Genomic DNA, 257,370 nt, shown 5'->3' with positions numbered 1-257,370 from the left:
GGAGGCGGGGCGGGGCGGGGCCTGCCTCCACTTCTCCCCGGCACCCCCCGGCGGGCAGGTGCCCCCCCCCCCGCCTCCGCCCCGCCCCCGCCACCAGATCCGCTTTCGAAGAAGCCGGAACAAAGTCCCAAAGTTGCTGCTCCACCAGGAGCCGCCCCGCCGCGGGCCGCACCGGGGACCAGCCGGCCGGTGCTGGAGTCCGCGTGGCCCCGCAGCCGCGCCCCCCTGCGCCCACCCGCTCCCAGGTGAGCACACGACACCTGAGGCCCACGCGGGCCACCACGGGTCTCCGAGCAGCCCGGAGCCGCGCGGGAAGCCGGGCAACCTCACCGCCCGACGCCGGCACACGCGCGCGCGCGCGCGCGCCGCCCCGACTCCAGCTCCTGGCGCGGTGTGCGGCGACCTCCAGGATCCTAACCCGCGCGCTCTGCAGGGATGCGCGCCCGCACCGCAGACCCATCCGGGGCCAGCAGGGCGGTCTTCGGGGTTCTCGGGGGAGGGGGGGCGGAGGAGGGTCTCTCTGCCCTTTCTTCCCCGTTCCCCTCACTTGCCCATACCTGGGGACTCACCAGTGCCTATGGGGGATGGGGGGAGCGGTGCGACGCGATCAAGGGGACAAGGGACGCGGGTGGCCTCCTCTTACCTCCCGGCCACCCTCCAAATCCGGGGACTCCAGGAGTCAGGCCTGCAGGGAGAGCCGGGGAGTCAGTGAGGGCAGCCTCGAGGTGGGGGCAGTCCCTTCCGCTCCCACGCCTCTCCGGGGCATAAAATTGGCGCAGTGAGAGTGTGTGCGCCAATTTTACGTGCGGATGAAGCTGTGTGGATGAAGCTCCCTGTTTGTGTGTGGCCCAGATCCCCTCCTCCCGCCCCCCCCCCCGCCCCTGCCCACCCCCGGGTCTGGCACCCTGTGCTTGGCATCCATGCCAGGGCTCTGCCAGGCGCTGGGAGTTGATGCCAGTACCTGGCTGCCAGGCTCTGGGCTGAGGGGAGTAGGTGCAGCTCCCGCGGGATGGGTCCCTGCTTCCTGTGCGCCTTGAGGCCTGGCCCGGTGCCTCCTGCAAGCCCTATCTAGGTCCTGGGAGATCAAGGGGACTGCGTGTCTTGTTGCCCCTTCTCTAGCTGGGGTACCCAGATCTGGACCCGGGCTTCATGGAAATAGTCCCTCCTTTTCTCTGTCCCTCCCTTTCCCCCAGTGGGCTGTGGGTGGCCCCCTGGTGGGACCCCGGGTTGGTGGCTGGGAGGCTGAGTAAAGGCAGAGGCCCTGGGTGAAAGAATCGATTCCTTCCTGTCCAGAGACTCCGGGCCCCACCCTGTCCAACCCTTCAGTAGGTGGCCCTCACTGGCAGGGGGTGTGTGTGTCTGACCTTGGGTGCCCGTGCCCGTATCCCGTGAAGCGAACGTGATAACCACTGGGCTGGAGAGAAGGGACCAAGCTTGTTCCATGACCCCAGGCATGCACGTGAGCTTATTTTCGTGTGCTTCTAGTGATTCTCTTCCCCCCAGTGAGGGTCATCCTTTGGAAACTGGACACGCATTCATTCTCCAAAACCTTCAGATTACTGTTGGTTTGCAGCTCTGGCTGGGGCCCCAGGGGCCCCTGGTGTGGCTCCTGATCTCGTCCCCCCTCACCAGCTCTTCTCACCCTCCTGAGTATCCTGCTTTGGTCTCTCCTGCTTCAGGCTCTTTAGGCCTTCCCCTTGCTGCTGGGGAGAGGAAGGAAGGTCCAGGCCAGGCCACACAGCTTGAGAGCTCTTGCCAGAGCAGAAGTCTGTACTGGGAGGTGAAAACCAGATAGCAAGGCGAGAGCTGGAGAAGCAAGCGTGGCTCACCCTCCTTGCTCTGCTTCGTACTGAGTGGCAGAGTGGGGACCTCAGGAATCGCCTTTGGTTGTGGAATACAAAATGATAAGCTTGTGGGGGGGGTTGGGAATCTTTTGAGCTTTAAGCTTCTGGTACACTGTGCCACCTTGCACAGACCCATGAGTCTCAAGGAGCCATATATGTGCATATGAAGCACTAGCCTCCGGTTGTTCATCAATTTGCTCGAGTGGGTCCAGTAACGTCTCCATTATGAGACTTGTTGTTACTGTGTTTGGCATGTCAGTTACATCACAGGTAGCTTGCCAGGCTTTGCCGTGCGGGCGAGATACGCTCAGTAGCCTGCCAGGCTCTCTGAGAGGGGCAGAGGAATCGAACTCGGGTTGGCCGTGTGGGCCACGTGCAAGGCAAACGCCCTACCACTGTGGAGCGATATATGTATTTTATGTATTATATATTATACATAAAATACATATATGTGTATTTTATGTAAACTGCTCCCCTGCTCCCCCCCCAACCCCTTCATCTTACTTCCTGGGCTGAGAGCTGACTGTCCTTTCCAGGCTCTGGGCTCCAGCCCTGGCCCCATACGTCTGTCTTACTTATCAGGTGATGTTCTGGAAGTAGAAAGAAGGTGGTTGGAGCAGTTGTGGCTGGGAGGGGCTGGCCCAGCCCTGTCTGAGGCCTGGTGCCAGGTCGTGTCTGCCCGGGGCAGAGAACCAGCCTCTACCAGAACTGGGAGTCTGGACTGGCGGGGCCTCCAAGGAAGAGAAAAGAAGGGGGGCAGAGGGCAGGATCCCCAGCAGATAAGACAGGGCCTGGCAGGGGCAGAGGAATGAAGGGCAACCAGAAGGAGCAGGGCCCCTGAGCCATGCACTCCCTAATCCCTCAGTCTCCCCAAGTCCAGTGTGAGGAACGGTTCCTGCTGGATTAGGAGTTTGGCAGTCAGACCCTTAGCCTGCCCCAGGTTCTGGAGGGCCACGGGGTGCAGCCGCGCTCCGAGGCCAGCGGCTCACTGGCGCCATCTGCTGGACTCTGTGGGTAGCCGCCGCTCTGAAGGGGACCAAGGCATAGTGGGTGACGGCAGAATCTGGAACTCCCTTTGGGGGGCCCTAAGGGCAGTCACCGGGAATTCACACTTTGTCCTCTGGCCATACCAGAGTTCTTGCGCCAAGAATTCCACTGGTGCCTTTTCCTCCTTCATGGTCCAGCTTAGACACAGCAGCAGCTGCGCCTCCACCCTGCAGGCTGGGTATAGAGGGACCCCTCTGGCTGCCAGAGGCTGCCGGACCCCACTGTTCCCCCTCCTCAAAGGCCACAACCTGGAATTGGTTCTACAGTGGGCCAGGTGCTGTTGCCTTGCCATTACCACTGTCCTCTTCTGGGCAGCAGGCACCCCTGTCTCTCCCCATGCTGCCCCCCTAAACTCCTTCACCTCAACACAGACCTCCTTTCAACTCCCCACCACCTCCCCCGTCTCCATCCTCCCTTTGGCTCAGTCTCAGCCATCCCTATGACCTTGCTGAAGGTCACCAGTAACAGGACACCCCCCAAGTCCCCCATCTGTGCTCTCGGTGGATTTGACTTTCTCAAAGCCCTGGCTCTGCTGACAGCCCTCCCTGTACCCCGCCTTTCTCCTCGGGTTGCTGCTTCTCCCTTGCCCCCTTGGACAGCTGTTCTTCCTAGTGGGGGGCTCTGACCCGCACCCCGCACCCCACCATGAGCTCATTCTCCCTCCTCACATACTGGAGACTCCACTGCTCCTCTCCAGCCAAGGTCTTGCCCTTGACTCCAGGCCCACATGTCCAGCTGCCCCTGGATGCCTTCCATGGACACACGAGACCCTTCCACTCGGCGTGTCCAAAGCTGGTCTCCGGTTCCCCAGCCTCCTGCCTGCCTCTTCCTCGGCGCTCCCTCCACCAAGGACGTCCGGTCCTCATGCCCGGGGTTCTGGGGCAGCGGTCTCCCATCCTCCCTCGAAAGTAGTTTTCATTCAAGGAAATGGAGGTTTTCAGGGACTGGGAAAATCTTCTAGGTCTTAAACCCAGGTACACTTGAATTTGAACGTTGGATCAGCCCTCAAACTGAAGCTCGGGTGGACTTGAGTTCAAAGTCTGGGCTCTGGGGGACCATGCTGCATGGGGGACCATGTTTACATGGTTGATACAGGTGGCCTCTGAGAGCCAAGGAGAGCAGGGAATGGTCAGAGGCCAATGGGACTTCTGTGGCTTTGAGGCCAGTGGAGAAACTGAAGCTGGGAATTCGCTGCCTTCAGACAAAGGGGAGAAGCAGAAGTCAGTGAGGGCCCCAGGGATAGGCAGGGCTGAGCCGTGGCAGCTGGCAGCACCCACATCCTGCAGCTTTGACACTCAGGTGGCACAAAGCCCCGGTGATAGCCCGGGGCATGACCTGGAACCCTCTGTAGGCTGTGGAAACCAGAGTGGGTGGGCACAGGGTAAGGCTCAGGGTGTCAGGAGCATCACGTGCTCTGTGCGCTGGGACCAGCACCCTCCCCTGAACTTCTTTTGCCTCCAGTCAGATATTTGGGGATCAGGACCCTTGAATTTGGGGAACACTGGCGAAGGAACTGCCAGGGGTTTTCTAGACCAGCCTCGGGGGACAATACTCAGCCTCAGCCTGAGAGCACTGAGAGTGTCAGGTGAGAGTGCACAGGGCCTCTGAGTGACTCTGGTCCCCTTAAAGGTAAAGGTAAAGGCCCTCCCGTTGATCGTCGATTTGCTCGAGCGGGCCCAGTAACGTCTCCATTGGAGACTTTGTTGTTACTGTGTCTGGCATATCGAATACTCTCGGTAGCTTGCCGGGCTCTCCGAGAGGGGCGGAGGAATTGAACTCAGGTGGGCCATGTTGGCCACTTGTAAGGCGAACGCCCTACCCTACCCGCTGTGCTATCGCTCCAGCCCCTGGTCCCCTTAGCTCCATTGTATTCACTGGTACTTCATTCTCTTTTCTAGCCTCACTGCCCCCAGGAAGCTGAGGTAGTTGTAGTCTGATCAGCCTGTCGTATGCCCCGGGGCACGGGCTCCAGACCCCTGAGTAGCCTTGGACTCAGGATGTGCCGCCCCTCCCCCCGCCCCAGGAAGCTGGGGCTAAGGAGTGGGCAACACCAAGGGGACAAATGACCAACCTTATCCTGATCTGCGCCTGGATGAGAAACAAGTCTCTCTGGGGCAAGGCAAGTTGTTAAAACTAATTCCAAAACTTGCTTCCTCGCAGCTGCCATCACCCCTGATTCAGGCCTTTTCTTGGCAGAACAACTGCAAAAGATACAAAAATGAGTTGCTGTTGGCCGGCTGGTTTAATTTATTTGCATATACATAATTCGGCCCCACCCCTGGTGGCTAATACTGCCCTGGGGAGGCTGTGGCAGTTCTCTGATTGCTGGTGGGGAGGCCTGTGTGTGTGTGTGTGTGTGTGTGTGTGTGTGTGTGTGTGTGTGTTGTTTTTTAAATAAACTGAAACCAGATGGAGGGGGGTTTGGTTCACAGCCTTGCCTACAATTTTCTCCAGCGAATTCCTTGAAAAGCCAACCACCTATGAGGGGCGCTTGGTTGTCCTGGAGGTCTCCAGGCTGGTATGCAAATAGCTTGCAGGGCTGGGGGTGCAGACAGTGCAAACAAAAAGAGGGGGGAGAAGGAGCCTCTTAGCCCCAGGGCTTTTTGGAATGAAGGGTCATCTCCGGTGGAGCCCCAATTTTAGGTCTGTGCTTACAATTTGTGTCCTCACCCCACCTTCCTGGAGTTAGGGATGAGGGGAAGTCCCCCTGGATCAAGCCCTGGGGGGTGGGGAAATCTGGATTCCAAATCCCTTTGTAGCACTAACCATCAAGCAGCAGGAGACCCCACCTCCCGCATCTGGGGGGGGGGTGCTCCCAGCCTCTCCATCTTCCATCCCAAGAAGACCAGTTGCACCGGAGAGCAATGGGAATATTTTTACCCGCTGGCCAGTGCACGGCTTTGTGGAGCCCCCTGAGCACCTCATCAAAGCGACTCCGTTCTGAGGGATGAAGCCAGTGTGCCCACCGGGCCCAGCATCGGGTGGACAGCCCCGACAGCGCCGCTTTCTAACTGCGACCTTCTTTCCCAGCTCAGAACCCTGCTCTTGCGGCTTCCGAGCTGTGAGGGTCATTGTGTCAGCTTACATAAGCCTCAGAGAGAGCTGAACATTCAGGAAATTCCGCTGGGAGCAGCCTGGAGAGGTGTAAGCGCATAATTTGCTTTCAAGTATTCGAGGAAAAAATTCAGGTGTCTCAGCCTGGCCCATTTCTGAAATAAAGTTTGCACAGCGGGCGGTTGCGTGCAAGTCCAGCTGCCCGCAGAAACGAGCGAGCCTCGAGAGCCGTTTCCTGCAGAGGGGTCTGGCCTCCCCGGAGCACGTGCAGGGCTGACTGGTCAGCAACGGGGGGCGGGGGTGGCTGGGGAGATCCTCCCAGCCCCCTACCCACTCATCAGCATCTTAGGTAACACATGTGGTAAGAGGCTTCAGTTTTTCCAAAGGACATAAACTAAAAATGCAACGACTGGCAGAGAAACTTTAAAACCTTTGCTTCCTAGGGCTCTGCGGGCGCGTTTTCCATACACCATGATTTTTATGATGGGGGGCCTCCAAGGGATGGCCCAGTGGCCTGCAGCGTGGTTGCATAAAGGGCTGTTTCCAAACACCTTGTCCTCCCCAACACCCCCCTCCCCCCCCCCCACTGCAGGCTCAGAATAAGTTTTATCTGGGTCTGCGCAAGCTCTGGAAAGGTGACAACATGTTCCGGGCTGTACTGGTTATAGTCAACATTGGGAGCCCCGCCAGAGCCTTTTCCCCCAGGAAGCCCAGAGAATATTCTAAATACCCAATGGCACTTGTTTTCTTAAAGCACAAAGCGACCATAAAAACCACTTAACAAAGAAAATTAATGGGAGGAAAATGTCTTGAATGTAACAAATTAAAAAAAACAAAAACCACTTTACAAGGAACATGGGGGAAAAATTACTATTTGGAGCAATGGTGATATTGGGAAGTTCTTTTTTGTGTGTTTGTTGGTTTTGGGTTTGAGACCACACCTGGTGGCTCTGCACTTAGGGATCACTCCTGGTCGGACTTGGAGGACCATATTCGGTGCCAGGATCGAACCCAGGTCAACTGTATGCAAATTAAGTTTTTGTGCTATCTATCAATTCCGGGAAAGTTCGTTTTACACTAACCATCATCCAGTAAATATTTGTTTTACCCACAGTTCTAAAGGGTTCTGGGGCAGGGATGTGGTTCAGGAGTAGAGGTGAGGTTCTGAATTTAATCCTTACAACAAAACAAAAAACACTCCGCTACCTCACTAATACTTCCATAAGTAACACTAACTGGGGGGTTGTTGGTTTCTTCATTTAAGGAACACCCATGGAGCGCTTACTGTGGCCCTAGGCTTTGCTAGGTCTGCCGGAATGAGCCAGAGAAACATCATTCCTCCCCTTGGTGGCTCCTGGCTAGGAGCTCAGATAGCCTCTAATCTGCTCATTGTACAATCAAAGAGTTAGAAAGTGGAGTCCGGGGCTGGACAGGTAGAACAGTGGGTGGGACCCTTGCCTTGCACCTGGCCGATAGAGTTCCATCCCCGGAACCACCTACCACTCCTATGCCCCTGCCAGGAGAGATTCTTGAACACAGAGCCAGGAGTAAGTCCTGAGCACTGCCAGGTGTGGGCCCCCCAAACCAAATAAATAAAATAAATAAAAAACAAACTATAGCGTTTCCCCTGGTGAAATGAGGGGAGGGCTGGGGGGAGGCTGTGGCAGGAAGGTTTCAAGTCTAACTTTAGGACACAGCTTCACCCAGAAGCAGGGAGAAACTGTAGGGTTGGAAATAGGGAGTCAAAGAATCAGAAAGGTTGCTTGGCGGTTTTTTGGCTTTTTTTTTTTTTTTTTTTAGTGAAGCAAAAATAGTTTTATTGAAAGAAATTTAGAGAGATGTGAGGGTACAGAAAGGGAGAGGGAGAGATTCGTGTGCTTGAGAGAAAGAACATGGTGTTCTCCAGAGTGGAAAAAGCAGAGGAGAGAAATATGTGTTTAAGAGACAACATGGGCTTGGGGCGGGGTAGGGGGGAACTCTTGGCTGCTTTTTTTAAAAAAAGACATCTCTAAGGTACGAGGGGAGCAGGGAAAAGATGTGGGGGGCTCACAGGGGAAGTGGAAGCCTCGGGGCTCTCCAGGACAAGCCCGGGCCAAGTGCTTGGGTCTGTGGGAAGGGTATGGTGACCCAGAGGGATCGGCCTCGAGAGACAGCTGCAACGGACTGCCCAGGCCAAGCTGGTAATTAAACCTTCATCCCATCCTGTTAGGAGATGAAATAGGCGGCATCGTTCCCGGTACAGACAAGCAAGGCTGAGATTGCAGCTGGTCCTTGGATGACTTGGGTTTGAACTCAGGCTTCCTCATGAACGGATCGAATCAATAAATGCCAGAGGACTATAAATGAGTTCCTCATTTTCTCTTCCCTCCCTCCCTCCCTCCCTCCCTCCTTCCCTCCCTTCTTTCCTCCCTCCCTTCTTTCCTTCCTCTCTCCTTTTCTTCCTTCCTCTTTTTTGCAGTCTCATGCATGTGCTTGACTGTTAAGTCATATCCCTGGCTTTTTTCTTTGTTTTTCTTCATTTTGAAGGGGTAGCTCACAGTGATGCTCACTGGCTACTCTTGACTGGTTGCAGTGCTTGGGAGACCGTTCTGCACCAGGGATCAAACCCAGACTGCCCACACACAAACAAAGCATGCTCTTAGTCCATGGTGCCATCTCCTCATGATTTTCTCAGTAACATTTGTATGAATATTGGGCCAGAGTGATAGTACAATGGATAGGATGTTTGCCTTGCATGCAGCTAACCCAGATTTGATCCCCAGCATCCCATATGGTTCCCCTGAGCACCACCAGGAGTAATTCCTGAGTGCAGAGCCAGGAGTTACCTGAGTACTGCTGAGTGTGGTCCAAAAACTAAGACAGAAAAAATAAGAGAGAGAGAGAGAGAATATAGAATAGGTGCTGGAGATAGCTCAAGGGACTAGCGCTAATGCCTAGCATGCACGAGGCTCTGAGTTGAATATCTGGCACCGCATTGTCCCCCAACCTCCAAGTAGCCCTGATGGCTCCTAAGCATTTCTGAGTCCAAACACTGAATCATCTGGATCATATAATCACCAAAAGTGTCTCCTGACTCTCTTAAGTTTTACGTGGGAGATTATCCACTAAAAACCCAGAATGTAGGATATAAACATACAAAATATATTAATTATGTCATTTGTAAGGCTTCTTGCCAATAGCATCTATTAATAAAGTTGGTGGCTCAAAAATTCTTAGAGTTTTGGTGAGGAAAGAGTGATAGCGATCAAGTGAAATGAGTCAGAGAGGGATAGACATAGAAAGATAGCAAAAAAAAAAAAAAGAAAGAAAGATTGCATTCATCTGGGGAACATAAAGTAACAAAATAGGAGACTAACACCCAAGAATAGCCGAGATTAGTACCAGGAGGTTTACTCCATGGCTTGGAGGCCAGCCACACGTGCTAGGGGAAAAGGCAGCTCAGATAGAGAAGGGAGCACCAAATAAAGGGGGTTGGGAGGATCCTCCCAGGATGGGAGATACATGCTGAAAGTAGACTATAGACTGAACATGATTGCCACTCAATGCCTCTTTTGAAAACCACAACACCCAATAGGAAAGAGAGAACAAAAGGGAATGCCCTGCCACAGAGGCAGTGGGGGATGGGGGGAATGGGGAGTGGGAGGGTTACTGGGATCAGTGGTGGTAGAGAATGGGCACTGGTGGAGGGATGGGCACTCGATCATTGTATAACTGAAACCCAAGCACAAAAATTTGTAAGTCTACAACTGTACCTCATGGTGTTTCACTAATAAAAATTTTAAAAAAAAGAAAGAAAAAAGAGTGATAGCGATCGCTCAAGTGGCAGAGCTCAGCCCAACTCGTGTGACTGGGACCTCTCTGGCTTCTAGCACCTCAGGTCCCGCCAGGGCCACACTGTCAGCTCAAGCCCCAAACCATCAGCCCGAACCATCAGGCTAAGCATCGCTGGGAGTCACTTCCAGGACCCTCAGTCCTTGAGGGTGGCCCCCATAAGACAGTTATACTCAGGGGCCAGGAGATGGAGCTTGGGGTGCATGCCTAGCAAGTGCCCAAACTGGGCTTGATTTCTGGCACCCCATGTGCACGTGGTCCCCCAAGCATCCCCATGTGCACTGCTGGAGGCCTCCTGAGAACTGCCTGGGGGGGGGGCAGGTATCCCCAGCACTGCGGGGCCCAAGCAGCAGCAGCACATCCTCAGGCCCTGATGTCGACCTTATCACTCAGTTGGCCTAGAATCACCACTGGGGCCCGTGGACCTCTTGACATTGCTGGGAGACCCTTCACAAGAAATGTTATATTCAGAGTTTTGACTCTTTGGAGGATTCAGTGGCTCTATCCCCCACATAGTTCAAGGGTTCAATTACATATACACACATCAGTAGTGACCAACTGAACACTACATGCACTATAAGGATCATATGCCTGCTTTCGGGTCTCATGAACAGCTATCACTATCACTGTCATCCCATTGTTCATCCATTCGCTCGAGAGGGCGCTAGTAACATTGCCATTCATCCCAGCCCTGAGATTTTAGCAGCCTCTCCTTACTTGTCCTTCCCAATGGTGCCGTATTGGAGGCTCTTTCAGGGTCAGGGGAATGAGGCCCATTATTGTTACTGCTTTTGGCATATCGAATATGCCACGGGGCTCTTGCCAGGCTCTGCCATGATGAATAGCTATAGCTACCAGATTGCTCAGAGGAGAAAACAGATTCTGAAAGGGGAAGAAGGAATTTTCCCAGTTGGTTGTGGCCAGGCTGGAATTGAGCCGGGCAGCCAATAAGCCGCATAGTGCAAGGCACAGGAAGCTGGGGTGAACAGACTCTGATGAAGCCCAAATGACTAGACCCAGCCCAGGGAGAGGGGAGCTGCTTTCACTGGGAGTCTTCTGGCCGTTTGTGGAGTAGAAGCCAACAGGGAATCTTTTCGAGCCCTGAAACCCTGCAACTGGACTTTTTAATCCCATGACCTGGCTCTTTTGCCCGAGCAGACCTGCCCTGCGGGTCCAGGCGGCAATTCTGAGCAGGAACAAGTTCTGCCCGAGGACTGATCTCAGTCCTAGCAAAGTGTGTTACACATTTTCATAGAAATTGGTCCGGTGGGCTGGGAGGAGCTGGGGGAGTTCACATCAAGTGTTCAAGTGAACCCTGTTGAAACTCAGGGTTGGAATGAGGGATGGGTACCAGAAGCTGCACGGACCCCGGGGGCAGAGGGCAGGTGCAGACAAGGGGTGGCTCAGCAGGCCTCTGGGAGGCATGGTGACCTAGGAGTTTGTTAAATAGAAACCCGATGCGGTAGTGTTTTTACATGGACAAGATTCACAGACCTAGCGCTAGGCCGGGTGATGCCATGCTGCTCAGGCCCATTGGTGTTGGGGGCCACCAGGGCCACCCCAATGTTCTCACAGGCCTCCAAGGCTATACTTGGTGGTGCTGGGGAGGAGATTTATGGAAGACATGTGCTCCAACCTGTTGAGTCCTCAACATTTTGTTTCGTTTAGGGACCACATCTGACTATACTCGGGGTTTCTCCCAGTTGTGTTTGGGGGGTCACTCCCAGCGGTGCTCAGGGGACTGTATTGTGCTCAGGATCAAACCTGGGGCCTCACATATGCATGGCAGTATTCTACCATTAAGCCTCACCCGTGACCCTGAATGATAGCACTGTAATTGCTTATGTATCTGTGGCTCTTTCTGTTTGTCTGTTTTTGTTTTTGGGTCACACCTGGCAATGCTCAGAGTGACCTGGCTCTGCACTCAGGAATTACCCCTGGGTGTTCAAGGAACCACATGGGATGCTGCGGATAGAACCTGGGATAACTGCTTGCAAAGGAAATGCTGAACCTCCCGAACTATTGCTCCAGCCCCCAAGCAACCTATTATTATCTTACAGCTGTGGAAGTCAAAAGTCAAAAGTTAAACCAGGGCCTTTCTGGTTTAAAGGCAAGCGACTTCTCTAACTTCTTTTTGTCACTTCACTTCTCCATAGAGTTGAGGAGTGATATCAGTGCTGGAAAGAAGGATTTTAATCATAGATTAAGTCACTTGTGTGAGGACCCACAACTGGCATTTAAGTTGTGGCTGGAGTTGTTATGCTGCTTTTTCTGTTTGTTTTGGGGCCACACCCAGTGGTGCTTGGGGGCTACTCCTAGCTCTGTGTTTAGGGGTTGTTCCTGGCAGCAGTGGGGGGTGGGGCGGGGAAGGACTCAGTGGTGCTGGCCACTGAACTTGGGCTCCTGTATGCAAAGCGTGGGCTGAGCCCCGTGAGCTGAGTCTCCAGCTCTGTTTTGCCGGTTCTTTTGGGGGGATGAGGCGTAGAGGGTTGGGGCACATCAGACAATGCTCAGGGCTTACTCCTGGCTCTGCGTTCAAGTTCACTCCTGGTGAGGTTTAGGGGAATCATATAGGGGATAGATACCCTAGAATTCAGGAATAGAACCCGGGTCGACTACAAGGCAAGCATCCTACCCACTTCACTGCACTGTCACTCTGGCCCTGTTCTATTGCAGGTTTTCTGTGAGCTCTTTCTGAGCAGGTAGTCAGCCAGTTTAGCGCCATGGGCATATGACTAGGGCAGATAACAGCTAGCAGAAGGCAAAGGCTGTTCGCGTCTTTTGAGAAATCTCGAGCTCACGGAACAGTTCATTTTGAGTGCCTCCAAGAAGGAGTCTTCAGGGAAGTGAAGGAGGTTACCCAGGCAAGGAAAAGGAGGAACGTGCAGAACAGAAACAGACGTTTAGGGCCAGAGAGATAGTACGAGACAGGTTCAACTCCTGCAAACCCATATGGTCCCCCGAGCCTCCACCAGGAGTGACCCCTGAACACAGAGTTAGGAGTAAGCCCTGGGCACAGTCAAGTGTGGCCCTTTCCCCCGGGTCCCTCCAAAAGAAAAAAACCCAGTAGGTGCTTGTCCTATTTCTAGGGCAGCAGACTCCAAACCCAAAAGTCCTTGTGGCTGAAATTATTGTTAAGGATTGACTGGGACATGACATGGGCAATGTTAGGGTGGTCCAATGGTGGTGGCCTTAAGGCCCAGAGAAGACCCACAGCCCAGATAGGACTTCTCAGTCTATAGGAGGTCCCTAAGACCTCAAGTCTCATCATCCTTTAGACTCCATTTAAAAATGAAGGATGGGAATGTTTGCTCCGGAAATGTAGCTCAGTGGAAACGTGCACGAAATCTAAGAGCATCATTTGCCTGCCGGAGTTTGCGCCACACTTTATATTGACGGCTGCCTCTATTTTTTTGGTGTTTTTACTGATCTAGATCTGATCTCTCCTTAGCCTGTGTGTTCCTAACGGGCAGGGATCGCACGCTTGTCCCCACTGTTCGTCCAGGGCCCAGCCCATCCTTATCAGAGCGCACGGGTCGACCTGGGGTGGGGGTGGGGGCCGCAAAAACGTCGGACTCATCCGAGTAGAAACCGAGGGGCCCGTGGAGGATTTCGCGGGGACGAGCTGTGATACTTGGGTGGGAAAACACATGGGTTTTCGAGGAGAAGGGCCCGGGGAGTGGTCCCCGCCGTCCCGGCCGAACTCCGCCCGGAGCCGGGGCGCCGCGCGAAGTGACGCGACGTGGTTTGTCCGCGGTGGGGCGCCGTAGCCCGCGCCGTTGCCAGGGGAACGGGCCCAGCGCCGGACGAGGCCCTGCCCGCCTCGGCCCGGCCGCACCGTCAGCCCGTCCGAGCCGAGCCCGAGGACTCGCCGGTCCAACCTCCGCCGCGCGGCCCGGGATGGGGCCCCGTTCCGGGGCGCGCCGCCGCCCGGTGCCCGGGGCCGCCTCCGCGGCGAGGGTCTAGAAGCGCGGCGCCCCGGGGAGGGTGGACGGCCGGGCGCGGGGACTGAACCGCTCGGTGACCTTGGCGGGGCCGATCTGGCTCGGCCGCCGCGACGCGCAGGTGAGGAACGACCCCCCTCCCGCCCCCCACCCCCCGATCGCCGCCGCCGCCGCCGCCGTCCCCGACCTGAGGCGCCGGGTCGCGGCTGCCCCCATCCGGCCGTGCCGGGGCCTGGACGCCGCCCGGGAGCGGGCAGCGCGCGGGGCCGCATTCATCAGGTTGACGGCTGCACGGAGACGCCTCCCGGGTGCCCGGGCACGGGGGACACCCCCACCCCTCCTCCCCGGCAACTCGGCCGCGCTCGGGCACCCACGTTTCTGAGGGCGCGGAGGCAGCGGGCGCCGAGGCCAGGAGGGAAAGTGATTTCAGGGCCGGCCCAGGGCCGCGGTGATGAAACGGAGAGGAGTGGTGAGGGATGGTGACTTGGAAGCTGGAAAAGGAGCCAGCCCGGCGGCGGCGGCGGCGGCGGCGGCGCGGGGGAGGCTTCGGGAAAAGGCAAACGCCACAGCAAAGATCTGGGCAAGGTCAAGTCCAGCCAGGGCCACGGGAACGGAGGGCAGCCTTGCAGGAGACGGTGGTGGGCTTGAGCCTTAGGGGAAGGGAACAGTTGCGCTGGGTTTCCAGCTTTGAAAGGCGTCTCTCTCTCTCGGGTTGTTGCCCGCTTGGTAGGTTTGAGGGCCATCCTGGTTCTGCCCACCTTGCCAGTGCCATCCAGAAGCACTTGGACTCTCTGAACCTCAGAGCCCTCCTCTGTGCAGGGGCGAGGTCCCTTTGCATGGTTTTTTTTTTGGAGGAGGGGAGGCGTGCATACTTGGTGGTGCTTAGGGCTTAACTTCTGGCTCTCCTGGCGGGGCTCCCTGGGTCATATGATATGGGGTGCTGGGGATTGAACCCTGGTCACCTGCGTGCAAGGCAAATGCTGTCCCCCTGCGTTATTGTTCCAGACCCCATCTTTGCATGTTCTTGTCAAGTAACAGAAGCACCCGCCCCTCCCCATTGCTCCCTCCTCCCAGGTCTGTGCAGAGAGCTGGCAAGGAAAGGACCTGTTTCAGGGAGTTGGGAAGTTGTGTGTGGATTCTGTTCTGGGCCTTAAAGCGGTGCCTAGCACTGGGAAAGAGCACTGGGAAAGTGCCCGCTGAGCTCCTGACAGTCATTCTCATCACTGAGATATTCTGGGGTGGGGGTGGAGGGTGCCATGATGTGGGCCTGGAGTGGACGAAGTGGCTTTACGACCTGGGTGGGGCCCTGCCTGCTCTGTGGGCCGGTGGGAGACAGGTTTGTAAATAGATAATCATCACGAGATGCAGCGGGGTGCTTAATTAGCCAAGGTTTTGTTGTTGTTTTGTTGTTGTTGTTTTTTCTTCTTCCCCACTTGTTTTTCTTACTTTGTTGTGTCACAACTTTGTTCTTAATGACTGCTTCTTGGTGGGTGTTCTTGGGCCAGGCTAGGCTCCTGTGATCATGTGAGTTGACGTCCTGGTGAAAGCAGCTGCCCGACACCCCTCGTGGGCCTTGGTTCCACCCCCGTCGCCCCCTCTTTCCTGTTTCCTTGCTTCATCTGAATTCCCATTTGCTGCAGTGGCTTCAGGAGGAGAAGGGCCCAGAATATGTTGGCGGACCACGTCACCCCCAGGAACGCTTGAGGTTTCCAGCTTGACTTGCCCTGGCATCAGACTCGTGTGTGTTGTTTGTGAGAGGAAAAGGAGGGCGGGGAGCCTCAGCCACATCTGAGATCGCTGATTGAAGAGGAGCTGGGATTTCTCCCAACTCACTTTCTGAGAGCTGTGAAGCGCATCTCAGAGGCGTCCGATCGTCATTTCCCAGAATTTTAAAGCCAGAGATATCTCTGCACCTGCAGGGAATTGCAGTGAAAAAGTTTGCGTTCCCGGTTCTTTCAGAAATGGTTTGAGTGTGTGTGTGTGTGTGTGTGTGTGTGTGTGTGTGTGAGAGTGTGTGTGTGTGAGCGCGCGTGCGCGCATGTGCATGCTGTAAAGCAGAGTGTTCCATGCAACCAGTGTTTCAAATGGGCAAACTCATTTAAATGGAGATCCTAGGGGAAAAAAAAAACCTACAAAGGATAGAAATGACACCTGAAATTCCTCTGGGAGAAGAAAGTGGGGGTTAAGGGCACACTCTCCAGGTGCCTTTCCTCCGGGTTACAGTCTAGGAGATGAGCTAGCAATGTCTGACACGGGACCGGGTCCTTCCCAGCAGTCTGCCTGTGTTCAGGCCTGGTTATCTGAGTTCAACTTGGACAAGACCCGCAGCAGTTCCGGGTCTGTCCTGCCCAGTAGCTGAACAGCACAGACTTGCTGTCCAGAGTGAGAAAGCACTGGGCTGAAACAAGCATTCTGGGTGCAGGTGGATATACGCGGTAACCAGTTTATTCCTGCCCAGGGTGACTCTGGGCTCTGCATCTCGTGAGCACATTGGCACCGGGTCATTCGGGCACGAGGCTACAGCTGGCACTTTGTTTACCCATACACATAGTTTCCCCAAGAGCAGTACGTGCAAAAAAAGTTTCCAGCAAATCCCACAGGTATCAAGGAGTCTGCAGAAAAATCCAGTCAGATCCCCTCTCTGGGGCTGCCCTGGTCACCCTCTTGCCTTTCCTTCCCGAAAGGCTCCATCCGTGCACGTGGGCACTTAAACGTCTCTGCCCCTTTGCTTTTTCCCTGGCACCATACTCAGCCACATCCCTCCTCTTGCTTCTCCCTGAACTGTGGCTCAAAGGTCACTCCATCCCTCGTTGTTTGTGATGTGGTAGAGCATTCATTCCATCGTGTGGATTGTGCTATAATTTGTTTACATTGTTTGGTGTCCTTTATTATTACAAACAAGACAGCAGTGAACTTTGTGTACTTTGTGAATATATGTCTAGGATAAATATCTCGATATGGAATGTCTGGGCCCAAGGGTGTATGTGTACTAGAGCTTGGTAGCTATTGCCAACTGCCTCCCAGCTAATAGTTCTGAAAGACAATAAAGGAGAGACAAGAGGAGGTGGCTTTGTGTAATTGGGCCCAGCGCTTCTCCCTGGGAGTCAGTTCAGAACCACAACCAAGCTTTGTCTCTTGGCAGAGCCCTCTGCCTTTGCCCTCGCTCACCGTTCTCACCGGTGGTTTTAGGTCCCAGTCCTCCAAGCCTGTTTTAGCTGTCACCTCCCTGACAGCCCTGTTACTCCACCCTTCCAGTTCCTTGGTCTCCCCTCCTAGTCCTCTTTGGAAACTGAACTCTCTCCTTCTCGAAACCCTCAGCCATCCTGCCCGGGTTCAGGGAAGCCTCAGCCCAGGGGCAGACCACACCACTCGGCTGGTCAGGTTCTTCTGACAGCATTTGGTAGCCTTCTGAAATTTTTGTTTTGCTGGAAGTGGAGTTCCCTTGAGGGAGGGATGCAAGTACAGGTGGGAAGGACAACTTCAAATGTTAAAATTGCCCATATTGAGGGCTGGAGTGGTAGTACAGTGGTAGGGCATTTGCCTTGCACATGGCTGACCCAGCTTCGATCCCCAGCTTGCCATGTGGTCCTTCAAGCACCGCCAGGAGTAATTCCTGAATGCAGAGCCAGGACTAACCTCTGTGCATTGCCAGGTGTGACCCCAAAAGCAAAAAACAAAAAGAAAAAAGATTGCCCTTATTTATTTTTATTATTATTTTTGGGGAGTGCCTTTAAACCTTGACTGTTTTTTTCCTCTCCTTGTTGCCTCATAATCCCACCCGGAAAAACATACCTACAAAAAGTGTGAAGGAGCCCAAAGAGGTAATACAGCGAGTAAGCCACTTGCTTTGCAAGTCATACCCCAGGTTCAATTCCCGTTACCAAACATGGTTCCCCCAGGCCTCCCAGGAGTGACCCCTGAACACAGAGCCAGGAGTAAGCCCTAAGCACTACCTGATGTGGCCCAAAAACAAAGAAAGAGCATTGATCCTGGAGTAAGAGAACTTAGGGTTCAAATCCCAACTCCACCACTGATCGATTATATTTGTATAGTAAATATACGGGTTGGAGCGATAGCACAGCGGGTAGGGCGTTTGCCTTGCACGCAGTCAACCAGGTTTGATTCCTTTGTCCCTCTCGGAGAGCCCAGCAAGCTACCGAGAGTATCCCACCCACACAGCAGAGCCTGGCAAGCTCCCTGTGGCGTATTCAATATGCCAAAAACAGTAACAACAAGTCTCACAATAGAGATGTTACTGGTGCCCGCTTGAGCAAATCGATGAACAATGGGAAGACAGTGCTACAGTTCTATTATTTTTGGTTCAGGGAGCCATACCTGACTGTTTGGGACTCACTCCTGATGGGGCTTATGGAGTGCTGGGAATAGAACCTGTGCTGGCTTCATGCAGAGCTAGTGCCTTCCTTAACTCTTGTTCTGTGTCTCCAGCCCTGATTACCTATAGATTAAGCATATAAAGCAAGGTAGCCTAACTTTATCTTGAAGATGCTCTTCCTGTATTTTACTTTTTTGTTTTGTTTTTTGGGCCACATCCAGTGGTGCAGTGGCGCTCAAACCTTACTCCTGGCTTTGTGCTCAGGGATCACTCCTGGTGGGGCTCTGGGGACCATATGGGATGCCAGGGGTATTGAATCTGGGTCATTCACAAACAAGTGCCCTGCTTGCTATATTGTCTCTCCTCTGTCTTGTTTATTTACTTTGGGGCTTGGGGGCCACACCTAGGAGTTGTCAAGGGCTACTCCTGGCTCTGTGGATTTGGGCCACACCCAGTGGTTCTGGGGGAGGGGGCATGTGGTGCCAGGAATTTGAGGTGTTGGCCCATGCAAGGCAAGCACTTTAACCCCTTGTTCTCTCTCCAGCTGCTTTACTATTCATTTACTTTTGTTCTGCGCTTTTTGTTTGTCTGTTTTTGAGCCACACCAGGCTATGATGAGGGCTTACTCCTGGCTCAGTGCTCAGGGATTATGGAGTGCTGGGGATTAAACCCAAGTCACTTGCATATAAGACAAGCTCCTTATCCACTGTACCATCTCTCCAGCCCCTTGGGTTTATTTATCTATTTTGGCCACACCTGGCTGGACTTGGGGGCTGCTCTGGGCTCAGGAATTGGGAGTCACTCCTGGCAGTCCTCAGGGGACCCTGTGCTGCCAGGGATTGAACCCAGGGCCTCACACAGGCAGGTGCCGTGCAGCTGAGCCACTCGAGCCGTCACAGTTAACTGAATAGTCAGGCTGCCTTTGCCTGTCCCCAGCCGCTTTTCTCCTGTCTCCCCCTCTTTGTGCCAGCCTCGCTCTGTGCTTTGTTCTGGGAAAGCAGAGAAGACGTGAAGAAGGTTCCATCCAGGTCAAAGATGCAGTCGTGGGCAGAGGGGGCTTGTGGCTGCACTTTCACCTCAGAAGTGTCAGAGGGCGACGCTTCTGGTGACTCTAAGGGCTGTCCTCTAGGGGACATTTCTGTAGGAAGCCTGTCCCCACAGTATGACTGGTCTATCCAGAGCCTGCAGGCCTCATTTTTCAGATGAGGACACAGGCCATTCAGTGAGTAAGGGACCTGTTTTCCTCCCAAACGGGGCCTTTTATTCTTCCCTTTAGAAGAACTGAAGACAAAACAAAGCATAAAAGATTCTAATTGAGGTCCTGGGAGAAGACAAAAGTCCCTCCATTTGTTTCATATTAAAAACATTTATTTTGGGGGGCGACAGTCAGCAGTGTCCAGGGGCTATTCCTGGCCCTGTGTTCCGAAGTGACCCCTGGTAGTGATCGGGGACTATAGGCGATGCCGTGGATCAACCAAGGCTGCCACAAGGCACGCGCCTTAACCCCGGTACTCTCTTTGCCCCATTTAGTGGATTGACTTCCCTGTCCCCTTCCCTTTATTGTTGTTGCATGTTTGGGGGTTGCACTTACCATGCTCCCTGCGAGGTCACACCTTTGGTTGCCATGTGCTGGAGATTACACCCCAAAGTGTGGTACACCCCCAGGATGATACTTGGCACTTGAGACAATGTCAGTAATCCTTCCTGCAGCCTTGTACTTACCATGGGGGTGGCCCCCACTGAGCCATTCTTGGCATTTCCTGTGCTTTGAGATGGGGCTTCTCAGGGCATCTTCAGTTATATCCAGGCTGGGCTTGTTGGAGACGCTGAGCCTTGGGTGACATGAAGGGCCAAGAGCAAATCCTCAGAAATTAGTTAATAGCCCAGGGGCAGGGGTAGCTGGGAGGTGTGGGTGCATGGTGGCAGAATGGGGGTGGGGGAAAGGATTGAAGGTAGGGCCAGGGTGGGGGACTGGTGGTAACAGGTGGGTCAGGAGTCCATTCCCCTCACTATACCTACGTTTCCTTTGTTTCAGATGTTTTTAAGCCAGCAAACATTTATTGAGCACCTACTACATACAAGGTATGTTCTGGGTCCTGGGGGGCTGTGGCTGTGGGGAAAAGATGTGAATAAATCCCAGTGCATGCACTCCTTTAGGAAAGCTGGCATCGTGGAGTGGACAGCTCTGGGGTGGCACATTTGCCAAGAACTGCACAAGCAAACTGCCCAGGGTTGGGGGGGGAGCGAGTGTGGAGGCTCCTGATTTCACTTAGGGTGTTTGGGGTGAGCTGGGGTGAGCATCCCACTGAGGGGGTGGCGGCAGTTGACTCTGAGGGTCTTGTTGGGCTAAGTGTAGAACGTGTTCCAGGAAGAATTGGGGGTGTGGGAGCTCCTCCTCCCTTTGGCCCTCGGTGTGGGGTCCTGACTGCCCTCTGGCTGCCAGCCCTGCGCCCCGCTCCTGGCCTTCCCACAGGAACTCTGGGTGGGCCTGCCTCCCCGAGTGTGGCGCCTTTCCCCCCACCTCGGGCCCAGAAGGTAATGGGGTGGCCACTTCCTCCCTAATGACAGGCCTGCCCTGCCTGAGACTTGGGCCACCAAGCCTGCTCTCTGACCACAGGATGCAGGTAGGGTGGAGGCGTGCTGCCCTCTGGTGGTCCGGGCCCGGCCTCCCCAGAGCCGGCCAGCGCCAGAGTCCCCAGTTCCAACCCACCTTTCAGCTCCCGCGCACCAGGCTAGCCCCAAGCTCCTCTGTTGCTGGAGCAACCGCAGAGGAATCCTCCTGTGCCGGGTGTAAGCTGCGGGCCTCCCTGCTGAGGCCTAAGGAGATGGATGAGCCCCCAGTCCTTAAGGGATTCTGCCTACCAAGGGGCAGAGGTCAGACCCCCCTCCATCACCCTCCCCCCAGTCTGAACACTCCCACTTCCTGTTTCCCTCAGCCAGGCCAGGGTCGCCTCCTGACACTTGCATTTGGGCCCCAGGACAGAAGTGACTAATCCTAACAGAATCAGCATGTGTTCTCATCTTGCTGGCCCCTGCCTGATATTGTTACCAGATGAGACATGTCTTCTTGGGTTTCACTTTGATGGCTGTGGAGACACAGCCCCTGACCAATAGACAGCCGTGCTGTGTCCTGAGTAAATCCCAGACCCTCCAAGCTTGCTGACCAGGGTGAAGGCCTGGGTCCCACACTCCTTCACCACCTTCCCCCAACCCCCTCTCGGTCAGCGGGGGGCCAGGGGTTCCCCCCTGCAGAGTAGTGAGGCAAAGGCTCCTTGTCCCAGCCTGCTCCCCTGCCCCTGGGCTGGAAACTGGCGGCAGACATGGGGCTCTGGGCTCCAGCCCGGCCCTCCCCGGGCTCGCACTTATTCTGCCCTTTGTCCCCCTGGAGATGAACATCTGCAACAAGCCCTCCAACAAGACCGCCCCTGAGAAGACGGTGTGGACAGCAGCGGCGTCAAAGTCCAGCAGACCCTCCTCGGAGCTGCTGGGCCAGCAGCGGTCCCGCCGGAACGGGTGGAGCTGGCCCCCACACCCGCTGCAGATCCTGGCCTGGCTGCTCTACTTCTTCTTCGCTCTGATCGGCTTTGGGGTCCTCATGCCCCTCTTGCCTCATGCCTGGTTGCCCTTCGGCTACACTGTATCCTTGGGAAAGAATGGGCCCGTTGGTATGTGGAAGAGGGGGGCCTTTCTCTGCCCAGAGGACCCGCTGCCTCCCTGCCCGGCCTTCCTTGTCCAGCTTCCTGATGGGGCCACTGACAGTCCCATACGTCTAGGATGCCCAGTCCCGAGGGCCTGCAGGAGCCCTGGCAGCCAGGAGAGCTGTGAAGTGCCCACTGAGCTAATCGTGTCCAGAGCTAGACAAGGGATCAATTAGAGAGTAATTATTCCATTTGTGAAAGAATTTTTCACTTTTCAGAAGGAGTCATGGTAGAATTCTTGTACATAGTCATTTTCCTGGTACATTTCAAATGTGGTTTTACTTATGGGCAGATTTACATGCTGTGACTGGGCCTGGTCTGTAAGTTAGAGCCTTGGAGAGGGAGCTCACGTTGACAGGATGCGCCGGAGGCTCCTGGCCACCGGACAGACACAGACTCACAGGAGCCTGTGGCTCCACTGCCCCCCGGGGCAGAGGACCTGGCTGCAAGGCTGGGTGGTGCAGCTGGTGGCTCTGTGCCTATGACAGGGTTAGTGCAGCCTGGCACGGGTGCTGGTGGGGTCCCGGGGGAGGAGGGCCAGGGGGCACTCAGGGCAGTAGGCAGAGGGGGCTCAATCACAGCTGGCACTTTCTGGGCTACAGCAGGTCTAGCAGCTTCTTCCAGACCCTGCTCTTCTACCCTTTCTCTTTCCCCATCTCTCCCTGTTCTCCTCCATCTGACAGGAAGGATGTGTGTGTGTGTGTGTGTGTGTGTGTGTGTGTGTGTGTGTGTATGTGTGTGTGTGCAGGAGCCCTAAGTGTGAGCACTGTTCTGGAAACTTGGGGCCCTTGGCTGCCGAGTGCCAGGGCAGAACCTGAGAGGGTGTCACCTGAAAGCAGTCACTGGAACTCCCGCTTAGTGAGATTTAGTGTCAGGTTTCACGGGCCTTGGAAGGCCCTCAGCATCTGGGCGTTTCTACTATCCAGGGACCTGGGAAAGCTGCCGAATAACCATGGACTTTGGAGCAAGCAGAACCAGAGCAAAGAACAGTGGACAAGAGTCACTGCTACTACGTGCCTCGAGCCCACCTCTCTAGTGAAGAAACTGGGGCTCAGACTCAGGCGACACAGCAGGGGGCTCAGACATCCCCTGGGCAGTGTGTGGGTGAAGGGTTTGTTCTCTGCACATTCGCGGCTTTGGGCTCCCTGAGTCTCCAGTGTGGCGGCTCCCTTTCTCAGCTGTGTTCTTCCTTCCAGCCAAGGCCCTCTCAGGGCCCTGTGGGCTGAGCTGGGTAATATCAAATACCACCAGGGCTTGGAACTGGCCTGGGCCAGAGAGTGGGCTCGGCTCTGGGCTCTCAGCTTGGAGACGGCCAGTGTTCCTTGGGGTGGCAGCCACAGACTGGGGGCAGAGGAGGACTGGAGGCCAGTGGTCCCACCTGCCCAGGTGCCCATTTGCTGTTCAGCTCTGCAGTGCAGCTCCGCCCCCTCTTCATGCCGACCTGGCTGGTGGCACCTCTTAAATGGCTTTGCCCTCTTCCAGTCTCCTGTCATCGGCCTCTCTTACCTAGATGCCATTCCAGACAGGTTGCACCACGCTCTCCAGCCTGTCGGAATCTCTGCAGCTCGAGTGCCCGCTCAGAACTACTGATGGACACAGTCCCGCCCAGCGGAACCCCCTCGAATGGCTCTGAGCTAATGGCTTCCTCCTGCTCAGGAATGAGGCTGCAGGTCCTTATATGGCCTGGAGGCTCCCCAGCCGCCAATATTATTTCCTCTATTGTTCTCTGTTGCCACAACACAGCTCTGGCCTGGAAGCCCCTGCCTTCCTCCACCCCAACGCCCAGCTCAGTCCGAAGTCAGAACCAGCGGCCCCGAGCTCGGCTGGCCTAGACTTGATTGTTTTAGCGGAGAACTAAGTTACTGACAAAGAGGATGAATCTGAAGTGTCTATCTGCAGACACATTGAAAGAACAATTCAGTTCCTTGTCGACATTTTAAAAACAAGAGGCGTCACATAAAAACCCAGATTTGTGGGCTGAAGAGGGACTTCAGGGCTAAGGTGCTTGCCTTATAGGTGGCTGACCTGGGTTCAATCCCTGCCTGGCATAGGATTCCTTGGGCACCACCAGGAATAATCCCTGAGCACAGAGCCAGAAGTGAGTACTGCTAAATGTTCCCATCTCCCAAACAGGAACAAACACAAACAGTGAGCTTCAGAATACATAAACTTGAGTGGGAGGGTCCTTGAAGGACTTTCCTATAGCTTTCAGCTTTCAAAGCTCCCTGTGGGACCCAGTGAGGGTCTGCAGGGGGACCCAGGCAGGAAGGAGGAGCAGTGTCAGGAGACCAGGGGATAGCCTGGGCAAGATATACCTCACCTGTAGCCTGGACCCTGGGGCTGAAGATGATGTGGTGGGCCATGGGACCCCCACCCCGTTTATAGCACAGCTCAGCTCTTGGGACCTTAGGGCAATTTGGGCAGGGGGTGGCAGGTGTAGGGGGGAACAGCGAAAGAGGGAGGAAGGTGACTGGATAGCCGATGGCAAGAGCATCAGTGACGGAGGGTTGCTGTCAGCCCGCCTGATGAGAGATGGACGGATGCATGCCCGGGTGGACTTGGTGAATTTGCATAGATTCAGAAGTGGCAGCAAGTTGTCGGTGTAGACATCTCCCGCAGGTGGCCCGGGCCCTGCGCAGCTAGGTCCGGAAGTGCTTCCTTTTGGTTCATGCATTAGCCAGGCTGCCTCCAGCTGGGCTCTGAATGTACCAGGCTACCCTAGACACTCAGTGGCAAGACTGCAAATGCCCAGGCTCCAGGAGGGGGAGGCAGCAGGTGTCTGAACTCGTTTCTGCAAGCCACTCTCCACTCAGCCCGGCTCCCTTTTGTGGAACTGACTTCAGACACACTTCACTATCAGAGCAGATCGTCCAGGGCCCAGTCTACGGCTCTCTGGGGCTTAGGGAGGTGCTGAAGGGCTGTGACATGGAGGCTGTTGGGGGGCTGGGGGCTGGAGGGGTCAGCCTGCGTCTTCGGGTGGCTGGCCTGTAGAGGAAGAGCCACTCTGGCCACAGGAGGCGCTGGTGGGGCTCCATCTGACTGAGCAAGGAGTGAGTCTTTAACCTGCCGGGCCAGTTTATGGGCGCCATCTTTCTCTGCCACCTCGTGGTGCATCTGACTGCTGTCACTATAGATCCAGCAGATGCCAATGTGCGGGACAAGAGCTACTCAGGACCCCTGCCCATCTTCAACCGCAGCCAACATGCACACGTCATCGAGAACCTGCACTGCAACTTGTGCGACGTGAACGTGTGAGTGGACTGTGTCGCGGATGATGCGGGCGATGCGTGTGCCCCAGCAGTAAGGGGCACGTCCAGAGCTGGCCAGTCGCCCGAGGCCTGAGACCCTCGTGTGTGCCATCCAGCATCCCGAGGGAGAGGCAGGAAGTTGGGCAAGGGAGGTGAGGAGACAAGTGATCGGAAATGGATGAGGCGCCTTATGTCCAGGCACTGACTTGGGGGGCCTTGGGCTCTACCGCATCCTCTGACCACTGATTCCTAGATGGGGTGAGCCAGGAGAGTTGGCCTCTGAGTCCTTCCCAAGTGCTGACCCCCCAGAGCTGCCTCCTACAGGGCAGGCGCGCCTTTCAGGCTCAGACTGAGTTTGGCCTGAGCCTCAGGGCAGCAGCGGACACGCTTGGCGCCCAGCAGCTGGTTCACCTCTTTTGTCCGCCGGCACTGGTGGGTGAGAGAACAGACGACTCAGAGTCCTCATGCTTTGAGCTGGCCCAGACTGTCTGCTGGGGCCCTGCCCCACTTCTGCCTCCCGGTCTCCAGGACTGTGGCCAAGGGCAGCTCCTGACTCCTGCTGGGAAGGCGAGGCAGCCTGTTGAAGAGGTCTGGCCACCGGATGGTAGAAGCCAGTGGCCAGAGGATGCTGAGGACCTGGGACTCAGACCACCCAGTCCGCATGCTGTTTGCCTGTAACTGCCCTTGCACCCCCACCCCCCCACCGCAGGGCTCTCTGTTCTGAGCTGGTCAGGCCCCATCAGGCATGCTCCCCTGGGGCTTCCCTGGGAACCCCCACTCCTTGACCCCGGAGGTTAGGAGATTCAATTACCTTCCTCCCGTGGCCTCCTCTAACCCTTCCCCATACCATCACGCGCCTTGTCCTTTGTCTCCCTTTGGAGTAGCCCAGACAGACAGGTTTTCAGGGAGAACGCCATAAACGAGCAGGGGAACAGGCGTCCCAAAATAACGTCGGGAAGATTCAAGTTGGACCCCTCTTCTCGGAGTTCTGCTCCCCGGCCTGAGCATGCGTCGGCCCTCCTGGGTCGGTGCAGGGGTCCTGGCTTGGAAAAGAAGCCTAGCTGGCACGGTCCACCACCGTCACCCCCGCAGGCAGCCGAGTGTGTCAGCCATGCCCGTGCTCGTAGCGCGGCCTCCTTTGGGTGCCCAGCTCCGCAGTGCCGCCAGAGGGCGCGTGCGTTCCCGCTGTTCGGGCGCGGTGTAGGCAGGGGCTCAGGGGTCCTTCCGCTAGCTAGGAGCAGTGAGCCGTGGAGGGGGCAGGGGAGCCTGAGCTCCAGACCACGCTGTGACCCCTCCCCTCCGCAGGAGCGAGCGCTCCAAGCACTGCAGTGCTTGTAATAAATGTGTGTGCGGCTTTGACCATCACTGCAAGTGGCTAAATAACTGCGTGGGCGAGAGGAACTACAGGTGAGAGCGAGGGCGACGGCATGGGGGGCGGGTGAGGGGCGATGGGAGGATGGGGCTCCTGGGGATACAGGTGCCCAAGCCTGTGATCCTGTAGATGAGGCTGGGCCGGTGTGCCCAGAGACCCTGTGCACTGGTCTGAGGGAATGTGCTGGAAGGCCACTTGCTGCCTGGGCGCCACTGAGGGCAGGTGTGGGGTCTCTGCTGGCCCTGGAGGAGCTGGCAGTGGAGGCTCCCTTCACCTTGGGAGTGTGGCTCCCGTCCCAACCCTTTTGAGCTCTGGGCCCTTACACCCAGCCGGGCGCGGGGTGCTGACAGTTGCCCACGGCTGGGCCCAGGCTCTTTCTGCACAGCGTGGTGACCGCCTTACTGGGTGTCGTGCTCCTTGTGGTGGTGGCCAGTTATGTCTTTGTGGAGTTCTTTGTCAATCCCATGCAACTGCGCACTGACAGCCACTTTCAAGGTCAGTCTGCACCCCCTGACCTCCCCCCCTGCCCCCCTCCGCCTGGCCCTGCCCTCGTCCCTGCTTACAGCCCGTCTGTGCCGGCAGACCTGAAGAATGACACCGAGGAATGGTTCATGTTTCTGCCTGCTGCCCCCTTGAAGACCAAGGCTCCCACCATCCCAGTCCTGGCCGCCCTCCTCATCCTCCTGGGCCTGCTTTCCAGTGCCCTGCTCGGCCACCTGCTCTGCTTCCACATTTACCTCAGTGAGTCCGTTGGTCTGGAGTGCCCCGAGGCCAGGCCCTGCCCGTGGCTCTTCCATGCCCGGGTCTCACCCCAGGCTCAGTGCTTGCAGCAGCGCCCAGGGCCCTGCCTCCCCCTCTTGGGTCCAGGTGCCTCTGCCCTGATCCTTTCCTCACTCCTGCCCCCCCAGTGTGGCACAAGCTCACCACCTACGAGTACATCGTGCAGCACCGCCCACCGCAGGAGGCAAAGCCCCCCGCTGCGCGGGAGTTCAAGTTGTGTCCCCCAGAAAGACGGCCCATTCAGGTAGAGAATCCGCCCAGGGCCCCGAGGGGGTGGGAGTCGGGGACCTGTGTGTGGGTGGACCCCTGGGGTGTAGGGAGACGCCGGTGAGGTAACAGGGCGAAGGGCCACCGGCCCCCGTGTCCCGTCTTAAGCCACTGCCCACGTGCTCTGGTGTGGGGCAGCCTGAGGGAGCACATGTGCCTCCATGCTCGTCCCCAGCGAATGGAAGCGGGTAGGACCGGAGCAGAGACTGAGTCATGGTGGAGTGTGGGCTTCTCCACCCTGACCTGCCAAGCCTTAACCCTCCAGCCAGCGGGGAGGCAGGTAGCATTGCCACACCCAGGGTCATGGAGGCCGGGAAGGCAGCAGGGAAGCCAGGCCTGGGAAGAGTTAAGGACCTGGAAGCAGGAATCCACCCAGCTGCTGGCCCGCCTACCCCCATTCCCACGCCCTGTTACTTCCTGAGGTCAGCAGCTGGGGGTGGGGGGGGGCCCAGTCCCCAAAGTCTCCAGGGACTGGGAAGGCAGGGGGCCCAGGCAGGCCTTGCTGGGAAGGCTGGGCCCTGCATCCCTGGTCCTCATGGCAACTGGACACAAACACAGTCCAGTGGGTGGATGGAGGGAGGGCTGGGGACCCCGCCTCTCCTGTCCTCACTGCCAGGGGTGGGCCAGGCTGAGGGGAGTGCTGCTGTGATTGGAGACCCCCTGCCGCCGCCCTGAGGACCTGCCCTGGGTCCTGGTGGCACCATCCCCACCCACTCCCAGACGAGACTGAGCGGGCAGTCTCCAGCTGCAGCCAGTGAATGCAGAAGCAGGGCTGACCCTGGACGCCTGGACCCTGGGCTCTGGCTTCCGCCTTATGGTCACTGCTGACCTCGGCATTGGGCCAGAGGTGCCAGCAGTGAGGGCATTTGATATCATCTGCAAAAGACACGAAGGAGGCCTGGGAGAGAAAGGGCAGCAGATCAGGCACTTGCCTTGCAGATAGCCAAGGCCAGTGACCACCCGGGGTCCATCTCCAGCACCCCATGTGCTCCCCAGATTAGCCAGGAGTGAGTCCTGAGCACAGAGCCAGGAGTAAGCCCTGAGCACCAGTGACCCGAGGGGGAAGTGAGGTGGCAGAGGGAGGAGCTAAGGGAGAGCTGGGTGAGGGGCGAGAGAAAAGAGTGGGGCACCCGGGTGGTACCCCCAGACTTTCCGCACTGACTGGTTGCTCAGGATTCTCAGATCATCCTCAGAGGCTTGGGACCCCCTCCAGGAGCCCATCAGGGGCTTTGCCCGCTGCTCTGCCAGGCCTGCAGGAGTGCTGAGTCCACAGGGGAGGGAGATGCCCTGGAGTTAGCAGGAGGATGGCCCATGGCTGACCTCTGACCCCATTCCTTTTTCTCGGGACCCCTGCTGGATTGGCGCCCTCACCACTACCCCCTCCGCTCAGAGGGCCGCCCGGGCAGAGGTGGGCATGGCGCTTGCCCCGACTTCAGTGTCTGGTCACACTGCGGCCAGAGGCTGGGCTCAGTCCCCCAGATCTGCCAGGGCCCCGTAGGCAGCCACCCCACCCCCACCCTGAGCAGGAATGCGGGAGGGGCCCCAATTTGGAGCCGTTGCCCCCAAACATAGGCTTGTTTTAGAGACGGCGGCGTTGCTGTTACAGTGTCATCTCTGCATTAGTCAGGACGCCTGGGTCTCCATGGAAACGGCTGCCGAGCCGGCGACAGCTGTCCGGGTGCCTCCCCCCGCCGGCAGGGGCGGGGACTGGCCTGGCGGGCTCCGCCCCCCACCCTGCCGGGCTGGCGCGGTCGGTGCTTTTGTTTCGGCACCTACGGCCCCCGGGGGCGGGGCCGGGCGCATCCTGCTTGCCGAGGTGCGGGCCTCCGCCCTTTGCACGACCTCCTGCAGCTGGGGTTTGGGTCTGCAACTCCCTTGCCGCGGGGAGGGTCAGTCACGAAGCCTAGTTCTGCCCTCCACCGGGGTCGGGTTGGGGTGATGGTGGACCCCCTCCTCGCCCATCTTTCTCCCCCAGTGCACGCAGAAGCCGACATTCTGCGGATTGTCTGAGGGTGAAGGGGGTGCAGCGTGCGCGGAGCCGCGGGTGCGTTCCGGCTGTGAGCAGCCAGAGGCTGGAGTCCCGGGCGGGCGGAGGGGGGCGGGGAGTCTGGCTCCTGCTCTGAGCAGGTGTGTGTCCCCGGGACTGGGTGGAGGGGGTTGGGGGGCTGCCGGGGTTCCCTGCACCGAATTGAGAGAGGCTTTGCCCCGCAGAGACTGAGCTGGAAGAAAATCCTGAGAAGGGGTTCAGGAACGGCCAGGACTGGGTGGGCTCCCAGCGAACCCTCCTGCCCCCCTGACCACCACCTTCCCCAGGAGACGGACTTCTCCATGCGGACCTCTGGTCAGGTGGACCCTGAGTCCCCTGACCATGCCAGACTGGTCACACTGAATGCCAAGTGAGTGTCACTTGGCTCACTCCTGCCAGGGCCAGCCATCTTCCTCCATCCCCCTCCGCTGCATGGCAGGTTCACCTGGGGTGGGTAGAAAGGGGGCAGGTCTAACCCCTTGTGGTTCATTGCTTGGGGCTATCTCTGGGAGTTGGGGGTGGAGGTGGGCTCGAAGGAACAGCACCCCACCTTCCCGGCCTGCTTCCTCGGCAGCGGCAGCTCCTCCGGCTTTCTTGCCACCACTGGCCAAGTGGGGCCTGTGCCACCCTCCTCCCAAGACACGCTGGCTCCACCTCCCAGGATCAGACCCCAGGTACGGGGCACTGCCCTGAACCCCCTGCCCGCTGGCAGGGGAGGGAAACGAAGCCGTGTCCTGGCGCGCACTCTTGCTTCTTTGGGCCATTTGAGTGTGGGCCGGGGACGTCCATACTCCCCCTTGTCTCCGCAGGAAAAGAGGAAGAGACGCGTGTGCAAGGTGCCAAATTCTGTGGCCCCCAGGCAGACGGGTGAGCCCCCTTCCTGTCTCCTGCCTGGCCTTCGGGGGGCAGCTCCTCACGGGAAGGGCGGCCCGAGGCAGGCGTCCTCACCGTCCCCTCTGCCCCTCAGGGTTTCTGGCCCCCCGCGGCCCCTCCAGCTTCTCATCTGATTCCGAGGACACCAGCTCGGAGCTCCCCGCCGATCCTGCCGGCGCCTACCATTCGGCGTCGGCCGAGTCCATGGACGAGATCCCAGTGGCGCAGACGCGCCTGGGCAGCGCCGCTCTGGCGGCCCCGGGGGCCAAGGACCGGGAGCCCGGGCTGGCGCTGCAGGCACGTGCGCCCGCCGTGTTCGTGAGCCTGAGCAGCGGCGAGCCGGGGGCGCCGGGCGGCGGCGAGGCCCGTCTGCCGTAGCGGTGCCCAGAGGCGGAGGGCCGAAGAGGAGCGGCCGGCCCGGTTCTCTATGCAACACCCGACCCTCGCCGCGACGAGTGCACTTTAGGGGCGCCTAAGGCCGGCGGGTTCGGCCCCCCTCCCCCACGATTCAGCAATACCTGCCCCGCCGACTATAATGCTCGAATAAACTTTTTTATGCTTTTGCGGACATCGTGCATTTCTAACGGCGGGGCTCACGGGCCCTCGTGGACGGTCTGCAGCGGGCAGGGGCCGCTGTACTGTGAGCTGGGGTGTTGCCGGCAGGTACGCGGGGACGCCTCGCTCACTCACTCCCGGTTAGGAAACATCTGCCTGGAGGTTATTTTCCTGAAGATGGGGTTTGCTCTTGGAGACTGGGCTGGTAGCAGGCTTTGGGCTCCGGCGGGGATAGCGGGAGCAGAGATCCGGGTGCCCGAACCGGGCATGGGTGGGGGGCACCAGAGGCGGCCGCGGACCCCGGAGGTCCAGGAGAATTTTCGCGGACCGTAGGACTGCGTCAGTGTGCCGGGACGGTCCCCGTCATTCGCTCGCCGTGCTTCCCCTCTCCCAGCGCTCGAGGCTGGACATTCACTACCCCAGAGAAAAGGGGAGTCAGGGGCTGCCCCCTCCCCTGAACCCATCAGACAGCCTCGGCTTGCGACTTTGGGAATCTACCACGGCTTTGGGGTTCTTACGGCTTCTGGATTCTATCACGGAGCTAGGAACCTGCTCCGAACTTCGGGCGAGCCCAGTCGGGGCCGTCTCCCGAGTAGGGGACCAGCAGAGCTGGGGAGGGCCGGACCCCCAGCCCCGAGCAGCGCGCAGGGCGCCGGCAGCGGCCCCGCCCCCGCGGAGCCCGGGCGCCGGGAGGGCGGTGTCCGGGGGCGGAGCCAGCATGACCTTGGTCACTCTCTCGCCGAGACAGCCCGGGGGTGGGACTCCGTCTCTATGGAGACCGAGAAACAGGGGATAATACGAGGGAGCCGCCCGGGCTGCAGTCCCGCCCCGGAGCCGGCAGGGAGCAGAGCTGCGGAGCCGCCGGGTCTCCCGCGTCCGTGGGTCCATTCTCGCGTCCTTCTGTCCATCGGCGCTCTGCAGGAGTAGCCACCAGGTGGAAGCCGGTAGGAGACCCGGGCGCCGATCCTACCTGTTATCCTGCACGATAAGTAAGGGGGTGAGATGGGAAAGGCCTGGAGGGGGTCTCTATCCCTTTGGATTCCTGCGCAGCCGCCAGGCGAGCGAGCGGCCCTCCCTGGACCCCAGCCCCCACCCCCCCACATGCCCCGCTGATTGATGACTCCAGCTGTCCTAGCGGGTGCAGGCGGGTGGCCCCAGTTCACGGGCGTGGCCGCCGCACCAACAGCCTGCAGACCCCTGGGCCTGAGATCATCGGAGCCTCCATCTTCCCACAGACTAGAAGTGAGCACTGGAGGCTGGATCCTGCCAGTCCCTCCCGCCCTCGAGACAAGCACCCTGAGGCTACAAGCCCACCCCTAGACTGTACCTGGGTGAACCAAGCTTACGGTCTTTGGGTTCTTGGAGTCTGGCTGCATACACCAGCAGAGTGAGGGTGTGGCGTGGCTGGAGAGTGACCCTAAGAGTCAGTGGCACGGGAGCAGCCACTTAGGAGGGAGCTAGTAGGGTCTCTGAAAATGCTTTCAGCATGAAGGCCTGGGGTAGCGAGCGGAAGGGGGGCTGGATCAGGGATCCCTGGAAGCTCTAAGGCATAGATGGTTCTGGAGAGCTCAGAGGGTGTGGTCAGGAAGACTGCAGTGGAGGTGGGGGGGAGCGGGGGTGCTGAGCACAGAGAGGGGCGTCGCAGCATAGTACCTGGGGGTCTGTATGTGCAAGTATGTGGTCGCGGACATAGGGGGGGTGCTCCATGGGGGTGTGGGCCTGAGAGTGGGGCATGAAGGCTGTGGGTGTGTGGACACCGCAGGGCGAGGGTGTGGTTCAAAGCAGTGGGGGTGGCATGGGTGCTGAGCGAATATGAATCGGGCCTTGGGGTGGGAGTTGGAGGGTGGCCTTGGTCCTGGGCTGCTGCCACAGTGCAGGCCTGGGGTGTGGTCAGGGAGGCTTGGGGGGAGGGGGAGTGTTTTCTGCATGGGGAGTGTTGCTGAGGACTTGGTGGTCAGGGGCCTAGGAGGAGACCTATTAGAGGCGGTTCCTGCGGGGGGGGGGGTGGGGGAGAGTGCGGATGCAGAGACTGGTCCAGGCCCGCAGGTCGACAGCTGTGGGGGGGGGGGGGAAGGCCAGCCTCCGCAGTGCTGGGCTGTAGGTGTGGTCAGGGTGGGCTGGGACCAGGCTGTAGGTGTGGCCAGGGGGAACAGGTCCTGGGTGGGGTGGTCAGGGCTGAGCACATCGGTCCGTGGCAGGGTGGTGCTCAGGGTGTGGCCAGCGCCCCCCCACCCACCCACTAGGAGAGGGAAGGCGCAGAGCCCGGGGAGGCCAGCTTCAGTGCAGGCTGTAGGTGTGAGAAGTCCTGGGCCAAGACCACAGCCCACTCGCTGACATGCCTCTGCAGGCCCGTAGCCACAACCTCCACTATGACAAGCCCCCCCAATCACTTGCTTCTTCGAAACCCTACAGATGGGGAGGCTACAGCCTCAATGGGTGGCAAGGGGCCAGGAAGCCACGGTTGCGCCCCAGGCACTGGGAGTACTGGCGTGCCCCACCCGTGGGCCCCTGCTCCCCAGCCCAGCCCAGCCCAGCCGCCCTGGGAGCTTCTCCCCGCGCCGCCCTGACACCATCCTGCCCTTAGCAACACTCTCCAAGCAGCACCACCCTCCCTTAGCAACTGTCTCTAGGCTTCACAAACTGTGGCCAGGCCAGCCCCAAGTTCCCGCTCCCCTCATGTTTTTGTTTAACAGCAAATAGTAACAAGGCCCTGGCCAGACCAGCTGCACCCCTGCCTAGGGCATGCACCCCTGCCTGTGCCCTGGCACCTTCTCAACCTGGGCTGGGTTTTGCTGGGGCCTCATGGACGGATAGACACACAGCCCTCGCAAGAGTACCTGCCCGGCCAGCGCCGTGGCCCGGCCCTCCCTCTGTGTGGCATGGAACTCTGCCACCCTCACTTCCACCCCAGCAGGCTTTGTGCCAGGGCCAGACAAAGCCATGGCCCCAGCTGCTGCCCTCCCAGCCTCTGGACAGTGCTACTCTGTTCCCAGCCTCGTGTGGGCATCATGATTTCAGCTTCTCCACTTCACTCGGGCTGGGCTGGCCCTGAGCAACAGGACCTTGCCTCCTGGGGCTCTTCCGTAGGATTCTGTGGCCAGCCCCTCTCCCTGGGCAGCTGTGCCCCAGGACCCTCAGAGGCACAGGCACCCATTTCTGGGGCTTGGGGAGGGAAGGGGCTCCCCGAATAAAAGTGGGTTCCCACAGGGGAACATGGCAACGAGCACAGATGTGGCTGGGCTGGAGGAGAGCTTCCGCAAGTTTGCCATCCATGGTGACCCCAAGGCCAGCGGGCAAGAGATGAACGGCAAGAACTGGGCCAAACTGTGCAAGGACTGCAAGGTGGCCGACGGCAAGGCTGTGACCGGGACCGATGTCGACATCGTCTTCTCCAAAGTCAAGTGAGCCCCAGGCCCCTGCTTCTGACGCTCCCAGGTCGGGGGTGGTGGGAGACCCGGGCCAGTGGGGACGGGGGGGTCACCACGGAGGGGGAGCACTCACGGAGCTCCCGTATCTGGCAGGGCAAAGTCGGCTCGGGTCATCAACTATGAAGAGTTCAAGAAAGCTCTCGAAGAGCTGGCTGCCAAGCGATTCAAGGGGAAGAACAAGGAGGAGGCCTTCGATGCCATCTGCCAGCTGGTGGCGGGCAAAGAGCCAGCCAACGTGGGCGTCACCGTAAGTGTGCTGCTGGTTTTGGGGTGGCCTCTGAGGGGAGCCGCATGGGGTGCCTCTTGGCGGGGGTGGGAAGGGCTGGCTCCCTACCCAGGGAAACTGTCTCTAAACAGAAAGCCAAAACCGGGGGTGCTGTGGAGCGGCTGACCGACACCAGCAAGTACACGGGCTCCCACAAGGAGCGCTTCGACGAGAGCGGCAAGGGCAAGGGCATTGCCGGGCGACAGGACATCCTGGACGACAGTGGCTACGTGAGTGCCTACAAGAACGCAGGCACCTACGATGCCAAGATGAAGAAGTGAGGCCTGGCCAGGGCCCCCAGCACGGCTGCCCCGCCAGAGGCTCGGGCCTAGGCCTGAGGGGCACGCGGAGCAAGAGAGCCCGGTCCCCTCCCTGCTGGACCTGCCACCCAGCGCTTCCTGCCCAGCCCACCAGGCCTCTGACCCAGACTGCTCTGCGGCCCCTTCCCCACCCACTTCCTCCCCCAACTTCTTTCCATCTGGGGAGATTCTGTGCCGACAGCCTCACCGCCCCGACTGACCGCTGGGCATGGCTAACTCCTGCCTGCTTGCCTCATATTTAAGCTGCTGCTCTGGCCAAGTGCCTGATCCTGACCCAGACCTCAATAAAGACCCCTTTTGTACCGGTCAGGCCGGGTTGGGTGTGTGGTTCTGGGGATGATGACACTCCTAGCCTGCTGCCCCGTCCCTCTCACTTCCTGCCTGTCGCACCCTTCAGATCGTCTCACCAGCAGCCTGCCCAGCAAGTGACACTCACGTGAGGACACTTCCCTTAGCACGGGCACGGCCGCCCGTGGGTGCAGCTGAGGATGCTGAGAGCTTTTCCCTCAGCGCCTCCCGCCTTCACAGCAGGACCGGCCCTGGGGCAGGGGCTCAGCACCACACCTTGGCCGCGCTCAGCCTGCTCATGACTCTCACTCCAGGGGCTACCGATGCGCCATTTGGGTCTCCGGCCCAGAGTATCAGAAAATGCAGGGCCGGGAGGAGTGTTCAGCTCCACATTCTCGAGCTGAGGCGACTGAGTGTGGATGGGCCTCTGCAGAATGGGGGCCAGGCCGGCTGACACAGCAAGTCCCCATGCTTGCTTCACCCGGGAGGGAGGCTGAGGGAGCCTGTGGCAGCTCAGCAGGGTCACCAGCTGGTGCCAGTTTCGGATCAAGCTTCCCGCGGAGGCTCTGAGTGTTAGGGCAGAGCTGGAGCCCAACACTCTAGACAAGACTTTTTTTTTTCTTAAAGGTAAAGGTAAAGGCCCTCCCGTTGATCATCGATTTGCTCGAGTGGGCCCAGTAACGTCTCCACTGGAGACTTTGTTGTTACTGTGTTTGGCATATCGCCGTGCGGGTGAGATACTCTCGGTAGCTTGCCGGGCTCTCTGAGAGGGGCGGAGGAATCGAACTCGGGTCGGCCATGTTGGCTGCGTGCAAGGCAAATGCCCTACCGCTGTGCTATCGCTCTGGTAGGGCGTTTGCCTTGCACGTGGCCGACCCGAGTGACCTGGGTTCGATTCCTCCGCCCCTCTCGGAGAGCCCAGCAAGCTACCGAGAGTATCTCGCCCGCATGGCAAAGCCTGGCAAGCTACCCGTGACGAATTCAATATGCCAAACACAGTAACAAGAAGTCTCTCAGTGGAGATGTTACTGGGCCCGCTCAAGCAAATCGATGAAGAACAGGACAGTGCTAGAGGACAGCACTAGAGTGCTACTGTGATAAATGGGCTGGAAGAGACTGAGGGTCCTCTGGAGGGGGCAGGAAAGGCTTCCTGGGCTCCCACTCACAAACATGCCCTTTTCTCGGCCAGGAGAAAGGCAGAGCAGGACAGCTGCTTCTTTCCTGTCCCCGACTGTCCCCTCAAGTCCAACTTCCCTTGGCAGTGATGTATATTGTGCACTTGGGGATGCTGTCAGGGACACACCGGGAAGGTGATGAGGGATTCCAAGGGGAGAGATCAACACCTGGACAGAGCCAAGCTGGGCTAACAGCCCGCAGCCATGGGCAGCTCCCGACTGGCCACCCGGGGAGGGTTTTGGGGTGCTCCCCACCTGCACTGAGGCGCCCCTCTCCGTGGGGAACCTGCGCTTGCTGAGAAGCCTCCGTCCACCTGACTCTATTAACTCACGGACGCAGGCGATGCAGTTTGTGGCAATTAAACCAGGCTCACGGTGGCACATGCCAGTGTCAGGTGTTTGAAAATAGCCTGGTTGTGGAGGAACGGCAGGTGAGCATCCCACCAGCAGTGGCTGGCCCATGCCTGTGGCTCAAGGAACCCAGAGAGAGGGAACCTCTTCTTGTTTGGGCCACACCTGGCTCTGCGGTCAGGGATCATTTCTGGCAGGCTTGGGGGACCATTATGTGGTGACGGGGATCAAACCTGGGTCAACCATGTGCAAAGACAAGCGCCTAGCTGCTGTTCCAGTCCCTTTTTATTGAAAAGTGATTATGGAGCCGCAGTTGCTGAGACGCGTCTGCGAGCCTGGCAGATGGCAGCGAGGACCGAACAAGACTCTTCAAACATCTGGCTCCATCCCCTTGGCCTTCTGGGGATAACGCTTCAGGGATCCTGCATAGCAAGGCCAGGCCGGCAGGGAGAGAGATTTGTGGGACTGAGTCACTAGCGACCTCTATTCAGATAGCCGGGGCCCAGGCCACACGGTCAGGGGTGCACAAAAGTTTTTTTTTTATCATAGACTCTCCTTGGCAGTGCTCAAGGATTATTCCTTGCTGTATGCTCAGCAGTCATTCCTGGTGGGGATCAGGGACCATGGGAGGTATTGGAGATCGAAGCTGGGCTGGCCACATGCAAGGCAAGCACCCCACCCCTGTACTAACTTTCTGGGCCTTGGCCATTCTTTTGACACTTGCCAGTCCCTCCGTCTGCTCTGCTTGCTGGAACAAGGGCCACACAAGGGAAAGTCAGAAACAGTTTGTTCCCCAGAGTGGCCAGGGACCCCGCAGAGGCTCCAGCCTAGGACAGGGCCAGCTGCTTTCAGTGACAATACAGAATGGGGTAGAAGGTGCCTCTGCCTGGCTCTTTGCTCCTCTGTGGTACTTTGACAAGGTTGGGGGCTGGCATGCTTCTAGGGGAAGAGGAAGGGCTGAGGTAGCCGAGAGAAGCCTGAGAGGGGCTGCCGGGAAGGTGGCTTGGGCGCTGGGCTGCCCAGGAGCCAATTCCGGGCTGCTGGCTCCTGACTAAGCTTAGGTTTGGAGGCGACCCTAGAAGCATGGGGTGGGGCTCTTCTTGGCAACATTTCCACAAAGCTCACCTAGCTCCCTCCAGCCTACCCAGCACCAAGACACTTAGGGTGCCCCTTTGGGGAACCCACAGGAAATCCAGAGGAGCATGGATCTTCCTTGGCATTCAGAGCTGTGCTCGTGGTTGTGATCTTTGTGACTTTCCTGCCCTGCCTGGCACCCGTCAGCGAGCAGGTGTCTCGGCCTCTCTGGACAGGACCAGGAGAAGAGGTGAAACGCAGCCTCTCGTGCAGCCTCTGCCTCCTCCCCGGCCCCATCAGCAACGGCTCTGGGCTACAGCCAAGCACAAACGTACTCAGAACCTCTTCCACGATCTTTCCCCCTGGTGCTTAAGATGCCCAGCTGTACAGGACTGTCCTGGAATATTGGGGACTCCGGTGTGAAGTGAGTGCGGAGCCCAGAGCTGTCCTTCAGAAGCCCCATCTCTGCTCTGGACAGCACTGGCCTTCTCTCTCATCTCTATAAATCCTCCTGGCCCCACCATGTTCCACTCACAGCCAATTCATCTTTTGTGTGGAAAGTTTCTAAGACACGAAGCTCCCCTCTCCTCAACCTTGGCCCACATCCTAGTAATTCTGCAAGGTCCCCCCCCACCCCCACAAGCCTTCATGGGCCCTTCCCCAGTTTCCCTAAGTAGGAACGGCTCTCTCCTGGCTTTTGTTTAGACCTGCGTGGTACCAATGCCAAACTCCAAATTTCATCACATGAGATTCTGCTTTCTCCTCCAACTAAATACTGAGTGCACCAGACCATGGTGAGAGGAAACTCAAAACTTGTTTGATAAACCTACACATCAGGGCCCTCTGTCGTTTCTTCTAACACAAAACACATCTCGTTCACCTCCAATCCCTACTGTTTCAAGTGACTTGGGGGGAAAAGATGGTGTTTCTTTTTTTCTTTTTGACATTTTCATCCAAATATTTCTATGGGATATGATGCCTAAGACAAAGTGCCAACTATTTCTGTAGGCAGGAGGAAAGAATGACTCAATGGGAGGAGACAGCGAAATAAAAAGGACCAATGCAGTGGAGTCAGAATATTTTTTTTCCCTTAACCTTGTAGTAAGCACCACCAGCGGGGTGGGACTGGTGCTGAGGTCTCCAAGACTGTGAGGCTGCGGCGTGGGGGTCCTGGACTAGCTCCATAAACCGGGCTCCGGGACAGAGTTCGAGACACTCTGTATGAGATACTGACCCGTGTCGTGTGCCACTGGCGAGGAGGACGACAGCATGCTTTTCCCAAAGGGTGACGATCTCCCCAGATGATGGTTCTTCTCCGGAGGCAGCAGAGCTTTCCCAGAATAACTTTTTTGCTCTTTATTCAGCTGCTGCAGCAGATACTCATTAGTTACCACCAGGGATCTGAGCATAGGGCAGGGAGGGGCAAAAGGCCGTAGAGGAAGCATGAAAACAAAGTCGATGCCAGTCAGCCTGAAATGTTTGTTAAAGACAAATGTAAAATGAAGTAACATCCTTAAATAGAACTGTCCGATTTATGAGCGGATGATTTTAGAAGCAGGCTGGCAGTTCCTTTCCTCATTACAGCTCTGTTTGGTTATGTTCCAGAGCGATGGCAGCAATAGCATAGTTCACATTTTACACAGTGATTGCGCGAGTCTTTCCAATGCACTTTCATGATGAGGAAAGTCAACCCACCTGGAGACTGGCACCTGACCAGGACTCCAACCAGGACTCCAATTTCTCTTTTTGTTTGCTTCTTTTGGGTTTTTTTTGGTCACACCCAGCAGTACTTAGAGCTTACTTCTGGCTCTGCGCTCAGAGATTACTCTTGACCACGATCAGGGGACAATGTGAGATGCCGGGGATGGAACTCAGGTTAGCTGCGTGCAAGGCATAAGCACCTTACCCACTGTATTATGTGGTTGGCCCCCAGGACTCTAATTTCTAGCCCTATATCGGAAAAACTTCTTCGAACCTAAATCTCTGCAAGTAGGTAATGGTGCCAGTCATGGCTGACTACCTTGACTTTGCAGTACTGTGTCATGTTGAAAGCTGTCAGACTGCACTCACCCAAACGGTGACACACAATGCTATTCTTTGCTGTGCGGCTTGGAGCCCCAAGTCTATTGGTACAGGACTAAGCACCCGGATGGATCGCGAGGCAGCCGGAAATGTTCATACGGCAGCGCACTGAGATCACACAAGGGTGATCAGTACAAGGTTAGTGCTGGAAATCAAACTCTCAGCATCATGTTCTACCACTGGGCTGCCCCTGGGTCTTTGAGCTAACTTGTATGATATCAAGTTAAACCAACATGACGCCTCCTTTTATGTGCTTTAGGGGAAATCAGTGCACACCCACAAGGCTGGCTAGTGGGAGGAAAGGGAAGAAGAGATAGGAAAGGAAACTGAATTTCCCTGAACTTACATTTTATAGATTTGACCTTGGGACTAAGTAAATGTTCTACCTAATTATAAAACAAAATTAAACTGGGGCCTGGGAGATAGCTCCAAGGGGCTGAGTGCATGCTTTGCTTGCAAGAGGCCCAGATTTGCTCTCTGGCACTGACAGGATTAACCCCTGAGTACTGAGCATTGGCACCCCAAAGCAAAAATAAAACAAGATTTAAAGTAATATTCACTACAAATCAGAAGCAAAGTGAAACCAAGAGAAGTTATCAGTTTGCTCTCCCTTGGACACGTATCTCTCCTGCTTATCTCTGTTTCTCTTTGTTTGCTTTCTCCACTCTGGAGACCATATGTCCATATGGTGCCGAGGGTCGAATCTGGGTTGGCAGCATATAAGGCAAATGCCCTACCCACTGTACTGTCACTCAGTTTATTTTTTTTTCCACAGCCACCGATGCTCAGGGGTTGCTCCTGGCTCTGTGCTCAGGAATCACTCCTGGTAGTGCTTGGGGGACCATGTGGGATGCCAGGGATCGAACCTGAATTGGGTGCATGCAAGGCAAATGCCCTACCTGCTGTATTATCTCTCTGGGTCCCCTAATGGAGCTTTTAAGTCATCCAGCATAGAGTTAGTTCCAATTCTTTGGATATGTAGCTATAGAAAGTTCAGCCTAGGAAGGGGATTCTTATATTTAAACTTTATTGAAAATCCTAGTCAACATATATATATATATTTTACAAATCTGGAAGACCAGAGCTTCTCTGTTTCAGGCAGCCTCTTTTGATGTTTTGTCTAGCCTGAGTCCTGACAGTACTGTCTCTTGAGAGGCGATGGAGTGCCTCTGCAGAATCACACGCATACCGCGTTCTTTTGCTCCTACTCTTTCTGTGTGCTCCTGACCTCTCGTGATTAAGAGCAGGGTGGCATTTTCTAGGAGAGCCAGATGATTATAAGGGAACCCAGTGACCAAGGAATGGCAGGTGACCCTAACAAGGGTCCTGTTAGAGCTGACGAGGAGCTACCTATTGCTGAGTCATTGTAGTGCCAGCCAAGCCATTCAGACCTAGTGTGTCCTGGAAAGCAGTGCTTTGATCCCTGAGCTAACTGGTCTGGCAAGAGGCTTGCACACAGAACACAGCCGGTCTGGGAGGTACACACGTCTGTCCTGGTCAGGTCAAACAGAAATGAGAGAAGGAAGAGCACATCTGTTTCTAAAAGCTACTGCATTAGATCCTCTCCTACCTCTGGCTTTCATGGAGAAGGGTCACTGTCTCCTCCAGCTTTCTCAGCTGGGTGACTTCCTGGTTCAGGGCAACCACCTGCATGTTCAGCTGTTGGTTTTTGCGAAGAAGATCGTCTGCAAAGAGGATGGTACCCAGAGGTGAGCTGGATTCTAAGCTGCAAGTCTTTTTAAAATTTTTTTAAAAATGTATATTTTATTTTTATTTCTTTTTAAAATTTTTTCTAAACTGCAAGTGTTGGGACAGAGCTTAAGTAGAATCAGGTAGATCTCCTGAAGAGGCTGGGCACCCCGCTTCTGCGGCCGCACTCCATTCACTGTTCTCCCCTTCCTGGGAGATAGCAGGTAGAGTGGCAAGAATCACTGTCACTATCACTGTCCTCCCGTTGTTCATCGATTTTTGATCGAGCGGGCCCAGTAACATTGTGAGACTTGTTACTGTGTTTGGCATATTGAATATATCACGGGTAGCTTGCCAGGCTTTGCCCTGTGGGCGAGATACTCTCGGTAGCTTGCCGAGCTCTCCAAGAGGGGCGGAGGAATTGAACTCGGGTCGGCCATGTTGGCTGCGTGCAAGGCAAATGCCCTACCCGCTGTGCTATTGCTCCAGCCTAGAGTGGCAAGAATAGGGAGTGTTAAAACTTTTTTTTTCTCTTTTTTTGGCTTTTGGGTCACTCCTGTCTCTATGCTCAGGCCACTCTTGCTTGCGGAATGCTATGTGGCACTGAAAATCAAATTGGGGCCAGGTGCTTACACCTTTTGTATTTTTGGGGGGGCCACACCTGGCTCTAAACTCTGGGATCACTCCTGGCAGTGCTCAGGGCACCATGTGGAATGCCAAGGATTGAACCTGGGTTGGCTGCATGCAAGGTCCTAAAGACCTTACCCACTATACTCTCCAACCCCACAAGGCAAGCATCTTTTTTTTTTTTTTTAACAAGGCAAGCATCTTAACCCCTGTACTATACACGGTAATGACAGAACATAACTAATGGACAGACCTGAACAGAAATGTTAACTTAATATTGCATGTTAGATTATTTCCCATTAAATTATATCCAGAGTTTCACCTGCACTAGAAACTGTGCCTCGTAGAACTGCTGTAAGTGCTGAATGACATACCCGCCCTCACTTAGCACAAGGAGTCAACAGTTAGGTCGCTCTGGATTCTCTCTTTTAGTTTATGAAAATACCCCTCCACTTCCTACAGAGAATGTGAAAGCATCTGAAATGGTGTCAGCACACATAATAATAACCCAGAGAGTGCTTGCAATGACTGAATTTGTGGTAAAATTTGTGGTTAAGCCATTCCTATCTAGCTCCCCAGATATGTTAGTACTACCGCTAGAACAGGGCAGATTACGTGCACAGGAACTGTTGGTGTAAGAAAGGCAGTATTCTAGAGCAGTATTTTTATTTTTCAAGGGATTTGGGTGGTGTTCAGAGCTAATTCCTGGATCTACTTGGGTATCACTCCTGGCAATGCTCAGCGTTGAATTGGGGTTGGGAATGTGCCTTAACCCCTATCCTTTTTCCTCCTGCCCTAGAACAGTACACCCCCTAAACTCCAACATGCTTACACATCAGTTGCAGATCCTATTAAAGTCAGAGTCTGATTTCATAGATCTGAGGTGAGACCCAATAGTCTACTTGTCCAACAAACTGCCAAGTGATACAAATATGGTCAATCTATGCCTCACACTAATTTTTTTCCTTTCTTTCTTTTTTTTTGTTTCTGAGTCACACTTGGCAGTACTCAGGACTTACTCCTGCCTCAGTGCTCAGTACTCTCTGGAGGCTGTGGGACCCAATAGTCTACTTGTCCGACAAACTGTCAAGTGATACAAATATGGTCAATCTATGCCTCACACTAATTTCTTTCTTTCTTTTTTTTTTTTGTTTCTGGGTCACACTTGGCAGTACTCAGGACTTACTCCTGCCTCAGTACTCAGTACTCTCTGGCAGGCTGTGGGAGGCACTATATGGGGCACCAGGGCTTAAACCTGTGTCAGCCATGTGCAAGGCATCTCATTTATCTCATCGGCCCTGTACCTCACACTTTGAGTAACCAGAGTCTAGAGATGGGACTGCAATAGTTTCTTTATCACAAGTAAGCCAAACACTGTTGGGCCTCATGGAAGTGAACAAACACCTACTTGTTTTCAGAGGAGATAAGTGGTGGTATCATGATAATGTAAGCCTTGGAAGAATCAGAGAGGAATGAAATTCAACTCTGGAAACTCAGTGCTGACTTCATATCAAGTTTCCCATATAAATCCAAATGCCCATTAGGCTTGCTTAGTTGTGGTGAGCTAAAGTTAACTAAAGTCAAGGGTGGACTTTATCTAAAATACTGGCCCAAACCATGTTATCAACAAAATAGTACAAATCGAGGCTTCAGTGGGCTATTATCTTACACTATCACAATGGTGGTTTTGAAAAAAACTCTGAGGGCTGGAAAGGTTGAAAAGGATATTCAAATACGCTCACCACTGATTTGAGTAAATAAGCCACTTGTCTTGGGAGGGGTTTGATAATGTGCAACGCAAGTCTCAAAGGTGTTCACCTCTTGCCTAGTAATTTTATCTAAGAATGTAACCAAAAACAATTGTCTAAAATGTACACACAGATTTGTGTGCATGGAAATTCTTAGCCATCTCATTTATTTTAGTATAACTATTAGGAGTTTCAGCCTACCAGAGGGAGTAAAAACCATTTCAGGAGAATTTTCACGCTAGTGAGGATGGAGGGTAAAGTCCTTCCTTCTGTATGAGGTCTTTGGAAGTTGTAAATTCCTTATATTATTAGTCATACTATAAATAACAGCGATTTTATAGTAGCTAACATAAAAACTGTTTGGTGGACCACAGAGATAAACATGGTATGTGCATGTAGTATTAGAGTACTATCTTTATTATTAAAGAAGTGACATTAGGAATCAGATTGGTGAGTCCCCAGGGTGAAAATGCAGCGAAACTGCATGAGGATCTGAGGGTACTTTCTGGAGTTATGAAAATATTCTGTATTTTGAAAACACAATTTTCTGCATAGGAAAATTTTGACTCTCAAAATGTATGCATTCTGTTACATGTAAATTTTTGTAAATCAGACATAAATCTTAAATTCTGAGTTAAAATATCAAAAGCACTAATAGCAGTTTTTAGCTGGATAATGAGTTATAGTTTCTTTTTTTTGTCTTGTTTTACTTTTTTTGGCCACACCCAGTGGTGCTCAGGGATCACTCATGGTGGGGCTCAGGGAACTATATGCAGTGCTGGGAATTGAACCCAGGTCAGTGCATGCAAGACAATTGCCTATTTGCTATACTATCTCCTCAATTCATATTTTTCTGAATTTTTTGTTTTTGTGCCACACTCAGCTGTGTTCAAGGAGCACTTCTGGTAGGCTCAGGAAACCATAATGCGGTGCCAGTGATTAACCCCTGGTTGGATGTATGCAAGTCAAGTGCCTTACCCTTGTACTGTCTCTTCAAATCTCTGATTTCCCCCCAAACTCTTTGTAAAGAACATGTTTCTGTTATAAAAACAAGGTTCAAAAATAATGACAATAACAGTGCTACCTGTATACTTGCTCTGTACCAACTAAAAACTTCATCGGGTAATCCAAGTCACCTGGCATTACAAGTTATCTTCTGTGGGGGGTAGGGGCCCACACCTGGCAGTGCTACTCTGGCTTTGTACGCAGGGGGCCAGAGTCTAGGGCCCGATAAGGGGTGCCAGTGATTGAACCCAGGTTAGTTGCATGTCAGACAAGTGCCCTATCCACTGTACTCTCTCTCCAGCTCCAGCATCACGACTTTCTAAAACTAGCTGATTATTTATGTGTGGGAATTCTCATGAACCCTAGGTGATATAGCCTGTAGAATGAGGTTAGCTGCAGACACAACGCTGAGGCACACCACACAGCACTTTCCTCAACTTACCATAAGCGTGGAACTGGTGCCCACCCACATGTGAGGGAGGAGTGCCTTCCTCCAACTGCTGGACTTTTTCCGACAAAATGAAGTTTTCTTCCAGCACTCTGACAAGTTTTTGCTTCAGGCTTTCCTTCAGATAGGAAAACAAAATACAGATCACAAATCTGAAATTCTGAGTGCTTTTAGAAGACTGCAAAAAAAATTTTTCCCTCCATTTAGTGAAAAGCTGAATGGAAGCAAGCTTATCTGTGACCTTCTCATTATAATTTTATTTCGCTGGCAAACATAGATCAAGTACAGCAAACAGAATCATCGCATGGTGTCACAATCTTTCATATTATTTATTCAATACTGTTGTAGCTAGCACAAGTGGTCGTTTGGCCAAGTGGCCTACATTCTGAGTCATCCATCTTAAGTTTCTAGAAACTGACCTTGGTGTCTAAAAATCAACGCTTAGAAAATGGGAGGGGCTTGAGAGCTTTCGAAAGATTGGAGTGTATGCATCACATGTAAGAGGCCTGGGTTTGATCCCTGCCACTGCATGAATGCCAAGAGCACTGCTAGGAGTGAATCTTGAGCACCTTTGAGTGTGGTCTTCCCCCCAACCCCCCAAACAAAAAAAATCAAAGAGGGGAGAACCTAAGGATATGATTCCCTTCTTTGCTAGAATTGAAGGTCTGAAGCCCAAGGCATTCCCTAGTCCATTCCTTGGGAGGAAAGACAATCCCAGAAACAACTTCATTCTGTGGACTCAAATCATAATATTCAACAACAGGATCCTAAACATTTTCATCACTCTTTGGTCTTTCCCATGTGGCCCCTCCATTTAAAGTTTTGCTTTAAATTTTTTTAATTTTTTTAATTTTTTTTTTTTTTTGCTTTTTGGGTTTTTGGGTCACACCTGGCAATGCACAGGGGTTATTCCTGGATCTGCACTCAGGAATTACTCCTGGCAGCGCTCAGGGGACCATATGGGATGCTGGGAATCAAACTCAGGTCTGCCACGTGCAAGGCAAACGCCCTACCCGCTGTGAAATTGCTCCAGTCCCTGAATTTTTTTTTGAAGGGGAAGGATTTGAGGTTCATTACTGCAGACCCTCTGATGTGTCCCCGCCCTGGCAAATTGTATGTTCCTGATTTGCCTAGTCCGACTTGTCCATACATTGGCTCAGGTCTATCTGGGTCTTTGTGATGGTGATGACCTTTACAACATCATGCTAGTCTAGTTCCTGCTGCGCTGTTCTTTTCTGGCTAAAGAAGAGAAAGAGAGGAAGGTGAGAGAGGCCTACCATGTCGTTAGGAACCAGCTGCCCGGCCTCCTTCAGGTCTAGCTCCCTCCTGCGGAAGGCTTTGGACGTTTCTTCAGGGTGTGAGCGACACCACTGCTGAGAAGGAGCAGGGACGACCAAAGTCAGAAGCAGATCTCGGGCAGGACCTGCCAAAAATTCAGGTTGGGCGCACCGGGCCAATCTTTAAAGCTAAAGCACAGAGTTCCTAGTCAATATCTACCAGCTCTGTAGGACAGACAGACTAATGTAATATGGATTGTTTTAGCTTTGGGGCCACACCCAGAGGTGCTCAGGGGTTATTCCTGGCTCTCTGTTCAGGAGGGACCTCTGGTAGTGCTCTGGGGACCATATGTGGAGCGGGGGATTCAAACCAGGCTTCAAACCACGGTTGGTGGGAAATGTGGCAAGAACCTTTACTCCTTGTATGATTTATCTCTCTGGGCCCTAATCTCTTTCTCTCTTTTTTACAAAAATGTAGTGATTATCGAAGGTATTTTATGATGGGTTAGGAATTATATCCCACATCCTTTATGGAGAAACAATAGTAGACCCCAGGATGCAGGTTCTTCACTATTTTCTAATCACTGATGAATGGCTCCCAGGAATAATCTCCTTTAAAATGAGTGCAAAGGGTCAACATGGAAAAAAAAATAATTGGGCTAGAATTTCTTCTTTATGTCCTGTCAGAATAAAATAAAAATAAGAGTAAGGAGAAATAACTTTTTAAATTTTCTAGTTTCAGTGTAAATATTTACCACCATCCAGAGCTCCTTGAATTCTTTTCCCATTAAATAAACTTATCACAACTAACATTTGTAAAAAAAATCCCTTTCCCCCAGGTTCTTGAAAAAAACCAACTCTTCAAAGAGTGAAAGTCGGCGCTGGAGAGATAGCACAGCGGGTAGGGCGTTTGCCTTGCACGCGGCCGACCCAGGTTCGATTCCCAGCATCCCATAGGGTCCCCTGAGCACTGCCAGGAGTAACTCCTGAGTGCAGAACCAGGAGTAACCCCTGTGCATCGCCAGGTGTGACCCTCCCCAAAAAAGTGAAAGTCATTTACTCATTTGAGTTTTCTAGATCATAACGTTTCGACAGGCATCTCAAAACTCTGATGCGCAAAACTCAATTTCTGTTGTGTTTATTACTGGAACTTTACCAAGAATCATCTTCTGCTGCCCATGAACATGACCAGGCTGTGTTTCACATAATTTCACATATTTTTTATCACTCTGCGCAGTCCCCAGACTACAAAAACAATCACAGGAGGAATGAAGGAATTGGTGCGTGAGGGAAGAGTGCTGATAAAAAACAAAAGCAAAAACCGGGAAGAAGGATGATTTGCCAACTCCTGTGTTACTGAGAAATTTAGGCGAGTGCTCATGAGAACAATTTTTGTGACGTAAGGGGGCTGAGAGGCGACCTTGTTTGTAGAACACAGAGCAGAAGCACCACACGAGCCCTTCTGCAGAAACTGAGAATGCACTCACTCATTTACCGAGAAACTTCTTGTTGAGGAGGAGGGAGCTGGAGCTGCTCCAGTGCTTCTCCACAAGCTCCACAAGCTGCCTGAGGACTGTGGTCACATGGGAGGTTCTGGCAGAGACCAGAGAACTGTGGTTTCCTGGCAAACCATGCAAACTGCCCAGGTCACTAGAGAGAGGCTCAAGAAAGAAAACAAAAAACCAACATTTGTCATTCTTGTGCAATAAGGGAAGTAAGAGTCCAGACACTTCAAGTGTTAACATGGGGGAAAAAAAGGGAAAAGATGGTTATCATCTTTCAGTCCTCTTGAAAATTGGTCCAAAGTAGATACAGTGATATATTCAACGATAATTTCAAATACAACAGTCTGTAGCTTCTATTGTAATTTTCAGTATATTTTCAAAATTAGTGATTTGACACATCTACAATGCAATCAACATTCTAGAATATGGAAAGATTAAATGCCAAAATTAAAAACATGTCATATGTCATTAAGTGGGGATTTTAATTTATAAAGATTATAACTCAGTAAATTCATATTAAACATCATGAACATAAATATCCTGAATTTGGGGGGGAGGGGGAATCTGGGGGGCCCAGGGGTCACTTCTGGCAATGTTCATCTGGTTTTGTGGGCCAATGAAAATTTTTGGTATTTGAGCTCTTGACGTAGGTGATACTAAGCAGGTGGTACTAAGATAAACTCCTCTGTGCTTGGGGGGCAATGTGCTACCTGGGACTAGACTCAGGGTCTCCCACATGCAAGGTATTCTGCTCAGTCCTTTGAGCTATTTCCCCAGCCTCCATAAATGTATCTTATTCATTCACACGTAAGTGAATCAATTATATTTTTTCATTCACACATAAATTAAGACATATATCTGAATGAACAAAGAAGCAATTGTGAATTTTACGGTACACATCTACCAATCTTTTCTGTAGGGTCTCCCAGAACCCAGAAAAGCTGTTATATATTAAAAAAAGCAAAATCGGGCCAGGGATGTGGCTTAACAGTAGAGTGCAAGCCTCACATGTGTGAGGTCCTGGGTTCAATCCCTGGCACTGCAAACAACAAAACCAGCAAAAAATCAGCCAAATTATTTCTCAATCTTTGGCTCTTTTGATATAAAAATGACAGAAGATTAATTAGTTAATATTGTCAGCGCTGAAAACTGTGAAGCAGTACACCAAAAATGCAATATTTAGGATTGAGTCATACATGGGCCTTATGATTAATAGGGAAAAACATTGTTAATGGGATAAACATTTAATAACAGATTTATAATGAGCACTAATTATGTGTGTGGAGCATTCTGTATAAGAAATATGAGCATAGGAAGAGATCAAATGAAGTCCTGGGACCAGAAAGATAGTACCGGGGATAAGCATTTGCCTTGCATGTGACCAACCCTAATTTGGTACTGCAGAGAAATTTCTGAGCATTTTTTCCAGGACTGACCCCTGAGCACTGTCATAAGCCCTAAGCACCAGAGGTGTGGCCCCAACCTTTCCAGGCCCTCCCCCCAAAATCCTTTAATTAATTAACCACTGGGGTCAGGGAGATGGTTTAAAGGGCAGGAACACCTGTATGCAGGACCCAGGTTCAACCTCTGGCACTGCATTCTTGGCACCACACACACACACACACATACACACACACACAGAGCTGACAACGTAATTGGGGAGGAAAGTCAGAAAGTCCAGATACACAACAAGACTGTTCGTTTCTTGCATGTGACTGTTCTAACCAGAGGAAATGGTTAAGAAAATAATATTTTAGGGGCTGGTGCAATAGCACAGCTGGTAGGGCGTTTGCCTTGCATGCAGCTGACCCAGGTTCGATTCCCGCATTCCATATGGTCCCCCGAGCACCGCCAGGAGAGATTCCTGAGTGCATGAACCAGGAGTAACTCCTGTGCATCACCGGGTGTGACCCCAAAAAAGCAGAAAAAATATTTTATAGTCCCTGTGTTTCGTGTATTGTAACTGTGTGTATCATGTAGCAATTCTGAAACTTATATAAGCATTTCAGCATTTTATTTCATTTACATATGTAGTAAGAGTTGGTAGGGGCTGGAGAGATAGTACAGCATCAAGGGGGCTTGCCTTACATGTGGCCAACCTCGGTTCAGTCCCCAGCACCGAAAATAGTACTCCAATCCCATGCCAGCAGTGGTCCTGTGGGCAGAGCCAGCAATAAGCCCTGAACACTCCCAGGCGTGGTTCAGAGACAAAATTAAAACCAAAACCAAAAAATAATTAGTGATCAAATTTATGAACTTTGGGATCATTTTGTTACCTTTATGAAAATTTTTGATTTTCAGCAAACTTTACCTAATGACTTTTTTGTAATATTTAAATTTTCATAATCTGTCTGTAGCACTATAGCACTGTCCTCCAGATGTTCACTGATTTACTCGAGTGGGCCCAGTAATGTCTCCATTGTGAGACTTGTTACTATGTTTGGATATTGAATACGTCACGGGTAGCTTGCCACGCTTTGCTGTGCGGGCGAGATACTCTCAGTAGCTTGCTGGCTCTCCGAGAAGGGTGGAAGAATCGAACCCGGGCCAGCTGCATGCAAGGCAAACGCCCTACCCGCTGTGCTGTCGCTCCAGCCCTATAATCTGTCTAAGACTCTAAAATCTTCTATCTTTCTGTATTTGTTTGCCATACCCAGCTGAGCTCAGGGCTTACTGGCTCTGTACTCAGGGATCACACCTGGTAAGCTTGGGGGACCATACAGAATGCCAAAGATTAAGCTCAGGTTGGTCATGTGCAAGGTGAGCATCCTACTTACTATACTACCACTCTAATCCTTTGTAACTTTTCTTTAAAGGAAAAGTTTGTCTGGTTGGCCACAACTGGCAGTGGTTAGGGATTACTCCTGGTTTTGTGCTCAGGGATCACTCCTGGAAGATCTTGGGGAACATATGTGGTACTGGGCATTGAACCCACATTGTCTCTGTGTAAGGCAAGCTCTCTACTAGCTGTACTATCTCTCTAGCTACTTTTTTTTCTTAAATAAATTTTGAACTTAGCAATACTTTTTTGAGGCTGGAGGGGTAACACCCAGCAGTGCTCAGGGGTTCCTGGCTCTGTACTCATGAGTAACCTTTGGCAGTGTGCAGGTGCCAAGGATTGAACCAGGGTCAGCTGCATGCAAGGTAAGCACATTACTGCCTGTATTATCCAGTCCCATTAGCAATTTTTTTACTTTGACCATTCTAAAAACTGAGCAGCATTTTTATAAATGTTCATATTTGAGCAGCTCTTCTGCAGGTCTTTTTTGGGGGGAGGTGCACACCCAGCAATACTCAGGGGTTATTCATGGCTCTGCGCTCAGAAATTACTGCTAGTACTCAGGGCACTGGGGTGCTGGGAATCGAACCCAGGTCGACCTGCATGAAAGGCAAGTGCACTTCTCGCTGTACTATCTCTCTTGCCCCACATTTGCAGTTTTTTACATGGAAAAAATATTAGTGACTGAAATATGGATCAGTGGTAGAGCACTTGCCTTTATGTGTCTGAATCCCTGGATTTGATTCCTAGTTTCATAAAGGAAAATAATAAAATACATCTATTTACCTATGCTGGGGATAAAGCTCAGTGACAGAGCACTTGCCTTGAATGTATGAGACCCTGGATTCAGTCCCTGGCACCACAAACAAAAGAAAAAGAAAAATAGTAGCTGACAGGAAAAGAGAGATAGGAATTTTTTAAACGGTACGGAAAAGTACACTATTTTAATTGCAATTTTAACATAACACATATAAGAAGTGGGAGAAATTTCTAGAACATGCTTTATTCTAGCGCCAGAGAGATAGTACAGGGGTTAAGGTGCTTGTATTATGTCCTGCTGATCCCTGTTCAAATCCTTGGTACCAAGTTGGATTCCCTAAGCACCACCAGGGGTCGCTCTTGAGCCTGGAATAGCCCCTGAGCATCGCTGGGTGTGACCCAATACCTCCCCTTAGAATATATATATATTCAAGCATACTAAGCTCTGCTGTCCCATCACCCTTAGATTCTGAACACACAGGCTTCTTTATCCGGAGTGACAGGCATCAGCAAGGGGTTGGGCATGTGACTCAAGTGGTAGAGCTTCTGGCTCTGAGTTGGATCCCCAGCACCACCTGCACCCTGAGCTTCACTGGTGCAGCACCTACTACTAATAAAAAATATGTTGCAATGTCAGAAAATGAGACAAAAGGGACCCAGAAAGCTCAGGAAGAACTACAAAAAAATGATAACCACCTCCAAAATTTTTGAAAACTAAACAGAAAATATGTAAAGAGTCAAAATAACATCATCTCTGGCCAAGTTGCCAGAAGGCACACAAATTCCTCTGATTTTGGAAAATAATTACCACCCCAAAGTAACCAATCCCCCACATAACCCTACAAACCCATGCTAATATGCACAGCAATTTCTAATAACTAAAAAATAAATGACTAGAAATAGTTGCTTTTTACCAAATCTGCTTCGTCCAGACCAGTCAATGATTAAGTGACAATTGATCCCTATGACAAAGGACGATGGGCTCAAGAGGAGAGAGGGCTCTGAAGCAGCGTTTCAGATGGAATTAGGACCTAGTGGGAGAATGATGATTCTGACAGAGAAGAACAGATGGTGTTCTCTATGGAAGGATGTATTCAAAGGCAGGAGGCAAAACTTAATAAGAATTGAGTGCATTTCTCTCTTTACAATAGCCAGAAACTGGAAGAAACCTGAATGCCCAAGAACAGATGACTGGTTAAAGAAACTTTGGTACATCTACACAATGGAGTACTATGTAGCTGTTAGAAAAGATGAAGTTATGAAATTTACATACAAGTGGTACAATATGGAAAGTATCATGCTAAGTGAAATGAGTCAGAAAGAGAGGGATAGACATAGAAAGATTGCATTCATCTGGGGAATATAAAGTAACAAAATATGAGATTAATACCCAAGAATAGCTGAGATCAGCACCAGGAGCATTACTCCATAACTTAGAAGCCAGCCGGGTATCCTAGAGGAAAGGGCAGTTCAGATAGAGAAGGGAGCACCAAATAAAGGGTGTTTGGAGGATCCTCCCAGGAGGGGAGATGCATGTCGAAAGTAGACTATGGACTGAACATGTTTGCCACTCAATGCCTCTTTTGCAGACCACAACACCCACAAGGAGAGAGAGAACACAGGGGATTGCCCTGCCACAGAGGCAGGGGGGGGATGGGGGGATGGGGGTGGGGGGATATTATCCATGGTGGTGGAAAATGGGCACTGGTGGAGGGATGGGTATCTGATCATTGTATAATTGAAACCCAAGCACAAAAAATTGTAAATCTACAACTGTACCTCATGGTGTTTCATTAATTTAAAAAAATATTTTGGTAAAAAAAAAAGAATTGAGTGCATTTCTATTATGCTTTATTGGCGCGATAGCACAGCGGGTAGGGCATTTGCCTTGCACACAGACAACATGGCCGACCCGAGTTCGATTCCTCCGCCCCTCTTGCAGAGCCCGACAAGCTACAGAGAGTATCTTCCCCACACGGCAAAGCCTGGCAAGCTACCCGTGATGTATTCGATATGCCAAACACAGTAACAACAAGTCTCACGATGGAGACGTTACTGGGCCCGCTCGAGCAAATCAATGAACAACGGGAGGAACGTGACCATATTCTATATGTGAAAATGGCCTTCCATTTCTATGAACTGCTCTCAGCTAAAATCCTTTGGATAATTTAATTCCTTTTATGAGGGACCACTAATTTTGAAAAACTGTAATAAGTTTTGTTTCCTGATAGAAGAATGGTCTCAAGTTAGCCATGTGCAACCCAAGCAAATGCGTAAACATGCTACGATTATAAACATCGCTGTTACTGAGATCACATTTTGGTCAGCCCTCAGCCTCTGGAAACTTCCGCATTCTTTCCTGTTGGTAAACTCTAACTTCTACTGCTTATTATCTAAGTACTTCTGTGCTGTGTTTATGCTCTAGAAGTAGATGTGGGACACCTTTTGCCCTGTGATAAAAAATGAAGAAAAGCAGGGTCATAGGACAGTACAGGGGGTAGGGTATTTGCCTTGCATGAGATCAACCCGGGTTCAATCCCCTCATAGTCCCCTGAAAGATCCCTAAGTGTAGAGCCAGGAGTAAGCCTTGAGCACCAGCAGGTGTAACCCAAACACACACACACACACACACACACACACACACACTCACTCACTCACATACTCACATGCAGGGGAAAGCAGCAGGAGGAAAGACAACTTTCCCAAAGGCAGAAGAACCATAAGTTTTGGCCTGGTAATATTATCTACTGACCTGACTTCTGAAAATCCCTTTGAACTTTTATTTTTAGGTTTTTGGGCCACATCCAGTGCTGCTCAGAGGTTATTCCTGACTTTGCACTCAAGAGCTATGCCTGGCGGTGTTTGGGGATCGAATCTGGGTTGGCTGCATGCAAGGCAAGCACCTTCCCCGCTGTACTGTTGCTCTGGCCCTCCCTCTGAGCTTTTCTAGACCACTTAGTCAGAACCACTGCTTACCCCCATTGAACCTGTGTGTGTGTGTATGTGTGTGTGTGTGTGTGTGTGTATACCTATGTATGTGTACAGACTCCCAAGCATTGCTCAAAGGGTCTGGGGGAAACTCCTGGCAATGTCAGCAGTGGCACAGGCTCAGTGGTGCTGGGCACTCCAGGGCTCCCCTGGCCAGTGCTAGGCAGGTCGGGCATGGAGTGGTGGGCTTGCACATGGGCTTCGGCCCTGGAGTCATCTCCCAGCTCCTTGGTGGGTTTTGCATACAAGCACAAACAAGCTGGCACTTGCCTCACTGCCAGCTGCATCTCTGAAGCCTTGCTTTGGATTCAGGGTGGCCAGGATGTCCTTCCTTTTGAATCCTCTCTTCGACGGACTTAATGGGTGCTTGGTTAAATTCTCTCTGTTTTCCGAAGACCCCGAAGGCAAGAGCAGGGACCGCAGAGAGTCTCCCAGGATGGAGCTGTGTGAGAAGGAACCTGACGCTGGTGTAAGATCACTAAGGTTGGAGGACAACTGTTGCTCGACATTGGCTAGCACAGCAGGGTCACTGTTGAAATGAGTTGTGGCATACAGATCTGTGGAGGAAACAGACTGGGAGATGAGCTTGCCCCTCAGCTCCCTCAAGTCTCATCAGATTGTTACCTCCGAGACATGCCAATTGTCACTCCAAACCTAGGACGTGTCTGATCAAACTCTTGCTCTCTACTGGAAAATCCGTGACATGCCCTTTCCATCCTGAGAAGTGGTATCTCCATTCTAGTTATTGAAACTAAAAAGACCAGGACATGCTCTCTCTCTCTCTCTCTCTCTCTCTCTCTCTCTCTCTCTCTCTCTCTCTCTGTCTCTGGACAATATATATTATTTTTTGCTTTTTGGCCCACACCCAGGGATGCTCAGGGGTTACTCCTGGCTCTGCACTCAGGAATTACTCCTGGCAGTGCTTGGATGACCATATGGGATGCTGGGAATTGAACCTGGGTTGGCTACCTGAAGGCAAATGCTCTACCCACTGAAGCACTGCTCTGGCCCCCCAGACATTGTCCTTGATCCACATTTTTTCCCAACACATCCTTAAATCCCTCAGTAAATCTGGAAGTGTTTATTATCTTCAGGACATAATCAAAATCTGACTCTTTCTCACCACTTCTATGGCGTTCTCCCTCTAGGGTAAACTAAATTCATCTCTTTTCTAGAGTATAACTTTCTTGTTTAAATTTTCCGGTTCTTGTTCCCTATTATTTATTCTCCATCAGTAGTCAGAGTAATCCTTAAATCAGATCATGTCCACCCTCCACTGTAAACTCTGCTACAGGTGGTGTGGGCAGCACTGAAATTTGGCTTCCTGGCACTAATCTCACACTTGCCATTTTCCTTCTGCAGCTGCCCTGACTTCATCAGTTTTCCTTGAACATGCCAAGCGTGTTCCAGCCTCAGAACATTGCACTTAGTTTTCTCAATGTCTAGAAATTTTTTCTGCTCAGTTATCCACATGGCTAATATTTCATTCAAGACTCTATCTCAGTGGTATTTCATCAGAGAAGCTTTCTCTGACTTGTTTAAAATATTACGTTCTAACTTATTTAAAATATTACTGTTCTCTGTAGCCTTGCCTGACCCATATTTATACGTTAAGTTGTAGATAATCTGATTTACCCCATTAAGAATGTAAGTGCCAGGGCAGAGCGATAGTACTTGCTATCTATCCGGTCAAGCTGGAGTCAATCCCCAGTACTCCATATAGTACCCTGAGCCTACCAGGAGTGATCCCTGAGTGCAGAGCCAGGTGTAAATCCTGAACATTGCTAGGTGTGGCCCCAAACCAAAAGCAAAAAGTTAAGAGGCATGAAGTAGAAACATACATTTTAATTCTGGTATATTATGCATGGAGCTTTAGTTTTGTTCTATTTAACTGTAGTGTTCTAGCAGCATCCAAAATAGACAAGAATTCTCTTCAATCAAGTAATAACTGAATAGTGGTTTCTATCACTTAACCTAAAACCAGATTTTTATTTTTTATTGTTTTTGACCATACCTGGCAATGCTCAGGCATACTCCTGGCTCTATGCTCAGAAATCACTTTTGGCAGTGCTTAGAGGGTCATATAAAGTGACAGGGATAAAAAGCATGTTGGATATGTGCCAGGAAAGTGCCCTTTCTAGCCTCCAAACCATCTTTTTCTAAAACTCAGAATAGGGCCCAGAGAAATAGTAAAGTGGATAGGGTGTTTGCCTTGTACACAGCCAACTTTGGTCCAATCCTCAGCATCCTATATGGTCCCCCAAGCATGCCAGGACTGATTCCTGAGTGCAGAGTCAGGAGAAACCCCTGAACACAGCTGGGTGTGGCCCAAAATAAAAAACAAACTAACAAACAAATAAAAACCCAACTAAGAATAGAAATGACTATGGCCAGAGAAGAGTTGATTTCTAGAAACATGTCTCAGGATTATTTTTTTAAAATAAATCACTGTGAGATACAGTTACAGACTTAAAAATTTTGTGATTATGTTTCAGTCATACAATGATAGAGTACCCATCCCTCCACCAGTGCCCATTCTCCACCACGAATGTTCCCAGTATCCTTCTTGCCACCCCCACTCCTTCCCACCCCTTGCCTCTGTGGCAGGAACATTCCCTCTTACTCTATTTCTCTCCCTTTGGGTGTTATGGTTTGCAATACAGGTACTAAGTGGCCATTATTTTTGGTCCATAGTCTACTTTCAGCATGCCTCTCCCATCCTGAACAAGCCCTCCAACCATCATTTACTTAGTGGTTCCTTCTCTATCCCATCTGCTCTTTCCTCCAGCACGTGAGACCTGCTTCCAAGCCATGCAGCAATCCTCCTGGCCCTTATCTCTATTACCTAAGATGATCTTTTACTAAGATAACATGGAATGCTGTGGCTCACATTTCTTTAAGTTTTCTCTAATATGTCTAGCATGTCAGACTCCTACACTGCAGGCTCCTGGAAATTTAATGGGTTGCCAGTGATCCTGAAGTACAATTGGAGAAATGTTCATTCCCAAACTTCCAGTTCAAGCTCTTGCTTCATGTCCACGAGAACAGATGAGTGACACACTCTTACCTGAACTGAGCTTCAAAAGCCTGTCGGTGCTGGAATCTGGGTTTGACATCGAGGTCAGAAAGTCTCCACAGGAATGGGATGTGGTGGCCTTCATTTCACTGGAGGGCTTTACACTGTATTCTCGGTAATTCTTGCCTCTTGGAGGCCTCTGATTAAGACTTCCATGCAGGGATAGAGTTTGAGAATAATGACTATCCAAATTTTCAAGATCAGCCTCCAAAGGTAACTGATAGGGATGAATCTGGCTAGAGTCGCCTACATCTAGGCGTTTACCCAGTGAGGCATCATGCGTGAGTTGATAAGCATCAGGTTTTGGTACCAAGTCCCTTTCCGGAGAAGAACCTGAAGACTTGTCCAAAAAAGATACGCGGTACCCTTCTCTAGTCATTTTTTCTGGGGACCGCATGGTGGACTGATGAGGTGAGTAGCGTCTGAATTCTAACCACCACCAAGGGGAGGAAAAAAAGAACAGTGAGAATTCCTCTTGCTCATTTATGGTACCTCTGTTCACTGAAGACATATTCTAGCTGCCAGGAAAAAAAGTTCTCAAGAAGAAAAAAGTTCTCAGAAATAAATGATGTTTTTATCATTTTGATAAATGGTAGCATAAAGTAATAAAAGAATTACATGAAACAACAAAAAAAATTTTGAACATTTTGTAAACAATAAGGAATCTGTAACATTCTGGAGCTATATTTTATATTAATATAATGCCCTAGGAATGTACTCCTAAAATGGTAGCATCAGAGTATTTCTAGATATTATTCTCATACTAAAAACATTAGTGTACTCCAGAGGACAATAGCTACGACTTACTTAATGTATCCCGTCTATAGATAAGCACACTCCCCAATTATTCAATCAATAAGTTTTAGGTTCACTCATTGGTAATCACAATCAAGTAAGTATCAATGAAATGAAATGCCAGAGAATGTCTTTGAAAATCTCTGTCCTTGGTTCTAAACAAGCCCCCCCCCTTTTTTTTTTTTGCTTTTTGGGTCATACCTGACAATGTTCAGGGGTTAATCTTGGCTCTGCACTCAAGAATTGCTGCTGGTGATGCTCAGGGGACCACATGGGATAATGGAATTGAAACTGGGTCAGTCGTGTGCAAGGCAAATGCCCTATCCTCTGTATCATCGCTTCAGCCCCACTAAGCAAGCGTTAGAGTATTTCTTGCAGGGTAGTGGCAAATAGAGCAGCAGACAAAAAGAGAAGTGTGGATCCCAAGAGATAGAACAGTGTACAGTGCCTTGTACACAGGCAACCTGGATTTGATCCCTGGCATCCCATGTATTCCCCCAGGGCCCCACTAGGAGTGATCCCTGAGAGCAGAGCCAGTAGTAAGTCCTGAATACTTCTGAGTGTACTCCCTCAAAACAAAAAATGAGCAATGTCTATAAATTGGGAAGCTTCATATACTGGAAGGGCGCTCATAGGAAACAAAAATATACTAGGTTGAGTTAGTCATGTTACCTTAAAAAAAAAAGGACGGAGCTTGCTGAAATCAAAATGGAACAAAAATACTTCAGGGTCTTGAATTTGCCAAGAAAAGTGTTAAGGTCTTGCATAATTAAAAATTGCGAAATGTGAAAGAATACAAGCTATATAGGCTGGGGGCAAATACCAAAAAGTATAGAAGTAATGTATAACTTACTAGTAGAGGGAAAAAAATCCAAAAGAAGGCAAGAAAGAAAGAGAAACAGAAAAGTCACTACAAAATCAAGCGCAAAGGAAGTCACACTAGCCACTCTTCAACCAGAAAGGTCTGAGCAGCAGTGAACATGCTACAACAGCCGCCCATTCCCCCACCGGAAAGCAGGGAAACTTAGCTGACTACATAGTGCTCCAGGGCTGAGACAGTTCCATCTTCTCCCAAATCCTGCCAGTTCTAGAATTCTCTGATTTGTGGGGAGAAAGATGCTCAGAGGACAAACACTTACCATCTTCCTGGGGATTCTCAGGTGGCATCTCCCTTCTTGCCAATTCTTGGATCTAAATAAAGTTGGGAAATTTAGAAAAAGGACATTTATATGTGAGTTTAAGAGCAGGGGTTCAGAATACTTTTCTATGAAAAAGCTAAGCTACCTTGGCAAACCAAGGAAATAGACCTTGAGGAAAGGTATAGATTTAAGCCTTTTTTTTGTGGGGGATGGGAGGTCTTTTGGGTCAAACCCAGTGGTGCTCATGGATCACTCCTTGGCAGGGCTTAGGGGATCATAATCAGTGCCAGGGAGAGAACCCAGGTTGGCTGCATGCGAAACAAGTACACAATCTTCTGTACTATCTCTCCAGCCCTTGCCTCTTTTAAAACAGGCATAAGTACTAGAAAGAGCACTCAGTGGGCTAAAGTACATGCAGAAGCCCCAGCTCAATCCCCAGAACCACATGTGATCCCCAGAGACACAGAGACAGAATCTTGATGTAGTAGTAGCAGAGTAGAAGAATCTTTTCTTTTCTTTAAAAAAATTTTTTTTTATTTGGCCACGCCCAGACACCCAGCGGAGCTCAGGACAGGCCTCAGGAGACCCTGAATAGTTTTCCAATATTATGCTTTCTGTTGAAAAAACAGCCACACTTGGGGCAAGAGAAAAAGTACAGCCAGTAGGGCATTTGCCTTGCATATGGCTCATCCAGGTTTGATCCCCGGCATTCCATATGGTCCCCTGAGCACTGTCAGGAGTGACTGCTGGGTGTGACCCAAAAATAAAAGCAAAAAAAAAAAACAACAAAGAAAACACCCATACTTATTTTACCTCTGGTTGAGTACTAACCACAGTAGTTATGGAGAGTTTTAATAGATTGGAAATTAATCTGTATGAGGAGTCTTAATAGGTTGGAAATTAATCAGAATAAAACAGTAACTAATTTTTTATTTGTTCTTGGGCCACACTTGAGCAAGGCCAGTGGCTTAACCCTTATCCTAACTCTCCAGAACTAGAAAAAAAATCTTAAAAGGAGTATCTTTTCGTTATTTATTCAGAAAAAAAAATTCCACTGATTTTTAACTAAAAGGATATAAAGCTAAGTATTTGGTTTCCCTTTTCTCTCAGTTCAATAAATTATTTCCACAGTTTAAGTGCTATTTAACTATAGATATTTTTGTCTCCATTTTTTTGGGGGGTCAGATCTGGCGATGCTCAGGGGTGACTCCTGGCTCTGCACTCAGGAATTACCCCTGGCAGTGCTCAGGGGACCAAATGGGATGCTGGGAATCAAACCCGGGTTGGCCGCGTGCAAGGCAAACGCCCTACCCACTGTGCTATCACTCCAGTCCCTCCATTTCTTTTAAATATTAAAAAAAAATACTAATTGGAAGTTTCTAATTCACCCAAGTATAATCTCCAAAAATAAAAATCATCTAAATACTCAGAGCTGAGAGTTAGTACAAGTCAGGGTGTTAGTACAAGCCTTGCATGTGACCAACCAGGGTTCGATCCCTCACATCCCATCTGGTCCTCATCCCTTTAAGGAGGGATCCCGGAGTGCAGAGCCAGAGTAAGTCCTGAGAACTTCTGAGTGTGACTCAATACCAAAATCAAAAACACTATGTAAATGCTAATCTAGGTGTTTTTTTTGTTAGATGAAGGTGTTGATATATCCTCTAACTGGAAAAATTAAAATAAAAATGTACCAACTTTTTATGACAGTATTAACTTTCCAAATTGTGATTAATTAATATTTGCTTTCCTTTCTCCTTCTGGCTATTTTCTGCAATTTTATTGCTAATAATTTACCAAAGAAAATGAAAACAAGTTAAATATAAAGCAGTCAATTCTGTTTCCTGCCAGCCACATGCAGGGCACTGTACTAGTTCCAACCCTCTCCCACCAATTTTTTTCACTAAAATCTTCTTTGGGGGTTGGAGCCTATCTGATGGTGCTCAGGGCTTACTCCTGAACATCTCAGGTGACCATATGAGGTACCAGAGATCAAACTCTGGGCCAGCTGTACTATCTCCAGTCCCCTTCACTAAAATCATTGTATCACTGTCATCCCGTTGTTCGGCAATTTACTCAAGTGGGCGCCAGTAATGTCTTTAATTGTCCCAGTCCTGAGATTTTAGCAGCCCTCCTTACTCGTCTTTCCCAATGATTAGAAGCTCTTTCAGGGTCTGGGGAATGAGACCCGTTATAGTTTCTGGTTTTGGCATATTGAACACGACACGGGTAGCTTGCCAGGCTCTGCCCATGCAGGCGGGATACTCTCAGTAGCTTTCCGGGCATTCCGAGAGGCACACACACACACACACACACACACACACACACACACACACACATATATTTCTCTCTATGACCTGTTGTCTACTGTCTGAACTCCATCAAATGTTGTGGATTATGGACAATGGGCAGGAAGTGTCCCAACTTCCACGCACGGCAGAGAAGTGGTCTGGAAAGTAGCCTGGAGCATGGTGGTGGTTGGGCAGTGGAGGTCGGCTGCCGGGGTTGGGCACCTCAGGGCAGGGAGGGCTCCCGCCTGCCCCCCTTGGGGCTCCCCAAGTGGAAACAGCCTGGCTCAGAGTTCGGTGGCATGGTTATGGGGGCCTCCTTTTATACTCCCGTCTGGGAGGAGCAGCCATGATATTATTATTATATGTTTTTTTTATTTTTAGGCCACACCGGCAATGCTCAGGACTTACTCCTGGCTCTGCTCTCAGGGATCACAGTGCTCGGGGCACCATATAGGATGCCAAGGATCTAATCCAGGACAGCCATGTGCAAGGCAAATGCTTTACCTGTATTATCGCTCTGCCCCCATCTTATTTTTAATTTTTACATCATCTTGCATAACTCTACCTCTTTGTTCACAGAGCTGTGCTATAATTCATATGTTCTAATGAGGTGTAAAAAGACCAACTAAGATGTAAAATTAAGTAATTAATAGGTGAGGTAAAAAATGTAACAAGCAAGTATAATAGGAGATGGAAACATGGAGTGGAGAGGAGAAATTTAAAAATAAGTCCAGTTCTGTAAAATTTGCATCCTGTTTGAGGGCCAAAATATTTGGCAGAGGCTGTACTAAAGTTATGTGTGTAAACATAACACATTTGATAATAGGGTATTGGGGAGAGAGAAAGGAGAGATTGAAATTAAGGGAGAAGGTCCTATGTGTCTTATCCTGACCTTTCCTCTTAAAGAGTCTAAATGGTTTCTACAAACAAGTCCTCTTAGATACTCATAATTTAGACTTATTTAGTGTTAATCTGGCTGGAGCGATAGCACAGCAGTAGGGTGTTTGCCTTGCGTGCAGCTGGCCCGACCGAGCTGGGTTCGATCCTCCGCCCCTCTCAAAGAGCCCGGCAAGCTACCGAGAGTATCTCGCCCACATGGCAAAGCCTGGCAATGCTCCCCGTGGCGTATTCGATATGCCAAACACAATAACAAGCCTCACGATGAAGATGTTACTGGGCCCGCTCAAGCAAATCGATGAACAATGGGAGGACAGTGCTATTCAGTGTTAACCATGAACTACTCAAACAATCGGCAAGAAAGTGAACATATTACCTGTGTCCCCGATGAGAAAGTGTCTAATTTCTGCTCTGGTATATTGTTGCCCTGGGTTGCAGAAATACTCGTTAGGGAATCCTTTATTTCCCGGTTGGGAAAGGGAATAAAAAGTCCTTTGTTTGAGTCTGTGTTAAAAGAAAGGCATACAATAAACCACTGACCTGACTTCAAAGGCAACATGTCTAATGGAAAGATACTGGAAGTCACAAGATTGAGAACTGGTTCTAGTGCCACCACTTGGAAACCATGTGAACTGGACAAATTGCTTAATCTCTATGTTTCTCACTTCGTTTGTAAACAGTGATGATAAAAACCTAAACTATCTTTCTCTTGGGGTGAGGTGAGGTTAAAATAAGATAATGTATAGAAGATGGCTTCATAAATTATGAAGCAGACATTAAGAGGAAGTCTAATATTTTTATATTTCCTAAGTAAATAAATAATGAACTTTGACACCAATTCAACAATCTCCAGATACCAAGGAAGATGGGAATAGACTCCTGACATCATAGATCCCCAAGGGCTTTAATCAACAGTCTGCAGTAATCCATCATGTCAAACTAGCCTCTTTCTGCCTTGATTTCCTTATTTGTAAATGAGAAAGACTAATCAGGACCTACTTCAAAGAGAAAAATGCCAAATTCTTAGGTCTTTCAATATATAGTATAGATTAGAGAAACAACTTTAAAAATGAAGAAAAACAAAAATTGTATCCTAGAATTCTGCTCAACCTATAAACTATGACAATTTTTTAAAAAACAGGGGGCTAGAACTCAATGCCTCTTTTGCAAACCACAACACCCAAAAGGAGAGAGGGAACAAAAGGGTATGCCCTGCCACAGAGGCAGGATGGGATGGGGAGGATGGGGGGTGGGAGGGATACTGGGATCCGTGGTGGTAGGAAATGGGCACTGGTGGAGGGATGGGTATTTGATCATTGTATAATTGAATCCCAAGCACAAAAATTTGTAAGTCTACAACTGTACCTCATGGTGTCTCACTAGTAAAAAAAAAAAAAACAAGAAAAAAAAAACCCAGGGGGCTAGAGAGATAGTAAAGGGATTAAGGCATTTGCTTTGTATGCAGTGGACCCAGTTTTGATCCACTGTACCACATAAGGTCCCCTTGACACTACAGGGAGTGCGCCCAAAACAAAACAAAAAACCAGTTGAAATTATTTTAGATTATAACACTTACCAAAAGTTTTTGCATATACTTGATGATTATTAACTTTAGAATTCTGGGATTTAGGGTCCTTTGGGAGAACTTGGTTCAAAATTTTTTTTTAATCTTCATTAGTCAAGTTCTTCTCACAGAACTGTGTAAAAATTAATCCAGTTTCCAAACTTTGTGCCTTATCAGAAAATGTGCTCTTCTCTTCTGCCTATTCTGTTTCTATTTTTATAGAAGCTTTCCCTTGCCAGCACCTGAGACCCAGGGGTAAACCCTGAGTATTGAGTGTTGCCCTAAAACAAAACAAGAATCTGTGTATCTGAAAAGAGCCTAAGTGAGGAAATCCTGATGGGGCAGCGTCTTGATACCTGGGAACTATCAGTGTTTCTCCCGAAGATAATGGAACCTAAACCCCAAACTCCTGCTTACCATTTTTTCCCTCTTTTTTTTGGTTCCACTTGGCAGTGCTCAGGGCTTACTCCCGGCTCTATGCTCAGGAATCATTCCCTGTGGTTTGGGGCGGGGGGGGGGCACATGAGATGCCAAGGATTGGACATGGGTCAACTACATGCAAAGAAAGCACCCTACCCACTGTACTATTGCTCTGGCCCCGCATTCTCATTTTCTACTGAGAACTAGCTTTAAGTTCGAAGTTTCTTCTTCATTTTGTTTGTCTGGGGGCCATTCCCAGTGGTGGCCAGGGCTGATTCCTGGCTCTGTGATCAGGGCACCATATGGGGTGCTGGGGTAAACACCCTACCCAATGTGCTATCTCTCTAGCCCTTTCACTTTGTTTTTATTGTGTTACTGCTGTGATAGAAACAGGACAATACAAACTTGGAAAAGTTTATACCACTGAATAAAGCATTTCTGTCAAAGATAATGGTGGATGACTGTCTGGTGTAGGACGTTTTAGTCCCAGGAGGAGCTCAGATATTGAAAGCATTTTAAGTTCCAAATGGACAAAGGGTGGATTTTCACAAGGATAGTTTAATTCACACTGTGCTCTGAGTTGCACTGTTTATAGCAGCTTTCCCTTGCCAGCACCTACAGATGCCAGGGATCAAACCCAGGTTCTGCTGCATGCGCAGCAAATGCACTACCCTCAGTACTAACTCTCAGACCCCAAACTCTTGTTTGTTTTGATGTTGGAATCTAAGTTTCTTTCTTTAAAAAAATTTGTTATCATTTTGGTAACATGATTAAATAAGTATTATAATGTTCATGGTTTTGATGTACAAAGTTACTGCATCTAATCACCACCAAAGTGCTCAAGACCCTCCACATTATGCCATATTTTGTTTATCCATTTACCAGTTAAAGAAACGTTTGGTTATTATGGGTAAGGCTGCTTTCATCACGGTACAGTTTTTGTATGAATGAAGGTTTTCATTGACCCTTGGGTATATTCCTGAGTCCAATTGCTGGGTTAAATGATAACTATGCTTATTCTTTAGGAACTGCCAAGCTCTTTTCCAAAGAAAACATTACTATTTTATTTCTCCACCAGCATGACACCAAAACTATAACAACCACTTGTGGGGAAATTTCTTCTAATCTTCATAATTTGTTAAGACTTTCCTATTGCAGGCATTCAGAGGGGTGTAAGTTAGGATCTTATGTGGTTTTGACTGGCATATCTCTGAAGGTTAGTGACGCTGAGCACCTTCTGTGGGCTTGTGGCCAGTTCAGGTGTTCTTTGAAGAAATGTTTATTTAATTCCTTTGCTATCTAATAGGGTTGTTTATCTTTTGTTGAGTCTAATTGCATTTTCTATAGATTGGATACTCGACCCCTGTGAGAAATTTGCTTTACAAATATTTTCTTCCATTTTACAGGCTAATATTTTTAATTCTAGTATTCTATGCAGTGCCTGTTAATGAAGGTTAATGATCTATTTTCCCTTCATTTATGCTTTTGGTGTCATATCCAAAACATGGGCTTACTCCTGGAAAGAAGAACCACTGTGCCACCTAATGACTAAGCATGCCATATATCACAACCAGGAAAGAGCAAATTTTCACTATGTGATAATTTTTCTTGCTTACACTTAATGTTTTTTTCTTCAGTTATAAAATATATCTAGCAAATAAATCTGAAGGCAAATATAAATACTGACATTGTCGTCTAGCCCAGTGTTTTACACTCAATAACCTCAGTGATAATAACCATAAGTTAATGTTTTTCCATCACTTGATCATTTGATCACTTGACTTCCTGTTAATCATCGATTTGCTCGAGCGGGCGCCAGTAACGTCTCCATTTGTCCCTGTCGCATGCTAGTGTAGCCCAATGGCACTGTTCGTTCTAGGAACACGAAGAGCCTCAAAACAATCGTTCAGGGTCTTGACGAAGAAGTCTGACCATCTGGTAGGTGGGCGGCCCCGCGGTCTTTTGACGTCCTGTGGAATCCAGTCGGTAACAGCTCTAGTCCAGTGGTTGTCTCCAAATCTCATTACATGTCCAGCCCATCTGATTTTCGACGCCTTGGCAAAGAAGACAGCATCCCCGATTCTTGACTGTCAATGGAGGTCGGAACTCCGGATTCTTTCTCTCATTTCAGTGAAACGTGATACTCCAAGTATAGCTCTTTCGATTCTCTTTGGGAGACCCGAATAGCGTTCTCATCCTGTTTTCGTAGGGCCCAGGTCTCTTAGGCGTATGTTAATGCAGGAAGAACAGTGGAATTGAAGAGATGTGCTTGGAGCCAGAGGTTCTTTGTCCTCTTAGCTATTTCTTCGACGCTCTTGAAGGTGTTCCAAGCCGCTCTCTTCCTCCTGTGCAACTCAGGTGCCAGGTCATTTGGCATGTTGACTTCTCGACCTAGGTGCACATAACTGTTGCATTTGGAGATGTTTGTCCCGTTGAGAGTGAATGGAACGTCAGGAACAAGACCGTTTCTCATAAACATTGTCTTCATGAAATTCAGCTGTAGTCCGACCTTTCCACACTCATGGTCGAAGTCGGCCAGCATTTATGCCGCTTGGCTAATGTTTGGTGTTATTAGAACGATGTCATCAGAAAAGCGGAGGTGGTGTAGTTGCCGACCGTCTATCTTCATTCCCATTCCTTCCCATTCCAGTCGTCACATGATGTTCTCGAGGCTGGCACTGAAGAGTTTTGGTGAAATGGTATCATCCTGCTGAACCTCTCTCTTGAGGTCAATGATCACTTCCCTGTAGAATGGTGAGATCCTGGTAGTGAATCCGTGATAGAGCTCACAGAGGATCCTGATGTATTGAGTTTGAATGCCCTGATTGGGCCAAGAACAAGATCAGCTGAAGAACTCCACATCGGGACCCATGGCCTAGAATGGAACGAACAGGGTGAGAGACTGTCTGAGTTCATCATGTCGACCAAGACCATCCATGGTAACTCACAGTTCCAGAAGGCCGAATCTAAACGTTGGACGTGGGAGTCTCCCAGTGGACGATTCCACAACGAAACTGACCACATCATATTCAATCGATGGTTTTGCCTGACTGATGTCGCTGTTGTCCCAAAATTCCAAACGGGATCGGACCACTATCTCCTTCGTGCAAAATTCTACTTCACAGAGCAGGGAGAAAGGGCTGCAAAGTTTAAGAAGAGAACTCCCAGAATGACCACCAACTGGGAGCTCTTTGGCACTATTGCTGCAACATGGGAAGATGCCATTGTTGACAACATTGATGAGGAATAAGATCGACTGGTTCAGCACCTGCATGATTGTGCGAAGAATACCAAGAGAGAGATAGCCACAAAAAAATGCCTGTCTTCAAAAACTCTTGAGCTTATTCGCCAATGTGGTTTGGCACATGCCTCAGGCAACTGCAAGAGAATGTCCGAGCTGGCAAAGCAGTGCAGAGATGCGATAAAGGAAGACTTCAAAGAGAGAAGAGCAGAAGTGCTGATAGATGTGGCAGAAGCTGGGAAAAGCACTCATAACGCCCGCCTGTCCTTTGCCAGCTTCAAGACCAAGATCACTGCCCTCTGACATCCTGGTGGTTCGTTCTAGCACATCTTCCAGAAGGGCAATGGAGAAGATTATCCATGACTTCTACTCAGATCTCTTTGATAGCCATGTCCACCTGCCCACATACCAAATTCCGCAGGATGGATATGTCGCTCCCAATGTTCTCCCTTTCGAAATCCAACACACCATTTTGTTGGTAAAGAAATGAACAGCACCTGGCGCAGACAAGGTCAGACCTGAACACCTGAAGAACCTGCCATCAGTACTCATCAATACGCTGGCTCGGCTCTTCACATGCTACCTGTCTGAATGCAAGGTTCCGTCCCAGTGGAATACCAGCAGGACTGTACAAGAAGGGAGACATCCATGACATTGGCAACTATCGCCCTATCTGCCTATTGTCTGTCATCTACAAGCTGTTCACTCGAGTCATCCTGAATAGGATTGGCAGAACACTAGATGAAGGACAACCATGCAAGCAAGCCGGTTTTCAAAAAGGATTCAGCATGACTGACCATATCCACACGATAACCAAGCTCATTGAGGTTTCCAAGATGCCGCTCTGTCTAACGTTCATTTAAAGAAGGCCAGTTTTTCCATCAAAAACTTTTTATTGTTTTTGGGAAATACCCAGTAGTAATCATGGGATACTCCTAATTCTATGCTTGGGAATAAGTCCTGGCAGTGTTCTGGGGGCCATGAGGTACCAGGATCAAACCCAGGTCTCTCACATGTATGTCATGTGCTCAGTCCACTGAGATCTCTCTGATCCCTAAAACCTTCCTTTCCCCCCCACATTTGGTGGCGTTCAGTGCTTACACCTGGCTTTGTGCTCAGGAATCACTCCTGGCAGTGCTCAGGGGACCATATGGGGTGAATTCAGCTCACCCACATGCAAGGCAAGTGCATTATCTACTGCACTCTCTCTCCAGCCTCCTAAAACTTTTTTGTTACTTGTAATGACAGGGAAATGGCTTTGTAATGCAGGTGCATGGCTGGAGAGATTGTACAGCAGGTAAGGTACTTGCCTTGCATGAGGCAAACCAGGGTTTGATCTCTGGCATCCCATATGGTCCCCCGAGAACCACCAGGAATAATTCCTGAGTACAGAACCAGGAGCATCACTGAGCATCGCTGGGTGTGGCCCCTAAAATAAAATAAACAAAATATAATTCAGATGAAAAAAACTTTCAGATGAGACTCTCCTTTACATGTTTGGCAAAAAAACAAAAACAAAAACAAAAAAACAACCAAAAACCAAAAAACCCTATCCCACAGTTGAAAAAGAGATGTATTATCTTTTTAATGAAGAACTTCTACACGAGGAAGAAATAAACATCTATTTCATTGTATGGGGGAAGTTTCTGCTTTATTCAAGCCTGATTTTCCCTCTATTAAGCCAAGAGAAGACAAGAATTGGCAGGCTGAAATGAGAGGTATTTCAATAAATTATAAAATAAAGTGGTGTCACATCTCTGTCAGACAGAAATGAATAGCAAAGGTGGTAGTGGTGAATTTCTCTTTGCTATTTTAAAATATGATTTATCAGCTCAGTACATGTCAGGTGTAATTCTAATGAAAGGCAAAAAGAATTGCCTAAAAGAATAAGCGGGTTTCTTTCAGCCCACAGCATCTCTGTGTGTATGCTATGTGCATACACCTACAGGAGAAATGTAAATGATCTTTTTAGTAAAGCATTCATTGTTCTCCAAGAATCTTATCTTCCACTCATACAACCTCCTACTAAAAACCACACTATAACTCAATCTTTGTCACCACCTGTCATGCTGTTTATCACCTATTCACAGCTGTTCGGAACAATGCCACCAGCCAAAAGCCCTTCTCCTCCTTACAGGCCATCTCAGTGTTCTCCAGCATGTAAGCGCTGACAACTTTGTTTCTGTCGCTGCCACAAAACCTTTTCTGGCTTTCTGCGAAAACACACTGAGTTTCTTTAGCATGTGTTCATCCACATCAGTGTTTCAAGGACTCAATAGTCTCATGAATTTGGAGAATGGGAATCCATTATGAAAAATCACAATTTCAAAAGTTAAAGTGCCAAAAAAAACTATTTTGAAAAACATTATATTGGGAGAGTTTGTCATACTATACATAAATATTAACTTGGAATGAATCAACAACCTAAATGTAAGATCTAAAAATATAAAACTCTCAGAAGGTAGGTTTTCATAACATTATATTTGGCAATGATATACTGGATGTGACACTGAAGCCATGAGCAACAAAAGAAAAAAAAAAGACAAATCAGGGCCAGGCAATGGTGCCACATGCCTTGTGTGCTGAAGGCCTGAGTTTAATCTCAGGCATCATATGGTTTCCCAGGCACTTCCATGACAACCCCTGAGCACTGCAGTGGGAGCAGCCTCTGAGTACTGCTGGGTATGATTCAAAAAAGAAAAAAGGCTTTATAAAAATCATTTTTGTGCATGAACATCTAGAAATATAATCTCTAGGGAACTGGAGAGAGTATAATTGGTAGGGTGCTTGCTTTGCATGCAGCCAACCTAGGTACAATCCCTGGTACCCCATATGGTCCCTTGAATCCCGCCAAGAGTGATTCCTGAGCACAGAGCCAGGAGTAAGTTCTAATGCTATAAGTGTGGCAAAACAAAACAAAAAATAGGGGCTGGAGCAATGGCACAGCAAGAAAGGCATTTGCCTTGCACACGGCCGGCCCAGGTTCAATTCCCAGCATTCCATATGGTCCCCTGAGCACCGCCAGGGGTAATTCTTGAGTGCATGAGCCAGGAGTAACCCCTGAGCATCGCTGGGTGTGACCCACAAAAAAGCAAAAAAAAAAAAAACCCAACCAACTAGGATCTACAATATATACTTTGAATAAAACAATATCCAAAGTAAAAGGCAATCCAAAGGGGACTAGAGATTTGATACCAAGGTAGAACAAGTGCTTAAAACCTATAAGGTCTTGAGTCCCTCCCCCTCCCCACACACACAGGAAAAATATTTTGAAAATAATGTATTTGATAAGGAATTGGTAGTTTGAAGAGAGAGAACTTCTAAAACTCAAAAATAAATAAAACAACCTGATTCCTAAATGGGCAAAGGACTTTAATTGATATTTCTTTGGTTTGTTTTTGGGTCACATCTTAGTTCTTGGGGTTTGCTTCCAGGATCACCAAAAAAGGCTATAAGTCCTAGCCCTTCAAGCCATCTTCTGGGTCTGAGCAGACATTTCTTAAAAAGGAGATATACAGGGCCTGGAGAGCAAATAATGATGCCCCAGCATCACTGGGTGGGCCACTGATGTTCCCAGAGCACTTCTGGACCTGAGAAGCTCTGAATCCTAGGGCTCTAGCATTGAACCAACTGTTAGGCCCAGTTGGCCAAGAATTGCTGGGAGTGTCTCCAGGATCCCCCAAGCCACCAGGCACTGCTCGTGAGTCCCTCCCCTTAAAGAAGGCTAATAACATAAAAAAATGACTAATAATATGATAAAATGTTCAAGATTACTGATAATTATGGAAATTAAAACCAAAACTATGATATATCATCTCATAATCATAAGTATGGTTATTGTAAAAAAATGACAGAAAATAACAAAATATTGACAAAAATGTGGATAATATATACTGATGGTAGGAATATAAAATGATGCAGTTGCTATGGACAATGGGAATTGCAGGTTCTAAAAATTCTGGAGGAAGGGTGGCATACCCAGTGACACTCAGGTGCCACTCCTGTCTTTGTGCTCAGGGATCATTCCTAACTGGTTATCAGAGGACCATATGTAGTGCTAAGGATATGGTCCATATGCAGCTGTGTGCAAGGCAAATGTCTAAACCTCTGCAGTCTCTCCCTAGCCCAGATCCTGAAAAATGCAAAAATAGCAATCACATTACTCAGCAACTTCACTTCTGGGCACATACCCAAGAGAAGTGAAAGCAGGGTCTCAAGGAGATTTGTATGCCTGTGTGAAATAAGCCAGTCAGAAAAGGAAACAAGGGCTGAGAGTGTAGCTCAGCAGAAAAGCACCTGCCTTGCATGTAGGAGACCTGGGCTCAAACCCCAATCTCAAAAAAGAAAGAAAAGAAAGGAAAAATACATGATTCTATCTGTAAGATGTGGGGGCTGGAGCGATAGCACAGCAGGTAGGGCGTTTGTCTTGCACGCGGCCCACACTGCCGACCTGAGTTTGATTCCTCCACCCCTCTCGGAGAGCCCGGCAAGCTACTGAGAGGTATTTCGCCCGCATGGAAAAGCCTGGCACACTACCCATGATGTATTTGATATGACAAACACAGTAACAACAGTCTCATGATGGAGATGTTACTGGGCCCGCTTGAGCAAATCGATGGACAATGGGAGGACAGTGCATTTATAAGATGCATTTAAGAGTAGTGAAAAGCAGGAAGACAAAAAAAAAAGGGGGAATGCTGGGCAGACAGCTCAGGACTGGAGAGCATGTCTTGCATATGTGAGACTCTGAGCTCTAACCCCAGCACTCGAATGCCTCCTCCAGTACTTCCAGGAATGGCCCCTGAGTCTCTGATCTGTGCTGGGGAGAGGTCTCCAAAATAAAATGATGGTTGCCATAGAATTAGGGGAGGGGGGGGGGAATGAGAAATCATGTAATGGTTGCAGTTTCAGTTTGACAGATGGATGGTAATAATGGTTGCCCAACATTATAAACGTATTTAATACCAATAAACAGTACACTTGAAAATATTTAAGATGTGGGCCAGAAATATTACTAAATGGATAGAATGTAAGCTTTGCATGCAGGAGGTTTGGGTTCAGTTCCCAGCACAGAATAGTACCCAAGACTGCCAGGAGCAATTCCCAAATACAGGAGTAATCCTTGAGCATCTCTGGCTGTAGCCCCTAAACAAAACTAAAAATGTTTAAGATGGTAGGTTTAATGATACATATATTATACAAAAATTTTGGGGGTCACACCCGGCGATACACAGGGGTTACTCCTGGCTCATGCACTCAGGAATTACTCCTAGCGATGCCCGAGGGACCATATGGGATGCTGGGAATCGAACCCGGGTCAGCCACGTGCAAGGCAAACGCCCTACCCACTGTGCTATTGCTCCAGCCCCTATTTTATAATTTTTTTAAAAAAGAGAAAATATCCACAAACTATGGAAGCAGTGAAAAGTCAGTTACCACAGACTAGAGGGGAAGAAGCAGATGTCTAGGAAAGCACAGTTAGGACAGTGAAACTATTCTGCATGATTTAAAAATGCTGGCTTCATGTCATTATAACATTTGTCAAACCATAATATATAATGCAGAGAGGATAATAAACCCTAATGTTAACAATGGACTTCAGGTGCTAATAAAATGTCAACATTAAGTTCCGTCTACTGTAACAAAAGTATTACTCTGGTACCAGATGTCAGTAGTGGGGTATGAGTGAGAGTAGGAGGTTTATAGGAACTCTGTACTTCCTTCTCAATTTTTCTGTGAATCAAACTGCACCAAGCAATAATGCCTATTTTTATGAATTAAATAATTTGATATTTTGTGGGGTTATGCATCACATCCAACAGTACTAGGGGGTAGTCTGGTTCCTCAGGGGTTACTCCCGGTGCAATGCTCAGGCGGGGCACATGGTTGCAGGACCCCATGCATTCTCACTGAATCCTCACAACAGCCTCAAAGGTGGTTGCAATTATGCCTTACTGTGAAGATTCAGTGAGAATGCATACAGCCTGACTCAGAGTTTATGCTCAGTGTGTGACAGATTGAGAGTGTCCGTCCATTAAGAGTCTATCAGGGAAGGAAGATTTATTAATTGTGGATCATATACAGAGTCGGAGCAGTCAGCCGGATGTTCAGAGGTGCTGCAGCATCAGAACCCACTAAGGTTCTGCAATGAGTAACAAGAAAGTGGTGGAGCACTGTGAGACTATTGTTTGGGGCTGGAGAAAAAGGATTCACTTGGGTTTTGACAGGTTTAGCATGAGGGTCTGGGAAACTCCAAGTTTATATTTCTGGTTGGTCCACAGAAATAGGGCACAGGTGCAGACAAAAACTGGTACAGGTTGTCAAAGCTAGACCAGTATATTTAAGCGCCATCTACAGGGAGGAAATTAAGTAGTATAAATAGATTCCATCCATCAGGGCCACGATTAGAAAAAGACTCTGAAGACATATCCTGGGTGTGTTCACTTTAGGGCTATGGAAGAGAGCAGAATAGGGGGGAGATGCCATGCCCATTCTAAATTACTAGTGGGAAAATTGTTTTGCATTTAAATGATTTTTATCCTATTTTTAAAAACTGTTTTGAACTGAGATAGTGGGATTATCATCCAGAGTTTTCCTGCTAGCCTGTGGTACAGCATTAACATGGCATAACCACTTTAGCCCTATTAGATTATCAACAGCTCTTACAGGCAACACTCCTCAGGGATCTAGCACAAATACAATTTTCTGTGGAAAGCAAAGCTCCTTAACGTTTCAAAGTAACAAAATATAATATATATATTTTTTAAAGGTAACAGCTGGAGCTTCCAAAACCCTTTTGAAAGAGTCAAGTAGAGAGGGTTTTTTTTTTGTTTTGTTTTTTTTTTTTTGCTTTTTCGGTCACACCCAGTGATTCACAGGGTTACTCCTGGCTCTGCACTCAGGAATTACTCCTAGCAGTGCTCAGAGGATCATATGGGATGCTGGGATTCGAACCTGGGTCAGCTGTGTGTAAGGCAAACGCCCTACCCACTGTACTATCACCCCAGCTCCAAGTAGAGAAGTTTTAATCTCAGCAGAGATTATGTATGTCAAAACATTTTTAATTCATGGGGGGTAAATATTTATGTGTGGCAATGATCTGATATAAAAGTGATACTGATATTTATTTTATGAAAAAATGAGGCTGTCAAATTATATCTCTATGGAAATGAATAAATAGATACATGAATCTAGATTAAAAAAACTGGAAGGCTATATTCCAAAGTACTTAAGTACCCCCTGGTTACTCAGGGGTACTTTGGATCCCTCCTTTTCACTCTCTCTCTCTCTCTCTCTCTCTCCTCTCTCTCATTTTGTTTGGGACCACACCCAGCAATGCTTAGGATAGAGGACCATGTGGTATCAGGGATAAATTCAGGGCTCCTGCCCTTTGATCTATATCCCAGGCCCAACTGGAATTCTCTTTAGGGGATAAACCTACAAGTGATTAAAAGATTGTTCTTCATACTTTTCAGTATTTTCCAAAATTATTACAGTAAAATTCCATCGAGTTACAAATACAAAAAACATTTAAAGTGAAATAAAGCAATTCATGTTCCCATGACTTAAGTGCATTGAAACTTCCAAGAAAGGAAATAAAAAACATACCTCAATATGGCTTGTTTTACCATAAAGTACTGTGAAAATGACCTTTTAAAATTTTTTCAAATGAATAGATAAAGCATAAATAAACTATAGTATGTTATAAACTGAAAATTCTTAATGTCCAACCTACACAATCTATTCAAGTTATTGCTCGAGGACTTTGGGGGATTACTTTTAGGAATCTGTATATCATTCAATAGAATTTTCAAAGGGAGAGAAGTCTTGAGACAGGAGAAAGCTTTTCCAAGTAAAAAATCATCTGCTTTAGCTAGTATGAGAGTTCCAGTTTTATACATAGGATATATGTTTAGGGTGCAGGACCATGTGATGTCAGGGATCAAGCCCACAGCTCCTGACTGCACTGAAAGCACGCATTCCAGCCCTTTGGGCTGTCTCCCAGCCCCAATTTCTCTGGGTGAAAACTTTCTCCTAAACACATTAATGTGGCATAAGCACTTGACTCATATTGGATTGCCAACAGTGCTTCCAGGTAATGCTTCCCAAGAATACAGACAGCACAAACACAGGACTTCTTTGCAACTGCAAAAGTTCTGGTGGAATAGTCCAGAAGGCCCAGGGTATGAGTTACATCGATGCAGATGAGTCATGAATGTCTGGCTAAAGAATCAATCCACTTAGCAATGCGCAGGGGCCCATGGGGACAGGCAATGTAATTTTCAGAATGGACTAATGATGTAAAGTGATGTAAATGAAATTGAGCTCTGAGTAAAGGTTATGCTTTTGATGGTTTCTGGCTTAGGTTCGTTCAATAAATTGGCCCTTTCTGGCAGTGAGAGGAAAGGAAAAATACAGCCACTGAATCTTGAACTTGCTTCAGATCAATGTTATTGCTCAGCTACTTTGTCTTCATTCTATCCAATATTAACTATTGCAGCTGAAAAAAACGAATGTTTTAATAATTTCGTAATCCCAAAGAAAAATCTTACCTGTTTCAATTCTATTCTCCACATCAGCATTAACTTTTGTTGTAGAGGTCTCCTCAGTCATGCAGTTTTTCATTTTATTCTCCCTAGAGCTGTCATATAGAATTATTTATTTAGAAAACACTAATTCATGATCATCAGATTATTATCACATGCTCGATACATCATCTGCACAGGTACTTCAGTCAAAGCCACTTTAAAAAATTTTTAATATTTTTACTGGGAATAATGAGAGAAGGGCACAATAGTTCTGCCTTTATGAAAGAGGACCCAGAGCAATAGGACAGCCAAGTAAGGGGCTTGCTTTGCAATGCAGCTGACCTGGTACAGTTCCTTGGCATCCCATACGGTTGCCTCAGCCCTCCCGGACTGGCACAGAGTCAGGAGTAGGCTCTGAGCATCACCGGATGTGACCCCAAAACAATAACAACAACAAATCATCCACAAAAAAGGGGCCGGCGCAAGAGTACAGAGGGTAGGGAGCTTGCCTTCCATACATAGCCAACCAGAGTTCAATCCCTGGCATCCCATGTGGTCCCCTGGGCACTGCCAGGAGTGATTCCTGAGTGCAGAACTAGAGGTAACCCCTGAGCACTGCTGAATGGGGCCCAAAATGAAACAAAAAAAAAAAAGAAAAAACTTCAGAACTTAGACACTATTTGGACCTCTTCCCTAGGCTTGATCCTAAGCACTTTGACGACCATTTGGTGTGAAATGCAACCCGGGTAGAGCTTTTTTAAATATAAATATGTATGGCTAAATGAAGAGCTGAAATATTTTATTTTTAATGAAAAACTCATAGGACACATAAAGGAAAGTTCTGTGGCCAAGAATTACAGTGGAGACAAATATAGCCATTAGCTAGAAAAACAAACAAGAAAGGCACATGATTGCCCTTGACTGATGTTCCACTTAATTGATATTCCTATCTTTGGAAACAAAGTAAGAACTGACAGCCTAGGCCAGGAGCCAGGTACTTTTCACCCATCATTCAAACATAAAAGCCTCCTTATTCTCTAATATCTCCATTTACTGGTTGGGAGAACTAGGAATCAAGCTTAAAAATGGTAAACAATCTTCAACAAGATTGCAGACCTTCTAAGAAATTAATAGTAACATTGGGTGTTTGAGTAACATTTTACCTCTGACAAATGAATAAATAATGAAACTGATTGTTTTCTTTACTAGAAATTTTATTCAGGCATACACTAATTCATGTCTGTATTTCTATTGTAAACATATTATCCCAAAAATAGAAATTAAGAGGCCCGGGGAGATAGTACAGTGGGTAAGGCACTTGCCTTGTCTGAGGCCAACCTGGGTTTGATCCCCAGAACCCCACATAGTTCCCAGACATCATCAGAAGTGATCCTGAATGCACAGCCAGGAGTAACCCCTGAGCATCACTGAGTATGACCAAAAAAAAATTGATTTACAAAAAATATGTGAAAATCATTTTTTGTTTGTTTTTGGGCCATACACAGCTGTGTTCAGGGCTTACTCCTTGCTCTGTGCTCAAGAATCACTCCTGGTGGGGCTTGGGGGACCAGATGGGATGCCAGGGATCTAACCAGGGTTGGCTACATGCATAGAAGCACCTTACCCACTGTACTACCTCTCTGACCCCCTAACCTTTTTTCTTTTCTTGTTTTTGGGTCATATCTGGCACTGTGCAGGGGCTGCTCCCAGCACATGCAGGGGACCATGCAGTTTTGGGGACCAAATCAAGGTTTCTAACATATAAGGCATACACTCCTAGCTCTTTAAGTGCAACACAATCATATACGAGTAACTTCTCAGGGTAGTTTCTTTCCGCAGCAGGGTAAATCTTATTTAATGTAAATTTGCTCGAGCAGGCCCAGTAACGTCTCCATTGGAGACTTTGTTGTTACTGTGTTTGGCATATCGAATACGTCATGGGGAGCTTGCCAGACTCTGCCGTGCGGGCAAGATACTCTCGGCAGCAACCTCAATAAACCTGATTTTAAAATAGGAATTTATCTCCAGCCCAAGGATATGGTTCAGTGCAAAGAGTGCTTGCTTGGCAGAGAGCTCACTTGCTGAATGTAATCTTGCATTATTGTTGTAATCCCAGGTGCCACGATTTATGCAATTCCCTATATACCATCAAGAACAACATGACCCTCAGAAACCAATGACTCCAAAGGCTGGAGAGAGAGTGCTCAGGGATTAAGGTTCATGTCTTGCATGTGACAAACCCAGGTTCAATCCTTGATATTGCATATGGATCCCAGACCAGCACTTGGAGTGGTCCCTGAGCATAGAACCAGGAATAATCCCTAAGTACAGTTGAGTGTGACCCCTGTCCATCGCTACCCAAAAAAGACCACCAACAAAGGGAAGAGGAATATAGGGTAATAAGAAAAATAGGTAACTATGGGTGCTGTCCTGAAGTTACATCATAGCAGTTATATATATATATATATATATATATATATATATATGAGCAAAACCACTGGAAAAGAGAAAGATTCCTGTCCAACACTCATTGGCTTAACTTACTCATTATTCAGCAAATCATTTCTTAGAAACTTTTATGTGCCAGGCACTCTTCTTGGCATGAGTAATAGATACTGCAGTGTACGAACAAAAAAAACTCATCCTGGAGAAGAATAATGTCATGGGAATATGTTCATAATATCTCATATCAAATTTTAAAATGGAATGTACAAGGAGCAGGAGGGAGTACAGGGGTGAAGACATTTGCCTTGCGTGTTTGATCTCCAAGCACTGCCAGCAGTGACTGAGAACAGAGCCAGAATTCTCTGATCTTCATCAGGTGTGGCCCAAGTCCCCATCCCTCAATTAGGATTTAAAATGGTTTACATAAAGAGTAAATTACTACAAAGTAGTATACACTTATTATTGTTGTCTATACATAATCTCATATGTAAACATATACACCACCATATAAGTATATTTGCCATTAGACAACTAGCATCTATTTCTGGGTGGCAGGATTATATTTTATGTCTTACATTTTTCTATACTTTCCAAATTATCAATAATTAGTTTATATTACTTTCATCATCAGAAAAAATACTAATAAATATGTCTACATGTATCTATTCAGATATCTGGAAGGAAGTACACCAAACTTGACTGGTAGAAGAGTCTGGGTTGATTCTGCTTTTCTTGTCACCAGGTTTTCTATATTGCTTTAATGGCAATAGATTTCTATTATATTAGATTTCTAATATAATGCTGGGGATGGAGCTATTGTACAGCAAGTAGGGTGTTTGCCTTGCACGCAGCTGACCCAGGTTCAATTCTGGGCATCCGGTATGGTTCCCCAAGCACTGCCAGGAGTAATTCCTGAGTGCAGAGCCAGGATTAACCCCCAAGGATAGCCGGGTGTGACCCAAAAAGCCAAAAAAAGTTCCAAAACATAATGCTACCATTCTTTTTATGAGGGAGGTGGCCCACACCCAGTGGCGTTCAGTAGTTATAACTGGTTCTCAGGAGTGACTCCTGGCAGTGCTCAGGATTCTGGGAATTTGAACCAGGGTCAGCCAAAGTGGTTGCATGGAAAACAAATCCCTTACATCCTGTATTGTCTCCAACCTCTGCCTTTAAAAAAAAAACTGAAACTTATTTAGAAAGATGTGAGAGGAAAGAGAGAAGTACATATTTGAGAGAGAACTCTTGGCTTCCCCAGAGTGGAAATAAGAAAGCAAAGAAACATCAAAATAATCAAGTGAGAACATGTTCAAGGGAGAACATGGGCTTGAAGAGCAAGCCATTTTGTCTTTTTTTTTTTAAAGCATGGTTTTGGGGGTAGTAAATATTGGTACTTTATTTGATAGGATGTTAATACTAACACGCGGAAAAAGTACTATTTAGGTACCTTAATGATCCAAAATCTGTTTACTTTTGTTTTTTGACAAAGAAACCTTCCCTTTTCCTCCTTTTTTATTAACCATATGTATCTCTAACAACCTTGTCCATGGTAATATAATTCTCTTAATTCAATAGGAAAAGACCATATACTTATTTCTAAATCTACTAAGAAAGAAGTAACAAAAATTTATGGAGTGAAGTCATCTTGTAATATGAGCACTGTTACAGCTTCATTTTTATTTATTTACTTTTTAAATAAAATCAATTAGCTTTACAGAAAGAATTTTACTTAGATGTGAAAGCAGAGAAAGTGAAGACTTAAGTGTTTAAGAAAGAACATGGGCTTCTCCAGAGTGTAAAAAAACCTGGGAGAGCCCGGCAAGCTACCGAGAGTATTCGATATGCCAGACACAGTAACAACAAAGTCTCCAATGGAGACGTTACTGGGCCCGCTCGAGCAAATCGACGATCAACGGGAGGGCCTTTACCTTTACCTTTACAGCTTTAAAGAATTTACAGTTATATTCAAAGTAAACCAAATAGTTCAAGAAAGTAGAAACATTACATTGAGAGCTAGGTTTCTCATCCCAGACTAATTTCAGTATGTTGAACAGATACTTTTATTTCTAGTCGGAGGATTCTTACAAAACTTGAGATTTCTGCGGGAAAAGGAAGAAAGCTAAACAGGAATTCATTACTCTCTCTGTTCACAACCAAACTATACAATTTAGTGGGTAAACAATCTTCTTACCTTTTTTCCACCTCTAAAAGAAAATTCTCACTGTTGCCCAACTGACTAAAATGTAGCTTGGCTGCTTTCCTCTCACTTTCCCGTACTGTTCGGTCATCTGTAGGCAAAAACCGGGATCTGAACATGTTTCTCTTTAAATAATAGCAGGTCAGAAAACCATATTCATGGAACAAAAACTAAAGACCAGCCTCATTCGTCTTCTTTCAATAGAGAGAGGTCACAAAATAATTCATTATGTTGTCACTAGAGCAAGCAGTAACTCGGGAGACTCCAGGGATCCCATAGTAACAACGCCCAGGCAGGTGCAACCGCCTCTGTGGGAAAGTACCGCTTGGGTTGCAGACAATTCAAACTTAACAATAAAAACGTCTGAAAGACTTTACTTAGGTTCCCTACAATAAGTTTAACCAAAGGCCTGAGACTAGAATTTTATATTAAACTTAAATATGCAACAATAACATTATAAAGATATACAGGTCAGCTCATTTAAAGGAATGCTGATTATTCCTGGTCAGCCAAGCCCAAAAAGCTCAATCAGTTTTCTCTGACAAATACAGTCACAAAATTGGGGCACCTGGAAAAATAACTCTGAACCTGGAAACTTTTTGTTGGGGAGGAAGTAGTGGCGAAACCATCAACTGAAGAAAACTAAAGCTGGAAGTAACTGATAAAATCGTAGATGGTCATTTAGTAAACAATCAAAAGGGCTTGTCATACATCCTGCCAACACAAAAGAGTTACATAAATATTGACTAATAAACAAATATATCCTGCCAGTGCACACTCTGGGCTGACTTCCAAAAGGTTATGAGGTAGTTAGTTGAAAGAAAAATTCTGGGACAAGGAACAAGGGAGGACTGTCTTACCCAGTTTCTCCAGAGTTTGTAGCGTGTATACAGCAAAGAGCCTATAATCTGTATCTTTCCTGACAACAGGGTTGAGTCTCAAGTCTAGTTCTTTGAGGAAAGGTAAAGGCTGGAGGCGGGACACCTCCACTAGTGATGGAATGTTGTTATAATATAAATTCAGGTCTTGGAGTGAACATAAATACTGGATCCCCTGCAAGGAAAAGATCATATGATGCAATTGCACATTGGTCAGGACTAGAGATCTCACAGATAAAGGTGGTAATATTTTTATTATTTTCTGTCCTTAAATATGTTATGTGGGGGCTAGAGTGATAGAACAGTGGGGAGGGCATTTGCTTTGCAAGAGGCTGACCAGGGTTTGATCCCTGACATCCCATATAATGTCCGGAGCACCTTCAGGAGTAATTCCTGAGTGCAGAGCCAGGAAGAACCCCCGAACAATGCTGAAATAAAAATAAATAAGTAAAAATTGAAACAACAACAACAACAAAATGTACGTAACTCACCCATGAGAAAGGCCGAGTTGAAACTTCATTGAATTGCCCATAAAAAAGAACATTCCAATCACTAGGCACTGCGTGGTTTTATATATGAAATACTTCACAGACAACACATTTTCTTAACAAAATCTGATATTCAGATATCTGCTGTCAAGTTTCTTCTTCCAAAGTCCCCCAATCACTCTCCCACTCCAATCCTACCCAGTAGTAACCAGGCCCGGCCATCTCTGTACCTCTCTCACCCTGGCTACAACAACTCTCCAGAACCCCAGAAGCACTTCAGCCTTTTTTCCATCATGAAAACATGGCTATCGTAAAGGGGATAATAATACACATAATAATACAGGAGGGGCCCAAAAGTCTGAGCAGGCAGTAGACCCAAGCTAGATTCTTTACACTACATGGTCTCCTGAGCACTGCCAGGAGTAATTCCTGAATCAAGGGCCAGGAGTAATCACTGAGTATTGCCAGGTGTGGCCCAAAAACAACAGCAACAAAAAATTTAGAAGAATAATCTGGAGTTGGTACAGCGAGTAGGGCGCTTGCCTTGCACGGGGTTGATTCTGCTTTGATCCCCAAGACCCTGGGGACTGACCCCCTGAACAATGCCAGGAGTAATTCCTGAGTGCAGAGCCAGGAATAACCCCTGAGTATCACCGAGTGTGGTCCAAAAATAAGAATTAAAAAAAATTTTTTTAAGCTCCAACTCTTTTTTTTTTTTTCAGAAAAAAGAAAATAAGTAATATTTCTGTTTCATTTTGTTCTGTTTTTAGCTCTGTGCTCAGGAATCCCTCCAATGGTATTGAGGGAAATTGAACCTTGGCATCTTGTATGCAAAACATAAGCACAGTTCTTTGAGCTATCTCTCCAGTTCCTCAAGTAATATTTTAAACTCTCTCAGTGTAAAAGCCAAGGAAAATATTTCTATCTTCTCACTTTTCCCAGTTGGCATCAATTCACGTGTTCTCTAAAGTTACACTACAAATTATCATAAAACATTGGGAAGATTAAGCAAAATTATTCAGAGTTCCTAGAGATGAGTATATGCAAATAACTCATAGAAGCCAAAGAAAAAGTGCAGGAACCTTAAATATATTAAGTTCATATATGCCATGCTTTGTACAAGGAGTCTTATATATGTTGCATTTAATTACATATGCTGGGCTGGAGCAATAGCACAGCAGGTAGGGTGTTTGCTTTGCAAGCGGCCAACATGGCTGACCCAAGTTCGATTCCCCGGCCCCTCTCGGAGAGCCCAGCAAGCTACCGAGAGTATCTCACCCATAGGGCAAAGCCTGGCAAGCTACCCGTGGGGTATTCGATATGCCAAATACAGTAACAATTGTCACAATGGAGACGTTACTGGGCCCACTCAAGCAAATCGATGAACGACGGGAGGACAGTGACAATTACATATGCTAATATGATCAATCACAACAGTTTATCATCCAATTTACAGAAATGAAAAAAGGAGAAATGTAGAAACAAATTACAACTAATATCAAATCTTTAAACTAATAAAGAATGAATAAAAATTCACATGAAAAAGGAAGGCCTAAGCAACTTTTTACTAATACCTGATTAAACTGATGAACCAAATACAATTGGCAGCTACCATATGGTTTAAAGAGCTCATTCAAATTGAAGTTTCTGTTTTTAGAATTCTAACTGGAAATTTGATCTTCCTTGGGTTTCCTCTTTTTGGACTTTCAGTTTTATTTATTTATTGCAGTGCCAGGAGTCAAACCTAGGGTATGACACATGCAAGGCAAGTGCTCTTCCACTGAGTCACATTCCCTGGCCAGGCCTTTAGTTTTGAGATCAGATCTGGCTTGTGTTATTGAACGAGTTGCCCCAAACGAGAGCAAAACTGGAGGAATAACCTAGGCGCTCATTACCTAATTCTGGGTGGCATGTGGGAATCTTTTACCATCAGTGTTGTGATAAGGACCTTATTGAGACAACTCAAGAGTTCGACATAATGGGAATGCGTGGAAGAAAGCACCTTTTGGGGTCAGTCACAAAGAAAATAAAATTCCTAGCTCCATATGTGGACATCTGTGTTCGTAAAGTTAAATGATTTTCTTTTCATGGCCATCATTTCTTCCCATTCTGAGAAAAAATAAAGTAACATAGTAACTATCTATGACAATGTTTCTCCATGTGTGTTCCTCATAGCAGGGACACACCAGAAAACTCTGAATGTGTCCTAAACTCACCCCAGACTTAATAGTAACACAAAACCTTTCTCCAAGTAGAAACCAAGAACCTGTACTTTTTACAAGTGTTCCTCATAATTATTTTACACACATTAAAGAGTGTACTATTATCCTAGATAGTGATCATTTAATAGCTTCCCCTGAGTAAAGAAATTTCCCCAATATTTTATGATATATAATTCAAGCATAAATCAAAGTTGAAAGAATTTTACAATGAGTAGTAATATTTAGTTTGGAAACACTTAAAAGAAAGTTCCTATATTCTCCATGAGCATAATATCTACCTCTTATTTTTCCCATCAAATAATTTATTGGTCTAAACTGACTAATCATTGAATATAGAACTTACCTTCAGGCTTGTGATCAAATTTCTTGATAAGTCTAAGGATCGGAGGTTTTTAAAATTTTTGAAAGCATCACCAATGGAATGAATTTTTCCAGCATAAGATCCCTGCAATGAAAGAGACTCCACCAGTTCTGAAAAGAGATAATTAGTAAATATATTATGACTTCTACTTGGATGAATAGCAGAGTCAGTGAAAATAGGCCTTACTTCTTCCCAGCCCCCTTATATGAAAAGATGATAGCCAGAGAAATAACAGTATAGCAGGTAAAGTACTGGCATTGCCCATGGCTGACCCAAGTTTAATCCCTGACACTGTATATGGTACCTCAAGTCTATCAGGCGTGATCCCAAGCACAGAGTCAGGAGTAATCCCTGAGTAATGCCAGAGATGACCCTAAAACAAACAAAAATGATGAGATCTTCCTTTTAAAAATAGTAATGTGATCTAAGACAGTGATATGAAATCTTATAGAAACATTGGGTTTCTCTAATTATTTTGAAGAATGTAAACAGAACTTCTAAATGTTCTCAAATCAATATTAATTCTTCAAAAATGTTAATGTTTTTGTGTGAGTGTCATAGAGTGTAGTAGTCACACAAACCTACATGGTACAGCCTACTACACATTGAGGCTGTATGATTTGGTACCAGCCATACATTAGATTCATTATTAACAAAAACATTAAGCAAAGCATGAAAGTAAATTTTGTCAGTATAAAATATATAACACAAAAGTGTCATTTGAAGAAAGGTTATAGATAATAGAAAAGAAAAATCTGTCAAAAGACCCATCAGTAAAATAACAGAACTAGATGGCCTAGATAACATTTCACTGACACAATAGACAATATACTGATCTTTGCCTTGTATAAGTCACTTAACTTCTCTGTGAATCAGTTTCTCATATGTAAAATGGGGAAAATAATAACTAAGAATAAAATAAACTTATGCATATAAAAGTTGATTTTTGCTTTTATTCTGGACCACACCCAACAGTGCTCAGAGCTTTTCTTGGTAGCACTCAGGGGACCATATGGGCTGCCAGGGATTGAACCCGGGTCAGCTGTGTGCAAGGCACACTATCTCTCTACCCCCAGTACATTTTTGTGTGTAGAGGAAAAACAGGGCCCAGGAATGTGGCTCAGTGTTTGAACAACTGCCTTCCAAGAATGAGGTTTCAAGCTGGATCCAGACATCACCTACATTGCTGAGTTCAATCCCTGGCACCGTTACCTATGATCCCCATTGCTGCAACCAAATGTAATGGTGGCATCACTACAAGTTGCAACCACTGAAAACTGCAATAAGTGTGACCCCCAAACATCTCACAACCATGATAAAACATTTAGAATAGTGTAAGACACCTGGATGCTATAGGCAATCTGATTATTGTTATGTATTTGTTGAAAGAATTGTTGCTCATAAGGAAAATCTCCAAGGCACTAAATAAGGGGAAAATGCAATTACATTCATATAACTGCATTTTAAAGAATTATGAGTGTGTGGAGCCAGAGAGACAGGAGGTAAGGTGCTTGCCTTACATGTGCTCAACTCTGGTTGAAATCCTTGTAGGATGGATATATGGCCTCTTAAGCACCCCTGGGGTCATCCCTAAGCCAGGAATAGCCACTGAGCACTACTGGGTGTGACCTCAAAATAAATAGAAGATATAAGTGTGAGTGTAAAGACACCTGAATACATATGCATACAATGTATATGTGTGTATGTATATAGAGTATGAGTATGTGTATATGGACTATATCATACTTATATATGCACACACATTTATACATACATATATAGCCAATTGGGCTTTCAACAGAGAAATGAGACTATCAAAATAATTGCCAACAGAAACTATCAAGTATGGTGGTCCTAACTGGGACTATCAACCCAAACTGAAAGGAGGTGGTGCGTGATCTACCTTGCAAGTGAGTGCTAGGGGGCGATACGCAAATTAAGTTTTATGGTTCCAGAATAAACTGGAATAAGTTCTTATGGTGCCACAGCAGTCCTAAAAACTCTAAAAAAGATTCCTTACGAGACAAGCCCCAACTTCCGGGGGAGAAATTAGTGTAAGTAGAGTCCACAAAGAATGTAATAGGGGCAGCAGATTAAAGGAAAAGTAAAGGTCCAGCTACAAAAGAAGGAAAGGCAGATGTTAGGAAGCATTAGCCAGAAGGTTTAGTACTTGGAACACAACAGAAGAGGGAGCTCCAAAACCTTGAAACTGGAAAAGCTATTCAGGCACACTCTTCTTGTCTAAAAGTACAGAAAAACTAAATCCACTTGATAAAGGCACACAGAAAAGTACTGCTTATATTTTACATGAAGATTTTTTGTTGTTTCTTTGGCCACTCGTGGTGATGCTCAGGGGTTACTGCTGGTTCTACACTCAGTAATTCCCCTTGACAATGCTTGAAGAACCTTATGGAATGAGAGGGATCGAACCTAGGTCAGCTGTGAGCAAAGTAAACGCCTTACCTGCTGTACTATTGCTTCAGCCCTTATATGGGGATTATTTTTAAAAGAGTAGAATAAGATCCCTACAGAAGGAAATCATGGGGCTGGAGAGATAATACAGTAGGTAGATAGCAGCTCATAAACCTTGGTCCCTAGACCCCTGGAGGTCTCTTAGATATAAACTGGAGTCCACAAAATCTAGGAACATTTAGCACAGCGGTAGGGCGTTTGCCTTGCACGCAGCCAACATGGCCGCCCGAGTTCGATTCCTCCGCCCCTCTCGGAGAGCCCGGCAAGCTACCGAGAGTATCTCGCCTGCACGGCAGAGCCTGGCAAGCTCCCCATAATGTACTCGATATGCCAAATACAGTAACAACAAAATCTCCAATGGAGACGTTACTGGGCCCACTCAAGCAAATCGATGATCAACGGGAGGGCCTTTACTTTTTAAAGTTATATTATTATTTGATTTGGCAGTGGCTCAGGGGTTACTTGCAGCTCTTTGCTTGGGGGTTGCTCCCAGAAGTGCTCTGAGGTATCATGTGTTTCAGGGCTGGTGGCTGTTAAGCTCAGGACTCTCACATGCAAAACATGAACTTAACCCTTTAAGTCATTTCTCTGGCTCTGAAAAAATCTTTTCTGTATTGTGTTACTAAATGAAAAAATATGCATCAAGTACTTCTGCTGCAAATTGAAGTTTGGCAACCTTGAGGAAAGACACTTGGAAGATTTTTTTCAGAAGCAAGATGAACTGGCTGCTTTTTAATGAAACACTTCATTTTTGTTTTGGAGCTGCAGTTAACTGTGCTCAGGTTTTACTTCTGACTCTACACACCTGGCAGAGCTCAGGGGATCACATTCAGGGCCAGCGATCAAACCTGTGTCTGCCACTTGCAGGCAACACCTTACCTGCTGAACTATCTCTCTGCCTGGCACACCAATTTTTAATATTATTCTGAATTGCTGTAGCAAAAGACTGGAAACTAGGTGGCTTACAAACATTTATTTTTCATTCTACTGGGGACCGGAAGCCAAGAGTAGGAGCCAGCATGGCTGAGTTCTGGTGAGAGCTAGTTTCCAGACCATAAGCTACCTCTTTTTTTTTGGGGGGGGGTGTTCATTTTGTTTTGTTTAATATTATACCTGGCTTGCTCAGGCTTTCTCCTGACTCTGTGATCGAGACTCATTCCTGGCAGGCTCTGGGGTCCATGTAGTGTCCAGGGACTGGAATCGAGTCAGCCATGTGTGAGGCAAGTGCCCTACCCACTGTGTTATTACTCTGGGCCCCTAAACTACCTATTTCATGATGTGTCTTCATGTGTTGGAAGGGAGCCATTCCTCAGGGCTTTCTTTCTGACCTCTTTTATAAGACAATTTATCTATAAATTTATCTATTTTGAGGTTTTGGGCCACACCTGCTTAGGTCTTACTCCTGACTCAGGGGACCATATGTGATGATGGGTATCAAACCGGGTTTGGCTGCATGCAAGGCAAGTGCCTTATCCACTGTATTATCTCTCCAACTAAAGATCATTTATCTCTTTTATGATCGAATCACCCTAAGGACCTTCAGAGATCTTAATACCATCACACAGTGCATTAAAATTTCAATATATGGGGCTGGAGCAATAGCAAGCGGGTAGGGCGTTTGCCTTGCATGCGGCCGACCCGGGTTCGATTCCCAGCATCCCATATGGTCTCCTGAGCACCACCAGGAGTAATTCCTGAATGCATGAGCCAGGAGTAACCCCTGTACATTGCTGGGTGTGACCCAAAAACCAAAATAAATAAATAATAAAATTTGAGAAAAAATATTGGAAAATTTAAAAAATTTCAATATATAAGGGCAAGAGAGATTGTACAATGGCTAGGCACTTGCCTTGAATACAGCTGACTTGGGGTTTTTTTTTTTTTGGAGGGGGTCACACCCAGAGATGCTCAGGGGTTACTCTTGGCTCTGCACTCAGGAATTACTCCTGGCAGTGCTGGGGGACCTTAAGGGATGCTGGGGATTGAACCCGGGTTGGCCGCATGCAAGGCAAATGCCCTCCTCGCTATACTATTACTCCACCCTCTGGCCTGGGTTTAATCCCTGGCACCGCATATGGTTACCCAAGCCCTCCCAGAAGAGATCCCTGAACAGAGTCAGGAGTAAACTCTGAGCACTTCTGGGTGTGAAAACACCTACCACCCCCAACAAATACAAATTTAGTAAGAAACATTTCAATTATAGCATGGGAGAGTGGAATTTCAAAACTATAGTTACTTTGAAAGATAATTTGGCAATTTCTTACAAAACTAAACAAAAAAATTTTGAACACAACTTCTTATAAGACCTAGCAATTATATTCCTTGGCATTCGTTCAGTGAGTTGAAATTTGGGGGGACCACACCTGGTGATGTTACCCATGTAGTTACCTATGATGGCTCTATGCTCAAGAATTACTCCTGGTGGTGCTGGGGGGACCATATGGGATGTGGGGAATCAAACCCGGGTTGGCCACATGCAAGGCAAGAGTACTATCCACTATCCACTCATTCTGGCCCGGAGTTGAAATCTCTTTGTGAAGGTTTATAACAGCTTTATTCATAAATGACTAAACAGGTCTGGGAGACAGTATGGTGGTTAGGCACATGCCTAGCATGTACCCAACCCAGCTTCTAACCCCAGCACTACACCATCCCTGAGCACTGCCAGCACTGAACTATCTGGGCAGCATCGCATCCTTGGGCATGAAACCTGTGGCTGGGTTGGCTGAGAATTGCCGGGGGGTGGGGGCAGAGGCCTCCTGAGCACTGCTTGGGAGCACAATCCCCCACTGCAATCATATTAAGTAAAAGAAACTAGATATGGAAAAAACATATTGTTAAGATGCTATTTACCTGAAAAACCGAAAGAATCAAATCCACAGAAAGAAAGTTAGATTAGTGGTTCCCAGGGAGTTGGAGAGCTGGAAATGAGGAGTGACTAGTAGATGAGAATGAAATTTCTTTTGGGAGTGATGAAGTTGTTTTGGAACTAAGTGTTACAAGCATGTTACAGTGTTACATGGTTACAATGAGTACTAAACCGCACTGAATTATATAAATTTTATATTATATGAGTTATATCTCAAAAACAAAACAAAAGTGTTTTTTACTTTAAGGGTAGTATATTGGCAGTTCTATAAGGTGCAAAGATCTAGTACCCAAAAGTCTATTACCAAAGGGAAAAAAATCTAAGGTCAATTAGGATTTCATCAGTACCTTGGTAGGATTTCTTATGTTTTCCATTACAATCTACTTTGAAAAGCAGACATTTTAACATTTAAAAGGAACTAGAATATTATTCAATTATTCAATATTATTTATATTAATAGCATTAATAGCATTCAATATTATCCAATAAATTACCATAGGGAAAGATATTCTTTTATGAGCTATAGAAAGTGAAGGTTTTAAGAGATCACATATTTGGCTTCAATGTTTATAAAAAGAGTAAAAACAAAAGGAACAGAGAACTCAAATATTGTGCAGTAGAGGGGCCAGAGCGATAACAGAATGGGAAGGGCATTTGCCTTGCACGTGGCCGACCCCGGTTTGATCCCTGGCATTCCATATGGTCCCCTGAGCACTGCCAGGAGTGATTTCTGAGTACAGAGCCAGGAGTGTAACCCCTGAGTGTATCTCCGGGTGTGGCTTCAAAACAAAACAATCAAATATTGTGCAGCACAGATGTCTACGAACAACAGACTAATCTTACAATTAATATAGGCTAAAGAATCCCAATGGGACAAAAACAGGTTTTATTCATGAAAACAATAAATCAAGTAATGCATAGTTAGAAAAATTAGCTCATTTGAAAATAGAACCCTAAATCTTTGCTATAGTTCATTTATAATAATGATAAAAATGAGTTTCAAAATTACAAAAATTTCAAAAAACAAAAAAGGCCTCAGGAGTCAACTTTAAAAATTTCCCACTAGTTAAATTTGGGAAAAGTTCAGAATTATGAAAATAACTGCAATGAACTGGAACACACTGAAAGTGTTTAAATCTATGAGTTTATAATGCCAGGAAAATACTCTTCATTGGTTACATTTGGAGGAGGCCAAGAAAACAACTCATTTTTTCCCCCAAACCTGATGAGGTCATAAAACCCGAAGCATTTATCCTGCCATTTCTATGCAGAGTGATAGTACAGCAGATAGGCATTTGCCTTGTACATGACCGACCTGGGTTCAATCCCCGGCACTCCATATGGTCCCCTGAGCCTGCCAGGAGTGAGCCTGAGCACAGAAGCAGAAATAGGCACTGAGCACTGCCAGGTGTGCCCCTCCAAAACAAACAAACAAAATCTATGTGAACTTTACCTCAGTTTAACCAAATAGTAAACATGAGAAAAGTTTTCTTTATAACAGTTTGGGTGGAGGTAAAGCCTTGCACATAGCCATTCAGAGTTTGAATCCCTGGTACCACATATGGTCCCTGAGCACCTACTGGGATCACTTGTAAACTTAGAGCCAAGAATAGCCTCTGAACACCACTGGGTATGATCACATCTCCAAAATAATGATGGAAGGAAGGAAGGAAGGAAGGAAGGAAGGAAGGAAGGAAGGAAGAGAGGGAGGGAGAGAGGATAGTACAAGCAATTTTAAAGAAGGAGCAAGAAGTAAAGAAAGAGAGGGACGCACTGACCACCAGTCATCAAAACTTATCCTTAAGTGATAGTAATGATGAGAGTATGATGGGTATCAAACCTGTTTGTCTGTTTCTGATGTTGTTTCAGAAACAAACAAACAGAATATAACAGAACAGAGACCCTAGAGATAGATCCATGAATATAAAGAACTTAGTATATCACAGAAATGCCACTATAAATGATTTCTGGGGAAACTAGCACTTAGCATAAAAATACAATCATATTATGTATATATACATGGAATAATATCTAAAGATAAGCCCACTGTACCTGTGAGGTGCGTGCATCAGCAGCCTGATGGCGCCTTCAGACATCCAGATACCCCAAAATTGCTGCTGTGCCTTTGGCCAGACCCAAAAAAATTGGGGCAAAGTTTACCAAGAAAGTAAACGGCCAAAAGTTAGTTATGTGGGAGACACACCCACAAACCACCTCCGGACCAGCTATATAATTGGAGGCATGGCCTCTCTGGTTCCTGATCGAACTGCTTAACAGCTACGATCCCAAAGACTCAGAAACAAATCTTGAAACCCAGCGGCTTTTGGCAGAAATGCGTCCGGTCCCTGCAGTAGGCTATCGGCGCTGGGCCACCCCAGGTGGGAATAGGTTTTGTGCCTTGGCCTGTTCCCCCTGGAGGCCCAGTAGCCGTCATCCTCCAAAGGCCACTGGACAGTCAGGTTTGGGCCCACAGTGACAAGACACATGGGGCCTCACAGGATGGGGGTGGAGCTGGCCTTTCCTCCCCGTTCCAATGAGACTCCGAGTCGCTGCCCACGAACTTCCTCTCTGGCTCCTGATAAAGCTACTTAATGGCCATGATCCCAGAGACTCAGAAACAAATCTTGAAAGTCAGAGGCTTTTGGCAGAAATGCATCTGCACAGCAAAGTAGGTTACTGTTGCCGGGCCATCCCAGCGGGGAGAGGGTGCTGTCCCACCTGCTCCCCCTAGGCAGCTCGGTGGCCACCATCTTCCAGAGGCCATTGGACAGTTAAGTTCGGGCCCGCAGTGATGAGACACGCGGGTCCTCATGGGATGGGGGTGGAGTTGGCCCTTTCCCCCATCCCAACAAGACCCCAAGTTGCTGCCGACGAATGGCCTCTCTGGCTCCTGATTAATCTGCTTAATGGCCATGATCCCAGAGACTCAGGAACAAATCTTGGAACCCAGCAGGTTTTGGCAAGAAATCCCTCCAGATTTAATTGCTAAATTTTGGAATTTCAAAATTGCGCGGCCACTACTGCAGCCACATGACATCATATGTTATTCATAATCAGCAATAGAAAACAAATTGTCTACTGTTGCCTTTTTGGCAGATCTGAGTGTTGGGGTAAAATCCCAAATAATAATGGTGGGTGTGGTGTCAAAATGTTGAATGTAATCAAAGTATAGAGAGAGTAATTTGGAAATCATCTGCCCCATAGGTAGGGGGAGGGTGTGGGATGGGAGTATACTGGGGATTTTGGTGGTGAATAATGGACACTGGTGAAGTTATGGGTGTTTCATTGTATGACCAAGACTTAAACCCAAAAGTTTTGTAACTGCTCTCACGGTGATTCAATAAATAAAATTATAAAAAATGGGGGGAAAAGTAAGGTGGAGTTCATGCACAGTTAAATCAGGCTAATCAGTGGCTGAATAAATAGCAGTACTCCTACATAAAAAATAATAATAAAGATAAATCCAGATAGCTTTATGTGAAAGCAAAGATGCAGAATTTTTAGGGAAGAAAAACTACAAGAAGGTTACCACTATGACAATAATAATTGTCAATTATTATTGTCATAGTGGTAACTCTTGACAAGATCTGAGTGTTGAAAGGTGGTCAAGTTGTATACATGATAACCTTTTAGTACCTGTATTACAAACCAAAATGCCTAAAAGGAGACAGAGAAAGAGAGAGCAAGAGAGAGAAAGAGAGAGAGAAAGAAAAAGAGAAAGAGAGAGAGGAAGAGAGAGAGTGAGCAGAAAAGTGTCTGTGGAATGCAGGATGCAGGAGCCAGGGAAAAACTTGGGACAGTGGGCAGGAAATGTACCCAGCTGAAGGGTTTGGTGTTGGAACATTGTATGATTGAAACCTAATCATGAACAACTTTCTAATTGTGAATCTCACTGTAATTCAATATTAAAAAAAAGGAAGGAAAAACATCACTCTTGGGGAAAAATTTGTCAGACACACACAAAAAAACACAAATCATAACAAAAAAAACCCACCATAGTATAAAATTTGGGGGTTTTCTTTGTTGTTGGGGGAGAGGGTGTTGAGCCACACCTAGCAGTGCTCAGGGCTTACTCCTAGCTCAGAGTTCAGGGATCATTCTTGGCCCTGGGAACCATATGGACCATTTATGGTGCTGGAGATAGAGCCCTGGGCGGCCGGGTGCAAGGTAACCGCCCTAACCATTGTACTTTCTCCAACCCCATTTCCTTTATATTGAAGGGAGACACTTTAGAATTAGTCTTGGGTTAATAAGTTCAGTCGCAACATGCAGGACTATGGGAATTTGGGGTTAATTCCCATTGTGAGGGTTAAATCCAATGGTACTAACATACCAGACCAGGGTGAGAGCATCCTCATGCACCTACTTTCCAGGCCAATAAAGGGGACTGGGGGACAAAGGGTCATCAGCTAAGGAGACAGCCAGCCTGGGAGTGTGCAAATTGAAATAAGAGTTTGAGCAGGGAGATAGTCCAATGGGTAAGACACTCGCCTTGCCCACAGTCAACCCCGGTTCCATCTTTGGCAGCACCTATGGTCCCCGGAGCCCCTTTGGGAGTAATTCCTGTGCGCAGAGCCAGGAGTAAGAGCCTGAGCACGGGCTGAGTGTGGCACCCCTCAAAATAAAAAAAAAGAAGGGAGGAAGGAGGGACGCAAGTAATGAGGAAGGCAGGGAGGAAGGAAGGAAGGGAGAAAAGGAGGGTGGGTGCAGATACCATTGTCATGTTTCCACCTTTAGAACTAGACATGTGGAGGCAGTGTCACCCTGCTGGCTTGCCCTGGAGCCTGGTCCAGTTCGAGGCACCCAGGGAGCTCTGATCTTTTCTCACCAGCCTCCTAACACCCACAGTCTCTCTTAAATGAAGTCACAGGTCACAGAGAACTTCATGGTCAAGATGCACATCCCAATTACTCCGACCTGTGATGGGTCAAAGCAGGGGGCCACGACCCCACGAAGAAGGGCTGGGCAAAGGGTAATCCCTTCTCATCTCAGACCACTTGGAGTAGCCCGCTCGGGCAGGACGTCAGAGAAGACCCGAGGTGGTCCCTGGGCACCTCCTACACAGCACCCCCACACCCCTACGAACGCCCTTCTCAGCCCAAGTTTAGTCCCCAGCCGCGGAGTCCCATTTCTCGTTTCATCTCCACCCCACATTCCCGCATCTCTGCCACAGACACTTCAGCACGTCCACTTCAGGGCCACCCTTCGGCCCCTGCCTCCGCGACCGCCCTTCCACGCCTCCTCCTAGGGCTCCTCAGCGGCCCCCTGAGTTTTCGCCCTTCAGCCCCAGACCCTGCAAGCCGGGCCCTACCAGGCTGCTCCAGGCTCAGCGCCCCCAGGCGGCGGAGACCCTCTTCGTCCAGGTCCCACTGCTCAGCCATCCGAGCCAGCCAGCCCACCCGCCGCGCAGCTCACCTGCCGCGGCCCGCGACCCCGCCCAGCGCGCGCCAGGCCCCGCCCCCGGATAAGGCCCCTCCCAAGCCCCGTCCCGACACGCCTCCAGGCCCCGCCCCAGAACGCCCCCGGATCAGGCCCCGCCCCATCCCGCCCCGACACGCCTCCAGGCCCCGCCCCGGGATGCCCCTACCCTCCCTCTGCCCCGCCCCTGCACGCTCCCGGTCCCGCCCCTGAACGCCCCCGGAGCAGGCCCCGCCCGACCTAGGTCCCGCCCCGGCCCTGCCCCCCCGGCCCCGCCCCGGCCCCGCCCCCGCCCGCGTCGCGTGCTGCCTCTCTCCCGGGGACCGTTACAACCCGGTCGCGCGCCTGGCTGCCCTCAGTCGGAGCCCGACCATGGTACGGAGCCCCCCACTGACGGGGAGTAAAAAACATAAAGACAGCAAAGAGGGGCCGTTGTGGGCAGGGATTCGAGCTCTAGGGTGACGGGACCTGACTCTGGAACAAGAGATGGAGGGCTATGACTCCGGCTTTGAAAAATTGGGGACGCTAGACCTGAGGAGATGGAAGAATACCTATTCTGAGGGATGAAGGGTTCTAGGTCAAAAGATTTCGGGGACTCCAGGTCGGAATGATTGGGGTGTGCATCTTGACCCTGAAGTTCTCTGAAGCGAGGCGATGGGCGGGTTGTTGAACTGGGGGATTCAGATCGGAAGAACTGGGCGAGGATGGAATGGGAGCGGGATGAAATGGGGTTAGAGATCTCTCGAGCAAGATGCAAAACTCCGGATCTGAAACGTTGGAGAACTTGGTTAGAGAAGTTGAGGTTATTTCTGCAGAGAAGGAATGATAGGGTCCGAGCTCTAGAAATTAATTTGAAAGGAACTCCTTTGGGGGAGAGGTAACTGTGGCAAAGAGAGATACGTTTGTGGCCTGGGTGGGGTTGACAATACTAGGGCTACCCCACTTCCAGTTTATCAATACTTATACAGCAATAAACACCCCCACACTCAATACTTGCCTGTGACAAAGGGCCCTCCTTGGACTGGGATGTTTCTGCTCTAGCCGGCCCCCTCAGCAGTATCTAGAAGGAAAACTCTAGAAAGAACAGTTGCCTCTCTCCCAAAGACCTTCTCAAGCCACCTTGTGCATGGAACTTGTATAAAGGGACAGACTCTTGGGCCAAGACTGTCTTCTCAGTGCCAATCCTTGTTTTATTTCGTCAGCTGTTAAAATAGAAGGTGCAGGGTTTTAATGGAGATGTGGGGTTCCCTAGCAGTTCAGTTCTCTCACTAACCCTGTGGTCTCCCATGTGCAAGGCATATGTGGTATCATGGCAGCCACAACACCCTGGGCTCTTAAGAATTAAGTGGAGAACTGGTTCGAGGCTGGAAGCTTGGCACAGTGGTGGTGGGCGGGGAGGGGGGCATTAGGATAGAGAAAGGATCACTATGATAATGATAGAAGTGATCACTCCGGACAAGAACTAAGTGCAAAAAGTAGGTAAAGGGATATGTATGATAACCTTTCAGTACCTATATTGCAAACCTTAGTGCCCAACAGTAAAGAGAGAGAGAGAAAGAGAGAGAGAGTGCCTCTATGACAGGTATTTTTATGGCAGGCAGGTGTTGGTGAAAGAAAAAACTGGGGACATTGATGGTGGGAAATGTATACTGGTGAAGGGATGGATGTTGGAACATTGTATTACTAAAACCCAATCAGGAACAACTTTGTAACTGTGTATCTCATGGTGATTCAATTTTAAAAATTAAGGGAAAAAATTCCTGAAGAGGCTGGGAGAGAGAGTACAGCTGGTAAGGCCCTTGCCTTGCACACAGCCTACCCGGATTCGGTTCTTGGCATTTCACATGGTCCCCTGAGCACTGCCAGGAGTGATTCCTGAGTGCAGAGCTAGGAGTAATCCCTGAGTATTGCCAGGTGTGGCCCCAAAGAAAATTATTATTATTATTATTAGTAGTAGTAATATAGCATTGTGCCAGAATGATAGTACAGCAGATAGGGTGTTTTCCTCACATGCAGCTAACCCAGATTTATTCTCCAGGATCCCGTATGGTCCCTTGAATCCAACAGGAGTGGTCCCTGAGTGCAGAGTCAGGAATAAGTCCTGATCCTAGCTGGGTGTGGCACTGAAACAAAACAAGAACTTAAGAGGGGTTGGAAAGATAGTGCAGTGGGTATGGCACTTGCCTTGCATGCAACCAATCTGATTTCAATCTGCTGTACCACATATGATCCCCTGAGCCCCATCAGGTGTGATTCCTGAGTACAGATCAAGGAGTAAGCACAGAGCCAGGTGTGACCCAAGGATAAAGAAAATCCACCTCTTGGAACTTAAGCAATAAATCATTTGTCTTGCATGTAGTCAATCCTCTGTCAAATCCCTAGCACCCTAAGCACGGAGCCAGGAATAGACTTGAAACACTGTTTAATATGTTCCCAAACCCCACTTTCCTCTAAAAAAATTCATCTTCTGGCCAAAGAGATTGGGCCAATGCTGGTTCAATCCATGGCACCATTCCTGGCCCCATAAGCACAACCAGGGGTCACTCCTGAGCACAGAGCCAGAGCCAGGAATAGCCCCTGAGCTCTACTGGGTGTGTCCCAAATGCCAAAAGCTTTAAAAAAAAGCACCATCTTTTTGTTTCTTCTTGTTTGTAGTCCACTCCCAGTGGTTGTTGGGGGCTACTCTCAGCTCTGTGCTCAGCGGTTGCTCCTGCACTGCTCAAGGATCATGCAATTCTAAGGATTGGACTCAATCTCTCAATCTGCCTGCATGCAAATCATGCGCTTTTTTTCTTTTAAATATAAGTTTGTACTCTTCAACTTTGCTGAATTCAGTTAGTCATTTCTTAGTGATTTCCTTTGGGATTTCTGTATGCAAGGTCATGGCACCTGCAAATAGTTCTATTTCCTCTTCCCCAGAGTGAACGCTTTTTATTTCCCTTTCTTGTACTTCTCTCTTCACTCTCCCCTTAGGAGGAACCTGGCATGCCTCAGGAATCACCAGAAGATCTGTTTCATTTCAATGTTGGGGGCTGGCATTTCTCGGTTCCCAGAAGCAAACTTGCTCAGTTCCCAGACTCTCTGCTGTGGAAAGAAGCTTCATCCTTGACTTCTTCAGAAAACCAGCGATTATTCATCGATAGAGATGGTTCTACATTTAGACACGTGCACTATTACCTCTACACCTCCAAACTCTCCTTCTCCAGTTGTGCAGAACTGAATCTGCTCTATGAGCAAGCACTGGGTTTGCAGTTGATGCCCTTGCTGCAGGTAAGATCTTCATCTTACACTAAAATATGTCCTTTTATATGTCAGTTATGGAGATGATCTAATAGGCAAGTGTGATAAGTGAGTTCAAGTAATAAGCTATATATTTTAATTATATGTTCTGAAAGCAGGGTTTTATCCTGACAACCTAAGTATCCTGGAAGCCCTCAAGAACCAGGAATATAAGTCATGCCCCCTGAAAGGGAAGGGTGCCCTTGACACTATGAAATATTATTTTAAGCTTCTTTTTTGTTAAATTTTAAAAGAAGCAGCTGGAAAGAGCTGTGGTGCTATTTTCCCAGTGTAGGAGTTGCAGGAAGAGGCCCCCAGGACTCCTGAGCTTGGGGGAGCTCAAATAAACAACAACTTAAAGGAGGGGTAGAGAGACAGCTCGAAGCGCATGCTGGTGGTCTGAGTTTCTATACCTGATTCCACAAGGTCATCTGAGCACTGCCAGGAGCAACCAGTGAGCAAGGAAATGGAAGTAGCGCACCCCAACTCCCCACCACTACACTTTTAGGTGTATTCCCAAAACAAAACAAGAAAAACAAAATAAATATTTTAAGGAAGAAAACTTTAGAAACTGTAGGATTTTCTACTATATGTTGTCTGAGATATTTTAAAATCTAAAAGATTGATCAAGAATGTTATTTCTCCATTGGTGAGATGAGACTAAAATCCAGCTCAGAGGGGCTGGAGCAATAGCACAGAGGGTAGGGCGTTTGCCTTGCACGCGGCCGACCCAGGTTCAATTCCTAGTATCCCATATGGTCCCCTGAGCACCGCCAGGAGTAATTCCTGAGTGCATGAACCAGGAGTAACTCCTGTGCATCGCCGGGTGTGACCCAAAAAGAAAAGAAAAAGAAAAAAACAGCTTAGAAAACAGGATTATTCTTCACATGGATGATTCTGTGCTGAAAGTATGGGAGTAGCCTGAATAGGGATGAAAATGGGGTGGAAAAAATGTTATTACCATTGTATCTGTTAGGTATACATTTGCTTATGGCATAACAAAAAGTCCTCTAAACTATAAGACATCCTTTGACTATACTTTTCTATTCTCCAGGGTTTCTTGTTTTCTAGTTGATTTTTAATACCCTTATTTGATATGCCAGACACAGTAACAACAAAGTCTCCAATGAAGATGTTACTGGGCCCGCTCGAGCAAATCGACGATCAATGGGAGGGCCTTTACCTTTATTTTTAAATCATTAAAGTGTTAACGATGGGCCAGAGAGATACTACCATGGGTAGGGTGTTTGCCTTGTACCCTGCTCACCCAGGTTTGATTCTCAGCACCCTATATGATCCCCCAAGTACACTAGAAGTGATTTCTAAGTGAAGAGCTTAGGAGTAATCCCTGAGCATTACTCGGTATGCCCCCCAAAAAAGCACAAAACGCCCCACAAAAATGTATCACAAAGAACAGTGCCTTCTTTTTTTTCTCCAACTGCAGAAATATATATTTGTGTGGGGGTGGAGTGATAGTACAGCAAATAGGGTGCTTGCCTTGCACGTAGCTGACCTGTGTTCTATCTTCAGCATCCCATATGGTCCTCCAAGTCTGCCAGAGGTAATTCCTGAGCGCAGAGCTAGGAGTAACTCCCAAATATCAATGGATATAGCCCAGAACACACCCCCCAAAAAATATTCTGACGATTTTATGGGGATCTCCTGAGTCAGTGCTCCAGAGGTCTGCAGGGAGCCCTCCCACTGATTCTCAGCCAAGCTGCTCAGTGGTTCAATGTGAGGGTCCAAAGACTTGGTGCTCCTCAGGCCATGTAGTGCTGGGGATTGTCTGGGCCACCCCACTGGCCAGTGCTCAGGGGCTTCCAGGGCTGCAATTGACAATGTTCAGGGTAGCATCTGTGGTGCCAGGATCAAATAAACTGGGGTTGGCTATAAACGAGGCACGTGCCTCAACCCCTGTATTTTCTTTCCAGTCACAGCATTGATTTTTGTTAATCTAGTGTAGAACAAGATTTTTAAAAACACAAGCCAATCTTATGACCAGTTTATCAAACTCTCTAACTCTTTTACTATCCTTATTTTTCAGATTAATATTTTGGGAGAGGGAGCCCATACCCAGCCGTAATCAGGGGCTACTTCTGTCTGTGGTCTGGGGTAGGGGTGAGGGTCACTCCCTTTGGTGTTTTGGAGACTGTGCAATACTGGGGATGGAACCAAGACAAAGCATGCACTCAATCCATTAAGCTGTTTCTCTGGCCCCTTCTCAAATTGAAACAAAATAGAGCTGGCAAACAACTTCTAAACAGAAGCTAACAACTAAGAGGCCAGTGACTTGGTCCTATTCCAAGGTTTCTAGTAGTGAGAGCGAAAGTATTTGAAGAATTGTGTGGTTCTGCCCTCTTAAAACAGACTGTGAGACAAGTGCTTCTGGTTTGGAAGTTAATTTTTCAAAAGAAATAAACATTTGGGCCGGTCCCACTGGCGTGTTTATTCATTTAGAAGTGTAAATACAGCTGGGGAATCAACAGCAGCCTCAAACAAATGAGCAGGCTCACACATTTTTCGTTACTTTCCGCACCACTAAGGCCTGTCCAGATACTCAAAATCTTGTCTAAAGATACAACCATTTTGCTTAGAGAAAATATAGCCTGCCAATTCACTTTCTCTTCAGCCTATGGCCTTGGCTTTCAAAGGTTACACTCCACACTTAGTACTGTGTTGAATCTAAGTATAATATTTACTGTGTCTTGAGCAATATCACAGGTCAAGCACTAAAGATGTGGGGAAGAGCCAGACAGCCATGTAGTCTCTGGCAGAGAGGTAAGTGCTATAAAGGTCAGGGTCGTGCTTCCTGGATGATCATGAAGGAGGAAGGCATGTTTGTAATCTAGGAATTCTTGGAATTTCAGAATGTGTTTAGTGTATGTCGGGTGTGTGTGTGTGTGTGTGTGTGTGTGTGTGTGTGTGTGTGGTGGCGGCGGTGGTTCGTATTTATTCTATCTAGTCACTGCCCTCATATTGGAATTCAGTTGGAAAAAAATAACACATTTACATCAAAACTGCCTTTTAAAAAATCCACGCACTGGGTTTTATTTTGCTGCAATGAGCAGTCTTTCTGAGCTAGGGTGGTTGGGGTAGCCTTGTAGGGGACCCCTACCCCATCCTGTGCCACAAGTGGGCAGCCTTGCACCCCTTCCCCAGGGATCCATCCTTTGAGTCTAATCTTATTAGCCATCAAAAAGGAGGGCTACTGGGGACATGGCTGGTGGGAAATGCACATTGGTAAAGAAAAGGGTGTTAGAACAATTGTATGATCGACACCCAATCGTGAACAACTTTGTAACCATGTATCTCACAGTGGTTTATTTTTAAAAAGTGTTTTTAAAAGAAATAGAATGGAATATACAAATCAAACCTACAATGAGATTCCACTTCACACCCACTAAGTTGCCAGTCATCAATGAAGACCTGCAATTACAGGTTATTGTCAAAAATGTAGAGAAATTCTAACCCTCTTATTACACTGTTGGTGGGAACACAAATTTTACAGCCTCTTTGGAAAACAGTCTTGCTGTTCCTCGAAAAGTTAAGACATAGTGTTAGCATATGGTTTGGCAGCTCCACTCCTGGTTGCATACCTAACAGAAATTAAAACCTATGGCCAGGGGCTGAAGAGATAATTCAGCAGGCAGAATGCTTTTCTTGCATGGGGCCAACCTAAATTCAATCCTCAGCACCCCAAATTGTTCCCTATGCCCCACCAGGAGTGATTCCTGAGTGCAGAGTAAGCCCTAAGCAGTGCCACATGTGGCTCTCCAAAACAAAAAATAAAATAAAACTTATGTCCATACCAAAACTTCTAGATGAATTATTCAGCATTATTCATAATAGTCAAAAAATAGAAACTTTTAGTGTGTTCATCCACTGTAAATAGGCCAAAAAAAGTATAGCCATGTATTATAATATTGTCAATGGAAATAAAGTATTGATATATGTAATAAAGAGGATGAACTTTGAAACATTTTGCTTAGTAAAAGACACATAGGGGCCGAGATATAGTACAGTGGGTAGGGTGGTTGCCTTGCATGTGGCTGACCACGGTTCAATCCACAGCATCCCATATGGTCCCTGAACACCACCAGGAGTGATTCTTGAATGCAATACCTGGTGTGGCCCAAAAACAAGAAAAACAGAAAATCTCCCTCTCCCACACTCCCCAATAAAGGACTACATATATTGTATGATATCACTTCTATAAAAATATGCAAAATAGGGGCTGGAGCAATAGCACAGCGGGTAGGGCGTTTGCCTTGCACGTAGCCAACCCAGGTTCAATCCCCAGCATCCCATATGGTGCCTCAAGCACCGCCAGGAGTAATTCCTGAATGCAGAGCCAGGAGCAATCCCTGTGCATCTCTGCATGTGACCCAAAAAGAAAAAAAAATGTGCAAAATAATAGAAACAGAAAGTAGATTAATGGTTACCTCGGACTGAGGTCCCGGGTGGGAAAGAAAGAGTTAGCAGGAACAGGCAATGACTGAACAGGTTGGAGACAGGGATTCTTTTAGGATGCTGAAGTGTACATGGTGATGATGGTTAAAAAGTTCTAAGAACATATTAAAAACCATCAAGCTGAGGACCAGGGAGGTAGCTCAAAGGGCTAGTGCTTATGCTTTCCACATGGGAGACCTAGGTTTGGTCCCTGGCATCTCATTGTCTCCAGAGCAGTGTACCAAGAGTAGCCTCCAAGCAACTCCAGGTATGACCTCAAAATCCCCCCCCAAAAAACTTCCCCTGAAAAAAATCAAATGGATGGTATATTGTACATATCTCAAGAAAACTACCCTACAAAAATTAGACCAGGAGTTGCCATGTTTCACTACATAATTATCACAGATTTTATTACTTTTATTTTTGTAAATAAGTAGGATCTGATCATTATATGAAGACTTTTTAAAAATTGTACCATAATTCAGAACAGGGTGTGATGATTATTTGGTGAAATATAAGTAAACCACAGCTCATGGACCAACTCTAGCTCACTTTTTCGTACCACCTAAGAGTTAAGAATGGTTTTAACTATTTTTTTAAATCATGTTTCCTTTTATTTGTATCAGAACTTATACAAAATGAGTTCTGGTTTGCAAAGAAATTTTGGTTTACACCTGTCTCAAAGTTTTTCAAACAAAGCCCCACATAGGTGCCAAGGTTTTAACATTTTAATTTGAATTGTCGTGGGTTTTTTTTCGTTATTGTTGTTGTTACCAGGAATGGGACCCAGGGCCTCATACATGCAATGCTCTACTGCTCAGCTATATCCCCGACCCTTTTACATCCTTGTTTTGGTTTTGGGGGGCCATATCCAGTCATTTTCAGGAGCTACTCCTGACTCTGTGCTTGGTGGTCATTCGTGGTGATTTTCTTGGGGGACCATGCAGTACTGAGGATTAAACATATAGCCTCCTACATGCAACATATGCACTTCTCCTGTTAAGCCATCTCTTTGCTACCCATTTATAACTTTTCAATGATTGAAAAGTGCACTGTAGCACTATCTTCCCATTGTTCATCAATTTGCTCGAGCGGGCACCAGTAACGTCTCCATTATGAGACTTGTTGTTCCTGTTTTTGGCATATTGAATACGCCACAGGGAGCTTTTCAGGCTCTGCTGTGTGGACAGGATACTCTCCATAGCTTGCTGGGCTCTCCAAGAGGGACGGAGAAATCGAATCTGGGTCGGTCGCATGCAAGGCAAACACCCTATCCACTGTGCTATCGCTCCAGCCCGATTGAAAAATACTAAGAGAAAATTATTGTGTGTTACATAAAAATATGCACAAGTATACATCTGTTCATTCATAGTTTTATTGGAACATGACTGTGATTGCTTATTATCGATGGTTACTCTGAAGCTATACTCAAGCTGAATGTACAAAAGGACATATTCGCAATGCCTAAAATATTTACTTCTGACCTTTTCTATAAAATAATGTGCTGCCCCCTTGGCAGTTCTAGTAGGGCAACAGAAAAAGCAGGAAGAATAACTCTGAGAATCTTGCATCATCCAGATAAAATTCAAATTCTGAATTTTAATTTTTTTGGCCACAGACTATTTCTGGCTCTATGCTCAGGAGTGACCCTTGGCTATGCTCAGGTGACCATATATGTGACTCTTTGATAAAATGCATGCCTCACATGTGGTACTCTGCAACCAAGTGTCTGTGAACACAACAACCAAATCTGTGACCACCTCAACTTCAAGGACAACAACAAAGGGAAGGGAGAACAAGGAGGAAAAATGAACATCCTACTAGGGCTGGTAAGGAGGTCATCAGATATGCAGATCCACAATTTCTTAGAGCAGGTGAGTCTAGGACATAAATTTGGGTGTCATCAAAGCTAGATATAAATCCATGAGCCTTGAAGCTTTAGAATGTCTTGTTCATAGGAGAAATATAAATTAGTCATTATGAGGCCCTGAGAATAGCTCAATGGGCACATACATGCTTTGTGTGGTGGAGGTTGGGATTTGATTCCCACCATCACACAGTCCCACAAGCACCTCCATGAGCAGCCTACCAGCACAGACCAGGGAGTACCCCCAAGCATTGCCAGGTGTGGTCCAAAATGAAACAAAACAAAAGGCAAAGGTGTCATTATGGATCTTTAAGAACAGAAAGAATCTAGAATTGTTTGTGTAATTTGGAAGACTCCTTTGCCTAAAGGTACGGTCTCACACACCATCAGCATGGTTGGGAGTCAGTGTTCTCAAGGCATAGTGAGAAATTCCCCTCCAGGATTACTTACAGGCAGACTACTGCTTTCCTTCTCTTTGAGGGCTTACCATGTCAACAAGTCCATGTCACCTTCTTTTCACCACCTTCTAGAGATTCCTAAGTTTAGACCCTTATATCGCTCCACCTGGAAGTATGCTACTGCCACCAAGAATTCCAAATCTGCCCGTGTTCCTTGTGCTCAAGGGAGTTGTATGTTGTATGTTGTATGTTGATCACACAAATGATGCCTCGTAAGAAAACAACAGTGACAGTCTCACATTTTCAATTACTCATGGTGTGAAGGCAGATAATCATCGTGATCTTAGAAAGGGGCATTATAGAAAGAGCAGATATTCATCCCAACAATGGGGCATAATGGGGCATGTCTCTTAGTATGAATAAGTGGACAACTCAAGTGGAAAGGTCTTCACATGGCCTCAGAATCCCTCCCTCACAAACTGGTTCAGCTGCTTGTTCTAGCTCATTTTCTAACACATGAATGAATGCACACACACACACAACCAACCTCCTAAATACTCCAAATGTTTTCTCTCCATACCTTTTCACTTGCTGATCTGTCTTTCTAAAACAATTCCCCTTAAAGATTTCGCTGGGCTGGCATATGGCTCAAAGGGTTGGAGCACATTTTCATGTGGGAGCCCCAGGTTCAACCCTCAGTTCCCCACTCCCCAAAATACAGACTTAACTTAAATTGTATGCCTCTGACATTTCCAGGCAGTTTTTTAAATTTTCACTTTTTAAAAAATTTAATCACCGAGGGGCTGGAGCGATAGCACAGCATGTAGGGCATTTGCCTTGCACGCGGCCAACCCGGGTTCTATTCCCAGCATCCCATATGGTCCCCTGAGCACTGCCAGGAGTAATTCCTGAGCACAGAGCCAGGAGTAACCCCTGTGTGACACCCCTCCCAAAAAAAAGCAAAAAAAAATTGAATCACCGAAAACTGTTATAAAGTTGTTCTTGATTGGATTTCAGCCATACAATTCCAACACCCGTCCCTTCACCAGTGTACATTTCCCACCACCAAGGTTATCCCCACCCCCAGTTTCCCTCCTGTCCCACCACCACCACCACCACCACCACCACCTCCAGGCAGCCTTTTTATGCTTCTGCTTTTGTAACATTTTGTAACATTCCTCTCATAACAGTGCAGATTCTGTTGGAATCCTGTATTTATTTGCTTAGAAAATGAACTGTTAGCCTGGATCCTTTTCTGGTTTGTATTCCTAGCATTTCTCAGCCATTGACGGGCGAGAGAACACTGAGCGATGTGCCTGAGATGACCTGCTGAAGCTACTTCCCTGAGTGAGGGTCTGGAACAGTGGAGAGGCAGGTTTTAAATGTCAGTGCTGTCTTACTTGACTTCTTTTGCTTAAAGCAGCACATCCTTTGGTTCTATCAGACTTGCTTTCCTGCTTCAAAGTGGTCCTGGTCCTTCTTCTGTCTCTAGGCAGTTAGACATTGGCAAGCTCTTTTCCCAGCACATTCTTTCCAATAGCCCATATCATAGCATAAGGCATCTCTGAGAACTGCTGCTGCTTTGGGAAAAACTTCTGTCAAGTTTCAAAACTCTGCTAGCAGAAAACAGTTGTCAGCCGTTTGGCAATCAAATATACACAGACACAAACACGCTCGCCCCCGTGTCATCAGTCTTACGTTGCCTCTGATTGACATTTTTTCAGAATCATCTAGTCTAAGAGCCACATTATCTTTGTGCTACCAAATAGCCATTTCAATTCAGGTCTGTATTTTCCTGAAGAAATACTTCCTTAAGGGATTGTAATATATCTGGGTTGTAATAAATGAAGAGAGAAGTCCTTGGAGGACAATTCATGTGAATTGCAGTGAAATTGAGGTCAGCCCAGAGAAGGCCAGCCACAACTCTGTGGCAACTTCAGTCACAAAGCCAAAACACCATTAGAAGCCTAGATGCTTGGGAATGTTTTCATTCATTCGTTCATTCATTTATTCCTTCCACAAAACATGTTGGGGTTTCATAGAGATTGTTGTGGGTACTGCAAATATAGCAGCAATCTTGGAGATTACTCTTTTGGGGGAGAATGGCAGACTAAATCAGTAGATGGGTTTGGGGAAGAATAAGGCAGTAAGGAGGAAGGGCAATGTTTTATTGGGATTTTTTTCTTTTGCGACCACACCCAGCGATGAACAGGGGTTACTCCTGGCTCTGTGCTCAGGAATTACTCCTGGCGGTGCTGAGGGGACCATATGGGATACTGGGAATCGAACCCGGGTTGGCCGCATGCAAGGCAAATGCCCTACCCGCCGTGCTATTGCTCCAGCCCCAGAGGGGCAACATTTTTATGAATTCATATGGTACCTAAATGACTTACCAGGAATAGAATGCTTTGTTTTTCTGGAATTCTAAAGCATTTTAGACTGTATTTCTCTATATTTCTCTCCTTGAAGAGTCAGAGAAAGCTTAGAAAGCAATCCATTAAGATTCCTGAGTTGCTGCATACAGGATGACTTGACTGGCATGAGCTGCACTCTTTATGGATTTATTTATTTGTTTTCTCTTATTTTTTAAAGACCTGTTAACCCTACATAGGAGAAGTCATGCTGCCCCCATTTTTATTAGTGAAAATAGCAGGAAAATTGATTTTTATCCCTATTCCTGTCTTTTATTCTTTCTTTGTAGAGTAAGGTAGTTTTTATTGAATAAAACTTACTTAGAAATATTTGAGAGGAGAGAAAGAGAGGAAGAACATGTTTAAGAGAGAACACGGATTTATTCAGAGTGGAAAAAGCAGCAATTCTACAAAGTAGATTGCTCCCTTCCAGTTAGCACATCTCAAGCTAATGAATCTGTCATGGCCACCGCACCCCAAAGGACAAACATGGGTACCACACAGGACCTCCAAATAGGACACTGAAGGCCGCCCTCAAACTGGCTATTTTCCCAGGAAGGGACTTCTCCCCATCCAACATGCTCTTTTTCCAGTGGCCAATTTAAAGTTCTTCAGGGCCCCATTGTGTTCTCTTGCTGGTAAAGAATCTCAAGATTTGAATGTGTCTATGGAATGAGCTGCAAATTCAAGTTCCTGTGCTGTGGGCAGCTTCATCTGGGCGTGGAATGGAATTTGTTCTCCTCGGGATTCTGCCTTCTTTTAGGGAATAAGGCAGAATCATCTTCTTTCCCTCTGCTTCTTCCAATGTCTTTCTGCCCATCACTAGTCAGACCCATTCTGAGCTCTTTCTTCCGTCATACTGTGTCATGCTGTCTCCCTCTCCCAAAGATCATCTTCCCTCTGGACTCAGAACCCTGGTTGGAATTCATCTTCACTGCCCTCTGACCTCTCTGGGCCCCAGCCATTCTAACCCCTTGCTGATATTCTGCATCTTTCACCTTTCTTCCCCTTATTCCCAGGGGCTGCCATCATTTTGCAGTAATAATGTTTACTGAGAATGGCTGATATAAATATATTTATGTATACAATTTCTACAGTGGGAAAGATCTCTTTTGTCCTCATGAGACTGGGGTAAACCAAGCCAACACAGTCCAGTGTGGCTTCAGGGGCTGTGGACCCTCAGTCTGTGCACAGAGGTCAAGGGTGTCATATACTGTGGGCATAAGTTTCTAGTGTCTGGAAAGGACTGACCTTTCTCTGTCCTTCTCCAGAAAGATAACTATTGTGCTGGCTCCTTTTAGGCTTCTTTTGAACATATGAGGTGTCCCACATGCTTTTCTACTTCGAGAGTTTGCCTGTTCCGACCTTCTCTCTCAACAGTAGAATTTGCACAACAGTTGAATCCACAGGACTCTAGATTAGAAGTGAAGGAAGCATCAACCCAGACCCTCCTTCAGGAGCTGGGTGAAACAGAAAAGTGGACTGGAGTCTGAACCCGCAGCTGGATTGAAACGTTTGTGAGATCTGAGGAAACAGGCAAGGAGGATGAGTTGCTCTGGATGGGGGATCCTCCAGGCTCTTCTAGCAGAGAAGGGAGTAAAGAAGTCCTTTGGGTAGAGGAAACAGCACACATAAAATAGAGAGAAGGCACAAATGGCATCACTAGGGTTTAGTGGAGATTTGGAGTTTTGTAAGAACAGAAAGAACGGTAGGAGATGCGGTAGCTCGGGATCTTACCCCTGAGAAGGGGGAAATAATTATCTAAGGCCAGAAATATAGTAAAGAGTAAGGGACTTGCCTTGAATGTGGCTGACCTGTCTTCTATCCCCAGCACCAGATAAGGTCCTCAAGAACTGCCATGAGTGATCCCTAAGCTTAAAGACAGGAGCAATCTCTGCTCATACCTCCAGACATGGCCTAAAATCAAGCCAAAAGAGCCCTCAGCATCTTTCTCCTGCCCAGGGAATAAATCCAACTCACAGTCCAACTGACTTACAGTTCTCCACTTTATTTTTTTGTTTCTGGGATAATACCTGGCAGTTCTCGGGAGCTACTCTCAGTCAGAAGCTCAAGGCTTGCTCTAAGGGACTATGTAGCACTGTCCACTGTAGCACTGTCCTCCCGTTGTTCATGGATTTGCTCAGGCCAGTAATGTCTCCATTGTTAGACTTGTTCTTACTGTTTTTGGCATATCGAATACGCCAGGGGGAGCTTGCCAGGCTCTGCCGTGAGGGTGGAATACTCTCGGTAGCTTGCCAGGCTCTCTGAGAAGGATGGAGAAATCGAACCTGGGTTGGCCACCTGCAAGAAAAACGCCCTAAATCCACATGGAGATAAATCCCTACTTACTCTGCACACACCCTTGGAGCTGTCTTTCGGGGATGTTGGGGGTGGGGGGGAGGGCTGAGAACCACTGGTGATGCTCAGTATCTCCTACGTCGGCTGTTTTAGGGGGTCACTCAAAGAGACCATGTAGTACCAGGAATCAAACTCAGGACTCTCATGTGCAGAGCATGTGCTCCAGCCCTTTAAGCCATCTCTCTGGCCCCCTTTACTCTGACTCCTCTTGATTCATCTCCTTCAGCCCTTCCAGCCCCATATACCTTAAACAGCCACCTTTAAAACAGTGAATACATATAAATCTTTATCTACTGTCTCCTACTCTGTGTGTCTCTCCTATGCACAATCAGCTTATATTGTTCATTTTTCAGCACAAATACCAAGGGGCCACTCCCAATAATGCTCAAGGTTCCAGTAGTGTTGAAGCCACTTCTGGTTCCCCCACAATAACTCAATAAACTGCCCTATTCACTAATATGGATCTATTCCAGCCACTCAGTTATCTGCCAAGAATTTCACTTCCTTTTGGTGGGGGCATCTTCCAAGCAGTGCTTAAAGGGGCTAGGGATCAGTCTCAGTGATACTCAACCACTTGTGCAGACCTGATGGCGGGAGTGTCAGGGGCCAGAGGTGACTAACCCTAGTGGGGCTTAAGGGGCCATAAGGTACCAGAGATCGGATTTGGGGCCTAGCCTGCACACTTGCATTCTAGGCCCCTGAGCTATCTTCCCAGTCCTCTGGCACTTCATTTTCATTCCTCTTTGCTTATGCCAAATACTTCCTCAGAGAAACCATCCGGCATTGATTTCTCACATCAGGAGAGTTGACAGCTTGACAGACACTGTGTGCAATGCCAGCAAAGAGTGAAGGAGTATCCGGATTCCTGTCCAGAACCTCAGGCTTCCTCGCTTGATCCATGTAAAGTGTTGGATTTCCTGTCTCTTCTCAGCTTTCTCCCAAGCGGAGCTGCTTGAGTGCAGCTACCAGCTCTCTAGGCTGCAGCTCTATTCAGATTAATGTAAGATGCTTTTGGCGTGCAAGCTATGTTCTTTCCCATTTCACGATGCCTCAGAAAGAACTTTCTATAAACTCACCCTTGCCAATCCCACAAGGTTCTCACAAACCACATAGGAAATGTTCCCGCTCTGCCAAAACTAACCTTTGTGCAGTTTACAGTGATAGCCACCAGAGGGCTCTTTTCAAAGTTCAGGATTCCCTTGGGGCCTGTGTGGGCTTAACATTTGGAAGCCTGGGTTCCATCCACAGAACCACAGGGTCTCAAGTACAAAGCCAGGAGTAACATCTGGGCATCACCTGATGTGGCCTCAAAACAAAACAAAGAGCAACAAAAACCAAGTTCAGTATTCCCGTGAGCATTTTCACAAAAGCATCGTTGTATAGCTAGGAATTAGAAACAGAATCTTTTATAATTTCATACTAAGTCTGAGGTGTTCTTCCCATTATGAAATTCTTTAAAAAACAACAACAAAACCCTTAATCAATATGGTGTCTGTGTATTTAAAAAAATACAAAACTTTCAGTGGTGCTCAGGGGACCATGCAGGACTAGGAATCAAACTCATACCTCTTGTATGCAAAGCATAAACTCCAGGTCTTTGAGACATCTCTTAAGCCCTATATGGTGTCTTTAGACACTGTTGGATTGGAGAGATAATACAGAAAGGACTTGCACACAACTGAACACAGTTCAAATAAACAGCACCACATACAACCATCAAGCACTTGCCAGGAGTGATCCCTGAACACAATATCAGGAGTAAACCCTTAGCACAGCCAGTGTGGCCTCAAAACAAAATAATAATAAGTAAGGAGCTGGATCAGGCAGTGGGCAGAGTGCTTGCCTTGAATGTAGCCGACGCAGGTTCAATTCCTGAGCTGCTCCAGGAGTGATCCCTGAGTGCAGAGCCAGGAGTAAGCCTTGAGCACCACCAGATATGGACCAAAAACCAAATGAAGTAAATAAATAAAGGACTACTGTCCCAGCTATCTCAAAAATGTATTTTGGGGAAAAACAGGACAGAAAAATCAAACTTGATGTCATGGTAATGTTATGGTAATCTACCTGCTGTGTGGGACTTTTTTTAAATAGGGGAGAGGCAGTCCCTACAACAGTTACCCAGCATTGTGGGTCTCTGCTGGTCCCACCAGGGCCAAACCCAGCAGTATTCAGGGGCCATGTGGTACTGGGATCAAACTCAAGGTCTCACATATGCTGGTCATCTACCACTTAGGCTACATCCCCAAACCCTGCGTGGGACTTGTGAGAGCAAATGGGTTCCTGGGTGAAGGAAGACACCCATCTTACCTTGCTCTGAGCTACGACTTGCCTAGCTGGGGTGCTTCAATACAGCCTCAGTCCACCCTAGTAATCTCCTTTAAGCAAAGAAACTGGACTTGGGAGACTGTTTGGACAAGTGATAAACCCTGTGATCTCAACTGCCTCATCTGAAAGATGTGAAAACAAACATTCATTTATGTGACAAAGCTGTGTCAGGGGAAATCAACAAATGTGTATGAAAGTGCCCTGAAGATGGTACTATTCCCGTGCTCCCATTATTTAGACTACTCTGAGATTAGGAGGAGCTCAAACAGAAGTTCCACAGGTGCTAGAAACATAGTACATCTGGTAGGGCACTTGCCTTGCATGCAACCAGCCTGTGTTTGATCTTCAGCATATTATACATTCCCTCGAATACCACCAGGAGTGATTCCTGAATGTAGAGCCAGCAGAACTCCTGAGCACTGTATGTGGCTCAAAAACAAAAAATAATAATATTAGAACATTTTTAAAAGAGAGAGGAGAGAGCCCCATGAAGCTAAGGAAAGGAATTACAAGCCCCAGGTTTGGAGGTTTATAACATTAACTACAAATTACTCTTTATAATAGTAAGTAAGTAAGTAAAGGCCCTCCCGTTGATCGTCGATTTGCTCGAGCGGGCCCAGTAACGTCTCCATTGGAGACTTTGTTGTTACTGTGTCTGGCATATCGAATACTCTCGGTAGCTTGCCGGGCTCTCCGAGAGGGGCGGAGGAATCGAACTCGGGTCGGCCATGTTGGCCGCGTGTAAGGCGAACACCCTACCCGCTGTGCTATCGCTCCAGCCCTTTTATAATATGTAAGATAACCCCAAAACATTGTTTGAAAACCCCAGGGAGAAATAATTATTGAGATTTTAACAACGTTGTGTCATTTTATAGTCCTAAACATTACTTTTTTTGTGGTCCCAACTCCATTTATTTCAAAACACTTTAGTAAAGCAAATCACAATACTGTCTTTCCTGGCATTTTTCCTGAGGATGGGTAGGTAAGCTAAATATTTTCAAGTCAGGGCAGAGTAATAGCTCAGTGCACACAACAGAACTGGGTTCTATCCCAATACCACATATGGTCCCCTGAGCCCACCAGAAGTGATCCCTGAGTACACAGCCTGGAGTAAGCCCTGAGCACAACCAGGTATGGCCCCCAAACAAACAAAGCCATTTTCAAGGAAGTCACTTTCTCTGTCTAACAGACTCTGGACAATCTAAAAGAAGGGAAGCACCACCTGCGTGTGAGGCCTGCAGATATACCTGTGGCCGAGAGGGCATCTCTGAACTACTGGCGGACGTGGAAGTGCATCAGCAAACCTTCTGAATTCCCCATCAAGAGTCCGGCCTTCACCGGTATGACCCCAACTGCTCCTTCCTGAAGCCCCACCAGTTTACCTGATTCTCACCCTCACAGAAGTGCCTCTCTGCCAAGAACATCCTGATTTCTCATGAATTTGGCATGTTTGCTCAACTGCTGTCAACCTTTTTGGTACTGTAGCCTTCCCGGTAGCTGTTCTCTCAGGGTCCACCTTCACTTTCCTGCAGATATTCTGCCTGTGGGCAGGTTAGAGAGCATCCTCCTGTCCCTCATTGATATTGGGGATGCCACTTACCCCTCCAGTCCCCTTTGCCACTCACATCCCCAGTGATCACTGAGGGCAATGCCTGACAGCAGAGGTTGAGACACCAAGTGCATCAGAGGATCTAGTTTGTGGGTTGCAGTGGCAGATTTGATTCATTAGAACCCAAAGGATAAATCGTAGGATTTAATGATTTTGAGTACAGAAGTGAAAATACCATAACATGTCCCACTAGCTTTCACTGCAGAAAAAATAAGACTTGCATGTCCTGTTCCCCATCATATTCCTGCCAAACCTTGGGGTTATCCCTGAAGAGAGACAGGGATGAGGCACTTGACAAGGACTCTTTCTGGGGGAACTCTCCAGTTTTCCCCTGGGTGGTTGGGTGAGTGGGAGCTCTGCTGGTCCCTGAGATCCAGGGTGGCCTCTCTCTGCGTGTTGTCCAGGTCTGCATGACAAGGCTCCTTTGGGGCTCATGGACACGCCACTGTTAGACACGGAAGAAGAAGTGCACTACTGTTTCCTGCCCCTAGACCTAGTGGCCAAGTATCCAAGCCTGGTGACGGAAGACAACTTGCTGTGGCTGGCAGAGACAGTGGCCCTGATTGAATGCGAGTGTAGCGAGTTCCGCTTCATTGGTGATTGCTCAAGGCCAGGGCTGGGGGAGGGGGGATACTCTGGGGGTGTCTTTGTTCTTCAACTAATTCATGTTATTTCCTTCAGTTTTTATTTTTGGTTTTGGGGCTCTGGTGGAGATTGGGGGATCCTATATGGTACTGGGGATCAAACCTGGATTGGCTGCATATAAGGCAAGCCCTTTGCCAACCGTACTATCTCTCCGACCCCTCCCTTTGCTTTTCAAGTGAATTTTCTCCGCTCACAGAAGATTTTCCTGCCGGATAATTTCTCCAACATAGACGTGTTGGAAGCGGAAGTGGAAATCCTGGAAATCCCTGAGCTCACAGAAGCTGTCAGGGTGTACAGGATGAACATGGGTATGTGCACAGCGTTACCTTTCTCCCCCAGTGGGGAGTCAGGCTTGAATTCAAAAAGCCTAGAATAACCATTTCCCCTCCCAGACTCACTCTGGGCCATGGAAGTGAGTGAAAGAAGTGTTATTTTGGCTGAGTTGGAATTTTTTTTTCTTTTTGGGTCATACTCAGTGATGCTACGGGGTTACTCTTGGCTCTGCACTCAGGAATTACTCCTGGCGGTGCTCAGGGGACATATGGGATGTCAGGGATTGAACCTGGGTTGGCCGCATGCAAGGCAAATGCCCTACCTGCTGTACTATTGCTTCACCTCAACTGAGTTAGAATTTTAAAAGAGAATCTCAGCCTGGAAATTCCCTGTGCCTTCAGTCTGTGGAGCCTCCCAGTGATCTGTGGATAGCACAATCCCACCTGGAAAAGCAGATCAGAATATCCTGGGGGACAGTGGTGGGCAGAGAGCAGGCTTAAGGGGGTATTGAGAAGGTCTGTCTTGCTTGTAGAAGTGGGGAGCAATTATGAATACACACAATCCACTGCTGTTCCCCACCTTCCTCTTCTAGGCCCAGCAGATCCTGGAAGGAAATGCTAGGGCAAGTTCCCTACAAGTGCTTCTATTAGCCTAGCTTTCCCTCCATCACCTTGACCCCATGTGCGGGGCCCAGGCTGCGGTACCTGTTTGTGCTCCTGATAAGTCCTGACTATAGGATGTTCTGGTCTTTATTCCAAGGAAAAGTCTGTCCCTCTCTAGCCCACACCCACTAGGGCAGTGAGGGTTCAAACCCTTCCCCAAGGTCCTCCGAGTGGTACCTTTTCCTTCAGAGCAATGGAAGGGACAAAAAAGCCGATTCAGCACGTGTTTAAGCTGGGAGGAAGGAGGAAAGAGGAAGGAAGGGAAGGAGGGTGGGAGGGAGGGAGGGAGGAAGGAAGGAAGGAAGGAAGGAAGGAAGGAAGGAAGGAAGGAAGGAAGAAAGCAGCCCTCTCCCACAAAGCCCAGTGTTACCTTCTCTAAAGCACCCCAGTGAAGAGAGGCCACTCCAGAGCCCGGGAGATGGACAGGCCACCTCCAATCCCAACTCTGCCTCTCTTCAGCTTTGCCCTTTTCACTAGCTCTCAGAACAGTTTCTGCAATGTGAGGCGAGGCTAGCATTTCCCCTTTGGCTCTGAGGACTGGAGATGACCCAGAAAATCTCCCAGAAGCTTGCCTAGCAGCCAGTGTCGCCACAGAGACAGAAACTGTGGACTACTGTGTACATGGTGTCCAGGGCAAGAGAACAAGATCATCCCAGAGGCTAGTAACCCAAACACCCAGACTGAAAAGTGCATGTGCGTGCGTGCGTGCGTGCGTGCGTGCGTGCGTGCGTGCGTGTGTGTGTGTGTGTGTGTGTTCCCAAGACCAGAGGCGCTGATGTGAGAGCCTTGTACAGTCCTCTGCTCCTGTGCCCTGGTACCTGATCTTTGTCTGGGGGAGTGAGAGCAGAGCCTGGAGCTCAGGGAGACAGATTCATGCAACAGCATTTGCGGGTCACGGCACTGATAATTCTGAATATGTCTCATTGACACGCACCCACCTCCCAGCAAATGCCTTTTTGGGGTTTTGTTGCTTGGTTTCGGTGCAGGGATGGAACCCAGGGCTTCACACATGCAAGGCAAGCCGAGCTCCATCCCCGCTCCGACCCTCAGCAGAATTTGATTTGACTGCTAAAATACAGAGCACCAAAAATATCCTGGTGGTTTTGAGATCCAGCGTTTGAGCTGTGCAAGGAAAGAACCTCCCACAAAAACTTTAGTACTGAACAAGGCAGTAGGAGGAACAATGACCCCCCCTTCCCTCTCAGCTCTGGCTGGGAGGAGGTTGGGGCCAGACCTTTCTCTCTTGCACAGGTAGCTGTTCCCGAACCTCATGTTCATCCCCAAGTCCTGGGAAGGGGAGCCGAGCTGCAGGCCTGGAGTCCGTGAAGCCGCTGTACATGATGGCTCTGGGGCTGCTTGTCAAGTACCCCGACTCGGCGCTGGGGCAGCTCCGCATAGAGAGTACGCTGGATGGAAGCCGGCTGTATATCACAGGCAATGGAGTCCTCTTCCAGCATGTCAAGTACGGGCCTCTGTGGGAAAGGAGGATCCTTCAGACCACCCCACCATTTAGTCACTCCCCCACCACTGGCCTAGGGCCTTAGTAGGAGGGCGGGTGCCGGTGCAGCTGTCTCTCCAAGGCTCCTTGTCTTCAGGCACTTTCCTATTTGCAAACACTGTGTGCTGTGACAATTTTAGCCCTGCACAGCCTCAGGAGAGCATGTCATGGTGACACCCTGGGTGTTAGCATCCCCACCATGCAAAGCCCCACCCCCATTCTCTTTTCTAAACCCTTGGGACCCTTACTGGGTACACAAAGTGGTCAGAGGTAGGGGAGTTTCCCACAAAGGAAGGCCAGTGACGTTCCCCAGAGGCTGTGTGAACAGGTGTTCACCTTGAAAGACAAGCACAGAACATCCCTATAATATAGAGCTATGCCTTCCCAGTCTGTTTTATGGAAGGGAAAATTGAGTTTCTGAGGAAAAGCGCTCTCTTTGGACCATAAAACACATGGGACCAGAATTAAAGGTAGAAGTCATTGTGCCCCAAGGAGAGATTCCTGTCAACTCCAGTATACCTACCCCAGTACTATACCGTCATGTGGGAACCCCAGAAATAACCCATTCTTAGTCCCCATATTTTTCCTGGTCACACAGAGCATCAGCTATGGCTAAGACCACCCCTCATGGGTTTTCTGCAGTAATTGGGGCACATGCCTGGGGGAAAAGGGGTGGAGTGGCCAGGCCCCCAACTGGCTTCTGACTGGGGGTTCCCAGTTGGGTGATTTCAAGAACTTCGCTGAAATGGATCGAGTTCAGCTTCCAAAGGGGGAGCCTGTGTGTTCAAGTTTACCCTTCCATAGGCTCTCCCCAGGTTGCAAATGAATAAAGGAAGGAACAGGAACAAGCAGAAGGTTGAGCCTGTGTTGTGGGTTCCAGACACAGAGGTAACAGCCCTTGGGACATGGTGTCACCACAGTTACCTGTGGTGGGTCTTTGTTCTGGACAGGAACTGGCTGGGGACTTGCCGACTTCCCCTGACAGAGACCATTTCCGAAGTGTATGAGCTCTGTGCCTTCCTGGACAAAAGAGATATTACCTACGAGCCCATGAAAGTGGCCCTGAAGACTCACCTGGAGCCCCGGACGCTGCCACCCATGGACGTGCTCAGTAAATCCCATGGTGGAGGACGAGTTTGAGGGTGTGGGAGGAAGGTGAAGACTGGCCAGGACTCAGGGCCAGATGGAGGGGGGACGCAATCAGGCACGTTTTGCTCCTCCTCATCCCAAGCCCACGAGCGACCTGGAGAGTAGAGACTTAAGCGATACCAACTGGTTCGGTGTGGGCTTCCCTGCTCCCCACAACATGCCTGCTCTGATTCTGAGTCAGCCTTCCTGGGGAACAGGCAGACCAGGGCAGTCACTTATCACAGTAGTTAGAGTTGGGTCAAGCTGGGCTTTGAATCTGAGTCCGAAGCCTCTGTTGTTTCCATAGTTGCCTATAATTTCTGATTCATTGTCCTTAGGGTCATGTCTAAGCATTACTGTATCTCAGCAATCTTCAGCATGTACTGAACACCTACCAGAATAGGACAGGCATAGGCCCTGCATGCACACAAGTGAGCCCGATCCTCACGGAGTTCACAACCTTCTCTTTCTTCCCTCTTGGTTATATAACCTAGTGGCATGCCCTTCGCTCATCCGAAATTTTGTTAGAAATTGGTTCTCAGATACAGTGACCCCAGTGGAGACGGCAATTTGGTAAGAGTTAGCCCTATGCCACCTGCTAGGCCCTTAGCATATATACGAAAGGGACTCTGAGCCCCAGTGTAAGTGACCACATGGAAAGTCACATGTTCAGAACACACTCGCTAGAGGCCAGAGGGAAACAGGGACATCTCCCCAGCTGCTGAGAAAGGTGGGTTGGGGGAGAGGAGCCTTGAGGGGCTGAAAATCCAGAGGGCTTACCTCGCCCCCTGCCCCAGGATACCAGCTCACTCAAAGCTGTCACTGTATACAGCCCCAGATGCAAGGCCCCAGGGAGGCCTAATGGTAGAGGTTCATACTGTTTCCACAGGAAACCCCAGGGCAGTGCAGTTTGGTCCTAATGCACTCCTTCCCCTCCTTCTGGCAATAATCTGTTCCTTTCTGTCGGTTTCTTTAGATGATGAATGGACTGCAGAAATCACTGTGTATTCCCCCCAGCAGATCGTCAAAGTTTATGTTGGGAGCCACTGGTATGCCACCACCCTGCAGACGCTGCTGAAGGTGCGGGTGCCCCAGCCGCCCCCTGCCCTCCGACCTCTGCTCAGAATGAGAACCTTATCCCTTGGCTATGGCCCAAGGGGTCTTATCCCAGGAGTAGCCTGCTGGGATGAGCCTCAGAAGTATGTTTTTTTTTTTGGGGGGGGGGGGCGGAGAATCACACTCTGCAATGCACAAGGGTTATTACTGACTCTGCACTCAGGAATTATTCCTGGCGGTGTTCAGGGGACCATCTGGGATGCTGGAAATCGAACCCGGGTAGGCCGCATGCAAGGCAAAAGTCCTACCCGCTGAGCTATTGCTCTGTCCCCTGAGCCTCAGGGGTTTGAGGGGCCTAGTTGAAGAGACCCTGTAGCAGGGCTCCAAATGAGAATGGTCCTAGGGTTCAGCAAAGCACGCAGCGGAGCAGAGTGAGGCGTTCTGTGTGCGTTATTCCCAGCAGCACTCCCTGTTGCTGCAGGGGACAACCCCAAAGCTTTAGTTCTACAGCGAGAGAACAGGGGCCCTGAACCAGCACCACAAGCCTGGTGTCCACTCCTTACAGTATCCAGAACTGCTGTCCAACCCTCAGCGGGTGTACTGGATCACCTACGGACAGACCCTCCTCATCCATGGCGACGGCCAAATGTTCCGGCACGTGCTCAACTTTCTGCGACTCGGGAAGCTGTTTCTGCCATCAGAATTTAAGTAAGTGCATGCAGGAGAGCAGCATGACCAGGTTCCCGCAGAGAGCTGCGTTGGTGCCTATGCCAAGGAGGGTCTCTCATTGTTCACCTGGGTGACCCTCCACTGTCCACCCTCAGCGCTGCCCGGCTCAAGAGCTCCTTGTCTGTTGCAGGGAATGGCCGCTGTTCTGCCAGGAGGTGGAGGAATACCACATTCCATCCCTCTCCGAAGCTCTCCTCCAGTGTGAGGCCTACAAGTAAGGATGTGCGGCTGTAGGCCCTGGGTTTGAGAATTTGGATCTTTACGAATCTCTTGGGAATTGTGCCCTGAGCACCATCTCTCAGGAGATCCTGTTCCTAGGGGTGGGAGGAATTTGGCCCAGGATTGCCCATCGACCTAAGCCAATAAGCCCCTTCTCCTTCCCTCCAGTTTTAACTTCCTAGAAAGGCACCTTGGGAGACCAGAGACAGCATAGCACAGGAAGTAAAGCATTTGCCTTGCTTGTGTGGCCACCTAGGAAAACAGCATAGTGTCCCCTGAGCACAGCTTGGACCCCAGAGCCAGCAACCCTGACACCTTCAGATGTGCCCCCACCCCAACATACACACAAAATGCAGCTTGCACTGAGGTTCCCATTGCCCCCCTTTTTGGCATTTGCAGGGCCTGGACTCAAGAGAAAGACTCAGAAGGTGAAGAAGCTTTTCCCATTCGGAGGCTGCACGTGGTGACAGAAGGGCCAGGGTCGCTGGTGGAGTTCAGCCGAGACACTAAAGAAGTATGCCCTCCCCGCCCGGGTTTTTCCTTGAGTTTGGTGGCCTTAAAGAGATCACATCGGGTTCGAAGAGAACCTCCACTGCTGAGGAGCATGTGAACACAAAGCGAGAGCAGGGCTGCCCAGTGCCAGTGTCCTGAGCCAGGAAACATGTCTGGATCTGGCACTGTGTCACTTTAGAGCAACGCAGGAGAACTGCACTGAACCCGTGGGGGGAGGGATTGTTCCAAGTGAGCGAGTGAACTCTTCCCCCTCCCCCTTTTGGTAGATCCTTGGGGGCCTCCCTGCGGAATTGCTTCATACCCTGAGCTGCTGTGCTCTCCTTCCTCAGACCACAGCCTGCATGCCTGTGGACTTCCCAGAGTGCAGTGACAGAACTCCATGGAGCAAGGCCAAGGGGACCCTGGGCCGGCCCAGCCAGATGGAGGAGGCTGAGCAGTACTCCCGGCCCATCCCCATGTCCCTGTGCCGCGGGACCAAGAGGGCTGGCAATCCCAGCACATACTCCCACTGCCCAGGCCTCTGTGCCAACCCCCGGCACTGGGGACCTCACCCTGAGAGTCCCCCCAAGAAGAAATGCATCAGTGTCAACCTCACCCAGAAATCTGAAACCAAGGACCCTCCGGTCACCCCCATGCAAAAACTCATCTCCCTCGTGAGGGAATGGGACATGGTCAACTGCAAACAGTGGGAATTCCAGCCACTGTCAGCGCCCCGGAACAGCCCTGCGGAGGAGGCCTCCCTGCAGCTCCCCCCAGGAGGGGAGGCCATTTCCCAGCCCAGCATCTCAACTTCCTGGAAAGGCCATTCCACGGCCTCAGAGAAGGAGGCTGGGGGACAGGCAGGAGCTGGCGCCAAAGACAAGGGGCCCGAGCCAACCTTTAAGCCATACTTTCCCACAAAAAGAGCTGTGGCGCTGAAGGACTGGGTCAAACAGCGGCCCAAGGAGAGAGGTGAGTCCTGTGCCATCCCTGCCCCCAGTTGCCTTTCTCACAGGGAAGGCTGGCCTGGGCCAGGGCTGCTGTGAGTCAGGGTGAGAGAGGGGGACCAGAACCCTCCACTCCCAGCCCCAGCAGCCGTGGCTGGCAACCCAGCATGACGAGGGCCCAAGAATGGCCACACCAAGCGTTAGGAAAAAGAGCTCCTGTGATACCACAGGCGCACAATGGACACCAGGAACTGGCGGAAGTAGCCGTCTAACACAGGTCGGTCTCACTGGGGCTGGGCTGTGCAGGAATGATGGACAGAGCAGGGAAGGGAATGCTGAGAAAGATATAAGTGACGAGGACAGTCTTGTAGGCCAAGTTCAGGACCCAGCACTTCTAACCCCAGGAGGAATTGGGAGCCACGGAAGTGTTTGAAACCAGGAAGCAGTAACCAGCTGGGCGGGCAGGAGCACAGGAAGTACAGCAGGGGAAGGGGATGCTGGAGGAGCCCCGGGGACCTTCTGGATGAAACGGAGGCAGCAGAGGAAGGAAGCAGGGAAGAGAAGAGTCTAGAAGGGCCATTACTAAGGCGGCTGGACAAGAGGGGAGGACTCTGAGAGGAAACACTGAGGGAACTGACAGAGAGGCCAGGAGAGGTGCTGTGGGGGCCATGCTTGACAGAATGGGGGGGGGGGGGTGCAAAGGGTCCTGGAGAACTGTCAAAGGGTGGGATCCCCTGGCACCAGAGTCACCTTCCCTTCCAATGACATGGGCCTCTTGTAAGCATCTGCCATGAGCCCCGAGTTGGTGTGCCAGGGGGTAGGTGTCCCCTTCAGGGTGGACATTCATCAAAGTCGTGTTCCAAACTCCTCAATCCAGACGTGTCTGGTATTTCCAGCCCCTAACAGGTTCTCAGCCCTATTTGATCCCAGTCTCAGTTCACCCCAGGGACTGGGTGAACTGGCAAAGGGGTCATGTTGGCAACAAATCAGGGCAGCAAAGGGAGCACGAACAGGCGCTGGGACAATTTCAGAAGCTGGAGGTGGCAGCTGCCAGCAGGCTAGGGGGACAGGATGAGTGTCAGTGTCAGCAGAGGCCCCCTGCCTGCTTGGGTTCAGGTGACTGGGTGAGGCCCTCTGCTCTGTCCCCACAGAAAACCCTGTCCCGGAGCATCCTCTGCCTGAGGCCAGTGAGGCAGACAGTGCAGGCGTCATCCTCAAAGTGACCCACCCACCTGTGGTGGGCAGCGACGGCTCCTGCATGTTCTTCGAAGACAGCATCATCTACACGACGCAGATGGACAGCCTCAGGCACATGCTGCCCTCGGCCAGCCCCCCGCCCCAAGGTGACTGGCACCCAAGCAAGGGCCCTTTGGGAAGACATCCCCCCCACCCCCGGGAGGTGGCCCCTACTGCAGGCTGGATCGCTGCACAAGACACAGCCATACCACTCTCCCCACAGAGGTGACTTTCCTGAGTTTCTCCCTGTCTTGGGAAGAAATGTTCTACGCACAGAAATGTCACTGCTTCCTGACTGACGTCATTCTGGATTCTATCAGGCAAAAGGACCCCAAGGCCATCACGGCCAAAGTGGTGTCCCTGGCCAAGCGGCTGTGGGTAGGTGGGCGAGCCCTGCGGCCCCTTAGGGAGGTAAGGGGAATCGGTCCTGGGCAGAAGGGGGGCAAAAAGGGCTGGGCTAGGATGATAGAGGGGGAAACATCTAGACTGAATCATGGGGCAGGGGTGATGCTGGAGCCACAGGCCCAACTTTCGCAGCTCCGCAGGCCTTGGGTGGCCCCCAGACCTGCCTGACCATGCACTCTCTGGGCAGACCCTGAACATCAGCCCCAAGCAGTTTGTGGTGGATTTGCTGGCCATCGCGGGCTTCAAGGATGACCGGCACACCCAGGAGCGCCTGTATAGCTGGGTGGAGGTGAGGACGGCTGACCCAAAGGGCAGAGCAACCCTGGGACACTTCACTGTCCTGCAGACCACTGGCCAGTCAGGTCACAAGGCAGCGAACCCTTGGGCCCTCTCTCCGGGGAGGGAGAAACAGAGGTGAAGTGGATTAGGCTGGTCCAAAAGCAGTGGTTTTGGTGTTTTGTTTTGGGGTCAAATCCAGTGGTGCTCAGGGTTTACTCCTGACTCTGTGCTCAGGAATTACTCCTGGCAATCTTGGGAGAACCTTATGCAGTGCCGGGGATTGAACCCTGGGTCAGTCACATGCAACACAAGTGCCCTGCCTGCTCTATATCTTTCCTGCCCCAGGCCTGGATTTTTAAATTTTCTTCAAGGATACCAAATTTTTGTCTTTATCACTAACAGTTTTTCAGGGAAACACATCAGGTAATCTCATGCTTTTGGGGGTGCTGAAATTTTGGGGGAGCCACTGTGAAGGGTAAGACTGATTCACCAGCTGATTCCAACTTGACCCACTTAGCCAGACATTTTTTTCCCTCTTTAAATCACTTTTTCCCAAAGAAAATGTTCATTCATGGCTAAGAAATGGCCCAGAGATTTGGGGTTTTGACTCCTTAAAGTACTTCCAGGTTCAAAGTATTTTAACTCAACATGCGGGGGAGATCTCTGCGATCTCTCACTAGTCTGGTATTTCTGTTATCAAGGGTGCTGTGCTCCGTACTTTTCCCCGTAAGCTCATTAGGACGAAGTCACCCAGGCCTCTGGCTCACCCGCCGAGTGGAAAAGTGGGTGGCATCTGTGGAGGGAGGGCAGGACACTGGTGGGTGGAGATATTGGGTTCTGACCCTCCGGTCCCTCTGCACAGTTCCCTGGTAGCCACAACTCTAGTGACACCTCTGGGCAGAAGCCGCCACCAGAGGCCTCTGGCCACGCAGAGGTCGGTTGGGCAGCAGACCAACAAGTCGGGCCTTTCCTTCCAGCTCACGCTGCCTTTCGCCAGGAAATATGGCCGCTGTGTGGACCTGCTCATCCAGAGGGGCCTGTCCAGATCTGTCTCCTACTCGATCCTGAGCAAGTACTTACAAGACGGCTAGGTGCCCGGAGATGCCATCCCCCCAACCTCGCACCCCCCATCCGCCAAGACCCGTTAACCAAGGATGTCCCCAGAATGAAGATGCCCATCCAAGCGTGTACAACAGTCTATTTTTTATTACAAACAATAAAGAGTAAACCACAAGCAAGTACCTGAATTCCCCATCTGAGGTGCCAAAACTAACGAAAGTGAGTGACCACACTTCAAACAACGTTAACTGAAAGCTATACAAATGGCACTGAGGCCACATAACCACGGTGACCCCAAAAGAAGGAGCTGGGCCTAGGGAGCCAGGACAGGCAAGAGCAAAGTCCATGAGGGGGGCTGCCTTTAAGTTTGGGGAGCTTGGTTGAGATCAGCTGCTGGGAAGCAGTTGCTTCTGCGAGGTGGCACAGCCCCGTCACTGCCAGAGCTTCCTGGGGCCTCACCAACCTAGAGTCTGGAAATATCCCCCAGCTTTGGCCTAATCCTAACCCACATGGGAGTGGGAGCTGGAGAGAGGACCGAGGGAAGAGAATACAGAGCCAGGAGCCCCGAATCATGCCGATTCTGCAGTCAGAGTTCCCAGCGAGGTACCTGCCCTCTGTCCACTGGGCAGATACAAGAAAAGGAGGCAGCAGAGTTGGTCATACATGGGGCTGTGGCGACAGCGTGTCCCAAGTGGCACTGCCTTCCAGCCACACTCAGACCTGTGGGACCAGGCTGGCATGAGAGTCTCTCCTGACTCGGGTACAGGGTGGGTCTCCGGGGAGTGGCTGGCCCAGCCCACCCCAAGTCCCCCTCAGCCTCGACCCAGGGCAGAGCAACTCACATAGGTCGCGTCCTCCAGACCCCGGCCCAGGGCCTGTCCCGATACACAGCTGCTGTCCGAGCCACTGGAACCGCTGGCGGATGGGCACTGGGACAAGACCTCAGAGTCCTCAGTTGCTGGGGAGGGCGACACACAGATTAGCAGTTCTCTCGGGGACCCCAACACCCACCCTGGACACCCACCCGTGAAGCCCAGACCTACTCAAAGAGGGCTGGCTGCCCAGCTCTGCCGTGGCAACAGCCTCTGGGAAGCTGGGGGCACACAGGGACCAGCGCAGGCCCAGGAGCGCCGGGTCTCGGTGCAGGTGCAGGTTGAGGGGCCCCAGGACCGAGCGAGAGGCAGGGTCTCTGGGAAGGGGGCTGCAGGCCCCCAGGTAGGGGCTGTCCGAGTCCAACGGGGCCACGGCAATGGAGGCCCGTGAGCGAATGTCTGCAGGGGAAAAGTGGAGGTAGGGAGAAGCCAGGGTCCCCTGGGGCTGGTGCCTCCCACGTAGATTTTCTCAGGGTCCTACCCCCTCCCACCCCACCTGCTACCTCGACTCTTCAGGACGTAATCGATGGTGCGGTTGTTGATGGCTTCCTCACTGGGAGTGATGTCCCAGAAGGCCTTGCTCCCCACACCCATGGACAGCATCTCGGCCATGCGCACCTCTGGGTGGGGAGTGGACAGAGCTGTGCCTCTTGGAGCACTTTCCCGATAACACCACCCCCAGCACACTACCCGGCCTGGCTTCGCAGCAACCCCACGGCCAGGGGGGTCACAGCCCGTCTTCTGCCACAGTACCCAAGGATAGGAAAATTTCCTCCTGCAGGGGAGGCGCCTGCCGCCCAGAGGGGAACACTGCATCTACAGTCAGGGCGCGGCACCACCGCACTCCACGACCCCCACGGCTGGCGGTGTTGTGAGACCCCTCACGCGAGCCTCCATCCCTCTGGGCCTGACCCCTCCATGGGGCAGGGTCATGAGATGGAGGGAGAGGCAGGCGGTGCCCACCTTTGTTGTGGACCGCCTGCTTCCAGAGCAGACGGGAAATGTCAGCCGTCCATGCCTGCTTGGTGGCCAGGCTGGCCGCCTGCAGCACGAAGGTGTCCCTGGCCTTGCGGCGACGGAACCAGATCTCAAAGCGCAGGTTGCTCTCCCCAGAGCACTCGGTGAGGCCGAGGTCTGCCATCTGTGTGACCAGGAGAGGGGCATGGTGAGGCGCTGGGGAGGAGGGGCCGCGGGGGCCACGGGGTCTGGGCAGACCTACCTTGAAGGAGCGTTTGTAGGCAAACGTGTCGGTGCCTGATGGACCCCGGCGAGGCTTGCTAAAGAGCAGCAGGTCCTCGAAGAGGAAAACACGGCGCAGAGACTTGTGGCGCCCGCAGCGCACCGTGAACTCGTCCTGCCGCACCAACTGGCCCTGCTCCTTGAGGTTCACCTGCCGAGTGAGCATGGAGCAGGGCTGGGAGAGGCACCGTGGGTGCCTGGAGCCTTCGGCTCCCTCCCCTCTGCAGAAGACCCCCTACCCACCGTCGCCCAGTGCAGGGCACTCACGTCACACCCCTGGAGGGCATCCATGGCCAGCAGATCATTGCCATGGCGCAGCTGGAAGCGCACCAGGCTCTGGGCAGCCTGCAGGGCGCTCAGCTCCTGCCCGGGCCCCCCGCAGGCCCTCGCCAGCTCCTGCAGCAGCAGCGCGTACTTGCTCATGCGCTGGATGGGCTTCAGCAGGTAGGAGGCCAAGTCCAGGTGGTCCCCCAGCGCCTGTTGCTTGTCCTGCCAGAGGGCCAGGAGACCCTCAGGGGACTGCCCGGGGCTGCCCCTCAGCCCAGTCTCAGCCTCCCCCTACCTTGAAGAAGGCGTGCCCGTAGCTGGTCATCAGGGCGTCAGACCGAGGCTTGTTCTTGCTGTAGAGCGCGTACATCCCAAATTGCACCCTCTGCTGACGGGCAGCGGCTCAGAGCTGGAGAGGCAGGGTCCAGGCCCCTCCCCCAGATCCAATCTGCCCTGCTCCGAATGCGCGTGGACAAGGATGGGTGCCATGCAGAGGGGGGCTTGCCTACGCTCTCTGGGAAAAGCCCAGCCTCCCCCTAAGGACACACTCCTGAAGCTCAGCCGCCAGACCTGAACCCCAAGCTCTGTACACCCCAACTTTCCACCCTGACTCCGGCTCAACAAGACATTCCTAAGAGCCCCCACAGAAGGAGCTGTCCCCGCAGCCTCTCCATCACCTCCCAGCCGGCCACTCTCCTCCCAGAGAACTTCTGGAATGACCTTCCTGAATTTCGGGTGGTCTTGGCTACACTCTGAGCACACAGAAGGGTTGAGACCTGGCTGGTTTCTGTCTGTGCCCAACATGGGGCCTGGGCATATATACCCACGGAGGCCCCCCTGGCCTGGGTGGGGGTGAGGGGCCCCTTACGTGGCGCAGGAAAGCGTACGCGACCCGGGCCGGGTGCCGGGCACAGGCCTCCAGCTCCCGCAGGAAGAAGTGGCGATGAAAGTCCCGAAGCTTCTCCAGGTTGCCAAAGAGATGGGCACGCTGGCCGCGGAGGCCCTGGGGCACATCAGGACGGTCCAGCTCAGGGAAGTAGTTGTCCATGGTGTAGTCGAGGGCGCGGACATACTCCCGTTCAGTAGCCACCATCTCGAGCAGCACCAGCTGGAGCCTATCAGGAAGGTGGATTCAGACCCTCAGGCCTCTGCCCTGTTCTCGCCCTCTGGCCCCCCTCCCCTCTCCTCACTGCTCACACCTGTTGGCGCTCCTGGGCTCAGCACCTCCTGGTGGGAAGGGCATAGCAGGACTATGCCCGAACTGGGCACCGCCCGCCGTGGCCACTGGGGGGCAGTGGTGCGCGGCCTTGCCGGGACTCTGGCCTAGGTTGCGGTCCAGGCTGTAGGCCTTCCTCAGCGGCGGAGGGGCAGCAGGGGCCACGGGGCCCTGGTGGGCAAAGAGGCTGGCGGTACTCTCCGAGCGCGGCAGCTTCAGGGCCGCCTCCAGCTTCTGGTCCAGCGCTAGCCAGGTATCCTGGCACCGCGCCCAGGCCCCACGGCACTCCTGGCGGATCGCCTCGGAGCCCAGCGCCGTGGCCAGTGCCCACATCTTTCGGAAGTGGGCAGGAGGCAAGTCAGGGTGCTTGGTCCAGTGCAGCTGCAGCCGCTGGAGCACCAACCCAGGGCGCTCATGCTCCAACTCCGCCAAAACCCGCTGCCCCTCCTCAGCCCAGGTCGAGGCCTGCAACACAACGCAACATCCCAGGTGGTTCCACAGAGACCCCGGGCTCTGCTCCACTCATCCCCACCCGCGGGGGGCTGGCTGTGGTGCTCAGTCCTGGGGCTGGCCTCTGGGGTCGGACTAAGCAGAGGGAAGAGGTGGGACAGCAGAAGCAGCTTGGGCTGTGGCAGCGCCGGGTGGTCACCCTCCTCCCGCACAGACACCTGGGACCCGGCGCCCCCAGACCTGCTCACCTGCTCAAAGAAGCTCAACAGCTTCTCGGCGTTTTCCAGTCGCTGCCGCTGCTGGGCCAGGGCCGCAGAGAACTCCGTGAGCTGCGCTCGCAGGGCCAGAAAGCGGGTGCCCAGGGGCCCCAGCTCCGCGGCCTCCCAGCCCACCAGTGGCTGCAGCATCTTCTCCCCTTGCTTGACCTGCTCCTGGGGACAGAGCTCGGGCTCAGCAGCCGGGCCTTCCTCTGACACCCACACACCGGCCACCCGTGTGACTGCGGACAGCTCCCATACCACCTCTCTTCCCTGTTCCCCTTCCCTCTGGGCACCCCTTCGCAGCCAGCTCCCCTCCTCCTCCTCCACAGCACTGCTCAGTCCATGGCTCCCCCCGCCCCTCCCCTTCCCTGCATTTCACCCTCTTCCCTCAGAACCTTTTCCCCTTCCCTAAGGGTTCCTCTTATTCCCCATCCCTCACAGCGCTGTTTTGTTTTTGTTTTTGCTTTTTGGGTCACACCTGGCGATGTACAGGGGTTACTCCTGGCTCTGCACTCAGGAGTTACTCCTGAAGGTGCTCAGGGGACCATATGGGATGCTGGGAATCGAACCTGGGTTGGCCGCGTGCAAGGCAAATGCCCTAACCGCTGTACTATCTCTCCAGCCCCTCACAGTGCTGTTAAACACCATCCCTTTGCCCTGCCACAGAGGCAGGGTGGGATGGGAGGGATGGGGGTGGGAGGGATAAAAACCATGGTGGTGGAAAATGGGCACTGGTGGAGGGATGGGTATTTGATCATTGTATAATAGAAACCCAAGCACAAAAAATTGTAAATCTACAACTGTACCTCATGGTGTTTCACTAATAATTAAAAAAAAAAAAAACACCATCCCTGTCTCTCCTCAGGCACCCTTAGGTGATCACGTTTCATTATAGTTTACTTTACTTTGGCTTTTTGGGGTCACACCCAGCGATGCTCAGGGGTTACTCCTGGCTCTGCACTCAGACATTACTCCTAGAGGTGCTCATGAGACCAATGAGACCATATGGGATGTCGGGGATTGAACCTGTGTCTGCGGCATATAAGGCAAATACCCTACTTGCTCTACTACCCCTTTGGCCCCAACGTGGCCACATATCAAATGTTACCCGCACCCACATCCACGTCCAGTCTGACTCCAGAGATCCCAAGGCATCGCTTCCTTCTGTCCCACATGGGCCCCTCCAAAGCACACCCAAGGGCTGACAGACAGAGCACCTTCCTGAAGGCCCTGGACACCTGATTCTTCTCTCAAGGAACAACCGCCCTTGACCTTTCACCCCTCCCACTCAGGCCCTCTTTTTTTAAAATGTTTTTTTGCTTTTTTGGGTCACACCCAGCGATGTTCAGGGGTTACTTCTGGTTCATGCACTCAGGAATTACTCCTGGAGGTGCTTGGGGGACCATATGGGATGCCAGGGATCGAACCCAGGTCAGCCATGTGCAAGGCAAATGCCCTACCCGCTGTTCTATCACTCCGGTCCCCCACTCAGGCTCTCTTACAGACCCACAGACAATATCCCCTCATGACAATCTGCCTCCCTCAGCCACTGGAGCCCCGCCATCACTCTCCCAGGGGTCACCACACCCATCCCCCAAGCTATCACTGGGAAGTTCCTCGGTGGTCCTGGGTAGCTCTCCGGTTCATCCATGTGATGCCTGAGCCTGGCTCTGGCCTCATCTCCCCCGGCCTCATCCCACTCCCTCCAGCTCCCTTTCAGTCAGTTCTCAGCCTCCGTGTCCTTGGGGCTCCTCAGGCAAGCCTTGCTTCTTCCTGCCTCAGAATCTCTGTACATACTACTTACACCCTCAGAATGGACCTCACTGACACCACCTTCTCCCGGGACCTCACATCAGCTCTTGGCTCAAAAGTCACTCTCCAGGGGCTAGAGCGATAGCACAGCAGGTAGGCAGGTAGGGCATTTGCCTTGCACACGGCCAGCCCAGGTTCGATTCCCAGCACCCCATATGGTCCCCTAAGCACCACCAGGAGTGATTCCTGAGTGAAGATCCCGGAGTAACCCCTGTGCATTGCTGGGTGTGACCCAAAAAGAAAAAAAAAAAGTCACTCTCCAGAAAGCCGCTCACAGCCCTGTGGTTAGTTGGGCTGATCCAGAACAAGCCTGGACCACTTCTCTCACAGCCCTTGCTTCCCTTGGCAAAGACACGTGACTTCAACCACTGAGTACAACTGACCTCTCTGCAGGACTACAAACTCAGAGCAAAGAAGGCCTCAGGATATGGCTCAGCATCAGAGTTCTTGGGGCCGGAGCAACAGTACAGCAGGGAGGGCATCTGCCTTGCACACAGCCAACCCGGGTTCAATCCCCGGCATCCCATGTGGTCCCCCGAGCACCCCCAGGAATAATCCCTGAGTGCAAAGGCAAGAGTAAGCCCTAAGCATCGCCAGGTATGGCCCCAAAACAAAACAAAAAGCAATGTTAGAGCTCCTGCCTTAAATGCGGAGGACCCGAGTTCGATCCCCAGCACCCCAATCAAGTGATAAAATAAAGTGACGAGTAGATCTGTTTTCCCCCACCCTGGTGGAAGGAACAAGTGATGGCCCTCACCTGGGCGACCTGATCCAGCTCCTGGAAGGCCGCACGGGCCTGGAGCAGCATCTGCAGTGAAGGTTCCTTGGGCCCGTCCAGCGCCGGCCAGCCCACCTGCCGCAGCCACACTTCCATCTGGAGGGGCACAAAGGGCAAGGAGGGCGGCGGTGGGTTGGGGTCGCACCCGAGATCAGGGGCAGGACTCCAGGGTGGAGAGGCCCCACCTGGTGCAGACTGTCCTCTTGGGCTGCCAGCGTCTGCACCGTCTCCAAGGCCTGCATACGCCCGTTACTCTGCAGCGTCAGCCGGTGCAGCAGCGTGTCCACTCGGCTGTACAGCTGGTCGGCCTCATCCACTGCTGGCCTAGGGCAGGGCATAAGCTCTTAAAGCCCTGCTAGGGGGCTTGCTCCACTTCATGCTGTCCCACCCTGGGATGACAATACCCCGAGTGGATCCCAGTCCAGAAACGTGATCCCTGGCATGACCGATGAGGGGCCAGGACCAGCCCTGCGAGCTGGGCTTTGACCTACCTGTAGTCTGGGCTCAGGGTCACCTCTGGGACGCCCTGCTTCAGCCATGCCAGCTCCAAGCCCCCCTGGCACTGCAGCCAGGCCAGACACGGTGCCTCCAGCACATGCCGCATCAGGACCTGGGCCTGCTGAAGCAGCCCGTCTGCTTCCTGCAGTGAAGACCCACGGGCAGTGGGGGCGGCTCGGGAAGAAGAGGGGGAAGATGAGGGAGCATCTGGGGAGGAGGCTGGAGGGGTTAGGGTGCTCACCCCAGATTCCACGGGCAGTGGCACAGCCTCCATGCTCTCAATGGCGCCGTGGAGCAGGGCACAGACTGCCCGGCAGCTCTGCAGCAGGGCTTCCAGACGCTGGACGCGGGGGCAAGCCATGAGCGGGGCAGCGTGAGGGCAGGCCAGGGAAGGCCCAGCTCCTCAGCCCTGGTGCCTGCCCAGCATGGCCCCACCCGCCTGGGACGCGAGTCAGCCCCTATAGCTCACTGACCACCCGGAAGTCCAGCCAGGCACGGTGGCAGTAAGGCCGGCCTCCTCCCAAGGACACAGGCAAGTCTGAGGCAGGGATGTGGGTCAGAAGACTCTGCGGAGTGCCGAGCAGCTCCAGCTGTGGGGAAAGAGGGTGCTGTGGCTGCTGGGAGGGGAAGCACCCAACCCCCGCCCCTGGCCACCACGCCCAGTACCTGCAGCCCGGCAGGCACCTTCTCCGGTGGCTTTCCCATGAGTAGCACCCGCTGCACGGCCCCTGTGGCTGCTTCCTGCAAGGAACCGGAGCTCAGCCCCACCCCCACACAGAAGGTACTGGGTGTGGGGGTGTCACTCGACAGGTTGGGGGGCATGCTCCGCATTGGGAGATCAGGTTTGAGTCTCAGCACCTCATCATCCCCCGACTACCACCCGGAGGGACCCCTGAGCACAGAGCAGAAGTGGCCCCTTCCAGAAAACAATCGTGTGGTTTTGGGGGGCTGGAGCGATTGCACAGCAGGTAGGGCGTTTGCCTTACATGCGGCCAACCTTGACAACCCAAGTTCGATTCCTCTGCCCCTCTCGGAGAGCCCGGCAAGCTACCGAGAGTATCTGGCCCGCATGGCAAAGCCTGGCAAGCTACCCGTGACGTACTCGATATGCCACACACAGTAACGTCTCACAATGGAGACGTTACTGGGCCCGCTGAAGAAAATCGATGAACAACGGGAGGACAGTGACAGTGGTTTTGGGGGTGCAGGGGAGGCTATGATCGTGAACTCACTTGCAGCTGGCTGAGCCCCTGGAGGAGCACGGCACTGGGAGCACAGAGGCGGGCGTCCACCAGTACCGTCAGTCCCAGAGCCTGCACCTGGGGCCTAAAGGGACACTATGTATTAGCGGCCGGCTCCAAGCCCCTGCCATCCCCCTGTTCAGGCTCTGCTCCCCCCACCCCATCCAACTCTCCCTCCACCCCACCAACCGGGGGATACTTCTCAGGTAGAGCAAGAGGCGGAGGAGCTCATGAGTGCTACACTGGGGGTGAAGCCAGGCTGGGCTCTGGGCGCAGAGAAGCAGCACAGCCCGGCCTTCAGCATCCCGCGTGCCTGTGGGGTGGAGACCGTGAGCACCCCCCAATCAAGACACCCCCGGCACCCCCAGGCCGCCCTGCTACCTGGCAAGGCAGCCATGCCACTGGCTAGCAGCTCCCAGCAGAGATCCTGGGCCAGGAGGTTGTCAGTGGGCTTGGGGAGACCCGATGGGCTGGGCTCTGGGAAGGGAAACGCCTTTGCATCAGGCCAGCTACCCAGGGACCCCAATCTGTACCTGGGCCTGAGCAGGCTCGGAGCATGCCCCAAGTCTTGGCGCCCCATTCCCTTCCAAGGCTCCTCATGGCCCAGCCTCCCTTACCTGCCTCTGGCTGCTCCGATGTCCCAGATGAAGGTTCAGGGCCACTGGCCACGCCCAGAGGAACCAGGACAGCTGGGTCAGATGCGAGGCAGGACATGGGGCACAGGCAGCTCTCCACCCCAGAGGAGGCTGGGGCCTCTGACTGACCTGGGGGACCCCCCAATGAGTCCCTCGGCCCATCCCCTGACCCATCTGCGGCCACCTGTCCTGGGGGTGCCTGAAGTGCCCCCTCCAGGGGACTGCCCAGGAGCCCATCCCCACAGGCTGCCTCTGCTGGTGGTCTCCAAGGACTGGGGTTCTCAACCTGGCCCTGGGGACCAGGTTCCTCCTCCTGCCAATCACTCTGCACCCTGCACGCTGCAAAACGCCAGTCCAGGCCCGCACCCCCGTCCCCATCCGCCAGGGGCCCTTCCATCATGCCCTCTTTCTAGGTGGGGCCTGCTCAGGGCAAGTGCGAATCAGGGTGAACAGCTCAGCCCGGAACTGGCCGGAGGTGGTCGGCCTGTGGTTCAGGGCGGAAGACGTCGTGGTAGGCCAGAGGCCGAAGGCTCGGCCCGACGTGGTCCTCCGGCACAGGGTGTGTGGTGGCGCCTGCGGAGAGCGGAGAAGCGCGGGGGGTCTCGCCCTTGACCCCCTTGGCCCCCCCCCCCCCCCCCGCGGAACCCACACCCGCTGCCCCCTGCTCGCGCCCGAGCCCGCCAAGCCAGGCCTCGCCTCGCCGGGGGTCTCGCCCGCCTGCCCGCCGCACTCACTCCCGCGCCCCGGGACCCGCCGTGGGATACGGAGGAAACGCAGGCGCCCACGCTGCCGCCGGAACCCCCGAACCCGGCGCACGCCGACCTCGACGGCCGGTACCGCGCGCCGCCGACGCCGCCGGCCTCGGGCGCCCCCTCCTGGCCGCGGGGAGCGAATGCGGGGAGAGGCGCCGCGCCGCCCCCTGCGGGCCGGAGGACGCCGCCGCAGCGCACCCCGCAGCCAGACGGCGCCCAGAAAACGCGGAGATGCCCCCTGCCGGCCGCGCCCGGAACCCGCACGCGGTCCGCTCCTGGCGCTTCTCTGCCTGCCCTCCGGGGTGGTGCCAAGAACGGCCCCGCCTTGGGGACACCCTCTGTGAGCCAGGGTGAGTGAGGGTCGATTTGGGGAAATGGAAGGGAGTGGCTCTGCTCCCCCCACCCCATCCAACTCTCGGGGGGGGGTTCACTTTTTTTTTTCTTGCTTTTTGGGTTACTCCTGGTTCTGCACTCAGGAGTTACTCCTGGCAGTGCTCAGGGGACCATATGGGATGCTGGGAATCGAACCCGGGTCGGCCGCATGCAAGGCAAACGCCCTACCTGCTGTGCTATCGCTCCAGCCCCAAGGGCGGGGTTCACTCTTGATCAGCGCAGGAGAGTCTGACCCCAGCCACCCGCAGCAAGGCCAAGAGGGCTCATCCTTCCAGCTCCAGATAAGAGACTTTCTTAGACCAGGGATTCTGGGAGGCAGAGTGTATGTCTTTGTGAGAGAGGGAAGCCCTCGTCTTCCTTGGAGACCCCAGGGGATGCGGTCCTGGATAGACACTCCCCACTCCCTTGGGCACCCTGGCACTTCTGTCACTTATGCACCCCAGCCCTCACCCCACCCTACCCAGGTCAATTCCTGTCAGGGCAGCTGGGACTTCCTGGCACCTCCCAGAGCCAGAGAGCCCTCTCACCCCAGCCCAGCCCAGCCTAATGCCCCCCCAAGCGTACCCCTATACCTGGGGGGAACTCCAGCAGTCACTTCTCTTGGAGCCTCAACTGTGAACAACGAAAGTACTTTCTTTCTCCTGGAATCGGGAAATCCCATGTGTCCCCTTTCAGGCCAGCTCTGGGCAGTGTGCGTGTCCTGCCTGCATTTCACCCTGTCAGGGGTCACACTAGTGACCTGTGATCATTAGCTGTGAGCGCCGGCCAGACACAGCCCCAAATGGGTGGGAAGATGTGGGGAACGTTGGCGCTGTGTGTGTGTGTGTGTGTGTGTGTGTGTGTGTGTGTGCGCACCTAGGCAGGGGGTGGGGGCAGGGAGGGGGTTAGGTGGCACAGTGGGAGTACAGGCTACTCTGCTGCTGGAACAGGCACCTCCTTTGTGAGGGACCCTGGGCATCAGGAGCAACAAGCACCAGAATAGCAGCACCCCCAGCCCCAGCTGCCACATCAGCACCCAGACTCCCCAGCTGGCTCCCCCAGGAGCCTTCTCACACACTGTCCCGCGGCACTGTCCCAGCCCCACCCCTCACCCCCAGTCACTTCCTCCTGCTCTCTCCTCTCCTACCAGCCAAGTCCCCCCAGAGCCCACAGTGCCGAGGGCCCCGCTGGCAGGCATACGTACCCCTCCAGAGTCAGAAGCAAGTCGGAGGCTTCGCCTGAAGCGCCAGAGCTCACCCCAGCCCACCCCCAGCCCCTCTGGGCACGCTCGCGGGCAGCAGACGATTCCGGAGCAGCGCCCTGGTTTGTTCCTTCCACACAGAAATGTGCCGGGTAAGCTTCATGGAAACCAACCGTGTGCTACCCACCGCTGAACCCCATCCACACTTATTCAACCTGACTGAACTGAGTCACACTGCCCGCCCCCTGCGGTACCCCAGAACCAGAGAGTGGCACTCAGAAATGGACTTGGGGCTCAGTCTGCTGCTTTTTACCCAGGAAAGGCTGAGAGGCACAGCGGGGCTGCTGTCAGTGTGGGGTGCGGGATGCAAAGAAACAAACAGGGTTGACACTGGGACATCGCTCAGGGGTAGACGATGTGACTGGCATGTGCAAGACCCTGGGTTCAATTCCCCAATGCCACCAAGGGGTGTGTGGGGGGGGGACTGGGGACAATTGTGGGGGGGTGTGCCCTGGGGCCTGGATTCAGCCTGAATGGCTGAGCTCAGCAGGAGACTCTGGGCTGAGCTGGCAGGACCGAGCAGTGACTCATGGGCCCCGCTCTGTGGCTCCACTGCAGAATCTGCTCAACAACGTCCCCCTGCCCGGCCCGCCCTCGGCTCACCAGCCCGAATAACATAAGTCAGTTGCATTATAATAAAATAGGGGTTCAGTGCGCCCTGGAGCTCACGGGCCATAGACTCAGTCCTCCCTCCATGGGGCTTGCTCCATACAGGGTGGCGACAAGCACCCAAACCTTCCCACATCTCACCTCTGACCCCCGTGACCCCAGGCTCCCCAGAGTGTGGCTTCAGAATATCCAGGGGCCGCCTGGCTTCCTGCACAGCTCTCCTGCAGGCTGTAAGACCCACTGAGCAGCCCCCACTGTCCAGGCCCGTCCTCCCATGAGGCCTGGCTGCAGCTAAGATAGCCCGGACAGCCCCCCCGGGAAGCCCAACCCCTGAGGTCTGAGGATGATGCTCCCTGTTCCCCTCCCTCAGCTGGCGCAGGGGCCCTGTGGCAGGGCCTCCGTTTCTAGCCGTCTTTCTAGGGACCCAACCTCCGCCCTCTTCCCTGATACCACTGCACCAGAGCCCCAGAAGCACCTTATGGCCACTCCCCTCTCAGGGTCCCCCAGGACCCCTTTCCCCGCCCCCACACCTGACCAAAAACAAACAAACGCATTTGGGGAACCCGAGACTTGCCTGTCAGTCGACCCAGGTTTGATCCCCAGCCCCACATAGGGTCCCTTGAGCCCTGCCAGGAATGATCTCTGAGCATGGAGCCAGGAGTAAGCCCGAGAGCAGATGGGTGTGGCCCAAAATAACAAACAAACAAACCCACACCTGGCCGAGGCTTGGCACCCAAGCTGCCGTGCTTCTGGCTGGTCTCTCCCTACCACTCGTTGGTCCTGGCTTTCTGCCGTGTATATTCCAGTCAGTCTTGCTATTTTCTACTGGATATACATTCACCCACCTTTGCCCATGCCATCTGAGCCCATCCGCATGCGCACACACACACACATGCATGTACATACACACACAATACTCTCTCTCCCTCTCTCATTCTCTCCAGGCCATAGCACTTCCTGGCTACCAGACCAAGGACACACCATCCTCATCAGGGCTGACTCTGTGCCAGAATTCTCTCTTTTGGGGCCAAGGTTTGTTTGTTTTTTTATATACCCAGTGATGCTCAGGGGCTAGTCCTGGCTCAGTTGTCTCATTAAATCCTGACGGCAGCCAGATCAAATAGGAAGGAAGGTTGTTAGCCCATTTTAGAGATGACAAACTGAGGCTCAGAGAGAGTAGGTAACAAACACCATAAGGTGGCAGTGGCCATGAGACCTCAGAGCACAGTCACTGTATGAGAATCTCGTCCTTATTGCTGCCAGCTGCAAACAGAGCGGGGGAGCCGAGGCTGCTCTCCCGGCTCCCATTCCCCCAGGCAGAACACGAAGCAGGGAATGTTCTTTAAGTTTGTCACTGACGGTGTCAAAAGTAGGTTAGCACGACCTCAGGCTGCGCATGCCAGGATGAGGAGCCATCCAGTGGTAGCGGGTTTCTCTGGGGGATGACGAAAACCTTCTAAACTTAGATGGTTGTGGTGAGAGTTGCACATCTGCGAGTATATTGAAAACAGCTGAACTCTTCCTTTTAACGGGTGAATTTTACGGTATGTGCATCATGGCTCACGATTTTCCTCCCAGCCTCCCCAGCTGTGCTGGATAGCCCAGGGCTCACTCCTACAGACACTCCAGCAAGCTGTGCGTGCCTGATGGCTCCGTGCTCAGGCTCAGAGGTGCAGGGTTCACCAGGGCCACCCCGGAGGTGGTCAGGGACTCAGGCAGTGTAAGGGACCCAATTCCAGGCCTTGTGCCTGCCTTGCAGGAACTCCAGCTCTTGGAGCGATCTCCCTGGCCCCAAGAAAGATGTTTTTTTCATGTTTTTGTTTTTTGAGCCACACCCAGCAACGCTCAGGCATTAACTCCTGGCTCTACACTCAGGGCTCAGGAATTACTCCTGGAGGTACACAGGGGGACCATGTGGGATGCCAGGGATCGAACCCAGATCTGCCACAGTCAAGGCAAGCACCCTACCCATGGTACTATCACTCTGGCCCCAGATGTTTTTAATTTTGAAACTTGAATTTTCACTTTAGGTGTCGGGAGTCGAATGTCAGACCACCCAGATCTGAGCTCTCTGTCTCAGGCCAGACATCCCCGGTGAACAGCACCCCTGGGATGCGCCCACTTCTGTCCCCCTGCCCAAGCCCGCCCCCCCGCCAGTTCTGAGTTATGGTGTTTTCGGTCCCAAGGTGAGGTGGCTAATCTTGGCGTTTCTTAGCTCCTGACCTTTCTTTCTCTGCTAACCTTCCCCAGTTTGTGTACCCCGGGTTCTGTGACCCTGTGCCCACACAGTAATCCCCAGACTTAGGCCCACTAAGAGCTCAGAACAGGGAAGCTTGAAGGGAGGTGTGAGGAGGGGCCAGAGGGCCTAACCATCTTCCCACACATCCCCCCTCCGTTCTTTAGCCTAGAAAGCCTGGGTCCAGCTGAGGGAAACGGTCATTTCCTTCCCTGCACAAACCTTGCACCCTTCCCCTCCCTGCAGAACCTGAAGACACATGAACGCAGTCAGCCCTGTCCAGCCGAGAGAAGTTTACTGCGTCTTAGATTCAAGGTACAAAACAGAGAGGGTAGGTTTCTTCAGCCAGGCCCGGCATCCAGTTCCCACTTCCATTCTAGCCTGGGGAGTCTCCAGGCAACAATGGAGGAGCCCAAGAGACCGCTGTCTCACCCTTCTCTCCAAATCTACATCCGGCTTGGACACTGAGCAGTGCCCTGCAGTGACCCTGGTTGAGCTCCAGGACATCGGGCCTAGGAGAGGAGGAATCACCCCCAAAACTGGCAACCCAGGGAAGGAGAACAAGCAAGGCGTGGAGACTCCCCCTCCCTAATACATGACGGGAGAACATGGCCCGCCGGCCGCCTCTGGCCCTCTGGGGACCAGCACTTATGCGGCCGGCCTCAGTACCCAGAAGGTCCTTGAGCTGGAGGTGGGCCAGGAAAGCCCAGAGGAAGGAGACCCCTTGCTTTGGGGTCAGGAACAGCTGCCTAGAGTGACCCCAGGAGCACTCCCTGGGGAAGGGGCCTTGTTCCCCGTCTCCATGCAGCCCGCAGCAGCTCTGAGCACTGCTTAGAGGAGCGTTCAGGCCTCACAGAAGGTTGGGAGGACCCGCCCAGGAGACCCTTCCAGTGCCATCGGTCTGGGCAAGCTGCCCACTGCCCAGGGAACACTCCCCCGGCCCCGGGCTACAGCCGGCCGCCTCTGTTAAAGCGGATGCACCAGTGGGAGTTGGCAGTGCCCGGGCTGAGGTGGCTGTGGTCCTCGTGTCCCATGAGGGGCTGCAGCTCGGGCTGCTGGGGGAGGTCAGCGCTGCTCTCACTGCGGGAGCGGCCCGCCTTGGCCAGGCTCGGGGGAAAGGCGAAACTCGGCGGTGGCTGGGAAGGCGGCTGGGAAGGCGGGTCGGGCAAGGCCTGCGGCTCTTCAGCCGCCAGGGGCCGGGGAGGCAGGCGGGCCAGAGTCGGGGCCTGGGTACAGGGTGGGGACGCCAGGCTCTCCAGGGACGAGATACTCTGGTTCCAGCCCATCTGCATGTCCACAGGTACAATCTTGGTAGTCTCTGAGGACACGTAGACTGCCAAGTCCCCCTGCCCACTCTTCCACGGCAGCTCCTTCTCGGCGCAGGTCGGAGAGGGTGGGATGACCCGCGGGCTTGGGCACACCTCAAGGCTTCCTGGAGACAAAGAGGACACACGACTCTCATCACTATCACCGCGGCACCCTTTCAACTGCAAACACATTTTCATAAATCCGTTTATTCTTGGGGCCCAAGAGATAGTTCAGTGGGTAGGACACTTGCCTGGCATGCAGCCTACCCGGGTTCAGTCCCCAGCACTCCATACGGTCCCCCAAGCCCTACCAGCAGTGTCCCTGAGCACAGAGCCAGGAGTAACCCCTGAGCACCCAAAACAAAATAAAGAAGTCAATTCATTCCACTTTTGCCAGATCACACCCATTTGTACCAAGATTTAGTCTGTTGGGTTTGGATTTGGGGGCCACACCCAGCAGTGCTCCGGGGGCTACTTCCAGCTCTGTGCTCAGGAGTCACTCCCAGTGGTGCTCAGGGATGCCAGCAATCAAACCTTGGGTTCCCACATGCGAAGCTGAGCTCAGCCCTCTGAGCATCTCCCAGCCTCTGCACCATGAATTGATGGTGAAGGGCAGCCCAGGGATGCTGCTCTCTCATGACCTGAGAACCTCACACAGCATGGGCCACGGAGCTGCTTAAAGAGTTACCCAGCAGGACCAGAGTTAGAGTACAGCAAGGAGGCACTTGCCTTGCAAGGGGCCAGTCTGGGTTGAATCCCCAGCATCCCATATAGTCCCACAGGCCTGCCAGGAGTGACCCCCTTAGCACAGACCCAGGAATATGCCCTGAGCACTGCCAGGTGTGGCCCAAACACCAAAAAAAATGTTTTAATTAAAATAAAGTTAAGAAAAGTGTCCAGAGAGATAGTACAGTGTTTAAGTCATTTTTCTTGCATGTGGTCAACCCTGGTTTGGTCCCCAGCACTGCGTATGATGTCCTGAGCACTGCCAGGGGCCACTTCTGAGCATAGAGCCTACGAATAGTTCCTGATCACTGCCAGGTGCAGCCCAAAAGCCCAGAAAGGAAGGAAGAGAGGCAGAAAAGGAAGAAAAAGAAAGGATGGGTCGGTGTGGTCATATACACGCTTGCCTTGCATGTAGCTGACCCCAGTTAGATCCCCGGCACCCCATATGGTTCCCAAAACACCACCAGGAGTAATTCCTGAGTGCAGAGTCAGGATAACCCCAGCACTGCTCACCCTCCAAAAAGAAAAAGAGAAAAAAAAAGGAAGAGTAGTAAGGAAGAAGGATGCTCATCCTGCTGAATCAATCCTTGGCTGTGGAAAGAGCTGGGCATAAGAGAAGAGGGAGGGCGGCCGTGCTTGGTGGCAGCGGGAGGACCCTCACCTGAGGTCTTGCCCTCCTGCAGAACCTCGCTGGTGGCCCGTGCCACAAAGATGATCCCTTCGTCATCCTCCTTCTCTGTCTCCGAACTGTCGCTGTCTTCCTCTTCCTCAGACTCCACGGTGAGGATGACAGCACCTGGACGGGTCAAGGACAAAATGGGGCAGCCAGCCTGATCTCCTGGTGCCTCCCAAGCCCCAGCCAACCCTGGTCCCCACCCCTGATGGAGACACCCACTTTCTCCTCCAGCTGCTTCAGCACCAGCAGGGGGCGGGGAGAGACTGCAGAGCTCAAGGAGGGACCCCCAGAAACTCCAGCTCAAGGAGGCACCCCCAGAAACTCCAGCTCCCTCTCCTCTGCACCACAGCCAGGAGGAGCAAGACCAGGGAACTCTCAGAACCCTCAGGTTCCAAATTTGGCAGACAGGACGCTGAGCCCCTAGGAGCAGTCATGCAAGGCCCAGGAAGGTCCCGTTCTCCACGATGGAGTGTGGGTGCCCTCAGGCCCCGCCTGTGGCACCCTGATGGTGACTGTTTCCAGCACAGCTTTTTCTGTTCGTTTTTGTTTGGAGGCCACACCCAGCTTACTCCTAGCTGTGCTCAGTGCTCAGGCTTACTCCTAGCTCTGCACTCAGGGATCATCCTGGCGGGCTCAAGGGACCCTATGGGGTGTCTGGGATTGAACCTGCATTCAAGGCAAGCACCCCACCCGCTATACTATATAGCTCTAGGCCCCCCAACGCTGCTGTGAACTTGGAACCCACGTGCATATGCCCACCTGAGGGGAGGAACCGACTCGCAGTACTCCCTCTCCGTTCCCCTGCACCCCTCCCTACCATACCCCCTTCTTGCCTGTGTCCTGCAGGCCCAAGTCTCGGGGTGTTTTCCCATTTGTAGCCTCAGTGCCCATCACACCATCCTTCTGAGGAGAAGAAAAAAGAAATATCCCTGAGCCTCCGGCCAGACTCCAAACCCCAATAGGATAGAGCAGTGGGAAAGGCTATCTGTGTGAGAAAAGGGTCCCCATCCCTTTGCACCCCAGGAAGGGCTGAATCTGGGACTCAAAGAGTTGCACGACCTCAGCTCCCCGTCAAGAAATCATCTTTCTCTTTTTTTTTTTTTTTTTTTTTTTTTTGCTTTTTGAGTCACACCTGGCAATGCACAGGGGTTACTCCTGGCTCTGCACTCAGGAATTACTCCTGGCGCCGTGCTTGGGGGACCACATGGGCTGCTGGGAATCGAACTCGGGTTGGCCTCTTGCAAGGCAAATGCCCTACCTGCTATCTCTCCAGCCCCAAGGAATCATCTTTCTCCTACTTGTTTCCCCTCTGTTATAAGGTGACCATGTAGTGAGGGAGGTACATGGTCCCCCGTAGGCCCCAGGAAGATGCCAAAGGTAACCCAAACTGCTATAGCCACCAAGGTCTCAAGAATAAACCACGGGGTCCGCGTGGGGCTGGACTCTAACACTCAAACTCCTGCCTAGCCCCCGGGGAGCTGGAAGCCTCTTGCCTTCTTGCGGCCGGCCTTGCGCACGCGCGGCTTGTTCTTGGTGAAGCAGACATTGTGCTTGGTGGACTTGAAGGACTCCAGCCGCCGCTTCATGTTCTGCTGGAAGACCTCCTTGTCCTGCCGCTCCTGCGCATCCTCTGAGATGAAGTGGCGGCTGCAGCTGGCTTTGTACTGCCAATGACAACGCCCTGCCGTGAGCCGGAGGCCTCAGCTCCCCCCAGGAACCCGAACTCACCCGGAATAAACATCAAAGCAAGGCAATCCAGCCGGACGCCTCAGATTCTTCCTTCACACCAGGCAGCTTTTCTTTCTCCCAGAACCTCTTCACCCCAATCTGGCTCTCCCAGTCCCCAGCTGTACCCCCTTTCCCAATTCTGGGATATCAAATGACACGTATCCTATCTCTCAGGGCCACAATGACACCATGGCGGCCTTTTCCCTTTTGGGTTTGGGGCCACAGCTGACAGTGCTCAAGGGCTATTGCTGGCTCTGTGCTCAGGAGTGACCCCTGGTGGTGTTCAGGGGAATATATACAGTCAGGATTAGAATCTGGGGTGGCTGCTGCAAGGCAAATGCTTCAACCTCTGTAACTGTCTCTGGCCTCAGCACCTAGATTCTTCATCCTGTTCCACGTTGAGGCAAAGGCAGGAATGTGGGTGCTTGAAAAGATTCCCAGGAATACTGACATAGCCCCATCAGGAAACATCTGTAGAAATGGTTTCCAGATCTTCATCTCCAGACCACCCTGCTCTGTAACTCTATATGTCCCTTTCAAATTTTATCCTGGTCACCTTTGTCTCTTGCACTACTGACATTTTTGTAAAGGACATGAGGAATTAGGGGTTGGGTTACTGAAAATATGTACTCTATCCCTTAGGACTATCTTCCCAGTCCCCATGGGTCAATCTTACACAATCACTGACAACCAGTTACTTTGCACTTACTGCTGTAATGCACCGAGAAATACGCTGCATGCCTATGGAACATTTCTGAACCTAAACAGATCTTTAGCTTCAACGAGAAATACCAGAGATGAAGGAATATGTTAAACACCACCACTGGAACACCATCAACAAAATCTATAGGGCTGGAAGATAGTACAGAAGTTTTGGACCTTGCCTTGCATCTGGCCTGCATGATCCCCTGAGCATTGTCAGGCACCACCCGTGAGCACAGAGCCAGGAATGTCCCATGGGAACTGTGAGGTGTGACCCAAAAATAAAATCTGCAAAGAGTGATATTCTCCAGGACAATAAGTCATTCTCTTCAATAAATAAGGGGGGAGGGTGTGGTGACAAAGGGAACTGTCATACATTTTTAAGAGTAAGGAGACATATTTAGTGCATGCAAAGTGTGGATTTTACTCTGATCATAATATAAAAACATCTGGCAAAAAGGAATAATTGAATAATTGATCAGATATTGATGTCAGAAGGAATTATTGATATTTGTCGTGATAGTGATATTATGATTATAATTTTTAAAGTTCTTACTACTTTGAGCCAGAAATAGTTTGGGGATTAAGGCACATGCCTATATGGCTTTGATCCCAGGCATCACGTGGTCCCCCAAACACCTCCCAGTGCTGCTACACCTGAGCAGCAAAGTGCCCTTGGTCTATTGACTGAGACTCTCTAGGAGGAGCCTCCGAGTCTACTGAGCACCATTTAGGAGGTTAAAAAAAGGAGGTGGTTAGAGAGGTAATACAGTGGGTAAGGAGATTGCCTTGCATGCATCTAACTGGGGTTTATCCCAGGTATCGTCTATGCTCCGACACTATTGGGAGTGATCCCTACGCACAGAGCCCAAAATAAGCCCTATGTTTAAAAAAAAAATAACAAAAAGAAAAGTCTTACTATTTTTTGTGTGTTATTTTGTTTTGGGGTCACACCCTGTGATGCTCAGGAGTTAGTTACTCCTGGTTCTGCACCCAAGAATCACTCCTGGTGGTGCTCAGGGTACCATATAGGATGCTGGGGATCAGAACCCAGCAGGCTAATACAAGGTAAATGTAAACCCACTGTATACTATTTCTCCAGCCCTAGTTCTTACTATTTTGGCAATGGGTGTAGAGTAATAACATATTTTGAAGATGTATGATACTGTAATCTTAAAATATGTAGTCTTATGAGGCGGAGAGAATACAGTGGGTAGGGTATTTGCCTTGCACATGGCTGTCCCGGGCTCGAACCCTGGCATCCCATATGGAACCCTGCCAGGAGTAATTCCTGACTAGAAAACCAGAAGTAACACCTGAGCTAGGGATATGGCTCAATGACAAAGCATATGTCTTGCATGCACTGATCTCGGTTCAACGTCCTGCACTGCAAAAAATATGATGATGATGATAATAATAATAATAATAAATTCACAGTCTTATAAACAAAAAATCTTTTACAGTAATATTACCTCAATAAATTTTTTAAGGTATTGCCACCTGGCCATACATTTTCAAATATTTATATATGATGTCTAATATTTGGTTTACAATAATAAAATATGGATGGTGTTTGTAGGGAAGTAAAAAGAATGTTCCAAGTTTAACCTTGCCCCAATAATCATGCTCGATCTCGGTGGTAGATAACTGTGTTATTTTCTCCTCTCTAGTTTTAGACTGAAATTACCATCAGAAAAACAGTAAAAGGGGTAAAACAAATGCCCAGTGATGACATAGATTTAAGAGCTATCAATTGAGGAAGATAAGGGTTGCCTGAATTTTAAGGACAAAATTTTTTTTCTTTTTGGGTCACACTCAGCGATGCACAGGGGTTACTCCTGGCTCTGCACTCAGGATTTACTCCTGGCGGTGCTCAGGGGACCATATGGGACGCTGGGAATTGAACCTTGGTCGGCTGTGTGCAAGGCAAACGCCCTACCCACTGTGCTATCATTCCAGCCCCCTAAGGACAAATTTTTTTTCTTTTTGGGTCACACCCAGCAATGCACAGGGGTTCCTCCTGGCTCTGCGCTCAGGAATTACCCCTGGCGGTGCTCAGGGAACTATATGGGATGCTGGGAATCGAACCCGGGTTGGCCACGTGCAAGGCAAACGTCCTACCCGCTGTGCTATTGCTCCAGCCCCTAAGGACAAAATTTTTAAGGACAGGGTGGCAAGCCAACACGAGAGCACTGCTGTGGGAGAGAATGGCAAATGGGCCTCTACGTCACCACCTCCTCCCACCCCCCACCCCTCTGATGGCTCCTTCACTCTAGGCCTGTTTCCTGTGACTGGAGAAGACCAGGGACGGGAGATGCTGGCCTGAGGGGAGGAAGGCCTGTGTGCAATGAGCAGCTGCCAGTCCTTTGAAACCTTACTCTGCAGAGCCGCAGTCAAATGAGGGCCCGTGGGAGCAAGTCAAAGGAAGCCAATTCTGTCTTAACAGTAGAAACGGTATCATTAAAAGCTGCCTGGAATGGTGAGAGCTGGCCTGCCCTTTGCAGAAAGGCCCAAGACAATGGCTTGCTGCCCCCTTGTGGGGTTGTAACAGATTCAGCTCCCAAACACATGTCTGTCTTCCCCTAGCCACGCTGATCCACAGGCTTCCTCAGCACCCCTCCTCTGTCTGTCACCCCCTGGGGATCCCCTTCCCTCCCACCACCCAGCTCTCACAGCCACTCAACCCTCCCTCCAATCCCGTCTGCGCTCTGCTAACAGGTCCTTCAGCATTTTTTTTTCTCAAAAAAGCAGCTCCAGGTTATTATCACCCTACTATGAAGCCCACACTTCCAATTGGGCATTTCACAGGCCTGGGCCCACAACTGCCCCAGATACCCCCATGCCCAGAATTCCGCCTCCCGTCCCCTCCCCCCCCCCCCCCCCCCCCCAGCCACACTCACCCTGCGGCGTGGTTTGTAGAGGCCTCCACAGAGCAGGTGGTGCATGACAGCATCCTCGCGGTCCCGGCCACTGCGGACTGTGTCGATCACTTGCAGATCCAGACACGCTCCACTGCCACTCTCCCTCCTGCAGGAGGCAGAGAGCAAGAGCACTGGGAAGGGAGGACCCTGGGCCCTGGCACAGGGAGGGGCTCACAAATCTTCCCCAGAAGAGATTTAGAGGACCCAGTGGAGAGCAGCCCAAAAGGGAAAGGGGACTCAAGGACTTACAGCAGGTTGGTGACAGAGGTCTCGGCCACAGAATTGCGGCTGGGCATTGAGGGCAGAGTGAGGCCCGTGGAGGACAAGACATGGCCTCCCTGCAGAGGCCAACACAGAGGTAAGAGTTCAGACGCAGTCAGGCAGAGGAAGGCAGACATTCAGAGAATATGTATTTTTTTTTAATTCTAAGAATAACAATCGTGGGGGCCAGAGAGTTAGTACAGTTGGTAGAGCACCTTGCCTTGCATACAACCAACTGGTTCGATCCCTGATACCCCATCTGGTTTCCTGAGCCTGCCAGAAGTGATCCCTGAGCACAAGGAGTGAGCTCCAAGTACTGCCAGGTGTGGCCCAAGAAACAAAACAAAACAAAAAAGAATAACAATAGTGGCGCCAAAGCAATAGTACAGCAGGTAGTGCATTTGCCTCACACATGGCTGACCTGGGTTCAATCCCCAGCATCCCATGTGGTTCCCAAGAACTGCCAGGAGTTATTTCTGAGTGCAGAGCCAGTAGTAACCCCTAGACATTGCTGGACATGACCCAAACCACCGCCTGCCCCCCCCCCCCAAAAAAAATAAGAATAACAATCGTTAACATTATCTCATTCTTTTTCTTCTTTTTTTTTTTGGTAGTACTAGGGATCAAACCTTGCACATGCAAGATATGTGTTGCACCACTGAGCCACATCCCTGGCCCTTATTTTGTCCTTTAGTTGTTCCAGACACTAAGTGAGGCACTTTATAATCCCCAGAGATTCTTATTCCCACTTTCTTACAAGTGAGGATACTGAGGCTCTGAAAGGCAAAGTGTCTTACCCAAGGTCACCAGCCTATGATAAGAAATAAATCACTTTCGGGGGCCAGAGTGATAGAACAATGGGTAGGGTACTTGTTTTGCTTGTGGCCAACACCAGTTCAATCCCAAACCGCCCATATATGGTCCCCCATGCCCCACCAGGCGTGATCCCTGAGCACAGAGCCAGGAGTAAGCTCTGAACACCACCACGTATGGCCCCAAGACCCAAATAAATAAATCACCTCCATGACAGAGTCCGGCTGCTTCCACCCTATCCTGCTTGCCAGACTCTGAATGGCCGTGTTCAGCCACCTGGCGCCAGCATCAGCTACTTCACAGGACCCAGGAGTCTGCTGGGAATTCCCACCTCCCTGCGTGCATAGAGCCTATCTGCCCCACTCAGCTGGCCTTGCCTCCTGTCCACCCACCACAACAGGCAACCACATACCTACCTGGTCCACAAAGCTAATGGCATCCCGAATGTTGAGCCTGTAGTACACATCCCAGATCTGGTCCCGGATGCGGTAGGCTGACCGCCGCATCAGCAGCTGACTCAGGTACTTCTTGTCAAACTGCTCCCACCTACAGAGGAGGAGGCCAGGCCCAACCTGAGTGCCATCCCCTGGTGCCCAGCTAGCAAGCCCCACCTTGGACAGGACTGGGGCGCCATCAGCAGTGGCCTAAGCTCCAGGTAGGGGAACTTGGCCAGGGAGAATCTCAGGGCCTACCCCTCTGGAATACATAAGGTTGCAAGAAAGCCTGACACTGTCTGAGCTTTTCACAAACAACCGTAAAGTTACAACCCTGACAAGAACTACAAAGGGGAATTAGAGAGGATGATGGGGTTGTCCTGTCAGGGAGGCTGGGGGGGCCCCTAAGAAGCTGATGCCTCTGGGGAGATGGTCTGCAGGATGAAGAGGGTGAGGAGGTGAGGGGGGGCGAAGGGGTATGCTGACAGCACCAACAGCATGTGCAAGTGGGTCTTGAAGTTCGACCTTGGGGACCCTGAGATAGGCAGGCGGAGTCGAGCACACAGAAGCCACAGACCAAGCAGGACTGGGCAGGCCTTCCTGGGGAGCCTGGGCTGATCCTGAGGCCTGGGAGGCCACCGTGGGGCTTCCGACAGGGGGCCCCCTTGTCCCTTCTTTGTCCCTTCTCGGAAGGGGGGCACCTCCCCCAGCCTGCCCTGGCTGGTGGGGCGGCTGCTGCTGAAGGAGCTTCGGGGCAGCTCCCTCACCTGTCCCTCCAGTAGTGGTAGCCATGGTGCCCCACAACGTCCTCCACTGCAGCCAGAATGTGGTCAAAGGTCTAGAAGGGGGGCGGGGAGGGGGACTGGATCAGGACTCTGCTCAGAATAGAAGGGCGAGTGGGACAGCCACGGGACGGGGCGCCGGTACCCACGTGCTCGTGCAGCTCCTGGTTCAGGGTGGGTTTATGGTGCTCACTCCTCTTCACCTTCAGCCACTTGACCAGAGGTTTGATGGTCAAGCCCTATGGACAGGCAGTGGGTAAGCCCCGTCCCCTGCTTCCGGCCTCTGGCTGCCTTTCTTTACCCATCACTGGGCTTAGGCTCGGCTCCCATCTCCCATCACACGCCATGTCAGGACCCACTCCCCGCTCATCCTACAGGCGCTCGCAGCCTCCCCCAGACCGGCCAACCCCTCTCCCGTCAGCCTCGTGAGCTCTCCCACCTGCACGATGACCGTGAAGAAGACCACCACGATGGTGGTGGCCACAAAGTAGTCCTTGGCAGGAACCTTGGTCCTGTCCAGGAGGATGACGAGTGCGAAGGCCACAGCCCCCCGCAGGCCCCCATAAGACATCACCACCTGGTCAATCTTGTCCAGAGGGACCAGCCGGAACTGGTTCAGCGCCCACGTCTGCAGGACTACGCCTACAGCAGGAGGGAGGCCAGTGGGAGCAGGGCGTTGGGAGTGGAGGACATGGGGAGCAGATGGTACCAAGGATCTGGGCTCAGGTTGGACAGGGGCTGGGCGCGGTGAGCAGCCAGGGGGGAGGCGGCAGGGGTGGGGGAGGGTTGCTGAGGACATGACCAGGAGGTGGATTCAGATGAGGGATGAGCTACGGGGGGCAGGGCAGAAAGGAGAGCAAGAGAGCAGAGGGTGCCGACAATACCGAGGGCTCGGAAGAACAGGATGAAGAAGAGGGTGCCCAGCACCAGCCCAGAGTCCCAGGCCCACTTGGAAGAGTCCACAGCTGAGATGCCAAGGAGCATGAAGATGACGGTCTCAGCGCAGCTGGCCAGCGTCTTCATGGTGTATTTGACAGCTGTGCGGGACTTATGGGAGATGTTGGCCTCCACGTACTTCTTACAGCCCAGACCACACATAGTCACCCTGGGAGAGGTCAGGAGATGTGAGGGGTGGGTTGTAGGAGGCCCAGCCTCTGGGGGCTGGGTCTGCCAGAAAAAGGCCCTGCCCTTCACAGACAGTTGGTCCTGGGCCAGAGTGATAGTACAGCAGGTAGGCCCTTGCCTTGCACGTGGCCGACCTGGGTTCAATCCCCAGCATCACATAGAGTCCCCTGAGCCCCGCCATGAGTGACCCCTGAACACAAAGCCAGGCGTAAGGCCTGAGCACTATCAGGTGTGGCCCCAAAACAAAACAGACCATCAGCTTCTCAGAGTCGAAGCCTGGGGAGACACGGAGTCCTAGACAGTTCATAGGACCTAGAGAAAGGCCCTACTCCATCTCCCACTCAGGAGAGGGACAAGCCAGCAAAGACATCTCTGACTGGCTGCCTCTCAGACGCTTTTGGAAGGCCACAACTGCTGAGTTGCAACACTCAGCCTTGGGGTCCATTTCCCACTTAGCCCACATGCTGTGGACACCTCAGGAAGACTGGGGGCCGGGTCAGCCAGGACAAGAGGACAGCAGATCCTGGAAGAATGTCTGAGGGGACTCTCTCCCACAGGCCTCAGGGTCTGATGGCCATCCTGGTGAGGGACAACTGTCTCTAGCCCCTCCCCCCCACCACTGGCAGCTCACAAGGCCATCCCAGGACTCACGCAAGAATGGCAGAGAGCGAGGCCATCTCAGCCGTGAGGTAGGCTGCGTAGGCGAGGAGGAAGACCAGCAGCGGCTCGATGATGCGGACCCGCTTGGTGAAGCGTGTGGTCAGGGCCAGGAGGAAGGCAAAGACTAAGCCCACGGCTGCCCCGCCCAGACTGACCACAAACAAGGAGGCTGGGGGAGGAGTGGGGGGGTCAGCGTGAGCCCTGGCCCGGACCCCACCCGGGCTGACGAGACTGCTGCCTGGCGGGAAGTGGAGTGGGCCAGGCTGGGAGCTGGGGCAAGCCCCCCTGCTCAGCTTCTCAGGGCCCCCCCTGGCTCCAGGGAGGAGGGAAGAGAGCCAGGCAACCCGGAACACCTCCTTGTCAGGAGGTGTGGTGACAGGGTGCAGAGCGGGGAGACTCGGTAATCCCGGGACAGCAGGTGACCCGCGCCAGCCGAGGGGGGAAATACTGACCGACTCCTTTTAGGTAGTCCGTGGCCTGCACGTTGGCAGAGCCCATTTCCACAAAGGAGTTGCAGACCTTGTACAGCACCTGAGGGAGAAGAGGGGAGTCGGCAGGGGGGGGCGGGCTTGGCGATGCCGGGGAGGGGCAGGAGCCCTGGGCAGAGCGCGCAGCCTGGGCTGAGGGACTGGAGCGTCTCACCACGGTGACCGCATCGTTGAGCAGGGACTCGCCAAAGACGATGATGAAGAGTGTCTCGTTGACGTGCACCTCCTCAAAGACAGCCAGCACAGCCACAGGGTCCACGGCAGAGATGAGACTCCCGAAGAGCAGGAAGTCCAGAAAGCCCGCCTGCACCCTAGGGCCTTATGAGGAGCAGATGGGGACAGTCCCCCGTGAGGGGCAGAATGTCCTGGGACCCAGACTCTGCCCCGCTCTTTCGACCAGGACACCTGAGAGGACATGGGAGGGTGAAGAGAGAGTGCCAGCCTGCAGGTGAGGAGTCAGGCCCAAGGTCTGGCGTGACCACTTACCATCTCTGGGCTGCGGGCTCTGTCACTGACACAGTGATTTCCCTCAGTCAGGCCTCCTGATCTGCCTACCTCACAAGATGGCAGCAAAAATCAGCCCAAGAGGGAGAGATAATACAGCGGGCAAGGTGTGTGCCCTGCATGCAGCTGACCTGGGTCCAATCTCTGGCGTCCCTGAGCATCACCAGGAGTGATCCCTGAGCGCAGAGCCAGAGTAAGCCCCGAGTACTGCCAGGGGGTGGCTCCAAAACAAAACAATGCAAAAAATAATCAACCTAGGAGTGGGTTAAGAAAGCTCTGTGGCACCAGAAAGCTGAGCCGGCCTGGAGTTCAGACTGCAGCCAACCACCAGCAGCTGCCTGGCTTTATTAGAGAGCAGAACAAAGACGCGCTTTCTCGGGCACCTGTGGTTCTCAGCCTAAGAGATGTGACATTCACAGTTCTCAGTGGCAGGAGAATGGGGGGTGTGCTCCATCTCCAAGGGCTGAAGAGGGTAGGAAGAGCACCACAGGATTTGAACACACACTGCGAGCCTCCATCTCCTCACGCAGATATGGGGAATGTAACAGGATCTACCTCAGAAAGATCTTTCTGTGTACCCGGGCCCAATAAAGATTGGCCAACATCAAGCTTATTGTGATGAAGATGAGCTAATGTCCTCCCTTCCTTTTCTGTTCCAGAGAGTTCCACCCCAGCAGGAAAAAAAAAAGCACCTGGTATCCCCAGGCAGAGATGGCATACCTCACCAGGCATCTGGGAAGAAATCTGAATGATCACGAAGCAGGGTTGAATGAATTTAGGCAGAAGCAGGGTAAAGCGGAGGAAACAGGACTGGGCAGTGGGAAGGCGAAGAGATCAGTAGAATGGACCTCTCCTGCCCACCACCTTGGTTCCAACAGGAACTGAGTGTCAGGTGTCTTGTCCCTCCCCCACTGCATGGGACACATGCTATCCCTGCAGGGCTGTCCTAAAGAATTGGGCACTGAATGCACAGCACTGGCACTTTGCATTCTATGAATGTATAATACGGATAGGGAAGGGGTGGGTTGGAGCGATAGCACAGCGGGTAGGGCGTTTGCCTTGCGCGCAGCCGGCCCAGCAGAGCCAGATTCGATCCTTCCGGCCCTCTCAGAGAGCCTTGCAAGCTACCTAGAGTATCTCGCCCGCACGGCAAAGCCTGGCAAGCTACCCGTGACGTACTCGATATGCCAAACACAGTAACAACAAGTCTCACGATGGAGACGTTACTGGGCCCGCTCGAGCAAATCGATGAACAACGGGAGGACAGTGCTACAGTGCACTGTGTTTGGGGGCTACAGCCAGTAGTGCTCAGGAACTACTTCTGGCTCTTTGCTCAAGGGTCACTCCCGGTGGTGGTATGGAAACCATATATGGTACAAGAGTTCGAACCCAGGGTCGGCCAGATGCAAAGCAAGTGCCTCACTCCGGTAGTGTCTCTCCGGACCAAAAATACATATTTGTTCATGTGATTCAGCGGTGGAACACAGGCTTCACATGTGTGAGGCCATGGTTGGAGCCCCAGCACCATAAAAGAAAGAAAGTTCGGGGTGTAATTCAGCAGTAGAGCTCTTGCCTTGTATGTGTGAGATCCAAGATTGGATACCTGACACCACAAAAACAATGATAATAAATAGAATGAACTCTGAGGTCAGCAACCCTCCCTGACTAAGACTGGGGCACAACCAGGATGGTGACCCTCCCAACATGAGCTGGGCTCAGGGAAGCAGGGCTGGCAAGTGTCAGTGTGGGCACAGAGAGCAGGAAGCAGCAGAGTGTCCAGGCAGGTTTTCCGGCCTCCGCAGCCCACACACAGCCGGAAGCCAGCCCTGCTCTGCTGTCAGGCTACAGAAACCCAGACTAGCCTGGCAGAGACCTGAATGAAGGCCGCGGGCCCATCTGGAGCGCTGCCTGGCACTCTGGGGTGGGGCCTAGGACAGCACTCAGAGTGTGACTCTGTCACCATGGCATCTCCAGAGCTGGATGGGCAGGAAACTGGGGTATGTGTCTGACACGGCCTCCCTTTGCCAGCCCTGGCCTTAAGATCACTCACCCACAAATCCGGCCTGCTGCAGGCCCCAGAGGGCAACGCCTGTTGTGAAGGCATTCCAGAGTGTGCCCACCACGGCATAGGTCAGGATGGCACCCAAGTTGTCAAAGAACAGTCGACTAGGCATGAAATAGCCTGAGTCCAACACAATGGGAGGCAGCAGGAAGAGGAAGAAGGTGCCTGGTTCCAACTGGTACTCAGCTTTCTTGGCCACAGCCAAGACGATGCCTCCCAGCACCAGGCCCAGCAAAATCAGCAGGCAGCTCTCAGGGACCAGAGACGTCACCTTCCGGGACAAGTGGAACACTATAGTGCAGAAGAGGGCAGGAAACGTTAGTTGAGGGGGCAGTCACAGGCAGGGGATGAGGGGTGCACACATGCACATACACGTTGGCCTAGAACCTCTCAGTCTTAGCAGGTGTTCACCCTGGGACCAAGAAAAAAGAAAAAATGCAGGACTCCTAGAATGGCCAGCCTCGGAGTGTTTTCCAAAGCAGGTGATACCATTGCCTGGGGGTGCTGGAACAAGGAGTGGGGGTTGAAGGAGAAGCATCCAGAGCAATTTGGGGAGTGCTTTCTGATTGTTTGCTTAAAGATAGATTTCTAGGGGTTTTGAGTGATTATTTTTTCCAAATAAAGGACAGTAGGCCAGGAAGTTGGAGAATCTGCTCTTGGGCCAATCAAATCCCCCACTGTACCTGGGTGGTCTGTTTCTCAGTATTTGTCTCAACTCAGCCTTAGCTTGCTTTTTCTACTTCCGGGAATGCCCCTCCCATCTATGTTTGCCCTCAAAAGAAGTCATCTTTCTTTTTTTGTGGGGGTGGGGCACACCCAGCTGGGCTCAGGGCACCAAATGTGATGTCTCAGATGGCAGCGGGTAGACCGAATGCCATCCGAGACACCAAAACAAGCACCTTATCTGTTGTACTATCCCTCTGGCTCCAATTTCACCTTTCTGATCTCCCTTATCTATAGACAGTATCTGAATCTCGGGGCAAATAGTACTTGGTACATTTATGCATAGCATAATTATAACTCAGGGTCTCATGGTTCAAATTCTAATTCCTCTAGATCCTGTGACTTCAGAGCAAATAATTTCACTCTGTCTTTCACTTTTCTCAGTCACAAAATGGGAATTAAAACTCATAATGCAAATAATCGCTGAGCACCGCTGGGGGTGGCCCAAAAGCAAAAAGCAAAAAAAAAAAAACCACAAAAATAAAACCATAAAGAACTCATAGAATTATTATGAGTTTAAATAAAACAACCTACTCAGAAGCACTTAGCATGCTCTACAGTCGGCACTTACTGAACTTTACCTATTACTAGGCCACAGTGCAGTCTGCCTCTGAGGAGGCTTGTCGACAGTGCTCCAGCCCAGGGTGCTTTCTATGCTGTAGCTCAGTAAGGACTCAGCCCTTCAAAAAGTCTAAGGGCAGGTCAAAGAGTACAGTGGATAAGGTGCTTGCCTTGCATGCTGTCAACCTGGGTTTAATCCCTGGCACCTCATATGGTCCCCTGAAAACTGCCAATACTGATCCCTATGCACAGAGCCAGGGTAAGACCTGAGCACCACTAGGTGTGGTCCCCAAGTCCCAAAAGTCGAAATAAATGAGAAGCATGGGGCTTAGCTGTCAGAACGTCTCCAGCTCTTCACACCCCCTCACTTTCTGTGTGATCTCAAGCAAACTATTTAAGTTACCTGAACTTCAGCTTCTCCTGTAGCATGGGTAATATATTCACTATAAAGGTAAGACGAAGGAACGAGTGGGAATGTGCCTAGCAAGATGTCAGGATGCCTATTTGCAGCAAAGGTGAGTTAAATCTGTTGGAGCAGGCAGGAAAGAGCTTCAAGCGTTACTGTCACTCTTGCCTTTGCCCCCTAAACGAAACTCACTGGCTTACCCTTATGCCCTGAGACCAAGAGCAAACACCTCTCCCCAATACAGTCTCCAGAGTGGTGGACAGTGGGGGAGGCTTCCACTGGGGACACAAAGTCTTTCTGAAGCTGTGCCCAAAGGGCCTGGGGCAGGGACTGGAGCGATAGCACCAGCGGGTAGGGCATTTGCCTTGCACACAGCCAACCCGGGTTTGATTCCCAACATCCCAAATGGTCCCCCAAGCACCTCCAGGAGTAATTCCTGAGTGCAAAGCCAGGAGTAACCCCTGTGCATCGCCAGGTGTGACCCCCCCAAAAAAAAGGGGGGTCTGGGGCAGTGCCTGGCATATCATGAGATCTAACTGGTGAATCCAGGGAGGGAGTCTTCCAGCATTAAAGCTGGGGGAAGAGTATCCCAGGTAGTATTTTCTGCCTCTTTCCCCTCACTGTGGTTCGAATGTCCCCCATCGCTTCCCTTTGTGTCTCAGGGGTGTATACTTGGTTGCAGCGCTCACACATACTTAGCTATAGTATACTGGAGGTCCCACTTGTAGTGGTACCACAAATCACAACAGCAGTGCTGACAGTCGCTCACAGCTGTGTGGGGTCACACCCGGCAGCCTCGCCAATAAATGTGGGCAGGGACTGGACTGCCAAGGCTCTTCCCCAGGTCCCCTCCCTGCTGGAATTTTTTTTTTTTTTTTTTTTTTTTTAGCTGAAGAAGCAGCTCTCTTCTCCTGCCCCCATAGGAGGTGTTATCCAAGCTAGGAAAAGCAGTGTGATTTATGGGGGAAACTTGTCATCGCCACAGACCCTAAATAAAAAGGGACTCCCCCACCACTCGGGATTCACAGTGAGTCCGATTTTTGACTCCCAAACCTGAGGGTGTTCCCACCTGGCACTCAGTGCTGCTGCCAGCCCCTCAGCTGTCAGGGATGTCCTCACGCTCATCCTTACCTTGGGGGCACCCCTCCTCCCTTTCAGGGACCTTCCCCTAGCACTGCAATCCATAACCTCTTACAAAAGCCAGGACTCTGGCACCAGGAGGCTTCCCGCAGGCATTTCAAGTCCCATTTTCTGTTATTAATGAGCTGTCACTGTGGCGTGGAGTTCTGCTCCCTGCCCAGCCACCCCAGTCCCTCAGCACAAGGAGCATTGGGGAGAGAAGGGGTGGGGGCTAACTCTAGGCTGTGTGGTTCCCACAAGAAGACGGTGAGACGGAGTACAGGCTGTGCCAGCATAGACGGGGAGTGAGTAGCAACGCTCTGCTATAATTAGTCACCCCCACAGCAGAGCCTGCACAACAGGGAGAAGGAGGAGGGTCTCGGTGGAGGAGGGACCACTGACTGCTTGGGAGAGCACAGAAACCGAGCTCCGCAACGAAAGGACCAGAGCACTGAAGGCTAACGGTGGTCCGGCTCTGAAAGCATCTTGTTGCAGGCAGCACTAGAAAGACCCCAGTTACTGGAAGTTTCTGGCACCCTGAAGTGGGAGGCAGGCGGCGCTTTAAGCCCACGGCTGGACACAAGAAGGGGGAGTCTTTAGCGAGCGAGAGGCTAGAGAAGTGGACAGCTTGGCAGGGGGTCGCGCCGGGAGACTGTTAGTGTCTGGCGGACCCCCTTCAGCGGCCCCTCACGACGCAGGCACAGGCTTTTAGGAGGCTGGGATTGGTGGAGAGCAGACTGAAGGGTTTAATCGCAAAGGGGGGCGGGGGGGGGACTGAAGGGGAGACAGAAAGGGCAAAGGAGTCTAGGGAAGAATCTAGAGAGAGCTCGAGCAGCCCGTGGAGAAAGGCAAATCCTCAGCGCCCCGGGAGAAGGGAAGGAGGGAGACCCCCCCCCCCCCCCCAGAGGCGGCGCAGGTACTAGGTAGAGGTGGGATTGTGGGATGGGAAACAAAGTCCGGGCACCCGCGCCAGAAGCCAGTCGGGATCTGGGAATTGAGGGTCGGGGGATCGGGCGAGAGCGGGGGTAGGGCGCTCCGCTGCCCGGGCTGCCGGCCTAGAGCCCCACACGCACGCACTCACCGATTTTGGCCAGGCTGGCCACCAGGATCCACAGCGCCACCAGGTAGGGTGCCTCCACCTCGTGCCACTGCCAGCGGAAGAGCGCCAAGCCTGGGGGAGGCTCACCGGGAGACCCCGGCTCCGGAGGGGGCTGATCGGTCGCGCCTGCCCCGGCCAGGGGCACCCCGAGCAGCGGCAGTGCGGCGCGCAGCATCCTGCCGCCCGCCGAGCCCCCCTCCCGGCACCGCACGGCCGCCGGCCCCGCGTCGCCGGCGCCGCCGCCTACCGGCCGCCCCCGCGTCACAGGCACGTGGGGCGCGCTCCCCCCAATCCCGGCTCCGATACCCCTCAGCCAGGTCGAGACTCCGAGACCCTGCCCCGGCGTCCTAGCATGCACCCCTGCTCCTCCTTCTGAACCAGCCTCAGCTCTGGAAATTCCCCGGTCCAAGGAGCCCTCCCCCACGCCCCGCCCCCTCCCCCCAGTCCTGCAACCTACTCCTGCGAGGCTGTTCCCCCAAAACCTTCTCTAAACCTCCCCCCGACCCGAATTCTGAGCCGGCGAATGGCCACAGCCCCCTCGGGCCACCGCCGCGTCCCCCACCGTGGAGGCAGCCGCGGACTTCACGCGATGGGGAGTCTGGGGTGGGGGCGGTAGGCGCGCAGCTCCCGCACCTCGGGGGCGGCGGCCAAGCCTAGGTACCCAGCCGCGGGCCCGGGTGCTGCTCGGTGCAGACTGCAGGGGGCAGTGTGCCGCGGCCTCCCACGCCGCCCGCGCCAGCCTCGGACCCCCGTTGGGCCCCCGCCGAGACCAGAACTGCGCACGCGTACTGGGAGCTCTCGGAAAGCCGTGATGGGCAGAGCTGCCCCCAACGTGCCCGAAAGCTCGCTGAGAGTCCAGCTCGATCTAGGCTGAAGAGGACGTTGTTCCTCTTCTCCCAAACCGAAGAGCACCTGACGTTCCTCTCCCTCAAACTACAGGGAACTCCTCACCTTTTGCATGAGACAAAAGGGAATTTATCTTCTTTCCCCTAACTACGGAAAAGCCATCCTCTCAAAACCTCTTCAGTCTACGAGGGCAGCCACTCGACTTTACCCCCAAATCTAATCGGGGGCGGGGAGACGCCTTAAAGGACTGGAGTCGACGCTTTGTATGCCGGAGCCCTGCGTGTTTCCCCAGCACTACATGGCCCCCTGAGCACCTCCGGATGTGGCTCCCCAGTATTTTTTTTTTAATAATTAAAAAAAATAGAACTGAGGAGAAAAATAGGACTGGAGCACCTACTTTGCATGCGGAGGCATAGGTTTGATCTCCGCACCACCTGGTCCCCTGAGCACTGAGAAGATTGGCCCCTGAGTTCTTCTGGATGTGGCTTAAAATAAACCCCAAAAAATCACAATAAAGGGCATTTGTTTTGTCTCTCCTCAAACTGAGGATCTCTTCCTCGTTCATTCAAGCTGAGAGGCGCCCATCACATTTCTTCTTAACTGAGGAGAACAAATACTATCTCCACCCCATCATGTTGAGATCCTTTTTCTTTTTCCTCCATAATTAAGAACACCCGTGTCTCTTGTCCCAATTTAAGGGAAATATCTGATAATCCCATCTCTTCCTTTTAGACCAAGTGAAATCTATTTTCACTTCTTGATCCAAATCTAAAGGAAACCATCTCCTGCTGTCCCCGTCTCCTGCTTTTTCCTCAAATAAAAGAACGCCATCCAAATTATGCCTCGTACCAACGGAATCAGAGTCATCCCATCCCTAAATTGAGCGAGCCCTGGCAGGCCACCATCTAGAGAGTTCCGTGCCACCTGCCCTAACAATCTCGCGCAGCCTCACCGCCCGCAAACCAAAATAAAGCCTCCCCACCCTCCGAGCACTCGTGGAGGCGGGGCTCGAGCTCAGATTTTCCCGCCCGCCCAGCCAGTGAACTAACGGGATCACGATCGCGCTCTCTGAGTGGCTGGCAGCGAAGCCCCGCCCCCGGTAGTACTTGCCCCCACCTCGAGCTTTCAGACTCTTGGCTCCACCCCCTTCCTCGGCCCCACCTCCCTCTGGCTCCGCCCCTCCTCCCTGGCGTCTGTCCGGCCCGGCCCAGAGAAGTTTGTTAAGTAGACATCGCGGCGACCCTCCCGGAGACGCGCGGCGCGGGCCAGCGGCTGCACAACCATGGCGGGAGGGGAAGACCGCGGGGACGGGGATCCAGTATCCGTGGTGACCGTGCGGGTGCAGTACCTGGAGGATACCGACCCCTTCGCATGTGCCAACTTCCCTGAGCCACGACGGGCCCCCACCTGCAGCCTGGACGGGGCGCTGCCTCTGAGCGCTCAGATTCCGGCGCTGCACCGCCTGCTGGGGGCTCCGCTCAAGGTGAGAGGGGCTGGGGAAAGACTGGAGCAATGATTGAGGGTTCACGGTCGGCGCCATGAAAGCCTCTGGGAGGTGCCCTAGAGGAGGGGCTGGAGCGAGTGCGCCCCTCCGGGGAGGTCTTGAGCCGAGGGCCCCCGGCCACGCTGCCTGGTGTGCTAGGGACACTACAGAGAGAGAAGAAACTTGTAGCCGCCTGGCAAAGTAAAACCCACCTCGGGAGGAGCTGGGGGTGGTCTACTCGCTGCTTGTCTGTCTGGGTAACTGACCGTAGACGGCGGGGTTGTAGCGGCCCTGGGGGAGGAGCCGGGGTGGGGCTAGCTTCCACCTGCTCAGGTAAGTGGGGCGGACCCACAGGGAGGGCTGGACCCGGGGCGGGCCCCTGGACTTGGCCGAGCCCTGGTCCTGCGACTGCCTCGCTTGCTGCGGGTGAAGTGCGCTGCAGATGGGACCGGGGCCTGGGAGTACGAGCCAGTAAGAGACTGCATGGGGCGAGGGGGAGTCCCCAGAAAGCCGCCCGGCCGTGGACAAACAGAGCACGGGCGGCTGCCCTGGTAGGAAAGCCCTCTGAGTCACTTACACCCGTCGCTTACACCCGCCGCTGCTGGGAGGAGGGGGCGGGCCGGCCTAAATTGGAACCGGCGGCCTGCGCTGGGGTGCCCGCGCCCGGCGGTCTGCTAGTGCCGAGGGCCCGGAGAGGCCCTTTTCCAGATGGCCCGCCCTGGCTCCCTCCCGCTCGCTGGCCGTGCTCAGCCCCCCGCAGGCAGCCCTTTCCGGCGCGCTGGGTTTCCGGGCCAGAACTCTGGGAGGCCCATTAGCCTACCCGCCCCCACCCCTGCCCCTGCCCGGTGCCCCGCCCGCCAGTCCTCAGCTAGGGGTGAAGGAGAGAGTTGATGGGGGGGGTGCCCTTCCGCCGCTCCCAGCTTTATTGGGTGCCGAGTTGCGCAAACTTGCCCCCCCAGGGCCCGGGGTCTCCCCTGGAATGTGCCCCGGGCGCCGGGCCCCCAGCCTGCATTCCTCGCGCCGCCAGCTTGCCCCGCCTCCCAGCGCGGGCGGGAGCGGTGAGAATATTCGCCTGAGAGAGGCGCGTGTCCAGGCACACCCACCCCCGAAGGTTGCTGCACTGTGCCCATCGTAGACTTTGATACCACCAACCCCGGTCGGAGGGAAAAGTGAAGAGGACGTGGAAGTGCACCCGAGATCCGAGCTCACACCCGTTGGGCATGTGTCTTGTCGGGGGGAGACAGGGGTGCTGAGCTTCCAGGGTCCTCCTTCCTCTCCTGAGTGGAAATAAGACTGGATCCCTCGACTGTTTTCCTCCCATGCCCTCACTAGAGGCCAGGACCAAGGCTTGACACCGCTCTTCCCTTTTAGGAGTGGGAAGGTTTGGGAAGTCAGCTCCTGGAAAGAGAAAGAGGTTCCGAAGCCCCCAGGCCCCTGGAATGGAGTGACAGTACGGGGAGTAAAGCTTGTGCCTTGTATGAGGACCACCAGAGTTCAATCCTGGGCACCCTTATGGTCCCCTGAGGCTGGCCAGGATGATCCCTGAGTGCAGAGCCAGCAGTAAGCCCTGAGCACAGCCGAGTGTGGCCCCCAAAAACAAACAAACAAATCCCTCATTTAGGGACCCTTCTCCGTCCTATTAGGGGCTTGCCCGCATTAGTCCCTGTGTCCGGCTGAGGACAGTTCTGGGCTCTGAGGGAGAATGTCTTAGGTATTCCCTCTCTCCCCTGCTCAGCCTTTCCTGGTCTCCCCACTTGCAGTGTCCAAGTGCACCTAGTCTACCTGAGATCTGGCCTGGTCCCACAGGCAGGATAGGGAGGTGGGCACTGGTTGCTAAGGTGCCTGGTGGCAGGCCTCCCTGATGCTGGCAGTTGTGCTAGGAATGGTCAGATGCTCGGTGTTGTGCTCATCCCAAATAGAAACTGTGACCACAGCCCCAAAATAGAAGGCTGGAGGAAGAAGGGCTGAAAATAGGGTAGGGGCAGGGACATGGAAGAGCTGAGCAAGGGGGGCCAGGCCCCTCCTTGCAGAAAATGTCAACAGCTGATTCCTCCCCCAGTCCTATGAGGGTGCCCAGGAGCACCGCCATGGCTCAGGCTGGCATCGCTAGCTCTCCCGAGGGGCGACCTGGCCCAGAAACCCAGACTTCTCTTTTCCTGGGCAGAAACCAGAGAGGGGCCGCTTGTCATTTCTTCATCCTAGGTACAATTGTCCTGCACCGGAACAGGACACAGCCTGTTGCTACCCTCTTGCTCTGAGTGCTGACCCTCCTTCCCCATCACCCCCAACCCCTACAGACCCTACCCTCCCTGGGGAGGCATAGGGGCCACCCACTTTCTGTGGAACTCCTGCCCCTGGGGCTAGGCCTCACCTCTGAAATTCCCCCTGGGGGCTTCCTTTTGAAAGGATCCCGGGCCTGAGAAGGCCTTGCTCATTTCCTCCGTCTAGGAGGAAGCTCTCTGGCCACAGGCTCTGACTCATCTCCTGGTGTGTGAGGGAGGGGGAAGGTCCTGGCAGTGCTGTGAGCCCTGTGTGGTGTCCCCAGGGGAACTCAAGAGAACCTGTCTTCCCTCTTAGTAAGAGCTTCCACCAGCCAGGGACCTGTCGGGGCCAGATCCTGACCCTTAGTCTCCTTACTCAGCCCAGCTGCATCCCGCTCTCTGGTTCCTCTGTCCTTCTGAGCAGCACCTAAGGAGCCCTTCTCTGACTTGCAAAGGCCCTATCCTTTCGGGGATGACTTTGACTTCGGCCTGGGCTCTGGGGAGAGTGCTGCCCCCTTCCCTTGGCAGTAGGAATAGCATAGACCTTGGTCCATTGCCACCCACTCTGTTTTCCCAGCTGGAGATGCGAATGTCTCATCCTAGGATGTTTGCTGACCTTGCCATGGTGACCTCTAAAGGGCATGCTGGCGTGGAACTTGAGCCCTTGGGCCCCCTAACAGGGTGTTCTCTCTGAGAGATTTTGAGAAGATGGGAGATGTGGGCACGAGCCATGGCCTCCTCCCATCTCTCCTGGAATGTTGAATCTGCAGGACATTCTAGGCGAGGGATCCTGGTGAGCGAGCCTAAGATCTAGGTTCTGGCAAAAGAAGGGACAGTTACCGCAGCATGTGGGATATATGCTTGTGTGTACATTCGAGGCCCCTTGCTGGAACTGGGAGGACCAGTTTGGGATATTTGCAGAGTCCAGGAGGCTAAAGAGCTGTCTCAAGCCTTTGGCAACCCTGCAGGTCCAGCCCCTCCTCCGCCTCCCTTGGAGCAATTCCAAAGTTTGTGGACCCAAGATCTAAGCCAGTTAGCCCCAACTCCATCCCTGGTTGTATGGCCTGTGATGAAGTCACGGAATTTCTTGTAGAAGGATTATTAGGAGAATTACGGGGCCAGCGCGATAGTACGGCAGGTAGGGCATTTGCCTTGCAAGAGGCTGACCTGGCTTTACTCAGCATCCCATATGGTCCCCTGAGTCCTGCCAGGAGTGATCCTGACTGCAGAGCCAGAAGCATCTTCAGGTGTGGCCCCAAAACCAAAAAATAAATAAGAAGGGTTATTAGGAGAATCATATGAAGTAGGCAGCCCAGGGTAGGAGAGGGGGGCACAGAGGAAGCACCAAATAAGCGTCTCCTTCCTCGAGTCCTATCCTTATCATCACACCCAGAAAGTCACAGTATAGTTGGAGACCCAGGATAACAAGACAGGAGGGTCTTCAGCACCCAGGGCCCTACGTTTCTAGGCAAGAAGGAAACAGCAGTTTTTCGGGAGTCCTTCATTGGATCTTCCTTCCCCACCTTTCCCATGCCAGGCTTTGACCCTGTCTCTCTCACCTGATTATGATGTTGTAAGATATATTGGGGGTAGGGAGCAGTTAAGCAGCTCAGGGGTAGAGCGTATGATTCGCATGTATGAGGCCCCGAGGCTGGTTCCCAGTACCATGAAGCATGGCTAGGAGACACTGTTGTCCCCTAAGTTTGCTCCTACATAGAAAACCAAATGGAGGCCAGGAACACAGCTCAGCAATAATGTGCGAGGCCCGAGGTTCAATCCTTGGCACCCACAAACCAAACAACACATGTAACCAATTGGTTACAGCTGCCAGAAAAGCCTGAACCCTCCTCAGAGAATCAAGAGGAAAGAAGTGGGTTAGAGGCTAAAGTGAGGGAATCCTTCTGGAGAGATGCCCCCCACCCCCCCGAAACAGACAGCAGAGAAGTGGGGCAGATGAGAGCCAGGAGGGGGTGGAGAAGATGGATGTATACTGTATGCAGACCCAAGCGGCCAGCACAGACTGAGTTGGGGGAGGCCTGGCCCAGTCCCAGGGTGTGAGGAACAAGGTCCAGAGGTTTGGCTTTCAAAAGAGTGACCCCAGGAAGGGGGCAGGAGTGTTAGGGACAAGTACCACCCAGCAGGCAGGAAGTCTCCCCTCTTTGCTGCTTGCCTGACCCTAGCTGGCTCCCGCCGTTATCTCCTTGCAGGAAAGACAGCTGCGGGGTTAGGGGACACTGTCCTGGAGGCTCCAGCCGACTGTATCCTCTTCACCTCCTCCCTAGAAATGAAGTTCAGGCAGGACTGGCCAGAGAGGCCACTGCCCCTCCCACACAGGGATTGGGGTTCCACCTGCTCGGAGAAGCAGCTTGAGACGAGGGGACTGAGCTATTGGGCCCACGCCCCAGAAGGATGCAGCTCTATTGGATGGACAGACCCTCCTCACCCCACTGTGCATGGGAGCATGTGTGCAGGCGGGGAAGAGAGCCAGCCCGGGCTGTGTGGGTGTGTGGGTGTGCTCCCTGGGCCTGTGCAGGCTGGTGAGCACACACTGGAGTACCCCACCATCTACCTGGGTGTATAGGCAGTTCCGGGAATATCTGATCACCGTCTGGTGTTTACTTTCACGGAACCCCACCCCTCCGCTCCATAAGCTCCCTGGCCAGAGGCCCTCCTCCATTCATGGTCCCGATCCCTCTGTTCCCCCATGGCCTGGGCGGAAGGGAAGGGAGACGCAGGGTCTCTCGTACCCTGTTGCAGATTCCTCAGGTACCTAAAGCCAGCCCGGTCCCTCTGTTTGCCTGGAGGAGCTATTCTATATGCATGAGACTAGGAAGCTTCTTTGTGAGGGGAGGGTTGCGGCTCTAGGAGAAATAGGTCTGTCCAGTCCCAGAATCCTCCAGGCTTTGGTAGAGGGTGATGCAGCTGCCCTGGATGGGGGAGGGGCGAGATTGCTGAGTCACTCTTTGGGAAGAAGGCTCCAAGGAATTTGGGGCTGCCCTCAACTCTCAGAGGAGCTGGAGCGGGTCCTGGACAGAGCACCCCAGCCCTGGGGCCTTGCCTGTTCCCTCAAGCCTGTTCCCAGTAGGCACTGGAGATGACTCTGCTCCCAGGGAGGCGAGAGGCCAGGCCTGCCCAAGGGAAGGGCAGGCTGCCAGGCAGGAAGTGGGACAGAGAACAGGATAGAGTGTTTGTCCTACGACCCATGGCCTGGGCGGGGGTGGGGGTGGGGGTGGGGGTGGGGTGTCACCCAAGGGCCTTCCAGACTAAACTGCCAGCAGGAAAGAACTGGGTCAGGCATTCAGCATGAGTAGGGATGCTAAACGCAGGGAGAGTTGGGGGCATGAGTGGGACTCGCTTTTTCCCCAGGGTGGGGGGAGGGGAGCTAGGGCAGCCTGACATACACTGGGGTGGGTGCTCCCTCGGCCATGGCACCTCAGGGAGTCGGATGCTCCGGGGACTTGGCCGAGCCTGAATGCTGGGCCACGTGTATTGGAGGGCAGCGTCCAAGAGACTCGGTGATGCCCTCAGACTCTCCCAAGTCGCCTCTTAGACCTCAGGGCAGGCACTTCTCAAGGGACCAGTGTCACACCCCGTGGGTCACACCCAGGTGGTTAAGGGATGCCAGGGTTAGACAGGAGCAAGCAGACACAGGAATGGTGCATGTGTCCCCATGTTACAGATGCAGATATCCAGGCCCTACAGACTGAGTCACAATCCTAAAATCACCTGCAGTTGTGCTGCTTGGGCGCCAGACCTGGGGGCAATTTCAGTGCCAAGGACGAGACCCAAGCAAGGACTGACGAGCCTCTAAATCCTCACTGACTTCCTCTCAGACACACAAACCCACACACACCACACTGTACGCACCGCACCTTAGCTTGCACCTCCCCGCATTCTTCACACTTTCTCCTGGGGCTCCTGGCCACAGCTTATCACCCCGCAGGGCTGTGAACTTCCTGGAAGGCAGAAACTTCCTCCCAGTCACCCCATTCCCTTTCCTTATTGATGCGCAATAGCAGAGTGAACATCAGTCAGCAGTTACTGTGTACCAGCTGCTCTGAAGGCTCTTCAGTGCACACACAGGGCAAGAGAATCATGAGGGCACCTGGTTTGTGGCAGAGGACACGTGTCCGGTGGAAGAGAGGGCCTCAGAGGGGGCCACTGCAGCAGGCTGCCTAGAGGAGGTCAGGGACGCATTCCAAAGGCGACTATCTAATCTGACAATGAAAGAATGGGTAGGTCAGGAGACAACAAAGCAGGAACAAGCCTGGTCCCGAGACTCGTTCCCACTTGCACATGAAGAGCACGTGAGAAATAATAGCTGAAGAAATGCCCGATGCAGTTGACCTGCAGGTCGCTGCCCGCACCTGGGGTGGGGACCTGCCTGGGAAGAAGGTGGACTGTTTCTGTCCCTCTCCCCTCATGCCCGCCTCTTCCACTCAGCTCTAACAGCCGTTTCCTTTGCCCCCAGCTGGAGGACTGTGCCCTGCAGGTGTCTCCCTCCGGATTTTACCTGGACCCCGAGCTGTCCCTGGAAGAGCAGCGGGAGATGCTCGAGGGCTTCTATGATGAGATCAGGTCAGAGTCTGTGGGGCCAGGAGGGCCAGCTGGTCCCCACGCTTGCCCTGGCCAGGGCCTGTCTCAAGTGTCAGCACCCAAGACATCTGATCGCTAATCCGAGCATGGGCCCCCTCCTGCTGCCCCAGGGAACAGTGCCAGGGGAATCCCAAGACGGGCCGGTGTTCCTGGGATGGGAGTGGGGTCTCTTTCACATACCTGAGATGCCTGTGTCTGCACACATACCCCCGCCCCCATCTGGCCCTCTCCTGGGCCCTTGGAGGAGCAGCTGGGGAGGAAGGAGCTGGGTGCCTCGGTGTTGGAGGGGGGGCAGGGGGACTGCAGACAGGCTGGGAGCTGCTGACAAAGCTGCTTGATTCTAGCAAAGGGCGGAAGCCTACGCTGATCCTGCGCACCCAGCTCTCCGTGAGGGTCAGTGCCATCTTGGGTGAGTATGTGAGGGAACTGGGACCCAGCAACCCCCGCCACACACACACACACACACACACACACACACACACACACACACACACAGCCCAGAGCCCAGCCAGCTCCGGTTCATTCAGGCCTGGGCTACGCCCAGAGGTCAGGGCACAGTGGACAGAATATATGTAACCTCTCCTCATTCCTATCCTGACCTTTCTTCCCAGAGCCAAAGCTAATAGCACAATAGACTGGAGGGGGCTGCTGGCATCAGGGAGCAGAGAAGGTGGGAGGGTCAAGGTTCTCAAAGATTCTATGAAGGGCAGGGGGGTGTCGAAGAAGGCTTCGGTGTCCCCTGGCCCATGCCCTCCTCCCTTGCAGAAAAGTTATATGGCTCCAGTGGCCCCGAGCTCCGCCGCTCCCTCTTCTCACTGAAGCAGATCTTCCAGGTGACGCCCAGAAGAGGGCTGGGGCTGGGAATGGGCACCCAGCCTGGGACCCCCCCGCCTTAACTCCCCGGTGGTGCCCACAGGAGGACAAAGACCTGGTACCTGAATTCGTCCACTCCGAAGGGCTGAGTTGCCTGATCCGCGTGGGTGCTGCTGCTGACCACAATTACCAGACCTACATCCTCCGAGGTCAGCCCACCCCCAGGCTCTCTGCCTTCTGCCACTCTTGTTTTGGTTTGGGGGCCACATCCGGCAATGCATGGGGGTTACTCCTGTCTCTGCATTCAGGAGTCCCTCCTGGCAGTGCTCAGGGGACAATATGAGATGCTGGGGACCAAGCACACCGGGTTCACCGCATGTATGGCAACCGTCCTACCTGCTGTACTATGACTCCAGCCCCCAGCCACCTTTTTTTTTTGGCTTTTTGGGTCTCACCTGGCGATGCACAGGGGTTACTCCTGGCTCTGCACTCAGGAATTACCCCTGGCGGTGCTCAGGGGACCATATGGGATGCTGGGAATCGAACCCGGCTCGGCTGTGTGCAAGGCAAACGCCCTACCGCTGTACTATCACTCCAGCCCCAGCCACCCTTTCTTCACCTCTCGTCCTTGTATCTTCAGCACTGGGCCAGCTGATGCTTTTTGTGGATGGGATGCTAGGAGTGGTGGCCCACAGTGAGACTGTGCAGTGGCTGTACACACTGTGTGCCAGTCTGGTAAGTGACCCCCGCACCCCCACCCACCCTCCACCCTTTTCCCCATTGTGTCTCTGCAGGGTGGGCTAGAATGGGTGTCTCTGACACCCCACCGGGCCCGCAGGGGCATTTCTCTCCCTGGGAGGGAGCCTGAATCTTCCTGCCTACACGGTCCTTTCTGAGTCCAGTCCCCACAGCCTGTCCTTTCCCCCTGCCCCCGCACCCTCCCCCAGGGGCTGGCACAGATCTGGCCCACGCCCCAGTCATGCGGTCACCCCTCCCTCAGTCCCGCCTGGTGGTGAAGACAGCCTTGAAGCTGCTGCTGGTGTTCGTGGAATACTCCGAGAACAATGCACCGCTGTTCATCCGTGCAGTCAACTCTGTAGCCAGCGCCAATGGTCAGATCCTGCCCCTCCCTCCCCACGGCCCCAAGCCCTCTGCTTCCTGTCCCCTGTGTGACTACGCCCCTTTCTGTGTGACAGGCACTCTTCCATGGGCCAACCTAGTGTCCATCCTGCAGGAGAAGAATGGTGCTGATCCCGAATTGCTGGTGTACACAGTGACGCTCATCAACAAGGTATGGGGAGGAGGAGGGAGAGGGCACCCAAGGCCAATCCCCCTGCCCATCGGGCTCCTGCTTTCTGGTCCCTACCACCCTGAGTCTTGCCCTTCTCCCCTCCCCCCCCCCCCCCAGACACTGGCAGCACTTCCAGATCAGGACTCCTTCTACGATGTGACAGATGCCCTGGAGCAGCAGGGCATGGAGGCCCTGGTCCACCGCCACCTGAGCACAGCTGGCACTGACGTGGACCTGCGCACACAGCTCGTACTATATGAGGTGAGCTGGCAGGCAGGGCCCCAAGCCAGTTATATATATATAACCTAGTGATATAGATCACTAAGAGATTCACTTGCTATCAAACAAGAATGATATCACTTATATGGAGAGTAAGTGGATGAGGAAATGTTATGTTTTAAAGGGGGATGCCTAGATCACCCTTGGCCCCAGAGTCTAGGGAAAAGGAAAAACTTAGAGTGAAGGGGAAGGAAAGAAGAGATAGAAGAGAAGCAATGGGGGCAGGGGTCAAGGGGATTCGGGTCCATCAGTGGTGTTAAAGAGTGATAGAGCTAAATATCTAAACCACAGAGTCAACAACACTGAAAACACAAGACCCAAACTTTAATAACCTAACGTGAAAGTTGCCTGTCAAGATGGCAGGCTGAGGCTGGCCAGGGGTGGGAGGCAGGTAGGAGGGAGAACCTGGGAACACTGGTGGAGGGGAGTTGATACTGGTGGCAGGATTGGTGATGGAATACTGTATGTCAAAACCAACCATGGGGACTGGAGTGATAGCACAGTGGGTGGGTGTTTGCCTTGCACACGGCTGACCTGGGTTCGATTCCCAGCATCCCATATGGTCCCTGAGCTACTGCCAGGAGTGATTCCTGAGTACAGACAGAGCCAGGAGTAACCCCTGTGCATCACAGGGTGTGACCCAAAAAGCCAAAAAAAAAAAAAAACCCTAACTATGAATAACTTTTTAACTCATGGTGCTTTAATAAAATAAGTAAGTAAGTAAAGGCCCTCCCGTTGATCATCGATTTGCTCAAGCGGGCCCAGTAACGTCTCCATTGGAGACTTTGTTGTTACTGTGTTTGGCATACTGAATATGTCCCGGGGAGCTTGCCAGGCTCTGCCGTGCGGGCGAGATACTCTCGGTAGCTTGCCGGGCTCTCTGAGAGGGGCGGAGGAATCGAACTCGGGTCGGCCATGTTGGCTGCATGCAAGGCAAACGCCCTACCACTGTGCTATCGCTCCAGCCCTGTTAAATTTGGAAAAAAAAATTCAGATATACGGGGCCAGCCGGTAGGGTGCTTGCCTTGCATGCAGCCAATCCAGGTTTTATCCCCAGTTTCCCATATGGTTCTTGAACCAGCTCAGACTAAGTCCTGAGCATTGCTGGTGTAGCCCAAAAATGAAAACAAAAACTAACAACAACAACAAAATTCAGGTATGAGTACAGTTTTAGGTATGCAAACTATTAAATATTTGTACATACTGTGAAATGATAACCGCAATAAAAATAGTTAATCTCCATTAGATTAAATATTTTTATTTTTTTAAATTTTTTTTTGCTTTTTGGGGTCACACCCGGCGATGCTCAGGGGTTACTCCTGGCTCATGCACTCAGGAATTACTCCTGGCGGTGCTCGGGGGACCATATATAGGATACTGGGAATAGAACCCTGGAGGGCCATGTTGGCTGCGTGCAAGGCAAACGCCCCACCCGCTGTGCTATCGCTCCAGCCCCTAGATTAACTATTTTTAAGAGAGAAGGGGAGGACGGGTGCAGTTCCCCAGAGCCCCACACCACCTACGTGAGCCTCTCCCAGGGGCTCACCTCTGCACCCACCTCAACCAGAGCACCCTGCGGTTGGAGGATGGAGACACAGAGGAAGCAGCAGCCTGCACTGCCAGTGGTGGGCGCCGGGAGCGTAGAAAGCCTTCGTCAGAGGAGGGCAAAAGGAGTCGCCGATCTTTGGAAGGTGGGGGCGGACCTGTGCGAACCCCGGAGCCTAGGTAAGAAAGCCCCCCGTCCCCCAGCCCCATGGAAAGGGTGTAGGTTCTGGCTGGCTCAGTCACCTGACAGGCCCCGCCTCCAGCCCAACAGGCCCCGCCTCCAGCCCGACAGGCCCCGCCTCCAGCCCACCGACTCCCACCTCGCTGATAGGCCCTGCCTCCAGGCCCTCAGGCCCCGCCTCACCGACAGGCCCCACCTCCAGCCCTGCAGTTCCCACATCGCCCATAGGCCCTGCCTCCAGGCCCGCAGGCCCCGCCTCACCAACAGGCCCCGCCTCCAGACCCCTGAGCCCTCCGTCCAATCCCCATGCTTCGATGAGCTTCTTTCCTATCATCTCAGCAGACAGTTCCTGCGAGAAGAGTGTCTATAAGTAAGTAGTGAGATGGCGGTGGCCCCAGGGGTCTTCTCTCCCAACTCTCCCTCTGCTCTGCAGCCCTCCACGGGCCTTGCTCCTCCTCTGTCCAAACTCTTCTGCCCAGACCCGTGCTTCTCTTTCTTTCCTTCCAGACTTCACCAAACTGTTCCTGTTTGGTAAGTGACTGCTGGGGGCTGGGTTCCGCCCCAAAGGGACCCCCCCCCCCCCCACAGCTTCTCTTTGTCTCTCTGGCCTGCCACCTCGTTACTGCCTGTCACCTGTCCTACCCACTCCCGTTGTGCCTTTTCTTGCACTGTTTCTTCTCTTGTTCTGCCCCGTCTCTTACTATACCCTACACTGCTAACCCCGCTCTACTTCAGTATCCACATTTCCTGCTTTCCTCATCCCCTTGTCTTCCCATTTGGGGAAGGGAGGAAGCCACAACATCACTGCCCATCTGTGTGACTGAGTAGCTGGGATTCGGGGTAGAGCAGGAACCACGATTACCATCTCTTCCTTTCCCCCTCACACCCACCCCCCAACCCCTGAGAGCTCATCTGTCCCCCAGCCCCGTACTGGGCAGGCCAGGAGTAAATGCAGAGACCAGCCTGCCAGCCCTGCCACGTGCTAGGGCTTCAGCATTGCTTCCTAGGCAGGGGTTCCACATGCATAATGCAGCCCATTTCTCCCAGACTTAGGCCTCCTTGGCTAGCCAAGACCAAGCACTGCGAAGTGGCTCCCTAAGGTCCTAGTGCTCCCCATGCGTCAGTGATGACAGTTACACAGGACAATCTCCTGTGTTCTCATTCTAGGGTTGGGGAACCGGAGGCCTGGAACAGGTTGCTGGAGAAGCAACCAGAAGCTGAGGGAGGGGTGGGGGCTGAGAGATGCCAAAGCAGAGACACTGGCTCAGCATATAAACTGAGGGCAAATGTCAGACCTTTTCTGGGGCATAGGCCATAGCTTTCAGAAGCTGCCAGCCATGCCAGGGAGGGACAATCTGGTGTGCCCATTCAAACAGCTGGCCCCATCCCTGTTCCAAGGGTCTTTGTCTAAGACAAAAGTTCCCAAACTCATGAGGCCAGAGAGATAGTACAATGGGAAGGGGATTTGCCTTGCACAAATCCTGGCATCCCGTATGGTCTCCTAAGTAGTTCCTGAATGCAGAGCCAGGAGTGACCCCTGAGCATTGCTGGGTGTGGCCCCAAAACAAAAACAATTATCTGGCTTATTGCCCCTTTTCAAAAGAAGGAAATTACTCCACCCCCACGGCTACTCCCAAGTCTGCCCTGCTGGATCATTCCAGTGACAGAAGGAGGTGGCATTACCCACTTTGGGAGACACTGGCCTAGGGTCAGGACAGTGACCCTGAGAGGCAGCAAGGGTGCAAAGGAGATGTGACGTAGGTGAGGCGATCCAGAAATGCTGGCATGGTGGTAGTTAGTCCAGCTGTGAACTGCCTGGGAGCTGGCCTTGGGGTCTGCTCAGTGCATGCACTGTTCCTGTGTGGTCTGTGTGTGCCTGAAATTAGGGGCAGGGCCCGGACACCCCACAAGGCATGTCACACACGGGGTGGTAGCGGGAGGGGGCCATTAGCTGTCCTCACTAACAGCACTTCCCTCCAGAGCCCGGTTCCTGGAGAATGTGGCAGCAGCGGAAACAGAGAAGCAGGCTGCACTGGCGCAGGGCCGGGCGGAGGCCCTGGCCGGGGTCATGTCCGATGAGACTGACGGGCACCCAGGTGCGTCAGTGGATAGGCGGAATTTACCCTTGCTGCCCTGCTGCCCCCCTCCCAAGGCATGATGCCAGTCAGTTGCTCCCACTCTTCTAGATACTCGGGAACTCTGGAGCTCCCCAGAGGCAGCCCCTGGACCCAGAACACCCCAGAGCCCTACCCACCGAGTGCTGCTCTGGTCCCAGCGAAGCCTTGACACGGAGTCCAGAGAGCTACAGACCCCACCACGCCCCAAGGTTGAGCCCATCCAGGAGCTTCCGGCCCGAGTCCCCAAGCTCTGCATTGGAGACCTGGACTTCTCAGATCTGGGGGACGACGAGGACCAGGACATGCTAAATATGGAGCCTGTGGAGACTGGGAAAGGGGTCCCACCACCACCACCCCCACTGCCCTCATTCTCTGGAGGCCCGCCACCTCCCCCACCACCACCTCCCCCACCCATCAAAGGTCCCTTCTCACCACCCCCTCCACCCCCCATCGCCCCTCTTCCCCCCTCTGCACTTGACGGCCCAGCCTTCCCCACCAAGAGGAAGACTGTGAAACTCTTCTGGCGGGAGTTAAAGTTGACTGGGGGCCCTGGGGGCCCTCGGAGTCGCTTTGGGCCCTGCCCCACCCTATGGGCCTCCCTGGAGCCTGTCTCGGTGGACACAGCCCGACTGGAGCATCTGTTTGAGTCCCGGGCCAAGGATGTGCTACCTTCCAAGGTAGGGAACCCCACCTTCATCCGCCAGGTAAACCCAGTGCAGGAGGGCCCAGAGCTGTGCAGGCCAATCACTAATCCCCCACACTGGGAAACCGAGACAGAGAACTACAAGGGATTTCTCTGAGATCTCAGCAAGAGACCCACCGAGCCCCCAACTGGTCAGCGCATCCCAAGGCCTGACACGCCCGAGAATCCTGACTGTGGAGTAACCCTGCAGGGCCTTATGGGCATGTGCTTGGGTTACTGTTCCAGCTTCCCCCTGCCCCAGCCTTACACTGCTGCCCTCCTCCTCCCTTCCAAAGAAAGCTGGGGAGGGCCGCCGGACAATGACCACGGTGCTGGACCCGAAGCGCAGCAACGCCATCAACATTGGCCTGACCACACTGCCGCCAGTGCACGTCATCAAGGCTGCCCTGCTCAACTTTGATGAGTTTGCGGTCAGCAAGGACGGCATTGAGGTGGGGGACACCAGACAGGGCACCGGGTGGGAGGTGGGCCTCTCCTTTGGACAGGGAGCTTGTGGGGTTTTCCTGCCAAGCACAGTCTGCATCCTGGGGCTCCCCTGGGAAGAAGTCGAGACCAATGCCAGATGCCCGCACTGACCAAGGGGCCACGGGGGCGTGGCGGCTACACTTCTAGAAGCTCCTGACCATGATGCCCACGGAGGAAGAACGGCAGAAGATTGAGGAGGCTCAGCTGGCCAGCCCGGATATACCGCTGGGCCCCGCTGAGAGTTTCCTGATGACCCTCGCCTCCATCGGGGGCCTGGATGCCCGCCTCCAACTCTGGGCCTTCAAGCTGGACTATGACGGCATGGAGCGGGTACCTGGTTTGTGGGTGAGGATGGGCAGTGGGCATAGGCGAGCCTGATGGGCACCAGAAGTCTGAGTCCCCGGTCTCCCGCATCAGGAAATCGCTGAGCCACTCTTCGACCTGAAAGTGGGCATGGAGCAGCTGGTACAGAATGCCACCTTCCGCTGTATCCTGGCCACGCTGCTAGCCGTGGGCAATTTCCTTAATGGCTCCCAGGTGAGTGAGCACCTACGGGCTATGGGCACCAGGGCTCCGAGCCAATCAGGCAAGGCTCAGACCAGGTCATTTCAGAGCAGCGGCTTTGAGCTGAGCTACCTGGAGAAGGTGTCGGAGGTGAAGGACACGGTGCGCCGCCAGTCACTGCTGCACCACCTCTGCAGCCTGGTGCTCCAGAGCCGGCCTGATTCCTCCGACTTCTACTCAGAAATCCCCGCCCTGACCCGCTGTGCCAAGGTTAGCACCAATCATAGCCCTGCCAGAGCCTGGCCCGGCCTGAGGGAATGAGGCTGACCCGGGCTGCACTGCCAGGGCGTGCTCAGGCTGCAGGTGTGGGCCCAGGCTGTCCTCTCCAGAAATTCTCCTTCATTGGCCTGGCGACACCTCCTCTGTCTCTGCATCTCAGTGGAGCAACCACTCTACCGAGGCCTCTCAACCTCCCACTGCATTGCATGCTCACCTCCATCCGATTCTTGCATTCCAGAGTGTTCAGAGCAGATGTCTGTGTCCCTCGGGCCCAGCTTGCCAGCCAGAAGCTTCAGGGTTTCGGGGTCAGGGGGACCAGTATGCATACCCCTCCTTTTCTAGGTGGACTTTGAGCAGCTAGATGAAAACCTGGGGCAGCTGGAGCGCCGGAGCCGGGCCGCTGAGGAAAGTCTGCGGGGCTTGGCCAAGCATGAACTGGCCCCTGCCCTGCGGAACCGTCTCACACACTTCCTGACCCAGTGTGCCCGCCGGGTTCACATGCTGAGGGTCGTGCACCGCCGCGTCTGCAACAGGTGTGGGCAGGAGCCCGGGAGAGGCGAGTGCGCCACCGCCATCCCTCAAGCCCCAAGCTGGACTCACTGTCCTGCCGCACCCTCTCCTGCCTAGGTTCCACGCCTTCCTGCTCTACCTGGGCTACACGGCACAGGCAGCCCGTGAGGTGCGCATCACGCAGTTCTGCCACACGCTGCGGGAGTTTGCGCTGGAGTACCGCACCTGCCGGGAGCGCGTGCTGCAGCAGCAGCTCAAACGGGCCACATACAGGGAGCGCAACAAGACCCGGGGCCGCATGATCACCGAGGTGGGTGCCCCTGCCTGCCGGATCCCAGCCACCCCACGATCCCCTTCCCAGTGCTCAGCTCACTCTGCTCGCCTCTCCAGACAGAGAAGTTCTCAGGTGTGGCCGGGGAAGTTCCCAGCCACCCATCTGTCCCTGTGGCTGTGGGCAGCGGGCCAGGCCGAGGTGATGCCGACAGTCATGCCAGCATGAAGAGTCTGCTAACCAGCAGGCCCGAGAACTCCACGCATGCCCGCCGCAGCAGAGGTGGGACCCGTGGCCATGGTGGGGACAGTGGGATCTGGCAGCCCCTGGTTCTTACCTCCCTCCCTGGCCTCCCTCAGGCATGGTCCAAGGCAGCTCCCCAGTCATGCCCACAGCGCCGGGACCTTCTACTGCTCCCCCTGGAGAGCCCCCTGGCTCCAGTTTACCCAGTGACACTTCCGATGAGATCATGGACCTCCTGGTGCAGTCAGTGACCAAGAGCAGTCCGCGGGCCTTGGCCGCTCGGGAACGCAAGCGATCCCGCGGCAACCGCAAGTCCTGTGAGTAGCCCTACCCTGCCCGCTGCCTGCTTTCTCCCCGTCACCCCCCTCCAACCCTGCTCTGTCCCTGCAGTGAGACGAACGCTGAAGAGCGGGCTCGGAGAAGATCTGGTACAGGCACTGGGGCTGAGCAAGGGCACCGGCCTGGAGGTGTGAAGGTGCGGCCTCCAGACCCGGATACAGCTGCAGCTCACGCTGCACAGGACTAGTGTGGGGGGCGCTGGAGGCCATGCTCTCTCCAACTCCAGGCCTGCTCTGCCCCATCTGCAATGCCTTTAACAGTATTATGTGTGTGTGTATGTGCATATGTGGGGTGTGTGTGTGTGTGTGTGTGTGTGTGCGCGCGTGCGCGTGCACGCAGCAGACCTCCCAGAACATAAGGAGTGTAATAAAGTTTCTTAAGTAACCCAACAATCTTTTCCTTCTTAAAAAGAGTGCACCACACCAGAGCTGTCACTGCAGTGAAAACTGAGGGACGTCCCTCATTATCACCCAGAGCCACTGGCCACCGCTCTAAGGCATTTATTCAATCCTAGCCCTCAGATTGCAGTGCCCCCACCCCGCCTTCACCCCGGAGAAGGCCCTCATGCTCCTGGCATGGGACGAGGCTCCAGGGCAGGGCCCGGCAGCCCGTGGCGGCAACGTCAGTGCCTATAACCGCTTCATCTGGCGCCGCTCCTGTCGGCGCTGTCGTTTCTCATTATGCTCCGGCGCTGGAGCACCGCTGTCGGCTGTGAACCATGGGCCCAGCACGTTCACCCACAGGAGGTAAAGGGCCCGGCCTGGAGCCTGCGGAAGAAAGGGTTACCTTGAAACCAGGTGCAGGGATTGAGAGAAAGAGGACGCTTAGTGGCCCGAGCCCTTTACCCTCACGCACCAGGAGCCAGAAGGACCAGAAGTAGAGGGAGAAGCAGCTGAGCACCTGCACGATGGCTGTGAGGAGAATGACATCCTTCAGGTGCCTGTGGAGAGAAGGGGAGCTGCAGGGGCCAGCGGGAGCAGAGGGGCCCCAGTTCAGCTCCTTTCCCCACCCAACCGAGTTGCAGGGAGCTGTGGGTCTTGGGCTCTCTGGGCCCCGGCACCCCAGACCCGGGGCCGCTCACCTGGGCCGGCGGTGGGGGACACTCACTCTGCCATGCCCTGCTCCATGTTGAGGTCCATGCCACCATCCATCAAGGCCCCATCATCTGAGAAGGCTGCCCGTGCCATTGAGCTCATGGAGTGGTAGCTGGCCCCGTAGACTGCCAGACTAAAGCCCAGGGCCATCTGGAGAGCGAGAGTGAGAAGTCAGAGGCCAGCTGCACATTCTACTGACTCACCCATCTCCAGCAGGGGTGACACTTACCCAGGACCAAAATGAGGCAGATGAGTAGAAGACGACCAAGGTCACAAGACAGTAAATAGCCTGCAAGGAGACACAGGATCAGGTTGGGCTCAAAAAATGCTCCTAAGGCTTCATGTCCCACAACTCTGGCCAAGAACTAGCTAAGCTGTACAAAGAGATAGATTGTTTTTTGGGTTTTTTCCTTTTTTTGAGGGGGTAGTGGGGTGGGGTGGAGTTCAAGTTTTGGGCATACTCGGTGGTGCTCAGGACTTGTTCCTGGTTCTGCCCCTCATAGATCTCTCTTGGTGGGGCTTGGGGAATCTTATGTGATGCCTGGGTCCTGGGCTCTCTGGGCGCTGGTACCCAAACCCTGGAACTGCTCACCTGGACCAGCCATCAGGGACACTCACTCTGCCATACCCTGCTCCATGTTGAGGTCCATGCCACGCTACCTAGTCTGGGTTGGCCGCATTCAAAGCAAGTGCCCTACCTGCTGTCCTATGTCTCCAGTCCAAGGCACAGGTCATTTCTTAAACTGTTGGGGGAGCGTGGGGACTGCTGCTCTAGTACCCAGACCCCTCTGACAAAACAACTCAGGAAAGCAGCTCCTGTGTGCTGGGAAAGGGGAAGGGTTCTATCTATCTGAGGCTTGTAGGCTCAATTTGGTCTGGCTTGGTTTTGACTTCTCCAATTTCCCTATACCTGAATCCTTTATCACCTCCCCACCCCATTCCCTTTGTTGTGTTGACCAGGAAGTGGTACACAGTGAGGGTTGTACACTTGGTTGCAGTGCTGGGTAGGGGATGGGGTCATACACTTCAATTGCACAGGAGACTGCACATGTGGCTAGTGCCACCATGTGGGCTGAGCCAGGGATAGGACTTGAAGCTTCAAGCTTCAAGGCAAGCTCTCCCATTGAACTATCTATTCCTGGGGACCCCTTTCACCATTTCTTTTTAATCTGCACTCTTCAGAACCTTTGGATGATATCCAGCACCCCACCCCATAACCAAACAGCTGGGGTGTCTGGTCCCTTGGGTGAGCAAGAGAAGCACTTACATTGGCCCCCAGAATGATCCGCAGGTAGAACTTCAGAGTTTCTCTGTTTTCTTCAAATATCTGCTTCTTTCCTCTCGTGCCCACTTTGCCCTTGGGCTGCAGAGGGATGGTGAAATGCTGTCAGAACCTGACACAGCCTCCTCAATCTTCCCCCAGCGGTCTACGTACAGAGAGCACCTAAGGCAGGTCCCCAGGGTGTTCAAACCTAGTAACATCCGCGGGATATCCAGCCCTGCTCAGGTCCCTCCTATGAGAGTTGGCACCAGCAGCCCCGCTATGATCACCTACGCCCGAGCTTCCCTGCAGTTTTGGGCTTACACACCCGGTCAGGGGCAACCAACTCCACATTGGAGTTGAATGGCTCGCCTCCGCCTCGGCGAGAGTGATCCAGATCTAGGGTGACGCCCACCCCTTCAGATCTCCGATGCTATCTCATACTGGAGCTCGCTCTCCTCGAGCACCAATTCTAGTTCGGTCCTGACTCCGGCACTTCCCACATTGCTGTAGTGTGGTCTAACCACCTGGATGGCGCCCCCCTCCGGCCACATTCTTTCTCTGCTTTCAATCACCCAGTCCAAGGAGCACTTGACCGACGGAGGCCTCAGCCTACCGGTTCTCCTTACCGCCATGGTGCGAAGCAAGTACCCAGCCCGGGAAATAAGGGAGAAAGGGCGAAAGCACGCTCAGTAGGTCCCACATCGGCAGCAGAGGCACTTCCGGTGCAGACCCAAATCGTCAGCAACTGGGACGGAAGTGAGGGGGCCACTTCCTGCACAAGCCCCGCCCCACAAGCCGGTGGGACTACACGTCCCAGAAAGCCTTGCGCGGGGGCGGAGGCAGCAGGGATGTCATGGCGGAATCGCTGCCCCTTGAGGTGAGAGCAGCCCGCGCTCCGGTCCAGCCCAGGACAGTCCCCGCCTCCGGGCCCGCAGGCTGCGGGGACGGACTGTCAGTCCACTTGGTTGAACTGACCAGCCCGGGAGGTCTCAGGACCTACAGTTTTGAGGAATGGCCTCTCCTTTGAGCCACTTCGCCCCCTTTGCCGGGGGACCCACACTCTCTCCTACCCTGTCGGTCCCCGGAGGTGGCTGCCCTAGCTCTTCAGTGAGCACCGCCCTTTGCCTACCCCTTTTCTGGAGATGTGCGTCTCCCCCTCTGAAAGATGTTTGCTCCATCGCATCCTCGCCTCAGACTAACCCCATTGACCCGTTAGGGCGGTTGCTCCCATTCCCCCGCCCAGAGAGATGGCTGCCCTCTCAGGCCAACGAACTGGAGCATAGTCGTGGCGTTCCTCCATCTAGTGATGATCGCTCCTACTTCCTTCAGCCCATAAGACGTTGCTCCTTGTCCGAGTCTAGAGCAAGACCCCTCAGCTGCTCCTGGCCTGTGGGAGATAGCAGGTTTTGTCCCTACTGGTCTCTTAGGATGCTGGCTGAGAGTTGGCAGCCCCCTCCTGGGTGCAGGAGACAGGCCACCCTTTCTCCATGAACCCTGGAATGAAACAACCCTTTGGCAAGATTAGCACTGCTTTCACCCCGTTGAGCCATCCCCCTATTCCCATGGTATCCCTTCCTCGTTTTCTTATCCACTGCATCCTCATAGATCCCCGGAGGACCCATCAATCTCTGGGCCCCCCTCAGGATGGGCTTCATGGGATGGCACCTCCACCTTCACCTTTGCCTTCTCTTTCCCTGTGGAAAATCCACTGTCCCTTTACAGATCAAAGAACCAAGCTCCCTGTCCTCAGTAAGACCAGTTTTGGGGCCAGGGAGGTGATGAAAAGGACCGGAGCCCAAGTGCCTGATTTGGCCACCGGCACACAGTTAACTCAAGTGCTTGATCCTTCAAACACCACTGGATGTGACCCTCCGCCAAAAAAAAAAAAAAAAGAAAAATCTTGTACAGACAGGTTTATTGCCCTCTCCCTTGGTTCTGTGGGTTGGCTGCTAAGCCTGGGAAGACAAAATGACCCCTATCTTTCCTTGGCACCAACAGAGTTCCCTTCCCTCCCGTGGGGATGAAGGCTCTGTCGGTCCCAGACCCTTCCCTGTGCTCAGCCTCCCCGGCCCATAATGCTGTTCTCACTCAGATTCTCTTTAAGGAGCTGCTTTTTCTTCCTTTCCTGAGTGAATATTTGGTGGAAATAGAGATAGGGTCAGACTTGTACTAAAAGAGAGGGAGAAGAGTGTTCATTGTTGATTCACTCTACACTGTCTGAGTACTGTCTGTGCTGGGGATCAGAGATAGAAGAAAAGATCAGAATAAGCTAGTGAAGTCACTATGGAAGCATCCAGAAGAGGCCCATGTAGGCAATAGTAGTTAGGCATGCTATTTGGGGTGGGGGGGCTGCGAGGAGATGAGACTGTGGAAGCTTTGGGATTTGGGGTCCTTCTGATCTAGAGGCCTGGCAGTGCTGCCTCAGGAGTCGGGATAGTGGGGAGTCCCAGAGGTTAACATCGGAGTATACTGAGATTGAATGCTGACTTTCAGGAACCTTTGCCTTGTGACAATGCAGGTTGGCCAGGGGGAGCCTAGAGGCAGAGGGGAAAAGAGGGAGATTTGGAAGGAATCCAGGTCTGAGGTGAAAATTTGAGCTACCATCAGAAGATGGCAAAGTTTCATAGGTAGAACTAGTAGTCATAGCAATCCAGCAGTGATTTCCAGAACATCTTTCAAGCATCAGATACATATTAAATTTCTATATATCATATATAGAAAAGTATGTGAATATATTTATATCTGATATATATGTTTGACACAATCCCTATAAGATTACATTCTAGATTTTGTTGTTCTTTGAGCCATACCCAGCAGTGCTCAGGATTTATTCCTGGCTCTGATCTTAGGGATCACTCAGGGTTTGGGGCACCACAGGTGGTGCCAGGGATCAAACATGGTCGGCCACATGCAAGACACATGTCCTACCCCCTGTGCTATTGCTCCAGGTCTATTCTAGATAGTTTTATATTTCTACTTTACAGACATGGAAACCAGGTTTCAGATCAAGCACCTTTCCCGAGAACACAGGTCACACAGCTGTAAGTGGTGGGGCTGGGTTTAAAGTGAGTCTAAGTTAGCCTGGCCTAAAGCCTGTGCTTTCACGTGCAACCAAGGACAAGGGATTGAAGCACATGAGGAGTACAAAGTCCTACCAGCATATTAGGCAAGATTCACTGTTGTTAGCATTGGAACTTGGATGTTACAAAGTTAGGAGGAGAAACTGCTTTTTGCTCAAGTAAGAATAGGAATTTTCGTTGAGATTTAAGTAACGGTAAATCATGAGTGACTGGAGAGATAGTACAGTGGATAAGGCACTCACCTTGAACACAGCTGACCCATATTCCATCCCTGGCACCTTTATGGCCCCCTAGCCCTACAGGAATGATCCCTGAACACAACCAGGAGTAAGCTCTGAGCACCACTGGGTATCACCCCAAAACCAAGACATTTGTATGAACTATCTGGTGGCCTGCTGGCAATCAGCGCTGCTCTACTACCTGGATGGTAGAACAGTATGGGGATATTGACCTGTTGGTCAATATAGAGGTAACGTGCAGTCATTGCAGAGGAATCTATTACGTAGGAAGTAAACAGATCTAAGCCCCAAATACAAGCCCTGGGAGCCACTACAAAGTCCTAAAACAGGGCAATTGGAGTGCTGGGTGGAGCCCTAGAAGTCCCAGGGTCACAGGAGTCAAGGAGGGAAGACTCCAGAAGATTAGTTAATAGGTGGTCACTGGCCTCTCAGATGACTCCCCTCCCAGTGCCCCAGTTGACCTCCAGCTCCAGCACCCTGAGCCTCAGAGGTCAAAGGCCTTAGTACCCAGCCGGCTGGAACTTGCTGGGATCAGACCTGATGGCCAGCTGGGTAGGTGAGCTGGAGGTGGGGGTGGAGAAGGTGGGAAGAGTGTGGTTACAGCACTTGTACTCCTAGGACAGGTTCTGAAGTTTCAAGAAGGGGCACCCAACTGGCTGTATTCTAGAGAGAACCAGCCCAAGACCTTTCTATGACACAATTACTGCAGTGACCCATTTAACTCTCCCATCAATTGCCATTTGACAGATAAAGGCCAAGTAAGAAATTTTGAGCCACATTTATCTGGTCCTGATGCCCGGGCATTTTACCAAGCTGAGCAGGAAGTTTGGTTTGCGTCAGTCAGTTTAAACCTGCTTCCACTGAGGGTTCAGGTACCCTAAACTCACAGTGGCTAGCAGTAGAAGTTTCCAGAGACTGCCCCAGCTCTCTAACAGCTCCTGATGCCCTGTCTTTTTCCCTCAGATGGTCACATATATTCTGAGCTTCCTGCCTCTGTCAGATCAGAAAGAGGCCTCGCTCGTGAGCCGGGCTTGGTGCTCTGCTGCCCAGAAAGCCCGGCAGGAGGTAAGGAGCAACCCCCCTCCCCACTCACCCAGGCCCATTCCATTGTGTTTCATTTCAGCCCACTCACGACCCTGTTCAAGCATCATCCACCCCCTGTTCATGTAGACACAGTCCTCTACCCCTTACTCTCCAACCGACTCAGCTCCTGGTGCAGTGCTGGGAGCCTCCAGGGGAACAAGGCCCAGTCCCTCCCCTGCAAAGAACAGAGTCCAGTAAGTGAGAAAGCCAAGTGCATGGTGACAGGTTTGGTTGTGAGCTCAGGGCTGTAGCAACATGGTGAATATCCGATAGCGGACACCAGTGCTGTGAGTGGCCTGCAGCGCTGCTAACAGCACAGGTAAGGTGCCCTGGGGGGCATCAGGGCAGGAATGAACCCCACTACTGACTGGATCTCTATGTGGGGAGAGGCGCTGTGCCTGGTGTTTCTGGAGCCTTGCTGAGTCGCATGCTCTGTTGTGTGTTTAGAGCTGCAGTGCAGAGAGTCTGGAAAGGGTGCGGGGTGCAGGGACTCATCCCAGCTAGGAGGTGAAGCCGAGAGCTATGCCAGCTGGAAAGGCAAATAGAAGAGCTCTCTGGAGCCAGAAAGATAGAACAGTGGACATGGGGCCTGCCTTGCACGTAGCCCACCTGGGTTCAATCCCTAGTACCAAATATGGCCCCCTGACCTCCTCCAGGAGTGAGCCCCAAGCACCACAGGGTGTGGCCCCCAAACAAAAAAAGAGCTCATTATGGCTTCTTGGATGGGACTGAGGTTGAATAGGTTTGCTCATTAGGGAACTTTTTTTTCTTAAATTGAGTAACCGTGAGATAGACAGTTACAAAGCTGTTCATGATCAGGTTTCAGTCATGCAATAACCCAACACCCATCCCTTTACAAGTGTCCACTTCCCACCACCAATGACCCCAGTTTCCCTCCCGCCATCCCCAAACCAGCCTACCTCTATGACTCTATGGCAGTAACTATCCCTCTCTCTGTCTCTCTGTCTCTGTCTCTGTCACACTCTCTCTGCAACACAGACACCGAGAGGTTATCATATTTGTTCCTTGGCTGCTTTCAGCATGCAGTTCCTATCCAGAGTGATCATTTCCAACCATCTGTGTCATCTGATACCTTCTCTATCCCAACCGCCTTCTTCCCCAGCACTTTAGGCAGGCTTCCGACTCTGGACTAATCCTCCTTGCCCTTGTTTCTACTGTCCTTGTCCTTGTCTTCCTATTGTGTTTTTTATATTCCACAAATGACTGCAGTCATTCCATGTCTGTCCTTCTCTTTGTAACTCATTTCACTCAGCATGATACTCTCCATGTCCATCCATTTATAAGCAAATTTCATAACTTCATTTTTCCTAACTGCTGCAAAGTACTCCATTGTGTAGATGTACCATAGTTTCTTTAACCAGTCATGTGTTCTCAAGCACATGAGTTGTTTCCAGATTCTGGCTATTGTGAACAGTGCTGTGATAGGGGCTGGAGCAATAGTACAGTGGTAGGGCATTTGCCTTGCATGTGGCTGAACCAGGTTCGATCCCTGGCATCCCATATGGTTCCCCAAGCACCGCCAGGAGTAATTCCTGAGTACAGAGCCAGGAGTAATCCCTGAGCATCGCTAGGTATGACCCAAAAAGGAAAAAAAAAAAGAATAGTGCTGCAGTAAACATAGAAGTGCAGATGGCATTTCTGCAGTGTTTTTGGGCCCCTGGATGGAACTATTTTTAAATGGAGAGATCTCTCACCTTTTCAGAGATTTGGGATTTGATAAATGTACACTAATTTTTCTTTTTTTATTTTTTTCCATAATAGACCATTTTTAGAGCACTTTTATTTTTTTGGTTGTTGTTCTTTTTGGGTCACATCCGGTGATGTTCAAGGGTTATTCTGGCTCTGTACTCAGGTATCACTCCTAGCAGTGCTTAGGAGGGCATATGGGCTACTGAGGATTGAATTCAGGTTGGTCACAGCAAGACACGGGCCTTCCTTGCTGTATTATTGCTCTGGCCCCTAGAACACTTTTTTAACTCTTGGCTCAGGGATCACTCCTAGTGATGCCGGGGGGATTTGATCTGGGGTCAGCTGTATGCCAGTCCTATGCTGTAGCTCCTGTACTGTCTTGTCAAACCCCAGAGCACTAGTACGTGTTCACAGAAAAAAAAATAACTTCTTCTGTTATGGTTTGAATTATTTGTGAAATTAAGTTTGATTCATGCTGGGAGCTAAGAATTGAAAGAGATGAGTTTCCCATGATCCAATAAGTACCATTCTGCATTACCTGCCCTTCCTAGCCAGGTCGGTGGCCTCTGGCACAGAATCAATGTGTGTGTAGAAGCCGGGCCTGTGCTTTGAGTTACCTACCCAGGGTCCTCGGGGAGCTAACTAAGGAATTTGATATGACTTGTTGAAAATGCAACGTCCAGGGGGTGAGATCCAGTTGGCAGTGAGTCATGCTAGGGCAGGGTGTGGATGGAAATAGAGACTTGGGTGTCCATCGAGAGTGGGTGAAGCTGAAAGCCTGGTCCTAAGTAACCTCCCTCAGGGAGGGCAGGGAAAGCCACAAGAGGAGAGTGGCCCAGGGAAGGTGGCGTCCTGGACATGGCCAGGAGGGGGTGCCTGTCCAGGAGCAGAAGGAGAGCCAGGAGAGGAAGCTGGCTCACTGTCACTGCCCAGCCCCATGCGGGGCCAAGAAGACAAAGGACAGATAGTCCATTTAGACATTTGGTACCTATGGAGGTTACAGATGGCTTCAGCACCTTTTGGCATCTGGGGAAATAACCCACCTGGTGGGTTAAAGAGTGAATAAAAGACCCCTGGGTAGGTCACTTGCCTTGCCTCGCACATGGCCAACCGAGGTTCAAACCCTGTTGTCTCATATGGCCCCCCCAAGCACCACCAGACATAATTCCCAAGTACAGAGCCAGGAATAACCCCGGAGTGTCACCAGGAATCGCCCAAAAAGCCAAAAAGAAAGAAATTCACCTCTGGAAGGAAGGAAAACACCGGATGAGAGGTGCAGTAGATCTGATCAGAGGTTTACTCAGGAGAAAGAGATTTACTCAGGAGAAAACTGAGCAGAGTCACGAGGCGGGGTGTGACAGGGAGCGAGGTTGGGCACAGCAGGTGCTGCCTGGGAGATTGCGGGAACAGGTTCACCACAGGAGAGGAGGAAGAGGGTATCACCTGTCCTCAGAAAGCAGAGGCCAGGTGGTACCATGGAGTCCTTCACTGAGGCAGTCCCTCCAGGACCTGTCAGGGAGTTGGCCTCAGGGAAGTGAGGCAAGAGGCAGAGGCTGGGGCTGGAGTGATTGCACAGTGGGTAGGGTGTTTGCCTTGCACGCGGCTGACCCAGGTTCCAATCCCAGCATCCCATATGGTCCCCTGAGCACTGCCAGGGGTAATTCCTGAGTACAGAGCAGAAATAACCTCTGTGCATTTCCGGGTGTGACCCAAAAAGAAAAAAAGAAAGAAAGAAAGAAAGAAAGAAAGAAAGAAAGAAAGAGAAAGAAAGGCAGAGGCCAGGACTGGACACAGGTGGAAGGACAGGAAAAAAAAAAAAACACCTCCACAGATGCACACAGTGACCTGACATCAAAGCCCCCAGGGCAGACAGCTGAGAGTTGGGGAATGCACAGTCCTCAGAATGGGGGAGAGGGAGATGGCACGTGCCAAGTGGGACTCTGGGAGCCACTTAGCAGGCCCCCTCCACAGTTCCACATGTGGCATCCGCATCCCTGAAGGGGTTCCCCAAAGGTGGGGAGGAAGACAGGGTCAGAGAAGCCTCAGACAAGGGAGGGTCTGCTGAAGGCAGGGCCAGGCGGGCATCTCACAAGAGAAAGAAACGTTTGCTAAAAGGACAAATAGGAGCAAGTGAGAGGTGAGACCTCCCCTCCCACCCACCCATTACCAGAACGCAACTGAAACTGCAGCTTAGCAGTGCATGGCAGAGTGCGTCCTGACAAAAGTGAGAAGTTGGCATTCCCAGGGCTCAGGGGAGGATGGGGCAAGGGCCTGGGAGAGCCCGGTGTGGGAGGGGTTAGGCAGGGTCTGACCTGACTCCGATGCTTAGACTCAACCTGGGCCGTGGGGCTCGGTCAGATTCACCCACGAGAGACTGGTGCCCGGGGCCAACCGCTGCCCAGGGCGATGAGGAGAAATAGCTGTTGAGGATTTCCGACAGCCAGAGTATCGAGGTGGGGTCCTGGGGATGTGAGGCTGGGGCAGGAGAGATGGTGTTCGTGTGGCAGGGAGACAGCACAGGGCCCAGGATGATCACCAGGTGTCTGACGTGGGTGGAGTGGCGGAGGGTGCTGAGGGAGTAGAAGGGACGGACTTGGGGGCGGGGAGCACAACAGCCAACCGGCATCCATAATTTGCAAAGTCTGGCTGCTGTCCTGGAAAGTGACAGAGGCCACAGATTCAGCGGCTGGAATGGGATGCGGTGATGGTAACATCTGCCCATGCAGCCACAGTGGGAATTCCCACAGAAGGGCATTCCCAAGGTCAGGAGCGGAGGCAGAGAGAGAAACTGGAGGTTGCAGAAGCTGCACTGTCAGCTGCCAAGGGACTGGCGGGGGCGGTGCTGCCTGGGCAACCAGCACCCCTGCACCCCCACAGCCAGTTCACGCTGTTTGACATCATCTTCAGCACATCTGCCACTAGACCCCCTCTCTCACATGCTGGAGCGCCCCTCCCTCCTGCCAGTTTCTCTGACCCAGTCCATGCGGGGAGCTGGGGAGAACACCCTCACACCCACCATGAGCACACCAGGGAAAGGAGTCCAGAGGGGTGCCTAGAGTGACCCCACGTTCCTGTGGGAGTGGCCTGGAGCTGTCCCCATCTCTCATTACACAGCCACGGGCCACTGTAGCGGCTGCTCTGGGGGCAGGAGACAAGCTGGTTTCCCCACCGTGGGGGTTGGTCCCAGGCAGTCCCTGGGAAGCCACCACCTAGGCTCTCACCAATTCCCTTCCCCTTTTGCTGAGGCACGTGGGAACACACGGGGCACAGCCGCCACTTCCTGTGCTAGGAAGAGACAGGACAGATTCTCCTGAGCTCGGCCACCTCTCCACCTCGGGCCTCACTGAGCCAGGAGAACAGGTGCCCCCTTCTGGACCACTTGCCGGCAACCTGGGCAAGCAGAGGCTGAGACACGGGCTGGGACCTGGGATTCCTCCTCCTCCCTCTCCCCACAGACCTGGACCAGCTTCCCCTTGGCTCCCTTGGCTCCCCAGTCCAGGAAAGTTCTATGGAAACTGGAGTACCCCTAAATTCTTCTCAGACTTAGCCCTGAGCTGACCCCACGACCTCATGCACTCCACTGTGGCCCTCCTACACTCTCTCCGTCCCTCCTCCCTCCAGAGAGGAGCGAGCAGAGGGGACCACAGTGTACCCTCAGCAGGGGAGCCCGCAGGGCCCTGAGGTGTTAAGGGCTAATCACACACAAACATCATTCTGCCCTCCTACTCCCTTGGGAACTTCGCTTGGTCTCCTCCAGGCCATCCCCCAACCTTCCCATGTCCAGCATGCCAGCTGCCTCCTCTGCCGCACCTCATAGGCATCTGGTCCTGCCCATCACTAACCCTCGGCCTCCCTTGCTCATTTCCCGGGAGCTCCCGTGCCACTGCTGCTCTTCCCGGCATCCCTTCCCACTGGCACCTCTCTCCCCACACCTGGCACTACACAGCACAATGGGTACCCACAGGGGCAAGGCCCTTTCCTGAGCAGGCAGTGACCAGCGCCCCTTAGACGCCAGAGGGCTCACTCCAGGCCTCCTGCTTCCCTGTCCCTTAGACCAAGGTACGGTACAACATCCCCGTGGCCTCTACTTCCCTCCCGGCCATCAAGAACCTGGGCATCAGGGGCGTCTGCTGCATTGGCCTGACCCAACTGGACGACTCACCCACTTCGCACCAGGTGTTGCAGTCTGTTGCCTGCCACCTGGGGCCGCACCTGCAGAGCCTGTGCCTGAGCGGGGGCAGCCCCACAGAGGCTTCGTTCGTGGCCCTGATCCGGGGCTGCCCAGCGCTGCGCATCCTTGACCTCAGTGGCTGCAACAGCCTCTTCGCCTCAGGCATGCTGCTGGCTCAGCCAGAGACGGCCCAGCAGGTCCGGCAGGCGCTGGGCAGCCTCCGGGAGCTCAGCCTTGCAGGCCTGCAGGAACTGGCCGACCTGAGCTTCAACCGGCTCAGCAGCTGTGCCCCCAGCCTGGAGCGCCTCTCCTTGGCCTACTGCCACCTCAGCTTTGACTCAGGCCCAGCCCGAGGTTCCATCAGCAACCAGAACTCCTACCCGACCCAACTCTCCTTCCGAAACCTGCTTCGGTTTGTGCAGGAGCGAGCCGGCCGACTGCAGTCCCTGGACCTGAGTGGCACGGGTTTACCCCCAGAGGCCCTGCAGGCCCTGGGGCAGGTGGCGGGGCTGCAGTTGCAGGAGCTGAGTCTGCACAGCTGCAGGGAGCTCTCCACCGAGGCTGTGGCTGCCCTCTGCCGCCAGCAACCGGGCCTCACCTCCCTGGACCTCAGTGGCTGCTCAGAGCTGGCGGATGGGGCCCTGCTGGCTGTGAGCCGGGGCCTGCGGCGCCTGCAGCACCTGAGCCTGAGGAAGCTGCAGCGGCTGACGGATGCGGGATGCGCAGCTCTGGGGGCCCTACGGGAGCTGCAGAGCCTCGACATGGCCGAGTGCTGCCTCGTGAGCGGGCGGGAACTGGCGCAGGCCCTGGGTGCAGTGCACAGTGCTCCGCCCCTGGTCTCCCTCAGCCTGGCCCACTGCTCCTCACTCAAGGTGAGTGGCTGTTCCTTCCCCGGGCGTGCGGCCCTGGGCATGTGACCTCAGGAAGGGCCTTGCATCTGTCAAGCCTGTGCCAAGTTTCAGGAAGCCTGGGGAGGGCACAGGGTGGGTGTAAGGTGATAGAACTAGCGCTGGAGAGAGATAATAACGTGGGTAGGGTGCTTGTGCTGCACACTGCTGAGCCGGGTTCAGTCCCCATATGTTCTCCTGAGCACCCACCGCCAGGAGTAATTCCCGAGTGCAGAGCCAGGAGGAACCTCTGAGCATCGCGGGATATAGCTTAATACCCCCTCTTCCCCCCAACCAATACAGAACCACAGGGCAGAGTGGGGAGGTCAGGCCTGAGAACAGATGTGGTGGTGGTGACAGCCTTCAGCCTCTCACTGTAACCAGTGTGACCTGAACCTGACTTTTCCCTGCCCAACTCCGTCTTTCCGCCACCACGAATCTGAGCCGCTGTCTGTGGGGCCCCTCTGCTCCCGCGTCTTCTGCAAACCGGCTTCCGCTCAGTGGCCGGTTCCTGCTGCCCCCATTCCGACTGCGGCCGCCAGGTGGCAGTCCTACCCCGACCCCAGCTCTGCTTCAAATTCTAGAGGGAGCGTGTCTGATAGGCTCAGCGAAGATCACATGCCCACCACTGGCCAATAAGCTGTGGCCAAGGGCTGCCTAAACCCACCCCTCCAGCCAGGGGCTAGGGACGCCCAAGAAATTCCCACCCTCATCCTTCCTGCTTCGGCCAGGCCAGAACTTTGTCCTCTGATAAAATCCTTCCGGGGTCGCACCCCCATAGTCCTACCTGCACAAGGTCCTTTCAGGGTCCCCTATTGCCTGTCCGGACACTTCCTTTCTAGGACGCCTCCGTGCTCTCCTTGATCTCCATGTTGGGTCCAAGTCTCAGGGTGCTGGACTTATCCTCCTGCGTGTCCCTCACCAGCCGGACGGTGCAGGCCATCTGCACCCACCTCCCACACCTCTCAGTCCTGCGTCTGGCCTGGTGCAAGGAACTCCGTGACTGGGGCCTTTTGGGGTTGGAAGAACCAAGTGAGGAGCCTAAAGAGAGCATCCTGGGGTGGGACCCTTGGGGTCAGAATCCTCTCCTGAGTTGTTTTGTAGGAGCCACTGAAGAACAGGAGGCGTTGGAGCAGCTTCCACAGCTACACAGGGCCCTGTTGCCACCACAGCAGGGTCGGACCCTGTTAGCACTGCAGGCCCTGCAGCAGCTGGACCTCACCGCCTGCAGCCAGCTGACGGATGCCAGCTTGGGCAAGGTGTGGGACAAGGAGCATGGGAAGACTTGAGGACCCTGAGGCTAGAGCTTGGGTCCAAACAAACTCACTGAGCCTACTATCCTTGCAGGTGCTCCAGTTCCCTCAACTGAGGCAGCTGTCCCTGAGCCTGTTGCCTGCACTCACAGACAAGGGCTTGGTGGCTGTAGCCCTGGGCTGCCCCAGCCTGGAGCGCTTGGCCTTGAGTCACTGCAACCTCCTGAGCGATGAGGGCTGGGCCCAGGCTGTGAACTCCTGGCCGCGGCTGCAGCACCTCAACCTCTCCAGCTGCAGTCAGCTCACAGAGCGGTCAGTGCACGCCAGGCTGCCCCGGTGCGGGGAGGGAAGGCGGCCAGCCCAGACCTACCCTCAGCCAGCGGTTTCCTGCAGGACTCTGGCTGCCACCGCGCAGGTCTGCAGGCAGCTCCGGGTGCTGGACGTGTCTTTGTGTTCCCGCATCAGCATGGCTGCGGTCAAGCGCTTCCAAGGGCAGCTCCCCCAGGTGACCTGTGTCCAGTCCCGCTTTGTGGGGGGCGCAGACCTGACCCTGACGCTCTGAGGCCCAACCTGCCGCCTCCAGGCCTGTGCCCGACCCGCACTTAGATGCCAGTCTCCTGCCTCCTGCTGCTCCATCCTTCAGCGCCCCTGCCTCAAGTTCTCCCCTTTTTCTAGGACAGGGGCAGGGACTCCTCCAGGGCAGCCCGGGGGCTTCGTGGCCATCTGCACCCAGCCCAGAGGGGATCCCTTTCCAGTTCTAAGGTGCGGCCACCAGCCCCAGAGCAGCTGCTTGCTTCCTCCAGGCCTACATCCTTCCTCACCCCTGACGGCATGCACTCCACCCTCTCCCAGAAATTGACCTTGGTAGTCAGGCCACTGTGTTTGCTGCCAGCTCAAAAGGATTAAAAATTCCACATCTTACCACCATGTCTGAAGTCTCTGACTAAGGGCCCCTCCCTTCCCCATCTCAGTTGAACCTGCCCAGTGCAGGGCCAATGGGGGCCCCACTCCTGGGGTTTCCTAAGTTAGCTCCCTTAGATTGGCCAAAAGCCGCTCTGAGCCCAAGCAGGTCAGGCTTTTCCCCCCAAAGGCAGGAGACTCAGGAGGCCTGTCACCCCACAGCTACCTCAGGGTCCTCCCAAGACCTCCTTTGACCTCCTGCCGAGTTTGCATCCAAGAATGCAGTGCTTCCTCACTCAGTTCGAGAAAGCTGGAATCCTCTCCAGAAGGCCTCCCGGGCCTCCAAAGGCCAGGCAAGCAGGCTGAGGGCTGAGCTCACACTTTCAGGAGCCTTCTGGAACCTGGGGTCCTCGAGGAGGCCCTGGTTAATGCTGCCCAGGAAGGTGTCCATTAGAGGCCATACCTGTCTGGCCCTTTCTCCCCCACCTGGCTGGCAGCTCCTGACCACAGGCCCAACCAGGTGGCATCACCTTCAGAACACCTGGCCCTCAAAGACAGCCCCAGTTTGGGGACCCTGCCTGATGCCCCACTGGAAGGCGCCTGGGCCCCCAAAGTTCAGAGCTGGCTCATATACCCGACAACCAAGCACCCTTTATTGCCTCTGCCTAGGCCCACGCCTCTCACCCTGCCACCCGCCCCCCTCTGGGGGTGAAGCAGCCCAAGCCCGGGCCAGGCGCACCGTCAAGGTTCAGCAATGCTGCAGTCGTAGCAGAAGTTGAAGTTGGTGGGTGGAGGGGGCACGGGGGGCGGCTGCTCGGGGATGGGCACGTTCTCCAGCTCCAACAGCCGCAGCTTGGTCTCCATGGTGAGCAGCTGCTCCAGGTCCTGCCGCGTCTGCTCACTGGTCATGGGACTGCCCAGCAGGGCGCTCAGCCCATCTGTCCACAGGTGGAACTGCCGGCAGGGCCAGAGCTGTGAGCACGGGCCCGGCCCTGCCCTGCCGCCTCCCACTGGCTTGGCCTGTCCACTCACCTCCCGTTTGGAGGGGGCAATGAAGTTGAGGTACGCTTCCTCGTCCCCGCGGTCGTAGCTGACCGAGAACGCCAGCTCGTAGAGGTCCTGGGGAAGGGAGGAAGCAGCGAGCACTGAGCAGGCGACAGCGGTGGGGCTGGGGTCGGTGGCAGGGAGCTCCCGCCCTGCTGCACGCACCTTGTTCTGCTTCCCAGAGCCCTTCTCCCGGACGTGGGGACAGTCCTTGCCCATCAGAAGTGCCCTGAGGTCGGCCACGGGAACTGCAGGAAGCAAATGAGGCTGACCCTGGGGAGCAGGTGGTCCTGGGGCAAGACCAGTCGAGGCAGGGGAGCGGGTGTTGGGGCCCAGCCCACGCCCTCCTTACGCTGCTCAGGCAGGTTCTCGGGGGCAGGAGGGCCGGCACCTTCCTCCACGTCCCCATACTGCAACACCTTGTGGTTGGGGGTCAGGCAGCAGAACCACAGCTTGTCTGTGGACAGAAAGCGGAAGACGGAATGTCATGAGCAGGGTCCTGGCTCCTGCGGAGTGCCCCACCCTACGTGTGCCCACTCCACAACCCTGGCGCCGCCGGCTGCTGATCTTGCGGAAGAGGGTCCCCTCGCACAGGCGGAGCAGGCGCTGCTGGCGGATCAGGCCCAGCAGCTCTGGCTTCAGCTTCTCCCGCAGCTCCCTGTGGGGTCGGGGGTGGGGTACATCAGAAGGGGCTCTCACCAACCAGCTGGAGAGGTGCTGGCAGGACCAGGACGGGGGTCCCCGGGGACTCACAGGATGGGCGGGGCCAGCGTGCCCTCCTGATGGAGCCGCTCCGTCTGCCGCAGCCGCAGTACCTCGCTGTAGGTCAGCGCGTTCACCTTGGTTCGGAAGAGCTCCAGGGAGCTGGGCTTCAGGGCCAGCGTGCGGGCCAGCTGCTCCCGCACGACTTGCATGACCTAGGACCACAGGGAGCGTAGATCAGGGCCTCGGCCCTGGCCCCGAGGGAGAGAGCTATCTCCATGTCCAGGCTGCCACCCACCTTGCCAAAGTCCTCCTGCGTGGCCCGCATTTCCTTCCAAGTTTTGTTCAGCAGTTGGATGCTCACGCAGAAGAGCTCGTGGAAGCTGTGGTCTTGGCCAAAGAACATGGGTGAGAAGTCCTGGGCCGTTTCAGAGCCTGAAGTGGTGGGGGGAGCAGGGGGGCTCAGGGAGAATGTGTACGCAGCCCCTGGGCCTCCCAGCCCTTCCGTCCCCCCGTTTCCTAGACACGCCGAGCTGGGCCTCACTCACAGGGCTCCCCGACATGGAGCAGCTCACACAGCAGCACGGTCAGCTGGACGCTGCTCCGGGCAAACGGACACTCATGCTTGTCCTCCCGGCTGCTGTTCTCCAACACAAACTGGGGTGGCAGGGTGAGAAGGGGGGCAGGGAGTCACAGCTAAGCTTGTGGGGACTGTGCCGAGGTGGGCAGGCTCCTCCAGCCGCCCCCCAACACTGACCCGGCTGTAGGCATTGGGCGCTTGCTTGGAGAAGTACAGCATGTTGTCCAAGGCCAGCAGCCCGGGCGGCACGCGCTCTAGGTCCTGCGCGGGGTTGCTGTTCTGGGGGCCAGGGGACAGGTGGCTCAGGAAGTGCAGCCCTGGACTGAGCTGTGGAGGGCAGGAAGCTGGGGGTGGCACTCACAGTGAAGCCCAGTTTGCGGAACTCCCGGGCACAGAGGGATCGGCGGCGGTCGGCGCTCAAGCCGCTGCCCAGGGACTCCCCGTCACACTCAAAGGCAGCCTGGCGCAGGGCCTGCAGCTGCTCCCGCTGCTCCTGGGGGCATTGTGCAGAGACGGTCAGGATCACAGATTCCAGGCCAAGTCGAGTCCCCCACCGAACATCAAGAGCACCCCCTGAAGACCTCCCCCACCTGGCTATAGGGGTCCAGCGGAGTCCGCATGCGCGGTTCCAGCAGCGCCAGCGTGAGGGCCTGCAGCACGTACAGGTGGTGGGCCATCTCGTCGCCCAGGGGAGTAGCACTGTGGATGATGTTCTAGAAGCCGGCAGGTCTGGGTGTGAGTGTGGGGTCACTGGGAGCGACAGCGGCGGGGAGCGTACTGGCCCCGCCCGCCTACCTTGTAAATGAACTGGCGGAGGTTTCTTTCCCACAGGAAGTCAAGCATGTGCTGGGGGGGGGGGGGGGAGGGAGGAGGATTTAGATGTAAATTTAGCCACACTGCAAGCACGTACCCCAACCCTGTAGGCCTGGGCAGTGCTCCAACCCGTGGGACCCACCTTCCGCTCAGCAGGGCTGGCCCCCTGCAGCAAGGCGGTCAGCAGCGCCATGGCTTTTGTTTGCAGTTGCTGGTTCATCCTGGGACAAGAAGAGGACTCAGCTGGGCCACGAGGGTCTGGCCCTGTGTCCCTCCTCTGGACCCCACCCCCAAACCCTTACACCTGGAGGTGGGCCAGCAGCCTCTCCAGTGGCACCTCGCTCTTGACCAGCTGGCCCAGGGAAGGGCTGCTCAAGGTCACGCTCTCCAGCAGCCTGAGAGCCAGAGGCTGCACGGACGCATCCATCAGGTTTAAGTTCACATAGTTCACCACCTAGAAGAGGAACACAGGGCAGTCGCCAGCCCAAGATTGACAGCTGACCGCCCCCTCTCTGCCTCCCAGCTGACTCTGGAAAAGTCCCCTCACCTTCCTCACGATGCTGGCGCTGAGGATCTCCCAAGACACCACCCCATGCTCCATGAGCTCCAAGAAGGCCTGCAGTGCCAGGGACAGCACCTCCCCCAGGCTGCGGGGGGTGGGGGTGGGGGTGGCTGAGCAAAGAAGAAGCAGCTGTCCACCCAGCCCACCCAGCCCAGCCACCACTGCAGCCCCCTACTCACTCCTCCCCATCCTCGATGATGCTGCCTAGTCTTTGAAGCCCATCGCGGCTGATGACTTCCTGAGCAAAGGTCATGTCCGGGGCCAGCTGACCCAGGCGTCGGAGGGCCTCCAGGCGGCCCTCACGACTCCCTCTCTGCAGGGCTCCCAGCAGCCGCTCAGCCTCCAGGTCCTGGTGAGGGCAGGGCAGGGGCAGACATGAGGCAGTGCTGGGAAGCAGTGGGGATGGGAAGTGGAGTAACCAGCGTCCACTGGGGGACGCAGGAGAGGGGACAGGGCCAGGAGGTGCATTACTGGGGCAGTGCTGAGGCACAAGATGCTGCCGTTCTTGATCTCTGAGCGGTTCTGGAGAGGGGGAAAGAGAGGAGGTCAGGAAACGCTCTGAAGACGCAGACCCGGGGCTGTCCACGTGGGACGCGTGTCTGCGGAGACCGGGCGGGCGGGTTGGAGGGGGGCCCGGGAGGGCGGGTGAGGGCGGGCCCAGGGGTGCCGCTCACGTTTTCAGTGATGTACCGCCTGTGTCCGTCCGCAAACTGCAGGGCATAGCGCTCAGGGTGATCCAGGCTCCACCTGCGGGGCGGTACCGGCTCAGCGGGGCCAGTAGGGGGCGCCCCCTCCACCACCCTGCCCCCACCGTGCCCGGCACTCACGTGTCGCACAGCTCCTTCAGCACTGTGGCCAGGGGCTTCGCCTGCAAGTGGAGGGGTCACTCATGGGACCAGGGTGGGGAGGAGTCGGGGGAGGGGTGGAGCGGGCTGATAGGGGGCGACCCAGAGGCGGCGGTGGGCCGGAGGGAGGTCGGCCAGGCCCAGTGACCTGGTCCAGCTGGATGAGCTGCGGGATGGCGTCACGCATCTGGACGGCGATCTTCACCACGTTTCGCGGGGGCGCCATGGTCAGGCCGGATCGTGGGCGCCGGGAGCCTCACGGAGGGCACACCTGGGCCGGCGATGTCCCCTCGCGCGCCACCTGACTCCGGCCCGGCCCGCACTGGCCGCCGCGCTCACTCGCTCACTCCCTCCAGCCGGCGCGGCCTTCCCGGGGCGCCCTGGCTAGTTCCGGGTTGGACCCGGGGTGGGAGCTCGGGAAGGCGCCGCCCTGGCCCGCCCCGCCGCCGGCGCCCCGCCCCGCGCCAAGGTGCTGCAGGTGGGGGCGGGGAAGGCAGCCGGGTGCTGTGCTGCCACTTGTCCCATTCCACAAGGTGACCCACCCAGTTCCGCCGCCAACCCAGCACCCAGCGCCGGCCCCGGGAGGGCCCGCCCGCCCGCCCAAGAACCAGATCGGAGATCGCCTTAGGCATGGTCTTTATTTACGTGGCCACTGTACAAATATTACAATTTCCTTTTGCTGCAAAAAGTATAAAAATAATCTTTATATAGTAATCCATTCGTTACTGCAAATATTTCTAAATCTCTGTAAATGGCTCTAAATGAGGGGAAATGAATAAACGAGAGGGGCTAATGGGCGGCGGGCAGGCTGGGTACCAATCCCGGGCTCTCACCTGCAGGCACGCTTATCTAGAGACCTGTGTTCCTTGCTGTCAGCACCCCCCACGCCTGCAGGTCCTAGGGCTAAGGGCCCAGCCGAAGAGAGACTGTGAGGTTCCGCTGAGGGGCAGGGGCAGGGGCAGGGGCAGGCGGGCAGGAAGGGGAGTGGGCACGGGGACTGGACAAGCTGCCCTATAGGGGTGGGTGACGACGGGCTCTGGGGGTCTGTGCCACTGGGTGGCAGGGCTCACGAAGGGCACAAGGTGGACGAAGGGCCCGGACAGGAGAGGCGAACACTCGGCTCCTGGGTGGCAGGCGCTGTGGCAGTTCCCTACCCACCCAGCACAGGCGTTGGCGCGGGAGAGGAGCCTGGGGGGCAGCGGCTCGGCTGCGTGGGCTGGGGTGGGGGTGGGTCGCCTGGCAGCCCCATGTCAGTCTCTCCCAGCCACACGGGGCACGTCCCTGCCAGTCAGAGGTTGAGAACAGGCACATCAAAGAGGTCACAGACTCCTTCGCTCTCGTCCAGGTTGTAGATGTAATCGTGGTCTCCCGGGGGTGGAGAAAGGCGGAGGAGGGGGGCAAACACTGCGGAGAGCACCAGGCTGAGGCCCCAGGCCAAGGCCCAGCGACAGCCACCAGCCCTCTGCCCCCTGGCCCCCACCCCCACCGTCCGGGGCCACCCACCTTCTGAGGACATCAGTTCCTCCAGCAGCTCCGAGCTCATGCACTCTGGAGGGGGAGAGGAGGGAGGGCTCAGTTACAGGCTGGCCGCCACCTCCCCACCCTCCCCCACCAGGAGGAAGACCCACCCAGCAGGAGCTGCCCTCGCTGCCCAGGGGCCAGAGGGAACCACCAGGTCTTCAGAAACGCTAGGGAAAACCCCAAGACCCCGCCAAGCCCAGCCCCAGGGGGGAAGGCGGCCCTACCTCGGGTGGGGTCGAAGATTTCTGACAGCTCTTTGGGGAGCTCCAGAACTGAAAGAGAAGAACGGCAGGCTTAAGTGGTAGGGCACATGCCCCGGCACATGGTCCCATCATTAAGGCAGAAAGAGGAGACACTCAAGGCTCCCCCAGGGAGACAGGAGAAAAAGCCAGGCTCAGAGCACTAGGCCCTTGCCCGCTGCCTCAGCTCCTGTTCCACGCCCGCAGAGGCTGCACACGGCCAGCCAAGGGCACTGCTGTCCGTGTCCCTCAGTGCTGAGCCCGGGTGCCCAGGCCCACTGCAGGGATGGGATGCGCTGCAGAGCCAGCCCCGTTGGAGGGCAGTGTGCTGTGGCGCCGCCTGTGGTGGATGGCACTCCAGGGGGGGACACGCGGGCCTGCACCCACGTGACACTGCTTCGGTCTGAGCGGGCGATGTGGAGGAAAGGAAGAGGCCGGAGTGGCAGGTTCAGCTGCGTCACTGGGATGTCACCCCGCTGTTGAGGTGAGGGGCACTGAAAGTCCTATACTCCCCCCAAAGCAATCCAGGCCTCAAGGTTCGACGCTCGGGCCTTACAGGGTTAAAACTCATCAGGGCCCCACCTGGTGGTGCTCAAAGGACCATGTAGTGTTAGGGATCAAACTCAGTACCTCTGCATGCAAGACATACACTGCAGTGCCCTGCACTATGTCCCTCGGGACTGTTGAAGATATGTTTGTGGGCCAGAGAGCTCCGCAGCACAAGCCCGGACCATGCACGCTGAAGACCTGGGTTCAATCCCTGCACATGGTTCCCTGTGCACCGCTGGGGGCAATTTCCAAGCACTGTCCCAGGAGTAGCCCCCTTACACCCTTGGGGGTATCACCCCACACCAGTTCTTTTGTACATAGAAATGCCACCATCAACTTCATTTCAAACAGATCCTAGAAGTCTGGGTAAGGAGGTGGCTGCTGCGGAATTTCGGCCTGAGGTGAGCAAGTGTGATCCTGAGGACAGTGACTAGAGGCACCGATGGGAGAGGTCAGGGATTGAGCTGGGGTCTGTGGGAAGCCAAGGAAGGCCAGCGGGAAGGGAACTGGAGTGACATCTGACCAGAGTGGGGCATGGCTAAGAACCACAGAACAATGGAACTGGAGCGATAGCACAGCGGGGAGGGCGTTTGCCTTGCACGCGGCCGACCCGGGTTTGATTCCCAGCATCCGATATGGTCCCCTGAGCACCGCCAGGGGTAATTCCTGAGTGCAGAGCCAGGAGTAACCCCTGTGCATTGCCGGGTGTGACCCAAAAAAAGAAAAAAAAAGGAACCACAGAACAAGAACTCAGTGGGTGCAGGCAAGGGACCCCACAAGAAAGAGGTCAGGGGGTCCATAGCACAGTATGGGTCTCAAAGCTGCAAGGACCACTGTCTGAAGAGTATGTACGAGCCAAAGGACAAGCAAGTGAGACAGGAGACAAGAGTTGGTATCCTTAAATCTGGCAGAACAGGATGGCACCTGAGGACACCCACATGGAGCTGGCAAGGGGAACAGGGGGGCACGGGCCTGAAGGTGGTGACCTGAGGGTGACGGGACACCCAAGATCAAGTGAGGAGTCTTTCAAGATGATGTGTCTTTCGAGAGAAGGAGGAGAAAGGGAAGATGAGAGGACATGGGAGAAGTGTCCCTCATAGCATGGGGTAGGCAGGTCCCCAGGATCCCAGAAGTGGCAGAACTCCAAGGAGAGGCTGGAGAGGAGCCCCCAAGCAGTTGGCATCCCCTCTCTCAGAGGTGATGGGAGAGCTGTGCCCATTCTGGAACCTGAAGGCTCTGCCTGGAGCTGAAGCACCTTCCTCAGGACAGCAAACTCCTTCCTGAGACCTGATACATTGACGAATGACCAGGGAGTTCTCAAGCCAGAAAAGGGGTGATGGGGCCTGAGCCCTGGTGAGGGCAGGCTCCTCCCCCTGCTGGTAGAGTTCTCGGGTCAAGGCCAGGCCTGGCTGGTGCCAGGGGGCTGGTCAGCTCTGGGGAAGAGACAAGAGCCTGGGGGGCCCGCCCCCACTGCTTCTGATTGAGGCCGGGCATTCTCCGCCTGCAAGGGGGCAGCACTCACCGCCTGTAGGATCCGCCTTGATGGGCTCAAAGGAGGTAGAAGGGTGGGGTGCAGACGAGCTGCTGCTGCTGCTGCTGCTGCTGCTGCTACTGTCCAGCAGGGCAGACGACTGCAGCGGCCGCGTGTCCAGCGCCGTCGGGCCCAGCGGGACAGAGCTGAGCTCACCACTGTCCTTGCTTTCGGTTCCAGGGTCAACACTCACTGCAATCACAGTCCCACACCCTTCACTCAGGGACAGGAATGGGGACTAGAGCCCTTGCCCCGGGTCCAAGGAGGGGCAGGAGGCCCGTGGACAACGTAGCTGCTGTGACACATTCCATCCAGGGGTCGCCAGGCAAAGAAGGCACAGGCGAATCTGGGGGACTGCCCGCATGGACCCCCGCCACGCTCGCCTGGGCACAGGGAGCTCATGGGCTGAGCACCCTGGGTTCAATGCTCAGCCCGCACCACCACTCCCCCAAGCACTGAGATGGGGGTGGGGGGTAGCTCCTGGGCACCGTTACGCGAGACCTAAGGTGAGGGGAGGCCAGCAGGGGTGGGGAAAAGGATAGGGGCCGGGGATCCTCTTCCAGTGCCAAGTCCGGCCGCCCCGCCAGCTGCCCACTAGGCCTTACCTGTGATCTCGGCTGCTGTCCCTGCCACCCCCTGGGCTCCGGTGCTCACAGGCACGGGTGTGGAGGTGACCACCTGGGGGCTGCTGGGGCGCGAGGTCTCCTGGGGGTGGGCCAGGGCAGGCTTGGGCGGGGGCGGGGGGGTGGACACGGCGGGTGGGCTCTGGAGCAAGTCTTCAGGGGGTGGCACGGGCACCGCCACCGGCGGTGAGCTCCACGCCTCCTTGTTCACGAGCAACACCTCGATCGGGCCACTCACGCTCTTCAGGTGAATCTGGTACTTCTTCTGCCCGTTGAGGCCCTGGGCGACGGGGGACAGGTGGGACTGGGAGCCAGCCTGGCTTCTGCCTGACCCGGGGCCAGGGCCCCAGTGTCCTCTCCCACCCCAGGCTGCCCGTCCTCTTAGATAACCCCAAACCCAGGGCTCCCCCTACCTGCCCCACCCGGGACTTATCAGGCCCCACAGCCAGCACCCGCCCTCAGTGGCTGAGCACCCACCTCTGGGATGGGCACCTCCAAGCTGGTGCCCGATGGGGCCCGGATGGCCAGGAGGGTATCTCCTAGAATGACAAGAGCAGGTCAGAGCCCAGGGGTTCAATCTGAGCTGGGAATGAAGCTGCCTACCCCTTGGGGTGAGGAAGGGTACTGTGGGCTCTGAGGGGCTGGTCAGGAGGGTCTCACGGAGCTCTCACCTGACCCCCCCACTGACCCCTACAGTGGCTGAGACAGAGAAGGGTTTTTTCCCCCAGGTTAAGAACATCAGGGTAATGGGGCTGGAGAGAGAGCACAGCGGGTAGGGCGTTTGCCTTGCACACAGCCAACCCGGGTTCGATTCCCAGCATCCCATATGGTCCCCTGAGCACTGCCAGGAGTAACTCCTGAGTGCAGAGCCAGGAGTGACCCTTGTGCATCGCCTGGTGTGACCCAAAAAGAAAAAACAACAACAACAACAACAACAAAAGAACATCAGGGTGAGTAAACAGAAAACCTGGGTTCAAACATGGGGCGCAAACAAGCGCCAGCTACAGGCCTCTCCTGCCTCGGCAGGGCTGTACCCTCAGTGCAGAGTTCTGGAAGACCAGGGCTTCTCCCCCAGGACCCATGTGAAGGATGCAGGATGGAGAAGGAGCGATCCCTGAATGCATCGTGCAACTAAACCATCGCTAAGCTGGGAGAGGGCACCACAGCCCTGCTAACATGCCTGATCACCCCCACCCACCCACACCTGATTCCATCATTCCCTACAAGCCCAAGGGAAGGCACAGGCAGGGGTCGGCCTTCACAGAGTCCCCGTGACCCACAACCCCCTGCCTGCTTCCTCTTTCAGCAGGCCCCAGAAACCTCCTTAAGAGATGGAGCCCTAAGTCCACTGCCGAGGGCTGTTACTCAACCCAGTCCCCGACCTCAGCCCCACGCCCCCTCCCCAAGCTCTGCTCACCAGCAAAGCATCTGCAGATGTCCTCATGGGTCACGTAGGCCAAAGTGTGGGGGTTAAGGAGAATGGCGAGGAGTCTGCCCGTGACAGTCGACGGTGGCCCACGGAGAAGACTCGGCTCCTTAACACAGATCTGAACTACTCTCAGAGAAAACTCCTAGAATCTGGGGTCTACACGGGGAGGGCCCATGGGGGGAGGAGATCCGGGGAAGGAAGGAAGCCACTGCTGAGATCCACCCAGGGGCAGCACTGTCCCAGGCATGAGAGAACTTGAGTGCCCACTGCCCAAGAGGGGACCACCAGGAGGATATCAACTATTCTGCACATCCTCTGTGACATTTCGGATGCTCTGCTGCACCCACACTCGGTGCTGGTCCAGTTCGTGCTCCCGCTGCTGCAGTTCCTCGATCTCGGCCTTCAGCTCAATCAGCTTGTCAGCGATTTCCCGGGTATTACAGCCAGGCCCCACGCCCCTGCGCCAGGGAGCAGGGCTGAGAGGGACATCCGGACCGCCACCCACCCCTGCTCTGTCCTGCACCCTCGACCCGCTCCTTCCCCACACTTCCGGGCAACCCCCCCCCCGCCCCCTCCCCACAAACACACAGAGTTACAAACTCACTTCCACTGGATGCTATTCTTGGACTTTTTCTCGATCAGGCCGATACCCTCTAGCACGTTGGTAATGTCATAAATCCTCCGCTTCTGGCGCACCGCTAGCGTGTCAGCTGCCTGGCAAGACAGAACGGGATACAGGGATGCTCAGCCCCACTTGCCGATGTCATCCCCCAGAGACTTAATCGGGAGGTCTGGAAAAAGGCGTGCTTGGGCTCTGGCCCTCCTCCTGGGTATTACAACCGTCCCGGGCTGCGGAGCTGCAAGAGGCCCGTCGCAGCCTGGAATGCTCCGATCCCCGCCACCCCCACCGGCCGGGGGGGGGGTACCACGAGGACTGGTCCCTGCAAGCCCCGAGCGGGGCACATTAATGAGCGACACGGGGCTCGGCCGAATGAATGAAACGGCGCTCTGCTGAGCTTCCGGGCGAAAGCATGGGGATGGCGGCCGGCTGGTCGAGGTTTCGGCTGCGCCGCGCCGGGAGTTCCCTCTACCGGCCAGGGCCTGGTCCACCAGCCCTCCCTTTCACCCCTTAACCCGAGCCGCACCAGCTTAAGGTCAAGCACGCCGTCCTTGGCCTCCTGCAGAAGCGACACAAACTTGGTGGTGAGAAGCCCCAGGCTCTTCTCGTGCCGGCTGGGGGTCCCCGGGGGCGGCGGCGCCTGTGGCCCGGCCTCCGCCATCGCGCCCGCCCGCCGCCTCCCCTGAGCCAGGCCAGGCCAGGCCGGCGCCGCCGCCACTTCCGCTTCCGCTCCTGGCCTCCCGGCGGCCGGCGCCAGCGTCGCGGCTTCCGCTTCCGCCGCGCTCGGGGGACCGGTCGCAGTTCCTCTCCCCGGGCACAGCCGCAAAACGGCCAGGGACCGTCAGCCAATATGCACCCGCCGAAGAGGACGGACGCGCACGGGGATTTCTGAGACTGGACCAGTGACCGAGGGACGGGTATTACAGCCAGGCCCCACGCCCCTGCGCCACTGCCAGGAAATCGGCGGGGAGCCCGGGCAGTAGAGAAGGGGGAACCACAGGCGTTGGGTGACCGAGGGTCTCAGTAGAGGAGACTGCAACGTGGTTCCCCATCCCTGCTCCTAAGAGCCTGCTGTACCAGCCCCTCCTGGATTCATTCTGTTCTTCTAACTTTTTTATTTTTCTTTTTATTAAAAACACCGTGATTTACAAAGTTGTTCATTATACATTGTTTCAAGCATTGCCAGTGTGACCTTCCTCCACCAATATCACCACTTTCCCTCCCAATCCCAACTGCCCCCTTAGGCATATAACAAATTTATTTTGTATTGCTTATTCCAACAAAGCTTTAGAAATGGCTAATAGTGCTCGCTTCGGCAGCACATATACTAAAATTGGAACAATACAGAGAAGATTAGCATGGCCCCTGCTCAAGGATAACACGCAAATTCGTGAAGCGTTCCATATTTTTTTTTTTGGAGTAGGGTTTGTGCTTTTTCTAGACACTTTTCTTAAATGTTAAGGTCCATTTTGAACTGCATAATTATTGTTCGTTGATTTAAATTTGTATACATTTTTCTCTAAAAGCATTGTTGAAATTTGAAATTTTATATTGAGCTTTAAAGGGAGAATAAATTCCAGAAAACTCAAAAAAAGAAAAAAAAAGAAATGGCTAATAGAATGATCAGAAAATAAGTCAATAAGAACCAGTTTGTGATTACTATATGATTTGGCCTATTCAATAAGAAAATTAAAACCTTTTATGTTCTTGTTTGTTTTCTGTGGGGGGGAGGGGTCACACCTAAGATGCTCAGAGCTTATTCCTAGCTCTGTGCTCAGGGTCACTCCTGATGATGCTCAGAGGTGCATACCTGGGATTGAACTTGGGTGAATCACGCGAGTCAACCTGCTGTACTCTCTCTCCAGTCCCTTCACTCACCCTATTCTTTTTATTTATTTATTTGTTTTGGCTTTTTGGGTCACACTTGGAGATGCTCTGGGCTTACTCCTGGCTCTGCACTCAGAAGTTACTCTGGTGTTGCTGGGGGTCCATATGGGATGCTGGGGATCCAACCAGGACCTAGAGCAAGGTAAACACCCTACCGGCTGTACAATCGCTCCAACCCTGCCCATCTTATTCATATTCCTCTCTTCCTGTAAAACTGTGACCACTATCTGCTTCTAGTTTGCTCACTTGGCTGTTGGATTTTGGTTTGGGGGCCACACCTGGGGATGCTGAGGGGTTACTGCCTCTGTGCTTACTCCCTGTGGTGCTCAGAGGAATGTGTGGTGCCCGAGGGGAACTAGACAGGGCAACGGTATGAAATGCGTAAGCGCCAGCTTTAGGAACCATCTTTTGGCCCTCTGCCTCCTTGAACGATCAAGATAAGATAAATACAGCTTGCCTAGTCCTTGGAGGCCTCTCTGGCCACCACCATGCCAGTTCACACAGCAGCCCGAGAGGCGCCCCAGCTTTTCATACTGGGGTGCTATCTGCGTCTCTGTTTGCACACCTCGCTTTTCTCCCCAGCTTCGGCCATCTACTTCCGGCCTGTGCCCAAAGTCCCTGGGTGGCTAGACCAGGCTCCAGGATCACAGGGGTGTACCTCCTCCCCTGCGGGGACAGAGCGTCCCCCTCCCGGCCCCATCCCACCCCAGGCGCAGGCCTCCTTTCCTGTTGGGAATAAAGCGGTCAGACTCAGCTTCCTTCCTTTCTGCCTGTGGCCTTGGCGAGGGAGGGGCCTGGGCGGGAGGAAGGGGCTCTGGGTTGGGACAGAGGCTTCCTTGGGGCCAGGAATTCTGCTGCTGCTCAGGGAGGAATGGGAGTTCCCAGCTCTGGCGTGAAGGCTTGGGGACAGTGCCAACCTCAAGGCCAGGACTGTGTGCGGAGGAGGGAGAACTGGGCGCCTGGTCGAGCCTGGTGAGTCGTACCACACTGTCCTCAATGACTCAGAGCAAGAGCTGGGGTCTGGCCTGCCTCACTTAGCAGAAACGGGCAAAATCAAGGGACTCTGAGAACAGGGCTTCCCAAGTGCCTACCTCTCATCTCTGAGGTGACCTGGCCATACCTCCTTCCTTCACAGAGGGACCTGTGGTCCAAGGAGCTGCTCCCCCCAGGTCCCTTGCATCTCCAGAGCCCACCATGGACGCTGCAGCCAAGGACGACGTGCAGCCCGCTCTTCTTCTTGGTAGGAACCCTCCTGGGGGCAGGGGAAGGGATAGAGGCCAGAAACAGGGGAATGTGGGTTGGGGCCTCCCTGCCCGCTCCAGCTGGGGCTCTGCAGGGCGTGGAGAGGAGGGGATGGCCCCCGGGGAGCAGGAAGGAGAGCAGGTCCGGCAGCTGCTTCCTGGAGGCCCTGTCCCACTGATATGACTGCCCAGGCTCTTCCTGCCCAGGGCCTGAGTGGCCGGAGCAGGAGAGGGCAGAACAGCTGGCCAGGGGTGCTGCACTCAAGTGGGCCTCAGGCATCTTCTACCGGCCGGAGCAGCTGGCCAGGCTAGGCCAGTACCGCAGCCGCGAGATGCAGCGTACCTGCTCCCTGCAAGCACGGATCAAGGTGGGCTTGGGCAGGGTGGGTGGGCACAGGCGTGTCGGGGCAGGGCGTGCTCCAGCTTGTTCCTCCTGCAGTCTGTGGTGCAGTCGTACCTGGAGGGCGTGAAGACAGGGCTGTGGCAGTTGGCCAGGGCGCTCGAGGCTGTGCAGGGAGCCCGGGAGGATCTGGGCCAGGCACATGAGCTGCTCCAAGGCACGATGGACGCTGCCCGGATCCTAGAGCCCCTGCGGGAGCGGCTTGCCCAGCACAAGCAGCTGCAGACTCTGTCTCAGCTGCTGCCCCGACTGCGGGCGGGTGAGTGTAGCCAAGGGCACTGGACCTCAGCCCCCTGCCCCCAAAGTTAGCAAACTCCCATGACAATCAAGGGGTCTGGATGCTCCAGGCACGTTGCATGAAGAGACTCACAAGGGACCCTCTCAGACAATAACGTGTGCCTCAAATGACTTACGCAGGGGATGCAAACCAGCTCATCCTAGGACTCAGAGCATGAAATATCTGGGTCAGGGCTGATGCCCTATCAGTGGCTCTGGTCTCCCCGGTGGTTATTTTAGTGAAATGTGCCACCACAGGGTGAATGACTCACCTGCCCCACCTTGCTCCCCCCAACCAACCCCCAGGACCCCCTGACTTCCTTCAGCTCTAGGGTTCACTCACACCTGGCCCACCAGACACTTCAGATTGACCAATGCTCCATCTTCTTTATGGGTTAGGAAGTATTTCACATGTCACCCTAGCCCCAGGTCCTCAGCATCCACTGCTGTACCCACTGCACAGGTGGGAAGACTGAGACTCCGTTTTCTCTCCTCCTGCCTTAGTGCCGGCTACAGTGGCCCACACGCAGACCCTGATTGATGCCCAGCAGCTCTTAGAAGCATACGTGAGCCTACGGGAACTGGAGCAGCTACGCGAGGAGACTTGGGCCCCTTTGGGGGGCCTGGAGTTGCCAGTATTTGAGGGGCTTGGCCCCCTGGCGGAGGCCCTGGGCCAGGCCGTGGAGGCAGTGGCAGGGGCTGCAGGGCAGCTGGCCCGGGAGAATCCAGCCCTGCTGGTGGCCGCCGTGCGTGTGGCAGAGATAGAGGCAGGGCGCAGCTCCTCCCTAGGGCAGGGCCCTCGGAACTGGCGGCTGCGCTGTTTGCGGGCCCTCCAGGAGGGTCTGGAGCGGACCCACTTCAGCACGTCCCTGCTGCCTGGGCCAGGGGCGCTGGCAGGGTGGCTGGAGTGCCTCCAGGTGGCCCTGCCCGCCGAGCTGGCTGCAGCCGAGGCGCTGATAGCACCCTGCTGCCCGCCACACTACAGGGTGGTACCACTGTGGGCCCGCACCCTGCACGGGGGCCTGCGCCGCAGCCTACAGCAGCTCCTGCAGGGGCCTGAGCTGGGAGCCCCTGATGCCTTCGCCTTGCTGCACTGGGCCCTGCGTGTCTACCTGGGGTCAGTGTCCTTGGGGGGCACGGGCAGGGTCAGGCGGGGGAGGGGCGCTTAGAGTCTGAGCTCAGAGTAGCAGTGGGTTGCCCATCTCCAGGCCAGAAATGATGGGGAGCCTGGAGTTGGGGCCCGAGGCTGACGTGTCTCAGCTGGAGCCCCTTCTGAGCCCGGAGAGCATCGAGCAGCTGGAGGGGACCTTTGTGACCAAAGTCCAGGTGAATAGTAGCCGGGGTTCCGGTCCCAAGCCACTCTGCCCAGCAGTGACGCTGTCTCCGCGGTCTCCCTGTGTGAACCACTGCCTCGTGTCTCTTCTGCAGGCCAATGTGGCCCAGTGGCTACAAAAAGCACTGGATGGGGAGGTAGCTGAGTGGGGCCGTGAGCAGGCACCCGACACAGACCCGTCAGGCTTCTATCACTCCCCTATGCCAGCAATAGTGCTGCAGGTGGGTGGGAAGTGGGCGGGGAGGCCAGGGGCAGCCCCCTCAGGAAAGGGGAGGGAGGGCAGGGCTGGTTCTCTGCTGCTGGCTGCCCATCCCACCTCCAGATCCTGGAAGAGAACATTCGTGTGACCAGCCTGGTCAGTGAGTCACTGCAGCGGCGCGTGCATGCCATGGCACTGTCAGAGCTGGGCGCGTTCCTCAGGAGGTCGGTCAAGGCCTTGACTCGCTCCCTCTTCCTGGAGTGAATAGGGCACATGCCTCCTTCGGAAGTGTCTTGGGGGACCTGGAGGTGGGGCAGGAATATCGGGGACTGGGGGTGCGGGACCCAGCAGCAAGCACTAAAACCACCTCTGCCCTTTGCAGCTTCAGTGATGCTTTGATCCGATACTCCAGAGACCACTTGAGGGGGGACACAGTGGCCCCTCATTATGTGCCCTACCTACTGGCTGCCCTCAACCACCAATCAGCACTCAGGTACCAAGAAGCCTGGAAGTCCCTCCCCTTCACTAACCACACACTAAATCCCTACTTGATTTGGATCTGGCCCTGGGACTTCGCTCTCACCATGCTGGGCTTCCCACCTCACATTAGCTGTGTGACCTTGGGCTAATTACCTAATCTCTCTGAATATCAGTTTTCTTATTTGTACTATATGAGTAGCAATGGGCCATGCTGAGGACCCATTCGTTTAGCGTATACCAAAAATTAAGTCTGGGGCGGAGCAATAGTACATTGGTAGGTATCTGCCTTGCATGTTACCATCTGGGTTCGATCCCTGGCATCTCATATCGTCCCCAAGAACCACCAGGAGTAAATCCTGAGTGCAGAGCCCAGAGTAACTCCTGAGCATCTTAGGGTATGGCCAAAAGGAAGGAAGGAAGGGAGGGAGGGAGGGAGGGAGGGAGGGAGGAAGGAAGGAAGGAAGGAAGGAAGGAAGGAAGGAAGTCCTATTCTGCCCCAGGTAATATTAGGGTTATAACTGTGAATAAAACAAAATTTGTGGGGCTGAAGTGATAGTACAGTGGGTTAGGCACTTTCTTTGCACACGGCTGACCCAGGTTTGATTCCCAGTACCCCATATGGTCCTTAGTCCAGAGCCAGGAGTAACCCCTGAGTACTGCCAGGCATGGCCTTCCCCCATAACCCCCGCCAAAAAAAAAAAAAAACCCTATCAAAAAAAACCAGAAAATTTTACTCCTTTGGGGTCTATGGTTTATATTTTAATTTGCCTGGGGGCCAAGGGGTGAGGGGCGACCAACCATGTGGTTATCAGGAATAAAACCAGCCTTCCCCAAGAAAAGCATGCAGTGCAGTCCTTTGAGTTCTCTCCCTGGCCCCAAGAGTCTATCTTTTATTTTGTCTCTTTCTTGTTTGAGGGCCACACCTGGCAGAGCTGGGTGGTCGCTCCCAGCGGTTGCTCAGGGGATCGTGTGGTGCTGGGAATGAAATTCAAGCCTTGGGGTTGCAAAGCCTGCGGTCAGCAATTTGCCAAGGATTTGAGTTTTGAAGTGAGGAGAGAAGTCAGACAAATGGGATGATTTTTACTCCCACATGACCAGGATTAACTCTTTCTGCTTACCAATGAGGAAATAGAAAGCGAAAAACATCCCTTGTCAAGGTTACACTGCACACGGGCTGGTTGTGCCTCACTCCCTTCCTCACCCCGACCTGCTGCAGTCACGGTCTTGCCCACCCCTACCCGACCCGTGGCGCCACAAGGTGGCGCCAGAGTGGCTGACCCACAGCGGACCGTGCGGGCCTTGGCCTTGGTCCTGAAGCCGTACATTTTTTTGCTGGGTCCAGCTCTTCGGTGTCCGTCCTGCAGCTGGACAGCTTGGCTTCGGGGGCCTTGACTCCGGCCGAGGCAGCGCTGGACGAGCTGCACAGGAGGATCTGCCGTCTCGTGTTGGAAGCACTGCTGGCAGAACTCCAGGTGAGGCTCGGCGTGCTGAGGGGAGGTGAGACCGTCTGTATGGGGATCTCTGCCAGGAACTCGGGTCTGGGTCACCCCTTCAGGCCTGTCTCTACTCCCTTCCCCAGCCCCTGTTCGCGGCTCTGCCATCGCGCCGGTGGCTGTCGAGTTCGGAACTGCTGGAGGAAGTTTGTGAGCGGACCAAACGTTTTTCCCGCGACTTCTGGCGAGTGCGGAACCCCGTTGTCCAGGTGCGCTAGGCGGGCAAGGGCGGGGAGAGGTAGCGCCTAAAGGGAAAGATCTCCTGGACTCTGCTGATCGCCTCCTGCGCAGCTGCTGCTGGCCGAGGTGGAGCGGACTGTGGTGCTGCAGTACCTGCGCGCCCTCATGCAGGGTCGACTAGTGTGCCGCAGTGCCGAGGAGCGAACCCAGGCGGCCGAGCGCCTGCGGCAAGACGCTGCCCACCTTCGAGATCTTTTCTTGGGTTTGGTGAGCTCCTGGGAGGAGTGCAGGGGTGGGAGTCTCGGTGGGTGGGTGAGGGTCGCGAGAGAACTTCCGGACATGTACAGGGTTTGGAGGGCAACGTTCAATGCGTGCCTGTGCTGCTGGCCTTGCGGGAGCTCCTGAACCTCCGAGACCCCACGCTGCTTGGCCTCGAGGTAGCAGGCCTGCGGCAACAATTCCCGGACGTGAGGTGCGCAGCTGGGGGACGGTGAGAGAGGAGGGGTCCCGGCAAGGCGCGGCGGGTCTGACGCCCCTTCCCTGGTGGACTCATAGTGAGGATCACATCTCTGCCCTCTTGGACCTGCGCGGGGACGTGTCCCGCGATCAGCGCCTGGCCGCACTCAGCTCCCTGCATGTCGGCCCGCAACCCTCACCCCGCGCCGGTCGCCGCGCCCTCTTCAGCCTGGTGCCAGCACCGACACCCGCTCTGTCCTCCTGCCTCCCGTCGGGGCCCTGTGCCTGATTCCCGGCCGCCAGCGTAATAAAGTCCTGGCCCGCATATGCTTGATGAGTGTGTGTATGTGTGTATTGGGGGACTGGCAGATGAAATCAAAGAGTCCACTGTTTGAGAGTCAATGAGCAGCACGCCTAAGGTATGCTGGCTGTCCCCCACCTCTCCCGGCATGAGCCCTCACAGTGCACAGCGTACTCAAATACCCAACACGCAGCAACCGTGGCTTGGTGCCCGCCTCCACTGTGCTTGAACAGCTGAAACCCGGCAGGCCTTGGGGAGGAGGCGGGGCTAAGACTACGCCCCGCCCAGAGGCGGGCCCCGGGGGCGGATGCAGCCCCAGCTGCCTGGTCCGACCCTCAGCTCTCTTCTCCGGCGCGCGTGGCCGCCAAGCTGGATGCTTCAGCGCGCGGCTCCGTGGGAACGTGCGCGCGCCCGGGTGCGTGCGTCACCAGTGGTGGCTCCCGCGGCCCGGGCTGCCAGAGACCTGTGTTGCGGAGCGGAAACGGCGGCGGCGAAAACAGGAGCGAACAGGTGGGGTGCGCAACGCGGACAGAATTCCCTCACCCCGAGAGATCCGAAAAGAAGGCTTATGTTGGGGGGGTCCCTTCTCCTCTGCCTGGGTACCCCACTTCCATTGTCCTGTGGCCCCGCCCTCCATTGGGCACGCCCACACCTCATTCCCCGAACCCTATTGGCTACAGGTCACGCCCCTCCTGGAGCTCCCCGTCCCCATTGGCTTGTCTGCCACGTTATCTCCTGAAGTTTCTTATTGGCGTGGGCCACACCCTCTCATTTGTCACCGGACTCCGCCTTCATCCTGGGCTCCTCCCCCCAGCCTCTTTCATTCATTCTGCATCCAGTGCTGCTGGATGTTTGAGAAATGGGGTGAATTAAAACCGTCCCTGCCCTCGGGAAGTTCAGGGGACGTTAGGGGTACTCGGACTTATGCGCCACAGTGTCATCCTAGCTGGCAAAGAAGTCGCCTAACCTTTGGGACCCGTTAAGACGGCTGGGGAGGCTTCCCCAGGAGGTGAGGCCTACAGGAGCCCTGAAGAATGCTTAGGAATTTGCTCCAGGGAGATTTTGGGAGGGTGTTCTTGGTAAGGGCTGAGACATGAAAGAAACAGGCGTATCCTGAAAATTTCAAAGCAATAGTCCAAATGAAAGCAGGGGACTGGTGGAGGCCCAGAAACCGGTGGAGTCCAGAAGAGTGTCTAGTTAATTGAAAGGAGTAAATTCTGAGGCCTGAAATCTTTCCAAGCAGCTGTTCACGAGGCAGGGTGGAAGGAGGCTTAGAGGGGAGGTGGGTGGGGATCTAAATGGAGAAACTGCAGGGAAGGAATGATTCTCTGCTGACAAAGAGAAGGGATTTTGGATTTCTTATTTGCTGAGTAACTGCTCTAGATCAGGTACCATTCCGGGGACAATGCTCTGAATGCTTAAAAGGAGCAAACATAATTATCTATGGTACTAAGTGAACAGAGAACAATAGTGGGGGGAAGGGGAGATCGCGGTAGACAAAGGAGAGCAGATTTACTCCTTTATACGTGCTTAGGGACAGCTTTTCTGTTTCTCCTTTCTCCTTTCCTTTTTCTTTCTTTCTTTCTTCCTTCCTTCCTTCCTTTCTTTTGTTTTTTTTGGGGGGCCACACTTGGTGCTACTTAGGACTTAGTCTTTGCTCTGTCTTCAGGGATCACTCCTGGCGGTGCTTGGGGGGCCGCATGGGGTATCTGGGATTCAACCCAGGTCTGCCACATACAAGGAAAGTACCTTACTTACCTGGTGTACTATTTCTTCAGACCTTGGGACAGCTTTTCTGTTAGCATGTTTATGCAGAGACCTAAGGGAAGTGAGTAACCCCAGCAGTTACATGGTGGGAAGGGGATTCCAAACACAGGTAAATGTTCAGTGTGAGATGCTTGTAATAGGATTCAAATAAATATGCTAAATTGAAAACTAGCAACACTGGTCTGAAGTTTGTGGTCTAAGTCTGGGATGTTGTATTTTATTTTATTTATTTTTGTGTTTTTTTGGGGCCACCCCCAGCAGTTGTTAGGGATTACTACTGGCTCTGTGTTCAGAGATCACACCTCAAGGGCTTGGGGGACCATTTGGGGTGCTGGGAATTAAACCTTGGTGAGTCATGTGCAAGGCAAGCTTTTTACCCACTATACTGTCTGGCCCATAAGTCTGGGATGATTTTTTTTTTTTTTTTTGCTTTTTGGGTCACACCTGGCAATGCACAGGGGTTACTCTTCTGGCTCTACACTAAGGAATTACTCCTGGCGGTGCTCAGGGGACCATATGGGATGCTGGGAATCGAACCTGGGTAGGCCGTGTGCAAGGCAAACGCTCTACCCGCTGTGCTATCGCTCCAGCCCTGGGATGATGTGTTTTAAAGCCATGAGAGTGGATGGAGATCCTCAGGAAGTAAGTGTGATTGGATAAAAATGGTTTCCAATCTGTGAAGCATTGAGTAAGGGAGCTAGAGAAGACCAGAAAGGAAGACCAAGGGCAAATAGCCAGTGAGGGCAGAACTAAATTCCAGGGAATTTGGGGAGTCACATGAACATGTTTCAGAATGGAGTGATTACTGTCACTTGTTGATTGGTATGAAGATCACTGGTGACCTTGGTGAGTTCAGTTGCTGTGGATACACGCTCCGCTCCCTCCAAGGAAGGAGTGGACTGAAACTTCAAAGAGAATGGGAGGGACCAGACTGAGGGTCCAGCAGGGAAGGTGCTTGCTTTGCACACAGCTGACCTAAGTTTGATCTCCAGCATCCCATATAGTCCCCCGAGCCCCATGAGGAGTAATTTCTTAGCACAGAACCAGGAGTAAACCCTGAGCACCTGTGGGTGAGGCCCATGGGAGGCTGGGGATGTGGCTCCGCAGTAGGGCATTAGCCTTGCAGATGTAAGGCCCTGGGTTTGATTCCCAGCAGGACAAACCAAAAACAGCAGCAGCAAATCCATGCAAGGAAGGAATTAGAGGGGTCAGATTGATAGTACAGCAGGTAGAACACTGGCCAACCTGAGTCAATCCTGGCATCCCCTAAAGTCCCCTGAACATTGCAGGGTGTGGGCCCAAAACAAAACAAAACAAAACAGAAAAGGAAGCCTGGAGCCTGACTATAGCCAACTCAAGGTACTTCAATGAGGGGTAAATGGAGGGAGATACAAGATGTCCTCATGGATGAGAGACCCAGTGAAGGTTTTGTTTTGTTTTTGAGACAGATGGTAACAGCTTGTGTTTCTGCTGATGGAAAGAATCTAGTAGAGAGGAAGAGGCTGAGGATGCAGGAGAGGTAGGAGAAGAGAAATGCTGCAGTTTTGTCACTGGGCAACTGGAGCCGTTGGTCAGTCTCTGGGGAGAGACTGGGTTGGACTGAGCCCAGGTATGGGGGCAGTGGGTACTGGAGTGCTGATACAGCTTTTTTTTTTCTTTTTGGGTCACACCCAGTGATGCTCAGAGGTTACTCCTGGCTCTGCACTCAGGAATTACTCCAGACAGTGCTTGGTGGACCGTATGGGATGCTGAGGATTAGAACTCAGGTTGGCCATGTACAAGGCAAATGCCCTATTGATACAGCCCTGATACAGCCTTAAATGACACCTGGGAAGATGTTCAAGGCACGGGCCAGGGCCAGGGGCTGGCTTGGATTCGCCAAAGCTTCCCTCTGTTCCCGGGAAGTTGGTTCTGGTTTGGATTTGAACAAATGTCCTAAAGGAGAGAGCACCCCTGCGGGGGCAGGGACTAACTATTCAGGCTGAGCGAAGTTGCTCTGGTTGCTTTTCTGATAGAATGATCCTTTCACTTTTAATTTTATTTATTTGTTTTTGGGGGCTGCACCTGGTGGTGCTCAGGGCTTACTCCTGGCTCTGCATTCTGTGATCACTCCTAGCACAGGGCTCAGTAGACCATAGATGGTGACAGGGATCGAACCTGGGTTGGCCACATGCAAAACAAGCACCTTCCTTGCTGTACTATTGCTTCAGCCCCAGCTTTTAACTTTTTATAGCAAACTTCTGAAGCAAAATGGGCTTATGAAGTGGGTGGTGCTGAGTAAATGCCAGAGGGGCCAGAGAGTTCGTACAGCAGGTAAAGTGCTTTACCCTGCATGCAGCTGACCTGAGTTCAATCCCCAGTACCCCAAATGGTCAGCCACACCTACTAAGAGTGACCCCTGAGTGTAGAACCAGAGATAAGCCCTGACCTGGGTGTGGTCCCCACAACAAGAAAGAAGGAGGTAAAAGGAGGTGATAAGTTTTTCGGGCAGTTGAAACTACCCTGTACCAGCTCCCAGCCTAGGCACAGTAAGTATCACTAGAGCATCTGAGGGTCTTAAGCTCTTAAATATTATCTAAGTAATGGGTAAGACTTTTTCTCTGTTGAGGCTGGAGCGATAGCACAGAGGTAGGGCATTTGCCTTGCACGCAGCCAACATGGCCCTCCTGAGTTCGATTCCTCCGCCCCTCTCGGAGAGCCCAGCAAGCTACCGAGAGTATCTCGCACGCACGGCAGAGCCTGGCAAGCTCCCCGTGACGTATTCGATATGCCAGACACAGTAACAACAAAGTCTCCAATGGAGACGTTACTGGGCCCGCTCGAGCAAACCGACGAACAACGGGAGGACCTTTACCTTATTTTATTTATTTTTGGGCCACAACCCAGGCTGGAGCAGGTAGGGCATTTGCCTTGCACACAGCCAACACGGCCGACCGGAATTCGATTCCTCCACCCCTCTCAGAGAGCCCGGCAAGCTACCGAGAATATCTCGCCCGCATGGCAAAGCCTGGCAAGCTACCCGTGATGTATTCGATATGCCAAACACAGTAACAAGTCTCACAATGTTACTGGTCCCGCTCGAGCAAATCAATGAACAATGGGAGGACAGTGACAATGACCCCGTGATGTTCAGGGGTTACTCCTGGTGGTGCTCAGGAGACCATATGGGATGAGGGGGATCAAACCTGGATCAGCCACATGCAAGGCAGACACCCTCCTCACTGTGCTATCGCTCTGGCCCAAAAGTCCTTTCTCTTGTTCTTTCATTCTTCACTGCCTACTTGGTTGAACTTGCTGCAGGGAATGGAGTTGGGATGGGGCAGTCACCTACACCTCCCTCGTGGCAGTCCCTGGGCCCAGAAAGGACCCCAAAGGGGCTGTGTTCCTTAGACCACTCCCAATCACACTGGCCTCCACGTACCCTTCTGTGTCCCCAGAAGCCAGCAGTGTGAGGAGTTGGCGTGACCCCGCCGAATGTGATTCCCGGGACAGAATGGTGCTGGACTCAGGGACGCAGGTGTATGAACAGGCACCGCCCAGTCTGCCAGCCAGCCCCTCGTCCCTGGGCCGTAGGCTGAAGCCTGCAGATCGCGATGGGACTCCGCTGTATCCCTGGCCTCGGTCCCTGGCCTTGCCTCTGGCCCTGTCAGTCCCCTCTGGCCTGCACTGCGAGTCTGAGCCACAGCCCTTCTCGGAGCTGCGTGTGGCCCGCCGTAGTCACATGCATCGCAGCGAGAGCACCTGCACGATAAACAGTACCGGCCACCGGGGCCACAGCAGCCACGGTCGGGCCACACCTAAACGGGGACTGGATCCAGGCAGGGGCACCCTGCGGCCCGCATCCTCCTTGCCTCACATTGCTAAGACGCGAAAGGAAGCCAGCAAGAGTTGGACCAGCAAGAGCCCCTGCATGTTGGTGGCCTTGCGGCCAACCAACATGGACGATGAGCGGCTCAAGTTCTTCCAGTCCCATTACACCTACAACCCGCAGTTCAAGTACCAGGAGCCCTTGCCCACGGCCGTGCTGGAGAAATACTGTGCTGCGTCGGGACAGTTCATCCACCAGGTCAGTCCAGCCTGCCCACTTTGCCCTGGCTCTCACCACCCAAGAGGCCCGGCCCTCACCAGCCACTGCGGCCCTGTGTGCAGGCAGTTGGCATCATTGAGGCCGTCCTGGAGAAGTTTGGCACCTATGAACAATTTGAGGCTGTCACCGGGGGCCAGCTGCTGACCAAGTGCCAGATCTGGTCCATCGCACGCAAATACATGCAGAAGGAAGGCTGCGCCGGAGAGGTGAGCCTGCCCGCCTTCCTGCACGGCCTGTCTGCTCCGTGCCCCTTCCAAGGTGGATAGTCACAGGCCTGGGCCATGCAGGCTCTGGCCCTGGCTCAGAGTAGAGCTGATTGATGAAGGGAGGCGGGGTGGGTGGCCTGGCCGGGGCCTTGGCCTAGTTGCCCTATGGCATTCGTGGGCCCACCTAGACACTGACCCCCGGGGTGGGGGTGCTTCTGCCCGGCAGGTCGTGGTGCAGCTGAGTGAGGACCTGCTGTCTCAGGCCGTGATGATGGTGGAGAACAGCCGACCCACACTGGCCATCAACCTCAGCGGAGCCCGCCAGTACTGGCTAGAGGGCATGCTTCGGCATGAGATAGGTCAGCACGTGAGTGGGCGCTGGGTGGGTAGGGATAAAGGGGGCCTGGGGTAGGGGGGAAGAGAGGGATCCCAGTAGCAGTAGCCCCCAGCCTATCTCTGTCTCCCCGTCCCCCTGAGGGAGGGGGGCCAGCCCGTTCCCTTGGTGATCAGCTCCATCCTCCCTCTGGATCATGCTCGCTAACTTGTGGGCTCACATTCACCTCTAGCTCCTTCCCACGCTCTTTTCCTCCTTCACTTCCTCTCTAACTTCTGCTGACAGTGGGGACAAGGCTGCGACCGGTCCCACTAAGGCTGCCGCCTGTGGGCCCTTGGGGGTGACTAGAAAGCTAGATCCTGAGACTGGAATTGGCTTTTTGGGAGAAGGCCCAGCTGGTGGAGGGCACTAAGCACCAGTTACCATTCCTTTGTCTCCTCCTCAAGAATCCTGTTGCTTAGTGCAAAAGATGATTGTGCTTGACCGTCCAAATATGGGAGTGTAACTCTGGACAAGTTGGGGGTCAATGTGAGGGTTTTTTTTTTTTGACGGGGGTGGGATGGGGTGGGGTGATCCAGGATGGGTGAGAAGTTCTTACACATGAGCCTCTGGGACTTCAGCCAAGGAGGGTCCCCACATCTCCAGGCCCTGGATGTGTTTGCATTTGTTTCATGAGAGCCTGAGTGCCAGCCAGGGAAAGTCCAGCGCCCTGGGCAAGCCAGGAACCCCGGGGCCACCCTGCCCAGCGCTGCCTCCCTCTGTCCCGCCTTCTCCCCCCATCACCAGGCACACACTATCTGCGGGGCGTGAACAACGCGCGCCAGCCGTGGCGCAGCGCCGAGGGCCGGCTGCAGTATGGGCTGCGGCCCGCCAACCCCACAGAGGAGGGCCTGGCCAGCCTGCACAGCGTGCTGTTCCGCAAGCACCCGTTCCTGTGGCGCGCCGCGCTGCTCTACTACACCATCCACCGCGCCGCTGCCATGTCTTTCCGCCAACTCTTCCAAGACCTGGCGCGCTACGTGCAGGACGCCGACGTGCGCTGGGAATACTGCGTGCGGGCCAAGCGCGGCCAGACGGACACCTCGCAGCCCGGTGGGCGCCCCGGCGGGACCCCAAGCATGGAGGGGAGGATGGGGGGGTTAAGGTTTGGCAGCACAGGGTCTGGGCTGGAATGGACTCAGCTCACCGTGCTCCCTTGCCCACAGGCTGCTTCAGCAAGGACCAGGTGTACCTGGACGGCATCGTGCGCATTCTGAGGCACCGCCAGACCATCGACTTCCCAATGCTGACCTCGCTGGGCAAGGTGAGGGTTCGCGGCCTTCCCCTCCACCCTGTGCTCCCTGAACTTCTGAGTAATGCTCCTCAGAGCTCCCGGAGGCCATGTCCTTCCAGTGGGGAGGCTGGCAGGCCGACCTAGGTGCCTGATGAGAGGCAGTGCGAGAAAACTGTAAGTAAACTAGAGGGCAAAGGGACATATGAGGGTTTAGGCACTTTCCTTGCACTCAGGTCAACTCCAGTTCAATCCCAGGTACCTCATATGGTCCCCGAGCACTGCCGGGAGTGCTCGCTCAGAACAGAGTTAGGAGTAAACCCTGAGTACCTCCTGGTGTGGACGAGAAATAAAACCAGAAATACGCGCCTGAGCCCGCACGCAGGGTGAGTGTGTGCTGTCCATGCTCCGACGAGGGGCGCTTTCCTCATCAGGGGGCACTCGGGAAAGCTTGGAGACATTTGGGGGCCTTTGTGCCATGCCGAGGAAGCCAAGCACATGTGGAGAAAGCAGGAATGGAAGGATGAGAGGAGTGGACGGGACATTGCACAGCTCCCAGCACCCCAGGCTGTCCCTGGCACTGCATAGCCTCCCCCAAAACCAAACCCAAACCCAAACCACGACCCATCCACAGATGTCACAGGAGGTGGGAAGGGGGAGATAGTCTAGGAAGGGACCTTGGGAGAGGTTCGGATAGTTAGTCCTGCACAGCTGACGGTGGCCCGGGGCCTGGGAAAGCTTCAGAGAGAATCACTTGGGGCTGGAGTGATAGCACAGCGGGTAGGGCGTTTGCCTTGCACGTGGCCGACCTGGGTTTGAATCCCAGCATCCAATATGGTCCCCCGAACACCAGCAGGAGTAATTCCTGAGTGCAAAGCCAGGAGTAACCCCTGAGCTCCGCTGGGTGTGACCCAAAAAGCAAAAAAACAAAACAAAACAGAGAGAATCACTTCAACTCAACCTGACAGGAGGCTGACAGGATCTGATGGTGGGGACTGAGGGTGGGCTTGGCAAAGTGGGGTGATGGCCCAGGGGCCTGCGCAGGGGTAGGTAAGCAAGAGGCAGCGGGACCCCAGGTTTGGAGATGAAGGCCCTGTGGGTGCCAGGCTGTAGGAGAGACCAACCTTTCCAGGCCGCAGCTGCCTAAAGCTGGGTTCGCTTCCTGTTCCTGAGGCTCTCCCTTCTCCCTGCAGGTATCCTATGAGGATATAGACCACCTGCGGCCCCATGGGGTTTTGGAAAAGACCCGGGTGCCCCACTTCATGCAGGACTTGGCGCGCTACCGGCAGCAGCTGGAGCACATCATGGCCACTAACCGGCTGGACGAGGCAGAGCTGGGCCGTCTGCTGCCTGACTGAGGCTGCGGGAGACCCCGGACCCGGGGCCCTCGGGTCCGTCCAGAACATGACAGCTGCGTGCTTCCATGATCTGAGTGTTTCTCGGGGGACTTGGAAGAGCAGGAGCATCCAGGAAGGAGGAGGAGCAGCAACCTCAGGGGCTCTGTGTCCCCCTGCCCCGACCCCCAGCCTCCCGAAAGCCCTTCAGCAGCAGTGCAGGCTGCCCGCCCTCCTGCCTCCTGCCTGCTCCTGTGCTCTGGAGGAGGCAGAAACTGCATGGATGGGGGCGGGGGTGGGAGTAGAAACTTGTCCTTGCATGATGTGCCCTTGGACGTCTTCTCTTCATTCCATGTTCTCTCCCTTCCCCCACCCGGCCCCTCGGTGCTCCTCCAGCTTTCACGCTGTCTACCTCTCACTGGGTCCTGTGGAGGTGGGGGGGTGTCTCCCTTCTCCTGGGGTGATTGCCTGAGACAGCGGTGTTGGCTGTCACAGGGAGCAAGGGCAGGATCTAAGCTGTTCTCTCCTGCCCCTGTTCGTGCATCTGTCCCCGCTTCCATGCCCCAGCCCCTCTGGTCTGGTAGAGGGAGCAGGTCCCCCTCTCTAAGCCAGTCTGTTCCAGGCCCGACTCTCACCCATCTTTCCCCCTCAACTCTCTTTTCCCTCACCACTTCCTCTCCCTGCTCCCTCTCTAGCACTCTTACACACACACACAGACACACACACACACACACACACACACAAGTCCTTTCCACCCTGTGAGTCCTCGCCCGCCTGACACCCTCACCCCTGCAGTGGCCTCTCTGCTCCTGTCTTGGCTCATGCCCTCTGACTGCTGGGCATGGGGCGGCAGTAGACACAGTCAGCCTGAGGGGCAGGGCCCTTCTCACTCCAGGTCCCAAGTTCATCCCTCTAAGACAGGAGGGGCAGAGATGGGTGACATGTCCTGTCCACCAACTCAGTTGTGTGTCTTGTCCGAATCTCGTTCCCACCCTGGGCCTTAGTTCCCCACCAGGTGGCCCAAAACCAGAAACAGAAACACGGCTGGAAAGTCCTTACTCATTTAGCGAATGTATATGTACCGGTCAGAACCCTCCCCGAGCTCTGTCCCAAGAGAAGCCAGTCAATTAAAATAGGTTACAGTGATGTGTGTGTGCTCGGCTCCCCTAAGATCCTCCCTCCTCCTCCATTCCCCCCCGCCCCACCCAGAGCCTCTCACACTTGCAAGGCATGTGCCTCACCATGGAGCCCTCTCCTAGATTCACTTCCAGGGGATGAGCTCCAGGCCTCCCGATGTGGGAGGGAGGGGTCCATTTCCTCGCTCTCGGTGCCAGGCCCCCGAAAGGCCATGAGGGAGGAAAGGGCCATGGAGGAGGCTGCAGGAGGCAGACTCTTGTCCTACGGGGGCTTGGGGCTGGGATCCCAATATGTTGTGGACAATTTGGAGCTGAGAATGGGGCAGGGGGCACACGGCTGCCCAGGTCACACTGGAGTTCTTGGGCAGAGCCAAGTGGTCCCTCGGGAGTGAGTTTCCATCCAGCGGCCCTGGGCAGATAAGGCCTCGTTGGAGTCCAGGCCGGGCAGCACGGAGGCATTCAGGAATCTAGAGAGAATGGGAGGGGAGCGATGAATTAGGTGCCCCCCAAACCACACCCTTCCTCCAACCGGCTAGGCATTGAGGTTGTCTCATACCTTCTGACTCATCCCCAGCCCCGTAGTCTGGCTCGGAATAGTCTGGCTCGGGCTCGGGCTCGGGCTCGGGCTCCGGCTCCGGCTCCGGCTCCGGCTCTGGCTCAGGCTCTTCGGGTTCCGGCTCCGGCTCGGGCTCGGGCTCTTCAGGTTCCGGCTCCGGTTCGGCTTCTGGCTCTTGTGCCGGCTCTGACTCTTCGGGTTCCGGCTCCAGATCCTGATCCGTTTGAGATTCCGACTCCGGCTCAATCCCGTCAAGTGTCTCAGCTTCCCGCTCCGGCTCCCCGACGGTTCCCGATATCCCTGCCTCGGGGCCCTCAGGTCCCCGCGTCCCATCATTGTCGGACGCTCGGGGCAGCCCAGGGCATGCGGGAGTCGGGTGCCCTGGGCATGGAGGATCGTAGTAGCGGTCGCGGTACCCTGGGGAGGAGAGACGCCTTTTACCCTACTGCGGGATCGTCTACACACCCCACCCACCCCTTGCCGCGGCGGAGACGCCCCCCGCGGCGGCCCGACTCCCCCGCCCCGCCCCGCGCGCGCTCACCGGGGCCCACGTGCTGCCAGTCCCAGGTGGGGTCGGGCGCGCGCACGGTGCGCTGGGCGCAGCGCAGCAGCTCCTGGCAGGCGGCCTCGCCCTTGCTCTGCACCACTAGCAGCAGGCGGCGCACCCGGCGCTCGGCATCGGGCAGCGCGTCCAGCGACTCGTACTCGGGCCCCGTGAGCACGCCCCGCGCCAGCAGCGCATCCAGCAGCAGCCCCGAGTCGGCCTGTAGCGTCTCCACCAGGCGCTTCCGCTCGCGGTCGATGGTCTCTGAAGGTCGCTCCTGCGCGTTCCCCATGGTGCTTGCCTGCGAGGAGGGAAGAGAGGTCGTGGGTGCCGGGACGCCCCTGCCTTTGATTTCTCTCTGCGAGTGCGCAGCTCCCGGGACTCGGCCTTTCTGGTCGCTTCTATAGGGTCGTCTCAATTCCTTTCCTAAATGTCAGCGGTGGCTCTTCTCTCCTCTCCCTGCGCCCCAAGCACCCTCCTCTACTCTTTGACTCCGCCTCCCGGACCGGGCTGCCTTCCAGAGCCTGGCTGTCTGCCGGTCTTGCCAAGCGTGCCACTTCATGCCATCGGTCCAGCCCCACTTTATCCGCTTATATTGCCCCCAACCCACTTCCTCACCTTAAGGGGTAGCAAGACCTAAGTGATCTGGAATTCTCTGTCATCCTCACCTCTTTATTTAGTTTGCTCCTTTGGGCCAGCACCCAGCTGTGCTCAGGGCTTAGTCCTGGCTCTGCACTCAGGGATCACTCCTAGATGGTCCCCCGAGCCCATGGTGGTCTGGGATTGAACCCATGCGAGCAGCGTACAAGGCAAACACCTTGCCCTTTGTACTATTGAATTGGCCCCACCAGCTCCACTTCTTTTTTGGTTTGATTTGGGGGTCATACCCAGCGATCTCAGGGGTAACTACTGGCTCTACACTCAAGAATTACTTCTGTGGGGCTCAGGGGATCATATTGGATGCTGGGGATTGAGCCCAGGCTGGCCTTGTGCAAGGCAAATACCCTACCTGCTGTACCATTGCTGCCTGGTCCTCACTTTCTAATTTCAGGCTTTCACTTCTAGCCTCTCCCCCACAGAGCCCTGAACCCCCTCTGTGCCCAGAGCACAGTCTCCATGCAGGGAGTTCACCTGTTGGGGGGAGTCTGTCTCCTTCCCACCCCGCTCCCTCCAGGTCCCCTGCCCTTCCCTGGCTCCTGAACAGGGCCAGAGGGATTCTCCAGGCCTGGCTCTGAGCAGCCTCTGCTGACATTACCTGGGTCACACCTGTGTCCTGTTCCCTGGCTGACTCAACCATCTTGGGGGACACCTGTAGGCCAACTCAGCAGCGCTGCCCACACACGCTGAACTTTTCCAGTCTCCCTCCGTGGAGCCTCCCATTTTGAGAGACTCTCTGGACTAGAAGGTTTGAGGCCAACTCTTATTTGCGCTGTCCATTTTTTGCCAAGGAAGGATGACGGCTCCTTGCTGAAGTGGCCTGACCAGAAAGCAAGCACCCGACATCAGAAGCAGAGAGGTCACTCCAGATCCCTTCTGTTCACAGAATGACTTTGGGATCCCTCAGCCCCTCAACAGGTTCTAGGTCTGGCAGAGAGAAGTTGGCCTTGCCCCCATCCTGCCTCCAGGTCCCTCTCACCATGCTATGCTATGCCATGCTATGCCCCTGTCACTTCACCCCTCTTGGTCATATGGAGGGGTCAGCCCCCCATCCCCTGAGATGCTGAACAGAGAAGGGTCATACCTACCCCTGCTCCTCTCTGTCCCTTGTACCCCATGTGTGCCAAGTGCCACCCCCTCACAACTTCTGGGTCTCTCATTCCTTGGAATCTCTGAGCACCTCACTCCATCCTGCTGTCCCCGCCAGTGCTGGGCTCGGTTGCCTCTGGGATTAAGTGTGGGTATCTCCACAAGGAGCCCATTCAGAGAATGGGACCAGACTCAAGTACAGAGGGGTCTCCTGCCAGGAAGAACTTCAACTCCCACAGCCTTCTGAGCCATCCTGCCCAAGGGAACTGCCCACACTGCTCCGGTGACCCCTGGCCCCAAGTAGCCAGGCTTCCCCGTTTGGCACCAGCACTCTATCTTGCCAAGCCCCTGGTGCTTCTAAACCTTCTCATCTGCTGTTCCTTGAGCCTGGAATTCCCTTCCCTTCTGTCCCACCTCCCAGACTCCAGCGTCTTCATGTTCTCCACTGCCTAGAGGGTACCCAAGGCAGAATGACCCCTCCTGTTACCCTAGTGCACAGCACAGACCCTCTTCAGCATCCTGACACCGCTGAACTGCAATGGACCCTCAGTGCTCTTCAGCTGAGCTCCCCCACCCCACCAACCCCGGGGTCGGAAGTCCCAGGTGAGAGGTACAGTCTCTCTCCAGGGGCAGGAAGAAAAAGGGTGGGCTGGATTGGTCCCTCCTCCGGGCTGCCCATGTTAGACTCCTTATTCCATGATCCTGGGTCCTGCCCTTCCTCTTGTCCACCGTGCAGTGGCCTCAGCTGCTGTTACCCCCCAGACTGCAAGCTCGGAAGCCGACACTTGTGTGTGAGGTAGTGGCGGTGGTGGTGGGCGGGTGGGAGCCAAAGCGAAGCAGTACGGTGCTTGCGTTGCACGTGGCTGACCCAGGTTCCATTCCCGGCACCCCAGAGCCCCGCCCCGAGTAACCCCTGAGCACCGCAGGGTGTGCCCCCCAAACAAAAAGTAGATCCCGGAGTGCTGTCACAATCCGTCCTGGTGGCTCTAGGCGTGAATCGGAGCGGGGGGTGGGGGGCGGCGAGAGCCCTCCCTTCCCTTTCTTCCCCTCTGGGAGGGCTCTGTGGTCAGGGAGGGGTGAGGGGTGCGCGCGTGCTGCTCTTACCTCCCCTCCACGCAGTCTCTCCGGAGCGCTGCGGGGGGGCGGGGCTGCTTGGGCTCAAGTTTCTGTCCCCCACCCTAGCGGTGGGTGGGTCGGGTCTCGGGGTTCCGTGCGCTCCGGGCAGCACCGCTCAGCGGCCGGGCTCGGGCGGGCAGGCGATGACAAGGCAGAAAGGGTTGGGCAGGGTGGGGTGCGGGCAGCAGCTGCAGCGGGCGGGGGCGGGGCTGCCGGGAACCCGGAGCGGGTGGGGAGGTAGTCTGGGGGGCATTCCATTCGGGACGCCGGGCCGAGGCCGCGCGCAGCCCGGGTTCGTGCACGTGACCCGCACCCCCCCCCACCCGCGCTGGTCAGCGGTCCCGGGGCCCCCGCGCCCGTTAAGGGCCTGGCCGTTCCCAGGCGCTTTCGGTCCCAGGCTGCCAGTCTCGGCTCAGGTTCAAACAGGGAGCCCGGCTACGCGTGACGGAGCTAGATGTGACCCAGAAATCCCCGCTCCCGGAGGCCGCAGTGGTCACTGCCAACCCTGAATCTGGGGACAGAAGATAGGGAGCAGGCGCAGGCTCCCCAGGCACCGCCATCCTTGGGGAAGTGGTTCTAGACACGATGCTTCTCGAGTGTAAAATCCCTGGTTCCCCGTGCTCTCTGGTGGGCAGAGAAATTTTATTTTGTTTTTTTGCTTTTTGGGTCACACCCAGCAATGCTCAGGGGTTACTCCTGGCTCTGCATTCAGGAATTACTCCTGGCGGTGTTTGGGGGACTATATGGGATGCTGGGAATCGGACCCGGGTCGGACACGTGCAAGGCAAACGCCCTACCCGTTGTGCTATTGCTCCATCCCGGGCAGAGAAATTTTAGGGGTAAGGCATTTGCCTAGCACCAGGCGGACCCAGGTTAGATCTCATGCACCGTCTATGGTGACCCCGGGGGCACAGAGCCATCAATAGCCCCTGAGCACTGCTGGGTGTGGCCACATATTCCCCCCAAAACCCCTCCCCTCCAAAAAAGAAAGAATGAATATAAACCAAAACAGGGTGGAGAAATGCAGTTTATGAGCATTGGTAAGAGAGGGGAACCAAGCAGCAGGACCTTCGCTCAACTTCCGCCAGGGGGCGCCAGAAAACCGAGGTGGGGGCGGCAGCTGGTGTGCCCCCTGGAGCTGGTCTCAGCCTGAGGGGTTGGCACCGGAGCCCAAGTAGGACTCCGCCTGGCTCTCCGGGCGGTGGCACAGGGCTAAAGCTCCGGGCAGGCCGAGGAGTGGGCTTCCCAAAGCCGACTGGGCGTCCAGCAGGCGTGGTGACCCAAGTGCGGCAATGCTGGCTAGTAGGAGAGGGGGAGTCCTTGCCTCAGAGCCTCATCCTCTGGGAGGTTAGGATGGAACCCCACGCTCAACCTCCCCAACTCTGCCCCTCCCCACAAAACACAAATGCATGGCCCAGCCCATAGTTCAGGCCCTGAGTCTAGGTCTTTACCTTGGCCTGAGGAGTTTAACTCTTTGACTGCCAACTCAGTCTCACCCCCCTCTGGAACCAAGGGCTGCATCTGTTTGGGAGAACCCCCAAGAAGCAGCTGGGATGAAGGGTGGCTGAGGAAAACCAGGGAAGAGAGAGAACAGCCACAAACAAAAGGGTTGGGATCAGCACCCCCTTTCCACGCTCTCTTACCAGGGATAGCTCCATCTCCAAGTCTGGCAGGCTCCACTCACGCCCCTGCAGGCTGCTGCCCAGTGGTGCCTGTGGGTGGCTCTGTATCAGGGCCCCTTCCAGGCTTCACCCACAGCTGAGCTGGACCCACAGGGTCTCAGGCCCTGCCCTGATGCAGGGGTACTTACGTCAAGGGGGCCTGCCAGCTCCACACTTTCAGGGGGTCCTGGCAGCAGCATTGCAGGCAGCAGACTCTCTGAGCTGTGGCCGCGCCTCTCTGGGCCCAGAGACCGCCTATGACAAAGAACTGCTGCCTGATGGCCACAGTTTCCCCCTCCCCTGCCCCTTAAGTCCCCAAGGAGGTGGGGTACATGAGGATTCAATCTGGTTACAGGTGGAAAACGTCAGGTGGGGATCCTGGGTACCAAGGGGCACACGTGGTGCCTTCCTCTGCCTTTTGTGCTAGCCTTGGGCTGCTAGCTGGGATGGGGGTGCTCCTCTCTATGGAGTATGTCCACCCCTTCTGTGGTAGGTGTCCTCAGATCCCATGTGTGAGGTTTGGATGCCATTCCCTCACTCCCCCAAGAAGAGGGGGCTCACTGCTTACCTGTCAGCTGCTTCCCTGGGACCTCTGGGCTCAGGCCGGTGGGTGCTGCTGAGCCCCTCGGGACAGAAGCTCCCTTTCCCTTCCAGAATGGCCTGCACCATGGCCACAGGCAGCCGCGGGGGCCCTGGCACACTGAAGTCACACTCAGAAGTGGCCGTGGCTGGCCCAGCCTCACTGGACCCCCCAGGGCTGGCTGGCTCTTCTTTGAGCAATGCCAGGCCTGTCTCCCTGCACCAAGTAAAGCTTCAGCTCAACCCTGGCATCAGCGCACCCCCCAGAACCCCCTACAGCCTTCTGAGCTGCCAGACCCCTGCCAGGCTCCCAAGCTCAGGCCAGTCCCCTTTACCTCCTAACACCACTGGAAGGAGAAAGCCGGGTCCCTTCCGGGGAGAGTGAGGCCTCTGGGATGTCAGAGATGATGGGGCCCAGTGTGGTCTCTGGGAGAGGCTGCACAGAGTCAGAATGCAGTCAGTACCCATACGGCACCCACAGGTGTGAGGGTGTGAAGGGGGGGCGACCCCCTAGCTCACCTGTACTCTAGGGAAAGGAAAAACCTACCGAGTGGAGAAAGCAGGGCTCCTGCTGGTCCCCAGGTAGGGGGGAGGCGCTGAACTTGGTGGGTGTTGGGCTGCCTTCCTCTAGCATCAGGGACCTACGTAGGGGGCAGGGCAGGCTGAGCTCGGCTCTCCCAGGGGCCCCAGCTGCCAAGTCAGCAGAGCTGAGGCCTGGCCATCACATGCCGGAGGCAGCAGGGGCTCCCCTAGAGATGGGCCCTCTGGGGGTGGAGAGGCAGTTCCATCTGTGCCTGTCTCCCTGCTGCTGGGACAATGGTGGTCTGGGTGCTGGAGGGAGAACCTTGAGAATAAGGTCTAGCAGCCGGATCTGGGAGTGAGGGTTCTTGGGTAGCACTGGGGGGTAAGGGGGGCAGGAAGAGTCTGGGAAGGGGGCTCTCCAGGTGAAGGAGTGAAGAGAACTGAAGTGCAGGGGGGCAGCGGGGTGCTGGATGCTCACAGCTTCCTCTTTGCTCCTGCGATGCTGGTGGAGCCCCCCTGAAGGGGCCCAATGAGGCACTGAATCAGCTGCAGAGGAAGCAAAGGGTTAAGTCTTAGGGGTTTGACCCTCGGAAAAAAGGGCACTTCCTGTGGAGGGAGGAGAGTCTACCTTGGCCATCACCCGCTGCTGCCGCCCTTGGCTCTGCCGCAGCGCCAACATCTCCCGCCACAGGATCTCGCTCTGCCTGCGGGAGGGGGAAGCGCACTGAGGCCCACCGGGAGTGCGCTCCGCCCCAGCCCACTCAGACCTGCGCCCAACTCAGACCTGCCCCCAAGAGGACAGATACCGAGGCAGGAAGGGGAAGGGGCTGTCCAGGGTCCCACCGAGCCCTCTCCCCCCACTCCCCCCGCACTGCCTGAGCTCCCGCAGCCGCGCCTCCGTGCTCTCTTGCACGCCCCGAAGGGCCTGCACCTCGCCCAGCAGCCGGCCCAGGTCCCCGGGGCGCCAGCGATCCTCAGCGCGCAACGCAGGCACCTGCAGTGGGACCACCACGGGGTCAGCGAGCGTGCCGAGCCCAGGGCCAGCCGTCTCACGCCGCGCCCGCCTGGGGGGGTGGGAACTCCCGCAGGCCGCCCCCACCTTGCGCCGCACGCGTTCCAGGAGCTGCTCGCGGCCGCGCAGGAAGCTGGGGTGCTGGAACTCGACGTGGTCACGCTCGGGCCTAAGCAGGCCACCCTGCTCCAGGCTCACCACCTTCCGGAAGCCGTCTAGGGAGCGGGGGTGGGGGTGTCGGGACCCCGATGTCACGCTGGGAGTGCGGGGGGGGGTGTCCCCCACTCGCCTCCCGCGTCCCCGGGACACTCACACATGTTGAGCTGCCGCACGAAGCTTGCCATGTTGCTGTGCTTGAAGTACTGGGGCAGCACTTCCTTGGCGAAGCGGTTCTGGTCGCCCACCAGGAAACTGGTCCCGCTCTGCCGAGAACGCAGCCGCCCTCCCGTCGCGCAGACCCGTGAGCCGCGCCCGCCCCCCGCCAGGCCCTGCGCTCCAGGAACCCGCTCCGCAAGCGGCTTGCTCCCCCATCCACCCATGGACACGGGGCGACGCCAGGGGCAAGAGGCCTGACCCTAAGCGAACCCCAACTCCATCCCAGCCCAGGGCTCCCGAAAGCTGCGACTGCCTGATCTGGGGTCCAGCCCCTGCCGGCTAGGGGCCTGCAAAGTGACCCGGTCAGCCACAGCCCTTCGGGCCTCTATTTTCCCACCTGTCTGATGCGGTGCAATGGGACCGAGATTACTTCGAGGCTCCCTCTCTCCCTGCCCCCATTCCCGCCCTTCACTTGGTCTAGCCCGGGAAGAGGTCGTCTCGTCCCCATCTGGCTCGCCCCTCGCAGGGTAAATCATCCCGGACCGCTGGATGGCGGGACCCACCGCCCCAGAGCATCCGAGGCAGGGGGTGGGTGGGTGTGCCACGTTCACGGGGAGGAAGGGCCCCGGCCCTCACCGGGCTCCAGCGGATCAGGTGGTCGGTGGCCGGGTCTCCCACCAGTGCCCACAGCTTGCCCAGGAAGGCAGGCACGAGGCTGGGGCACGGCTCCGCGGGCAGCGGCGTTTCCTGCATGGCGCGCTGTCTGCCAGGCTCTGCGCTGCTGCGGGCGGCCACGGGCTAGTCAGAGCGGCGGAAAGTGCTGCGTTTGCCGCCCGCTCCGCCCCGCTCCGCCCCGGGGCTCCGGGTCAGGCGGCGGCCGCGTGCGAACTGCTGGGCGGGGTTCAGACCCGGCCGCCGCCCAGATGCCGCGGCTGGGACTGTGCGCGCGCGCGCGCGGCGGGGCACAGCAGGGAGAGTGACCCGGGTTCGAGTTACACCCTTCGTTGCCCCTTGCTTCCTTCTTTGCATCCGGGGAGAAAGTCCCCGGGGGGCGGCCTGGTGTGAGCTGGGAAAGTCCTAAAAGGTGGTGGTTGCACCCTCCCGCGGAATCCAGGGGAATTATCATTGAAAAGAAAGAGTGTTCCTCCCCGACGTGCCTCCTCCACCCACCCCTCCCCCAATTTGGACTTGGGACCTTGAGGTCCCGACCTGTCTCCCACCCAGATGGCCTCTCTGGTCTCTACATGTGCCGGTCATTCGCCGTCAGAGCCCGCCCTCGTTCACAGGGCGCAGGAATACTGCAGGGTTGGTTTATTTCAGATTCACCTCCGAGGGCCCCCTGTGGCCTCCTTCCTGCCCCCTCCCGCCATGGCCAGAGCCGCTGAGCTGGCCCAGAACTCGCAGTGCTGTGGGCCTAGACTGGTCCCCAGGACATCCCACAGAGGAACACCAGTCCCGGGATGCTGAAGGTAGTTGGAGCACCTGGGCCCCCGCACTGGCTTCTCTGAGACCACACCCTCGCGGGGGCGGCGGCGGGATGAACAGGGGTGGGGGGAGAGGGGGTTCCGTCCTTCACGCCACGAGTGTGGGCCGCCATGGATGTGGCGCCGGAGTGTGTCTGAGCGTGTAACTGCGCAGGCGCGGGCAGTGCGCGCGGAAGGCCCCCAGCACCGACGGGCGCACCAGGCAGAAGCAGTGCACTTCGTGCAGCCCCGCGCAGCGCGCCGCCAGCTCCTCCAGCGCCGCGTCCAGCTGGGCCGAGGCGGCCGCGCGCACCTCGAGCGTGCGCAGGGTTGCGGCGTAGTGCTGCGAGGCGAAGCGCAGCGGCCCGACGGTGTCCCCGGAGAGGCAGAAGCGCAGCGCGGCCACGGGCACCGCCGGCTGCAGAACGCGCGTCACGCTCTCGCCGGACAGTGCGGGTTCGAGCTCCAGCTCCACCACCAGGCCCGGGTGACGGCGGCGCAACGCGGCCCAGGCTTCGTCAGGCAGCGGCGGCGCGCGGGCATCCTCGGGGCACGCGCCTCGAAGAACCAGGAGCTCGAAAGGCGCACGATCTGGCGCTGCCAGTGTCTCGAGAGCCGGGCGCGACAGGCTGGCCAGGTGCAGGCCGAGGGCACACAGGTGCGGGCAGGCTTCGAGGAGCGTGAGCACTGAACCGGGCCCTACGCTGCCCACCAATGTGTCGTTGTTCAGGAAAAGGCTGCGGAGCTCGGGGCAGCCGCGTGCCACCTGCAGCACCAGCGCATCGTCCAATGTGAAGGGCAGGCGCCGCAGGTTGAGGTGGCGCAGCGCCCGCGTGTCCCGGCAGACGGCATGCACGGCGTCCAGGACGTCGCGGCCCGCGTCGAAGAGCGGCTTCTCTCCGCGGCACTCCAGGCGCAGGCGGCGTAGCCCCGGGGTCCGGCCGGCCAGCGTCGTCAGCAACTCCTTGACTTTCCGGCGGCTGGGCTCCCTCGATGGCTCGAATTGTAGCCCCAGGTTGCGGACGTGATCCAGGCAGGAGGACAGATACAGTGACAACAGGCTTTCTAGCTCCGAGTCGCAACTTGGGGTAAGAGGAGAGGCACCAAGGCATGAAGATGGGGTCTCAGCCCAGCGATGAGGAAGTAGCTTCTACCCGCGCTCAGTCTGGGTTCCCTTCCCACTTCTGCCGCTCCCGCACTCCCCACTTCCGGGTCCATGCCAGGTGGCCCCCAGGTAGTAGCTGATGCTAGCAGTGAACCCTAACTCTGTTTCTTCCCTGGAGCCCCATGTGGTCCCCTGAGCCCCGCCAGGAGTGATCCCTGAGCACAGAGCCAGGAGTAAGCTCTTGAGTACCGCTGGGTGTGGCCCCCAAACGGAAACAAAACAACCACAACAACAACCAGCCAAGGATCAAGTCATCTGTGTCTAAACAATTTGAAAACATGGTGTGTTGGAGAAATTGGGCACTTTTTCCTAGCAAACTCTAAGTGGGCTCTGACCAAAGAGGGTCACGTTCTGACTCTCTCCTTAGCTGAGTCACCTGCCGGAAATGATGGCCTCTGCCTCAGTTTCCTATGTGCAGGCAGAGGAGAAGAGGTGATAGTACTACCTGTCTACCATACCGGCTTGCTCTTTCTTCTTTCTGTTTGGACCACACCTCACAGTGCTTGGGGATGATTTTTGTGCCAGGGATCACTCCTAGTGGCGTGGGAGACTGTGTGGCAGGGGGGAGGTGGGGGGGGGTGGTACCAGGGCCTCCTGCCTGTGAAGCCTGTGCTCCAGCTGCTTAAACTAGCTCTCTAGCCCAACATGGGCTTTTTCTTTCTTTCCCCTCTCTTCTTTCTTTCTTTCTTTTTTTCTTTTTTTTAGATTTCTGGGTCATACCCGGAGATACACAGGGGTTACTCCTGGCTCTCACTCAAGAATTACTCCTGGCAGTGCTTGGGAGACCATATGGGATGCTGGGAATCAAACGCCCTACCAGCTGTGCTATCCCTGTAGCCCACGTTTCTTTCTTTCTTTCTTTCTTTCTTTCTTTCTTTCTTTCTTTCTTTCTGTCTGTCTCTCTGTCTTTTTCTTTCTTTCTTTGGTTTTTGGGCCACACTCTGCAGAGCTCAGGGTTTACTTCTCACTCTGCACACAGGTATCGTTCCTGGGTGGATCTGGGGGACTCTGTGGGGTGTCAGGGATGTACCCTAGATCGACTGCATGCAAAAAAAGCTCCTTTCATTCTGGCCCCACATAGGTTTTCTTTTTCTTATTTGCTTTGTTTTTGGGGCACACCTGGCAGTGCTCAAGGCTTACTCCTGGCTCTACACCAAGGAATAACTCCTGGTGGGGCTTGGGGGACCATATGAATTGCCGTTGAGGATTGAACTCAGGACAGCCACGTGCAAGGCAAACGCCCTACCCACTTTACTATTGGACAAGAGTGATAGCACAGCAAATAGGGCATTTGTCTTGCATGTGGCCAACTGGGTTTGATCCCCAGCATCCCATATGGGCCTCTGAGCACCACCAGGAGTAATTCCTGAGTACAAAGCCAGGAGTAGTCCCTGAGTACTGCCAAATGTGACCCAAAAAGACAGGAAAAGAAAAAAAAACACAACAACAACCTATCCACTTTACTATTGCTCTGGGCCCCCCTCCCCAGTTTTCTTGAGCATTAAATATGTTACTATATGTAAGGAACTGAGAAAAGTGGCTAGCACATAGTAGGCAGTCAATAAATATTAGTAGTGATTATTTGTTTTGGGGCTACACCCTGCAGTGCTCAGGGACCATTTTTGGTTCTGTGAGCCAGGGTCACTCCTGGCAGTGCAGGGGACCATATATGGGTGCCAGGAATCAAATATGGGTAATAATTTTTAATAAGCAGAGAGTTCAGGCCTGGGATGTGGTTCAGAGTGGGACAGCACATAGCTGTGAGATCATAGACTTTGAGACTGCATACCAAGCCACAGCACTAACTCTGGTGGCCCCCAGCACCACTTAAAGTGGCTCCCTGCAACAACAACAACAACAACAACAACAACAACAACAACATACAGACACACACACATTCCCTGACTCCACAGAGAAGAATGAAAAAAACAGGGTGGCAGGATGTGAGGGGGAAGAAGGGGCTCACCTGATGTTTACGTCATGCCACACGGCACTGCAGGTGGCGGCGGCAGCCCAGGCCCTGCAAACCCTGGCGGCGGCAGCACGGTCGGGCAGGGGCAGGTAACAGAAGATGAGTGCCAGCACCTCCTCTGGCAGTTGCTCCCCATGCTCAGTCATGGCTAGGCATTTAGTGGCAGCTGAGGGCCTGGAGAGAGAGGAGGAAAATCAGGAGGTCAAGAAGACCAAAGTGACATAGGGAGCGGGACAAGCCATGGACAGAAATAACCGTGGCCTGGCAGCTGCTACATAATCTGCAAGGCCCAGTCAGAGTGGGAACCAGGAGTCCTTTGTTCAAACTGGCGTTTAGAAGTTTCACACAGTTGCGCAGGGGTGACAATAAAGCAGGTAGGGGCACTCACTTGCCTTGCATGTGGCCAACTTGACTTTGATCCCTGGCACCCCATCTGCTCCTGAGTACCACTAGGAGTAATTCCTGAGTGCAGAGCCAGAAGTAACCCCTAAATATTGGTGGGTGGGTGTTACTGCCTTCCCCCCCCACTCCCCCAAAACAGTTGTAGATAGATCAATTTTTTTTTTTTTGCTTTTTTGGGTCACACCCGGCAATGCACAGGGGTTACTCCTGGTTCTGCACTCAGGAGTTACTCCTGGCGGTGCTCAGGGGACCATATGGGATGCTGGGAATTGAACTTGGGTAAGCTGCGTGCAAGGCAAACGCCCTACCCGCTGTGCTATCTCTCCAGCCCTGACAGTAGATCAATTTTTTTGCTTTTATTTATTTATTTATTTTTGGGGGGTAGGGTCACACCCGGCAATGCACAGGGGTTCCTCCTGGCTCTGCACTCAGGAGTCACTCTTGGCGGTGCTCAGGGGGCCATATGGGATACTGGGAATCGAACCCGGGTCGGCTGCTTGCAAGGCAAACGCCCTACCCACTGTGCTATCTCTCCAGCCCCTAGATCAATTTTTTAAGTTAATAAAGTAAGCATAAGCACTCAGGCCCATGAAGTTGGCCCTGAATACCATAGGGTTTCTGATTAATTTTTTTTTGGTGGGGAGGGGGTCATATCTGGTCATGCTCAGGGCTTATTTCTGACTCTGTGCTAAGGGATCATTCCTGGCAGGACTGGGGGACAACAAGGGATACTGGGTATCTAACCCAGGTCATCTGCATGGAACACCCTACCCTCTGTACTGTCTCCTGGCCCTGGATTTATGATTATTTATTTTGGTTTTTGGGCCACATCCAGCAATGCTCAGGGCTCTGTGCTCAGGGATCACTCCTGGCGATGCTCAGGGGACAATATGGTTTTGGGGATCAAAAGGATGGCCACATGCAAGGCAAGTACCTTACCGACAGAATTATTGCTCTGGTGCCTCTGATCTCTGATTCTTTAAACTCCTTTCTCAGGGCAGTGGAAGACAGCTCAAAGAGCAGGAACTTCCCCAAACTACTTCCTCGCTTGGTGAGAAAATCCACATTTTATGCTCTACCAGAAGGAACACGACCAGGACCTCTGGGTGAAGTTGATAAAGTGAATTCATAAATGTGTGAGTGAGAGTATTATATGTGTGTGTGTGTGTGTATGTGTGTGTGTGTGTGTGTGTGTGTGTGTGTGTGTGAGAGAGAGAGAGAGAGAGAGAGAGAGAGAGAAATATGCACGGGTTCAAACCCTGGTCTCACACATGCAATGCAAGTGCTCTACTGTTGAGCCATATCCCTTGTCTGGATTCATGAATTTTGGAGGATGCCTTGGTTCTTTCTCCCTGTTAACTACAGTCTTCTCTGAAGAAGGTGAAAGGCCGTGGCTCTCGCCAACCTCACCCGCGTTGTTTATGTCTCATGCCGCTGCTCCATAGACATACTCAGTGCCTCTGAGCTAGCCAGAAAAATTTTTCAGGGATATGCTTCTTTAGTATTTGGGACCAAGACAGACATAAAAAGGCCACTGAAATGAAGACTTTTAAGACAGAGCCTGGCAGCAGAATCATTTCGACACTTGTTCACAAATCAGTTTTCAGGAAAGAGCAGGGCCCAAGAATTTAATTGCAATTAGTACGTGGGGCGGGCACGCCAGAGAAACCTCGCCCTATCCCTCTAAACGCCGAAAACCAACCGAAGGGTTAATAGGGCGGGCGCTCTAGGGACTTAATTGGCAGGAAGCCAATCAGGAAGCAGTGCCGCGGGTGGGGCTCAGCAGAACCCGCCCAAGGGGGGCGGGCTCCTTCCCTTTCTGGCTCTGGGAGGCATCCTGTAGGCTTTCAATGACAGGCCGGCGGGGCAGAGAAAAGCTGGGGACTTCGGGGCCTCAGGGCCCCTAGACTCCGATCCTGACCCTCAGAGGCCCAAAGCTTCCAGTGGGCGGTGTAGACACACCCGCAGACCCGACAGCGAGCGCGGCTTCTGCGGGAGGCCTCACTGGAAAGTGTACGGTCGTTTTGGAAGTGGCAATGTTATTTTAAGGTACTCTAAGCTTTGCTGATACTACGTTTCTGTTTTCACTTATTTCTCAGGTTAACGGTTCCTGCTGGAACTTGCACCTCGGCAAATTACATTATTATCCCCCAACTTGACACTTTTGGTTATCTTGGCCAGATTTCTTTTTTTTCCCTTTTCTTTTTATTAAAATTTATTTAGAAGGATGTGATGGGCGAGAAAGAGAAAAGTGCGTGTCTGAAAGAGAACACGGGCTTCTCCCGAGTGGAAACAGGCAAGCAAAGAGACACCGCGGCATGCAAGCGAGATAAAGAACACGCTGCCTCGGCCTGATTTCCACCTGCACCCCGGCCCCCGGATCTTCCGTGGGGAGTCGCAGAGATCGCCCCCCGAGAGCCCTGGACCCAGCGGCATCTCCCTTACTGACGTGGCCCCAGCCAGAGGAAGAGGAGTAGCTCTCACCGCCCCCAAACCCCGGCCTCATTCAAGAAGCGCAAGCCCGAGGTCCCGTGCAGCTCCGGGCCGAGTCTTACCTGCACGGCGGAGCCCGCGGCCGGCTCGCCCAGCAGCAGCAGGCGGAGGGCACCGCGGAGGGGGTGGGGCGGGCCGCGGGGCGGACGGGGCGGCCCGGGCGGCCCGGGCGGCTCGGACTGGGGCGCCGCCCCTGAGCTCCGCGCACACCCGGAAGCTGCGCGAGGCGGCGGAGCCTGGCGGGCGTGGGAACTCAGACCGGGAGGCGGCGGGCAGGTCAGTGGAAGGTAGGGGGTGCTCCCGGGGGTCGGCGGGAAGCGGCGGGTCCAGGCGCAGGTCTGCGCTGTCACCGCGGCTATCCGGCCGGGTAACGGTGGCAGCCGGGTTAGGCTGTTTCCGCGAGAGGCGGGCTGCGGACTTTGACCCCCCTGCCTTGCGCGGGTTCCTAGTTCCCGCTTGGGGCTTTGGACGGGGCGACTGGACCCCTGTTTCTGGTGGGGTGGGGCTGGTTCTGCAGGATCGCGGAGCAGAGACCCCCCCACTCCCTAGCTAGTAGCACGCCGTATGGTGGGGGATCCGGGAGCTCCCCGCTAGCGCGGCGCTGCTGAGAAGGGCACGCGCGGCTGGATGTTGGAGTTGCGGGTTTTGGGTGCTGGAGGGGCCGTCCCCGCTCACCCCGCCTGAGGTGGGACTGCCCCAGGACTGTTAAGTCGTGTTTTAGGACGGCTGCGCCTAGCTGGCTCCTGATGTTGGGTTTCTTTCCGCCCCCCACCCCCCGCCCCCTCCATGTAGAGTTGGTACCCACGTGCCCTTCACAGTCCAGCCCAGCTGCGTATTCCCCGGGCTCAGTCAGAGCTGCAGGTTCCGGCGTCCTGGTAGGGCGGCCCCGCGGAGGGTCCTCTGAGGAGAACGCGCAGGAAGTGCCCAGGGGCCTGGCTCCTCCCTGACCTCTGGCCCTCTGGACCCCCAGACTGGCGCAACTGTTGCATGTGTCGCATTTGTCCCCTGTATGACGATGCATCCCTCCTCCAGGGGCGAGGCCAAGGCCAGCACCCTCAATTGGGGGACTGAGAAGAGGAAGAGGAAGCGTTTGGAGGGTCTTGCTTTCTCCATACCCCTGGATATTTCCCACTTGGAGCCTCCAGCGTTTTCTCCCATTTAGTAAAACAATTATTTATTTATTTATTTATTTTTACCTTTCAATACAAGGGGAATGCATCTCTATAGGAGTGTTGCTAAATTCTGTAAGAATCAAAATCTCCTTTCTCCCCTCTTCTCCCTAAATCATGCTAGCTTTTTGGTAATTTCCAGACCATTATTTTGGGAAAAGTACTGAAATACACAAGTACTATTATGTTTTCTATGAAAAGGTGGGGAGGGGTGCTCAGAAGGCATACCCGCGGCCCCGCATCCAGGGTGAGACCATCACTAAACATTCCACCTGCCGGGTTTTTATGTTCTGTTTTTGGGTTTTGGGACCACGTCAGCACTGCTCAGGGGATACTCCTGACTCTGGCTTAGGGATCACTCCTGATGGGACTCAGGAGACCACATGGGGTTCCAGGCATCAAACTTGAGTTGGCCATTTCGAAGGCTGTACCATCTCTCCTGCCTCTCTTGCTAAGTTTTGTTGCCAGAGGGCCCCTCCCTGTCCAGCCCTGGTTCCAACTTTGGCTTAGATCTGGGTCTGGGAGCAGATCTGAAACATAGCCTCTCCTTTGAGCTCAGGATCCCTACTCCCCGACAGTGCCCAAGGTGGCAGCCCAAGCTCCTTTTGGCACCCGTCCTCTGAGGTTCCCTGTCCCTCAGGCAAGTAGATGCTAGTGGCAGCTGCCCTGTTGTCACTCTAGCCACTTGTGGGATCAGTACATGGGTTCTTGGGTGGGATTTTGGCCTTCTTCTTCCCCTCTAGAGCAGGATTTGGCCAGGAAATAGATGGAGATGTGAGTACTAGGGGGCCTTGGGTCTGTCTGGACTGGGAAGGAATGAAAAATAGAACAGTCTGAGTTGTTTGAGACAATAACCCAGTTCCAAGGGTTTTAAAACAGAAAGGAAACATTTAGCTCACATAGCTGAAGAATCAGAGGCAGCTAGAAGGAGAGGCCCAGCAGTTTGAGTGGCTCTGAGTCAGTTTCTCCATCAGCCAGGCTATTTCAGGATAAAGATGAGACTTACCCTCCCTCCCAGCCAATGGACAGAACACTTGAGCCTTATTGATCCAGCCAGACCAATAAGGACTGTGATTGATCCAAATGGAGTTCTTTGTTTAACTCAGAGTCAGTCATTTCAGGAAGAGAAATGGATTATGCAGATTAGGCAGGATTGCTTCACACCCATGCTTGCTTGGATCTGGGGCGTGGGGTCAGCCACTGTAATTGAGGTGGAAGATGGGCCATCGAGATGAACAGACTGAATGCCGGAGGCCCTAGTTTGGTCCCTTGAACTGCCTGGTCCTGGGTACCACTGGGAGTGACTCCTGGGCACCTGTCAGGGAGTATATCTGTAGCACAGCAGGGTGTGGCCCCAAAACAAAATTATTGAAGTGACCACAGAGATAGTACAGGGCTTAGTAGTTGCTTGCTTTGCAGGTGGCCAAAGTTCAAAGCCCTAGTTCAATCCCCAGCACCATGTGGTCCAAACCTTTCCTCCACAAAATTAAAAAAAATTAAAGTAGACCTGGAGATAAGGTTGCAGGACTTCTTAGAAAGCAGCGGGTGGCAGATCCTGGAGGCTGTGAGGCCTGAGTGAAGGGCTAGAGCTCTGCCCGCTCCCACTGACTGTGCCCTCACCTGGCGGGGCACGCCTCTCCCTGCCCCTGTGACTTGGATTCTTTCTGAGCAGGCAGGGGTGGGCATGTCCCTGCTCAAGGCTGGACTGGGTAGAGGATCTGCCAGGGGATAATGACATTCACAAGTGTGCTTGCAAGCTGGGGACAGCCAGAAGCCAGACCTGGGGGAACAGCTTGGGTTATGCAGTTGGGTTGGGGATGACCTGGACCCCTGTCTGCATCTCCAGCAGGCAAGATGGCAGCTGGGCCCAATGGGCCCGAGGACTGGGTGGGCAGTGCCTACTTATTTGTGGAGTCCACGCTGGACAAGGTGGATCTGTCAGATGCCTACGCTCACTCCCAGAAGAAGGTGGCGGTGTACCAGGCTCTGCGGACGGCACTGACAGGTGTGTGGGTGCTGGCCTTGGAGAAGGAGGGGCTGCGGGGGGACTTTGTAGAGGGTCCAGGGGCTAAGAACCTCCTCTTCACTGTATAGGCTGCACTTAACTCCCAGGTTAGGAGAAATATAGATGGGGAGGGAAGATTCTGGGCTGTGTAGGCTTTTACCTGCTGAGGTGCATAAACCCTGGGGTGTAGATTTGCCTTCCCCCTCCCCCTTTTATCTCTGTGCTAATGACCCCTCTTGAAGGCCCCCACTCACCATGCCACTGGCTTCCTGCTTGCTTTTTTGGGGGGGGAGGCATTTCTGGGTCATACCCAGCAATGCTCAGGGGTTACTCCTGGCTCTGCACTCTGGAATCACTCTTGGTGGTGCTAGGAGGACCATTTGGGATACTGGGGATCGAACCTGGGTTAGTCATATGCAAAGCAAACTCCCCTACCCGCTCCACTATGGCTCTGGCTCTCTGGCTCCTTTTTTGCTACTAATGACTCACTGTTCTCTTTTCCTCTCTCACTGCAGCACTTGCACAAGACCTCTCCCCAGTATCTACCTTTTGGACCCCCCCTTTCCTATCTCAGGGCAGGAGGTTGGCACTGCACCGGGATCGGCTCCAGCCCCAGAGTGGAAGAGCCCCTTTTCTTTCCGGGCCGCCGGAGCTTCTTGGTGGAGTCCAAGACTTGACCACCTCTATCCTGTCCCCTCGCCAGCCGGCTTGGTGGCCCAAGGCATGTGCCTGCTTCGTGCCACTTTCGCCTCATGTCCCTTTGATCATCTCATTTGGCACTTAGGGGGTGGGCTAGAATGGCACCGACTCTGTCTCGGAGTGCTCTCGGTACTGTGCCCTGTATCATTCGAGGTGGTTTTTTTTTGCTTCCCAATTTTGTTTCCCATTTGTGTATTTTGGGCTAACCTCCCTTTCTGTGAATGGGTCGAGGTCTGATCACGGGCTTCCTCTTTCCGCCGGGCGCTTGGAGAGCGGCCCCCCGCCCCCCATGGCGATCGCCTTACTACCCCCCTCTGCAGAATGCTGCGGGAACCCAGACGAGCTGCAGATACTCAAGATCCACCGCAGCGACCCGCAGCTGATCGTGCAGGTGCGTTTCTGCCGGCGCCAGGCCTGCAGCCTGTTTCTGCGCACTTACCGCGAGGGGGCGCTGCGCGCCGCACTGCAAAGGTGCTTGGCGGCAGCGCTCGCTCTGAACTCGGTACCTTTGCAACTGGAGCTGCGGGCCGGCGCCGAGCGGCTGGATGGCCTGATGACCGAGGAGGAACGCTGTCTGAGCTGCATCCTCGCCGAGAAGGTGCGGCCGGGCGGGGCCCGGGCTGGGCGGGGCCCCAGCGGCTAAGGCTCCCACCCACGTCACACTCCCTTCTCCAGCCCGACCGGCTCCGGGACGAGGAACTCGCTGAGCTGGACAATGCGCTTCGGAATCTATCGTGTAACTCGGGGGGCCAGGGCGACAACGTGGCTGTCCCTGGAGCCCCTTCGCAGACTCTGACATCCTCTCCGTCGGAGGAGAAGCCGCCGCCGCCGCCGCCGCCGCCCACTGGCCAGACCTTTCTGTTCCAGGGCCAGCCCGTAGGTGAGGCGCTGGCAGGGGTGTCTTTGGAAGGAATCAGGGGAGGAGCACCGTCTGGGCGGGGAAGACTTACCTTTTTTTGTTTTGTTTTGTTTTTGTTTTTGGGTCACACCCGGCAATGCTCAGGAGTTACTCCTGGGTCTGCACTCAGGAATCACTCCTGGCGGTGCTCAGGGGACCATATGGGATGCTGGGAATTGAACCTGGGTCGGCTGCGAGCAAGGCAAACACCCTACCTGCTGTGCTATCGCTCCAGCCCCTGGGCGGGGAAGACTTTGGGGCCCGCGCTCACTCGGCTTTCCACTCCCCTGTCCCTGCAGTGAACCGGCCGCTGAGCCTGCAGGACCAACTGACCTTCGCACGCTCGGTGGGCCTCAAGTGGCGCAAGGTGGGGCGCTCACTGCAGCGCAGCTGCCGCGCGTTGCGGGACCCAGCGCTGGACTCACTGGCCTACGAGTACGAGCGTGAGGGCCTGTACGAACAGGCCTTCCAGATGCTGCGGCGCTTCGTGCAGGCCGAGGGCCGCCGTGCCACCCTGCAGCGCCTGGTGGAGGCGCTCGAGGAGAACGAGCTCACCAGCCTGGCTGAGGATTTGCTAGGCCTCGCACATCCCGATGACGGTGTAGCCTAAGCAGCCAGAGAGAAAGGCGCGTGGAGTCCAGTTGCCCAGCCAGGCTTCGGAACCTTTTGGTGACTCTAGGGTCCCCTTTGCTGCTACTGCTGACGTCCTGGCCATCCATGGGGTCCTGAAGCCATGTTGCACCCTACAGTAGCAGATCTGCTGGGGCTGCAGAGCAAACCTCACTGCCCTCTGCGGGATGGGATGGGCACCCATCTGGCACCTGGACTGCCACGTGTGCCATGGAGGGATTTCGCCCAAACACTTTGACAGAGATAGAGAGCACAGGTGGCTGGGGGCAGAGTTCTGTGTCAACCTCTGGCGTTAGAAGAGAGGCTCCTGCCCATTCTCACCACCTTCACCAATGGAAGGTGACAAACACTGTGTCCTTGCGTCATTTGGGTGCTGCAGACACAGTGAACAGGACAGAGCAGCTGTCCCCCAGTTCACTCTGTGGGGCTCTTTATATTAACAGTATTAAAACGATTCTTGTTTTGTTTCAGTGAATATGAAAAATAGAAGGAGCTGGGAAGGCAAGTAACGGGGAGGGCTGAGTGTAAACGCAGTGGGTGGGGCTGAGAGAAGGGCAGTATTCCTGCCACCACAGCCTCAGGAAGTTCCTGAAGGAAGGGGGGAGGGTGGGGTGGTGGAACAGCATGTGGAGAAGGGCTGGGTCTAGGGATCGGTGGGAAAAGGGGTGGCCCAGAGAGGCAGGAGGAAACCCAGGCAATCTGGAAGCCAGCGCATGCCCACGGGCTGTGATGGAACCCTGGGGAAAAGGTAACCAGATGGGGCAGTCTGAGGCCAGACCCGAGTGGAAGAAGCCAGAATAGGACTCTTGAGAAGTCTGTGAAAGAAGAAAGTAGGGGATCAAGAAAAGGAGTTGACCTTTTTTTTTTTGGCCACACAGTGGTGCTCAGGGGCCACTCCTGATTTTTTTTTTTTTTTGGGTCACACCCGGCTATGCACAGGGATTACTCCTGGCTCTGCACTCAGGAATCACTCCTGGCGGTGTTCAGGGGACCATATGGGATGCTGGGAATCAAACTCGGGGCGGCCCCGTGCAAGGCAAATGCCCTACCCGCTGTGCTATTGCTCCAGCCCCCCCCCCTTTTTTTTTTTTTAAAAAAATGGTTGTACTTAAACCTGTACTCTCTCACCAGCCCCAGGGTTTGAATATCACTTCTTTCTTTTTTATACCATAGTGCTGCTTTGGGCTTACTCCTGGCAGGGCTTGAGGGACTATATGAAGTGAGGGGATCAAACAAGGTTGGCAAACGCTGTACCTGCAGTACTATCGCTCTGGCTCAGGGTTTGCTTCTTAGGAATATTGATGGAATTGTCGGAGGCACAAGTATGGCCCAGAAGAAGGATGGTGCTGAGTAGTAAAGCCATAGCTATCCTCAGACACAGGGGTGGGGGAACCTGTCTATTCCAGGCCCCGTTGCCTGCGATGCTGAGTTTCAGATTTGCAACATATGTTTTGCATACAAGAGCCCTGGGTTCAACCCTCAGCACCACATGGTCCCTCCAACATCTTCAGGAGAAAACCCTGAGCACGAGCCTCCAAGCCTAGCGTCATGATCCATGCCTGTCCCCACCTACCTTGGTCAAAAAGCTGGTTGCAGTGCTGGGCAAGGACTGGGCCTCAGGCTCCAGAGCGTCCCTGCCCAGCTCTGAGGTTGCCCTGATTTTGGTTTTGGTTTTAGTTTTCAGGTCACACTGAGCAGTGTTTAGGGATCAGTCCTGATGGGCTCCGGGACAAGCACCCTGCCTGCCATACTATCTCTCCAGCCCCTCAGATCAAGTCTTTTGCTTATGTGCTGACTTGAGTCTCCCCAAGCTGAACAAATGCAGTGATGCAAGCATGGTTATATCTACCATGGGCCGAGCTACCTCGGAACATCAGCTGCTTCTGGGACAAATAGTCTGAAATGCTCACCTATGAATTCCAGCCGACTTCAGTTACAGCAGAGGCAGCCTCCTGAGTGGGTGGGAGGGGAGGCACAGGACATCCTGTGGGAAAGCCAGAAGGCGGGCTTTACCTTCTGCCATTTTGTATCTGGACAGTCGCTACCTGGGTTTGTGCAGTATTAGAGAACAGCCAGTGGAGTGTTGGTGACCCTGAACCAGGTGACTTATAGTGTGTGTGTGTGTGTGTGTGTGTGTATGTATGTGTGCTTACACGCAGGGGGCGGGGTGGGGGAAGGAGAGACATGTCCCAGGGCATTTCATGGGCTCCACCAGCACCTGAGAGACGCTTCCAGGAGGGGCTGTGCCAAGATTTCCCCCTCCCACTGGAGAGGTGGGCAAGAAGTCTATCAGAAACTTACCTTCCTCCAGCGCCTGGGAAAGGCGAATTTGGGAAGCCTGAGCCTGCACCCACACCAGAGCCCACTTTGGGTTCCCAGAGTGTTTCCCGTAGAGACTAACAGGCGCCGGGGCGGAGCCGGGAGCCGGGCTCCAGATGTCTGGGCGCGCACAGCTGGACGGTCACGTGGCAGCGACTTCGGTCCCCCTTCCTGCCAGCGCTGCATTTGGCCCAGGCCCCTGTTCATGGCCGCCCTGGGGACCCTGCGCTGAGCCCTGCAGGCCGGGGCGTCTGGGGCTGAGCGTGAGTGTTGGGGGATCCCGAGATCAGCCCTGGTGGTTGGGAGGGGTAGTAGGAATCGGGCTGCGGAGGGGCCGGGAGGGCGGGGGCGGGGGCTGGCTGGGAACCTGGCCCGGGGGTGGGGACACCAGAGAAGTCGCTAGCAGGACTCCTTCCCTTTCGGAGTGCCCCTCGGGTGGAGGGTTCAGGGGTCCGAGTCGGATTGCTGGGAGGGTGCAGTCGTCCGAGACCCGGGTTTGGGGTCCTGGAGCGCTGGCTGCGTCGCCGGCCCCTGACCGAGCCTCTCCGCAGGCGGAGCGGGCGCAGGCCGAGTGGACATGAGGCGGAGGCTGTGCCCGCGCAGGGACGCGTTGCTCACGCTGCTTCTGGGCGCCGCCCTCGGCCTCCTGCTCTACGCGCAGCGGGACGGGGCGGCCCCGACCACCGCCGCGGCGCCGGCTTCCTCCCTGGCAGCTCAGGGCCTCACTCCCAGGCCCCGCGAAGTCCAGGCCCCGCTGGCCTACGAAGGCGACACGCCGGGACCGCCCACGCCCACGGGACCCTTTGACTTTGGCCGCTATCTGCGCGCCAAGGACCAGCGGCGCTTCCCGCTGCTCATCAACCAGCCGCGGAAGTGCCGCGGCGCGCGGCCGCACCTGCTCATCGCCGTCAAGTCGGTGGTGTCCGATTTCGAGCGGCGTCAAGCCGTGCGCCAGACGTGGGGGGCTGAGGGTCGTGTGCAGGGGGCGCTGGTGCGCCGCGTGTTCCTGCTGGGCTTGCCCCGGGCTGCAGACCCCGCGGGGCCCGACGGGGAGCGCCAGGGCTGGCGCGCAGACTGGCAGTCCCTGCTGCGAGCTGAGAGCCGCGCCTACGGGGACATCCTGCTCTGGGCCTTTGAGGACACTTTCTTCAACCTAACGCTCAAGGAGATCCACTTTCTGGCCTGGGCCTCCTCCTACTGCCCCGACGTGAGCTTCGTTTTCAAGGGCGACGCCGATGTGTTCGTGCACATCGGAAATCTCCTGGAGTTCCTGGCGTCCCGGGACCCGGGCCAGGATCTGCTTGCGGGTGACGTGATCGTGCAGGCGCGGCCCATCCGCGCGAGGAGCAGCAAGTACTACATCCCGGAGGCCGTGTACGGCCTCACGGCCTACCCGGCCTACGCGGGCGGCGGCGGCTTCGTGCTGTCGGCGGCCACGCTGCACCGGCTGGCCGACGCCTGCGCGCAGGTCGAGCTCTTCCCCATCGACGACGTCTTTCTGGGCATGTGTCTGCAGCGCCTGCGCCTCACCCCCGAGCCTCACCCTGCTTTCCGGACCTTTGGCATCCCCCAGCCCTCGGCCGCCCCCAACCTGCGCACCTTCGACCCTTGCTTTTACCGAGAGCTGGTAGTAGTGCACGGGCTCTCAGCTGCTGACATCTGGCTGATGTGGCACCTGTTGCACCAGCAGAAGGGGCCAGCCTGTGCACAGCCGCTGCCTGCAGCTACCGGCCCCTTCCAGTGGGGCCCCTAGCCAGCGACCACAGCCCCAAGGGCTGCTCATTCACTCCCAGGATGCAGGAGGTTTGAAGGTGGTTTCCCTAGCAAATTATTTCATTGTCTTCCTCCTTACCCTCAAAGGTATTTAGTACAACCCCAGATTGTCAGGTGTCTTCCTCGGGTTCCTGGCAATCAGGGTGATTTGGGTCACCCCTCTGGCAGCCCGTCTAGAACTAGCCCTTCGAGGAAGGCAGAGCTGAAACAGGTGGACACCAGGGTGTGTGTGTGTGCGCGCGCGTGTGTGTGTAGTACATGTACATACAGACAGAGCTGCTGAGATGAGACATTAGGCTCTCCTGGGTGTGTGCAGGTGCATGTGTGTGTGTGAGACAGGCAGGGCTGCTGAGTTGTGAACACTGAGCTCTGTGTGTGTGTGTGTGTGTGTGTGTATGCTCCCTGGTTTAGAACCCCCGGACGATGTAGACAAAGATAAACTTTTCTCAGGTAGAAGTCCAGCGAGGAATGGGGACTGGCCATAGTCCTAGAACTAAGCACTCTTCTGCATCTTAACCTGAAAGCAAGCATCCCCTCCCCTCTCCCAAATGGGATTTCCAGTCCAGCCCTGGTCTTCAGATCTTTGAGGCCCATTTCCCGGGAGCCAAGTCCTCTGCCCTGGCTTGGCAGAACACGAGGGACAGAGGCACACACGACTCAGCAGCAAAGAACCCACATCACTCAAGTGTGCTGGTCTCTTTCAGAGTGCTGGGAATTGTTTCCCCTAAGGTGAACCCAATTATAAAACCTCCTGTATTCTCCAATGACGTCTTCCTCCAAAAAAACAAAAACAAAAACAAATCACCCACACACTTATTTTAGTACAAACATCCCAGCATTGGCACATGGTGAGCCACTGCTGAGGGTATAGGTCTTTATTGGAGGGGATGTGGGCAGGGGGTGAGGAAGGTTCCCCCTTTCTGGGAATTGAGGACAGTGCTGGCTACCCCTGACGGTGGGCTATGTGGGGGTTCTCTGGTCAGATCAGTCCAGATGGGAAGACACCAGTCACAAAGTCATGGGAGCGCCACACAAGCCTAGCTGTAGGCCCAGTAACCAGAGCGCAGGCAGGCCCCCTGCACATTCATCGTTAACTATACAGGATGAGGCTGTACATGAGTTAATTACAAAACAGTCATATTTACAAAATTCTGTACACACATTTGAAAAACTCACAAAATTGTCATCTATGTATCACAAGTTGCTAGACCAAAATATTAAAAATGGGATAAAATTATACATTTCTCTTCTCAATTCTTTTCAAAAGGATTAATATTTGTAAAGTACATATGCTACTTTCCTCAGCAAGACTCATGGAGACCAAGAAGTCCAGTCCTCCTTGAGTCCCCAGAGGCCTTGAGCCAAGACTGGGCCAGCCAGGGGACAGTGGCCAGGGTCGGGGCAGGGGAGCCAGCCCACAGTGCGGGACATAATGTGGAAACGCAACAGAAGGAAGATGTCTTTGGCTAAAACTTTGGCATTAAATAAAAGAGGCAAACAGGATGGAAACATGCTGCCCTGCCAGCCAGACTGGGGCAGGACGGGGGGGGGGCACAGTTTCACTTGAAGGCTGACTTCAAGATGGGTGGGAACCAGGCCTGGGTACGCACCAGGATGGTAGAAAGTAGTTTCAACCATTGTGCTGTATCTCTGAGGCCTGGCAAGGGAGCGCGTGCAAGAAGGAAACAAGGAAGGGCAGGTGGGCCACACTGGCCACAGCCAGTTCATCAAGTAACTAAAGTAGATGTAGTGCAAAAGTCGCAACCAAGTACTATGGACATGCTACCTGCTTGCCTTAAGGGTCACGTGGCCATGCTGGGCCAAAGGCAGGACCTGTCCTCGTCCTGGTACCTGTGTCTTCAGCCAGAAAGAGCCCCAGGTTTTCCCAGTGGGCAGGGGATGGGGAGACAGAACCCTGCCTCCGTACATAGAGCTGAGAGCTCCTGGACCAGGTATCCAGGCTCAGAGTTTGTGCTTCTCTTTGCAGTCTGTGTTTCCTGTTGGCACCAGCAGGCTGAGGACGGACAGAGGAAAATCTGGGCCTCTCCCCTTAGTGCAGCAAACCCAGCCTGAGCCCCACCCCAATATCACAACAACCGTCAATACTGGCAAGGTGTCTGAGAAAACCCACAGGGTGGCACTTGGCAGCCCACTGAGCAGGAGGTGATGCACAGTTCGAGAGGGCAGAGGGGCATGGGTGGCGATGTCCCTAGGAGAGCTCTGCTGGTCTCAGGTAGGTGCCAGGCCTGGGGGGGCCGTACAGAGTCACCGAGGCAATGTGATTATTCTGCATGACCTGGCATGAGAAGAGAACATGAGTGAAGGAGGGAGGAGGGATGTGGCCGAGCAGCCCAGCAGGCTCCAGGAAAACCAGCAGCACTGGGCACTGGCCGCACGAAGGGACCCGAGGCACGTTCCACGCATGGGTGCTCAAAGCTGTGTGCGAAACACACCCGCAGACAGGGAGGGCCAATCCCGCAACACCCGCTCCCCTCCAGGGGTCACTGTTGCTCCATGCCTGTTTGTTCCTCACAAAAACTTCACACCTATCTGCCTAGTTCTTCTGTTTCATTTATTTATTTATTTATTTATTGCTTTTTGGGTCACACCCCGCGATGCACAGGGGTTACTCCTGGTTCATGCACTCAGGAATCACTCCTGGCCATGCTCAGGGGACCATATGGGATGCTGGGAATTGAACCTGGGTCAGGCCTCATGCAAGGCAAACGCCCTACCCGCTGTGCTATCATTCCTGCCCCTGCCTAGTTCTTCTGGATCTGTTAGGGGTCTGCTGAAGGCTGGGCAGATCACAAGGGCTGCCAGAGAGTGAACCTGGGTCAGCCGTGTGCAAGGCAAATGCCTACCCCCAGTACCATCAGCTGGGAAGAAAAAGTGGGCCCTAGCCCATTCTGCTCCCAGCCTGTGGGCCATCGCCCAGGTTCCCAGCACTCCAGGCTCAACCTCATTTGCCTTATGGTTCTCTACCCTGCTTCACTCATGCTTTCAGAGATATATGTAGGAACCACAATTTCCTCTCATCTTGCTGGACATGGACCATTGCTTCAGCCTCAAATCTCAAATTTCCCTAATAGAAGCCTGAATCTCCAGCAGGTAGGCCCAGGGCTGGACAGACAGCATAGTGGGTAGGGCACCTGCCTTGCACACAATTAACCATGGTTTGATCCCTGGCACACCAAAGGGTCCTCTGAGCCCAAACAGGGGTAATCCCTGAGCAGAGAGCCAGGAATAAACTCTGGGCACCATGAGGTATGAATCCCCTCCCCCCCCACCACCAAAAAATGGTGGGGTAGCCAAACCCAGAGATACTTGTATTACTTAACAGTGCTGCTAAAGGGACAAGAGAGAGAGTACAGTGGTTCGGGCTCTTGCCTTGCAGGAGGCTGACTGGGTTTTGATCCCCGGCACCCCATATGGTCCCCTGAGCACTGCCAGTAGTAATTTCTGAGTGCAGAGCCAGGAGTTACCCCTGAACAATGCCAGGTGTGGGCCCCCACGTCCCCCCTCCCAAATGTAAGTAAGCCCAATTCTTCGTGACAGGGTTGGTGGAGGATTAGCCAGTCTGCAGAGCCACTGGGCCCCCTTCAGTCATCTGCCTTCACTATTCCTCCTATAACCACTGATCTCTCAAGCCGGGGGGTTTACCTCAAAAATCATCCGCTGAAGACCAAAGCAGAAGGTGGAGCCAAATGGGTTGGTGTTATTTGGAGAGGAAGACCTGAGGCCAGAGAAACCAGAATTAGAGGGGACAATCATCGGCCCAGGCCAGGCAGAACACCCAATTCCTTTGGGTTGGGGGCTAGTGACTAGTGGTCTCTTATGCAATGAGTGTATCTCGGCTCCCCACACGGACCCTTAGGGTCTGTAAGTAACACAAGAAACAACAGCTCAATGGGGTATAGAAAATTACCGAGCATTTGTCTTAGTGTGATGTAAGGAGAGTCTAGGAAAGGAGGAAACCAGGTAGTAGGCTCTTGGGCAGGGGGAAAAAAAAAAGAGAGATAGTTCAAAAAATAGGCACATTCCTAGCTTGTGCGAGATCGAGTTGATATTTAGCCCTGCAGGGCCTGCAAGCACTGTGGGTTGACCTCTATTAAAACAAATAAAAAAAGCTTAGGACAGTCAAAACTGCCTCCCCAACCAGGTTTCATCCCCAGCATCCGATATGGTCCCCCAGCACTGCCAGCAGGAGTAATCCCTGAGCACAGAACCAGATGTAAGCCCTAAGCACAGCTGGTGTGGCACTAAAACAAATTAAAAAAACCCTCACAAAAAACAGTAGTAACAAAGAAACCCCAAACAAACAAAAAAATGCCTCCCTGTGATCGTAGAGCATGCAGGGGCTTGCCTTTTATGTCTGGGTCCCCAGCACTGCCAGGAGTAATTCTTGAATGCAGAGTTTCGTCTCAAAGCAAAGTAAAACAAACCAAACCTGCCTCTTTCCTAGCAGGAAATGAAGGCTGCCCATCTTCAGGGGGCAACCACAAAGAGACAGGGAGCAAGCAGGACCACTCATAAGGGGAGCAGGATGATGTTTCCATAATGCCAGAAGCACTGAGGTCTCCTTTTTTCTTTTCGGGGCAACACCCAGCAGTCCTCAGAGCTAAGTCCTGCCTCTGTGCACAAGGATTGCTCCAAACAGGCTTGGGGACTTATATGGGGCGCCAGGGATCAAATCAAAGGCAGGGATCAAATCAAATTGTCAGGGATCAAATTAAATCGGGTCAGTGGGTAAGTAAGGGAAATGCCCTACCCGCAGTACTATTACTCTAGCCCACCCAAGTTGAGGTTTCTTTGTTTTGTAGTTTTGTTTTTGGGCCACTTCTGTTGATGCTCAGGGATTACTCCTGGCAGTGCAGGGAACCACACAGGTTGGCAGGGATCAAACCCATGTTGGCTGTATGCAAGGCAAGTGCCTTACTCCCTGTACTATTTCTCTGACCTCTCCATGTCCCCCACAATAAGTTGGGGTTTCTAAGCAGGAGACCCTGCTGGGCTCCAGGCTTTGCAGAGGACAGTGGTCAGAGATCACACCCTTCTGCTTACCTGTGCAGGACAACGGGCTTCTCCACAGGATGGCCCAGGAGCTCCTGGATATTGTCCCACTGTAAGAGGATAGAGGTGGCAGGGTGTTAGCAGGGACCTGACTGCACCTGTGGCCAGCGGCTGGCCCAGAGGCCATGGGCCCCCAACTCCTGAGAGGCTCAGCATGCCCACATTTGCAGGCTGCATCAGGGAGGAAAGTAGCTCAGCTTACCTTACTGTAAGTTGTGCAAGTTTCTGTCTGACCATCTGCATTTTCTGAAAAGAGAAGATCGGGTGGTTGGAGGCTGGTCAAGGCTGGATTCAGTGCCACACCTGCTCAGGAAGAGGACTCTGACAACCCACACCCCAGCCCGAGGGAAAACAGACTTGGCCACCCTTTGCTCTGGGTTTGGAGTACAGAGAGAGAGTAAATGGGCTGTTGAAAAGTTTCTGTGGCTGTAAAGTAAAGGGCTGGTATAGTCAGGGGTGAGCTCCACAAACCAGCAAAGGATAGAAGTTACAAGTTTGGACTGGAGTACCCTAAGAGCATGTGGAGACAGGAAACTCTCCCCTTCAGAGACCAGTGGTCTCTTAGGAAACACCTAGAGGTCTCCAGTAGACCTGGACCAAGGACAATTCAGGTCCCACATAAGAGAAGAGCTGGAGTGAAGGGCTGACCAGGCATGCAAGGCACCACAAACCCAGCTACTCACCACCCCCTTTCGCTTGTCCCTTCTCATCATGACACTGACTCTAAAACCCTTTCATTACCCTGCAGACATTCATTACTTACCTTTTTTTATGGCTAGTGGGATCTTGAACTCACAGCGGTGATAACTAGAAAGAGAAGGTAGATGGGTAAAGATGAGGCTTCCTGAGAGGCCTGGTTATCTCTAATATCTCAGCCCTGCATCCCAGGAAAAACAAAACCAAACCAGAATCAAACACATCTGCCCACATTAGCTATGGTGTCTAAAGACAATCATCTTGGCTGATCATCAAGCTTTCTGAGCCAACTGTCTTATAAGTAAGTGGATACAGCGAGGTAGGGGTCAGTGTACCACATTTGAAGATCAAAACTCTTGGAGTCAGAGAGAAAGTACAAAGGTAGGACGCTTGCCTTGCACACGGGTGACCTGGGTTTAATTTCCAACACTCCCTAGGCCCTGAGCCCTGCCAGGAGTGATCCCTGAGAACAGAGCTACTCCCGAGCACTGCCAGGTGTAGCACCAAAACAACAAAAAAGATCAAATCAAAACATAGTAAATGTTCACTTTCCATGAAGTAGCAAGAATTCAACTATAGATAAATTACTGAACATCCGGAGCCAGATAGTACAGTGAGTCGGAATGCTTTTGTATGCGGTAGATTCAGGTTCGATTCAGGCACCCCCCTAAGGTTCTCTGAGCCTGCCAGGAGAGCAACACGCCCTCCTCTCTCACACACAAAAAAGTTACTGACTATCCTTAGTCATAAACTAAGGATAAGTGCCCAAAGTTTACACATAGGGGCAGGGATGGGTATACTCACATGTTAAAGTTATAATGCCCAGGGTAATTGGTGTGTAGAACAAACTTCTTCACTTTGTGTGTATTCGCATCAAAGAGAATGTCCTGGAGTAGAAAACAAGGATGCTACAGTAGGGAAAGTTACTGAGGCCAGGAAGGGCCTTCCCAAGGAGAGAGCAAACATGTAGAATCCACTACTAGAGGGTTCTATAAAACTCAGGCAATAGTTTTCTCCCAAACAGAAGTCAAAGAGACAGCTGAATCCATGGACCCTTGCTGGGCACTTTCAGCAAAAGGGAATGACCAATCACCTTGGACCAATGCTTGAGCACATTGTGAGAAGTAGCCTGTGAATACCTAGGGTTTGGCCCTACTGCTGCAAAACAATAATCAATCCCAAGTGAGTATGTGTGTGTGCAACTCAATCATCACATCAACAACAACGAAGTAAAAGTGAGGGGTTATTCCCCGGCACCACAAATGATCCTCTAAATACTACTAGGAGTAATGCCTAAGCAGAGCCCAGAGTAAAACTTCTGCATAGCTGAAATAAAATAAAATAAAATAAAATAAAAATATAAGTGGGTGGGACCAGAGGAATAGTACAGTGAATGGGTAGGGCATTTGCCTTGTAAGTGGCTGACCCAGGCTTGATCCTCAGAACCCCATATGGTCCCTGGAGTCTCACCAGGAGTGATCCCTGAGTGCAGGACCATGAGTAAGCCCCTAGGACTGCCAGGTGTGGCCCCCAAACCAAAACCAACCAGATAAAAACTGAAAACAAAAGCCCAAACAATAAAGGTAGGGGTTAAAAATTATGCCCTACTCCCCCGACCTTCCCAGCTTCCCATTCTGCCAGCTGCTCCAGTTATTTGACTGAGGGTCAACCCCTGTGCCAATGGTCAATACTTCAATCCTCTTAGGATGAGCTCTTTTCCTCTATTTCCCTGCCACCTAGCATCACTGCTCTTCAAGCCCTTGAGTACAGTCTGTAACAGCGCCTTTGCTGGGACTAGAGAGATACTACAGTGAGTAGGGTGCTTATCTTGCACACGTCCAACTGGGCTCAATCTCCAGCAGCCCATATGGTCCCCCGAGTAATGGCAGGAGTGATCCCTGGGCATAGAGCCAGGAGTAAACCCTGAGCACTGCCAAGTATAACCCAAAAACTTAAAAAAAAAAAAAAAAGACCAAAAAAGTGTGACTACCCCTTGCCACCATCCTGTTCTCCAGAGTTAGGGATCCCACTGGTACTCCCCAGTACTCCTGGCTTGTGCTCGTTCTTTCCCCACAGAGGCCGACCCGGACTCTCTGCAATCTCTCTGTCCTCTGCTGCCTCTGGTCCTCAAGATCTTGAAGGTTCAAGGTATAGAAGAACCAATGTCTAGGCTAGCCTTGACCATGAGCAAGATCCTAGTTGTTCCATGTTTATAAAATAATTTCTTAGGCTTGCCTCTCATTTACTAGCTGGACAGTCAGCACTGAGAAGGGATACCAGATCCCTTCAAAACCCTGGGTCCAGAGGAGGGATTTCTCAGCTGGGTGCCACAGCACTCCGTCTGGGCCCCTAGGATAATCCATGGGGGCAGAGATACCCTTGGGGTGCCAAGGCATAAGATTAAGGGAAACAACTGGTAGGATAGGGGTGAGGGGATGTAAGAGGGAGACAAGTGGGGAGCAACCATGGTTAGAAAATGGTTGAGAGGCAAAGGAAGGGGTCACAGTCAGAAGATGGCCCAGAGACACTGGCTGAGACAACTCCCATGAGATGATCCCCTAAAAGGACACAAGCACAGTGCCACTTTTTGTAGCCATTTTAGTTTCTCTGTTTTTGTGACCCCAGAAGAACATCTTATGCTACAAGAAAAGACAATGCCCAAAACAATGGGACTGATCCGCACAGCCTCTTCTGTGGAGCATCTTCTCCCCAGAGAAGAAGTCACAAGTGGGCCAAGATTAGTTCCCCACACCAGGTATGGGGGCAGCTCAGTGGGAACACACAGATTCGTCTGGGTATTCTGCACCCCTGCCCCCACCTTCTCTTAAGGAAACACACTTACCACTCCAAGAGTGAAGTAGTTAAAAAAGTAGTCATTGCACTTGGATGGGACTTGCTTATGAGGGGAAGGAGAATGAATTTTCATCTGTAAATGACAGAAATAATGAAGAAACAAATATATAACTGGAAAATTATATTTCTAATTACAAATATATTAATTATATATAAAGAAAATATAGAAATATAGAATAAATAATCCAAGCTCTTAATATATGATTCTTGTATTAAATGAAAATCTATGAATTGTATTTCTTGTATAAAAACATTTCTCATACCTTGTCTTCTGACTTATAGAAGACTTTGTGGGGAGAGCCAAGCATGCTAAGAACATCTTGGCAGGAATCACCAAAATACACCGAACGTTCAAATACCCGCATCTTGGCATCTGCTAATAAGCCAGGTCCACAACCTGCAGAAAACAGGGAGAAGTGATCAGATTCCCAATTTGGGCCCAAGAAGCTGTATTTCAAGGTTCTCGTGCCCCACCCTCACCCCCCAAAAACATCTCTGATTAACTGCTGCATTATCAGATCTAATGAAGGGCAAACTGCCCACAAGCAAAAGACAAGGTCATTCAGTGCTTTGGATGCTACAAGAGATCACTGTCTACTGAAAATAATGCCAGAGGCTCACTCAGCCCCACAAATGTGACATGGAGCTATGGAAACTTTATACATTCACTCACCAAATATTGTGCATTGATTATGATGGGCTATGTGTTGCAAAAACAATGGTGAGAGAACAGATCCAGTCTCTATTCATAAAGGAGTTTATGGCATAGTGAAGATCATAATCAGATTGTGACACAACTATTGTACAATAAAGAGCAGAAAGGATGCTGTGGAAGGATGCTCTGGAATATATAACTTAGTGCTATTTACTATTGTCATTTTCCAGAGATGCTGACAAGATACAAGGATTTACATTAAGATATACTTCTTTTGGGACCAGAAAGACAGCCCAGTGGGTAGGGTGCTTGTCTT

General features: G+C 53.2%; 18 protein-coding genes, 1 non-coding gene and 1 pseudogene across 30 annotated transcripts in view; 9 read left to right on the top strand and 11 right to left on the bottom strand.

The window, feature by feature from the left end:
- Positions 1–13,548: 13,548 nt before the first annotated feature.
- ZDHHC1 (zinc finger DHHC-type containing 1) lies at positions 13,549–30,885 on the top strand. Of its 4 annotated transcripts, none has more exons than XM_056135890.1 (13): positions 13,549–13,841; positions 20,089–20,135; positions 21,442–21,690; positions 24,827–25,002; positions 26,305–26,406; positions 26,856–26,866; positions 26,954–27,112; positions 27,280–27,395; positions 29,394–29,462; positions 29,630–29,814; positions 30,025–30,118; positions 30,254–30,311; positions 30,412–30,885. In XM_056135890.1, the coding sequence occupies exons 3-13, from the start codon at positions 21,442–21,444 to the stop codon at positions 30,693–30,695; spliced, it is 1,503 nt and encodes a 500-aa protein (XP_055991865.1). In that variant the 5' UTR covers positions 13,549–13,841; positions 20,089–20,135; the 3' UTR covers positions 30,696–30,885. The 4 variants fall into 4 exon arrangements, with proteins under 4 accessions (XP_055991865.1, XP_055991863.1, XP_055991864.1 ...); XM_056135888.1 differs by having other exon boundaries at positions 26,742–26,866; XM_056135889.1 differs by lacking the exon at positions 29,394–29,462 and having other exon boundaries at positions 26,742–26,866.
- Positions 30,886–31,604: 719 nt separating this feature from the next.
- Positions 31,605–35,194, top strand: TPPP3 (tubulin polymerization promoting protein family member 3). The gene is made up of 4 exons (XM_056135893.1): positions 31,605–31,816; positions 34,080–34,273; positions 34,394–34,547; positions 34,658–35,194. Exons 2-4 carry the CDS (start codon positions 34,086–34,088, stop codon positions 34,844–34,846), a joined length of 531 nt encoding a protein of 176 aa, XP_055991868.1. The 5' UTR covers positions 31,605–31,816; positions 34,080–34,085; the 3' UTR covers positions 34,847–35,194.
- A 3,754-nt stretch (positions 35,195–38,948) lies between these two features.
- LRRC36 (leucine rich repeat containing 36) lies at positions 38,949–95,978 on the bottom strand. The gene is made up of 14 exons (XM_056135887.1): positions 95,869–95,978; positions 85,199–85,326; positions 82,128–82,320; positions 81,262–81,358; positions 76,653–76,741; positions 63,252–63,379; positions 59,691–59,742; positions 57,748–58,185; positions 54,951–55,237; positions 48,145–48,310; positions 46,650–46,795; positions 45,367–45,490; positions 41,426–41,540; positions 38,949–39,174 (listed from the first exon to the last, which is right to left on the bottom strand). Exons 1-14 carry the CDS (start codon positions 95,936–95,938, stop codon positions 38,949–38,951), a joined length of 2,259 nt encoding a protein of 752 aa, XP_055991862.1. The 5' UTR covers positions 95,939–95,978.
- A 748-nt stretch (positions 95,979–96,726) lies between these two features.
- Positions 96,727–125,331, top strand: KCTD19 (potassium channel tetramerization domain containing 19). The gene is made up of 16 exons (XM_056136125.1): positions 96,727–96,762; positions 98,949–99,245; positions 114,252–114,402; positions 115,076–115,267; positions 115,493–115,624; positions 117,503–117,713; positions 118,700–118,860; positions 119,854–119,957; positions 120,499–120,641; positions 120,793–120,876; positions 121,281–121,395; positions 121,724–122,345; positions 123,472–123,663; positions 123,780–123,934; positions 124,149–124,250; positions 125,218–125,331. Exons 1-16 carry the CDS (start codon positions 96,727–96,729, stop codon positions 125,329–125,331), a joined length of 2,811 nt encoding a protein of 936 aa, XP_055992100.1.
- LOC130044589 (uncharacterized) lies at positions 104,306–104,417 on the bottom strand (annotated as a pseudogene).
- Positions 125,332–126,111: 780 nt separating the features above from the next.
- On the bottom strand, positions 126,112–134,964 carry PLEKHG4 (pleckstrin homology and RhoGEF domain containing G4). The gene is made up of 20 exons (XM_056136124.1): positions 134,550–134,964; positions 134,314–134,409; positions 134,122–134,245; positions 133,924–134,017; positions 133,358–133,432; positions 133,165–133,281; positions 132,933–133,031; positions 132,685–132,833; positions 132,379–132,517; positions 132,173–132,289; positions 129,592–129,774; positions 128,877–129,358; positions 128,546–128,792; positions 127,973–128,062; positions 127,678–127,899; positions 127,391–127,561; positions 127,135–127,312; positions 126,675–126,791; positions 126,343–126,570; positions 126,112–126,257 (listed from the first exon to the last, which is right to left on the bottom strand). Exons 1-20 carry the CDS (start codon positions 134,962–134,964, stop codon positions 126,112–126,114), a joined length of 3,489 nt encoding a protein of 1,162 aa, XP_055992099.1.
- A 5,722-nt stretch (positions 134,965–140,686) lies between these two features.
- SLC9A5 (solute carrier family 9 member A5) lies at positions 140,687–159,281 on the bottom strand. 3 transcript variants are annotated; one of them, XM_056135880.1, is made up of 16 exons: positions 158,877–159,281; positions 154,975–155,277; positions 152,575–152,738; positions 152,385–152,463; positions 151,924–152,101; positions 151,032–151,252; positions 150,587–150,789; positions 150,297–150,386; positions 150,133–150,203; positions 149,348–149,477; positions 148,107–148,195; positions 147,837–147,963; positions 144,000–144,170; positions 143,340–143,406; positions 142,492–142,626; positions 140,687–141,229 (listed from the first exon to the last, which is right to left on the bottom strand). In XM_056135880.1, exons 1-16 carry the CDS (start codon positions 159,067–159,069, stop codon positions 140,745–140,747), a joined length of 2,706 nt encoding a protein of 901 aa, XP_055991855.1. In that variant the 5' UTR covers positions 159,070–159,281; the 3' UTR covers positions 140,687–140,744. The 3 variants fall into 3 exon arrangements, with proteins under 3 accessions (XP_055991855.1, XP_055991854.1, XP_055991856.1); XM_056135879.1 differs by having other exon boundaries at positions 143,340–143,409; positions 158,877–159,280; XM_056135881.1 differs by lacking the exons at positions 152,575–152,738; positions 154,975–155,277; positions 158,877–159,281 and having other exon boundaries at positions 143,340–143,409; positions 151,924–152,015; positions 152,385–152,449.
- Positions 159,282–160,966: 1,685 nt separating this feature from the next.
- On the top strand, positions 160,967–177,894 carry FHOD1 (formin homology 2 domain containing 1). The gene is made up of 22 exons (XM_056136193.1): positions 160,967–161,223; positions 167,956–168,062; positions 168,425–168,489; positions 168,846–168,913; positions 168,997–169,102; positions 169,534–169,628; positions 169,894–170,005; positions 170,090–170,184; positions 170,302–170,445; positions 172,031–172,188; positions 172,272–172,559; positions 174,170–174,285; positions 174,376–174,983; positions 175,285–175,440; positions 175,622–175,804; positions 175,892–176,011; positions 176,087–176,248; positions 176,600–176,790; positions 176,885–177,077; positions 177,158–177,320; positions 177,398–177,598; positions 177,672–177,894. Exons 1-22 carry the CDS (start codon positions 161,023–161,025, stop codon positions 177,752–177,754), a joined length of 3,615 nt encoding a protein of 1,204 aa, XP_055992168.1. The 5' UTR covers positions 160,967–161,022; the 3' UTR covers positions 177,755–177,894.
- A 225-nt stretch (positions 177,895–178,119) lies between these two features.
- TMEM208 (transmembrane protein 208) lies at positions 178,120–180,719 on the bottom strand. The gene is made up of 6 exons (XM_056136645.1): positions 180,605–180,719; positions 179,982–180,077; positions 178,944–179,003; positions 178,728–178,864; positions 178,476–178,560; positions 178,120–178,387 (listed from the first exon to the last, which is right to left on the bottom strand). The coding sequence occupies exons 1-6, from the start codon at positions 180,608–180,610 to the stop codon at positions 178,250–178,252; spliced, it is 522 nt and encodes a 173-aa protein (XP_055992620.1). The 5' UTR covers positions 180,611–180,719; the 3' UTR covers positions 178,120–178,249.
- Positions 180,720–193,949: 13,230 nt separating this feature from the next.
- ELMO3 (engulfment and cell motility 3) lies at positions 193,950–198,180 on the bottom strand. The gene is made up of 20 exons (XM_056136425.1): positions 197,996–198,180; positions 197,830–197,870; positions 197,677–197,749; positions 197,474–197,524; positions 197,182–197,351; positions 196,988–197,087; positions 196,743–196,894; positions 196,583–196,661; positions 196,423–196,473; positions 196,218–196,340; positions 195,989–196,120; positions 195,805–195,906; positions 195,596–195,704; positions 195,346–195,482; positions 195,099–195,262; positions 194,891–195,003; positions 194,698–194,802; positions 194,511–194,593; positions 194,334–194,420; positions 193,950–194,255 (listed from the first exon to the last, which is right to left on the bottom strand). The coding sequence occupies exons 1-20, from the start codon at positions 198,071–198,073 to the stop codon at positions 194,043–194,045; spliced, it is 2,163 nt and encodes a 720-aa protein (XP_055992400.1). The 5' UTR covers positions 198,074–198,180; the 3' UTR covers positions 193,950–194,042.
- A 288-nt stretch (positions 198,181–198,468) lies between these two features.
- E2F4 (E2F transcription factor 4) lies at positions 198,469–205,091 on the bottom strand. Its single transcript, XM_056136180.1, has 10 exons — positions 204,885–205,091; positions 204,344–204,453; positions 204,036–204,197; positions 203,728–203,771; positions 202,788–202,849; positions 202,293–202,590; positions 201,679–201,879; positions 199,593–199,640; positions 199,351–199,395; positions 198,469–199,251 (listed from the first exon to the last, which is right to left on the bottom strand). Exons 1-10 carry the CDS (start codon positions 205,017–205,019, stop codon positions 199,136–199,138), a joined length of 1,221 nt encoding a protein of 406 aa, XP_055992155.1. The 5' UTR covers positions 205,020–205,091; the 3' UTR covers positions 198,469–199,135.
- Positions 205,092–205,661: 570 nt separating this feature from the next.
- On the top strand, positions 205,662–205,768 carry LOC130044636 (U6 spliceosomal RNA). Its single transcript, XR_008795471.1, has one exon. It is a non-coding gene; the product is annotated as a U6 spliceosomal RNA (small nuclear RNA).
- Positions 205,769–207,117: 1,349 nt separating this feature from the next.
- On the top strand, positions 207,118–212,827 carry EXOC3L1 (exocyst complex component 3 like 1). The gene is made up of 14 exons (XM_056136032.1): positions 207,118–207,217; positions 207,381–207,485; positions 207,694–207,854; positions 207,926–208,145; positions 208,667–209,279; positions 209,371–209,488; positions 209,591–209,716; positions 209,818–209,918; positions 210,077–210,187; positions 211,517–211,646; positions 211,754–211,876; positions 211,959–212,114; positions 212,195–212,319; positions 212,403–212,827. The coding sequence occupies exons 2-14, from the start codon at positions 207,440–207,442 to the stop codon at positions 212,590–212,592; spliced, it is 2,220 nt and encodes a 739-aa protein (XP_055992007.1). The 5' UTR covers positions 207,118–207,217; positions 207,381–207,439; the 3' UTR covers positions 212,593–212,827.
- Positions 212,828–212,929: 102 nt separating this feature from the next.
- MATCAP1 (microtubule associated tyrosine carboxypeptidase 1) lies at positions 212,930–222,081 on the top strand. Of its 7 annotated transcripts, none has more exons than XM_056136035.1 (8): positions 212,989–213,114; positions 215,820–215,890; positions 217,812–218,437; positions 218,521–218,664; positions 218,891–219,023; positions 219,785–220,090; positions 220,204–220,301; positions 221,462–222,081. In XM_056136035.1, the coding sequence occupies exons 3-8, from the start codon at positions 217,865–217,867 to the stop codon at positions 221,624–221,626; spliced, it is 1,419 nt and encodes a 472-aa protein (XP_055992010.1). In that variant the 5' UTR covers positions 212,989–213,114; positions 215,820–215,890; positions 217,812–217,864; the 3' UTR covers positions 221,627–222,081. The 7 variants fall into 7 exon arrangements, with proteins under 7 accessions (XP_055992014.1, XP_055992010.1, XP_055992008.1 ...); XM_056136033.1 differs by having other exon boundaries at positions 217,809–218,437; XM_056136037.1 differs by lacking the exon at positions 212,989–213,114 and adding an exon at positions 213,448–213,613.
- Positions 222,082–222,662: 581 nt separating this feature from the next.
- NOL3 (nucleolar protein 3) lies at positions 222,663–226,767 on the bottom strand. The gene is made up of 4 exons (XM_056136028.1): positions 226,689–226,767; positions 223,836–224,139; positions 223,295–223,711; positions 222,663–223,205 (listed from the first exon to the last, which is right to left on the bottom strand). Exons 2-4 carry the CDS (start codon positions 224,128–224,130, stop codon positions 223,198–223,200), a joined length of 720 nt encoding a protein of 239 aa, XP_055992003.1. The 5' UTR covers positions 224,131–224,139; positions 226,689–226,767; the 3' UTR covers positions 222,663–223,197.
- Positions 226,768–227,788: 1,021 nt separating this feature from the next.
- On the bottom strand, positions 227,789–231,654 carry HSF4 (heat shock transcription factor 4). The gene is made up of 12 exons (XM_056136021.1): positions 231,426–231,654; positions 230,788–230,896; positions 230,562–230,689; positions 230,335–230,456; positions 230,091–230,166; positions 229,941–230,008; positions 229,488–229,581; positions 229,276–229,376; positions 228,930–229,157; positions 228,511–228,616; positions 228,344–228,412; positions 227,789–227,999 (listed from the first exon to the last, which is right to left on the bottom strand). The coding sequence occupies exons 1-12, from the start codon at positions 231,540–231,542 to the stop codon at positions 227,913–227,915; spliced, it is 1,305 nt and encodes a 434-aa protein (XP_055991996.1). The 5' UTR covers positions 231,543–231,654; the 3' UTR covers positions 227,789–227,912.
- A 420-nt stretch (positions 231,655–232,074) lies between these two features.
- Positions 232,075–238,379, bottom strand: FBXL8 (F-box and leucine rich repeat protein 8). Its single transcript, XM_056136024.1, has 3 exons — positions 238,347–238,379; positions 235,384–235,563; positions 232,075–233,334 (listed from the first exon to the last, which is right to left on the bottom strand). The coding sequence occupies exons 2-3, from the start codon at positions 235,533–235,535 to the stop codon at positions 232,362–232,364; spliced, it is 1,125 nt and encodes a 374-aa protein (XP_055991999.1). The 5' UTR covers positions 235,536–235,563; positions 238,347–238,379; the 3' UTR covers positions 232,075–232,361.
- Positions 238,380–238,422: 43 nt separating this feature from the next.
- Positions 238,423–244,152, top strand: TRADD (TNFRSF1A associated via death domain). The gene is made up of 5 exons (XM_056136025.1): positions 238,423–238,560; positions 241,300–241,458; positions 242,478–242,755; positions 242,833–243,037; positions 243,355–244,152. Exons 2-5 carry the CDS (start codon positions 241,308–241,310, stop codon positions 243,663–243,665), a joined length of 945 nt encoding a protein of 314 aa, XP_055992000.1. The 5' UTR covers positions 238,423–238,560; positions 241,300–241,307; the 3' UTR covers positions 243,666–244,152.
- A 2,036-nt stretch (positions 244,153–246,188) lies between these two features.
- On the top strand, positions 246,189–247,844 carry B3GNT9 (UDP-GlcNAc:betaGal beta-1,3-N-acetylglucosaminyltransferase 9). Its single transcript, XM_056136023.1, has 2 exons — positions 246,189–246,267; positions 246,556–247,844. Exon 2 carries the CDS (start codon positions 246,582–246,584, stop codon positions 247,755–247,757), a length of 1,176 nt encoding a protein of 391 aa, XP_055991998.1. The 5' UTR covers positions 246,189–246,267; positions 246,556–246,581; the 3' UTR covers positions 247,758–247,844.
- A 757-nt stretch (positions 247,845–248,601) lies between these two features.
- PHAF1 (phagosome assembly factor 1) overlaps positions 248,602–257,370 on the bottom strand; it is a 35,670-nt gene continuing 26,901 nt past the window's right edge. The window contains exons 9-16 of the mRNA XM_056136022.1: positions 256,663–256,796; positions 256,389–256,472; positions 254,351–254,433; positions 253,614–253,657; positions 253,053–253,096; positions 252,842–252,900; positions 251,441–251,513; positions 248,602–250,073 (exon numbers count right to left, since the gene is read on the bottom strand). Coding sequence (XP_055991997.1) covers positions 249,987–250,073; positions 251,441–251,513; positions 252,842–252,900; positions 253,053–253,096; positions 253,614–253,657; positions 254,351–254,433; positions 256,389–256,472; positions 256,663–256,796 — 608 coding nt within the window. The 3' untranslated portion in view covers positions 248,602–249,986. The remainder of the gene's footprint in view (positions 250,074–251,440; positions 251,514–252,841; positions 252,901–253,052; positions 253,097–253,613; positions 253,658–254,350; positions 254,434–256,388; positions 256,473–256,662; positions 256,797–257,370) is intronic.

The sequence above is a fragment of the Sorex fumeus genome, unplaced genomic scaffold (genome assembly GCF_029834395.1).
Source record: "Sorex fumeus unplaced genomic scaffold, SorFum_2.1 ptg000122l, whole genome shotgun sequence".
Lineage (NCBI taxonomy): Eukaryota > Metazoa > Chordata > Mammalia > Eulipotyphla > Soricidae > Sorex > Sorex fumeus.
Note: the sequence above shows the minus strand (reverse complement) of the source record. Positions and strands in the feature narration are given on the sequence as shown.

Coding starts and splice junctions, on each gene's coding strand:
- ZDHHC1 (XM_056135888.1), top strand. CDS start 21,442: ATGAACATCTGCAACAAGCCCTCCAACAAGACCGCCCCTGAGAAGACG. Junction 26,407..26,741: donor GTGGGCGAGAGGAACTACAG/GTGAGAGCGAGG, acceptor GGCTGGGCCCAG/GCTCTTTCTGCACAGCGTGG. Junction 30,312..30,411: donor TGTGGCCCCCAGGCAGACGG/GTGAGCCCCCTT, acceptor TCTGCCCCTCAG/GGTTTCTGGCCCCCCGCGGC.
- TPPP3 (XM_056135893.1), top strand. CDS start 34,086: ATGGCAACGAGCACAGATGTGGCTGGGCTGGAGGAGAGCTTCCGCAAG. Junction 34,274..34,393: donor ATCGTCTTCTCCAAAGTCAA/GTGAGCCCCAGG, acceptor CGTATCTGGCAG/GGCAAAGTCGGCTCGGGTCA. Junction 34,548..34,657: donor CAGCCAACGTGGGCGTCACC/GTAAGTGTGCTG, acceptor GTCTCTAAACAG/AAAGCCAAAACCGGGGGTGC.
- LRRC36 (XM_056135887.1), bottom strand. CDS start 95,938: ATGGCTGAGCAGTGGGACCTGGACGAAGAGGGTCTCCGCCGCCTGGGG. Junction 59,743..63,251: donor CTTTCTCATCGGGGACACAG/GTAATATGTTCA, acceptor AACTTTATTTAG/ATCCAAGAATTGGCAAGAAG. Junction 41,541..45,366: donor GCACCAGTTCCACGCTTATG/GTAAGTTGAGGA, acceptor TCCTCTTTGCAG/ACGATCTTCTTCGCAAAAAC.
- KCTD19 (XM_056136125.1), top strand. CDS start 96,727: ATGCAAAACTCCGGATCTGAAACGTTGGAGAACTTG. Junction 120,877..121,280: donor CTCCAGTGTGAGGCCTACAA/GTAAGGATGTGC, acceptor TGGCATTTGCAG/GGCCTGGACTCAAGAGAAAG. Junction 123,664..123,779: donor GGCCAGCCCCCCGCCCCAAG/GTGACTGGCACC, acceptor CTCTCCCCACAG/AGGTGACTTTCCTGAGTTTC.
- PLEKHG4 (XM_056136124.1), bottom strand. CDS start 134,964: ATGGAAGGGCCCCTGGCGGATGGGGACGGGGGTGCGGGCCTGGACTGG. Junction 134,246..134,313: donor TGGCATGGCTGCCTTGCCAG/GTAGCAGGGCGG, acceptor TCCACCCCACAG/GCACGCGGGATGCTGAAGGC. Junction 129,359..129,591: donor TGTTGAGCTTCTTTGAGCAG/GTGAGCAGGTCT, acceptor GTTGTGTTGCAG/GCCTCGACCTGGGCTGAGGA.
- SLC9A5 (XM_056135879.1), bottom strand. CDS start 159,069: ATGCTGCGCGCCGCACTGCCGCTGCTCGGGGTGCCCCTGGCCGGGGCA. Junction 152,739..154,974: donor GCAGCAGGCCGGATTTGTGG/GTGAGTGATCTT, acceptor GCTCCTCATAAG/GCCCTAGGGTGCAGGCGGGC. Junction 143,410..143,999: donor GCAAGGCCGGCCGCAAGAAG/GCAAGAGGCTTC, acceptor TCTTCTCCTCAG/AAGGATGGTGTGATGGGCAC.
- FHOD1 (XM_056136193.1), top strand. CDS start 161,023: ATGGCGGGAGGGGAAGACCGCGGGGACGGGGATCCAGTATCCGTGGTG. Junction 174,984..175,284: donor AGGATGTGCTACCTTCCAAG/GTAGGGAACCCC, acceptor TCCCTTCCAAAG/AAAGCTGGGGAGGGCCGCCG. Junction 176,012..176,086: donor ATTTCCTTAATGGCTCCCAG/GTGAGTGAGCAC, acceptor AGGTCATTTCAG/AGCAGCGGCTTTGAGCTGAG.
- TMEM208 (XM_056136645.1), bottom strand. Junction 179,004..179,981: donor GGATCATTCTGGGGGCCAAT/GTAAGTGCTTCT, acceptor GTCTCCTTGCAG/GCTATTTACTGTCTTGTGAC. Junction 178,388..178,475: donor TCTGGTCCTTCTGGCTCCTG/GTGCGTGAGGGT, acceptor TTTCTTCCGCAG/GCTCCAGGCCGGGCCCTTTA.
- ELMO3 (XM_056136425.1), bottom strand. CDS start 198,073: ATGGCGCCCCCGCGAAACGTGGTGAAGATCGCCGTCCAGATGCGTGAC. Junction 197,750..197,829: donor CTGAAGGAGCTGTGCGACAC/GTGAGTGCCGGG, acceptor ACCGCCCCGCAG/GTGGAGCCTGGATCACCCTG. Junction 197,352..197,473: donor TGTGCCTCAGCACTGCCCCA/GTAATGCACCTC, acceptor TGCCCTCACCAG/GACCTGGAGGCTGAGCGGCT.
- E2F4 (XM_056136180.1), bottom strand. CDS start 205,019: ATGGCGGAGGCCGGGCCACAGGCGCCGCCGCCCCCGGGGACCCCCAGC. Junction 203,772..204,035: donor GAGGATGTGCAGAATAGTTG/ATATCCTCCTGG, acceptor TAACCCCCACAC/TTTGGCCTACGTGACCCATG. Junction 202,850..203,727: donor CATCTGCAGATGCTTTGCTG/GTGAGCAGAGCT, acceptor TTGTCATTCTAG/GAGATACCCTCCTGGCCATC.
- EXOC3L1 (XM_056136032.1), top strand. CDS start 207,440: ATGGACGCTGCAGCCAAGGACGACGTGCAGCCCGCTCTTCTTCTTG. Junction 209,280..209,370: donor GCCCTGCGTGTCTACCTGGG/GTCAGTGTCCTT, acceptor GCCCATCTCCAG/GCCAGAAATGATGGGGAGCC. Junction 211,877..211,958: donor TGCGGAACCCCGTTGTCCAG/GTGCGCTAGGCG, acceptor CCTCCTGCGCAG/CTGCTGCTGGCCGAGGTGGA.
- MATCAP1 (XM_056136039.1), top strand. CDS start 217,865: ATGGTGCTGGACTCAGGGACGCAGGTGTATGAACAGGCACCGCCCAGT. Junction 218,438..218,520: donor CGGGACAGTTCATCCACCAG/GTCAGTCCAGCC, acceptor CCCTGTGTGCAG/GCAGTTGGCATCATTGAGGC. Junction 220,302..221,461: donor TGCTGACCTCGCTGGGCAAG/GTGAGGGTTCGC, acceptor TTCTCCCTGCAG/GTATCCTATGAGGATATAGA.
- NOL3 (XM_056136028.1), bottom strand. CDS start 224,130: ATGGGGAACGCGCAGGAGCGACCTTCAGAGACCATCGACCGCGAGCGG. Junction 223,712..223,835: donor CTGGCAGCACGTGGGCCCCG/GTGAGCGCGCGC, acceptor TCTCCTCCCCAG/GGTACCGCGACCGCTACTAC.
- HSF4 (XM_056136021.1), bottom strand. CDS start 231,542: ATGCAGGAAACGCCGCTGCCCGCGGAGCCGTGCCCCAGCCTCGTGCCT. Junction 230,690..230,787: donor CGTGCGGCAGCTCAACATGT/GTGAGTGTCCCG, acceptor CCCGCTCCCTAG/ACGGCTTCCGGAAGGTGGTG. Junction 229,582..229,940: donor GCAGGAGCAAAGAGGAAGCT/GTGAGCATCCAG, acceptor CCCCCTACGTAG/GTCCCTGATGCTAGAGGAAG.
- FBXL8 (XM_056136024.1), bottom strand. CDS start 235,535: ATGACTGAGCATGGGGAGCAACTGCCAGAGGAGGTGCTGGCACTCATC. Junction 233,335..235,383: donor TGGCATGACGTAAACATCAG/GTGAGCCCCTTC, acceptor TCTTACCCCAAG/TTGCGACTCGGAGCTAGAAA.
- TRADD (XM_056136025.1), top strand. CDS start 241,308: ATGGCAGCTGGGCCCAATGGGCCCGAGGACTGGGTGGGCAGTGCCTAC. Junction 241,459..242,477: donor TCTGCGGACGGCACTGACAG/GTGTGTGGGTGC, acceptor CCCCCTCTGCAG/AATGCTGCGGGAACCCAGAC. Junction 242,756..242,832: donor GCTGCATCCTCGCCGAGAAG/GTGCGGCCGGGC, acceptor TCCCTTCTCCAG/CCCGACCGGCTCCGGGACGA.
- B3GNT9 (XM_056136023.1), top strand. CDS start 246,582: ATGAGGCGGAGGCTGTGCCCGCGCAGGGACGCGTTGCTCACGCTGCTT.